Below are 254,976 nucleotides of genomic sequence, written 5' to 3'. Positions count from 1 at the left end.
AATAATATATTAATATAACATTAATATAATATATAAATAATATAACAAAATAAACTTGGCTGTATGTTCATGGATCATATGCTTTGCTAGCTTTAGCATTTCCTTTGGTAGATATGAAGGGTGAAATTTATGACCTTTAAACAAGGACATAAGAGTGGTTAATAAGTATGGAAAATTTTATCTTTACATAAAAATTAAAATAACAAAAGTTACAATAAAGTAATAAGCTGAATGTTTTGATTCATAAGGAGTTGTCATCTCTTCAAAGGAATCCCTTTTCCTAGGTAGAATTTTCATTTCTTTGAAACAATGACTGCAGGCAAGTTGCCATAAATAATTATGTCATACATTTTAGTAACCTCCGGAGCCAAAACTAAACTAGGCTAACAAACTAATGAGCTGCTGAGCATGTTGGTTTTTGGTCTAATTTAGTTTTTTATAGATATCGATTTACGCGGCTAAATCATTTTTTGTGTTTATGTGGTTACAGGGTTACCCAGCAATCAATGCTTTAAGATTTAAAATTAATATCTCACAATAAATATTTTTATTAAACAGAACTGCTATGAACTTACGCGCAATTATGAATAGAAATTGGGGATTACTATCAAATCATCCAAAGTTCCTGATCACATTCGCCGAAGTATTATTTTTATTGCGCCCATTTTTTAAAAAGATAAACAGCATGAAAAAAGCTTTTTAAAAGGTCAAATCTTTTTTTGTTTGTGACCAAATCTTTTTCTCAAGTGTTTTGCGTTATAATGCCTTTAAAATGATACCTACTTAATACATACAATGGAAGCATAGATTCATAGTGAATTTAAAACATTAAAACCACAGGCTTTCTGAGTGAATGTAAAAGAGAGGTCACAATACCACCAACCAATAGGAAGAAACAGTGAGGCGCATGAAGATCTTAAGCTTGCAACCGAGAATGTCCATGTTGAATTTGATTCAGACAACCAAAGCCTTTTTTTTAATTGGATAACTCACTATTAGCGAATCCAGTTAACCTCTTCAGAGATGTTTGATTCAATCATGGATCAGAAAGCAGTGAATGGATTTGTGACAATTCAATGGATGACTAGATGAGAAAAAACTGCAAAACATTGAGTTTTTTAGTTCCGTTAGGGATCATACGGTTACTAGTTGCTAATTTTGTTTGCTTTGGTTTAAATATAGGTGCTTCAGAAAATTGTGCTCAGTTGCTGAAGTCAGTTGCTCAGTCACTGTAAGTCAGTGGCCACTATCACTGACTTACAGAAACGAAAGTGCCTTGTATAATACCACGCATGCATTTTGAACATTTGCACCATATTAAGGGCAAATCATTTCTACTCAAGTTCGATTGAAACCTAATCTGTAAGTTTACTTCTGGTTGATTTAAAAAATCAGTCCATATAGATTTGTGTAAACTGCTAACTGGCCTTGATTAAAAAGCTATTTACTAGTTTCTTGGAAAAAACCTAAAACCTTGCACGCACATAATGTCTTTGGTATTTAAGTCTCAGACCACATTGTAAACTTTAGACAATGCATTTGTTTCAAACACTACCTTGACAAATTTATATATGATACATGAAACATTAAATATTACACTTTGATAGCATGCCAGTGCAAAAAAATATTGAAAAATAACATCAAAAATCAAATTAATTTTTTAATTTTTGTTCGACAAAGATTTATAGCTGTGTCAATTATTTTTATTTTGAAAGCTCTCAATCTTAAACCAGATATTAGTTAGCAAGACCAAGAAAGTTGTTGCAACTAAGAGCATGAAGCTCTAAAATTTAGAAGGATTTGCACGCACTCAAGAGGGATTTGGTCACAAAGTTGCCAACCATAAATTTGAACATAGATCAGATCCCTTAAAATAATCTCATGATATTGCTGAAATTAATGCCAAACTTAACTTTCTCCGAATCTCAAAATATATCTATCGATAGATGTCATTTTTATGACTTAGAAACCAACATAACACAGACATCAATTTAGTTCATCTGTGTACAATTTATCAGACGATGTATATAGGTACGTATACACTAGGCAAGCTAATGCCCATGACCACTTAACAGTGCAATGTATATTGCGTAATGCAAACATTCCACCACCGCTCCAATTGGCATTTCAAGCTATGCTGTGAAAGGCAGCAGCGCTGCAACAGGGGGATAATTGCTAATTTAACTTGTGCTTGTTTGCCTGTTAACCAACTAATTAGTAGGAGTCTGTAAACAAGAGATACTTTATTAGTCTTTCCATCAAGTTGTTATCGCTGAAACAAGGTTCACATATAATTCGCTATGCAGCCTGAAGGCTGGTTCACACGGATTCACTGTATGTTGGGGTTGTCCTCTCCGTGATTATTTCCCAACTATGCGCGCCGTAAACCAATGACATCATAGAGGCAATGCGAACGTGTCGAGAACAATTGCAACCGTCAAAGTTTCCAGATTTTTGGATGGGCATCCACGATGGTCTGTGCAATAAGCACCAGTTCGGTGATGGTAATTGGCTGTCACGAACTGCTTACCTATATTTCCCTTTATGATAGTTGTTGCGGGACTTGTATTTCATATTTTCTGATACTGCATTGTGTAATGGGAATGCTGTGTTGTGGACTAATTGTCAATTCAAGCGTTTGAGATAATGTGAGAAATGTTATCACAAACAATCAGCGATGTATTGTGAACTATTATTATTATTATGTATTCAGTGTGAAGCGGATTTTTCATTCCCAAAACTTTACCACAATAACTGGACACACGAACGGTAGACAAATGACAAACGCTGAGAATTATAAAAATGTATAGCTGTGCAACAAAAGAGACAAATAAAAATTTAATATTAGCTTAAATTAAAGTCCTAAAAAACTTCCTATTTTCTGATGCTATCAGTTCTAAACCTATTCGTCTACAGACAAGTACGAGGCTGTTTAAATGCTGTTATTTATAGAGTTAAATTGATAATCCTCACAATTGCATCAATTGTTATACTATATTTCTATAGTTTTTTCAAAACTTAAACCAGTCTGAAAATTCTATGATGAGACATGCACTGGGTAGTATCAAAGCCATTATAAGGCAGCATGTGTAATAGTTCGTGCCTGTAGACAGCGTTTCTCCACCATAATCAATCAGATCTGAACTCAAACATGATTTTATGTCCATTCATAGGTACAAAAACAAGTTAGCATTTTGTAAGATAGCCAATCTCATAACAGCAGTACACGATACCAAATTAATTTATTATATACTATATATTTATTATAAGAATTCCAGCACACTTTTTAAACCCTCATTAGACTTTAATGGCAGATTTTAAAAATTGAAATGAAACAGTTCAACCCTGGGGTAACTGCTGACAGTTTAGGCATGTCAATAGCGTACCCAGTTGATGAAATTTAAGACTAATACAGCGAAAGGTAATGACATATCTAAAACTAATGATTGGCTAGGTTATATTGTACATAAAATATATTCCTAATATAATTGTAAACAGATAATTGTAAAAGATACATTTTAAAACAATCTTAAATGATGAGAGCAATATTTTAACAGTATAAATAACATGTGTCTACTAATGACAACCGGTTTAGGAGAGACTTACTAGCATGATCAGTTAAAATGTGGCTAACTAACATGACTAGTTCATGAAAGGCTAACTAACAAGATCTCCCCAGGAGTGGTTAACTCACATGATCTCCCCAGGAGTGGTTAACTAACATGATCAGCTCATGAGTGGTTAACTAACATGATCAGCTCATGAGTGGTTAACTAACATAATCAGCTCATGAGTGGTTAACTAACATAATCAGCTTATGAGTGGTTAACTAACACGATTAGTACATGAAAAACTAACTAGCATAATCATTCCATGAGCTATTAACTAGCATGATCACTACATGAGCAGATAAGTAACATTATCACTTCATGAGCAGTTCACTAATATCATCATTTCATATGTTATTAACTAACCCAAATATTTCACAAGAGGTTAACTAACCTGATCTATTCACAAAATATTTAATAACACAAGTCGCTGAAGGCTGGAAAATTAATAAAAAATATTTGTCCTTCTACAAATAACTTAGAAGTCTTGTCTTACTTTCAAAATATTACAAATTATCACAGCATGGAATGACTTTTCATCGAATCAATTTAACAATTCAATATTTGGAACTCGGAACACAAAAAAATATCAGCAAAACTCAATGCCTCCATTCACTAGGTATTTGTTCTAAGTTTATATTGTATTACACCTGTTTTTAAATCCTGTTTTTATTTTAACAAATTCATTCCATCTGCAGGTTGCCCTACCAAAAACAGAAACATCTGCAATGTCAATATTAAATTGCTCAAACTTCAGTAATTGGTTTAGAAACAATTTTGTAAAAAGCTTAGGATGGTAATTCCAGACAAAAAACACATTTGAGACTTTCTACTTTAAAGGAGATTTTTTTGGATAAAACATATTTTGTAAATAAAATAATTTGTTTTACCAGTTTCATCATGATAAGGTAAGCTGAGTTCATGTATTGTTTATGAATAAGTAATTTCATTAAAAGCGTAATCATAGCTTTAGGATTACACAAGACCTACGGTATTTAGCTAAGTGTCAATTTTATTTTTGGAGTTGTCTATCCAGAAGAATTTACTACTCATGTGACCACAACTACTCTAAACCAGCAATAATCTAATAAGATAGTTACTGTCCACAGCTCTCAAAGAAATGGATTTTTGCAGAGGTGGTAAATCAATAGCAACAAAAAATCTACAAAAAACTTTTCCAAATAAAACCAGATGCCATGACAACCAGTAAATAAGATCAAATGCAATAAAAACTGGTAAAGAACAGGATGCTATGTTAAAAGTAAAGATGAATAATGACCCCACCTACCAAATAAATATACAAGCATGAAAACGGATTGTTCATTTATTGGTCAAATAAGACAGCATTGAGTACAGTTAACCCATCTCTAAAAAGAAGTAAGTTTATACATTATATGGACAAAGCTTATTTTGACAGCTTGGTATTCAGTACTATTCGCCATATTATGCACAGGGTATGGAAAGTATGCATGAGTGGTGAATAAATACTAGGATGCTAGTACCACTAGAGTTACTTGCTTCCCTTTATGTTACCTACACTTTCTGTATATGAAGCTTTGACTAATGTGTTTGGCAAGCCAAGCAAGGCTGACACTTGTCACAATTTTGAATGACATACTTGCAGAACATCTTTATTTAAAAACTAATTTTATTAGTTTAACGCAGTTGATCCAAGCTTCGCAATGCTATAGCAACTTGGTAGTAATTATGAGTTACACCTTTTTGGCAAATAGTTGAATAGATTACACTTTTTGGAAAATAGTCCAATTTAAAAATTACTAAATATCGCATACAAAAACATAGAACTACGCAAAAGCTAAGTAGCTTCATTGCTTATCATGATATATCTCATTTGCACTAGTAAAAATAATTTTGTCAACTGATGAAAGTTTTTTTTATGGAATTTGTCGTGATAACATAAAACTTTTAAGAAAGTTATGCCACCACAACCATAGAAAACTAAAAACTAAAAAGGGAAACAGAAAAGAGGCCTTTGTCATAACAGAGTTTATTTGCGAGCAGCAGATGAGGTCAGTATGATCAAGCTTATTTTGATAGAGAATGCTGAAATTAAATCTTAGGTTTGATGAACAAAATCGATGTTAGCAATTTTAGTGGTCACTTTATTTGTCTGCTGCAGTTAAGCATAGTGTTTATAAAGGTTAAAAAGGAATGAAAACAAAACAGGAAATGACGCTACTTTCCTGAGATGGCAATCTGATCGGTTTACTACTAGATAATGCGTTCATTTTGTTTTTTACGATCGCTGGCAGTAATTCTCAGTTGAGGGTTGTCAGACCGTTCATGGCAAAATTGATTCACAGTCCAATCTTTTCAAGCCCTTGTTTATTTGTTAAAAATTCCCTTCAATTCAAGCACAGGCAACTAACTACATATTGCTAGCTCCAGTGGCTTGTGAGGGTTATGCCTGCTTGAGAGAGGCTGTCCCATGACAATGCAAATAACAATTTGGGCTAAATAAAAAAGATTATTTACAACATAGCTGTGTATGCACTTTACATTTCCGCAATATTCTATTTGTGTACTTTGTGACAGCCATTTCACCTTTCAATTCACACTGAAATTCCGTCTTCATAAACTATTACTATCCTGTCAGCCTAGTGTGTCATGAGAGATTGTCAGATGTGCTGATAAAGCGCAGAGAATAGCTATGTGCACATTTATTCCAAAATGCTGGAAAGCAGTGAATTGGAGCAGGTATTAGCGTGTCAGTCTACTCAGCCCAAGCATGAGCCACTATTAAAATTTAAGCGAGGCATGATAATTCCAATTGTTTACGCTGCTTTAGTTTTATTCTTTTTCATTAGCATCCTTAGTTTTGCTAGTTCTTTCACTTACCGACAATTCAGCCTCTGAACCGGAATTATGAAGGAAAATAATTGACAAAACTATGTTTTAAATTTACTAAAAATGGCAGGTAACAGTTATTTTTAATAGAATGCGTCTAACTGTCAGAGAGCCAGCACTCAAGAGGAGCATCCAAAAAATCAGCTGTCTCACAGAGAACACAATTTCTATCTAAACAATCAAGAATGTTTCTCTCGATCCATAGAATATTTCGTTTCTACATTATGTATACTAGTACGCGGACAGCCTCGCGCGCGATAAGAGCTCATCATGCATGATAAATATGTACACAATTATGCTTTGATATGAAAAGGTGGTTGGGTGGTGCAGATGGTAAGATGCTTGGTTAGTAATCACACTATTTAGGTTTGACTCCTATGTGGTGCAGTTCTTTTTCTTTACACTCCGCGGACGGACAGACATGGCTTTTATTACCATGGTATAGTATGGTATAGTAAAGATTTTACTGATGATAATATCTACCTATTTATAGAATATCTGCTTTTATTCATAATATATTTATCTTAACTTAAAGGCGCCTTTCTATTCATAGAACATATTTTCTACTCATAAAACAGTTCCTATGTATTCACCTATAAACTATTCAACTCACCCTGGCTTCTCTCAAGTCATCCACCTGTCTGCACGCTGTGTCAGACAGCGAGCAAGTCTCTTCAAGCCTTTTAATTAAATGCACGGTAGAGGTCATTGCATATTTGCAAGCTGAAATGGCCTAAGGCCCAGACTATTAATAGAGTACTTTCTTCGCCGCTGTTTATGAGACAGTGTTTTTGTTTAACTTTAGCGCGAAATGTAAGTCCAAGATAATATTTGTCAAAGCATCAGCAAGTCAGTTTCTTGGGCCGTGCATATAGCACCGGTCTAGAGGATGATTACTTCACGCTCATAGCAATTAATAGTTACATAATATTTGAACTGATAATACAGAAGGTCGGCAATGAGTCAGAGATACACGTGCCCGCTGATGGCAACAGGAAGGGGAAGGTTGCGGATGGGAAGGGATGCGGATTCGGAGTTGTTCGTATATTAAGTTACCATGCGATCGATGTGTTTCAATTGATATTCACATGTTGTAGAATAACCTGAACATATTAAGTTACCATGCGATCGATGTGTTTCAATTGATATTCACATGTTGTAGAATAACCTGAACATATTAAGTTACCATGCGATCGATGTGTTTCAATTGATATTCACATGTTGTAGAATAACCTGAACATATTAAGTTACCATGCGATCGATGTGTTTCAATTGATATTCACATGTTGTAGAATAACCTGAACATATTAAGTTACCATGCGATCGATGTGTTTCAATTGATATTCACATGTTGTAGAATAACCTGAACGCTTTGTCAAAAGATTAGGACTTTTATGCCAGAGATCCAAGTAGCGCACTTGGAACTGCTCAAATCAAAATAGGAATGGCAGAAGCGTGGAAAATTTTTAACATGGAATAGCTTGCGCGGCATTTTCGTAGGTGCCAATTGAATCTTTCGCAAGCATGAAACATTCGGTGAAAAATTTGTGAGTAATAAAACTCACTTGTCTTGCGAAATTTTGCCGTTTCCACCTCGCAGACGATGTAAACTTGAGGATTAACTTAGTGAATGTTATTAGCTTATGTTTTCGATGGCACCGCTTGTCCTAGCCTCATATGTATTTGGAGAGTTGCCACATTGCATTTCATTAATTAATTCCACTAGCACCTAGCACAGGAAGTCCTCACATAAAGTTGAACTTACACCAAAATTTTAGTAGATTTGATCAGAAAGTATCTGTAATTCTCTATCATTCGCGATTGTTTTGGATGTTTGATGTGATCTGACTGCCAGGATGTTTTAAGATTAAAATCAACAAAACTTGATCACTGTTAAAATGCTCAGAAGAAAAATATGTCTCCAAAAAAGATGTCAACAAACCAATATACAAGCAGAGTCGACTGCCTAGAAAGGCAACAACATCGTACAAAGCATTATGGCAACTGATGAGTTAATAAGATCGACTTCAATAGCTTGTACATAGTTAGATTTAAATTCAAATCAAACAAATAATTATGTGTCACCGTCAATCCGCTGCTCACACAATGTTGCTAACTACACATTTTTATTGCTTTCTATGTAATATTTTATGTTTGTTACACAAAAATTAAAAAAGAGAAGCTATCATGCTTGTGATGAAACTCAAAATGGAGGCTTCTGCGTGTGCTTCTTTTGCAACATTTCAACTATTAATATAATATTAATATAATATTAATATAATATTAATATAACATTAATATAATATTAATATAATATTAATATAATATTAATATAATAGTAATATAATATTATATTAATATAATATTACCATCTTTAATATAATCATTACTATAATAAGAGCCATGTCTGTCAATCTGTTTGTCCGAAGAAACGTCTATAGCAATAGAAAAAAAATCCAAGCACAGGAATTGAACTTGAATATTACAACTTAGATCCAAACACACTACCAATTGCACCACCCAAGCACCTATGCATATCTAAGAATAATTACGCACATATTTATTACAGATGACAATGTATCACCGTGCGTGGGACTGGCAGCATACCAGTAGTAATAAAAGCAAACAATAAGTCAAGTAAACTTGATCATTGCTGACTTTCGTATTGTTGTCTCCTATCTGTAGATTCAGGCACTCTATAGCCTTTAACCAACTGACAATGCATATCTGAAAAGTATACAAGGCAACAACGCATCTATAACTGTATTCATTGTATAATTTGTTTTTGTGAAAAATATTACAATATGTTGAAAGTTTTCTAGAAAAACCTTGGATGAAAGGAACAAGTATGTCCCAATAATGCATTATCCTTAGCATGATTATTTTTCATTACCTGTGTGAGTAGTTTGCATTTTTTGTTCATCTGCAACATGGCTGGTGCTTATAAATGAAGTTACACTAAATGTTGTTAGTAGAAAGTATCAGTATTTTTTATCATCTACAATTGCTTTTTATGTTCGAGGTGATCTGACCAAGTATGATCAGGCAAGTATGTTTCAAAATTAAAATCTACAATAACTGATCACGGTTCAAATACTCACATTCAAGCGAAAGTGCGATTATGACACCTATAGTTGCATGAAGACAAACAGAAAAAAGACGCATAACGTTGCAACTCAAACACAATAGCAGATATCAACTAGAGCAACTAGTCACGTTATTTTTGCATGTATTTTTTCTGAGCGTTTTAACCCCGACCAATTTTTGTCCATTTTAATCATGAAACATCCTGGCAATCAGACCACCTCAAACATAAAAAATAATCGTTAATGATAGAAAAAATACTGATACTTCCTGATAGAATCAACAAAAATTTTGTGAAAGATAACCTTTAATACTGCATTGCCATAAATCGTACGTTAGTGGTTGCAAAATATACACATATTTCCTTGCTAAATTATTGTTATGGCAACAACAAAGAATCTCAATCGTTACTGATCATTTTTGGCACTCTGCAATCCTAAAGATTTATGTTACAAAAAATTGACCGCAGTTCTTGATGGCATTTCTACCTAAATTATTGAGAATCAGTCTGAGAAACAAAAATCTCTAGAACAAGATTTTGCAATATTTAATCTATACAAGAGTACTTTACATAAGTATAGACTAATTTATGCATATTACACAAGTCCAAAGTACAAAATGGTAAACAACAATTGCCGTAAAACCTCTATTTGAGCGCCGCCTCTATTTGACTGCCACTGTAAGAGAAGGGTTGAAAAATCGACCATCAACTATTAATTGAACGCCACCTTTATTTGACATGCATTTTTCACATTTTTTAATCTTTACGAACCCATAATAGCAAATGATCAGTAGAAAAGGGTTCAAAAAATATTAATAATAATGACTCAGTTATATCAATAACAATTAATTATTTTGTTGTTTCTGTTCATTCAATGTCCGTTTTCCAACTCCAAAGTTTTATGGCCTTTCTTTAAAACTTTGAAAGTAGCACCATAGAATTAATGACTGTATCAGGCTAATAGTAGTTCCTCGTTTAACGCGCGGTCTTGATATTTTGACGCCTGTGAAAAACGATTTAGCAATTACGATGGATTCTGTACTACTATTTTGAGACTAAAACTTATGCTTACCACACATGAGCACCATGAGCACCATGCTTACCATGAGCACCTGCAGCTGTACACTTGGCTAAAAATTTCTCATAATTTGCACGAAATGTATGCACACGTATTCTAAATGGCGACGCGTAAAAGTTTTGCTCAGCTAAAAAAGTTGTTTGGACGCTAATATTAAGCGTATATAAGCCAATAATTTTTACTTATTGATTTATTTGGTTTGTTCATTTGATGATGTTTCAAGATTAAAATTGATAATACTCGATCGTGATTAAAACTCTCAGAAGAAAAATTCTATTTATTATTGTTATCATCACTATTTATTATTGTTATCATCACTATTTATTATTGTTATCATCACTATTTATTATTGTTATCATCACTATTTATTATTGTTATCATCACTATTTATTATCGTTATCATCACTATTTATTATCGTTATCATCACTATTTATTATTGTTATCATCACTATTTATTATTGTTATCATCACTATTTATTATTGTTATCATCACTATTTATTATTGTTATCATCACTATTTATTATTGTTATCATCACTATTTATTATTGTTATCATCACTATTTATTATTGTTATCATCACTATTTATTATTGTTATCATCACTATTTATTATTGTTATCATCACTATTTATTATTGTTATCATCACTATTTATTATTGTTATCATCACTATTTATTATTGTTATCATCACTATTTATTATCGTTATCATCACTATTTATTATCGTTATCATCACTATTTATTATCGTTATCATCACTATTTATTATCGTTATCATCACTATTTATTATCGTTATCATCACTATTTATTATCGTTATCATCACTATTTATTATCGTTATCATCACTATTTATTATCGTTATCATCACTATTTATTATCGTTATCATCACTATTTATTATCGTTATCATCACTATTTATTATCGTTATCATCACTATTTATTATCGTTATCATCACTATTTATTATCGTTATCATCACTATTTATTATCGTTATCATCACTATTTATTATTGTTATCATCACTATTTATTATTGTTATCATCACTATTTATTATTGTTATCATCACTATTTATTATTGTTATCATCACTATTTATTATTGTTATCATCACTATTTATTATTGTTATCATCACTATTTATTATTGTTATCATCACTATTTATTATTGTTATCATCACTATTTATTATTGTTATCATCACTATTTATTATTGTTATCATCACTATTTATTATTGCTATCATCACTATTTATTATTGTTATCATCACTATTTATTATTGTTATCATCACTATTTATTATTGTTATCATCACTATTTATTATTGTTATCATCACTATTTATTATTGTTATCATCACTATTTATTATTGTTATCATCACTATTTATTATTGTTATCATCACTATTTATTATTGTTATCATCACTATTTATTATTGTTATCATCACTATTTATTATTGTTATCATCACTATTTATTATCGTTATCATCACTATTTACTATTGTTATCATCACTATTTATTATTGTTATCATCACTATTTATTATTGTTATCATCACTATTTATTATCGTTATCATCACTATTTATTATTGTTATCATCACTATTTATTATCGTTATCATCACTATTTATTATTGTTATCATCACTATTTATTATCGTTATCATCACTATTTATTATTGTTATCATCACTATTTATTATTGTTATCATCACTATTTATTATCGTTATCATCACTATTTATTATTGTTATCATCACTATTTATTATCGTTATCATCACTATTTATTATTGTTATCATCACTATTTATTATTGTTATCATCACTATTTATTATTGTTATCATCACTATTTATTATTGTTATCATCACTATTTATTATTGTTATCATCACTATTTATTATTGTTATCATCACTATTTATTATTGTTATCATCACTATTTATTATTGTTATCATCACTATTTATTATTGTTATCATCACTATTTATTATTGTTATCATCACTATTTATTATTGTTATCATCACTATTTATTATTGTTATCATCACTATTTATTATTGTTATCATCACTATTTATTATTGTTATCATCACTATTTATTATTGTTATCATCACTATTTATTATTGTTATCATCACTATTTATTATTGTTATCATCACTATTTATTATTGTTATCATCACTATTTATTATTGTTATCATCACTATTTATTATTGTTATCATCACTATTTATTATTGTTATCATCACTATTTATTATTGTTATCATCACTATTTATTATTGTTATCATCACTATTTATTATCGTTATCATCACTATTTACTATTGTTATCATCACTATTTATTATTGTTATCATCACTATTTATTATTGTTATCATCACTATTTATTATCGTTATCATCACTATTTATTATTGTTATCATCACTATTTATTATCGTTATCATCACTATTTATTATTGTTATCATCACTATTTATTATCGTTATCATCACTATTTATTATTGTTATCATCACTATTTATTATTGTTATCATCACTATTTATTATCGTTATCATCACTATTTATTATTGTTATCATCACTATTTATTATCGTTATCATCACTATTTATTATTGTTATCATCACTATTTATTATTGTTATCATCACTATTTATTATTGTTATCATCACTATTTATTATTGTTATCATCACTATTTATTATTGTTATCATCACTATTTATTATTGTTATCATCACTATTTATTATTGTTATCATCACTATTTATTATCGTTATCATCACTATTTACTATTGTTATCATCACTATTTATTATTGTTATCATCACTATTTATTATTGTTATCATCACTATTTATTATCGTTATCATCACTATTTATTATTGTTATCATCACTATTTATTATCGTTATCATCACTATTTATTATTGTTATCATCACTATTTATTATCGTTATCATCACTATTTATTATTGTTATCATCACTATTTATTATTGTTATCATCACTATTTATTATCGTTATCATCACTATTTATTATTGTTATCATCACTATTTATTATCGTTATCATCACTATTTATTATTGTTATCATCACTATTTATTATTGTTATCACCACTATTTATTATCGTTATCATCACTATTTATTATCGTTATCATCACTATTTATTATTGTTATCATCACTATTTATTATTGTTATCATCACTATTTATTATTGTTGCGATAGTTGATATCAGTTATGGTGTTCAAGTTGCAGTGTTACGAGTCTCTTTTCTGTCACTTTGCAACTATATAGACAAAGTGATACAAATGCTACACACCTCTATTCTGTCGGTCTCTTTGCGACTATAGACATCATAATCGCACTTTAGCTTAATCTGAGCATTTTCACCACAATAAATTTTTAGTAATTTTAATCTTGAAACATCCTGGCAGTCACATCAAACATAAAAACGATCTCAAATAATTAAAAAATATCGATACTTTCTGATAAAATCTACTAAATGTTTTAAAAGTTTATGTAAATTGTACTGTGAGTTTTACTAGAAATAATGAAAACAACCAAGTTTTAATTTATTAGTTCTCCAGGTACAAGGGCACAAAATAAGTGAAAGACAATTGTAGCAAAATAAGATTATTTAATAGCAAAATTCCGATTGGCCACAAAAAATGTACTCATTCTGCCATCTCAGCTGATTAGCTGGTTAATTAATAACATATAATCAATCAAGATTAATTTCACAAAAATTCACAAACCAGATATAACGGTGAGAAAATATTTACTAATAACTTTTATAGTACTTGTTGCCCGCTAGAACACAATCAGAGAAAAACACGAACAATCAAGAAATAAAAAAATTTATTTTCTCTTAAAACTATCAAAAAGCCACAAAAGTAAGTTTTAGCAAAACTTGAGAATTTTCTCGCTTCTATAGAAACCACGAGTTCGGCTCCAAAGTAGGCTGTTTATGATTGTTTAAAATCTTTCAAAATGAAAAAGCAAAGCTTGCAATCATCAGCAAATCTTTTGATTTCGACCATAATTATTTTCAGAGGAAGGATAAATCATAAATTTTATATTCTCATGCGTGGTGAGCGTCTGTGAAATCCATCAAGTCTACTAGCTCGTGTCATCAGCAGCTAGTACTGCTGCTATAAACCGCAGATGGCCAAATGATTTTGTCAATAGCCAAATCTGACAAATTAAAGATCCACAACTAGCTGAAAATGTGCCTTTTTACCAGATGCAATGCATGCAATTATTTGTGTATATCTTAAAACAAGGCATCGAATACTTTTTTAAATAAACTTATTTAATAATATACACAATTTGACTAAAAATCAGTGAATTAATGTGCTATAATAAATGTCTATCAGTGAGAAAAATTATGAATGGGCTTTGACTACACAATACTATCAAAACGCGGTTTACTGCTACTTACAGTAACTCATACAAGTTCATGAAGAAGATTGTTTGTAAATCGTGTTCTATGATTGTTTTTCACAAAACTCATTGATGAAAACAATGATCCACATTGGTAAATTGTGGCAAAGCAAGTAAGTAGTCTTCTAGCTACACTAGTAGTTATTGGGTACTTTTCCAAGCTTACATCTGATGACCAAATAAATGACCAGAAAAATTTACAAAAAACTTTTCAAACTAAACTTTACAATGAATAATTCAAAAAAAAAATTTTTGACATCCAACTTGAAAGATCCACTAAAAAGGCTAGAAAGATCGTGATATGGATCTAGATCCCCCATTGGCTGCTATAAACAGTTGAAACACTCATTCTGTAAGCTTTGTAAATTATTTTATGTGTTCCATGCGTGGAACTTGGTCAATATAATTTTAATAACAACACAGTTCTCCATCATCGGTTGTTTCTAACAGTAATAGCCCAGAATCCTCTCACAAAAATTACTTGTTTTGATCTCAGCACTGTAACACTATTGTAAAATTATGGTGTATTATAACAACAATTTTTAGCAGCGCAATGAGAATTATTGCGCTCTGGTATTATCGCTTAACTGACATGTAGGATGAAAATATATAAAAAAATTTTAAGATTACTTGTACGTTAAAATAATTTATAATAAGTGTTAACCATGTTTTGTTGCTATTAGTATAACTAAGAAACGCTTTTTCGTTTAAACCAGTTTAAGAAATCTCTCACAATAACGAAACTTTGTTTTCTTGTTAGTGAACTTTCAATCTTCCACAATGGATAATGACACTTATAGCTTATGAATATGTCAATATTGTGTGAGACAACTTTCAGCAGCAAAAATTTTAATATTATTCACTTAAAAAAGTATCCTTTGCTCAAGTAATAGCCTTTAAACTTGTCATGGCAGTAGAATTAATGATGTGATTTACTCTCTGGCAGCAAGATACTCCAATCAGGATCCGTGTAATAATGATGAATGCACTATATATATGCTGCCAAGGTCAATATACCAATCGTAGTGTTACATGCTACAAAGCTTTGTCGTATTTTTCATTTTCGTAGCATGTAAATGGTTCAAAATCGAATCTTTAAATATTCGAAGCGACTTAAACCGCCGTTTCAAGGGGGGTATTTTTAAAAACATCGTAGCAACAACGAATTACTGCGTACCATGTAAACATTGATATTCATATCATTACACAATTCTTTGCGATTGGAGGTTGGATTTTCATCGTTTTCATTAGTGACATCCTTTCAGCATCTCTGTTATTAATGCATGTGTTTTAAAAATATTATCTTCAAAATAAAGAATATTAACTCCGAAATTTAAAGAAAAATTTCTTACACGCTTTGGCATTGACGTTTGACCTTAAACGCATTTTAGGAGTGCCAGCAGCGATATAAATTATGCGCCCCGTTGTAAATAAAAGCCCAACAGACTAATATAGAAAACGCGGAGTTTTACGACAATTTCTTCATAGCACATAAACTCATCAGCTACGAATAACTGCGAGTTGTGCGACCACTCTTGCGTATCATGTAAATTCGTCCTCCTCATTCCTACGATCAAAACCAAAACTTCGAAGCTCAATAATTCATAGCGTGTAAAACTAGTTATTGTTACAACCCATGAATATTTGTGCATGTGTATAGAGACTAACTCAAGTTTTGATGCTTGTCAGTCTAGCATAGCGGATCAGCCCTTATACAATCTTTGAGCAGAGTTCAGTTTTGTTAGATGTCCTTGAAATCTGAGATGTTCAGAAGCCGGGTTAACACTCTAACACTTGAGCCCAAAATAATTTGGTGAGTCATTTTCTTATTTGAATCTATGCCCGAGAAAACTCGGTTACAACGTTTTGCCGCTTTCGGTTTAGATGGAATTATGAATATTTGGTCGTTTCATGATTGATATATCGCTAGTAAAATTCGAAAGTTTCGATAGAACTACTAGTGTGTGAGATCACCGAAACACTGAGGGAATTATAAACAGGTCGAGAAATGAAAATGACAGCTGACATGATATGTAGTTTCTAATAGCACACGGGTTGAAAATCTTGGTAATGACGGATCAGAAATAGACTCAGATGATAATACAGGTAGGCGCTTTTAGTTCCGACAATCATAATAGGTCAGAGACCACAGCTGTTGCTATTGCAAATAAGATAGGTATTGTTTCTTGCATTACCTTTAAAACATTACTTTTTTGAAAGATTGCAAAATTTGAAGCTATTTACTCTATTGGAATTCTGTTTTTTATTGCATTCTACAAGCTTGGAGCTTCAAAGTGATACTTAATTCAAAAGGAGCTGTGCTATTCTAGGTGTTTTCACAGTTGATGATAATGCGGTCTCTAGGATCAGGGGAACTGCTTGTATCTACAATGCCAGGGATCGATGTATTTAACTCTGTCAAAACCGATCATTGATTTACCTCCTTCTTTTGTCCTTTAAACCGTGGTGCACACAAATAACGCTGACTAAAATTATTACTGCTGCTCATGCGATACTTTATGAAAGAGTATATAGCAGAAAATTAAAAAAAAATATTAAAATACAGAAAAAAAAGAGAAATTGTGTTTGTGCCATTCTTGCAATACTTCACTGTAACAGTAGCTATCAGCTATCACTATGAGCTTCGAAGAATACAAAAGAGGATTGATCACGCAACTTCTAAAATCCTACTCATAACTCATCGTGGTGCTTAATGGAAACATGTCCTCTGTAGTGCAAAACAATAAAGCTGCTATGATGACAAGGTTTCAGTGCTCACTATGATGTACATGGCTAACATGAGAAGTCACAAAACATGTGTGACTTTTTTTCAATGCCCAATAATATCCTGCATTTTTAGAGCGATTTAGAAATTATTTCTCCAAAGCAATTTTTTTTATAAAATAGAAGAATTTAGTAAAGCTAGCTATTTGATATATCATTAGAAATGAAATGTTGTGCTGAATAAGATGCAATTGTTAGTTTAAAGAAATACTAATTATTCCTCAAGTTATGAAAGACTATATCAGCTATATTATATACGGCCATGTCGACTTTTTAACTTAAAAAAATTATTCTGACTATAAAGAGTTAAGCGCGATGACTACTACTGATATTTACTATAATAAGGGCCGTGTCCGTCTGCAGCTAGTTGGAGATTGAAAAAATATGGCATCAAATGGAAATTGATCTCTGAAATTTCAGCATGGTAACTCTTCAGTCTGGCAGTTGCACCCCTTGATCACTCACTGGCATTATGGAACAGTTATATGTATAGTTATTACACCTGATGATCTAGACACTACACTGCCAGATTACTAGCTGATGATGAATGCAAAATAGCACACAATATACATATACATGTAATTAAACTAAAATACACATATATATAAATAATAAATATCAAAAAGCTGTTAGTTTTTACTTCAGCAAGTGTAAGTTAAAAGTAAGTTACTGTCTTTGAGATAGAGTAAGTCACTGTGAGTCTCTATCAGCACCTCTGCCTCAGCATGATGTCTCTCCCGCATCACAAAGCCTACAGTTCCACCCACTCGTCTCCAAAGTCGTGTAAGAATATAAATCAATTTTTATTATTACCTTTTGGTTAATTAATTTTCTACATATAAGAGATATAATTTATAAGAGATATAATTTATAAGAGATATAATTTATAAGAGATATAATTTCTACATATGAGAGATATAAACATATAATATTTTCCTTTCATTATTGCTGTTTGTCATGGCCAAACACTTTTTAAATAGATTTTCTAAAAATCTATATAAATATCACAACTTCTTGATATTGTTAGCTATGACGTTTTGAAATGTAAACAAAATTGTGCATTGGTTTTCTTTTATTACTATATTAATAATATTGGTTATTCTAATAATATCAGTGCATTTTACTTCTAATATTGGCCAATATTGCATTTCTCCTATTGCAGGGGGAAAAATATAAACATATAGTCTTTCCTTTCATTATTGCTGTTTGTTGTATATAATAACACCCACACCCAGTACATTACAGCTACCATTGCAGTTATCCTATTGCGCTGCAGTGCCATTTGACTGCTAATATTGCATTTCTCAACCATCAGTACCCTTTCTTTTTTCCAATATCACTTTGGTTGTGGGCTGTATGACAGTGGAATTTTTAGTATTAAAATGATGAAGTAATTAATGGTTATCTACAGTATTTAAGATATCAGCATAGCCTTTGTAGTCTGTGGAATTGTATTGCTTAGGAAAGTTTTATCTTGCATACAATGTCAGTTTCCAAATGAATTAAATTCATGCGTAGAAATTTGACAGTATTAATGAATATTATTCTGTCTGTTGTAATACTGACAGCGTATTTTGTATAAATTGGAAGTTTCTGTGATGACAAGTTCAACACCGTTGTCGATATCACCCCTAAATGGCCTTCACTTCGATTAAAAAACGATGCAGTGTCACTGAAAGGAAAAGATTAAACCTTCACGGTGACACCAGGTACACTGTAAGCCCAGTACAGGCAAATCTGAAAGACAACAACGACGTCTCTTATGTATGCAGCCGTATCTTAAATAGCATTTATATGTGAGATTAAAACAATGAATTTGAACCTGTCTATGGAGATAAAATTGTAGCTAACTCACCACAAATATGAATACTAAGACGACTCTAGGGGGCGAATCTATTGAATTCAAATATCTACGTAGAAGTAAAGGTGCAGTCAAACAAAGCTACTTTATGTAATAAATAAAACTAGACAATAATCTCCTGCTGATGGTTTAAGGAGTCACAAAATAATTATATGTTATTATAGAAAAGTAGGCTTATCACATGCGTCATCACTCTATGAACAATGAAAGTGTCATTATAGATATCTGCACATTAAGGAAATGTCATTGGTGAGGGGAACAGAATGAGCGGAGTTACTTTAATTAAACAAGACACCAGAATATTTCTAAAGCTTGAAGCACTGAATAAAGATATAAAATTTAAAACTTACAGAATGCCAAGCAGCCGTGTGATGTCATTAAATTTTATGATTTATTATATTACTTTATATATATCATATTGCTTTGTATGCTACTATATATACTAGTACGCTTGCCAGCCCTATGCACTGTAAAAGATCGTCATGAGTAATCAGTATATGGAGAATTATTCTGTGAAGTTGTGAGGCGCCTGAGTGGTGTAGTGGTAGTGTGTTTATTTTTGAAACCCAATGCCTTGGGTTCGATTCCTGAGCGAAGGAATTCTTTTTCCTATCCCTCTTTCGCGTAGCGACGGACAGACTCTGCTCTTATTATAGTAAAGACTATACTAGTCAAGTATAGCCTGATGACATTATATAATAAAACATCTTATTTTGTTTGTTCCATATCTACAAACTTTGAGTTACACAATCATTAGTAAATAGAGTTCCGCATTACACAATCAGCACACCTTTTCATAATCACCATCAGCATTATTAGTTATAAACATAATTACATAATGGTTTATGACTCGTGATATTCTAGAAATATCTCTTCTTGATAGTATATGAAGAGAGGCAGCTGCCAACTTATTTAGTTCAGTTGATTACTTTGTTTAAACAACACGCAGCAACCAATGAAGGTAATACAAGCCAACATAAACAGTTAAAGTTAGGTTGAGCCAGTACAGGAAAATAGAAGTCAAGGAAATCGGGAGTGTTACAACACCAGTTTGTAACAAGGAACGTAAATAGCGGAGTAACAGATACTGTCCGAGCTGCCAACAGCTAAATGTAAAGTGAAACAATGATGCGACTCATCATAATTCTTATAAAGTTAGTTTATATGTGATTTAGAGATTAATTGAACAGTGTCAGCAGATTTTGTTAGAAAGTATCAGCATTTTTCTACCATTTGCGATTGTTTTTGAGGTAGCCTCACTTTTTTGATACATTTTTATATCAAAAAAGTGTATTAAAAATTTTTTATAAGTTTTAAGCTATCGGCATTTTGTATGAAAAGAAAGATCATATTAAAAATATTTGATTCGTCGTGTTAATACATTTGAAATATTGCTGCTCGTTCATCATAATTATCAAGGGAATTTCTGCAGCACAGCAACTGTTATTAATTACCTCAACCCTCGCTGCCTTAGAGAAATAACAAGATAGTCCAGCAATAGATGTTTTCAGAACCTAGCATATAATCCAACTGATTCATATGTTAACAGCTTGCCTTTTTTTATTGCTTCGAATTAATGTAAAATTTTTACTGAACCCAACCCTTTAGTTACAAATAGAAATGCAGATATGGAATAGATCTGTGGCGCACTGAGCGAAAGGACTCAGCTGTAAAACGTGTCAATTTGTTTTATTATTTACCAAATTGCTTTAGTCTACAGACTTCAGACAGACTTCAGACAGACTTCAGACAGACTTCAGACAGACTTCAGACAGACTTCAGACAGACTTCAGACAGACTTCAGACAGACTTCAGACAGACTTCAGACAGACTTCAGACAGACTTCAGACAGACTTCAGACAGACTTCAGACAGACTTCAGACAGACTTCATACAGACTTCAGACAGACTTCAGACAGACTTCAGACAGACTTCAGACAGACTTCAGACAGACTTCAGACAGACTTCAGACAGACTTCAGACAGACTTCAGACAGACTTCAGACAGACTTCAGACAGACTTCAGACAGACTTCAGACAGACTTCAGACAGACTTCAGACAGACTTCAGACAGACTTCAGACAGACTTCAGACAGACTTCAGACAGACTTCAGACAGACTTCAGACAGACTTCAGACAGACTTCAGACAGACTTCAGACAGACTTCAGACAGACTTCAGACAGACTTCAGACAGACTTCAGACAGACTTCAGACAGACTTCAGACAGACTTCAGACAGACTTCAGACAGACTTCAGACAGACCTCAGACAGACTTCAGACAGACTTCAGACAGACTTCAGACAGACTTCAGACAGACTTCAGACAGACTTCAGACAGACTTCAGACAGACTTCAGACAGACTTCAGACAGACTTCAGACAGACTTCAGACAGACTTCAGACAGACTTCAGACAGACTTCAGACAGATTTCAGACAGACTTCAGACAGACTTCAGACAGACTTCAGACAGACTTCAGACAGACTTCAGACAGACTTCAGACAGACTTCAGACAGACTTCAGACAGACTTCAGACAGACTTCAGACAGACTTCAGACAGACTTCAGACAGACTTCAGACAGACTTCATACAGACTTCAGACAGACTTCAGACAGACTTCAGACAGACTTCAGACAGACTTCAGACAGACTTCAGACAGACTTCAGACAGACTTCAGACAGACTTCAGACAGACTTCAGACAGACTTCAGACAGACTTCAGACAGACTTCAGACAGACTTCAGAATATGCACATAGGTAGCGTCTATAATTGCTGCTTCTGCCCTTATTAGTGTAGAGCCTATTCATAAACTTTACAGAATATAAAAATAATACCGTTTGCTTGTTTCTTTTTGTTATGTCGTTATGTTGCAGTAAAAAAATATGTACGATAAATTCTCACATTCAAGTAACCAGTACCTGAGACAGCAATTCAAAATCTATTCCTTGCCTAAGACATTAAACTGATATCTTTCCACAAAATCTGTCCCGTACATGGTATGACAACTCCAAGCATTGATCAATAAATCAAACTTCACGCTCTAAATATTGTGGAACGCTTAACATTTGGTTAACGGCAGCAAAACCGGTTACTTCATTACTGACCTAGTTGAAGGTCATTTGTTGATGTTGATGAATGTTGACTTGGGATTTAAAAACTAGATATATAAAAAATTATGAATGTGTGTACAGAGGCGAATCTACAATGACTTTGCGTCGATCAACAAAAGGTGTTAGCATTAAAAAAGTGTATCATTAATGTTTTAAACGCAACACATTTTAACATAATTGACTTTCTCCGATTTTCAAAATAATGAACAATTTAAGCTGCAAGCCAGAGTAATATTCGTTTCAGTTGAACCGCCATGTCTAGTTCCTTGTACACTGAATAGCAACAAGATGAATTAGTGCTTATGTCCTGATTATTGGCACCAATATGAACAATGAGTGCAGCAGGATGAAGAATGTCACATCATGTTTTGGCCAAGTTTGTGTTGTTGCTCCTTTATCGCTGGTAGAATCTGACGTATCATAATAATGTTCTATTATACTTTCCCAAAAGAGCACTCGCTACCATCTAAAGGTAATGCCCTTTTGGGAATCTACCATCTAATAATGCTACTGAGAAATGAAGCTATTGGAGCTGAGTTGAAAGCTAAATTAAAAGGTCACACAAAAACTCTGATAATACTAATATTAGAAAACAACTAAAATCGTTACAAATCAACGCAAACGTAGCGTTGAGTGATGGAAATCTTTCAGACCCAAAGTCAGCACTCTTCAGACATCAACAAAAAATCAGTAACTTGGCCAGTAACAAAGCAACTGCATTTGCTGTCGTTAGCATAATGTTGAAAGTAAAGTTTGATATAATGATCATTGCTTGGAGTTGTCGTACCTTGTGTAGAACTTAATTTGTAAGATAGATCACTTAAACTTCTGGGCAAAAGATATGATTTTGAACTGAAGGATTAGATACTGGCTGCTTGACTGTAAGAATTCCTTGTACAAGTCGATTTAACAAAAATATTGATTAGAGGAAGTGACAAAATTGCTCAGAGCCAGCTAGAGAGCAGACCAAACAGGAAGGGTTGTGCTCACTTTCATACGATGAGAAGGACTCTTTATTTACACAACATGCAATGTTTGGCTGAAGATTATAGCCTTGCACTCATTATTTGTGAGTAATCGTAACCAGCTTGCTAATAGAAAATGATTTATGAACACAGTTCTGGTGAAAATTGCTTTTCATCTAAATGTCAATTCATCAACAGTGGTAAAAAAATGACAAATGTCCAAAATGATACCATTTTCATTTAAGCGCATTAATAAGTCGCCGTGTGGAAAAAACTACCCAAGTTTTTTAAGAAATGTTTGCAGAGCAGCGTGAACTTAGAAAAACTACAAACATGTAGGAGGTGACGACTACAAAGGATGTCAAATGCTGTTTAAACACAAAGGTGAGTTTTTAAAAGCAAGAATAATTTTTATCTACTGAATCCATATTTTTGCTCTTATTTCTACACAAGCTTCTGGGCGGAGCCCAAATATAAAGAAAAGTTGTTTTTAAGTTTTTCATGGTTGCTTGGTCAAAAACAGATAAGGATCATTTTTAGCTATTCCACATTTCTTCTTTTCTAGCGTTACTAAAAACCACTTCTTTTCTATTTCTTAAAAGCGATAAATATATATTTGAAAGGAAGTTGAGCAATATTTCATCGTTATCATCGTTTTATCGCTTTCTTATCACAAAGAATATAATTGGTTAATTACAAACAAAACATAAAAAAATTAGTTGAGTCGCACTTCGTTTGACTGCCTCTGCCCTACTGCGATTACCTCATGTAAACACGACCATAGCATAGCTAGCTAACTGTGGATGTTCTACAACGGTAATGAAAGTGCAAACCAGTGTTAAGGTACGGCCACACGGGCCGATTTTTCCGTTGGTTCTGACCGAAACAACGAAATGAACGAAAAACGCAGAATTATTCGGGATAAATTCACAGAATTGTCACAGCTGTGCATGCACACCGAAGCCGTCGTGGAAACGCTTTTAATTGGCTGGACAGATTATTAGCAAGCACGATTCTAGCAACTTTCGCAATTTATATAGTCGGAGGCACATAACGCGACACGCAAGAAAAATACTAACGCGATTTGCCTTAGTAAATACGATGCAACTAACTTGATTGCGCTAAATATGGCAACCCTGTCTACAGCAGAAATTATTCTGTTAAATAAAGTGTTACTATTAAAAAAGAAACGATTCGTAGCCACAGTGCCCAAACGATAAAAAATCAACAATAGCGTAAACTAAGCAGCTGCATCATATGTACTATGTCGAATTGCACTAGTACTTTTATTGTGCGTTGTAATACGTTTCTTGGACTATACCAGTTGCGAAAGCTGCTAAAATCGTTGGCTGTTTAGCCAATTAAAAGCCAGTGTGCGTGCACAGCTCTGACAAATCTGTGAATTTTGGCCGAATAATTCAGTGTTTTTCGCTCATTTCATGATTTCGGTCGTAACTAACGAAAAAAATCGGCATGTGTGGCCATACCTTTAAAACTTATGCGCTGTCATGTGATGCTTAAAGACACCTACCAGAAAAAACATGGATGCCACGTTCAACATCTACAATGAGAGCTACTTGTGCTTCACTTAAACTCTAACAGCTTTTCATTTACATGGAGCATTTTCCTTAAGCAAAGGTAGGTTTTCCATTTACATAGAGCATTTTCATAGAGCATTTACATAGAGCATTTTCATAGAGCAGTTTCATAGAGCATTTACATAGAGCATTTACATAGAGCATTTTCCTTAAGCAAAGGTAGGCTTTTCATTTACATAGAGCATTTTCCTTAAGCAAAGGTAGGCTTTTCATTTACATAGAGCATTTTCTTTAAGCAAAGGTAGGCTTTTCATTTTCATAGAGCACATTCCTTAAGCAAAGGTAGGCTTTTCATTTACATAGAGCATTTTCCTTAAGCAAAGGTAGGCTTTTCATTTGAAAAAATTGCATAATTAATAAGATCAAGTTAAACTTCGTTTTTTACTTTGTATCTTACAGAAGTGACCAGCATCCAGTTAAACAGCCTAGTGTATATTTTATAGCCATTTGTTAACCTTGAAAAACTGTCTCTCAATAAAAAGTATGTTCTGGTATCTCTTCAGAGGCTGGTAGCTGTTTAACTGCAAAGTTCAGCATTTTAACTGCGATTAAGTTTTTTGATTTCAATCTTGAAACATCCTGGCAATCGGATCGTTTAAAACTTTAAAAAAAATTGCAAATTATAGAAAAATACTCATACTTTCTGATAAAATTTACTGAAAATTGGTGAAAGTTTATTTTATATGGTAAGAAGAGATACATAGATTGCACCTTACAGTCAAACCAGTTATCTAGTACAGTGTGGTATTATCACTCAGTTGCTTCTCAGTAGTATGGTGTATAGTGAGAGAGCGAGTGAGGAAAAATCAAAATCTGTCAGTTTTGAATTATTATGACAAGTGTGTGCAGGTCAGGATGTGATATACTATGCATATGACATTTTCTTTCCCAACAACCTCTGATAAGAGTTAAGCGTTATTTGCCAACATTTCATAAATAGTTTATGCGCGTAGTTGTTGAGGGTAAAGGATTCCTTCGGTGCTGTTAAAGTGTCATTGACATTGGTAGTGGTTTGGATATTGTAGATGTAGTATTATAAAATGTCACCATGCAGATATTTGACAAATATAAAATATGTATAATACAATATAATATATAACACTGTATAATATATATAATGTTATATATAATATATGACTTATGGTTATAAATATATAATATACATTATATATAATATATGTTATATCTTGTATACATAATAATATAATATATATTAAATAATATTACAATATAATATATTATAACATATATTATATTATATATATGTCCTATATTACATATATAATATAATAATTATTTTATGTTAAAATAATATAATACAATGTGATATAATACATCATATAAAATTTGATGTCATCACCCGGATGTTTGACATTCCGTAAGTTTTAAATTTTAAATCGTTATCCAGTGCTTTGAACTTTAGTAATATTATTGTGCCTTGTTTAAAGTAACTCACTCATTCTGCTCCTTCGCCCTGACACTGTTTAATGTTCAGATATCTATTATAATGACACTCTCATTATCCATGGAGTGATGACGCATGTGATAAGCCTGCTATTCCATAATAACATATAATTTTTTGTGTGACTCCTTGAACCATTAGCTGAAGATTATTGTCTAGTTTTATTTGTTACATAGAATAGCTTTGTTTGAGTGCATCTATAGTTTCTCACAAAGAAGAATAGCGGAACGTGTTTGTAAACATTGGTTTGAAAGGCCTGATACAAATGGAAATGTTTCACTTGGTCGTGCTTTTCATCCAAAAGAAACAATGTGAATTATGATGGTGTGAAGGAGATGCGAGGAGTCCAATCTGAACTCGTGGAAACAAACCTTGGCAGTTTAAGTAACCTACTGTATTTATGTCATGATCATATTAAGGTAAAGAAAAGCCATATTAAAGAAATAAGTAATTCAAATATTAATAAAATGCAACTTTATACAGTATAATTGGGCTGTATACTGATTGGCTATACACTAGCGATAAACGATAAACCGTTTCAAAAGGTTTAGGAAATTTATCATTTATGCTCTAATATCTTTTCAGCTCTATGAAAAGTTTCCCTGACCAGAAAAAGCCGAAGATGAGAAAATGCAACTTAAAAGGGCGAACGGATGGAGTGCACCTCCTTTTCATTTTATTTCCAAAAATTTTTTTAGAAATAAAAAACAATCTGTCGTTTGATTCAGTAAAACGTACAGCAGGTATTCGATGGCGAACAATCAAAATTTGCTACCAGTACAGCGCTGCTAGCTGATATAATCAGTTATTTAAAGTGTTTCACTTTAGTGCAAGTAGGAAAAATTTTGTCAACTTAGAAAATTGAGCAACAAGAGAAAGGCTATACATAGCTGATCTCGTTGGGTCAGTTTTTGTTAAATCAACCAAAACTTTACATTTTAGCAGTTCAATAAAGTAATTTTAGAGGAATCCATAGGTATGTTACAGAATTCTACCCACACTAGCCACATAAGATTAAAACTTAAAGAGACACCACTGTTAGTGAGATTAAATCAAATTTCTCACCATCTAATCGAAATAGATTCAGTTCTTTCTGGACAGATCATACATCATACAGACAAAGATCAGAGTTAAAATTAATTTAAACCAGTTGATACGCCCTCACAGTCACCTCATGAGATAAAAAGGTTATCTATTCATGGTAAAATGATCATACAGTGAAGCAATTGTTTTTACAAGAATGTGTTGTGTTTAGTTTAATTTGAACACAGATGAACAAGCAATAACATATACTTTAGGCGACTTCCTATAGAACTTGCCTAAAGTATTTGGCATTGAAGTAAAGGTTCATCCTTGAGCATGTCATTGAAGCAAAAGCAAAGGTACATGTACACGCATGTAAAAACGCTAAATACTAAAAACACATCTCAAAATGTTAAAGAAGAACAACTCACAGATTGACTATAGTCTGATATCCAAGTGAGAAAACTATCTGGGGCTTTCTTGAGCGAGGTTTACAAACTTTAGACAGATGTAGCAGCAGGGCAACGGTGGCTGGATGCCTTTCTTTACACCACTGGTCCTTGAATGACTCGAACCACCAACCTATCTATTATAAGACTGTACCTTAACCAATGAACTACAGCTGTTCCTTGGAAAAACTAGACAAATGACAGAAGTTTCCGTGGTCACGTTGGCTTAGATGTATGAGAAAGAAGAATTGATACGTAAATCTAAGAATGGATGGTAAAGAGGTAAAGGACATGATAGAGATACTGAGTTATTGATGGATGGTACAGAGGTGAAGGATATGATAGAGATACTGAGTTATTGATGGATGGTACAGAGGTAAAGGATATGATAGAGATACTGAGTTATTGATGGATGGTACAGAGGTGAAGGACATGATAGAGATACTGAGTTATTGATGGATGGTACAGAGGTAAAGGACATGATAGAGATACTGAGTTATTGATGGATGGTACAGAGGTAAAGGACATGATAGAGATACTGAGTTATTGATGGATGGTACAGAGGTAAAGGACATGATAGAGATACTGAGTTATTGATGGATGGTACAGAGGTAAAGGACATGATAGAGATACTGAGTTATTGATAGATGGTACAGAGGTAAAGGATATGATAGAGATACTGAGTTATTGATGGATGGTACAGTGGTAAAGGATATGATAGAGATACTGAGTTATTGATGGATGATACAGAGGTAAAGGACATGATAGAGATACTGAGTTATTGATGGATGGTACAGAGGTAAAGGATATGATAGAGATACTGAGTTATTGATGGATGATACAGAGGTAAAGGACATGATAGAGATACTGAGTTATTGATGGATGATACAGAGGTGAAGGATATGATAGAGATACTGAGTTATTGATGGATGGTACAGAGGTGAAGGATATGATAGAGATACTGAGTTATTGATGGATGGTACAGAGGTAAAGGATATGATAGAGATACTGAGTTATTGATGGATGATACAGAGGTAAAGGATATGATAGAGATACTGAATTATTGATGGATGGTACAGAGGTAAAGGACATGATAGAGATACTGAGTTATTGATGGATGGTACAGAGGTAAAGGATATGATAGAGATACTGAGTTATTGATGGATGATACAGAGGTAAAGGATATGATAGAGATACTGAATTATTGATGGATGGTACAGAGGTAAAGGACATGATAGAGATACTGAGTTATTGATGGATGGTACAGAGGTGAAGGATATAATAAAGATACTGAGTTATTGATGGATGGTACAGAGGTAAAGGACATGATAGAGATACTGAGTTATTGATGGATGGTACAGAGGTGAAGGACATGATAGAGATACTGAGTTATTGATGGATGGTACAGAGGTAAAGGACATGATAGAGATACTGAGTTATTGATGGATGGTACAGAGGTGAAGGATATGATAGAGATACTGAGTTATTGATGGATGGTACAGAGGTAAAGGACATGATAGAGATACTGAGTTATTGATGGATGATACAGAGGTAAAGGACATGATAGAGATACTGAGTTATTGATGGATGGTACAGAGGTGAAGGATATGATAGAGATACTAAATTATTGATGGATGGTACAGAGGTAAAGGACATGATAGAGATACTGAGTTATTGATGGATGGTACAGAGGTAAAGGATATGATAGAGATACTGAGTTATTGATGGATGATACAGAGGTAAAGGACATGATAGAGATACTGAGTTATTGATGGATGATACAGAGGTGAAGGATATGATAGAGATACTGAGTTATTGATGGATGGTACAGAGGTGAAGGATATGATAGAGATACTGAGTTATTGATGGATGGTACAGAGGTGAAGGATATGATAGAGATACTGAGTTATTGATGGATGGTACAGAGGTAAAGGATATGATAGAGATACTGAGTTATTGATGGATGATACAGAGGTAAAGGATATGATAGAGATACTGAATTATTGATGGATGGTACAGAGGTAAAGGACATGATAGAGATACTGAGTTATTGATGGATGGTACAGAGGTAAAGGACATGATAGAGATACTGAGTTATTGATGGATGGTACAGAGGTAAAGGACATGATAGAGATACTGAGTTATTGATAGATGGTACAGAGGTAAAGGATATGATAGAGATACTGAGTTATTGATGGATGGTACAGTGGTAAAGGATATGATAGAGATACTGAGTTATTGATGGATGGTACAGAGGTAAAGGACATGATAGAGATACTGAGTTATTGATGGATGGTACAGAGGTAAAGGATATGATAGAGATACTGAGTTATTGATGGATGATACAGAGGTAAAGGACATGATAGAGATACTGAGTTATTGATGGATGATACAGAGGTGAAGGATATGATAGAGATACTGAGTTATTGATGGATGGTACAGAGGTGAAGGATATGATAGAGATACTGAGTTATTGATGGATGGTACAGAGGTAAAGGATATGATAGAGATACTGAGTTATTGATGGATGATACAGAGGTAAAGGATATGATAGAGATACTGAATTATTGATGGATGGTACAGAGGTAAAGGACATGATAGAGATACTGAGTTATTGATGGATGGTACAGAGGTAAAGGATATGATAGAGATACTGAGTTATTGATGGATGATACAGAGGTAAAGGATATGATAGAGATACTGAATTATTGATGGATGGTACAGAGGTAAAGGACATGATAGAGATACTGAGTTATTGATGGATGGTACAGAGGTGAAGGATATAATAAAGATACTGAGTTATTGATGGATGGTACAGAGGTAAAGGACATGATAGAGATACTGAGTTATTGATGGATGGTACAGAGGTGAAGGACATGATAGAGATACTGAGTTATTGATGGATGGTACAGAGGTAAAGGACATGATAGAGATACTGAGTTATTGATGGATGGTACAGAGGTGAAGGATATGATAGAGATACTGAGTTATTGATGGATGGTACAGAGGTAAAGGACATGATAGAGATACTGAGTTATTGATGGATGATACAGAGGTAAAGGACATGATAGAGATACTGAGTTATTGATGGATGGTACAGAGGTGAAGGATATGATAGAGATACTAAATTATTGATGGATGGTACAGAGGTAAAGGACATGATAGAGATACTGAGTTATTGATGGATGGTACAGAGGTAAAGGATATGATAGAGATACTAAATTATTGATGGATGGTACAGAGGTAAAGGACATGATAGAGATACTAAATTATTGATGGATGGTACAGAGGTAAAGGATATGATAGAGATACTAAATTATTGATGGATGGTACAGAGGTGAAGGATATGATAGAGATACTAAATTATTGATGGATGGTACAGAGGTAAAGGACATGATAGAGATACTGAGTTATTGATGGATGGTACAGAGGTGAAGGATATGATAGAGATACTGAGTTATTGATAGATGGTACAGAGGTAAAGGATATAATAGAGATACTGAGTTATTGATGGATGGTACAGAGGTAAACGATATGATAGAGATACTGAGTTATTGATGGATGGTACAGAGGTGAAGGATATGATAGAGATACTAAATTATTGATGGATGGTACAGAGGTAAAGGACATGATAGAGATACTGAGTTATTGATGGATGGTACAGAGGTGAAGGATATGATAGAGATACTGAGTTATTGATAGATGGTACAGAGGTAAAGGACATGATAGAGATACTGAGTTATTGATGGATGGTACAGAGGTGAAGGATATGATAGAGATACTGAGTTATTGATGGATGGTACAGAGGTAAAGGATATGATAGAGATACTGAGTTATTGATGGATGGTACAGAGGTGAAGGACATGATAGAGATACTGAGTTATTGATGGATGGTACAGAGGTAAAGGATATAATAGAGATACTGAGTTATTGATGGATGGTACAGAGGTAAAGGATATGATAGAGATACTGAGTTATTGATGGATGGTACAGAGGTAAAGGATATGATAGAGATACTAAATTATTGATGGATGGTACAGAGGTAAAGGACATGATAGAGATACTAAATTATTGATGGATGGTACAGAGGTAAAGGATATGATAGAGATACTAAATTATTGATGGATGGTACAGAGGTGAAGGATATAATAAAGATACTGAGTTATTGATGAATGGTAAAGAGGTAAAGGACATGATAGAGATACTGAGTTATTGATGGATGGTACAGAGGTGAAGGATATGATAGAGATACTGAGTTATTGATAGATGGTACAGAGGTAAAGGATATAATAGAGATACTGAGTTATTGATGGATGGTACAGAGGTAAAGGACATGATAGAGATACTAAATTATTGATGGATGGTACAGAGGTAAAGGATATGATAGAGATACTAAATTATTGATGGATGGTACAGAGGTGAAGGATATAATAAAGATACTGAGTTATTGATGAATGGTAAAGAGGTAAAGGACATGATAGAGATACTGAGTTATTGATGGATGGTACAGAGGTGAAGGATATGATAGAGATACTGAGTTATTGATAGATGGTACAGAGGTAAAGGATATAATAGAGATACTGAGTTATTGATGGATGGTACAGAGGTAAAGGATATGATAGAGATACTGAGTTATTGATGGATGGTACAGAGGTAAAGGATATGATAGAGATACTGAGTTATTGATAGATGGTACAGAGGTGAAGGATATGATAGAGATACTGAGTTATTGATGAATGGTAAAGAGGTAAAGGATATGATAGAGATACTAAATTATTGATGGATGGTACAGAGGTAAAGGACATGATAGAGATACTGAGTTATTGATGGATGGTACAGAGGTAAAGGATATGATAGAGATACTAAATTATTGATGGATGGTACAGAGGTAAAGGACATGATAGAGATACTGAGTTATTGATGGATGGTACAGAGGTAAAGGATATGATAGAGATACTAAATTATTGATGGATGGTACAGAGGTAAAGGACATGATAGAGATACTGAGTTATTGATGGATGGTACAGAGGTGAAGGACATGATAGAGATACTGAGTTATTGATGGATGGTACAGAGGTAAAGGATATGATAGAGATACTAAATTATTGATGGATGGTACAGAGGTAAAGGACATGATAGAGATACTGAGTTATTGATGGATGGTACAGAGGTAAAGGATATGATAGAGATACTGAGTTATTGATGGATGGTACAGAGGTAAAGGATATAATAAAGATACTGAGTTATTGATGAATGGTAAAGAGGTAAAGGCTACGATAGAGATACTAAATTATTGATGGATGGTACAGAGGTAAAGGACATGATAGAGATACTGAGTTATTGATGGATGGTACAGAGGTGAAGGATATGATAGAGATACTGAGTTATTGATGAATGGTAAAGAGGTAAAGGCTACGATAGAGATACTAAATTATTGATGGATGGTACAGAGGTAAAGGATATGATAGAGATACTAAATTATTGATGGATGGTACAGAGGTGAAGGATATAATAAAGATACTGAGTTATTGATGAATGGTAAAGAGGTAAAGGACATGATAGAGATACTGAGTTATTGATGGATGGTACAGAGGTGAAGGATATGATAGAGATACTGAGTTATTGATGGATGGTACAGAGGTAAAGGATATAATAAAGATACTGAGTTATTGATGGATGGTACAGAGGTGAAGGATATGATAGAGATACTGAGTTATTGATGGATGGTACAGAGGTGAAGGATATGATAGAGATACTAAATTATTGATGGATGGTACAGAGGTAAAGGACATGATAGAGATACTGAGTTATTGATGGATGGTACAGAGGTGAAGGATATGATAGAGATACTAAATTATTGATGGATGGTACAGAGGTAAAGGACATGATAGAGATACTGAGTTATTGATGGATGGTACAGAGGTAAAGGACATGATAGAGATACTGAGTTATTGATGGATGGTACAGAGGTAAAGGACATGATAGAGATACTGAGTTATTGATGGATGGTACAGAGGTGAAGGATATGATAGAGATACTAAATTATTGATGGATGGTACAGAGGTAAAGGACATGATAGAGATACTGAGTTATTGATGGATGGTACAGAGGTAAAGGATATGATAGAGATACTAAATTATTGATGGATGGTACAGAGGTAAAGGACATGATAGAGATACTGAGTTATTGATGGATGGTACAGAGGTAAAGGATATGATAGAGATACTAAATTATTGATGGATGGTACAGAGGTAAAGGACATGATAGAGATACTGAGTTATTGATGGATGGTACAGAGGTGAAGGACATGATAGAGATACTGAGTTATTGATGGATGGTACAGAGGTAAAGGATATGATAGAGATACTAAATTATTGATGGATGGTACAGAGGTAAAGGACATGATAGAGATACTGAGTTATTGATGGATGGTACAGAGGTAAAGGATATGATAGAGATACTAAATTATTGATGGATGGTACAGAGGTAAAGGACATGATAGAGATACTGAGTTATTGATGGATGGTACAGAGGTGAAGGATATGATAGAGATACTGAGTTATTGATGGATGGTACAGAGGTGAAGGATATGATAGAGATACTAAATTATTGATGGATGGTACAGAGGTAAAGGACATGATAGAGATACTGAGTTATTGATGGATGGTACAGAGGTAAAGGATATGATAGAGATACTAAATTATTGATGGATGGTACAGAGGTGAAGGATATGATAGAGATACTGAGTTATTGATGGATGGTACAGAGGTGAAGGATATGATAGAGATACTAAATTATTGATGGATGGTACAGAGGTAAAGGACATGATAGAGATACTGAGTTATTGATGGATGGTACAGAGGTAAAGGATATGATAGAGATACTAAATTATTGATGGATGGTACAGAGGTAAAGGATATGATAGAGATACTGAGTTATTGATAGATGGTACAGAGGTAAAGGATATGATAGAGATACTGAGTTATTGATGGATGGTACAGAGGTAAAGGACATGATAGAGATACTGAGTTATTGATGGATGGTACAGAGGTAAAGGACATGATAGAGATACTAAATTATTGATGGATGGTACAGAGGTAAAGGATATGATAGAGATACTGAGTTATTGATAGATGGTACAGAGGTAAAGGATATGATAGAGATACTGAGTTATTGATGGATGGTACAGAGGTAAAGGATATAATAAAGATACTGAGTTATTGATGGATGGTACAGAGGTAAAGGACATGATAGAGATACTAAATTATTGATGGATGGTACAGAGGTAAAGGATATGATAGAGATACTGAGTTATTGATAGATGGTACAGAGGTAAAGGATATGATAGAGATACTGAGTTATTGATGGATGGTACAGAGGTGAAGGACATGATAGAGATACTGAGTTATTGATAGATGGTACAGAGGTAAAGGATATGATAGAGATACTGAGTTATTGATGGATGGTACAGAGGTAAAGGATATGATAGAGATACTGAGTTATTGATAGATGGTACAGAGGTAAAGGATATGATAGAGATACTGAGTTATTGATGGATGATACAGAGGTAAAGGACATGATAGAGATACTGAGTTATTGATGGATGGTACAGAGGTAAAGGACATGATAGAGATACTAAATTATTGATAGATGATACAGAGGTAAAGGATATGATAGAGATACTGAGTTATTGATGGATGGTACAGAGGTAAAGGATATGATAAAGATACTGAGTTATTGATGGATGGTACAGAGGTGAAGGACATGATAGAGATACTGAGTTATTGATGGATGGTACAGAGGTAAAGGATATGATAGAGATACTGAGTTATTGATGGATGGTACAGAGGTAAAGGACATGATAGAGATACTGAGTTATTGATGGATGGTACAGAGGTGAAGGACATGATAGAGATACTAAATTATTGATAGATGATACAGAGGTAAAGGATATGATAGAGATACTGAGTTATTGATGGATGGTACAGAGGTGAAGGACATGATAGAGATACTGAGTTATTGATGGATGGTACAGAGGTAAAGGATATGATAGAGATACTGAGTTATTGATGGATGGTACAGAGGTGAAGGACATGATAGAGATACTAAATTATTGATAGATGATACAGAGGTAAAGGATATGATAGAGATACTGAGTTATTGATGGATGGTACAGAGGTGAAGGACATGATAGAGATACTAAATTATTGATAGATGATACAGAGGTAAAGGATATGATAGAGATACTGAGTTATTGATGGATGGTACAGAGGTGAAGGACATGATAGAGATACTGAGTTATTGATGGATGGTACAGAGGTGAAGGACATGATAGAGATACTGAGTTATTGATGGATGGTACAGAGGTAAAGGACATGATAGAGATACTGAGTTATTGATGGATGGTACAGAGGTAAAGGACATGATAGAGATACTGAGTTATTGATGGATGGTACAGAGGTAAAGGATATGATAGAGATACTGAGTTATTGATGGATGGTACAGAGGTAAAGGACATGATAGAGATACTGAGTTATTGATGGATGGTACAGAGGTAAAGGACATGATAGAGATACTGAGTTATTGATGGATGGTACAGAGGTAAAGGATATGATAGAGATACTGAGTTATTGATGGATGGTACAGAGGTAAAGGACATGATAGAGATACTGAGTTATTGATGGATGGTACAGAGGTAAAGGATATGATAGAGATACTGAGTTATTGATGGATGGTACAGAGGTAAAGGATATGATAGAGATACTGAGTTATTGATGGATGGTACAGAGGTAAAGGATATGATAGAGATACTGAGTTATTGATGGATGGTACAGAGGTAAAGGACATGATAGAGATACTGAGTTATTGATGGATGGTACAGAGGTAAAGGATATGATAGAGATACTGAGTTATTGATGGATGGTACAGAGGTAAAGGATATGATAGAGAAACTGAGTTATTGATGGATGGTACAGAGGTAAAGGATATGATAGAGAAACTGAGTTATTGATGGATGGTACAGAGGTAAAGGATATGATAGAGATACTGAGTTATTGATGGATGGTACAGAGGTGAAGGACATGATAGAGATACTGAGTTATTGATGGATGGTACAGAGGTGAAGGATATAATAAAGATACTGAGTTATTGATGGATGGTACAGAGGTAAAGGACATGATAGAGATACTGAGTTATTGATGGATGGTACAGAGGTAAAGGATATGATAGAGATACTGAGTTATTGATGGATGGTACAGAGGTGAAGGACATGATAGAGATACTGAGTTATTGATGGATGGTACAGAGGTAAAGGCTACGATAGAGATACTGAATTATGGCCAGTTATTTATGGATCGTACAGAGGTCAAGGACATGATAAATATCTTGAGTTATTTTGATAAAACACTGGTGCAGGCGCATGGACCTATGTACACATTTAACACCTATTGATACATTAGTTTTATATCATTCATATGGCTTGCTTAAAATTTAATAGTGGCTGGTACCATAAAATGATTTCCTAATTATTGCCTTAATCAGAGATTCCCTAGTTCATTCCAAACTTAGTATCAGATTATGTAAGAACATAAATGAGTTATAGTCTGAGGTACATGTTAAGTTTTTTTCAAACTATGTTGGGGTTAGCAAAATGGTAATCAAGTTTGCTACATGTTTCCATAGAGACAACAAAACAATGTACAGTAATAATTGTTTTTGTTTCCATAAAGATACAACAATGTCCAAAGTTAATCAGCTCTGTTTTCATAGAGGCATGAAAACAATGTCAAAAGTTCATTAATATCGCTTCCATAACGCTACCACACCAATGTCCAAAGCTAATCATCTATGGGCTCATAGAGGTATAAAAACAATGTCGAAAGATAATTATTCTCTCCTAGAGAGGCGCCACAACAATGTCCAGAGCTATTCCTTCATGTGTCCATAGAGTTATGAGATAAAGTCGCAAGATAATTATCCTTGCTTCTAGAGAGGTACCACATCATTGTCCATAGTTGATCCCTCATGTTTCCATAGAGGTAAACCAATGTCAAAATATCCTAAATCTTGCTTCCATAGAGGTACCAGCTGAATGTACATATTTAATCATTCAGGTTTCCATAGATGTTTAAAAACAATGTCGAATGATGACTATTCCTGCCTTCATAGGGGGAAGCTTCTTCCTCTCATTGTTTTTGCTTCTACCACAATGTCCAAACAATCATTTTTATTTCCATATATGGTCTGTGGAAATGTTAAAAATAGTACTTCCTATAGTGTTAAATGTGGAACTGCGTGGTGGATAAATATTAACAAGGGTAGTTTTTTTACCAAAAAAGCTATTATAAACTGAAAAATGGAAGTATAATCAAGCTCGGTAACAAGCCTATAAGGACTTCACATAGGAACATTCATGTTGATGAGGTTTGGGCATTAATTTTACATTCTACAATACTGCAGCTATTAACTACAAAAAATTGTGAATAGTTGGCCACATTCCAAAATGCATCTTTAGACACCAAAAGCTCATTTATTCTGCCCACCACGAAGGACCGGCGTGCCAAAACCCGATGGTCAAGAATGCAGTTCACATATCTACTCTGGCTCATCACAGATTTTATTTGACTGGCTACAACAGTTGCTCTCTAGTCAGTGCTCAGCGCTTTGATTTCCCAATACTCACACTGGCTAGCAACCACAAACCTTTAGGAATGCTTTCCCATAGAGCTGGCATAGACATATGACACTGAGGGCAGGTGTCATGAGATAGTCTTGGGAAACATGACCAGTTGTACCGAGCAGAAAAATGATAAAATTATGTAAATAGCCTCAGGCAGTTCACTCAATAGCTCCCTACCTAGAGAGCGTGTTTAGAAATTTACTACTGATGTGTTTATAAAACCAATTTATACTCAATCATAAGTGGCAACTTGTTATCATAAAAACGCCCGAGAGGTAATTACACTGTTAGCAAATAGATAGCGAGATGACTCGGTGAAGAAACAAAAGACAACCCTATCGGTCACAAGCAGAGTACAAGCTCCTTCTGTCTCAGTGTTGTTGCTTATCAAATCTTTTACTCATTTTAATCTTTACTATTATTCTAGTGGTGTCCTGCCATCTGAAAGCATGCTAAGAGCTTTAGAAACAAAGATTGCCCCTAGCAAAAAGGTTGCCCCTTCTGGGGATTGAACCCAGGTATTCTGGTTCCCAGGCAAGCGTACTACCACTGCACCACTCAACCATTTTCACCTGACTTTGAATAATTTTGAACACGCTTACTACACATGACGATCGATAATGGTGCACAGGACTGCCAGAGTACAAGTGACCATAACGTGATGAGTATCCTACCTGTGACCAGCTTATATAAAACTACCCACAGCCTTTTGGTGATTAGGGGTGAAGGCAAAGACTACTGTTTCATTCCATCAGGGGAATGCATAATTCTTTTCAACGGCCACTCTTAAAAACATTTCCGGGCTGTAAAAAGCTCATGTAAAGCTTAAAACTCTAAATACTCTCAAGAGGCTCGTTCCACAGACTAAGTAATTACCGGTAGGATATGAGATGGTAGGTTAATGCTACAGCTTTCCACCTGAGATTCTTTTGTAATCATTTAGTTCAACACAATTCCAATAAACCACATCACACTGGTATGAATGGCAGCATCAGCATAAGCCTTGCATACAATTGTGATATTGCTTTTAAAAATCTTGCTGCCAGAGATTGGGTAGCCACTTTTGCTCCAACGCAACAGTAATTTCACTTATCCTGGTTTAACAAAACATCCTTTTGTTCAAACCTTGCAATATCTATTTATTGACTGACCTTTTGTAAGGTTGGTCTTCGTAGAATAAACTCTACAAAGATAAAATAAAATAAACGAAATAAAAATACATTACACTCTGCAAAGAAAGGGTCCATTGAAGGTTAAATAATTATGGTTTTCTGAGAGGTCATTAACTGTTTAGTGGCGCAAAAGTTAAATCTAAAGATCATGGAAACAAATTTCAAAGCTTTTTCTCTCTAAGGCTACGTGCCAAGGTCACCTATAGTTGTTTATACACCGATTGGTTTCCAAGAAGACGACGGCTGAAAATAGCTATTTCATAAATTTAGCTAAGAATTATGTTAATACTAGCTGCACGACCCCACGTTGCGCGGTCATTAAAAATCAGCTTATAAACAATGAGAGGTAATGAAGTTGCCTGCCACTTGCTATTAGCCTGGCACATTGCCAATGGATAATTTGAATAAGTTTACTAATAAGAGCTACCGCTTCTCATGACATTACACCATCACGTTGCATAGTGACGAAAGTGGTAGCTTATTTTCTCCCATATATCGACATATATTGCCTAGCAAATTCTATGAAGTTTGTGTGGTTTAGTTAGTAAGGTGTTGGCCTGGTAAATGGGAGGTACCGAGATCAATTCTTCCTAGTGATAGATTCTTTTTTCCAAGATTTTAATAGCTATAGATGAACATATACAATGACCGATGACCAACACTGAGAATTAAATGTATACATAAAAAACAAATGAAGTTTGTAGAAATAATTTAACACTAAACAATTTAGTTATGCTAAAAAGTATTCGAAAGTACAAAGATTGGTAAGAAAACTTGCAATTAACAACAACACAAGTTAGATAATATGTCGTGGACAGAAATAAAAATAATTTATTTATTCACAAATATGTTTATAGCCTCAATAAGGCTCAATGCAGTTCCTTAGATGACAAGACCTGAAGTAGGCGAATAGAGATCAAAAGTAAACTATATTGTCAATTTATATAAATCTCAATGTTTGAATTTTTTTTAAACCTCCAGTTATTCCTATTAAAATCTAGCAATATAAAATCTGCACAGCACTGGATTTGAGCTCAAGACGTTCAGATCTAGAGGCGGTAAATTTAATCATTAAACTTCATGGAACAAAAGGGCTTCGTAGGGAAAATAGTCATTACATTGGTTAAGATACTCACACTTGGGGTTAATAACTAGCACTGTTGATTGTTACGCGTAACGATTGTTAAGCTGGCCCAAAACGCGGGTATTGTTTTAGTAAAGCTTTCTAGTTAAGTTACTCAAATTCATTAGGTAATTATTCTATTACCCGAGCAAGACCAGGCATTCGGATAGTAAATTAAATGGCTTTGGGACTACGCGCATTTCTTGTTGTCAGCTGTTCAGACAAGAAAATTTAAGAGAGAAATTGTTTTGTTCTAAAATGCTATGATATATTCGATACTAAAAATATGCTATTACTTAAATAAACAAATTTTTCCATCAAGGAAAAGCTATCTGGCAATCTTTAAAACTGCTTACACGTTAAGCTGTTCATTAGACATTTTTTAAAACATCACGTATAGATAAGCTTCTAGCACACCATAATTGTAAAAAAGTGATTATCGATTTTGAGTAGACTATTTAGATACTCTGTGAATATTTATCATTGCTGTTCATCAAATGATTTATGTTTCTATTAGTAGGCTGAGAATTAAGATATGGTGACACTCATATCTTACCTGTTTAAGGTTGTCATTTTACCATGCACCTGACTTCACGTATATCGCGGCTTATCAAAGTACTCAAAAATTTGCTGAAATCTCAGAAACTCTTCAGATCCTACCAGTTCTCAGTCATGTCCTGACAAACTGTGTGACACTTAAATATGACTTACGTGTAAGTCAGTCGCAGATTCTGCTAATTACTCATTTTATTATCCTAGCAAAGGGGGAACTTAGGAATGAACAAAGGCCCTCTTGTTCAATAAATTTGTAAGGAGATCTTTTATTCACATGTGAACAGGTGTTTTTACTTTCCTATTGAGAAAGCTGCTGCTGGAGGGTTGCATCAAATCTAAGGACTTCTTCAAATGAATTTAAATACTCTTTGCAGCCAAAAATGTTCGAAAAGATAACAAAATGAACATGGCAAGCGGAGTTTGGACTGACGTTTCGAAACACACACAAAACTAAAATGTTTAATTTTTAACAAGCCAACCCTCCAAGAGTTCTTTCGACAAAAGAAAACAGTAACTCTTGAAAACTTGGACTTTCGCAATTGATAATATACATTTGTTAAAATAAAACTTCATATGATATATATATATATTTGTTAAAATATATATCATAAGAATTTTCATCATTCATATCAGCTGAAGATGAGGAAAAGCTGAATGTAACTTTAATATAAAAATAAAATCTCAAATAGATTACTACGAAACTGTTAAGCATAAATTTTAAATAACTTCAAAAAAGAGTTAACCTATTTGCAATGAAATTCAATCGATGGACCAATGGCTGACCAATGGCTGACCAATGGCTGACCAATGGACTGACCAATGGCTGACCAATGGCTGACTAATGGACTGACCAATGGCTGACCAATGGCTGACCAATGGGCTGACCAATGGCTGACCAATGGCTGACCAATGGCTGACCAATGACTGACCAATGGCTGACCAATGGCTGACCAATGGCTGACCAATGGCTGACCAATGGCTGACCAATGGACTGACCAATGGACTGACCAATGGACTGACCAATGGCTGACCAATGGCTGACCAATGGACTGACCAATGGCTGACCAATGGACTGACCAATGGACTGACCAATGGCTGACCAATGGACTGACCAATGGCTGACCAATGGACTGACCAATGGCTGACCAATGGCTGACCAATGGACTGACCAATGGACTGACCAATGGCTGACCAATGGAATGGGTCAGCCACTACTTGGATAATGCTTGCCAGTTTAGTCAGGTTATGAACTTAGGGGTTTGACTCTGACTTCGTGGTAGTAATTTTCACATCAAAATCATGACTTCGACGAAAAACGGAAAAATGGAAATACAATCATTAAGCTACTGTACATGAGCAAAATTAGATCCACACTCAAAAAAAATCTACATTGTGAAACAGTGAAATTGTGATATTTAAGTTGGTCCTCAAAAAAGTGATATCTTTTAGTTGGCTTTACAGCATCCCATTCTATGCAATGGATTTGATTTGGCCAGAGCCAGAGTGATGACTTCAATGACCTTGCCAGTGCTTTCCTAACTTCGGCAGCATGGATTGTGTAGTTCTCAAAGAAGTGTATCCATTTCGCTTTTTTATTCTACGTTTTAACTTTTTACAAAAAATTAAACATACAATATTTATTCACTACTGTCATTGCACTACAATGGTACCACCTTTTTTGGCACAAATAGGTAGAAATTTCAGTGCTGACTTTTTCGATATAAACTATTTTTTTCTACTCACTAGAATCAATCTTTAATCTCTATCAATTTTCCTGTCGCTATGTCCATACATTGCTATATTTTTGTGGATCTGCTACAATGACCAATCTTGGCTCAAGAACATTGGCTCTGGCACACCAAGTTATTAATAGATAGTCCTTTTGTTATGGTTTCTTGTCTGCACTAGAGGCAGTACAAACCACAAGACAAAACCTTATCGGGTTTGTTTTGAGATGGCATGCCAGGGATTTTGCTTATTAAGGGTTGAAACAGACTGGAGGCTAAATGAGAGGTATAGACAGATGTTACCAACTACTGCCATCTTTGCAATCGATGTATTATTTCCCAACTGAGATGTAAGAAATCAATTTTTGTCCTGTAAGTTGTAGTATAAGTTGTATATTTTTAGCAGTCGTTTTCAATAACTTTACTAACAACACATTTTTTTATCAAGAATGGTATTATATTATTTTCAAGTGACTAAGGTTTGATTATGATTTTTATTGTAAGGTACACTACTTTCCTCGAGTGCATCTAAGGTTTCACTCTAAAAAACCGTAATCTCCGACAATCAGACGGCCAACGATGAGAAAGTGGCAGCCAAAATTATCAGGAGGCTCTCCAATTATTCGGAGCACATGCAAACAAATGGCTAAAACTGTTTTAAAAAAAGTTCATGAGAACACTTGAAAGTTCATATTTCAAATAAATATCAAACATTGTAGCATTTAAAATTTATTTTGAAATAAGCAAATAGTATATTTATAATGATGCGCGCGTAGTGAACCTTGTCGCCAGCAGGAAGGCAGCAAGGTTCCTTGTTGGTCGAGCAGTGTGAAGAAGTTTGATGGAGTTCGATCGAGTTTAATCGGTTTGAACGCAAAAGAATTTGCGTTTACATCACAACACCAGCGACTATATGTTACTTAGCGCTGTAGCCGACACAGCAATTACTCTATCAATAACCCGTGAATGAATAAAATAAAGCATTTTGGCTACACTGGACATATTTGTTATAATGCAGACATTCAACTATCGTAGCATAAAAACAATAAAATATTTAAGATATTATGCTCAGTGTTTTAATGGTGCTTTGTCATCGTGTATTTATCCACTGGCAATAGACCCTTGGTTATCTTATACCACCCTGTAGCCTACCTAAATCAAAGCAAAAACCATCATATTTTTCCTAAAATTGAAATTTTAATGCTTCAAGTCTAGCCTATCATGCACCTCGCGCATGTGTAGGTAATCCAAGCTACTTGTAAAGATGAATTTGCGCAGAATTTAAGAAGATTTTATCAGAAAGTATCAGTATTTTTCTATCATTTGCGATTGTTTTTGATATTTGAGATGATCTGACAGTCAGGATGTTTCTAGATTAAAATTGAGAAAACTGGATCTGGTTAAAATTTTCAGATTCAAGCGAAAGTGCGATTATGACGTCTATAGTTGCAAAGAGACCGACAGAATAAAAAAGCGCAATGCTGAAACTTGAACCTAATAGCCGATATCAACTATAGCAGCAATCACAACTAGTGTCATCATTTGGGCACGTATCTTTTCTCTGAGCGTTTTAATAGTGATCAAGTTTTTGTTGATTTTAATTTTGAAACATGCTGCCAGTCAAATAACCTCAAACATCAAAAACAATCGCAAATGATAGAAAAATACTGATACTTTTTAATAAAACTTACTAAAACTTTGTGCGAGTTAATTTTTACCCACACGCAATCGCAGGTAAATTGCAGTTAAATCGTAGGTATAACCTTTATGTTGCGCTGAAAGAGGTAGCGATAGAGAATACAGCCGTAACTCACTTTAATTTAAACTAGGTGAACCTGAAACTACTGCAACTACGTCTTTACCCGTCATATTTACATATATTTTATGGTTTCCTATGTCATTAACTCATTTTAAAATATTTACTTTTAAAATAGCAATGCATCGAAAATCTTAAATTGTTATGTCTTGAAAGACAATTTGGGTGTAAAGCCGTTAGTTTGCTTGAATATGAAGTCACCTGTATTTAAAAGCAACTAGGATCAAAAAATGGATCAACTAGGATCAAAAGGTGTATACCTTAGGCAACTAAATAGAAGTTGACAGTTTTTTTTCGGCACACCTAATGTACCCAAATTAAGGTCAATGTTACCATAATTTTGCAAAAATTTTATGAAGTACACAACCAGATTCTGAAAGCTCCCCGTACATGCATATACCAATCATGTGTCCCAACACATAGGTTACGTAAAAGCTATAATTTATTTTATAAAAATAGACTTTTGCAAGCAAAAGAACTGTATGTAGAACATTTGAATGTGGTAGCTTTTACTTGATATAGTAACACAATTATTGGAGTTACTTTCTCAATCTATTTAAAAAGGAAGAGTTTAATGATCCTTCCTGTCTCACAAATTCTTTTTCCAAATTTATTCTTGTTACTGAGTGCACAAATTGAGTGCAAACCTGCCTCATTACCAACTGACCAGAACTGGACAGCCAGGGCAGATTATTAAGAATTTATGACAAGATATACGGTTGTTAATGCATGCTAACACCGGATCAGGTTTGAGTGCCAAATCATCTGTGGCCATGTTTTGGTTTCCGAGTTATTTACTCAGAAAAAAGATGAAAGATTATGTAAGCATGTACTTGCATTTCCTTAAAAACAGTGGATATTATGTAAGTCGCTGAGAGAAAGGTCCAGATTAAAGGGCCATTTTTAAACCACAGAGGAGTTCTGGGTTAGACGAAAGCGATTATAAGAATGCCATTTGAGGATAAACACAAACAGGTGCGGCTGAAATATGGTTTAGTGAAATCAAACAAAAAGTCTGGCTTAATGAACTAAGCAGACTGGAGGGTGTCAGCAATCACTGGTTCCATGACGGGCAGATGATATGGATTTGGCGTTGTGCGCCTGTTGAGTTACCGCGCGATAAAGTTTTCAATGGACAATCGCATGGTGTAGATTGACACGAATGGTGTGTTGAAAAAATAAGGATTTCTACGTCGGAAGTCATAGCGGCGCACTCGGAACTGCTCAAATCGAAATGAGAACAACTGAGTCATGAAAAATGTTTAAAATGGAACAGTTGGTGCAGCATCTTCTTACGCATCAGTCGTAAGTGACATTTCCATCTTTAACAAGTATGAAACATTTGGTAAAGATTTGTGAGTAACAAAACTCACTTTTTGCTATTTCTATCTGGCAGATGATACAAGTTTGTGGATTAGCCGAGTCATGGAAACACCGTGATTGAGGGAACAAAGAACTAATCACTCTTGTGAGCCAGCGCGAAACATACGTAATATCCAACATTGTATTTAGATATCAGGTGTCTCAAGAACCAATAAGCATAAACTTTACCGATTAACAAACTGTTTAATATAACTTTATTGACACTTTGAAATGAGCTTGTCAATAATGACAGCTCAAATTTTTGAACGCAACCTTTTAAAAGTACTGCTTATCATATTACGCACAGTTGAAAAAAAAACTGTGGGAACTAAACCTAAATAAATTATAATATCTCTCACAATATTATGATAGTAATATTATTATAATTTTATATTAAAATAATATTAAATAATATTATTATAAAATAATAATATTATTTAATGTCATTATATTTATATATATATTGTAAATAAAATAATTATAAATATTATTATATTTATACATAAGTATTATTATATATATACTATAATAATATTATATATATTATAAAATACTATTATATATATTATAAAAATACTATTATATACAATATAATATTTATATTATATAATAATATAAATTATAGCATCTCTCATTGTATATACCTATCTTTTGTCTGCTTAATGATATTCAGAGCAAACAGCTGGATTTTCTCAAACACATTATAGCTCAAGGAAATGTAAAATGATCGTTTGTAAGTTATGCAAATATAATAAACCAAAATTACATAGTTTTACAAAATAAACTTTTATAAGCAAACTTTCTGTTAGTATCAAACTAGCATTCTAATGACTGACTCGCTGAAATGCTAGGCAGCTGTCTATAGTCTATTATGTTTGCAATGAGACGGACAGAATAGAGACACGTAACGCTGGTTCACACTGTATCGACGTTTGTCAGCGTTTCACTTTCGACGTTCATCGGCCATTATGTAAACCATCGGTGAAGCAACGCCGATGCATCCAGAAAGTTTGCAGCTGTCAAACTGCTGTCAAACGACTGCCTTTCAAATTTGAACCATTTTGGTGATGGTATTTCGCGATCGCGTATAGCATGATTTATTCATATTCCTTTATGATAGTCGCTGCGGGACTAGTATTTAATTCCAGCATGCAAAAACAAAGAGGTTTCTTTGTGAACATTTAAAAAGAGAAATAGGAACACTACGTCACAGAGTATAATGTCCTGATGCAAACGGTATAGGTTTGTGATAGTGTGATCATCATTATCATCGACGACCACCCAAGTATTGTGGCATCAATGCCGAGATACGACGATATAGTGTGAACCAGCCTTAACGCTGCAAGGTGAACCCAATAGTCGATATCAACTATAGTAACGATAGCAACTAGTGACGTGATTTCGCATGTATTTCCTTCTCAACATTTTAACAGCAATTCAGTTTTGTCAATTTTAATCTTCAAACATACTGGCAGTCAGATCATCTCAAACATCAAAAACAATCTCAATTGGTAGAGAAATGTGGCTATTTCTGATAAAATCTACTAAAATTCTGTTTAAGTTCACCTTTAATAAACATTGTAAGACAACTAAATTCAGCGTAAACACGATCACTAGCAATAATATATCTGGTATGTAGCCTATTATAGATGCAATATATGTAGTCCAATAGCTTACTACTTGTATTCTGGCAGATGAGTGTGCTGTGACAGAGTGTCACGTATGCCGACAAAGAGCAGAGAATAGCAATCTGCACAAAAAATTCCTAAAAAGACGGGAGGCAGTCAACAGGCGCAGGTGTTACAGTGTTGCTTCACTAAGCCGAATGTCCGAATCCCATGTGATGCAATCTTTTTTCACAATATCAAACCGAGGCCGCGGCGGACTGACGGACACGGCTCTTATTATAGTAAAGATTGCCTTTAACCAGATACTGTAAGAAGATGCGTGTAGTTCAGTAAACAAATTAACAATAGCGGTTTCATTTATCCAAACTCGAAATCTCATCTCCTATTAATCTTGTAGCTAGCTCTTATATGATAACAGTCATGATGGATTTGATACGGTAGGAATAATGACAACAAAGGTTATTTTGAATTTACTCGCTGATGCAAGATCAAGGCTACTATAGCCATTGCATTACATACAGCTCTCAGAATATCTAACTAAAGTATGTCAAGGTTACAGATGAGTACCTCTGTTTATATGATGGACAACAATATTAATCCCGCTGATTACAACTTGGTCTAGAAAATTTTATTATGATCAAAAATTGGGTTTTATATTCTCTTCTATTGACCATAACTTCATTTCAAACAGAAAATTTTGTCAAATCATAAATATTAAGATATTAACTTTATCTACACCGGTCAAGGCCATCTACACCGGTCAAGGCCATTTAAAGCTAATTAGACCATGAGACAAAAACAAAAAACCTTGAATTATGCGTATTGAAAAAAAACTCCTTTTGCATGAGGCTGGCATATGGCATAGGCTAATTATGCCGTACAAGAATTATAAAAAGGAACAACGCTTAATTAATCAAACAAGTGGTTTGAGATATAGTGTTAAAAATACCTTTCTCCGCTAAGATAACGAATATTAAGTAGAATGTTGTTACAAGGGCTAGCAAAGATGTTTTTAACAAAATTGCTGCAGGTTGTATGCATTTTGTTCATATCACGTAAATTAAAATGAGTTGAAAACCTATAAAAACTAAAAAACGTAAAATAAGCGTTTAGCTGTGAGAGAGTCAGAAGATGCAAAGGTTTCGAAAAAGCATTCTTTGGAGTAAGACCAATAAGCAAGTTTGAGAAAGAAAGTTTGAGATGAGTGTTAGTATCAGCGCCGTCAGCAGGTTATCAAACACGTTCTAGGGCTAACTTAGAGCTATGAGGGCGTCTAGTTCATTCCTCATCCTTAAATTAGTAATGCAGACTAATATAAAATTGTTAGGTGGACCATGAGAGTCAGCAGCACGCTAGTTTAGAGCCTTGGCTAAATAGACTGGCGAACTGCGGTAGCGAGTTTGGCAAAGGGTGTTGCGCCGATATTTGAATGGTTATTAAAAATGGGAAAAGTGCCCTCAGCGATGATAGAATTTGCCAATGAGAAACATGTTTATACAAAAGATTCTGACCAATATGCTAGTCCAAGTTTTGACGCTATTGAAAGAAGGTGCCAGATACTGGTCTGCTTCTTGCTTAACACTCTCTCTCTCTCTCTCTCTCTTTATTAACAATCTATTCATTTAAACTGTTTTGTAAGTTAGTTTCGCATGCACCAAAAAGAAAGAAAAGTGATCATGAAATCAACCAATCATAGAAGACCTTTTAAAACTTATGGGTAACCTTTGGCGACGTTCGTACAATTAATAGCTGGCCATAGTTCGAGTTTACCAAACTAATATGTGTGCTTTCATATGCGTAATGAAAAAGTTTAAAAGTGAGAGTTGAAAAAGATTTACAATACTTCCTGTTATTTGTTCATGAGCGTTTTGAGCAAGCAAAGCCACATTACGAATTACTCTACTCCCCTTTCCTTTGAAATGGATTCACGACTTTTCCACAGCGAATAACAGTTACATTTACGGAAGGGGCATATCGTTTATCCTCAAATCACATGACCAGAAAACATAACTCAATTGAAATTTAAACTGAGTAAGCTAAACTATCTTTTATTGTGTAAATTGTGTAACTTAATGTATATGACGTGAATGAATTTTACATCAAGGGCCACACGCATGGGTCTCACAGTTAATCTATGCCAAATTGAAACAATTTTGCAAAGTTTTTCAAAGATTATGGTTGATGTAATTTTTAGCATTATCACATCACCATTTCTGCTTGCTGGTGCATCGACTGCGCTATGGCTACCTTTTAACCCATTAATGAACCTGAACATTCTTTGACCAATTCAACACTGTTCCTATTATAAAGTTGTCGATGCGCGTTAGTCATTCAGTATCAATAGGTAAATTAGGTTTAAAATATTGGAAAGTATATTTCTATTGAAATTGTACTTTTATTGCCAAGTCAGATCATACTTTGAAAAAATAGATGGACAAGCTTTTTTGCAGAGTTACAACCGGATTATCAGCGTGATGACTAAGCCTATTGTTTTACATTAATCTTCAGCAATGTGACACTCAGTTATCGTAACAAATCTTCATGGCACCAACAAGTTATTGGCACAGAGTCATTTGCCTTGTCGGCTCACTAGGGTTATACACAACAAAGCATTTAAATTGCGCAATTCAAAAAGCAACAAAACAAATCATGAATTGGCAATTGTTGAGCTACAATTAGAGGCCATGCTCAATTGCATCATCTATACCAAAAAGTCTCACCTAAGTGAGCTTCCCTTAATGATAGGTTAATATAGAACATAATATGTGACATAGAGTTAATAGGTTAACGTGTGGCTTATATCATGTTATATGTGAAACAAACGCTAAAATTAAAAGGTTATATTAACAAACTTTAGTCATTGAAAAGCCGATGCACAAAAAGCTGAAGAATTTTCCAAGCATCTTCGGAGCCTTTTACGTGTGTACACACAGCTTTTTGGAAATCATGCCGGTGAAAGTTAAAGCTTGTAAATAAATAGTAAGTAGCTGCTAATTAAAAAAAAATTATAAACCTCAATCGAAGCTAACAGGAGACGGGCGTTATTGACGACGGTCACATTAGTGACATTACATCTTACATTTGCAAGCTGAATAACTCGATAGGCTTAGTTCGGCATATCAGCTATTGAAACTCAGAAAAAAAGTAGAAGTTGATGTGAGTTTGCTAAATAATACAAAAGGTTGTTTTGATCTATTATCAACTTCTAAGCTTGCGTGAGATTGCGTTTAGGTTCGTGTAAAAATATTAAAAAGTAATAAATGCGAGTAAAGAAAATAAGTAGTTAGTAGGATCGTGTTTACAAATAAGCATAAATACCATGCAAATTCATAAAGCTCGAAAAAAACAATGCCTTACCTTCTTTCCTTGCGGTCAGTGCAAAGACTCAGCCTGCCCTAGCATTCAGTGTTAAAAAGATTTAGAAGTAAGCCTGTAATATCTAGCAGGTTGCAAATAAATCCAAGTCTAAAGCGGAAGCTTCGTTTCGCGGCTATGACGTTTCTTAGAAACAACAAACATAGCCGCTTGATTCGCATTTTTATTGGCGTCGGAAACGCAACAAATGTTCTTGTCCAACAGAAACACTTAGTCTAATACTTGTTTAGCTCCGCCCAGAAACGCCCTCTTATTCAGAATGAACAACACACCGCGATCAGTGAATCTTGTCGAAGAAATATAGTTGCATCTTGTGAATACTTGCAACTATATTTCTACTACAAGATGTAAATCTGCATTTGGCAGATGCTTTTTAAGTTTTTAAATACAGAAGGAAATTAGCAAATTAATCTAGTTTAACTAATCATGTTCCTTTACTGCTCTAATAAAAAAGTATATTCTGTCTCATTACTCTAGCATTTCTAATGCGCATCAAATACTAATAGTGTTCCCTATTGTTCTCAGTGGTTACATAAACAAAGGAAATGTCTCTGTATTATTAGTTCTTATATGAAGCTGCATAAAAGAGTCTACAGCAGACATGATAGAAAGATTCAGCCTTCTATGTGTATCCAAAATAACTCCAAATGGTTAAATCTAACTATTTATACCTAGTGCTCATGAAGTATTTCATATCGTACATATGAAGGCTTTTAACAATTGTATATATGACATTTATCACTTTTTGTTTTTCCATTATGCGGTGTCAGGCGTGACGCTATGTATTACATTAAGCACAACGTAAAGTAGTTCATTCTATAATGAGCATGAATTTGCCTTAGGCTTGCTAGTGACTGGAAAGTATTCAAGCAGTAAACACTACAAACCTAGAGTAAGAATGCTTCATCTTCTTTAGCAATCGGCTCAAAACTACTGGTACAGATATGATGCTCTGCTTGACCTGACGCTTTGTGGGACCAGAAATTACGGATGATAGTTGCAGTTGATGATGTCGAAGCCTGGACTCTGTGATAATTTGAGAGTACTAACTATATTACAGAAAATGTAAAATAGTCAAAAATGTTTAGGTTGAACTTAGTCTGAGGTCGGTTAATATTCAGTAATTAAATTATTGACAGCATGATGATTTTCCATTGAAGAAAAATAAAAGGCCTCCCGCATTTTTTAGATTTACTTTTGTTACTCTGCTGACTCTATTGCTTCACTTTGAACCAAAACTGTCAAAATTATTAAAAGGCGACACCAAGCATTTTTATTGTCAGCTAATTTACTATTCTGTTGTTATGTATGAAAATATAGCTTTTCTCTAAAATCAGACACATTTTCTTAGGGGTAGCTCAAAAGAACTTCTTTAGACCATACAAAGTTTTAGACAAAAAGGAACAACTACAATATTATCACTTGCAACAAAATTTGACATTCACTTCCTCAGCTTCAATCGCTTTGTGATAATAAAAGTGGATATTACCACTTAAGAGTTGTCTGTTTTGCTTGACAAAGATAAGACAACTTTCAATATGAGTTAAAAAGCTGCCACTTATGTGCAAGGTGCGATTTGGTAATCAAACGGAATTTATTTGGATCATGAATTGATTTTCACAATATAAATAGGTATACTTTACAGATATACAAAGGCTACATTAACTAACATGCTGAATAAAAAACAAAAAACCGCAACATGTTGCTGAAGATTTAACAAAATATTTTAGTGATTTGATGTAATTAGTGTTGGCTTCACTAGCATGCACTGCACACAGACAATACAACTTGATTATGTGTAAATGCAAAAGCAGCGACATATACTTTTCAACTTACAATGTTTTTCAGGAAATCAATCTGCTAGCAAACTACTAGGAAAGCTTGAAACTTTTACAACACACCGGAAGATGATTTAGATGGTCAGAACATGATAAATTCTATCAGATGGTCGACACCATGTAGCGATATGCATTGCATGACGTAACGCTCGCGACCTTCGTGTCCGTTACCAGCTGATCAACACATCAGCTCTATTACTCTCCTATCTAGACGTGTCCTTGAATAGACATCTTTAGCGGTTGAACTTTGCTGGTCATCACTTTGGAATACGCTTTAAAATATGCATTAGCCAGAGTGAGATAGATAGCAAAGTAATAGCTCCAGCTTGGTGTGTGGCAGCAAGATGCGTGTGAACCTACAAAGCGACAATATATCATAAAAATATGTTTCAATTTAATTAAAAACATAACCCGAGTTCATCAACAAGACAATGATTGTTGAGCAAATGCTCAAGTTGCATGTAGTGTCGGTGGCATTTCAACCATCTATGTCAAGTATGATTACACACCGTCTGTGGTATTCGTTTTACAAGCAGCAAAAATCTAACTACAAAAAACAAAATGAAATTCATTAAATAAAACGGCGAAACATCTGCTCTTACTTGAATGACAAAAAAACCACACGTATTCTTAATTTTTTAGAGATTTTACTCGCCATTCAGCTGCATAAAAGAGATACCTACCTATTTACCTCATAAGTAAATACATGAGGTATTTACCAATGAGATACCAATAAATATAACAAGAAGAATTTAGCAATCTGTAATCTGCACAGAATGAGAGTCAGCCATACAACCGAGGTAACAATAACAATAGCTCGCTGAATAAAAATACTTTTGGATTAACAAATGACCCGTTCTTGTGAAGAACTTCAATGATGCTATAGTAACTACAGTTTTCACCAACTTGCTATCAAAAACTTACACTAGACTGATAATAAATCTTGCCAACAGCGGGCAGATTCTTCTAGTTAAAAATGAACAATGATTTAATATGCTGGAAAAAATAAAAAGATCACAATGCTTTAAGGTAGCGATGCTTTTAGCGTGTCAGCGCTCTCAGTGTTTCGATGCTCTCAGTGTATCGATGCTTTTCGCGTGTGAATGCTTTTCGCGTGTCGACCCGTTTCGTGTATTGATACTTTTAGTGTGTCAACGCATCCAGTGTGTCAATGCTGTTAATGCGTTGATGGTTTTAGTGTAACCATGGTTAGTACCTGATGAGGTATGCCAAAACATTCTTCCCATAGCTTTATTCGAACTTGCTAATATTGAACGATTAATTATGTCAATAGAGCTACCTATTTGAGACTAACTCTAAAGCACTTATTCAGCTTGTATTTGTCGTAAAAGAATTGGAATTAGCTTAGTGACAGGCTAATCACTTTTAGTAGGTGGATAAAAAACAAAAAACTCTCGTCGCAAGAAGAATCAGCCAATGAGATGTGAGCAAACACACACCAACTGAAAAATGGGAATTCTGCAGGAGCCGCTATCGTATATACATGTACATCTATATACATCCATACATCTATATACATCTGCTAACATCTATACAGAAGTTAAATAAAAACAAAACAACAATATAGGAAATATTGAATTTTGCTGAGTTTTGCACTGCTACAATAATATATTGCTGGTGGTACTGATAGATAGCCACATGCTGCAGACTTAAATTCCTCAGAATGTATACCCAAAAATTTAGAGCGATTTCAGCCCATTCATAAATATCTGCAACTGCCAATTTTTTTCATGACAAATATTACATAACATGTTTTTAGTTAGACGAGTACACACGACAACGATAGTTCACACTTGTCATTGTACGATGCTGTTCCTCCTCCGCAAGTACGGTGAATGATTACAAAAAGTTGCACTAGGAAATTCTTCCGAATTTAAGTGAAGCTGTTTTTTGTGCAACCATAATTCCTCATTGTTGGGGCAAGGAAAGGCTTATACACGGGTCAATACAGTAGTTGCACGTAATCCAAGAGTTTAAGCTAGTTTACTTACCACAATCACTGAATTAGGTCTTGCTACTCTTCGGACACACCTGTACAATTTTATATATTTACTAGCCAAATGGCCGGCATTGCACTGGTATTAAAAACAGCTTATAGACAGTGGCAGTTAATGTAGTTGCCTGCCACTTGCCATTAGCCTGGCACATTATTACCTGGCATCCGTATTGCTAAACTTACTAAAAAGAGCCGTGAGAGCAAGCTTTAGTGACATTGCACCTGTAAATGTTTGTGATTTGCAGGCATTTGCACTAGGGTTCTGTTTCTGGGAAGGTACAAAGGCATTATGCAACGAGCTGTATGGATTATGCAATTGTTTGCTGTAGATCTATTCGTGGTCTGCCCGACTAGCTTAGTGATTCTCTGGTTATGCATATTTTAACTGACATAACGACTCATAGTGCCTAATGAATCCATTCCATCTCACATAGAATAATTGATTAGCTTATCGCCTGGTAAGCGGGAGGTTCAGAGAAAAAATCCAGCACAAAGATGATATTTCATTCCTAGATTTTAATAGATATAACTGGACAGACCGAACGATGACAGACTCTGAGATATACATGTAGATCTAAAAGATTTAATGCAGTAATCCTGCATACTTTGTTGCTTCAACTATCGAGGCTTCGCTGTATCATGGTTTTTCAGTGGCCTTTATTTGTATCCGTATACATCGTGGTACACGGCCAGTCTCATCACTAGGATATGAATGTGGAGCTCACAGTTTAGTGATATGAAAGTTCCCTAGCAACGAGCTGGTTGAGGTCAGCGATGATAATACAACCTTAAGCTATAGCTTGACACTTCTTTTCAACTATTGAACGGAATTAATTTGACCACCCCTCCTTCATCTACAGAGAATCGCCAAAAATCATTTTCCATCGTTTTGCTATGCTATGACTGCTTGATTCAAGAATATTTAGTATTGACCTTGCGTCTTTCTTCTCCCCCAGTTATGTGCCGCCGTTCAATTCTAGTTAATCGCAAAACAAATTTCAGTATTGTGCATATGATGTAATATACAGATATACCACATGTATATTGCATAATATACATATGGTATACATGTACATGATGGTACACATCACTATAATTACTATACATATGAACATGTATATACTAATATAGTAAGTGCAAAAGTTTTGAAAACAGTTTAAGTTTTCTAGTGTTAAAATTACTGCTCATACTTCAAAAAGATTTTGTCTATTCCCAACAAAAAAATCTAAACCCACCTATGAAATGTGTGGGTTTAGATTTTTTGTTGAGAATGTAACGTCTGGAATGGTTCAGAATGTAACCAAGTAGGAACTACTGTACTCTGATTAGTGAAGACATCTGTCAATATCTAACCTGTGTCAGCAATGTAAATATGCCAAGAGTCATCTGTGTGAGGGACATAGCCAGGAGACAATTCGAGGCCAACTTAACTGATGGCGGTAGAGGAGCATTTCGGCACACCCACCAAAATGCGCATACAGCTGCTACTGTAAGCTTGCCCTGGTCAAATATAAAACAAACAATAGAAACAAAATCGTACAGGAATAATCTATGTTGTTCTCCGATATGCATCAACTATTGGCACACGAAGATTATAGTCTTACTGTTAAGTGTTCACAGAAATATAAAAATAAGACCAAAATAGAGCTATTTTTGCTGACAAGATAAATTTTTTCATAAAGAATGGACAATTTTAAGATTACACATTTAAAATATCTCGATCAGTCTCATGGAACCTTGAAATATAGCAAAACCAATTGTTTAGGCTCGAAAAAGGTAACGTTAGTATGTACATTGATTATGAGAAATGTTTTGGAGTCATTTGCCCTTTTTACTACATTCTTGCGTGAACCATACATGTAGATTTGTCTGTCTTAGAAACAATCTTGAAGTTGAAATACTCTTCCACTCAGAAAAACGCAATAACTTGCCACTAACGCATTGAATCATGAGAGAACTGAAAAACCTGTGTATTTTTCACCTATACACTTTCTGGGAACATAAATTCTATCTTAAATTTCTTCACAAATTTTAAAACCCAATTTTTGATTTCATCAATTAACTAGAATTAAAATTATAACTAAATTTCAAAACAAGTCACAGTGATTGGAGATACAAAATCTACCCTCTCCAGACCCTCGCCTGAGACTACCCGCTACCACTGACTACTCACAACGATTCTATGATCAAACTGAACAGTAGTCGGGTTCTCAAAGAAATTAGACCAAGTTGGAGAATATGCAAGAAGGTCGGTCGGTATCCATCTGTCAGCCATTTTTGGCCATGTGTTGTAGACAAGACCAGCATCCAAGCCTGCCACAAAAGCACCTGTCAATGATCATCAAAAATGCTTGCAAATTAAAATAAAAATGACTGACGGGCTGTGAAAAGTTTTTTTTACGGTTTATTTATGAGGCCATTAGCGCAAGCGTAGTAATGAGAAAACATAGCAGGTTTTAGAAGAGGACAACCGATAGCCTACATTGAGCCGTTATTGCTGAGAGGCAGTTAGTTCATTGGAATTTGATGAGTTTGTATTCCTAACTACTGACTAGTGTACAGAGCTTGTAATCCTAACTGCTGACTAGTGTACAGAGTTTGTACTACTACTGACTAGTATACAGAGCTTGTACTCCTAACTACTGACTAGTGTACAGAGCTTGTACTCCTAACTACTGACTAATGTACAGAGCTTGTATTCCTAACTACTGACTAGTATACAGAGCTTGTACTCCTAACTACTGACTAGTGTACAGAGCTTGTACTCCTAACTACTGACTAATGTACAGAGCTTGTACTCCTAACTACTGACTAATGTACAGAGCTTGTATTCCTAACTACTGACTAGTATACAGAGCTTGTACTCCTAACTACTGACTAGTGTACAGAGCTTGTACTCCTAACCACTCACTAGTGTACAGAGTTTGTACTCCTAACTACTGACTAGTGTACAAAGTTTGTACTCATAGCTACTGAGTAGTGTACAGAGCTTGTACTCCTAACTACTGACTAGTGTACAGAGCTTGTACTCCTAACCACTCACTAGTGTATAGAATTTGTACTCCTAACTACTGACTAGTGTACAGAGCTTGTACCACTAACTAATGACTAGTGTACAGAGCTTGTACTCCTAACTACTGACTAGTGTACAGAGCTTGTACTCCTAACTACTGACTAGTGTACAGAGCTTGTACTCCTAATTACTGTATAGATATTATATGACTACAGGATAACATATAGAAATATGGAAAGTACACAAAGTTTGTTTACCTGACACTAGGGTGAAGAAAATCATAGATGTGATGGTGTGGGCACCCTTATTCAGCTTAGAGATGTTTGCTACCTTCTGCCAGTTCTGGAGACGAAAGAAAAGAAACACTACATTAGTTTGCAGGCGTATGCTTGAAATCGTGAAATAGAAAATCTCAAATCCACTTGTTTCAAGATGTGTTTTTTATTTTATACATATAGTCTTTTGTAGCGAGTGGCATACTGTGTAGTCCATTTAATTCATTCCACTGTCGAAATACCTACCAAAAGTTTTTAGTAAATATAGCCAGTATATATGACTTTGAATGCGACAATATTGGTAATAAAAAGGTCTTTGTACAGAAAATTGATTTGTATCTAACATATAACAACATTTCCCATTCTTACTTTCAAACTACATATCATGAGAAAAGTGTTTTGTGTAGTTGAAATAATTAAGAAAAATAAAAACAACTGTAAAGGTTGTTAAACTTTGTCAAACAACTGTAACTTTCAAACTTCATATCATGAGGAAAATGTTTTGAGCAGGTCAGATAAATTAAGAAAAAAAATAAAACGACTATAAAAAGGTTTAGATGTAAATGTGAAATAATTAGCAAGTAATACCTAAATTAAGTTGGTTTTGCTACGATTACAATAAAAGATCATACAGTAATGATACAATTGATACGAACTGAGAAAACAAAATATAAATCCTGAATATGTTGAATTAATAATAACAATTCTTGCATAGAAGTGTTTGTGTATAAAAAAGGTTACTGTTCCATCAGAAGCTATCCATCAAAACTTTTCTCATGATATGAAATTTAAAAGTTACAGTTGTTTGAAAACTTTTAGTTGTTTTTATTTTCTCTCTCAATTTATTTCAATTACACAAAACACTTCTCTCATGATATGTAGTTTGAAAGTTAGAATAGCAAATGTTGCTATATGTTAAATACAAATCAATTTTCTTACCAAAGACCTTTTTATTAGCCGGGCGATGCCGGATAGCACAGCTAGTCATTACTATGGATTCACACACCTCTCCATACAACGCTTTCATCTCACGATCCTAACACCAAAACAAATTAATGTCTTATGGCGGGGGTCCACAGTATTAAGATATTATTTTAAAGCTTGAAAGCAAAAGCCAAATTGAAATTGAGAGAATATGAATGACAACCTTCGGTCGGATGGCTCAAGGAAACTAATCAAGTTTGCTTTAGGTAAGATGCATCTATGAATCTGGATGCATCTATGAATCTGGATGCATCTATGAATCTGGATGCATCTATGAATCTGGATGCATCTATGAATCTGAGAACCATCACATAACTATCAATATGAGACTAGATCTTTGCCTGCACATCTTACCAGTTGGTTTGGAGCAAGATGAGACATTCCTGCCCATAGGAAGAGTGAGTAGAGGGCCACAGCTGTACTCAAGTGCAACGCGAGTCTGTATTGGCTCACCCTCGGAACATCGTTCACTCCTGGCTTCTCTTCTAGGCCACTTTTCACCATGTACCAGCCCATGAATCCCTGTGTATAGCAAAGACTACATATGTCTGCAGTCTTAATAGAATTCATTCATGGTGAATCATAATAAGAAGTGAGTTGAAATTCCTCTAGATCATACTCTACCCAAATGGTTATTATAGTAACTAAAAGAAGCCCTCAATATAATTGCTATGGTTTCATGAAATGGTCTTTTACTCAAACCGTTTCCTAAGCTTTTAACACTCCATATTGGCTTGCCTTTTCCGCCTACACTAATAGTCAAACTTATACATTAGTTGAAACAGTTGTACACTGGTTTAGATATTGTCATGAGAGTATACTGTAATTAAATCCATTGATAACCACCTGATAATTGGTCGTGTGTATAACCTTTATTGGCATTAGTAATCAAAATGTTTTTCATTAAAACATAAGGAAAAAAGATAAATTAGGAAATATTAAGTAAGTTGAACAAAAGTGTTTTAAAGTTGGTAACCTAATAGTATTGTGGACTCAATATAGTGGACTAAAGGTTGTAGAAACAAAGCTCATGAAATGGCGGATGTAGTACGTCGGTGTCACGGAATAAAAAACAATGATTGTCATATGTGTGGAGAAATAAATACAAATATTCGGGGCATGGGATATACTAGATTTTTAAATCTCTAAAACAAGTGGAGAAATGAGCAAATTTGGGAGAAGGCAGCATGTTCTAAAATTCTTTGATGTGATTGGTGCAAGTGTGATGAAAAATAAAGAATTATAAGCAGCAATAAAATGAAGGTATACAATACATTAATAAGGGAGTAATCAAGAAACTATAACAGCAAGCAGAATTTAGGTCTGCAATGCATGAGTTCGGACGTGGAGCTGGTGATTGGCAGAATTGCACAACCAAACTTATAGATTAACTGGCAGCATTTTAAAGTCACATCTATTTATACCAACATAATATTGAATTTTTACAGTGATTTTCAAGTTGGAAGAACAAAAACACAGATTTAGGGACAAAAACATGGCGATGGCATAAAGCATCCATTTTTTAGCAAAATGCAGGCTTATGAATTATGAATTTAATGCCGATGACTAGCCAATTTGAGAGCAGGAGCAAAAAACACTTGCACGTGTTCATGCTATGCTGATATGGTTACCAACATGGCAGATAATTATAAGGTAAGATCGACGCAGGTTCTACAAATACAAGTGCCTGCAGTATTAATCTGTTTTGACTTTTCAAGCGTTGGTTGTGAAAATAGACCAATTGAATTGGGGGTACATCTTGTGGAGTGCGCTAGCATGAAATTCTTTCTTTAGACAGATTCAAAACTTTTTAAAAACTAGTTATTCTCAAAAGTCATTTGTTTAAAGCCTGATGACGCATGCTATGCTTTCATGAATAAAGATTTTGTATGGAAATTTTTAGATAATCTACTTCAGAAATGAGCAATTTTAATATAATTATATAGTGTACCCGATGTTTCCCGCCAACATTTAATGAGGGTCAAATCCTTTTTCCATTTTTACGACTTGAAAATGTTGCTAAACCTCTTATTTGGTCAAAATTACACAAACATGCTATTGAAACCCCAATCAGCAATGTTATCTGTTGCTATTATTGCAATAAAAATTTGTGAATATAAAGAATTATTATACAGTGAAATAAACTTTCAAACAACCACATAGCATAAGGCTTTACAAACAGCCTCATATTACGGGTGTCACTTCCAAATAACACTATGTTACAAGTGTCACTTCCAAATAGCACATTGTTGCAAGTGCCACTTTTAAATAACACCATGTTACAGGTGTCACTTCCAAATAGCACAATGTTGCAGGTGCCACATGGAGACGAGTTAATTAACTTAGCATTACAGAAGCAGCTACTAACCTGGAATCCTAATAGGGCTGTGTAGAGGGCCAGCCTTGGTCTCATAGCCTTAGTAATCCAGCCCTTGTACATAAAGTACGGGGCAGGTAGTAGGAAGACGCACCCAGTAATTCTGCCCCACATCCGATGAGTGAACTCCATGAAGAAGATGAACTTGAAATCACTAAGGGTAAAGTCTCTACCAGAGCTGAGAATGCTGCAATATACGAGGCAGGTTGCTGGATATGCAGCGAGAAGGGATAGCAAAGGAAATTTAACATTGGTAAACCCTGAGCAGAAATGTTCACGCGTCTAGAGAGATGTGGTAGATGGTGACATAAAGACAGATATATTGACAGATACAGTGCATGCTGACATAAAAAGATAATCTATCTGATACTGAATAGGTTGACATACACACACACAAGATGGCAGGTGTAGAGTATATTCAATAAAACCAAACAGGTTAACAAAAGTGAAAATGAACATTTTTTATACAAACAGATGTGTTGACAAGTCTATGTGACAACAGACCCTCTGATAACAAGCAACCGCATGTATGTTTGAAAACTATAAAATTTTTAAACCGGTAGCAAGATTTGTAGTGCTGCCAATTTGGTCTTACAAAGAGCAACGAATTTAAATAACCAGCATGTATGTGTGTTGAGCGTTTGCAGTTTTACAAAACTTTGTAATGGTAACACGATCGCATTAGAATCCAATCCAACTATTCCCAACAGCGGACTACCAGGATGTAAAATTTGATTGGTCATTCAGTTTCTTTAGAAACTACTGCAGGCTAAGCTTTGAAGATTATGCTAGAAGTTTGCCTTTTTACAACATTGAACAAGTTTATTATCTATCCACAGGTTAAAAGTTTGAAGTGATTTTCCGTGAAGGGGAACTACAATCATGTGCAAAAGTATAAAGCTGCCTGCAATAATCTAGTGTTTCAAAAATATATAAAACCAGTTGTAACTTTTCTTTAAAAAAGGCAAAAATACAACAACTCGGTAGCATTTTAAAGCTCAGAATTTCTCTATTTGTTTTCCTTATTTACTAGCCATTAAAAGCAATACTCCCTTCGGCTGTTACGCCGCTATGCAGTACTAAATCTCAATTTACTAGCCATTAAAAGCAATACTCCCTCCGGCTGTTACGCCGCTATGCAGTACTAAATCTCAATTTACTAGCAATTAAAAGCAATACTCCCTCCGGCTGTTACACCGCTATGCAGTACTAAATCTCAATTTACTAGCCATTAAAAGCAATACTCCCTCCGGCTGTTACGCCGCTATGCAGTACTAAATCTCAATTTACTAGCAATTAAAAGCAATACTCCCTTCGGCTGTTACGCCGCTATGCAGTACTAAATCTCAATTTACTAGCCATTAAAAGCAATACTCCCTCCGGCTGTTACGCCGCTATGCAGTACTAAATCTCAATTTACTAGCCATTAAAAGCAATACTCCCTTCGGCTGTTACGCCGCTATGCAGTACTAAATCTCAATTTACTAGCCATTAAAAGCAATACTCCCTTCGGCTGTTACACCGCTATGCAGTACTAAATCTCAATTTACTAGCCATTAAAAGCAATACTCCCTCCGGCTGTTACACCGCTATGCAGTACTAAATCTCAATTTACTAGCCATTAAAAGCAATACTCCCTCCGGCTGTTACGCCGCTATGCAGTACTAAATCTCAATTTACTAGCCATTAAAAGCAATACTCCCTTCGGCTGTTACACCGCTATGCAGTACTAAATCTCAATTTACTAGCCATTAAAAGCAATACTCCCTCCGGCTGTTACGCCACTATGCAGTACTAAATCTCAATTTACTAGCCATTAAAAGCAATACTCCCTTCGGCTGTTACGCCGCTATGCAGTACTAAATCTCAATTTACTAGCCATTAAAAGCAATACTCCCTCCGGCTGTTACGCCGCTATGCAGTATTGAATCAGTATTAAAACCAGTTATAACTTTTTTAAAAAGGACAGGAATACTTTAACTTGTTATCATTTTAATGCTCAGATTCTTTTCTACCTGTTTTTCTTATCTACTAGTCTTTAAAAACAATACTCTGTCTGTTATGTTGCTAATCAGCATTAAATGTAAATATTTTTTTACTACATGTAAATGCTATTTTGAGAAACAAGAGTTTGAGCTGTCAAAAGTGACGGAATTTATACTGCTAGGGAAGAAGAAACGACCAAAATTTAATAAAACTTGAAAAAATTTAACAAAATTTTTTTAAAAGACAGAATTACCACCTATTGCTAATGTTTACACTGCTAGGGAAGTAGAAATGACCCAAAATTCAATAAAATTTCAAAGAATTTAACAAAATGGCTTGAAAGACAGAATTACCACCTATTGCTAATGTTTTATTAATAGAGAGCAGATCTCATCGCAAGATTATGTAATTAAGAAGAATAAATTAGTATTATGTGATTAAAAAGAATAAATTAGTATTATGTAATTAAGAAGAACAAATTTTAACTCTCAAACAATAAAATAACATCACAGAAAAGTGTTCATTTTTAAGAATAACATGGTATATCACGTTAATTTATTTGAGTTGCCTGTATTGGGCTTATTGAGTCCTATAGTTAAACTGTATGAAAATTATCAAAACTGTCGGACGGTCTTATGCTTTTACACACGACTGTAGATTAGAAACAAATACCGTAAGTAGACAACTCTAAATTGTGTCATGTATGGATGGCAGGCTCCTGTCATTAATGATGATGATGGGATTTTGAGATTTAGAGTGTTTTTGTAGTTTTAACATGTTTAGAAAACTATAAAACTTGGGTTAGTGAAATATAGACCAGTGTGAACATGAAAGGGATTGTTCAGTATAATAACACAGAGTAAATTATTTATGATTAGCTGTAAGAAGGCTCATTCCATAATGATCTACCATCTCGTTGAAATGGTTGCAAAAATTTTGCCATAAAATGTGAGCAGGTTTGTATTGATGACTAGCGGTCAACCCAGCAATGCCCAGGATGTCTTTCTTTTTCAATGGGATAGCCAACAGGTAGACGTCTAAGAGACTGATTATCAGAAACCAAACATTCTAATGGCCAGGTACAAGACATGGACCATATGCATGTGAAATTGGCCAAAAATGTGTAAATGCATTGCGTTTACGCAGACTAACAGACATACACAATGAGAAAGTGTTATTTATTATTATACCTCGAAACCTGCATTTGAACGCCACCTCTATTTAAGCGCCACTATGAGGTTTGCAAACTACAGCGCCACCTTCTACTTGAATGCTACTTCTATTTGAACGCCACTTCCATTTAACCGATACTATATTTTGACATTCTTAAAGGTTGACTTGCAACAAAATTCACATTACAGTTATTTGATATGGAAAGATTCACCATGTCTTACTCTGTTTTGTTGTAGGTGCAAAATATGTGGAACGGTGATTACAAGCTTTTAAAAGCTCAAAAACGAACAGAGAATCGCAGCCACACGAGACCGCCATAGTTTGGATTCCCTTTCCAAAACGGCTCAAATGTGATGTAGTTGTGAGAGATGGTTTCTGTTTACACTTTCTTACAACCTTATTAATCGAAATATTTTCACAAATATACTTCACGCATTCAATAAAACTATGTCTATTGTTCTTACGCACCTATTTTATCGTCATTGGAATGCTGTCACTTTTAGCACTGATATCTTATAACTTACCGTAAAAAATCGTTAAACTTTTTAACCTTAGCTCGAAGGAGTACATATCATTGTCTGATAATCATGACGAGCCTGTTGGTCACCTGTGACAATCGAAAAGTGCTGCAAAAATGATTTGCGAAGTATTGGGTCACATGATCAGAGAACGACTTGACGATTGAATAATGCCGAAACAAAACTGTAAAGTAGCGAGCATCTATATTTGATACGGGGTCTTCGGTAAAACCCGAAGTGTTTGTCATAAACTAGTACTACGATAAGTTTTATATTGAGCTTTGTATTGGCCTTTCAATTCACGTGAGAACATACGTGACAAGACGATAACCAAATTTTGTGGCTACGTCATTGAAATAAAGAGATTCCAATCTACGGCCGCTTTTCGTTTTTGAGCTTTCAAGAGCTTGTAATCACATTTCCACATATTTGGCACTTACAACACCACAGAGTAAGACATGGTGAATCTTTTGATACTAAATAACTGTAATGTGAATTTTGTTGCAAGTCAACCTTTAAATATAGTTATAAATTTAAAATATGTGTTCAAGTTTAAAATGAAATAAAAAGAACTCCAACAAGGCTCCAACAAATTGTAACGCAGGCTGTAAAATCATCGTAGGTTAAATGTAAGCAATAGATATCAACTGGTAAAGACACGTATCAGCTTCCTTGTGTATAGTCATTTAAAGGCCTATGACAAATTGGAGGCAAGTTAGCAAATTTTTTACGTCAAAATGGGTTAATGTCACAACAGCCGAAGGAGTGTACAAAATATAGGCAACATTCGATTTGCCTGTGAAAGGGTTAGATTTATCTTCTCAACATTTTGATATGGTGTTTGAAAAATATAACGCCACCCTTTATTTGAACGCCACCTCTAATAAAGCGCCACTCCAAGAGAAAGGTTGAAAATTAGAGCGTCATGGCGTGCAAATAAAGGTTTTACGGTAGATGTGAAACACGCAGGCTTATCCTGTAATAAGGTTGAGAACTTAAGATTTATGTTCACAGACAATGGTTTGGCATGGTGAAACACCAGCAAACCATTCTACACAGAGACCACCGTGCAACGCTTTAAAGACATAATCAGGGTACATTATGTAGTAACATACTGGCTATACTCCGGAAATGTTTTGTATCTCTCAAACTCTTCAATCCATTCCTGCTCACTTCTCGGTGGTCTCATGTCTTTAAAAAGCTTCCAGTCTACCTGTAATAAATGCCAACCAAGTGACAGAGATATAACTTGAGCAAATGAATACAGACACTTTCTCCAAGCGACAATAAATAGCGCTGTATAAAATTAGCAGTAACACCTCACAGTAAAGCAGCCCTGGTCAAAAAATGTAATGATTAGCCAACTATGAGAAGATGGTACACTTCAGTTTCTAATGAAGTAGGACTGTTAGTGTTGATGTGAACGCTCAAACAATGTACACACTCAATCTTTGTTTGCGCTGAATTGGGTATATGTCATGATGTTTGCTTCCAGATTAGCTGATGTAACTGTACATAGACTCTAGTAAAACCAGCCGTCAACTGTTAACACCAGTTGTTCACGAGCAACGATTAATCAATCTTCTAAAAATTGATCTTGAAATATTATGTATTATATTATTACTATATAATATATTTTCATATATTTATCTGTAAAATTAAAATAATTGTCAGCTGGTCTTCAACACTTAACAAGATCAAACTTTTTGCTCCAATTTATGACATTTCATTCCGTGTGAGCGATGTGGTTTAAAATGAAAACCAAACTAGGGCTTGATTCCCAGAAAGGCCCCTGGCAGTGGCTGGAAAGCCATCTGACCTGAAGTTGCGCCCTTTACCAAATTAAAAAGGCAGGTTAGTCTGCATTACCACAAGACTTAGGAAGGCCGTTGATGTGAAAATATGACGCTTCATTCAGTGCATCGATGAACTAATAAATGTAGAAACGACAGAAACCATGTGTCAAGGTCAGCAGAAACACTAGATGACTCATATTACAATGACTCATGTGTCTACCAATTGTCCACCATATATATTTCTTTGCGACGTTATGGTCACTTTATGGATCAATCGCGTTGATCTTTCACGACCGACTTTCTTTCCCAAATTAAATTTTCCCAGCAGGATCGATCTTTCAAATCCTAGTGATTAATTGCGGTAATTTAATTTCTGTTAATTGATGCTGACTGGTCAACGACTTTATTCAAAGCATATCAATCGTGATTAATTTTTTAACTGTATCCGTCATTTCAGTCTCAAATATACCATGAACATTAGCTTCGTTACACCCTTATATGAAGCAAGGTATATGGTGAAAACCACTACATACCAGTTAGCATTATGCAAATACTGATTTGAGAATGTCAAGTCTACATGTACAAAAACCATAAAGCCTATTCCTAGCTTCTGTGATGTTTCACTACAGTGCATCGGTGTACAATTATATGCTGTTTGACAATAACTACGATAACTGAGGTTGTCCTCGGTTTTAGAAAATCACAACTGACACATTTAAAGTTATAAATAACCTTAAGGAGAGAGGTAAGATTTTATAATATTTAATTAATAAGTTAGCTATGCTGTGTGGAGACGGGCATTAATTGGAAATATCGATACTCCACCAAAGATGCTATTATAAATACAGTAGCAGTTTTAAGCTTAAATACATGAATTCGCTAAAAGTTTCAACATTTTAACAGCTGAAAATAACCATTACACACAAAATGACTAAGTACAATGAAACCTCTACATACGAAAGTAATTCAGCCTGGAAGCCATTCATAAGTATAGCATTTCGTAAGTAAAAACCGATTTTACCAGAGAAGCATCGTAATTCATTCCAAGTCTCAACCAAACTCAGATATAACATTTGTACAAATTATAAATAATATTTATAATTTTAAACCATATTATTTTTTAAATGTTTTAGGGCTTATTATGAAGTAATATAATTCTAACGTGTATTTACACATTTAAACTATATTATGGTTTAAATGTGTAAATACATGTTAGAATTATATTAATACATAATAAGCAGCAAAGACACAAAGCAAAAAACGATTAATAAAAACAATGAACGGTATGTTTGTATGTTTACCTTTGGCACTGGCCATCTAGATAAGGTTAAGAACAAACCATGAGAAGTTGAAAAATGGCGGTCAGATGAGGTGGGTGTTGTATTGTTGTCTTGCTCAAAATTAATGTTTTTGAAGCGTAGTTGGAAAGATTTATTTACATTGGCACAAACTAAAAAACTACCATCATACAAAAACACAGAAACTGCATTGCTAGAAATGAAAGTTGTCCTACCATGTATGCGATAAATGATAACTCCAAATTGTACTAAGAACGAAAACAAAACATTTGTTATTTACTGACTTTCCCTAGTGAAAGAAATTGAGTAAGGAACGTTTTAAGTTGTACCAACTGGAAGCCAATGGGCCAAGGAATGAACTTAACAAACAGTGTCAAAGTAATTTAAAAATTTCATATGCAGAGTCTTTCGTAAGTAGTGGTTAAACTGTATATCTAAGAGTATTTTACCATGCTGAGTCCAGATTCAGTGAGTCTGGTGACTCCACCAAGGACAACAGCCCCGAAGCACATCCCTGCGCATCCCATCAGCCACCAGCCTACGATCTTCTGCGCCCGAGCACTCACGCCTTCGGCCATGTTCGAGAGTGCATATCTTTTTTGGATAACCTGCCAAGGGCAAAAAACAGTTTTGATGTAAATCGGACCATGTAAGAAAGTTATTATCCATCTAACAAGCTTCAACTGATGTTAAACTATGCTAGAATACGCATTCTCTGTCAAACTTAGATAACCGATTTGTTAGAGAAGAGCAATAATAAGTCTATTGCAAATGATATGATATTAAAATAAATCTGCAAATGATGGCTCTATGGATGAGATGAAACTATGGAATGCGCTGAGATAATGATATTTGTTTATGAATAGTGAATAGATATTCAGATGACACAAAGAATAATATTTAAAAATGACATAGTTTCAAAAATAATTTCAGAAATTTGAGATATAGTATATGTGTATTAAACACACCTTGCAACTCTGTAAAGTTTCGTTGTTTAGGCACGATTATCATGCTTTTGATATATTCTATTAGTTTGTCTATGTTTAGTGGCCAGTGGCGAGAGCAAAAGTCACGGAGTGAGCAGAACAAAGGTGTCGCATATAACTGCAGGCTTCGTTCACTTCCTTATTTGAAAAGGCGCGCCTACCACTTATCAGTTCATAACATCAAGCCTTGATCCATCCTAACTATCAGTAACCGAAACGAATAAGGCTCGACAAAGATGTTAGCAAACCAAAGCATTCACCAATTGTACAACTTTCAGGTTGTGAAAATGCTGGTTGTGGAAATCTTATCAATGAAATAACCTGAGAATTAGACAGTCGACTCGGTTTAAGAAATACCTTAAGGCAGTTTACACTATATCGCCATACCCCTGCGTTGATGCCATAATACTGCGGTGATCGTCGATGATAACAATGTTCACACTATCACAAACCTATCCGAGCTTGCATCGGCAAATACTCCATGACGTAGTGGTCTCACTGTCCTTTTTATATTTTTGCAAAGAAACCTCTTTGTTTTCGCGTGCTCGAATCGAATACTAGTCCTGCAGCAACTATCATGAACGGAAATTAATGAATCACGCTATCTGTCAATTACTATTACCGAAATGGTTCACATTAAAAGATGGTCGTCGATGGTCGGCGAAATATCAGGAAAGTTTGACAGCTTCAAACTTCTCCGACGTGTCCGTGCTTTGTCGACGCCATCGCTTTACGGTTCACACGGTTTACGGTTAAGGAAAACTTTGACATACGGCGATATAGTGTGAACCAGCCTGTAAAAGCTAATTAAAACATAACCTTAATAAAATAAAGACTTAACAGGTTGCGCCAACAGATTACCAGTTTTGGTTTGCAGGCAAACTGAAACTGCATGAAATGAATTTGGCAATATTAACACATACCTGGCACAATAAAGAAATTTGATGACATTTCAACCAAGTTTTTGTAGCAGTGGGTACAACAGAAATGCTATTAACTATGGTAGTAGCAATAAAGCCACGTCCATCTGGGATTTCCTGTCAGCTGATATTATTCAGGCATTTTTGAGGTCAATAAAGTATTCAAATAATAAATAAATAATTTTTATGCTTCTGTTAGTGAGGCAGAATTTAAATGGTGTTATTGAAAAAAAAGTCTGGTTATTTTGTGGTGCACATTTGGAATCCAAAAACACTTTGGGATGGTTGTTAATAAAATAACATAGAGAGAATAATTAATCAACCTGCTTTGCAGCTGATAAACTAGTTCTGCAGATAAGGTTAGGAGAGCCATAAATATTTGTTCGTCTGCTAACCAGCTGGCCATAGTTCCTTGTTTGAGCACTGACAGCCTACAAAAGTAAAGATTAAAAATATTTGTGACCATCGCCAGAATCGAACACTGTTATGGAAAGCAGTAAGTATTACTACATCTAACTCCTACAGTATAACTTGTGGTGTCCCTCAGGGCCTATTCGTGGACCAACCTCGCTTGTATTATATATTTTTAATGCACTTACAAAAACCTAATTAATACTAACTCGACACGCCAATCATACAGACATATACTACAGTCCAAAATCGCTTATCAATCACAATAGCTTCCAGAAAACTTTAAAAATGAATTGTTTGAATATAAGAATGATATTCTCATTACAAAAAATTAATTAAGTTCGTTAATTATTAATGAGTTAGTTATTAATTATATAATTAATAATTATTATTATTAATTATTGAGCTAATCACAAATGAATAATTATAAGTAATGACTTCCAGTCTGCTTCAACTACATAATAAAAAAAAACAAATGTTTAAAAAGGTAAAAAATTAAAATTGGATTGCAAACTTTTCTTTCAAATCAAACATTTTTACAGTATTTTTCTGCCATAAACTTTATTTTAAGAGAAGGGGAACATATATAGTACATCAAATTTCTAAAAACTACCTCATTAACAGAGAAAGCTAGGCTAAGGAATGTCTCAAGAATGTATCGTATCCTCATCTCCCCAGATGGTTTTGTAAAACTAAAAATTTCTTGTGCTTTAAATCCTAATAAAGGTTAGAAATTTATGTCATAAAACAAAAATAATATAAAACACTAACACTCAACTCAAAACATAAAATGTAGTTAGTATTTTGTAAAACATAATGAATACATCTGCATAGAATAGGTGAATACCAAAGATAACGAGAGAGTATGAGTCCACAAACAAAACACATCAGGTTTCTTTGGCTTATGCCGAGGTAGTTTGTTCGAGGTGCAAATTTTCGTGTGGCATCCAGAAGTCGCAAACTTTTGTTCTTGTTATGCTTTTTCTGAGAGCTGAGACATTCAGATACCGAGGTTGAACTGTACTTAGGTTAGCTCAAAACTTGGTTATTTTATAATTTATATTCTACTGATTTAGCATACACTTTAATACGACCAGATGCGCAAAAGCTGGTTTAGAGTGTCCCGGTTAAAGTATTAACTTTCAGACCGTTTTACGTCAAAGATCGATGCCAGAGATCAATATAGTTACCCCTACCACTACCTGGTCTACCACTAAATCTGGTTTAAGACCAAAAGAATTGGAAAATCTACACGACGTTTTGAGCCATTTGCTGAGAATTTGCTATTTTTCAACAATTTTTTTTGAACAACAGTCATGTGTAGTATTTTGCTCAATAATTTTAACTGCCTATATTGACAACTGAGTGGCCAGCGTCATGACTAGCTGCAGCGTCGTTGCACACTTGGGCCTCGTCATCAACTTTTTAAATGTTTTCTAAGACATTCTCATCACCACTATGTTGTCAGATTACTATTTTATATGTTCTGGTTGTTACGTATTAAATAAAATTAAGCTTGCACACACTGAGGGTAGTTTAAAAGGAAACTTATTGATCATGGTAGAGCTACTGCCTTTGTCTTATATTACCATATTGGCTTTGTTTGCCTTTGTCCACACTGATGGCTTGCGAGTGTAGATTGGTCATAATGGAGTTTGTTTACATATAAGGCTATTAGTTACGCACTAACACTCTAGCAGTAGAAAGGGTAATCTTTTTTCACAGAGCACACATTTATGCCATTTATGAATTCAATAACAACTTTGCCTGCCAGTTACTATAATTTGATACTTTACTAACAAGAGTTCATTTAGTGAAGTGCTGCAAAACTTTGTAAAAAGGTTCCGACTGCTAAGTGGGATGTAATGATGACACCGTAAGCAGTCAATGCTGTCAGGTATCTACTAGCTAGCTATACTATTTTATGACCCTATTCGCAGTACAGCAATTTAAAAAATAAAAATGGCTAACTCAACAACAAAGAGTTATGTTTTTTCTTGTTTTTGTGAAAGCCTTTTAAATGAACCATGTTTGACCATTTTACAAAACTAAATTGTGCTTTTACTCTGTGTTTCTATCCTACTTGCATGATAGAAACAATGTAAATACTTGTGTCCTCACTAAGTAAGCACAGATCTTAATGAGAATGGAAACAAATTCATGCCAAGTTTTGAATTAAGTCCAAATATCACATGCATTGTTTGAACTATTCTTTTACAACTATTTATTGACACTCTCAAAAAATTCCATCAACTTGGTATTTTTAAAATACCAAGCAGAGATATTATGAAAACTTAATTACAATTTACCAAGAACTTGCAGTTCTCACAAAACTAGCATAAAGATGTGATTATAAAAATATTTACTAAAAGGAATTATTTAACATTGACACTGATGAAACAATTTAGCTAATGTTCTATTATTCAAAATGTACATTTTATGGCATTCATATATTCAAATACCTTTTCTCTTTACAAGTACTTTGCTAAATAATTCCAACTGCTTATATTACCAGCTGAGTGCCCATCACCGCAACTAGCTGCAGTGTTACCACACTTGAGCCTCTCCATCAACTTTTCAAACGCTTTTCAAAACCTTCTCATTACCATTATGTTTTTAGATTTTCCTTTTATATGTCATACTTGATACTTTTGGCTAAATGAAGCTAGAACGAGGAAAAGATGGGAAAAATATAGAGAAGATTGAGGGACAGACAACCATAAAACGAAAATCGCCTTACCGATCTAGTCCTAGATGAAATGACCGGCAAATGCAGGATGATTGCAGTATTTTTTCTAGCTAGCAATAACATTTTAATGAAACTAGTTTTTTTCAAATAATTTAGCATTTGTTGCAAATTTCTCAGCCTAAGCTCTAAAGCCTAAACTTACCACACTTGGCAAATTTTGGTAGCCGTACCTGAATAGTCTCCGCCAGGGTTGGCTCGGTTTAAACCGAGCGGTTTAAACCAGCTGAAAAAACCGGTTTTTTCATTATTTTTTGTGAAAAACATAATATTCTAAGTTCCTAGTGATTCAAGTGCAGTAGAAATGCAATTATATGTAATTATCAGCTGTGGAAGTTTATTTAGGACACAGTAGTAAATTGATGGCAGAGCTCAAGTTGAAGCTACATGAAATCCTAGCACAACAATGAATTAGTGAAATTCATTTTCAATTGCTTTTATCGAGTGATATAATGATCTCTTTAATGATGAAATATTAAAACCATGTGAAATATACTAATCCAATTATTGTCTTTAATAATTAATGAATACTTTCTCAAGTCTGGCCAGTGAGAAAGGATTACTTATAATTAGAAATTAAAACAATAAAATCCTTTTGGGCAAAAGCTTTGAGTTTGCAAACTAATATTTCATTTATTGGGCACAAGCCAAAGTAGTTGGATTGTTACAATTCAGTTAATCAAGTTTTTAGTGTTTTAAAAAGTTGTGCCTCAAATTTCCAACATGCCTCGCAAACAGGATCCCGTTTGGCAGTTTTTCACCCAAACTGCAAGAGGCAAGAGTTTTAAGGCAAAATGTAATAGGTGCGCTGTTGTAACGCGGGGTCACGCAGATAGGCTTAAAGCTCACGTAGCAAAATGTCAAGCTAAAAACACCAATTTAGACAGTGATGCTAGTATTCAGATGATAGAGGTTGAGTCATCTGCCACTGCTCCAAACACTAGCAATGCATCTGCATTGTGCTCTGCTCTACACTACCACATGACTAATCAATTGGATTAAAATTCCTACTTATCCATAGAGCTGTATGTAAAATATTCACTTTTTGTGATAAGATTTCTGCTCTGTATTTTATCAATCATGTTTGATTAAGGACGCATTCCGAAATTTCCATGTTTTCTGTTGAAATATTATTGTCCTTTTTGTCAAGCTTTTCATAGCTTATTTCTAGTGTAATGTAATTATAGATTACTGGTTTATGTGGCTTTTTTTGCTTTTCTAGCTTGGCTTGCCAGCTGTTGATAATACTTGTTATGGTGTGATTAAAAGGTTGGTCACTCCTGTTGTAGCTGTCATATTGAACTGATATGAAAAATATACTGTCTCAACATTTGCTATAGAAATTTATGTTTCAGCTATAAAACATAAACAAACCACAGGTTATGGGCCCAGTTACCAGATTGACTACTGCGTGACTCTTTGTTGGAAAACTGGATTATTTAGTTGCAGACTATATTATACCTCTGGAGTAATCACTCGAAATGGCTGAGGAAAAATGGTCGATAGACAAACTGAGTGGAACCAACTACTCAACATAGAAATTCAAAATGAAACATCTGCTGACAGCCAAAGACTTGCATGGCTTTGTGGAGGGTACCGAAGAAGCTCCTGCAGATGATGCAGCTGACGATGCCAAATCTGCATTCACGAAGAATTGCAGCAAAGCATTCTCTACTATAGTGCTTGCAGTAGGTGACAATGTACTGTATCTTATAAGAGAATGTGCAGATGCAAAATCTGCATGGGATGAATTGCAAGCACATTTTGAACGAAATACCTTGGCGAACAAACTGTTTTTAAAAAAGCAATACTTTCGAAGTGTCATGAAAGAAAGTACACCTATAGAACAACACCTCAAACATATGAAGGACTTGACTGATAGACTTGCAGCAATCAATGCAGCTGTTGATGAAGAGGATCAGGTGGTCACACTGCTAGGCAGTCTTCCCGACAGCTATAGTAACGTAGTAACAGCGCTTGAGGCTCAAGGGGATGATTTAAACTTAGAATTTGTACAACAATCATTGAAAAATGAAGAGCAGAAACGACTAAAAAGGCAACGTGATGGAAGCAACTTAAATCACCCGCCGGATGCTGCTCTGGTCACAACAAAACATTACAGCAGACCGAGACAGCCTTTGGTATGTTTTGGCTGCCAAAAACAAGGGCATATTCGTCGTTGCTGTCCAGACAATCAAAAGAGATCACAGCAGCACACAGCAAAACAAGTATCAACAGATAATAGTAATGCTAACTTTGCATTCGTTGTAGAAAACTCTACATCAACACAAAATTCACCATGGATTATAGACTCAGGTGCATCTTGTCACATGACACCTCACCGCAAGCAGTTTAGTGAATACCATACCTTAGATACCCAAGGAGAAAGTCAGCCTGAGAGATGGACACATAGTTGATGCCATAGGCGTTGGTAACGTTCATGTAATGCTCAACCTAGGGAGCAAAGTTCGTAGGACGGCTATTATCTATGACGTCTTACACGTGCCAAGTCTAGCTGGAAACTTGTTTTCTGTAAGATCAGCCACCGAAAAAGGAAAAATTATCCAGTTTGGTAAAAGTAGATGTTGGTTAAAGGATGAAAAGAAAATAGTGCGCGCTATGGGTACTATGAGGAATAAACTTTATTATCTGGATTGTGAGCCAGTATGCAGAAATACAGACACAATTGCAGCCACAGCTATCGATACGTGGCATAAACACTTTGCTCATGCAAGTGAAACAACTCCAAGTGAGTTGAATTATAACAATGTATTAATGGGGACTAAAATTCTAAGTGGCAGTATTTCCTTCTATGAGAGCTGTGTGGAAGCAAAAATGACTCGAAAACCATTTCACTCAGTGGGAGGTATCAGATCTAAACGTAGTTTAGAATTAATTCATTCAGATGTGTGTTCTTTTGAAACTGAATCAATTGGTGGCAGTAAATATTTTGTATCATTCATTGATGATTTTTCTCGATATTCTGCTGTGTATTTTTTACATTATAAATATGAAGTGCTAGACAAATTTAAGGAATTTGAAGTTCTAGTTAGAAACTTTTCAGGGGAAAAGATAGGTACTCTTAAGTCTGATGGTGGGGGCGAGTATATGTCAAACGAGTTCAATAGTTATTTAAAGACACTAGGAACTCGTCACGAAGTAACTTCAGCCTACTCTCCAGAGCAAAATGGTGTGGCAGAAAGGCTCAATCGTACACTTGGTGAATCTGCTCGAACTATGATGTCTCATGCAAAACCTTCAAAAGAATACTGAGATGAAGCAGTTGCTACAGCGGTATATGTTAGGAATCATCTTCTCACTAGATCACACAATGACAACATAACTCCTTACAAAAAATGGTATGAACGGAAACCAGATGTTAGACATTTACGAGTGTTTAGATGTGCAGCCTATGCCTATATCCCAGATAAAAAGAGGTAAAAGTTAGATATCAAAGCGGAGAAATTACGCTTTATTGGATACAGTATCACATCGAAAGCTTATAAATTGTTCAACGAGCAAACTAGAAAGGTTATCGTTAGACATTATGTTGTATTTAATGAGTCAGACTTCGGGAGTCAGATAAAGATATCAAGCAATGTACCAGTAGCCACTGTAGACATGGTTGTGCCTGCACTACAAAAAGCTAACAAAGACACTATACATAAAATCGTTGAAGAGCCGAGGCGATCTAATCGTGTACGAAGAGCCCCTGTACGTTACGGCATAGACGAATATGCAGATCAAACATCACAAATTTCTCATACCACATATCAACCTTGTTGTCAAATTGTTGAACCACAAACATTTCAGCAAGCAAGAGGGAGTTCTGAGGCTAAGGAGTGGCTGTCTGCTGCTAATTCTGAATACCAATATCTAATAGAAAATGATACATGGGACCTTGTACTAATACTTCCGGGTAGAACGCCAATAGGATCTAAATGGGTGTTTAAAGCCAAACTCGCTGCTGATGGGACTGCAGACAGGTTTAAGGGGCGTTTAGTCACCAAAGGATATGCACAAAAGGCTGGAATAGATTATGAAGAACCATTTGCACCAGTTATCAAATTCACATCTATTCGTACGCTGTTGGCATATGCTCTACAGCGCAAAATGAGTATACATCAGATGAATGTAGTCACTGCATTCTTGAACGGAGTACTGGAAGAGGATATCTATATGACTCAACCTGAAGGACTCATTGAACCACAACAGGCTGACCTAGTATGCAAACTTCGAAAATCACTGTACGGATTTAAGCGATCGCCAAGATGTTGGAACACTGTCTTGGATGAATATCTCAAATCAATCAATTTCAGACGATCTGGCGCAGATTTCTGTGTTTATGTTCGAGATAATGATAGTGTTAAAGCAATTATAGCTGTGTATGTTGATGATCTCATTATCATGAGTGACATTGAACAAGAGATGAGCTTCGTCAAACAAAATTTGGCAACACATTTCAAAATGAAAGATCTTGGAAAGTTGCATTACTGCTTGGGCATCACATTAAACAAGAGGAGGAAACTCTTAGTTTACATCAAAATCACTATATTTTACAGATTCTAAAACGATTTGGCATGGAAGATGCAAACCTGTGTCAACACCAGCCGATGTGAATGTTAAGCTCGTAAAGGATGATAGTGTTAGCAAGCCTGTGCAAACGGAGAGCTACCAAGCTATGGTGGTAAGTCTCTTATATTTAACTCTAGCAACTCGTCCAGACATTTCTCATGCAGTGGGAGCAGTCTCTAAATACTGTGCGGCCTCAACAGAAGCTCATCTAACAGCAGCAAAGCGCATATTACACTACCTCGAGGGATCACTCAACATCAGAATCACATATCACCGATCTAGCAATAACAAAGTGTTTGGCTACACTGATGCTAACTGGGCGGGAGATCTGGATGATCGACACTCTACTTCTGGAAACATATTCTTACTATCTGGTGCGTCGATCAGCTGGTTAAGCAAAAGGCAAAGCGTGGTAGCAATGTCTACGGCTGAATCTGAATATATTTCACTCTTCCATGGTACTAAAGAAGCAATGTGGCTGAATAAACTCATCACCGACATTGGTCTATCAGCGTCTGCTGAACCAACCAAGATGATGGTTGATAATCAAGCAGCCATAAAAATCGCCCAAAATTCTAATGGACATGGTCGCATAAAACATATAGATATCAAATTTCACTTCACGAGAGAAGCTGTAGTAAACAAGCAGATTAGTTTAGAGTATTGCCCTACTGATAGTATGGTAGCTGACATCCTGACTAAACCGATACCACGTGAGAGATTCACAAAATTACTAAATCTGATGGGACTTACTTGATATTACAAAACCAGTAACCTAGTGGGAGTGTTGAAATATTATTGTCCTTTTCGTCAAGCTTTTCATAGCTTATTTCAAGTGTAATGTAATTATAGCTTACTGGTTTATCTGGCTTTTTTGCTTTTCTAGCTTGGCTTGCCAGCTGTTGATAATACTTGTTATGGTGTGATTAAAAGGTTGGTCACTCCTGTTGTAGCTGTCATATTGAACTGATATGAAAAATATACTGTCTCAACGTTTGCTATAGTAATTTGTTTCAGCTATAAAACATAAACAAACAACATTTTCTCTTTTTTTCCCATAACAACTCCCACAGTATCATCTTTAACAGATGATTCCACATATGTATGTTCAATACTCAATCATGCAGCTATAGTAAGTGATGTTAATTAGACTTATAATTGCAAAAATCTTAGTAAAAATATAAAAACCGGCTTAAACCATAAAAACCGGTATAAACAAAAAAGACCTGGTTTTTTTTCATAAAAACCATGGTTTTTTCCAACCCTGGTCTCCGCATCCCGGCCTACCGCAAAAGCATTTTATCAATTTTGAAAAACAATTACACATGTATTGTATTTCCATTGAAAAGTTTTCTTTCATAAACAATAGCCCCAACGTGGTCCTAAAACGTACCAATGTAAATTATCACAGCCTGCTTTATGTAATTCACAAATTATTAGCTTTCAGTTTAATAAACCGATAACCAACCTTCAAAAAAGGATTGTTGAGCTGTCCTATGTATCTGAAGCTCGGTGGTGTCTGGCATAAGCGTGAAAACAGCATATTAACTTTACGACACCGTTGATCGGTTTAAACTTTTATATAGTAAACATGTGTATTGTTAAATCTAGACAACTATATAAATTAAATGCTTTATTCGACTGTTGCATAACATACGCTGACGAAAGAAAAAGTGTACATGCGGAGAGATCATTTTATTGACTAGGCGCAGTGCTACCGAAACACGGTTAACTTTCATAGATGTACGATAACTGATGCCTATGAACCGGCGCTCTGGCAGTGTTGTATAGGAACACTAAGCGAGACTGCGTTCTAGCTGTACCAGCTAGAACGCAGTCTCGCTGGTGCAGTACTTCCCTACAAATACTATGGTGAATTATTGTAGATTTTAAGGCTATAGGTTCACGCGCTAGCAGTGCCGGGGAATCCAATAGAAGCCTGTGCATTGCGATTTATTGTTTTCATACCATATTAAAACTGTAAGGATCCTGTAAAGATTGGAAATCAAACTACGAGCGCCTGATCGTCGTTTAGTTCACTTGATCTTCAAGGAACCAACATATATGGTAGTATGTTTTCCATAACGAGAAAAGCACTAACAACTGCAAGGTATGATGTAATAACGTAAAACGTTTGTGACTGGATTACATTGTGTTGAAATTGTAAATTTGATCACAAAATCGCCCATCGATGAAATATTGCTGCTTTCAATTCGATTGCTAACGTCTTGCAACACTGAACTCAAAAATCTGAAACTTCTAATCATTGCAATTTACAATGTATTGTTATAAGCAGTTTGGGAGCAGTTATGTTATGCATAGCAATCCGAATCCACACACAACATCGGTGTTGAGTTTGCTTTGTTATCTTGTTGTATTTTGACTATGTTCAGTTTATGCACTTAGCTTTATGCACTAACACTATGTGAAAGACGGAAGGTCAGTAGACAAAATCTGCTAATGCGACTCCTCTCCTCTGACCAGAATCACAACTCATTAATTACCACCTAAGATGAATTAATGCAGGACCGAGTTAGTACGACTGTCACACGAGCTGCCGGAAGAGGCGATCCTCCTACTATATATGCAAGAACGTCTGTTTATCACAACAGCTTTTTACCAAAGACTGTTCGTGAATTTAAAAACTATACATCACATCAACAATAAACAATTATTTGCTAATATGGCAATAAATTACAATATTATCTAGTGTTAACAACTGCTCAACATATGAGGCGTGCCGCTTGCCGCAACCGGCTCTAGTACAATCTATGAAGAAGATGTAAGATGTAAGCTTAGCTTGTGTAAACTAATTTGATTATTACTTCAGGTACTTGTGAAGATGTTAAGCTATTGTAAGCAATACTGGTATTTAGTAGTAAAATTTACTTTTCTTTATTCTATAAGTCAAACAACTAAAATACACAACTGACAATATTCTAAATAATAATATCAATAACAAAAAGTTAAAATAGCCAATAAAAGTCACACCCTTACTCGCACGGTCATCGATGTTTCTTTGCTCGGTCCTGTACGCCTGCAAGCCTTGTCAGTCAAATGAAAGTTCATAGGTAGGAAGCCTCAGCAATTGAGATAGTGTAGCAGCAAAGGTCAGCTGCTGATGAAGAAAGAGGCTCCAGGTGAACGGTAGAGGCTTTACAAGCAGAGGAGAGAGAGGCTCTACAGGTAAAGGAGAGCAAGAGAAACTCCACTGGCGGAGAAGAGAGCCTCGCCAGGCCGATGGAAAAGAGGCAGCCTCCACAGGCCCTTGAAAAAGGGGCTGAGTCATCGGAGCTGTTCCCTTTCATAGATGTGTTTGTTAGCCTTTGACAAGGTGTTTAGTCACTCAGGCTCTGTTCTTTATGTTGCAGAGTGTTAGCAATTGAGTGGACTTGTCTTAAGTACATCATGAGAGTGTAATCATTGGAAATGATGACTAACTCCAAGAAGTTTCACATGTGCTGAGAGAAAAAGAAGTAGGAACGTTGTGGTCGTGCCTGGTAGAGGTCTAATTTATGTTAGTGGTTTTCTGGCAGACCAATTGAGGTCTTTTTCTTCATGGGTTATTTCCATGGGAGGTTTGTAATCCGCTTGTAGATAGGTATATGCTGATTGTTTTTCAGGTGGTTCTCTGATGTATTAGGTGTCGTGTTCATTGTAATAGTGTGTATATTTCCGATGGTTTAGGTGTTTCTCTATTATGCTATCTGCTTTCGCTATTACTTCTAGACAACAGTATACACTTAACATGTGCGTTGTTTTCCAGACTTAGAACAAAACATGAAAACCTCAGTTTTATAGTCTACTTGTGTTATGGATGATTTAAATTGATAATTATATATTATTGAGAGCTGTTGAAATATGTTTATAATTATTAGAATTGAATTATCCTATCAATTACTTTACGGTGTATTGGGGACTGCTCAAGTTTATTATTGAACACAGATGAGCTGCTTTAAGTAGTTATTGCTAATAGCTCCTAAATAGGGTTTGATCTTGATTAATGACTGTTTTAATCAATTTACCTAGTTGATTGATGTAACCAAGATCTTACAGTTGACCGCTCCAGATGTTCATCCCTCCAATTTAGAACTACAGTTCCGAAGGAAATTCCTAAAGTAAAGAATGTCAAGGGGTTTTTCCAAGACCTTATGTTTTTTTTAGAACCAGAAACATATATAATAGTTGTAACTCCAGACTAAATTATAAGTATGGAAAAGAAAATGTCTGAGACTTTAAAGTATAGTCACTCTCTTGTTTTCTTAGGAATTGACTCATCGGCTTGTTTGGCTGACACATATGCCTATCTTGATGAAGCTGTGCTGAGAGAGTAAAGAATAGGAGTGAATGTTTCTTATTTTATATTGACTACGCGTTAGCCTTTGTGTCCGGGAGTGACACCATGAGCCTCAGGTTTTTAATTGTGAATCTTGTAAATTTAGGAGGTTCTTGGCTACTTCCCGTTGTTTATTGTCAGTAGAGATCCTATCATATGTAATCTTTAATTATAAATTCTTCTCTGGAGTAGCGCAGTACCAGATGCAGATCTTGCTAGACCGTATTATGCAAGTTGTTATTGCTTCGGGACTGTTGCTGATGGAGGGTTTGGTTAAGCGTGGATTTCAAATTGCACTCTTTAGGAGTTGATCCTTTCTTTTAATCTGGGCTTTGCAAGCTTTTAGTGATTATCTAACATCTTCTTATGCCCAGTATTCAATGTTGTAATCATATAATGGGTGGGTTAACGTCTGGATGTTAACTTGTAATGGTGATTTATTCCAAATCCAGAGCCTGCAGATGTTATAAGCGTGGAAATGTTTTTCTATTAAATCTGCAGCAAGCGTTGCAATAGTGATGAGACTTGTATTATTTTGTTTTTTCTTTTATGCTCAACTGGAAATATTTGGTTAGAGATACAACAATATTTTACCCTCGCAATATAGCGTACTTCAGAAGTTCAACAGACATGATCAAGAATACATGAAAAAATATAATACCGCCTTTTCGAACTTGAAATACATAAACACATTCTATAACATCCCCTTTTAAAATGGAATAAAACAATAAAGCACTCTCAGATAAATAAATAATGAGATAATTAAACAAGAAAGTTAGTGTCTATGAGTATTGAGGGATTATCTGGACCAGTATTCCATAATAGTCCTTATCCATTTTCTGATGAGATCATAGTCCGCTAAACTTTTAGGTAATCTCTTCAGCCTCTGCGGCTTACTATACCCATGGTTCAAATCAAAGTATCTGGCTTGGGTGCTGTAACTGGGTGCCCTGCCCTCTGCAGCACTTTATTCAAAACCCTGACAACAACGTGGACTGACGTGTGAGCTGTGGCATTATGCTCTGCCATTCAAGCAGTGTTAGGAGTATAGGGATCTTGGCTGGCTTTTGGAGTCCGCCAACTATGACAAGAGCCCTTTGAGCCAAGTTCCCTGCTCCAAGCGTCTTCCATGTTGATTAGTGAAATCCTGTTACGTCTGATGATGCCAGTATTAGTCTGGCCTGTGTAGGGTCTTTGTGCTACCTTTTGAACAACCACAGCTTTTTTCTGTTGCTCTAACAAACACTTGGTTACTGAGGGTTAGTTCAGGCAACCTTTTGGCCTTGAACTGCTCATCATGGTTATCTTTTGAAGTCTCTTGTCTAGCTATTTGAGGTTTAGCCAACAATGGTTGCAAAAAAGTTCCCACAGATACTCTAGGTGTAGTGGTTTTCATCTGCCTGTACATCAACAGCTTTGAAGGTCTGTAGTCATTTTATAAGGGTGTTGCTTCACAGGCTAAAAGACTTAAAAATAAGGGTCAGATGTTTTTCACATTCTCTTGATTGACCCTACTAGACTGCTCCATTAGACCTTGGATAACGGAGTTTGCAGGTTACATGAGTAAAATATAGTCTGTAGTGAACTGAGCCAATTCTTCTGAAGCAAACTGCGGTCCATTGTCAGAGATCACTGAGTCACATATACCATGTGTAGCAAAAAACCTGTTGAAGAAAACTTACAAGCTTCAATGGTTTCTCTCAAGCTACGTAAGTAAAGATAGTTTCTTCACAGCGACTGTAGTTGTCAACTAGTGGAAGGTAATGATTTGGATTCATCTCAAACAAGTTTGCTTCTAGTCTTTCCCAAGCTCTCCCTCTATCTCTCTCTCTGGCAAGGTTGAAGGATAGAGGGGTTCAACTGTTTGGTTTCAGCTGATTTGACAAACTAGTTTTGCTGATCATCTTTTGAATTTGAGTAAACATCCTGGGCCATCATTTAAACCTCCAGGCTCTCAATCGGCACTTGACAATGCTCTGGTGAACTCGGTGGATCTTGTCCAGCACCTGAAATTTTTCCTTCAATGGAAGAATTAAGCAGTTGTCACATAGTAACAAACCATCAACCACTGTGAGGTGACTCTGAACATCCCAGTAGGCCTGCAAAGCAAGGTAAGCATCAGACTTGTATGCTGATTAGTCCTGTTCGCATCATCTTACTACTTCTCTTCACATTTCATCTTGCGTTTGAGCCTCTTTAAGATCAACAATTGCTTTGATTTTTTGCTGAACCTGGTTAGCATATTCAGCAACCTTTTCAATCAGGTGATAGTTTGAAGAAGTAAAAGCTCCCACTGGTGCTCGAGATCATGCATCGACATCAAGAAGTGATCTTTTGCTTGCACATACTGAAACACTGGTGCATCTTTCATCATCCTGAGTCACATTCTAAGAATCCTGGTAGGCACTCTATCCAGATCCTTGGTTGTCATCAAACAGACAAGTAGTTTGTGTCTGTTTCCAGAGTAAACTTGATAGGTTTAATGAACTGGTCGAACATTTCACAAGCCCAAACTGTGCTCAGAGCTTCCTCTTCAATGGTGACATAGTTTGTCTCAGTATATGTGAGTGAGCCATTTGCATAGTTTTCCGGTGTCATCTGCATAAATTTAGAACAGTAGCTCTAAGACCAATGTTGCAAGCATCTATGCTTATGATAGTTGGTAGCTTTAGGTCATAGTAGGCTATTGTCTGCGATGAGGTGAGTATCTCCATAATCTGACGGAAGGCTTTTTCCTGTGCTGGACCCCACAGCCATTCACTTGATTCTTGAAGTAGACTCTTAAGCATTGATGGTAGCTGAGCTTATAATAAACTCAACCATCTGGTTGAGCATGCCATTAATCTTCATTTTTGTTTTGTTGAAAGGTGCTTGACACTCTGATTTCTTTTTTTATGGAACTATCAAAGCTAACACCTCTCTTATCAATGACATGTCTGAGAAATGTTTATGAAGTCCTACTTAACTCACACTTTTTTCCATTTAGTGTCAGTCCAGAGTCCTGTAAGATTTTCAATACTTTTTGAAGTGCTTTGTCATAAGCTTGTAAATTCTTGCCATGGATCAATGCATCGGCCATGTGGTAGACTACTCCCTGTACTACCTCTAAGCGCCTAGTCATAACTTTCTGAAACACCTCTGGAGCACTAGCTATGCCAAAAGGTATTCTATTGAAGTAGAAGCGCCCGAATGGTAACAAAAAAGTGGTAAGCCTATGTGACTCGCTATGCAACTTTATTTGACGGGAACCACTGATACATGAAAAAATATAGTAGCGCCGTTTCATACTTGAAACAAATAAACATATTATATAACACTTCTGAGACAATTCAATTTCAGCCTCCGAGTTTCTAGTTCAAAGTTTGAACTAGAAGTTTGAAGTTCAAACCAACCTAGTTTGAACTTAAAACCAACCGCATGGTTATGCCAAAGAATTCAAAGGAGTATGTAACATTACTCTTGGATATCGCAAGTCAAATTCTTTGGCCAACAAGGCTCGTCACATTCAGGCTCTAGAGCTGCTGGGGTTGGAACCCTTTTTTCAAGTTTGATAGTTTGCCCGATAATCTTTACCATATTACTAAAAAGCCATTTGCGATAACAGCAATTGTATGCAATTAATTATGTATTTATTTAACTTTAAAATGAACATGAATGTAATTGCAAATATATATTCAGCTCACTTCATTTGAAAATGATTAGCTTGTTTTAATCTGCTAGCTAACTAATAATCTGGTTTAATATCTATAATAATATTAATATTGTTATAACTATAACAATATTAGCTGTTTTTTTACATCATTATCAGTGAGCCTTGATCGCAGTCTTCTATTGGTTCATATCAATTTGAAAAAGAATTGCTCGTAATTCTATTTGGTTCCAAATACACGCGCATATTTTAATGTGTTTCCTTATAAAGGGAAATTCTTTGGAGGAAACGCAGTCTTTGTAGAAATTGAGTAATATGAGATTGCTGCACCTTGCTCTCAATTCATCATTGCTTTGGACCTGGATTATTTTAAGTTGCAACTCATTAGGAGTATCAGCTGGTTCCACGCTGAATTGCATGGCAAAGACATTCAACTCTCCTTGCTGAGCTTTTACATCTTGAAATCTTCGTTCAAGTTCATCTAGCAGTAGTGAACGCTCATCAGCATATTTATGTGTACTTTCTGGAGTTTGATGCTGCAGAGTCGAAACATGTGCGGTGTTATCTCATTCCAATTGCATTTTGAACAGTTTAGTTTCAAGCACTTTTTATATTTGATCGCAAGTCACTGAGAAGTTAATTGTAGCCTTGTAGCTTCTGGTTCAACTCGGATAAGTGGTTTGTAATGTCAACCATGAAGTCAAGATCACACAACATTTTACTGTCACCCAGCTCCATAACAGGCCTGTCTTACATATCCAAATATTCTTTTGTTTTTTTCATTTGTTCTTTTCTTTCTCCAGCATGTTTTCATGACTCAACCACTTTACTTCACAATAATAAATAGCATCACTGTACTGTTACTACACCTTATTGAAAAACTGCTGACAATTAGTGAGACCTCTACTTTTTATGAAATTTTCGCAAGATACTACTTCTTAAAGACTGAGCACACAGATTCTCCTGATGTATGATGCAGTGGTACAATACTAAACCACTTAGTTTCAGATTGAGATGAGATAGTTGTTTTTTACGTAAGCAGTTAATCATTTTTGTTTTTCGACCATTATTTGAGCGCCACCCGTGGTAAGGCCACATAGTTTCTCAAATTTAAGCTCAATTTATTCATATTATTCATTGCAGCAACAAGTTTCTCAATAATGTCCTGACATTTCATAGTGCCATGTATGCCCTCCAATGACAACAACTCAGTTGTTTCACTCATCAGTAATAATATGAACAAATATAGCCAATTGAGCAGTATTTGTTGTCTGCTGTCTCACCAAAAGCCAGAGAATAAAATTGGAATTCCTTCAACTGGTCTAATGTCTTTTCAGTGTTTTTTGCTATATCAGTAATCTGATATTGCTCTTCTGGATAGGCTGATATTATTGAATAAATTCACTTTGTCGGGTGTCAGCGATTCACCAGCAGTGACGATTCACTTCTTTACAAATTCTCTTTCACTGTCAGGTCTCAGTTTCCTTGCATTTAACTCACTAATTGCAAAACTAGTTTGGTGACAACTTTTATTGTTAACAAGAGTTCTAGTTAATGCAGCTTGTTGCGACTTCAAACCCTGTTGAAAAGCATTGATTTTGTCCCCGCGTTGTTGTCCAGTCAGTTCAGAGAGTTTACTATGCCTTGTATGGTAAGGCCGTTACATATTTGGCGTTCCAGATGTCCATTTTTTAGCTCATAAGTTTCTTCGTTTTTTTCTTTAACTTTTATCGCAGCACCATCGCAATAAGTAATAATTGTATCAGTTGCTTTTTTCATCACTGTTATAATATCCCTACATACCAGGCAAAGAAGTTTATTTTTATCTTCCACAAAAAAGTCATTAGTTCATTGCTGTTGAAACACTCGATGATTTGCATCTACTTTTTCGTTTTACTGAGATAGCCATTTCTTTGTGTGCAGTCACATGATTTCCAAAAAAACCGCGATATCCAACCAAAAAAGCCGCTTCCATGTTCAGTCTTCAATAACAGTAGAGTAATCACTTTTTTCTAATTCATCATATTATTGCATCTCATTTTTATTAGCCGGCAGTGTGAGTCAGTAAGATCATAGTAGTAGGTAAATATTATATTACAATGGACTTTCGCCATACTGTTTTAATTCATTCCAGTGTTGGCATGGTAAGGTGAAAATGTTGTATAGAGCAGTATAAAAACCCATAGTAATTATCTAATGCAAACACTCCTTGTAAATATCATCAAAATTTTATATACCCACTGTACATATTAAAAATTATTAGCAAATTAATATGTTAACCTTAGTAACTATAGTTACTGACAGTAATTTTAGTCTATTTAGTGCTTTTCGTGGTTATGATCTGCAATAAAATTTCAGTCTAATTTACAGTAGACGCTCCTATGACGTATACCTTCTATAACGAAAATTCCAGATAATGTAAAGAGTTCCTGTGAAGTTTTTGCTTCCTATTACATAAAAAACTCCATATAACATAAAGTGTCCAGTAGAGTGAGTTCTCAAATTCGAGTTGAATGTTACTCTGCTTTGCCGCACTTGCTAGTGAAAAACAACTTTCGTGCTGCATTATATGTTATATATACAACTTCCATGGCGATTTAGTTCGTGGTGATAGATAGTCAGATGAGTCGACAAAACAGAAAATGGGTAGCTCCGCAATTGTTCATACATAAAGGCGATTGATTGGTGCAGGTGTTACAACGCTGGCCTACCAATCTGAATGTTAGGGTTGGAGTAACATCGAAAGTTATCTTTTATCCTAACCTTGAACCCCCTAGATACAGATAGATAAAGAACGGGTAGTACCACTTTGTATAGTAAAATTATTTTGTTATTTTGCTTTGATGTAAATGAATGAAATATTTGCTAGTAGCTTTACAGAATAGATCTTGCTGTTTAAAAAGAAATTAAGCAAATATTTCTAAATAAACATCAAAAATGTGCATCCCCATCAAACTGTTGTCAAATTGCCACAATCATGATCTATAAAACCAGTGAGATTGATCACAAAAAGGAGAAAGGTTGTCAATGAGGTCAATATACTGCAGTTATGGTACAGCCCACAAATTAAAAAAGTTAAGTCAAGTGTTTCGTTTTTGTATAGCCAAAGGGTGAGTTTGTAAAGATCTTAAAACAGCAATTTACATGTATTTTACTGTTCTTATAGCGTGAAATCCCTATAACGTAAACGGTCCTGGAATGGATCACTTATGTGGTAGGAGCGCCTACTATGTGCTGTACATACCATAGGGAGTTCTTACCTTCTAGGCAGACGTATAACATAAATTTTAAATTGAACTTAAAAGAATTTAGCTTACTAAACACATACTTGAAAGAAGTTTTAGTATGTATTTTACTAGCTTCAACTTGGTCATCGGCAAAATTTTATCACTCATCTGTTTCTGATTTTGTTTTCACCATAACGAATAACGTTGAACTGAGAGAGAGCGTGCATCATATCTCTTTCATGCGTTGTGGGAGGTAATTCGGCAATTAGCATATCATCATCTTTGTTATTCCGACATATTCAGCACACTGACCGACTGCCAAATTTGAATTTTAAGAAAATATTTTGTTGATATCATTTGGCAAAAAAATATACGGCGAGGGCAAAGAAGCGTCATGTTTCACATCGTAAGGCGAAAAAACTATATAACCGGGTCATCGTACTCGAGGGAAAACTGTGCTAGACTGTATCATGTATGTTTGAATGATTATTCACTTTTATTATTATTAACTTTCCAATTATCTGAAGGGCTTTATAAATAAGACTGACTGGCTTGATTTGGCCGTAGGTTCCCCACCCCTGCTCTAAAGTATTTTTTCATGATCTCTCATAGATATTCTCGGGTTACCTGTCACTGTTTTTTTGCATCTACTACCACCTTCTGGTAGTTTCTGTGCTACACCTTAATCACTCACTGACTTTTATAGTCAATTCCCCTAGCACATCATTTTTAACTATTTTAGTTCTACCGACAAGTCACGGGCCATTTGGCAGCTATGATTGTACTAAATCGGTACAGTTTTAGTCTCATCCTGCCTAGCTTCAACTCATCTTTTGAAGGATCACCAATTTTTTATTAAAATTGAAACAAAAAGGATTTTGCTTTGAGATTTACCATTCCCTCTATAACTCATTTTTCATGAGATCCTACACCATATGTTCAGCTGTGTCATATCTTTGGAGAAAGCTAAAAAAGCTGAGCTCTAGTTTTTCGTAGACCGACAAATTTTACAAGAATAGGTTTGAATAGGGAATATTGGTTTCATATTCCCTTCCTAATGTCAGTTTTAGTCACTGTACTATCTACAGTGGTTTCCTACTCGTAGTTATAAATTTTGATGCACTGCTATTTTTGCTTTGCAAAAAGACTGACATATAGGACGTCTACCTGACATCTACCTTTTTGCTTCGCCAAAAGACAGGTAGACTTTTGGTCATGTCTCTCCTCACGGTACAATTAGGTTTTTTTATGATCTCGCTACAGTTGGCTGCAGTCTCTGCATTGCATCACCAGATTTTTCTAATGTATGTTTAGATTAAGCTGTTTAATGCTATTTCATGAGTGTACAACACAAATAGAAAGACAGTTATGTTCTTATCTATATTACATATACCGCAAAGCCTCTATTTGAATCCTACAACTATTAGGATTTCACCTCTAATAGAACGCCATTATAGAAGAAGGGTTGAAAAATACAGTGCCACCCTGTATATAATTGAACACCACCTCTAATATACCGTCACTTTAACATTCTTTGATCTTCGCGAACCAATAATAAGAAGTAATCAATAAAAAATTTTCTACAAAATGGTACTAATAATGACTAAATTACATCAATAACAATGAATTATTTTATTGTTGTTGTCACGGTTGCCCTAAATTTACAGGCGATGTGCCTAAGAAGATCAATCGTCAGAATAATCATAAGTATACTCTGATTCGCAGTCACTAAGGTCTAAACCCTGACCTGAAAGCTTTAAAATGTTAGATAAACGGTGAGAATACTTTTCAGTAACAGCGTATGACATAATAGCAGCCATTGTTTTGGCATATTGAAGTCCGTTTTTAGCTCCGTTTTTACTCAAGTTTTTTTACGTTTTTCCCCAAAACTTTGAGCGCAACACCATCGAAATAAGTAATAGTTGTATCAGTCTTATATGTTTTACTCAAAGTAGTTCCTTGTTTGATTCGGTCTGATGCATTGACATATAACAAAAACCTTTTTGCAAAAAAGTTAATGCCAACGGCATTAATATTGCTGTCTGAAGGGGAGTGCAAAATATAGGCGACATTCACATCCCTCCATCTGTAACAGAGTTACATATATCTGGCAAAGATTTTTACCAGCTAGTCGAAAAATAAACTGCCACCCTCTTTTTGAACGTCACCTAACAAAACGCCACTATAGAGGAGGGGTTGAAAAATGCACCGCAATGTTGCTCAAACAAAGGTTTTACGGTATCTTATATTCTAATTATATCAAGGAAGCTAAATATCTTGTTTCTTCTAAAATTCAAACACTATCATTTTTTATAAACAAAGTGCATGGAGGTCGCATTGACTGTCAAGTCAGTTGATGTTTTTTTGCCCAAGATATGTTTTTATGCCTTTCATGCTTTTTCCAAGCTAACATGTTTTCCAAGTTGAATTGTAAATTACAGATTTACTGAAAGCTGTTTAGCCTTTTTTGTATTGTTCAGTAAAGAGTTAAATGTACCCATCTAGTACGTCATGTTTTGTCTTGTATTCTTTTCAAGTCATTTATGAACATATTATATGGTAGATTTGTCGTCATTTAAGCGGCATTTAGTACTAAATGAAAAGTTTTTATAGTACATTGATTCCCTAAGGTGTTTGCTATTCACTGTCCAGTATTTTTATTCCTAGTAGAGTTACATTATATTTCTAATCATTATTTGATAAGTTTAGTCTGATATATCATGGAAAGTTTGGTGTTTAAAGTGTGGTTCTAATTCCTATTCGTATGAAAAAGGAGTAAAACACTTCTTTACAAAACCCCATTTGAAGGCCCTCAGTCAGTATAGTAAGGAGATTGACTTTAGATTGCCACACCCAAATTAAACCATTTCATTTGAACCTGGGGCTAGTAGTGAAACGCATTCATGTATAAAAAGTTTTCACCTATCCATAACAAAAACTCTTGTCATCGATCCGAGGAAAGCTGTATAACGTTTTCACGACGTTTTAGCAGCTTCAACTTTATTATGAGGATACTATAGTTTGTTTCTCAGGCATGTTGAGAAGTCAATGTTGTCCTGAGCCTGTCTTGATCCCAGCTCTACGCTATTTATATATCTCATTACTCCACAAGTTTAGAAATATTTTTATTTGTTTTGCTGATTTCCACTTTTCTTTAGTGTATTGCTCTGAAAGTTAGTTTCATTGTGTTTTGGATATGGTGAGATATATAAGCTCATGTTATGAAGGGATTCCCATGTTTGCTAACCAATTAATAATGATTTGGGGTCTGTTGATTGCCACACAAGTTAAGTCATTTTATTTGAAACTGGGGCTAGTAGTGACACGCATTCATGTATAACAGGTCCTCACCTATCCATAACAAAAACTATCTTGTCATCGATCCTAGGAAAGCTGTATCACTTTTGTATGACCTTTTATTTCAATTTTCTACTACATTGTTTTTCATGATAACTTTTTATACTTTTAGTGTTTTTGTTATATAATATATTTTGTTGGATGATTAATGTATTTATAGTAAAAGCATGCATTGTATATTATATTTTATTTATTGTATATTATACAATTTATGTTTTATTGGTAACATGCCAGATAGTTTTCCTTCATCCAAAGTTTTCTATTTTTGTCCTTGTCTTTGTTTTTTTCTGGATAATGTTGAAAAGTATTTTTTCTTTGCCTCCACAGCTCCTTAGTGAGAGGGCTTCACACACTGCCCGAGCTTCCATATAGTTATGGGGCTCTATCTCCTGTCATCTCTGAGGAAATCATGACCCTTCATCACTCCAAACATCATCAAACTTACGTGGACAACCTGAACGCCACAGAGTCGAAGCTCAATGAGGCACTGGCATCTGGTATTTACCATAAATGAGTTCTTATTGTATTGTGTTCATACAAACAAAAAGGTATTTTAAAGCATCGCATCCACAAATAATATTAGCCCTTTTAGTAAAGGTCTCTGTCTAAATATTTTGGTTATCTTATCCTTTTCCCAACATGACGGTCACATGACTATGGGCTGCTCTTAACTCTGTTTCACTGGTTGATGCTGACAGAAGCACATCAGGCTGTTGAAAGAATTGATAAATAAAATAATATTGATTTCAGTATTTTTAATGAAGAAATTTTTTATGCTTCTCGGTAGTATGATTGTTAATTTTATACATGGTCTCATTGGTTTCTCTTTGAGAATGAAAACAAAGTTTAGTTTTTCAGTAATGTGAGAACAAAGTGTTTATAGTAACGGAATATCAATCGAAACTTTAATTGAAATTCTTACTTTGCTGTGGTTGTTTGCATTTTATTATTGTATTATGTTTTAACTTAATCCGGATTTTTCGTGTTGTGATTTCGTTTAATAAAAACAATGCCCAAAACTTATTTATGAAAAAAATTATTGTTCTTTTTTCTCAAAATTTCTGAAATCCTTTGCAGTTTTCGTGTTTACCCATTAATTGTTTGTGTGTGACAGTACTTGCGGTTTTTCCCACAAGCAGGATGTCATGACAAATAAAGCTATAGGCGATTTTGAAGACTAGTGGTAGTTTTAGACATGGTGATTTTCCTTTCGCATTCCCAAAGTTGTTTTCTAGTGTAATTAAGTGTTACTCTTTAGGAGCTTTTAAAGTTCACTGTAATGACTAAGAACATTATTAATGAAGAACTTGCTTAAATTTCCTCAATCAACAAATTAATATACTCAACGTTTAATTCTACATTTGCCTTGAAATGTCTACGTCGTACTTTTTGGAAAGAATCGTTCTACCTTTGAGTATTTTACAGGAGACATATCAGCTGCCATCGCACTTGAGCCAGCAATGAAGTTCAATGGAGGCGGGCATATAAACCACAGCATTTTCTGGACAAATCTCTCTCCTCATGGCGGCGGAGTTCCCAAAGGTAGTTCACTTGGTTAAACAGTAGATGCTACTTGCGTTTAACATAGAGTTGGGCTTTAGTCGTAGATGCTCGCTAGAAGTTAGTAAGTGTAAACTTACTTTAGTCGTAGATGCTCGCTAGAAGTTAGTAAGTGTAAACTTACTTTAGTCGTAGATGCTCACTAGAAGTTGGTAAGTGTAAACTTACTTTAGTCATATATGCTCGCTAGAAGTTGGTAAGTGTAAACTTACTTTAGTCGTAGATGCTCGCTAGAAGTTGGTAAGTGTAAACTTACTTTAGTCATAGATACTCGCTAGAAGTTGGTAAGTGTACACTTACTTTAGTCATAGATGCTTGCTAGAAGTTGGTAAGTGTAAACTTACTTTAGTCGTAGATGCTCGCTAGAAAATGGTAAGTGTAAACTTACATTAGTCGTAGATGCTCGCTAGAAGTTAGTAAGTGTAAACTTACTTTAGTCATAGATGCTCGCTAGAAGTTAGTAAGTGTAAACTTACTTTAGTCGTAGATGCTCGTTAGAAGTTAGTAAGTGTAAACTTACTTTAGTCATAGATGCTCGCTAGAAGTTGGTAAGTGTAGACTTACTTTAGTCATAGATGCTCGCTAGAAGTTGGTAAGTGTGAACTTACTCTAAAGATGAACTTGCACCAAGTTTTAGTAAATTTTATCAGAAAGTATCTGTATGCTTCATTTATGATTGTTTTAAATTAAAGATTAAGGTTAAAATCGACAAAACCTGAGCGCGATTAAAATGCTCAGAAGAAAAATATACATGCGCTGCATGATGCTACTTGTTGCTATATTGTTCATCTAGTTTATGATGGTGATAATAATAATAATATTGTTCATCTAGTTTATGATGGTGATAATAATAATAATATTGTTCATCTAGTTTATGATGGTGATAATAATAATATTATATTGTTCATTTAGTTGGCGAAATGACTCCACGAGTTAGTATCGTTAACAATGATCATCTGTAGTCTAGTACTAAGCTTAAGATTTGCTATGCTAAACCCTAGTCATTCATTTCAGCTATTGTGTTATGCTTAGTTACCAAGACAAAGTAAATGTAGGTACAAATGTTAAGTGATAGATTAATTTGGCCCAAAGCTTTGTTTACTTTGAAAAGGAATAGTTTGTAAAGAGAGTCATAGTTTCCATCTTAGTGTTCACTTACCGTGGATAATTTAGGCAACTCTCTCGATGCTCATATGGGCGTCAAGTGAAAAACCTTGCAAGATTTTACATGTCTCATGGTAAGGACTGTAACATTTACATTACAGACCATAAAGTTCATCCTTGAGTTTTCACTGAATATTCTTTGGTTAAGATAACTTGATTTTATTTAATCTGTTGATTATCTCGGACTTTAGTTTAGATGCAGTTTACTTTGCAGCTGGACATGTCTCTAGTTGTCAAGGTTTTCTTGCTACAGGACTCAGATATTTCCAGCCAAGGCCAGAGAGTCATCGTTTCAGCGACATTGTTCTTAAACACACAGCTTCTGCTTTCAATTAGCTTAGCAGACATTATATTCAACCTTTGAGGGATTTCTCACACAATTATGTCTGTTTGTTTGTAATTAAACTGCATTTAAATTGATTCAAATAGTTTTGATTGCAGAATCTTTATTTTACTCACCTGTCTGTGTGGTTATCTTCAAATGCATTTCCCCTAAATAGACCTGAATAGCTTCAATCAAGGTTTGCGATATCTGATGGACTATCTGGTATTAGATGTAGTTTTTAGAGTGTTAGATATGCGGGATCATGAAAGGATGGACTTTTTTATGAATTCGGACATCAACATAGGAATATTTCAACTTGCAGTCAGGCCTCAACTTTTTATCACCTTCACATACAATGTTTCAACATACAATGTCTCAACGTACAATATCTCAACGTACAATATCTCAACGTACAATGTCTCAACATACAATGTCTCAACATACAATGTTTCAACGTACAATGTTTCAACGTAAAATGTTTCAGCATACAGTTTCTCAACATTGGAAATATTCATTTCAACATATGAACAGCTTCAACATTTTCAGCAGATCAGAGGTTTGCCTGTATTAGTATTGAGAACCTAGGAGGTACACCGTGGATGAGCAGTTTGTTTATTAAATTTGTTGATATTCTGTGAGGTCATGCAAGTAACACAGGCTTGTCAAATATCTTCAACCTGATGAGGTTTAAAGGGCTGTTCAGTGGTTGTAGGCTCATTCTTTCAGTTCAGCTTTCTTGAAGATTCATGCAAAAGATTAATGGAAATTTCCAATGCGTCGACCGAACATTTGGCTCAAAATATTAATGTAGTTTAGGAGAGTTCAGTTCATTTTTGAGGTGGTTACAAACACTAAAAGTGTGTATGCATAGTTTAGTCCTCTATTTCCTTGTTTATACACATATGATTCCATATGCAGGTGATATCAAAGAACTGATTGAGAGAGATTTCAGTAGTTTTGACAAGTTCAAGGAGCTGATGACAGCCAAGACCGTTGGAATTCAGGGTTCAGGCTGGGGATGGCTCGGGTGGAATCCGAGACACGGTCGCCTCAGGATGACCAAGTGCCCTAACCAGGACCCTCTCACCACCAAAGGTCTGTTTTTAATCGTTAGTAGGTGTACAAGTTTGCATAATATTAGTGTAATGTATACTTATATATATAAATATATAAGTATACATATATATAATATATATACTATATTATATATATAAGTATACATATATATATATAATATATATACTATATTATATATACATAAGTATACATATACAGTATATTATATATTATACCAGATTTCTCTCATTGTCGACGTGGTCCCGTCATAGTTTAGTTGCGATTGTCAATAATACCAGATTGTGCCAGCTATTCGATGTTAAACATTATTGAACGATAATTGTAGTGTCATCATAATAACATTATATTCTGTCGGATAATCTGGAGTTGTCAATCCTTTATATGATGTTAGTATCAATTCTGATGCATGACCAAGATTAACATGGCTGTACAGGGAATAAATTGCAAAGTAACGACTCTCATTCTTTTCAACTCATTCTTTTCTATAAATATCACATAACTAAAACACTACAATAGTTCCAGAGGGTTGCTTTGAGGTGAAAAAATAACAATCCTCGACTGAACTATTCATGATTCGTAATCCTACTGATCGGTTGCTGAAAGATCGAAATATCTGCATTAATATCACCGTGTCTTTACAAAGGTTTTATTTCGTTTAGTTAACTTTGATTTTGCTGCATTCGATCATCAAATGTTGGGAGGATCACTGGGGTTAACGCTTGATTGTTTTATCTACGGCTTAATATTCATTTGAGTTAACTTGAGACTTTTTTAGTATTTTAGCATTGTCTTTGACCGTTAAAATAATAGTTTCTTGAACAATCATTTTAGCCAGTTTGCTGTCTCATTTACTTGTAGGTAAATTTTGTAACACCGTGTGTCTGTTTGACAAAATGTAGAAATATCGTTCGATTATTCAAACTTTGTAAACAAAATCTGTCTAACTTGGTTGAAATGCATCTTTAGTTCAACTTAAGTTCTTGGAAAACAAACATTTAGTTTTAGTAGGTATACTGCATTGAATCAAGATGTGGAAAGGACTTCCCAATGAGGTTTCTTAAAAGTACTATTCATGTTATACCTATATGATTGTATTTCTGTAATCTATATTTTATAATTTCGTTACATTTTACATTTTGTATAATATCATATATAGAAATATCTAGCTATTTCGCAGTTCAGGTTTTGCGACGACAGTACTTTTCGTGGTAAAAATATTCATTAAAAATCAACGACTAAAATACATAAATTTTTCTCATATTGTTACCTTACAAGATCATCAGGGTTTGCCGGCTCCCTGCTTCGCTAGGTGTAAATGTTCAAAGTGCCTGTGACGCTCTTTATCATGCATTTTAAATGCCCTCAACCGTCAGAATTGTTTAATAAGTCTGGGCAAAAGAGGAAAATCTTACATTTTATAAAAAAGTGACTTTATTGAATAGGAATTCATTAGTTTTTTTTCGCGGATTTCACCTTTATGCAGGTCCGTCGGTCACAATTAACCACGTAAAATGAGAGATCACTGCTATATATGTTCAGTTTAAACAAACTGCAAAACTCTTAAGGATTAAAGCAAGGATGGTTACAAACAGGTGAAGTTGGAAATTCGTATTTATTCTTTATTGATAATAACACTCCATAAAACCTGTGACAATGAAATTGGTAACCAATTGACAATCAATTCACTAAATCACAAAATAACCCATAAATAAATCAACAATTTTTGTAATAGCATAATTCCAAAAGGGATGAGGTGTTAATAAAAACAAACTTAAGTACAAACCTGTGCCTCTACTTAACCCAATCAATGTTCCATGATAGCAGTACTGTATATTAAGGTAGAATCATATCAATCAATGTTCCATGATAGCAGTACTGTATATTAAGGTAGAATCATATCAATCAATGTTCCATGATAGCAGTACTGTATATTAAGGTAGAGTCATATCAATCAATGTTCCATGATAGCAGTACTGTATATTAAGGTAGAATCATATCAATCAATGTTCCATGATAGCAGTACTGTATATTAAGGTAGAATCATATCAATCAATGTTCCATGATAGCAGTACTGTATATTAAGGTAGAATCATATCAATCAATGTTCCATGATAGCAGTACTGTATATTAAGGTAGAATCATATCAAACAATGTTCCATGATAGCAGTACTGTATATTAAGGTAGAATCATATCAAACAATGTTCCATGATAGCAGTACTGTATATTAAGGTAGAATCATATCAAACAATGTTCCATGATAGCAGTGCTGTATATTAAGGTAGAATCATATCAAACAATGTTCCATGATAGCAGTACTGTATATCAAGGTAGAATCATATCAATCAATGTTCCATGATAGCAGTACTGTATATTAAGGTAGAATCATATCAAACAATGTTCCATGATAGCAGTACTGTATATTAAGGTAGAATCATATCAATCAATGTTCCATGATAGCAGTACTGTATATTAAGGTAGAATCATATCAATCAATGTTCCATGATAGCAGTACTGTATATTAAGGTAGAATCATATCAATCAATGTTCCATGATAGCAGTACTGTATATTAAGGTAGAATCATATCAAACAATGTTCCATGATAGCAGTACTGTATATCAAGGTAGAATCATATCAATCAATGTTCCATGATAGCAGTACTGTATATTAAGGTAGAATCATATCAATCAATGTTCCATGATAGCAGTACTGTATATTAAGGTAGAATCATATCAATCAATGTTCCATGATAGCAGTACTGTATATTAAGGTAGAATCATATCAATCAATGTTCCATGATAGCAGTACTGTATATTAAGGTAGAATCATATCAATCAATGTTCCATGATAGCAGTACTGTATATTAAGGTAGAATCATATCAAACAATGTTCCATGATAGCAGTACTGTATATCAAGGTAGAATCATATCAATCAATGTTCCATGGTAGCAGTACTGTATATCAAGGTAGAATCATATCAATCAATGTTCCATGATAGCAGTACTGTATATTAAGGTAGAATCATACCAATCAATGTTCCATGATAGCAGTACTGTATATTAAGGTAGAATCATATCAAACAATGTTCCATGATAGCAGTACTGTATATTAAGGTAGAATCATATCAATCAATGTTCCATGATAGCAGTATTGTATATTAAGGTAGAATCATATCAATCAATGTTCCATGATAGCAGTACTGTATATTAAGGTAGAATCATATCAATCAATGTTCCATGATAGCAGTACTGTATATTAAGGTAGAATCATATCAATCAATGTTCCATGATAGCAGTACTGTATATTAAGGTAGAATCATATCAATCAATGTTCCATGATAGCAGTACTGTATATTAAGGTAGAATCATATCAAACTTACGTTGAGTCATAAAAGTTAATATTAAGGGGTTAGCGTTATGTCATTACGGTCTTACTTAGTAGGCCCTTAAGGACTGCTATTGGTCAGACAAATAGGCCTGTGGTAGCAAAAACAAGCGATAAAACTGTATAAAAAAGTCGTGGAACTACTTGATGAAATAAACAGCTGCAAAGCTCAGTGCAACGTTAAAATGGATGCAAATAAAGTAATATTTATCAGGCCAAGGTTGCTTTTGTTAATATTAAATTTAAATTCAAAAAGATTTATAACATTATATATGTATTATTACTTAATAATTGATGCTACTAAGTGTTCTAAATAAAATTCACCAAATTGTCACTACCGTGGCGTAGGTTCGCTACTAGATACTCTTACTAACATCATACAATAGTTCAAAGTTCACAATGCATTAAGAAAGCAATCTTTACTATAATAAAAAACGTGTCTGTTTGTCCAAAGCCACGGTCAGGTTAGAAAAAAGGATAGCTTCATTTGGGATTCAAACTCCGCACATGCAGCAAGAAACACTGATATTTTAACATCTGCGTCAATCAGCCACCTTCCTAATTTTTGGAATAATTTTACATAGTTATCACACCTGATGATCTCTCACGGTGCACTATACTGCCGGTGTAATAGTAGCTATAATGTAGCACTATATAGATATCATAGTTGTTTATAAGAATAGAATAGTAACAGCATAAAGATCAGTATTTTCAAAGGGAGCAAATAATTGCTTGCTTCGGTAGTAATGTCGATTATCTCGGTTATTGGTTTATTATAAGTTATTTTCCCAGTGTTTGGTAATAGATTATTCCTGCAGATATGATGCATAACTTGATTTCAAGTCAATTTGATAGCCAGTCATAAATTAGATGTCTTGCAATACAGTAATAGTTGATTAGATTGGTTGTACGTCATGATTTGAATTGATTCCGAAAGGTGCTACGATTTACAAAAGACTGCACTAGCAATATCATTATCATGCGTTATGCTACTTCATCCATGTTTATAATATCTTGTAGATGTGATCCCTCTTCTCGGTATTGATGTGTGGGAACATGCGTATTATCTTCAATATAAGAATGCTCGGGCTAACTATGTCAAGGCCATTTGGGATGTCATAAACTGGGATAATGTTAATGAGAGGCTGGATGCAGCGAGAATGCAGTCATAATTTGGCGTTGTTGCCCAGGCCCATATGTACTTCGGGTTTTCTCAGCTTTGTTTTACTCTTCTTAATAATCTCCACAACAAACCCGTGTTCTTGTTTTTTGGTATGTAATGACTGTGCTCTTTTGCACACTGCTTGCTTATTAATGTTTAAAGCATTGGGTGCTCTTTGATAATACATTTGTGTCGTATATGCACATACACTGTAAATGTCTTAGTCTTATATCAGGCCTCATTGCGCTAAAGCGATGCTGCAAAAGGGAATGTCTAACGATTTCTTATGTGTCTATGGAAGTCGAAGACAATGTAAAAAAAGGTTTTATCCGCCCTAGTTTTGTCGATTAGCTATGCTAATGCGTATTATGGCTTCATGATTCCTCCAGCTTTTTTCTTTTGCTCAACTAATTTTGTTGAAGAAAATAAATCACAAATCACCCTTTTATGGAAGAAATTATCCTTTTACCTGTATAAAAATTAAGTAGTACATGTACTTGAAAATCGTTTGAATATTTTCCACATTCTTCATCCATGTAGTAACTGAAATTTGTGTCATTTCATTTTGTAAAGCTGATTTTCAAAGTTGTCCGTCTCTTTTTGATGATGCCTGGCTAGCAATAAAGTGAGTCTAGCACGTTGTTGCCCTACAACTAGCCTCTCGGTAAGCTATATCCAAAATAACATAGATTCACGCCGTTCGATCATGAAGGTAAAACATGAGTACTTTATAGCCTTATTTGATGTTATTTTGTTTACTCAGAATAAGACGATTAAATGTGGAAAAACGCTGAATCAGATTAAATGACGATTAAATGTGAAAAAACTTGAATCAAAATGATAATCTTTACTATAGTAAGAGCCGTGTCCACTCGTGCAAAGCCGTCGAAGATTGAGAAAAAATATTGTATCTTACGAGATTTGAACTCGTGACTTTCAGCACGATAAACCAGCACTAACAGCTGTGCCAGTTCTGTACATATTAAGCTCACCTACAATTTCTCGCGCACACTAGACTTCCAGGATACTACTATATAACATAAGTAACAGCGCAGATCCCTTATATCATAAAACATTTGGTCTTTGGTAATCTGGCTCTCAAAGAAATAGCAAAGTAATGTTCCATGAACTTCGTCCTCTAACAATTCAGCTTTTGTCAAGTGAAGTAATTTTTTTAATCTTTTGCAAATGAGCAAAGGCCTAATTCAGCCTTCTTATTTAGGCTAGTATGATTTTTTGATTTAAAAAAATTGTCAAGCGCAAATTAGTTAGGCATTATGTTAAAAATATAAAAATGTTTTCGCTTTTGATACCATAAGCTAAAAGGATGCAACAAATTGTATTATATTATCATATTACTTTATAGGCAATATTTGCATTTTAAATAGAAATGTTTTTCTCAAACTAGGCCATGCAAAAATAGTGAAAAAAAGAAAAAGGGCAACAGTTAGTCATTAAAATCGAACCTGTAATTGTCATGTAAAAAACGAGAATACAAACCATGAAAGACCTTGAAACCTTTAATTGAAGTCAAATAAACATTTAGCATAAGCAGAGTAAGAAGATGGAAAGATTTGGAAAGATCATTCATTGGAATAATATATGCTGGAATATGATGTAGATTTGCAATTAGTCGAAATGCTCTTTTTCACAACAAAAATAAATCCTTTGTGACAGCTTGGAGCTGGATTATAATAAATGTGGATACCATAAATAATATGGCAAAATATAAACTGATAGCAAAATGCGATGGCAGATTTTAAATTTATGTATGGCCTGCAAAACTGGAGCAGAGTCAATGACTTTGTGACCTTATTACAAATAGTGTCCACATGATTACTCCAAGAGATTTGCTCTTTCAAAACAAATCCTAACAATTTTGTCTCCCGGCTACAAGTAATAGATGGACTGTTAAACTTAAGAGTAAAGCTGTTTCGAAGATTTTCATTAGTATTCTAAAGAAAAAAATGTGATCTTTGTAAATTGATTGTCATATGATTTGAAGTATACCAGTTGCTGATAATTTGCATGATGAGATTACAGTTCGCCTCAAGAAATTGCACATATTGTGATGACTTAGAAAAACAGTCTAATCAGCATAGGCAAAGCCTCTTGGAATAAGTCTGAGAAGATCATTAATATACATTAAAAATAATGCTGGAGCAATAAGAGACCCCTGTGAAACACCAACAACTATTTCTTGCATTAAGGGTTTTTTGTCATTCATGACCACTTTTTGACACCTTTTGTGAAAATAGGATTGAAGTATTTGCAAGGATTTACTTTTAAAACCAGCATATTTCAGACCTCTACGTTTTACCTCTCCAAAACCCTTACATTTTCTTTTCGTTCAGTCAGACAAAGACAGTCCGTTATTTCATTTTTATATTTGTACCTGTATCGATAGCCTGTCTTGACAAACTGTTGTTTTGCAGAGTTGTCCCCCGTCGAGCAGGCCAGCAACTGTTGTTGCTCGCCCGCTCGACGGGGGACAACTCCGCAAAAAACAACAGTTTGTCAAGACAGGCTACTGTATTGAGGGGTACCAGTAGCGTCGTATTCAAAGTTTTGAAGAATTGTTTTTGCTGGAACAGAAACTTTTTTTATAAACAGACACTTCTATGCACGAATTGTTATTATTAATTCAACATATTCAAGATTTTTATTTTGTTTTCTCAGTTTGTATTAATTGTATCATAACCAAATCATCTTTTATTGTAATCGTAGCAAAACAGACCTAATTTAGCTATTACTTGCTAATTATTACACATTTAAATTTAAACATTTTTATAGTTGTTTTATTTTGTTTCTTAACTTATTTGACTTGCACAAAACACTTTCCTCATGATATGAAGTTTGAAAGTTAGAATGGTAACTGTTGGTATATGTTAAGCAAAAATAAATTTATTGTGCAAAGACTTTCATTACCCGAGCAACACCAGGCATTGAGCTAGTATATATATATTTCTCAAAGTTTGTCTGTTTCTGGTATCTGTGCATGTCCAGCTATAGTTATTAAAATCTTGGAATAAAGAATTCATATAGCAGAAGATTTGATCTCAGAACCTCCCGCTGACCAATCTAATACTTTACCAATTAAGCCACACGAGCTTGATAGATTTTTTAGGCGATACATGTCATTATATGGGTGCAAATACGCTAGCGCTCTCTGTTACGACGCAACGTGATAGCCAACACCATGGAGAGCGGTAGCGTAATTTTATGCGTGCTCAAGTGCTCAATCGTGAGAGCATGTAGTTAGCTCTTATTAGTAAGCTTATTCAAATTAGCAATTGGCAACGTGCCAGGCTAATAGCAAGTGGCAGGCAACTACATCACCTCTCATTGTTTATAAGCCAATTTTTAATACCCCGGCAACGTCGGACATCCAGCTAGTCACTTTATAATTGTTATTGTATTGACTGAGTACTGTTACATAGCTATTAGTCGGAGCTATTGCCCAATAGCTACGAACAGATATATGTGACCTCTCATGTGAAAATCAACCAAAATGAGGGATTTTCAGATTTTGAGTTAGTAACACAGCCAGATGCAGAATTTTGTGGAGCATTTAAAGCATTTTGAATTTTTGAGCTAGCTTAAGTAGTTCATGAGATATTGCAAATTTTTGGAAGGCACGTCAGCCAAAACTCCCAAAATCTGAAATGGAGAAAATCGCGAATAAAGACGCGACGCACAGAAATAGGTTGTTTACGTTAGGTTCTCCTTGGATACGGCCATTTGTATTTCACTGACTGAGGTGAAACTTGGTCTATAGGGTAAGTAAGCATGCTGAAACAGCTGGTGTACATCATTTTAAGACCAGGACAACAGAAGACTGGTAAACCCTGCTCTCAAATTGAAAAAAAATTGTCATTTTTACGCATCCGTACTTTACACTAACCGCACATTAGGAATAAGATGAGAGCTCCTAGGTATATCACCACTAACTGATAGGCTTCAGGATTTAACATCACATCTGAAATCCATACTGAGGTTTATTTTGCCAAAACACTGAGTATAAAAAACACAAGGGGTATCAGACCCAAAACCACGATTACATTCCTACTCACATCTGACTCAGAAAAAGGCTAAAATTCATGCTATGGTCACGTTCTATGTCTTTTACCACGAGGCTTCAGGCAAACTAAAACCTCAGTGCCAAGACGGCAACATTCTCGAGTGTTAGTATGCAAGTATTCTTGGCGGTCGTAGTCTAAACCTTCAGGTTTTATCACATTCAGCAGTCCATTGATACCTTCGAGTCTTACTTCATGGCAGGGAAGTCTAGATACGTCTGAACTTTTACTTTTCCTAAACAAAACAAAAACATGGCTGTGCATCAAAGTGACCCTGGTAGCATGGTTAGCAAACAGTACACACAACAATCTATTAGAATAACCTGTCATCGTACCGGGGTAAGCTTGGCTGATAGAAAACCTGTGAAAGCTCTTAATTCCTTTAATTTAGAATTAAATCCTTAAATTCCTTTAAATTAAAATTAAACTCCTTTAATTTAGAGTTTCCTTTAATTCATAATTAATTTAGAAAAAAATCTAAAGAATGAGCTAATGAGGTGATTGGCAACGGATTCTGACTCTGAGACACTTTTACGAGTAATAGACTTAGTGGTCTAGTGATCGTGTGACGAAGGGATTGGTTGCTCATGCCATAGGATTAATGCCAGCAGGCAAAAAAGTAAACACACAAGCATTGACCGATTGAATAAGTCATGTGGCAACTGTCAATCAATTATGAGTGAAAACATACCTAACTCAGGCCAGTGAGTACGACTGATCACTGAGTCATGTATTGCATGATGTAATTTTATGTGACTCAGGGAGGCATACACTGGGCCAGCAACTAGTAGGCTACTACACCTATACTATTACTACCAAAAATGAACAGGGTTGATCAGAAAAAATTCAATAAGACCCACCATGATATTTAAAGTTGCATCTAGGCTTTTTTCTGATCTTCTCCTTATGCTCGAAAGGTTTTGTGGTGTTTCCATCATCCACACAAGTAGAAATTCGGCCCATGATAATAAAATCTAACTTTGTCTTTGAAATTCCTTTATTATAAGTCAGCTGACTGAAAATCAGATTTATATCAAATTTTTTGATGCAGTCACACTTGCAACTGAAGCTAATAGGTTCATCAGGCACCATAGGATGAGTTGGTAAGCTGGCAGCAGGTGATTCTGAGTCATTAACCGGAGTACTATACGAGTGAATAACAGTTAATCCTTCGGTAGGTTCAACATCGTCTTCTTCATCGTTAATAAATTCGAGCATCCGAGCTTGCAGGTAATCAGTAACATGAAAATCTGTATCTCTAGACATTGTTTCTTCATATTCAGCATCAATATCAACGAGCAATGTGCCGATTTCTTCAGATTCATCAGATTAAAAAAAGAATTCGAAGTTTTAGAATCTTCACGAGTCGCCATTTTGATGACGTCACGATCGCATAGCAACGACTTTGATCGCAAAATTCCGGCATAAGGAGCCAATGAAATCACTTTTTGACTTCAGAAATGAATTCCTCACACTCTGATTGGTCTAGGGTAAAATAATAAACAAAGTAGCCATGTGCTCCCCAATGAACCTAATTCAAACTTCGAAGCTACATTACTAACGATAGTGAATGCCGACTTTTGGTCGATTTTCACGCGAGAGGTCACATATACACAATGAAAACAGCTGTGTAGGATGACAGAATTTAATTTTAACACTAAAGTATATGTTCGCAACTGTATATCATAGTCACTATGTTGAACAGCACCAATTACTAGCGGTGGCAGATACATACCTGCTGCAGCAAAAGTTTGAAGATGTTTTAAACTGCATTATCAATGCTATAACCTTCATGACAAGCGATAACAGATGGTTTTTAGAGCATTACATCACAGCATCATCTCAAAGTGGCAAATAAAATGCATTAAGCAATATTCAAGAACAGGAAATTTTGAATTCAATTTTATTAAAAAACTGCAAATCAAATCCAAGCAAAAATACAAATGACACAAATGGACGCGGTTAATAAACAAGTTGAGAGTTTACAAAACTAAAAGTTAGAGAAAGTGGATACATAAAATGAAATGTTAAAAAAACAGAGCATAATAACGAAAGCCACAAAAGACACACGAATTTATGGAATGTAGTAGTGTCACGTTTTGAGTTTTGTGAAATATCTAACTCAATATACAAAAAGCTGTCAAATAAGTATGTATATAAAAAATAGTACAACTGGATGAATACAATGGAGAAGTGTCACTTTACAACATGATTGGCCTATCAGATTCCTGGAATAATGCTAAAATAGGTCAGAACCTGGGTTGGGGCAACGACAGAAATTGTAATTGTAAAATTGTAGTAAAAATTAAAATTAGCAAATTTAGTCATATTAAAACTAAATGATGCATTAACTTAATAAATTAACATGTAAAATAATTGTATTTATGATGAAACTAATGAATTAAATTGAATTACACATCAAATTCTTAAATTAGATTGTCAAATAAGCGTATTAATATTTGAATTAGTTAATGGATTTTTTCAGAAGCTGAATTACTCACTAAATTATCAAAGCGTGAAAAAAACTATATTAATATTTGAATCAAAGTATTTGCAGGAAAAACTACATTAAATTTTAAATTAATAAGCCTAAGAGTTTTGCATTAAAATAAACTGCTAATTAATAATTTATTGTGAATTTTAATGCAATTATTAATACGCATTATCAATTGAACACAACCCTGGACAGATCATCGACATAAATAGTAATAACCTAATGTAAAACATTATATTACTTTTAATTTAATTATTTAATTTCAATATGCTTGAGTGTTTTGATAAGCAGAACACATTTTGCTAGGCTTTGATAATAGCAATAAGAATAGCTTCAGATCCATAGAAAGACAGTAAATTTATCTACAAATACCGTTAAATAGTGAAAGTTGTGAAGGAAAATGACCAGAAGTGAAGACATGTCTGCCAGGTTAATGACTGGATGGAATAGACAGTATACACAGAATAAGGTTGACTGCCTGGGTTTAAACCATGTAGAATGCTTTCTGATTCTCTGCGACTGGGTGGCAATTAACTCTGGTGCATGTGAAGTATTTACAGTCTAATAGAGTATGCTGTATACACCTCATAATTTTAGGAAAATAATGATAGTTTTTGCTTTGAGCCAGGTACATGATGGTAAGCGATCTCTCACCTGGGTAGAGTACATTGCCAGTCAATGACCACATGTATTACTATGCAATATTAAAAACCATAGCCTGAGGTTTTCATAAATATTTTATCATGTTTTTGTTACAATAAACGAATGCTCTGTTTATCACAAACCCATTTTATTAGCAACACCTTCAGTGTAAATTTTTTATTAGATTTTGCTGATAGAGTAATTGCCGTATTGCTCATAGATCACTGAAAGCGGCATGAAGAGGACAACTACAAATTTATAGACAGGTTTAACACTGAACGAATGCTTATCGTGTTTCAAATTCTTTAAAAGATGTTTTCAATGATATTTTGTCATGCACATGCTTTTACGGTGTGGGAAGAGAATTCTAAAACTTCCCCAGGTAGATTCTAATATTTCCTCAGATATGATTCTATTCTTTGGGATATTGTCAGTTGTTTCAGGTGATCTGACTGCCAGGACGTTGCAAGATTAAAATCTTGACCAAGACAAAGCTTGATCGCAGTTAAAACGTTCGGAAGAAAATGACGTCTCCAAAAATGATGTCAATAGATGCACTTCCTGATTGGCCTTCTCGTTGTGACATTAATTATTGCATTCAAGTTGCAGTCTTACGCATCTCTATTGACATATATTATATTTTATATTTGCTAATGATTGTGTGAGTAAAACTTCAAATAGGGCCTCAGATATATTGCTATAGAAGTATCAAATGATTTCAAAAGAGGTTGGTTAGAATTTGTTCCGTTGTTTCTCACTAAATGCTGTGTAAACATATGATTACCTAATGATGAGATCATATATTCATTATGTATAAACGATACACACGACTATTGATGCCATTTTTAAAGAAGTCCTTTACTTCTCGGTGTTTAAACTGCGATGAAGTTTTATCGATTTTAACCTTGAAACATTCCGGCAGTCAGATCTCCCAAAAACAACAGACAAAATCTCAAATGATAAAAAATATCTGTACCTTTTTGACAAAATCTTTCAAAAATTTTGATGTGAGTGACCCTTCAATACCCTACAATATTATGCTTAGTTAATAAAATTGTGCAGCAGTTATTCGAAAAATTTTTTTAACATGGCCGATCAAACTAAAGACGATTGCCAAAGAATACCAGAGCCCAAGTGACCAGAAAACAGGTAAGAAGCTCTTTCTTGTGAAAAAGTTGTCTGAGAGGAATCTTCCTGTTACGTTGTAGCTGAAAGGTCTCATACAGCAGGACAGCAATTGCCAGGATATCCGGGGCAAGGAGACCAATGTCTCTCACCACCTACAATATATGCAAATGAGATGAGGGCATGCGTGATGCAATATAGCTATTCTCATTATGACTATGTTTGGATGGTGCAAATGATGTGAATTTGGAGTTGTGCTCACGTTGAGTTACCAAGCGATAAGTGTTTTAATAAACAATCGCATGTTACGGATTAACGAGGGTGGTTTGATAAAAAATATAAGGAATTCTATGCCAGAAGTCAGAGCAGCAGTCATATCTCATTTAGCATGACACTTTAAACGTAAAAACAATTCAAGTGTTAGAAATGTTCAAAAGGGTAAAGCTTGCACATCATTTGAGTAATAACACTCGCTTGACTGTTTTTGCCAATTCCATCTTGCCGATGACGAAAAAATTGCGGATTTAACCGTGTCATGGAAACATAGTGTACAGCTGATGCAAAGCAGCAGTTGTAGTAGTAGTCGTGAAAACAAGCTAGACAAACTTCATGGAAAACATTATGCCAACCTTTGACCTGTAACTAAGGCTATCTGCTCATGAACAGAAAACATGCAACGAATGGAAGATAGATTTCACAAATTTGTAGAAGCAGTGACATGGCAGCCAGAAGATATAATTTGATCTACTAAAACCGGGTTCTGTGAAGAGCTGCTCCACTGCAATAAGTCCAATAAGCAAATATCACCAGAATCTTACTTAAAGGTTTACTTGCAACAATATTCACATTACAGTTATTTGATATCAAAGATTCACCATGTTTTACTCTGCTGTGTTGTAGGTGAAAAACATGCGGAAATGTGATTAAAAGCTCAAAAATGAACAGTTAAGCGCCGCCATCACAAAACCGTCTTAGGCTAGGATCTCTTTCCAAAACGGCTCAAATGGGACGTAGATGAACGAGATGGCTTCTGTTTACACTTTCATGCAACCTCATTCCTCGAAATATTTTCGGAAATATACTTCACGCATTCAATAAAGCCATGTCTATTGTTCTTACGCGTCTATTTCATCATCTTTGTAATGCTGTTACTTTCAGCATTGATATCTTATAATCAACCGTGAAAATTCGTTTAATTTTTTAACCTTAGCTCGAAGGAGTACATATCATTGTCTGACAAACATGATGAGCCTGTTGGTCACCTGTGATAATCGAAAAATGCTGCAGAAACTATTCGCGCTGTTTGGCAGGAAGTATTGGTCACATGATCAGATTACGACTAGACGATTAGACCAAGCCAAAACAAAACTGTAAACTAGCGAGCATCCATATTTGATACGGGGTCTTCGGTAAAACCCGAAGTGTTTGTCATAAACTAGTGCTACGATAAGTTTTATATTGAGCTTTTTATTTGCATTTCAATTCACGTGAGAACATCACGTGACAAGACAATAACCAACTGTAATGACTACGCCAGAGAAATAAACTGATTCCAATCTACTGCGGCGTTTCGTTTTTTAGCTTGTAAGAGCTTGTAAGCACATTTCCGCATATTTTGCACCTACAACACAGTAGAGTAAGACATGGTGAATCTTTTGATACCAAATAACTGTAATGTGAATTTTGTTGCAAGTAAACCTTCAATCTTATCAGATGATGAGACAATCTAGAGAAATGTTTGTTAAAATGAGAGCCATTTTCATACACAGCGACTGAACGTACAGGCGATATCTGGTATCAGCAGCATGCTGGGAAGGTGGATAGTCGATAGCATACGAGGATATATGGGTTCTCATTGAGTATGTGTACCAGAGAAGATAAACTAACAACTAGTTTTCAAACTGGCTAAATTTTCACGGACAGAAGAAAAATGGGGAACATATTTCATATGAACAAACTTATACCAATGCTGAACACATACTGAATAGTGAATGATGTATTACAGACCTTTTGCAAGATGACAATACAATACAAATGCAATACAAATTCAATACAAATGCAATACAAATACAATACAAATACAATACAAATACTATACAAATACAATACAAATAGAAAGTAACGTTGCATCTTAGGTCGGTAAGACGCGCATACAACGCATGCGCAACACACATACAAGGCACTAGCAATGCACATACATTGTGAATACGACGCGCATACACTTTCATCACAACAACAAAAAACGCACTAAAGAGCTCAAGGTTGCCATAAAGAAAGGAGTTGTAATGTTTTAAATCTGTTTTATTAATAAACTATAAATATGAATACTTTGTTGTTAATGCATTGCTAATTACTTGTGTCGGCGTTGTATCCACAATGTATGCGCGTTGCAAGTGCCTTGTATGCGCGTTGCGCGTGCATATGTGCATGCTGTATGCGCGTTTTACCGACCTAAGATGCACTGTTACCAAATACAATACAAATGCAATACAAAAAAGTAGCAATATAGTCAGCCAATTTAAGCAGTTGATTAAGATTGCCAACAGCTGACAGAGCTGGTCAGTTGATTGCGCACGATCATTGTTCGAACCAACCTATTTTCAATACTGCAATACTGCATAACCAAACTAGCATCGGCATAACATTTATTCTCTGATACTACTTATTACTGATAGATACTTATTACGGATGCCTGGTGTGCCATGAATGATCGTCAGGTGTAATAACTGCACGTGCTAAATACAACTATTTTGTTAAAAACATGCGGCTATGGCAACAGATTATGTGACTTAGACTTGCCATATCTGGGGTGTCTAAATAAAATTATTACCAGTGATGTATCGAGCATCAACAAAGGTGGGAAAGACTCGCTGACAAAATAAGTGTGCATAAAATAGATATTGCGAAATTGGTATTCGAAGCATCAAGTGGTATACTCTGTAAATAGATTTGTTAAAAAGGCTTTTTGGTACATCTTGCTTTGATGATTGCATTGCGTGTTGTAGCCATGATAAGGATTTATCACGCAACAGCGTGCCGTGCATCTAACAGTATTTACTTGTGTATAACGAATGCCTTTAATGTTTATTGAACATCAGTACATGATCTTAGGTGTTATAATCCGTGGATACATTAATTTAAATTACAAAGGTTGCTGCCAGTTAATTTGCGGAATGTCGTATCTCATTTGTCACCATTTGTGCCAACCTGTTTCACCGACTATTCTAAGAGACATCTTAAACGTGTGTGGTGAACGATCACTGAGGCCATTGCCGGATGCCAGAGAGAAGCTGACCCCGAAGCAACTGACGCCACGACCATGTCGAGCCCCGACTAGGCAAACGACACGGCACACGGTGATACCTTTGGTCAGCCGAAGGTGGACTGCCGAGTTAAGATGAAGAGTATAAAAGACGCCGCAGAAACGACCAAGATCAGAGCACCTGGATGTTTCATTCTATGCAGTTAATTGTATGTGACTAACATTAATGTATATTTGGAAAATATATATTTATTGTCTTGCACTCAAGTAGTCTGTTTTCTTGTGGGGCAAGTACAGTAACTCAATTGGTTCTTTTACACATATGTAATTCGTTTTCCTCATCCATTATCTCCTTAAAACATATTAGAGTATTTGTCCACGCTTGCCTATCATCTCACATCATAAGCACATTCAAATCAATGCTACATAATCATCATTGATGCAGTGTTGTAGAATAGCAATTGTCTCCTTAATATTGGATAATTAGACTGAGGCTAAACACCATGCTCAACAATTGATTCTACCATAGAGATAATAGCGAGTGATTAACTATGAAAACCACAACCATCTATATCATTGTTTAGCATAACTATAATCCAAACTAAACTGGAGAGAGAGGGAAGGGTTTGAAGAGCGCCTCAACCAGAATACAAATAAGCCAGAGCAACAAACAGCAACTTACTGTGTCAGGGTAACAAATCACATAAAACTACTAACAGCTACCAGGGAGCAACGGCCATCCTTTGCTACAAAATCACAGCATCAAACCAAATCAAAATATAATATATAGAAAATCAACTAATAATACAGAGGGTCATCTAATTATAAGAGGATCTACTAATAACACAGTGGATCAACTGGTAACACAGTAGATTAACTAATAATACAGAGGATCAACTAATAACACAGAGGATCAACTAATAACACAGAGGATCAACTAATAACACAGAGGATTAACTAATAACACAGAGGATCAACTAATAACACAGATGATTAACTAATAATACAGAGGATTAACTAATAACGCAGAGAATTAACTAATAATACAGAGGATTAAATGGTCAAAAATATTAAATTGTCAGAAATGTTAAATTGTCAGAAATGTTACACTGTCAGAAATTTTAAATTGTCAGAAATGCTACATTGTCAGAAATGTTAAATCGTCAGAAATGTTAACAAGATAACGCACACGTAATAATGAAAACTCACCTGCGGACGACTGCCAAAGCCGTATATAAGATTGATGACAAACTGGTCGAGGCTTCCTATGATGACATGGGACAGGTTGATTGCAAACACAGGCAGTATGTGAAAGTTCTCCAATTTATTAGAGGCTCTTATAAGGTGTATGATAATTCCTGCAGAGTGATGGAAAAAGCATTAGCTCATTTGCTGCAGCAATAATATAACGCAAACAGCACTTATAGTAGTAATGTTTTGTGGAAGCTATTACAACCGTTCATGAGAAGGATAATTAAACTTACTTATTATTTGTTTGAGTTATCTTCTCTCTGAGTGTTTTAGAATCCACCTTTATAAATAAACTTGCACAAATTATTGTAGATTTTATTAGAAAATATCGGTGTTTTTTTATCATTTGCAATTTTTTCTGATGTTTGAAGTTATCTTATTGCTAGGATGTTTCAAGATTAAGAGCATGTAAAAACCCTGATTGTGGTTAAACACTCAGAAGAAAAATACGAGCAAAATGATGTCACTCATTACTACTGCTAGTTATAGTGGAGTAAATCGGAAGGTGATCTGACTGCCAATATGTTTCAAGAGTAAAATCGACAAAGCTTAATAGCGGTTAAAATGCTCAGAAGAAAAAGAGGTCCCTAGAATTCCCCAAAAACGGTGTCAGTAGTCATGCATATTGTCTGTGAGTGATAAATATACGGTCTCATCGGCATCCCGTACTTTTATGTTTACAAAGAATTTAAAAGGAAAAGTCAGACGGTTTCTAACCAACCAAATCGATGTTTAAATTACCGTAACACTTAATACTATTTGAATGCAACGTTGTTCTATTTTTCAAACTTTGCCTTATAGTGACGGTTAATTAGAGGTGACGTTCAAATAAAGAGTGGCGTCGCATTTCCCAACGTGATAATTAAATCTTTTGGAAAATAAATTTAACCGTTTTACATGCGAAGCAATGCTGATGTCACATATACTGTGCTCTTTCCTTCAGGCGCATCGACATTAATGCCGTCGACCACAGCATTTATGCTAAACCATTTTTCATGTATGTCGAAATATCAGAACCGGTTAAGCAAAGACCTACTTTGATTATAAAATATACGCATAGTACTGTTATTAATTATCTCAATAAAATCGCTTTCAAAGTTTTAAAGAAACAACTGTAAAGCTTTGGAGATAGAAAACGAAAACTACGTTTTTAATCTTTGAAGACATATTTCAACATTTTACAGAATACGCCATAACAACGACTCCTATTACATCTTATGTATTCATGAAGAATATTCCCACTGTTTCTTCAAACGCTGTAAAGTCTTCAGGTAAAATTGTAAACCAAATTATGGTCGAATATGAAAAAATTGATATGATTTAGATCTCAGTGATTTCGAATCAGAGGGTAGTCCTGATGACTATGATGATCGATCTTCTCAGGTACACCATCACTAAAGTCATGGCAACCAAAACAGCGACAAGAAAAAATTAATCTTCCTTTATGTAAAGAGTCATTACTAGTACTATTTTGTCGACACTGTTTAACCGATTAGTTTCTATTATGATTAAATAAAGACAAAGTAGCTGCCAAATCGAAATTGCGTTCAATTAAAAGGTCACACTGCATTTTTCAACTCCGCCTTAAAAAATGTGAGGTTCAAACAGAGGTATTACAGCATTGAAACATCTATAGAAATGTATCGCAAGCTATATTTTAAGTTTAATTTTAGAAATCAAAAGCAAATACTAAATATACGTCAATAGAGACGTGTAACACTACAGCCGATATCATAACAGAATGGGCAAACAAGCAACACGACGACTATCGGCGTCATTTGTGGAGACATACTTCACTTCTAATGTATTTCTTTCTTTAAACCGCGATCGAGTTTTGTAGATTCAAATATAGTAACGGCAAATGGATCATTTCAAGGACAATCGCAAATGATAGAAACATATCGATCTTTTCTGATAGAATCTACTATAATTTTATGCAAGTGTACCTACATGTAGATATATTGAATACAAAACAGTTAGAGAGAAGATAACTCTAAAAGCAACATTATTTAATCAAGTCATCTAATGTCCTCAACAGAAAATTATACGATTGTCTATAATTGCAATACTCAAATAATAACCAAAATAATAACATTGCAGAAATTCATTTAATAGAGCCTGCAATAGCTTTTTGCCAAACAGCTGAGACAGCCTTCAACTCCAGAAAAGAGCATTTAGATTGAGAATAAAATTAATGTTGCCTCAGCTCCTATTGAATAGCCTGATGATTACCAGTCAATAAAATGTATTTACTAACTTCACATTGATTTAGTTCCCAATCATATCGGGATATACTGTAAATTTGCGTGAGTGAGGTCATTTGATAAAGTGATAATATATATAATAGCCACCATTACTCACCTGAAGAAATAATTTCAGAGATTGTAAAGTAGAGCTGATGATACCACTGTTCATAGAACTGTTCATTGTAGTAGTTGAAATAATTCCACCAGCTGTAGTAGTGAGGGTAGATGGTGGAGAGAAACAGAATTGTCATTGTGTATCTAAAAAGAGAGATGAACAAGACAATCATTGTGTATCTAAAGAGAGAGATGAACAAGATTATCATTGTGATCTAAAGAGAAAGATGAACAAGACTATTATTGTGTATCTAAAGAGAGAGATGAACAAGACTATCATTGTGTATCTAAAGAGAGAGATGAACACGACTATCATTGTGTATCTAAAGAGAGAGATGAACAAGACTATTATTGTGTATCTAAAGAGAGAGATGAACAAGACTATTATTGTGTATCTAAAGAGAGAGATGAACAAGACTATCATTGTGTATCTAAAGAGAGAGATGAACACGACTATCATTGTGTATCTAAAGAGAGAGATGAACAAGACTATCATTGTGTATCTAAAGAGAGAGATGAACAAGACTACCATTGTGTGTCTAAAGAGAGAGATGAACAAGACTGTCATTGTGTATCTAAAGAGAGAGATGAACAAGACTATCATTGTGCATCTAAAGAGAGAAAGGAACAAGACTATCATTGTGTACCTAAAGAGAGAGATGAACAAGACTATCATTGTGTATCTAAAGAGAGATTAAAATTAAAATTAAGCTTTCAATAGTGTTTAAAAAATCATTAATCACTGGCACTAAAATTAAAAAAATTTGTAATGTTGATGGAAGCCTTTAGCAGGTTTATAAATATATGAAAGCGGCTGGTGTGCAAGGTGTAGATACATGTAGACGTGTAGTTGAATGTGTAAGAAAATTTGGTGTAGATGCTGTGAGATATTCTTATTACTGATCTACACTGTCGAAGGATAGTCTTACGTTGGATTAAAATATGCTGAATATCTTCAATATCTACCTCTGAACCTGCAGTGTCATACCGACACTTCTGTAAGGTAAATCTGTAAGGTAAAGTAACAATAAAAACTTTTTTTTACGGATTGTTGTCTTATTATTAACATTTTTGTGTAAACTAGTAATAATTTATAACGAATAATTTATTCTTTTACATTTAGTTTTTACATAGCTTTTATTATGCATTAAATGCTATAAAGACTTACTTGAAACATATGTTGTTTTTGTGCGAAAAAATAAATTTAACAATATGCAGTGCATTTTTATAATATAGAATAGGTGTGCGAGTAACCCTTCAAACATCGAACATGATGGCTATGTAGGTTACAGCAAGCAGACGCTGTGCATGTTTTTAAGAGCCGTGTTGTACAAACAATGGCTCTGTGATTTTGACAGGACATGTCTGAGTCCAGTGGCAAGGAAACAACAACTGGAGACATGCCCAGTTACAGAGAGCAATTTAAGGTTGGATGTCATTCCTGTCATGACCAGTGACCTTTGTTGGGAATTGAACCCCAGTCTGTTTTTGGCGGCCTTTTTGGGGATTGAACCATAACCTGTTGTTTGCAGGTCAAGCGTTCTAGGACACTAGATATAACTTGAATCAAATTAGCTAATATATTCTTGCCCAATTTTAATCGTATTATTAGAATTTTTACCAGCCTCTGGACTTTCACTTAGGAAAGTTAGAATATTTTAAGAGACTTCAGATATTTTGCTTTAGAAATTACGTTGATGTTAAGTTGAGTCCAATTACTCACTTAAATTTTAGAAAAAATGTCGAAAATATTTTAGGTAAGTCAAACATACCTAAACAAGGCTATTGATAGTACTGATAGTCAAGGTACAATCACGTAAATGTGATACCCTAGGACACTTATGTATTCGCGGCATCTAACTTTCGCATTTTCGCGGCAACATCCTCTCGCGAAAATTTCATGAGCGAAACTAAACAATCATAACAAACGAGCGAAAACACAAAATTAAATGGCTTTGTTCATTGATATTCACAATAAAATCGTCATATTAGAAATGCAGGCAAGTTTCGTGTGTGGTTGGCACATTGGGCAATTTTTGCTAAACTCATTATAGCTAATACACCGACTGAGCAGCATGGCAAAACAAATTAAGATAATAAGTTTTTCTGGAAAAGCCTAGACAAATTAGGAAGATGATGATATTATTTTAGTCATTGAATTTGTAACTGATGAGGATGACAGTCTGGTAGGGAAAGTCATAAAATTGAATAATAATTATTGTGGTGATGAATTTTATTACCAACCAAAAGCAATAACACCCCGGAGCCATGGCCACTGCGTGCTATAAATACTTGAGATCTAATATTGGTACCACATAGGTCACTGCGGCAGGGACCTTGACGTCATTGATAGTCCAGGAAACAAATGGCAGCAAGCGATCAAATTGCATTATTGATCTCGCCTACACATTTCTACCTGTGGTTCACAAATAAAGACTACCATACTTTTCGGACTATTAGCCGCTACTTTTTTTGATGATTTGAGCCATGCGACTTATATAAGAGTGCGGGCTAATCTGTGGCTTTTTCTTTCACCGCTAGGGCGCACTAACTAGGGCGCACTAACGGGAATCTCCAATTAGTGCGCTTCTAGCGGTGAAAGAAAATACGAAACAATGCCTTACGGTACTGTCCCGTTAGGCACTAAGTTAAAAAGCGTCGGATAATACGAAACTGTGCCGTTCTGCACTGTTACGTTTTAAACGGCAAAGTTGCTGCCACGTTAAAAAGCAGTCCTAGTTCTGCGACCTACACAAAGGTGCGATTTATGTATTGTTTTATTATCGTTTATTGAAAAATAAAGCAGATGCAGCTTATATAGTGGTGCGTTTTATAGTCCGAAAAGTACGGTAGTCCCAATTTGAAAAATATTTCGTACCAGTGAACTGGACCTGAGGAATCTAATGATGTTTGTTCCACTGCATTTATTTTCACATCACTATATTTTCGCACTCATCAGAGCTGCGAAATTAAGTTGCAGCGAAATTTTACTCTGTATGCTACTCACGAAACTAAATACTAGCGAAATATAAGTGTCCTAGGGTAGTACGTTTCTTGAGGTTTTCTAGGTGAAAAACGTCAAGGTACTATCACCTTGACATTTTTCACCTAGAAAAACGTACGGGTGACAGTGCATGGAGATGTGACTGCAGTTTACATTGTAGCATTAACCAAATAATCTCAAAGTCAGACAGAAAAATTAACAAAAACTGTATTTTTGACAGTTAGTGGAGCATACATCACCATGCACCAGATGTTTTTCTGTAAAAAATAAAACAAATGGTTTTTATAATATTAAACTTGAAAAACTTTATCTCTTCTAGGGAGCTCTTCATACATAAACCATCAATTTATTAAAACGCTAGAAGTTCGCATCCAATTTCAACCTTTCTATCTACAAAGTTCAAAACCAACCTGATATCCTTGTCCATGAAGCATGACAAAATGTGCTTGAAGCATTCATAGGCAACAATGAGACCAACCACAACCAAACACCATATCTTGTAGGCATTCAATGTGGCATTGAAATACCAGTGTTTGTAATCAGTGCATGGTGGATGCTCATAGTGACCTGAAATAACAACCTTCTTTACAAAATCAGCAAATGATTGTGACTATTAGTCGAAGGTGCTTGAAAAAAAATTAAAGTAGTTTAAAAGATTAATAAAGCCTATCAATGATCAATCAGTAAGTCCGCGTTCTCCCAGACTGATTTTCGTATCTAAGAAAAACGTGCCTTTTTGTTTTCATTCATTGAGAATTCACAAAAAATGACAAAAAGCCTAAACGGGGACTCCAACCCTGGACCCTAGGATTAAGAGTATGACATTCTACCAACTGAGCTACCCGGGCTTCTCACAACAGCTGAGCCATAAAAAATCGATCTGCTTTGATTTACCCTTACTAAAGCCTACTTTACCGCACATACATGTAGATACAAAAGGAAGTTTTGAATACAGCATAATAGCTCAAGAGAATATGAAAGTTTTTTGCAAAATCTGCAAACAGAAAACAAAAACTCTGCAATAGAATGCATTTATATGGTCAAACAGAAACCGAGAAATCAATTGAATAGCACTTGTGTGACCCTAAAATGAACTGAAAATAGGAAAAGAAAGAGATGTCTTACTGACGCTACTGTCAATGGGGTATTTCTCCAAAAAGTCTCACAACTATTAATGATTCAATAGCATTTGGGCTCTTAAAAATAACGGGAAGGCTCCTACAGTTTCAACAGACACCCAGATGAGCAATAAATTATAACAATACAGCCAATCAATTGTATGACTCTAAGCTTTTTACCTCTAAATATTAAATGGGTTTAATGTCATGACTGCGTGTGAGAACTGCTTTTTTGAATAAATAAAAATGTTTGCCAATACCTATCCAGCCTATAAACAATTTTTAAGAGCCAATACATGTATATACGTGTAAGTGCCCTATTTGAAGTTCCTAGTAGTGGCTGAATACCTCTAAGGGGTGATATTAGCTATAATTACTGTGGCACCTTTTGGAGAGATGACTCCCCATAGGCCGATTCTATTGTGGTAGTGTTTCTGTCATATGCATCATATGGTTTATGAAGGATGTCTATTCTATAGCTTCATACACCTAGCACAGGTTTTTAAGTATTGTTCCACTAACTATAGTCTCTTTTCTTCTTGTTTAAAATACATGCTTAAAGATTCTCAGAGTTTTAAGATACAAGTAAAACATTGCTTGAAAAAAGCAAGCATTTTTGTGAGGTCATAATTTATTTTTCAATGTTTAAAAATGTATAGAAAAACTTTAGTTAATTAAAATGGTAATAGTAATCAATGCTTCTTCTATAACAGGGGTTCTTGACCTTGCTGGACAAACTAAACTCACAAGTTTGATTTTTGCTTTCATAGAACTCTTCTTTATTGAAAAATAAAATACGATTTTTTTCGCATTCAAGACATACATACAGTACATGCTTGGCTAGTGCACAAAATGAGGTGTGAATTAACATCACTGTGTTCAAAGAACAAACCCATACAATGCACAAACTCACAAAAAATTACACATATTTTCATGAAGACATGACCTTGCAAATCAGTGTGAATTCCACTGTTGTCTTTGAGAGACATACACCGAAGTCCCTGAGACTGACTCACCAAACCCTGAGGATTTGATTGAACCTAGGTTAAGATCCACTGTTCTAGAAAGATCTCTGCTTGCAAAATCGCATCAAATGTTTCTCCCTTTGGCTGAAGTGCTTAAAAGTAATTGTATTAAATTCCAAAAGTTCATGTGTTTTCAAGTTCTGAAGTAATTAAAAATGGCCAGAACCAGAGGCGCCAGGTAGTAAAGGGTACAAAGCCTAGACGCTCCTATATAAGAATGGTAAACCTACCTCTGAAAATAGTGTCAAAGCATGAACACTCGCATGTTTTGGGGTCAACTGGAGGTTTTGCAGGCCATACGTAGTATCCGAAAACACCTACAACAACCCCACAAAACTTATCCAATGGTGAAGCTATAGGAAGACTGTACTAGATGTAAAAGATTAACCCACCCATTTTAATATAAGAAAGATTAAGTGTATCAACGATTTGATAAATGTGCTACACAGGACAAAAGCAATGAAGTCGATTGCCCAAAAGCTAGACTGATGGTTTTGCAATTGTGTAAATAGGAAACAATACTTGGTGAATTGAGTAGAATACTACACTAACAATCATAAAGATAGGGGTAAGTTATTTTTGAATGTCAGCTAATAGGTAAATCTCTATTACACAAGGCATTACAGCTGAGAAAAAAGTCGAAAACAAGCATTTTCTCCTTTCCACTTGTATAATTGTACTTCCGCAAATTTCTAAAAAAAATTAAAAAATATTCAGCTGAGAAAAAAATTGTGAATGTAGTCGATAATTCAAACATATAGGTTACCTACTAATTTTTTGAAGCTATGATTTCTCTCAAATCTAAAAGGTTAAACAAAAATTGATGAGGCATACAAGTCAAGGGCCCAAACTATCAAATTCAGGTCTTGGATAAACCCACAGTCATTAGAAGTAAATGAAGAATGGGGAATAACACACACCTACATGTAGTTTGACAAGAGAGTTAAATTCATTGCAAAGTTCATACCAATATGGAGATAAGGAATCAAGCAGAGTAGGAATAAACCAGCGACAGATTTGAGGAACTGAGGCCAAAGCTTCGTATCAGCCGATTTATAGTAAAGCTTTTTAAGATTTCCTTCAATATCGCGATGCATGATCACAGACTGTCACCTACAACACACATTGGAAAATGGAACAAAAAAGATGGAAAAGGTCAGAAATCATTAGAAACAGCAAAAGAATTCCAATATAGATTTGGGTCGAGACTTCCTGTTAATAAATTGCTATTTTATAGACACTATTGGAATGATGAGACAGATGCGCCTATTTTATTCAACTAAAAGCCTATTTGTTATTAGAGAAAATTAGCAATTAAATGGCTAGCGTTACGAGTAGAATGAACTATCTTAAATGGGCTACATTCGTCGCACAGGCCTTAAATTCAATGTCCAACATGCCTGCAGGTTTTCATATAACTGACATACAACAAAGAGCGATGAAAGGGAATTTCTAGCCTAGGCTTCAGTCTCATACACATATTTCTTGCTTTTATTCTAATTTATGTGTAAATCAAACTTATATGTTTTATAGAATGTTGGGGATTATGAGCTAATTTCCTTGTACTGTTCCATATAGAATTTTATAAGAAATTGATTCTTCTGTCGCTTGTAATTTTATAAATCATATGGCCTTCGGTAACTGATTTTGGTTAATTTCAGTCACAATATAACCACTCTAGTAAAATAGTTTATACTACACTCTACAAAACTGAGGTGTGTTAGCACCAACCCTGCGTATCTAGCAAGCAGCTGACGCGTTCATTATTTTCAACTTTAATTATTTTCCGTTTCACTGGCTTTACTAGCTTATTTACCGTTTACTGGCGAAAACTAGCTTTATTTAAAATTTCATTATACTAAACTTTCAGCTTTGTCACACTATTTGTAGTAATGGCCATAACCTACGGTAACTAAACTTTTAATTCTTAGAGATCACATCTTAAAACTTCAATGATTTGTATGACAGTCTGTAAGCTCATATCAAGTCTGCCAAAACAGATAAATTTTAGCTATGTAAAACAACTGTCATGACTTGCACGTCCTAAAGACATTTCAGATCCTCATACATGTATATGTAGCTGCAATAACTTAAAAATTGACTTAAAACTCAATCCATATTAAAATTGAACTCAGACGTAAAAATCATTTTATAGCACCCTTAAATGAAACAGCATTGAACACTGGTGTTGTAAAAATAAGGATACTGTGGCATGTGCAGGCATATCTCACGCATCTGACTATGCTGTAGGAACTTGGGCAAATAATGCCAGACCACTTTTGGGAGGCCATGCCTCTAAAACACACCTATAGCTGTAGCCTTCTCAGCTCTAGACCCCGAAATACATGTATATATTCCAAGGAGTATACGCCTTGGTATATATACACGTATTTGGGCCCAAACGGAAAAACAAAGCTGTTCTATACATAGAACAGCTTTGTTTTTCCGTTTGTTGGAGACCTTGGTGAGTGTTTATATAATGTGGTACAGCTTACAGGACAGTCACTGTGTGATGCCTTCATGATTAGTGAAGTGTTATTGTGCAGTTATCATCCTTGGTACAATGATGTGGTGCTCTAGTAAATTTTACATACACTGATACCTCATAGTAAGTATTTCACATGTGCTTTGTGTTGTGATGTCACTAACATTTTTGTAGCGCTGCTCATGCCTGTGTGGCAACCTAGTAATACAGAGCGACTTCCAGATACTCTCTATCTCTCTCTTCAAACTCGACACAGTGATTCTCAAACTCTATTTCTCTTTTTACACTAGAAATAAAAATACTCTCAAATACTCTATCTTTATACTAGACGTAGACTGACTCCAAAAAATACTCGCTATCACTCTCTCTCTCTTCAAACTAGACACAGAGTGACTCCCAAATACTCTTTATCTTCGTACTAGACGTAGAGTGAGTCTCAAATAATCTCTATATCTCTTTTCACATTAGACACCAAGTCACTCCCAGACACGATCTCTCCCATCACATTACACACAGAATGACTCCCAAACATTCTCTATCTCACTCTCCACAGTTTTTGTGTTTTGTATGCCCATATGGCATTTAATTTCAGCAAATTTCCTTTATTGCAATTGGACAGTAGTGATGTTAGCTTGTGAGTTTTGGAAATGGTTTTGAAATGATTGGGAAGAGGCTTGGTAATGATGAGGAAGGTAACAATAGGTTTAGTGATATTATGAGTTCTCTTGCATTACTACATGCAATAGGTAACGATGGCAAGGATGTGTTAAGCTTGGTTGGCTTTGACATGTAGAATGTAAGCTCCACCTATAGGGAAGCTATGGCTCCTTTAGTTAAAATTTATGGTACCGAGGAAACGGTATATGTTAAAACTATCAAGTTTGTGACAGTTTCACAAACAGTTGAGGAGCAGGAATGTGATTACTTGCTACCAAGTTAAAAACTCGGTAGGAATGTTAATTTGGGAAAAAAACTATAATGTAAAGATATTTTGCTCTAGCCATTGTTGTTAATGGCTTGAGGGAAGAGTCGTTACATAGGCAATTCATAAAAGTACTTCATACTTTATCATAGTAGTAGATCTTGTTACTAGTCAATCTAAAAATGAAACAAAAGTCGCTTGTTGTTACTAAAGTAAATGTGCAGAAGTTTGTAGCATTTCACATAGGCAACATAAGGACTATTACAACGATAGGTCTAAGGAAAACTACCACAGGATTGGGTATAGAATTTCTGATTGCGAACTCACTAGATATGAATGTAGGAGCTAATATACTCTTTTCGGTCTTCTAGGATTCTACATGGTTGAGATACTAGGTGTAAGGATAATCACCTGGAATGATGTGAAATACTATAATTATGGTAGTCAGAAGTAACGGCTATGTGGTTGTCCTGCCAATAAATGTTTTGCTTGTAATAGGAAATGTCATACTAGTATTGACTGGAACAGTAACAGTTCTGAGTACTCTCAAAGATGAGATTTTAACAGGTACTGCTATTATAAAAGCAGCAGTAGAGAAAGTAATAGGAGTATGGGCAAAGGTCAAAGAGAAGAGACAGGTAGAAGAGACAGAGACTACACAGGCTCCATCATCAGTAGCAGTGAGGTTCACTTCGGCTGATCCTAAATGAGTACATGTATATAATAAGATAATACAGACTAAAGACTTGAAACTAAATGTTATTAAAATCAGTTTTCAATACTGGGGCTGAAGTTTCGACGTAAAACTGTAAAAATAGCCAACAGATTGGACATGCAGTTAAGGGAGCCATCAACTGTTTTGATCAGAAGAGATGGTTGTGAATTAAAGGTAGTTGGTAAAACGGAGGCTTAGTTGGGAAGAGATACGGATACAGTTTTCAGAGATATCTCTGAAAACTGAGATGTGCAGTGTGAAAGGATAGAGAACAAACTTTTTGGGCATAACTGAGTACATTAGTCCTCTAAGTTTATTGCTGTGCAATCTGGTGTAAAGGCAGGGATCTCTCGCATGACCGATTATGTTGTAGGAACTTAGGCTAAGGCTGCCAAAATGGTTGCCATGATCCGACGTCAGATAAGGATGCTACTCCTTTAAAATGGACCTATAGCAGGAGCGGATTTACTGTGGTGCAAATGCACCAGCCTAAATATGGCAACAACAAAAATTTAAAATTCATCAAGAATTGGGTGAATTACATTTCATTTCACTGAGAACTTGCTTTGGGAAGAAATGAACAAAAACAGCCTAGTAGGGCTCGTTATAACGGTCAAGTTTTGACAACAATGACCTGAATTTATTTAGTTAATAAACAAATGAGGGTGGTCCCAATAGACATCCCCAATTGAACCACAACCCTTTTTGAAAAAAGTAATGCAAGCAATTTTAAAAGCAAAACGTCTCAGAAGAAAGGCCAAAAACGAACTTTGGATCATTTCTTTCAACAACAAAACAACAATTTCAAAAAGTATGCCCTACTGTTTGTTTTATAAAAGCATCGCTGAGTAGCTAATACTACAAAACATTTTTCATGGTAGCTTGCAGAAATGATGGCTTATTTCTGCAAAGTCAAACCAAACGGCTGTTGAGGTTTTGTGAGTCACCAATGAACTTGTTTTATTTTTCCAATTATAAAATTTATTTATAATTTTTATTTACCTTGAAGCTTGTTAGCTGCAAACAAATGATTACACTTTTTTGGGCTCAAACACACCTCTTCTTCATTCTAGGATGCCTAAATTGTAAAAAGTTCTGCTAGCCGGGTGCCCTGACCCCACCCCCGCACCTCCTCACACCCTAGATATATTGTGATGCAAGAGCATCGTGAACAGAACCGGTGCCAGCGTGACGATCAATTGGCAGGCCGAGCCTCCCCTTTCGCCTGGAGGCCTAGCCGGCGATAAGAGACAAAGGTGACTCTAAGTACGCGAGTCACATAGCAGCGAACGTTACGGCAGGAAACAGAAACCGCAAGTGGACTTAGCCAATGGGAGAGAAGAGCATAAAAGGAAGAACGCATTAGAAGGGCTGGCAGAGCAACACAGCTCCCTGCATATGATAGACATTGTATACCAATACTGTTTATTATTTATGTATGCATGTTTGACCATTGTTATATTAGTGCAAATGTATTTATCTCATAAATATATGTTGTATGCTCTGATAAAAAGTGGGTCTTCATGATTTACTCAGCTTGTGGATAACAGTGAAGGTGGCACGGTGAAATCCTTCACACTGGTGGCCGCGGTGGGATACTTAGGTCAGATCCACAACAACCAAGTAAGCACCACGAGGAGCGAACCTAATCTCGGCTGCCGACCTTGCTTTTAAGCATCGATCAAGCATACCAAGGTTAGCACTCGGACAGAAGAGCACACCTGATCCGGTTGCCGACTTTGCTGTGGCATCAATCGGACACACTGGACTGGTGAAGGCCTCATAATAGGAAGACCCTACCGAAACGTTAGTCTCTGCTACTGGCTGATCGTACTGACGCACGCAGTCGATTCCCAATAACAGGAATACTCTCGGCTAAGGAAGAACAACGAGACGTTATTCCCTGCTACTAGCAGACCGTGCTGAGGCACGCAGTCGATTCCCAGTAACAGGCATAATGTCAGCCAAAGATGCAAAGGAGATCACGGAGCGCAGCACCGACCAGTTGGCCGAAGTGCTGGAGCGCCTAGCGATGGCCCCACGAACTGAAGCCCCCGAGCCACGTTCAAGGCCCCTCAGTACAACGGGGCCAGCAACGTGGAGTATTTCATCCGCCAGTTCCGAGAGGTGGCAGAAGCCAACTGATGGACGGATGGAGCCAACCTGTTGCATCTGAGAGAGGCGCTCCGAGAGGATGCCGAGAACTGCAGAGAGACAGGCGAGGTGGGAGCCATTTTTGAGATGCTCCGGGCTCGGTTCGGTCTCTCCCCTCAACAGGCAAAGACTCGGCTAAGCGGCCTTCAGAGGGCTGCAGCCGCCTCATTACATGAGCACGCCTGTAAAGTGGAACGCCTGGTTAAGGTGGCCTACGGTGACTTGCCAGCGCCTGATCAGGCCGATATGGCAAAATATTCTTTTGCAATTCACTCAATGACGCCAATATGCAGCGGCATCTGCTGACTGTGCCCACGGTGACCTTAACAGATGCTGTGCGAGTCGTTACAAAGTTATTGCAGATCCAGCCGGATAAAAAGAGCCAGCCAGAGGTGCAAAGCATGGAGGAGCCCACCAGAGACCAGGCTGCAGTGGTCCAAGATGTCACGCTGGACCAACTAACCTAATTGGTCCAACTCCTCACCCAGCAAATACAGAAGATTACGAAGGAACACACACCCCGGAAAGATGTTTCCATAAAGAGACCTCTGCAATGTCGGGAATGTGGGGCACATCCGAAAGAGGTGCCCCAGGGGTAGACCCTCTGTTCTGGGAAACGGGAAGGGGCCGCAGCAGTAAGGCCAGCTACTGCTTGCACTAAGGCCTCGAAGTCTCCACCACCCAGCAACTACCATCGGGCGAGACCCGGCCTCTTCGGCTAGGCCTAGGCACCTAGAAGCCGACAGAGAGAGGGACCGACTCCTGGAAAATGAAGACAGAACAAGCGGAGTCGTGCTGTGCCGACCTCATGACCAGACTGACCTGGACTTCTCCCCCTTCGGTACTACTACAAGTCTTTGGTAGGATTGGACCCAACTCCTGTTGACAAAAAGAGAGGACTGACCCTGGTGCCCCCAGACACCGAGGGAGTCAAAAACCGAGGAGCACAGGAAAACAGGAGAAGCGGCCAGCTGAACCTGTTGGTATCCCTGAACCCCGGTCAAAAGGCACAGGAACGACTTCCCACCTAAGGGACCTAAGCGCCTCTGTAGGGCAAAACAAAAGAAGGAACCCTCTTCACCCGGTGAGAAGCCTGCCTTAAAAGCGGCAGGGCTCACTCCCAGCGAAGCACTGGAACCCTCCTTGCGGATATCCCAGAGCTCGGGCCCATGAGAATGCAGACCTGTCGCAGGTGTATGCAATGGCGCCGAGCTGATCAAAGCCCAGGCACTGAGCGGCCTCATTCCATAAGCTATTTCCTTCCAGAGAAGGTGGAAGGAAGGCCCGTTCAGTTTCTGATTGACACGGGATGCACCATGAACCTGCTGAGCAAACAGGTGTTTGATAAACTCTCTCCGGCCACAAGGAGCTTGTTGGAAGAGAGTGACAGCCATGGTCTTATGGCCAACAGGACCCGGCTGACATTCAACAGGGTTGCACGACTGCCTGTTGTTAGGAATGCCTGGTGGCTCACCTGTGGGCAATGAACTTCGAGCAGCCTATCGTGACTGTACGGGGTCATTCCTTGACCTGCACAGACTGACAGGGCCAGTTGGTCCTGAGTAAAGTTCAAAAATTGCGCGACGTGGTAGTACCCGCCAGGACGAAGATGACAGTGCCTTTCCGAGTGCCTAGGGAGAACGGACGGCCCGCTCGGATTAATAGAGAGTTGTCCCAGTGGGCTGCCCCTGGCTGCCAGCTTGAACCGGTCTGGGCCGAAAGAAGGCGTGACAGCTAGGTGTCTCAACCGCACAAACCAACCCTATCACTTGCGGCAGGATCGGTTGTCGACAGCTACACGGGAGTGGAAAACCATCAGGTGGATGACAAACCCATTTTCCCCAGATACGGGCCCGTCCTGGGAGGCGTAGAGGCGATGCCGGGTGTAAAGGTGCCAGCCCACCTGAAGGATCTCTATGTGTCTGCCGGGAAGAACTGCCAAGGGCCGAACCAGTTGGCAGGGCTGGGGCAGCTACTGGTGCGTTATTGGCACAGCTTTAGCGCGGGTGACGAGGATGTGGGCCATACCTCCGAGGTGGAACACTCCACTCCACTGAAGGAAGGTACTCGCCCCATCCGACAACCACCCCACTGTCTGGTACAGGAGAAGGAGGCAGAGGCCGAGCGACAGGTACAGGAGTTGCTGGACAGAGGTTAATCAAGCCAGCCGACGGAGCTTGGAGCTCCTCGGTAGTATTAGTCCGGAAGTAGGACAGGAAGTGGTGGTTCTGCGTCGACTACCGGCGACTTAACGTCATGACCGCACAGGATGCCTACCCCCTCCCCCGGATCGACGACAGTCTCGATGCCTTGTCTGGCAGTCGTTATTTTAGCACGCTCGACCTGGTGAGCGGGTATTGGCATGTACCCCTGGACGCAGACTCATAGGAAAAGTCTGCCTTCGCGACTCGGTCCGGGCTCTGGAAATGGAAGGTGCTGCCATTCGGCCTGACCTCGGCACCGGCCACATTCCAGCGGCTTATGAAATGGGTCCTGCGCGGGCTGCACTGGAGGACACTTTTGTTGTACCTGGATGACATCATCGCCATCTCAGACTTTGATACTTGCAACAGCTGGAGGAGGTATTGCAGCGCTTGAAGGGAGCTGGACTGAAGCTCAAGCCTTCCAAGTGCGAGCTCCTGCAGCTGCAAGTCCAGTACTTGGGACATATAGTCAGCGAAGAAGGAATAGCCACCAACCCAGAAAAGACCCTGGCAGTCCGGCAATGGCCGAATCCCAAGGGTTTCCGTTACCTACAGGGCTTCCTGGGTACCATGGGATACTACCGACAGTACATACCCAGCTTTGCTGACACGGTCCGTCCTTTGAACCGCCTCACCAGCAAGGAGGCCCGGTCTTGAGCCAGGAGGAGCAAGAAGCCTTCGAAAAGCTGAAAGAGGCGCTGTCCTCAGTCCCCGTACTGGGCTACCCAGACTCGACTCAGCTGTATATACTAGATACGGATGCTAGTAATTGCGGAGTCAGTGCAGTGTTGTCCCAGGTACAAGGGGTAGTTGAGCAAGTCAACGTGTACTTCAGCAAGACACTCAATCTGGCGGTGCGGAATTACTGTGTGACTCAGAAGGAACTGCTTGCCGTGGTGATGGCCGTAAAACACTTCCGGCCTTACCTCTATGGGCGCCAGTTCCTTCTCTGTACGGATCACGCATCCCTCCAATGGCTGTGTCGGCGCAAGGAGTTTTCCAACCAGGTGGCCAGATGGATGGAGAACCCTGCCAAGTTCCAGTTTACCCTGGAACACAGGGCCAGCCTCAGACACGGCAACGCAGATGGGCTCAGTCGACAGACCTGCGAACACTGTCCACAGTGCGAGCCGATCGAGTTGTGGGATAGAGGACCAACCCATAGGGAGTTGGCCCTAGAAAACCAACAAGGGAAGAACCAGAGTCTTGACCCGAAAGTTGCCGGAACAGCGCGCGAGACGGTCGGTCGTTCGAGGCAGCCTCTGCCCCTAGAGGTATCGAGGTTCAGCTCAAGACCGGCCGAGGCCACCCCGGACTCTGTGAGACGACTCGGGTAAAAACCAGAAAAAAACACCACGGGAGAGTTGGCACACATGGAGGTCGCCGGACGTGGACAAGTGGCCTCTATATATCTCTCTATGTAGCAGGCGATGGAATTAACTCCCGAGCAATTGGAATTGGGTGGGTTCGAGCTGCGGCAACTACACTGCATTCACCCAGTCCTCCGGCTGCAGAACGGGGTACTGGAGGCACGTACTGGTACACACAGCCAGCCAAGGTGGTGCTGGGTCTGCCCCCAACCTGTTCGAGAAACAGCCATTTGGCAGACTTACGTCCTGGCCCACTCTGGGGTGGGAAAAATGATCAGCCGGCTCCAACTGACCTGGTATTGGCCAGGTATGAGGGCCATGGTGAGGAGAATGGTCACGTGGTGTGAGGTCTGCCAGGCGGCTAAGCACAGTGGCAACAAGGGAGAAAGTAGCCAGCAGAGGCTATACACAGGTCACCCGTAGCAAAAGGTGGCAGTAGACAAGGTTGGACCAATGCCGGAGACACCGAGAGGGAACCAGTGGATCCTGGTGGTAACCGACCATTTCACTCGGTGGCAGGATGCATTGGCCATCCCGGATGCCATGGCTCCTGTAGTTGCCAATGCGCTAGACGAGCGAGTATTTTGCTACATGGGCTTGTCGGAGCAAATACATACGGACAAAGGGGCACAGTTTGAGAGCCAACTGATGGAAGAACTGTGCTTGCTATGACGAGTGGAAAAAACACGCCACACCATACCACCCTCAGGCTAACGGCATTGTGAAAAGAAACAACCGGCAACTTGAAGACTCGTTATGAGTAGTTCTGCTAACACGAGAACAGGAGGAGTGGGACAGGCTGCTGCCCCAGCTGATGCGAGCCTACAGAGGTACACTGCACTCTGTTACGGGCGAAACAGCAAACCTGCTGATGTTCAGCTAAAAATTGCGCCTCCCTGACCTGTTGGAAATCAGCCCGCCTCTACTGGAGGAGTGGCCTTCCCACCAGTACGTACAGGAGACACAGAAAAGGTTAGAAGCGGCTCACGAGATACTGAGGGAGGCCCAACAGGCTGTGAGAGAGGAAGACCAGGAGGAGCCACCACTGTACGCGCCAAGAGAGTGGGTGTGGCTTCTGAACAAGCGCCGGCGAAGGGGAGAAAACCCCAAACTACAGACCAAATACGGGGGCCCTTTGAAAATCATAAAGGCCTGGGCAAACCATACCTATTTAATAGAGAGACAGAGCCAGTTCTCTATTTAATATGAGTGCCGGCTTAAGCCTTATTATACCTGAGAGGAAAAGCTAGGCCAAGCACCAGCTACACTCGAGCCGCGACGCGGCCAAACATGAAAGGGCCCATGCCAAAAGACAAGAGAGGGACTGCCAGCTCGAGTTGGACTTGGCCAGGAGACAAGTAGAAGAAATCTCACAGCAAAGAACAATAGGCAGTAAGAAGGAAAGCCAGTTGGAGTTGGCTCGGAGGCAGGCGGAGCAGCCACTAAAATCTAATCAAGGGATAATAGCTGATGGTAACTCAGAACAAATGGAGCTGACCACAGAGGAGTCAGTTAGTGAGAAGCTAGCAGATCTGCCAACTTACCCAGCCCGAACGGAGAGCCCTCTCCCAGCTCAACATGGGGAGGAGTGTAGGGAGCCCATACGGCATAACCCCGGCCGGCCCGAGCTACTAGGCCACCGGACAGGTATGGTGAGTGGGCGTGGCTGCAACAATTGGTAGTCAATCCAAGCCTTCTTTCAGACAGCAAACAGGCGTGTAGAGAAGCCGTGAGGAGAGTAAAACAAGGATCTCTTACGTTTATGCCCTGCAGCTACACAGACCGTCTTCAGGATCCCTGCACTACTATTACAACGAACGCTCTTATCGACATGGCTAGAACAGGTGAGCTCGCTAGTTTGTTATCTACTGAGCCTTGCCTGTCCGAAACCATGGAGAGCAACGAGGAAGCGAGGCTGGTGGACTTACTGGCCTCAGATGAGGAGGAGTTTGCGCTCTCGAGCCAAACTGCCTCTGATGAGCTGGTGGGTGCCACCAGCGACCGAGTGATGGAGTGCTCTGGCCAGGCTGCCTCCTCGAGCTCCACTCGAGTTGAGTCACACCTGGTTGACACTATGTCAGTCGTCGGCCAGTCTCGACTCGTGGGGATAGTTGGCTACAAGTCTATCTCCAACGGCCGAGAGGACACCGGCGACTCGGCCCCGACTGACACGGCAGCATCCTCTACCGAGGAGGCACTCGAAAAACATGAGAGGCTGGATTGGGTGGCTGAGATTGAGGCAGCCAAGACGGCTGAAACAGCTCGGGTCTCTTACATTTTAGAGACCGAGTCCAATCAGTCGCTCAGCATCTCGGGAGCCGACAACGGAACAGCACGAAAAAAAAGAAGCCGATCATGAGGACCGAGCGCTTTGTGGACAGGACCACTTGGGAGAGGATACTGGCCGCCATCTCGAAACCTGAGACCTCTGCCGGGTCAAAATAAGCACATGGAGGATCCGGCAGCATGTCATGCAGCACTTCGCTGTCTTCGTGTGCCCCAGCCGATATCAGCACGAGTCACGCGAGCAGTTGATGTTGCACAGGAGGATATGTGGAGGCAGCGAACCTGGGAGTTTCATTTGCCTGGTGGACAGACCATGCGAGCAATCCTTTTTGCGCCTCCGAAGATGGCCGGCCTGCTCATGTGGAAGTGTTGGCCCACACTCACACCAACCGAGAGGCCGGCCAGGGCCTCAGCCGTTCAGGCAGAAGACGACCACCCCCGGACCGAAAGCGGCCCGCGCTTGAAGAAGAGAGCTAGAGCCACAGACTGACAGGGTTCCCGCCACCATAGGGGAAGGAGACCTTCCAGCCTGTGCCTACCCTACCCACTAGAGCAGACTGACTCCAGAGCCTATTGGGAAAGCGATTTGAGGAGGAAGAGCTCCAGCGGCTGGGAGAGGCCAACTGCAACCGGTTGTTAGAGGATAGCCGCCGGTGGCATCAGATGGCCCTCCGAGCTCGAAAGCTCCTTAGGGATGCTCGACATCGAAGTTATGATGCCCTGTGCCTGGAGGAGACTATCTCCCAGAGGGAAGAGGAGGCTCGAGAGCACCGGCTCTGAGCACAGATGCTCTCTCCCTCCGGCGTCGGTCGGATGGCCCCCGAGGCTAGTCTTAGGAGGAGAGTGTGATGGAAGAGCATCACGAACAGAGCCGGTGCCAGCGTGATGATCGATTGGCAGGCCGAACCTCCCTTTTCGCCCGGAGGCCTGGCCGGCGATTAAAAACAAAGATGACTAGAAGTACGCGGGTCACGTAGCAGCGAATGTTACGGCGGGAAACAGAAACCGCAAGTGGTCGGAGCCAACGGAAGAGAAGAGCATAAAAGGAAGAACGCATTAGAGAGGCAGGCAGAGCAGCTCCCTGCATACAATAAACATTGTATACCAATATTGTTTATTATTTCTGTATGCATGCTTGATCATTGTTATACTAGTGCAAATGTATTTATCTCATAAATATATGTTGTATGCTCTGATAACAAGAGGGTCTGCATGGTTTACTCGGCTTGTGGATAACAGTGAAGGTGGCACGATGAAATCTTTCACAATATTACACAAATTCTACACCACACACGTTTTTCCTAAATCAGCCCCTGTATAGGATGCTATAGTCTTTACGGTTTTTGAACACGTGAAGTTCATACACTAAGGCATTATGACAGAGGCTTTTTCTCCCATGTAGTCAAAAGCATAGTGCTTGCTTACATAACATTTTCTAATAACGTGGGTGCTGACTCAGCTTGGTTGATTGCAGAGCTTTGTTAAAATTGTTAAAAGATCCGCTGGTTTCAAACTAGATCAATTTTAAACAACACTTGAAACTAGGCGGCACCCAGAGGTAGACATACTGAGAAACTCTGATTGTCGACGACTAGATTGTATATACCATACCTATTATAATACATTATATTGAACTAGATAGGAGCCCTGCCACAATAGTACAATCATAGGAAGTGAATCACAATTTGCCATAGAACAGAGTTTAAATATCGACATGACAGTTTTTTTTATAAAATGCATCCAACGTCTAAGGATGCATACGAGCAAGGCCTTTTTTACTGCAAAATTCATGTTATGACGAAACTATTCTTCGATCATTCGGCCTAATAGTCGCGTTTAGCTCCAACAACGACGCATAGCACGGCGTTTCTTGACTTTAAAAAGCCTGAATACAACGTCGTGTTGTACGAGCGGATCAGCAGTGCCCGTTTCAACGTCGCACGTAAATATCAAGCCTAAGTCATGGTTAAACAGTTTTGGGCAATGATTGGTCATACGGCAATGATTGGTAATATAGCAATCACTAACTTGACCATATGACAGTTCTATGGAGTGCTCTATTGAGTATAGATTATATGGTTTCGGCGCACACCAACGAAGGTGTACAACGAGTCCAGTTGAATGCGCTCGAATTAGGCGGTGCAGGATACAGCGTTTGTGACAAGAAAATAAAAAACGATCGAACCGCGTTTCGTGGTACTAAAGGAATTATGAATGATGTCATTGCAATATTAGTTTATTTCTTTTTATTTGACTATTTGAGACAATTCTGCTTGCATCTTCTTCTGCAATGTATAATTATTCCAAATAGTTCAGATCTCTTTTCTACAGTCCTACTAGAACCGCAAGCTAGTCGGTTAATCTTTCTGGATCTTTTACCTGAAACAGCAACAAATTCAAATAAAATAAGGAGGCTATTATGTAATTTTAGGTGTTAAAAGTAAAAATCTCAAATTAAAGATTAATAATTAGTGAGATAGTTATAGGTGGATATAGAAAATGATCAAAACTGAAGTATTTATTGAAGATTAGTATCGATGTTACACCATCAAGATAGTAATAATAATAATAAGGGAGGGAACTCACTGTCAACACGAAGCGGTAACAGGAAGCATGTGTGTAATACAAAATGTCTACCTAATATACTACGCGCTCATAAACCTAAGACATCTATCTCCTTACACAAAACAAAAAAACAATACACAAGTGGTACGTGACAGTGCCATACAAATTTAAAATACTAATTAATAGCATACACGTGTTAAAAGTGAGCCGCCATTTACTTGTAGAAGTGATAGTGTGCATGCAATCTAGTTTTGGTTATAGCTCTGCCTGAACGAGAAACTATTTCTGGACTACCGCCGCCAACAGCAGCGGTATTACCACTATCAGTCACACGTGCCGGACACTGTATGTGCTGCGGCGAATCGCCGCTAGGTGCAGACACTATCGGCAGTTTGTCAAGAGCCAGCAACACAGACCCTCCTGGTGCACTCGTAACTTCAGACTGCAGTGTGCATGCTATAGGGTCCTTTCTACTTACCATCTTTGGCAACGCTGGTGTTGTAGCACCTGCCTTACTCAGTCTAAGATCTACCCTATTTCTCATATACCTATCTCCTCCTAGCGTTTAAACTATATAAGACCTATCTCCATGTACTGCAACCACCTTACTTGGTACCCAACCCCGGTTACAGGTTTTGAAATATATCGCTTGTCCAACCACGAAAGGCATTCTCTCAGGATCGCTGTGACTATCATGATAGTACTTATCCTTGCTTTTTATGTCACCAAGCTGACTACACACTTGACCTGAATCATAAGTGTGCATAGCATACCTAGACACCTCCACAGGCATCTTGTCCCGTAAAACCCTACTTTGGAAGAGCTCCGCCGAAAATGGCACCTGTCACTACTGGAGTGTTTCTAATAGCTAGCTACCCTTGCCACCCATTGGCTTCCTGACACTTAGGGAGCATAGACTTTATTGTGCCTATCGTCCGTTCAACCTAACCATTAGCCTGAGCATGCATAAGGGAGCTAGTGCTGTGTTATATCGTATTGTCCCTACAGAAAGCCTGAAACTGTGCCGAACTAAATTGAGGCCCATTGTCTGATACAATTTTTTGAGACACTCCATACTCCCCAAAAATCTCTTTCAACAATCTTATTACTACCCCACTCGTGGTACCCCACTTCAGCTGCCTAATCAATGGCTACTTGCTCAGATAATCAACAACCAAGAGATAATCTGTACCGCCATACGAAATCAAGTCTACACCAGTTGTCTGAAACAGAAGGTCAGGCACTGGATGGAGAATGAGAGGCTCCCTTCGCTCCCCTCTCTCCCTAGTAAGACATAGTTCACATGACAAACAAGTATTTTCAAGTCGTCCTCTGAGTCCAGAAAAGAATACCGACTGTGTCGCCTGCTCTAAAGTCTTTGCTACACCCTGTGTGCACTATAAAGGTCCTTGACTATCTCAGCTCTCAAAGCAAAAAGAATGACCAACCTCAGGCCATAAAACACAAGACCCTCTACTATAGACAAACTGTCTCTAATGTTCCAAAAAACATTGCATGTCTACCACACATCTTCTTATTCATAGGCCATCCTCTGTCAATGTACGGACGCACCACACTCAGTTCCTCGTCATTTAGTATTGCCTGTTTATATTTAGCCATAGTGTCTTCAGACCTAACTACTACCAAACATACAAATAACAAAAAGTCTACATCTAAATCCTCAAACAGATTTGTACCCTGTAGGCAAGCTCGAGACAAGGTATCTGACAGGGCCATATCTTTGCCTGGAGTGTATATCAACTGGAACTCTAATCGGGTAAGACATTAACTCTAGTCACATTGCAGCTATTCTAGGTGACGAGGTATTCACGTCTTTGCGCATGATACCAGCTGGAGGCATGTGATCTGTCTCAATTTTGATATTTTATAGACCCCAACAGTAGTATGTAAAGCGCTTGCATGCTAAAACAACTGTCAACATCTCTTTTTCAATTGGCTGTATTGCTGTTGACAGCCTGTCAGTGACTTGTCAGTGAATTCTATAGGTCTATTGTCTTGCATCAGCACTGCACCTAAGCTGTGGGCTGAGCTATCAGCTGATAATATGACTGGCTTAATAGAATCATAGAAAGCTAATGTGGGTGCTTCACTAATCTGCCGTTTGTTCTTTTTTAAAGAACCGGCTTGACTTTCACTTCAAACAAATTGCACCTTTTTTTTACACAGTTGACTTAGAGGATTAGTGTGTTTTGATAAGTGAGATACGGATTTTGCCAAGTAATTTACAAAACCCAAAAAGCCTCCACAGCTTTCTTGTTTTTTGGTTCGACCATGTTTTGTACAGTCTCAGCTTTAGCTTCAGCAGGCCTAACCCTTTCAGCCTATAATTTGTGACCCAGAAATGAAACTTTCTCCTTTGCATACACACATTTGTCAGGGTTCAGAGTAAGACCTAGTTTCTTGCACTTATTCAATACCTGAAAGAGTCGCCTGTTATGTTCCTGTATGTCTGATGCGTGTATCAGCTCATCACCAAAATATATTTCCACACCTAGTATGTCAAGCAGCACATCCATCATGCGCTGGTGGTAAATTTCAGGTGAGCTACTGATACCCATTGGTAAGCGAAGATACCAATACTTCCCAAAATCTGTGACAAAACTAGCCAATTTTGAGTGGCTTTCATCCAAGCTGATTTGATGGAAACCATTCTTAGCACCAATGGTTGTGAACACCTTAGACCCAGATACCCGAGAAAAAATTTCATTAGTCGTAGGAATAGAACACTGAGCTTGCACTAACTGAGAATTTAGATACTGAGGCTCGAGACAGAGGCGTATGCTACCATTAGGCTTTTTTACAATAACCAAACTTGAAAGCCATTCCGTAGCGTTTGTGTCTTTACAAATAACACACACCTTTCCAACCTACCTAACTTCTTTTGGTGCTTAGGTCGCATAGCATAAGGTACTTGCCTTGGCGGTATAGCTTGAGGAACTGCACCTGGTTTTAGTTCTAAACTAACCACGCTACCAAAGTGACCCAACCCTGTAAAGACCTCTGTATGCTCTTCAACGATTTCTCTCATGGGCCTATGATCCTGAATATCTTCAGCACTTACCTTGTTAAGCATACATATTCGGGTATAGAGCCCTTATAGCCGGCAGACCTAACAGCAGTACCTTCTTGTCACCGTTTGATTCGTCGGTCACATAAAAAAGAGTGTCAATGCCCCAGATGCCCTTAAGCCCCACCGGCAGTGTAGCTTTACCTATAACTGGATTTTTTGCCAGAATAGCCCGTCAGCACTGCATCAGTCATCCCTACATCTCTAAAGCCTAGTTGCACAAATACAGATTTTGGTATGACACTGACTTCAGAACTATTATCTACGAGTAGTTGTAGAGGTTCACCCTTGATAGAAACAATCACAAGCCGCTGACTATCACTGCTTCCTCTACTATCCACTGCACCTAAATGGTTCACACAAAAAACATCTCATTACTGAGAGACATTTCACTACTCCTAGCTCCAGGTACATTAGCATTAGTTGCAGAAACCTGATTAGTGTGTGATACAACAGTGTCTTCATTTTTATAACCCACTAGCTGTCCTTGGTTATCCTTACACATCCTGCTTCGTGGCAAATGATTAAACTGGCCGCATGCAAAGCAGCGTTTTTCATAAGCATTACACCTACTTCGTGCATTATAGAATCTGCAATTTGTAATGTACTGACCAGCGTTAGCACCTAAAGCTGTAATTTGGGACCTACGACTACTGCTAGTGTTACAGAGATCCGTGTTCCTCTCCACGTCTTGTCATACAGCTAGGACGCCTTTGTCTCCATCCATCTCAGCTTGCTGGTTCTGTAGTATAATCTCAGTGCGTAGTTGTTGTTTAATTTTTTTCAATGTTACCTCAGCATTAACCTGAAGTTCTGTTAATCAAGACAATGCCTTGTCTGTCTTACCAGCGAGAAGTAGCGTTCGAAGCATGTCAGTTTTGAAGCGGTCTTACCATTGACATTTAGAAACTAATTCATGTAGATTGCAAATGAACTGCTCATTATTTTTCTGTGGCAGTTGCACCCCTGCTGCCAAACACATCAGCATAGTGGAGATGATTATCTCTAGGATTAAAATAATTGTCAAAACCCCCAAGAGCTCTTTGGAATTAATGTCTCCTCATCATCTTCCACTTGAATCCCATTGTCCGTATCTGCCGGTCTGGGTGGCTTTACTGTAATCTGTGTGGCTATTTGTTCTGCTTCCGGACCCATGGAATAGATTAGCATGTCTACTTGCTTTTTTGCTGCTTTTTCATCCAGCCCTGAAGCGCTCCTTTATCTTTCAAATTTTATTTTTCATTTTGGCCAAACTTTGTAAACTGCCAAAATCTAGTTCTCTTGGAGGTTTGATAGAATCCATGTCATTGACGTATGTTATATATATAGTCAAAGTAAGTGGTGCAGACGTTCTGGTAAATAAATTAATTCAAGGCTATCTTGCCTACGACGCCATGATCAAGACTGTGAAGGATTTATTAAAGATTAGTACCGATGTTACACGATCAAGCTTGTAATAAAAATAAAGAAGGGAAGTCACTGTCAACACGATGTGATAACAGGAAGCATGCGTACTCTTGCGCATGTGTGTAATACAAACTGTTTACCTAATAGACTACGTACTCATAAGCTTATGACAGAGAAATCATGTTGTGCATAACTAATCTGAATCCACACAACATCAAGTGTTGAGTTTGTTTGCCATCTTATTCTATTTTGATTATGTTGCGTTTGGGCACTTTTGCTTAGTTTGTGAGATTTAATCTAATTATTACTGGTTCAGGTACTAGTGAAGGTGTTAAGCTATTGTAAGCAATACTGATATTTACCAGTAAATGTTACTTCTTTATTCTATAAGTAAACAATTAAAATACACAGCTAACAAAATTCTGAACAATAATATTAATGGCAAAAGGTTAGAATAGCTAATGAAAGTTACATCCTTACTCGAGCGGTTCTCCATGTTTGTTTGCTCAGTCCAACACAGCTGCGAGCTTTGACAGTCAAGCGAAAGTCATGACAGTCCATAGGTAGAAAGTTTTGGGAGATGGTGGGGAAAGAGACTTCACAGGCAGGAGTGAAAGGCTCTTCGGCAGGCAGAGGGGAGAGCGCCCAAGCAGGTTCTTGGGAAAGAGGCTGAGTCTTTGGAACTTGTTTTCTTTTATAGATGTCTAGCATGTGGGAAGGCTAGCCTGTGGGAGTAGGTTGAGTGTCAAGATTCAATGCTTTATGTCAGGTGTGCGAAGGTATCTTTTTTGCGTAAGTCTTTAGCTGGTGTATGTACAGATTGGCAGATCTGTATACGTGTAATCATTTGATTCAACTCCAATGTTTCTTTGGTGGTTTTCTGATGGTTGTTGATAGATTTAATTGCTTCTGCACTTTTTTGGCGGTTTTTCTAGCTGGTGTTGACACAATTTTTATGATTGATCTTTCCAATTTTGGAGTTTCTAATTTACCTTTAACCTTTACTAATTATTAGATCTTTTGATGCTTTTGAGCGGTTTGCTGCTTGCGCATATTATATGCGTATTTTGTGGTCTGGCTACATTTCCTGTCAGTATGTTGTTTTCATGATACTTTCATAGGACAAGATAAGGTGAGATTTTCCCACATAAATTTTTTTTACAAGACGGCACAAAAACCTTTAAAAAAACTCTAAAAACAGTTTCTTAGATTTATTTTGTAATTTTTTGTTTATTCCTACTTTTGTAAAGTGAGCATATCCTTAAGATCTCAGTTCAGTTATAGTTTTAGGCCAGAAGGATCGGTGGAATTGACAAGTTTTAATAAAAGGAGCATATGTGTCTTTGTTCTGTTTCATGTTGTGAGTAGTGTATTAAGATATATACTTACATGTCTTGTGGCATGGGATGGTTGTTTGTTATTTTTAACTAGTTTTGCTACAGCATACCACTACGTGACCCTCTGGCTTTATCCACTTGTTGTGGTTACCCTCAACTGTGGTGACCTCAGACATCAATTTTGTCTAAGTCCCTATAATCCCATCCTATACATGCCCTTTTGTAAGATATTATAATATCTCAAGGAAGAAGACCGCCGGAGTTGACCTAAATATGTCAGCCTTACATGACAACCATTATCTCGCTATAATAATATTGCTGTAACATTCCAAGAACAACACTCATTTACACAGGCTATGCAATGTTTACTGTTTTATTTATATGAACAGTTATTGCTGACATTAATTGCTATGAACAATGTCTAAAGCCAACAATCTCATCCTGTCTCTGCCTTCAAAGTTTATTCTTGATACATTTCATCCAACTTAATGATATATTTTCCTGTGAACTTTGGTCGTGCCATTGGTGTCTAAAACATAAAATGTATATTATGGCTAATGTTGGGCGTCACATATACCAAGTTGTGTTTGGCAAAGTTTATACTTTGACATCAACCATGCTGTCACAGATTTTGTATAAAAGAACCATTTTAGCTGTATACGAGCAGTTCTTTACATGTGATTGCTATGTGCACAGTGTATCTGACTCAAATACAATATCTCGCTTAATGCTTAGAGTGAACATCTTGTTCTATGCGAACCCATGAGTATGAGGTCAGCACACCCTCACACTTTCTTGCTTTTTGGGCCACACCACAACTGGCAATGAGCCCCCGTGATCACTTACCTTTTTTGTGATGCTCATTACCTGTCTCCATTAGGGTTGTTTCGATAGGCTGTGCCTCCAGCTTGTCCAACCTTGTTCCGCTGCCAAAAATACTCTCCTCTTCAGTGCCAAAAGAAGAAAGTATTTTTCTCTCCTCTCTTTGGCACTCTCTTTAACATCACTGCATCCATCATTACCAATACTGTCACAGTCATTGTATGTAATCTTTTGTTTGGTGAAAGCTCTATATAATCATTGTTATAATTAATGAAGGTTCTCAGACCTCAGCAACGGAATTCCGATTTGGCTAGCACAATGCATGCTTTGTGTTTGAACTTTTTGTTGGCTTTTTCAATCAAGATACTGTTTAATTTTTTTCTATTTCAACTGAATTCTCAAGTATTTAAACTCACATATTGTCAAAAAGTGATGTTAAACATATATTTTAAAGTTAATTGGTATTTTTTGTCACTATTTTATGAATTTACCAAAAGCAAATTTTTGCCATCAGTGCTATTCACATTTGGTTTCCAACCTATTCAACAGCACAATTTTTTCAAGTAGTTAACATTAAATATCAATTCCTCAGAATAAAAAACCTCCAAACATTTATCTGTGAGACAATTAATGCTGCAATTAGCAATTTTATTGTATGGCCCTGTCGCATCATACTTTGTTTCCTATCAAATAAACGTTCCAAAAACTTTTTCAAAGCAATACATTTGTATTTATAATTTCATGCTGATCGAGTTATGTTGTTCACAAGTTTAAAAAATCCAATGTTGCAATTGTAAGATGGTGATCTGAATTTATCATCTGCCTATTGATTTACGCTGTAACCAATAACTACTACAGAAAGTCCATGCATCTCCTCATGAGTTTATCTAATTATCGGTTTAGCTACATTAACCGTGACACTATTTTTTGTGTCACGCCAGCATAAGTCATCTCCATATATCCATGGCTACAATTGCACAATACCCTTAGACTTTTCTCTATTCTATGGTAAGTGATGGCAGAATACAAATCTTGCTAGTCATCTAGATTAACTGTTTCAAAAACTTTGCTTTAGTAGTGGTTTTCTGTGTATTCAAACAATTTAAAAAAATAGAATAATTACTCTTGAAATCATAATTATCAAGCAGTCAGATATTTGTTTTAAACCAAGTTGCATCGATTTTATCTGTGTGAATTCTTTTAACTCTGCATTATATTATATTTGTATTGTATTATATTTAGCTGTAAAGCTTCAGACGCTCACCACATATACTACTATTATTTATGTTTTCTTATTTTAGACACCAAGTTTGTGCGCCATTTAATTTGATTTTAGTCTGCTTTTATCTAGTAAATTATTATTTCTTGCACTTTGTTGGGACCCTTTGATTTCAGCACATCTGCAATACCTATCCAACCTGATAACATAGTTGCATCTTTACACCAATTTTGGAGTAATAATTATTTAGGCAAACACATCATTCTAGATTTCAGTAGCTAGTAGTCTTTCTCATGACTTTGTTGGTCAATGTTGTGTTTAAGGTTCCTGGTTACGAATATGCAAAGTTTTGTGGAGCGAAATCTTAACAAGCTTCATCATAAGTCGGCTGATGAGAAGATTTGGCCTCAGTTCCTTAAATTCCTCGCTTGTTTCTTCCTTCTGTGTGTGATTCCTTATCTCCACATTGGTGAGGAGCTTCTATTTATGTGCACTAACAAAGAGGTTTGCTTTTGTAAAGAGGTTGCTGAATTTTTGTTAACCAGTTTAATGTTTATGCTTTTGTTATGTCTGTGTTCAGTGCTATATGCTTCATAGTAATAGCTGGCTCACTTATTAGTCATTTATTATTGGTAGTATTTTGATAAATTCACTGATTTGCTGCAATAATTGTACTAGAGTCACTAGTTACATCAACATATCAAAATAATATTTTAGACATCACGCTCAACTGTGAGGGCCACTTTTAGTAACTGCAACTCCAATGATTGCAACAAGCTTTCGTGGTGTTACCGAATTTGATATAATTTGCTTTCTGTTGGAGACTCGAAGAGAACGTGCAGTAATATTAAATATTTAGTTGGTTTCAGCTCAACTTTCTGCTCAATTTCATCTCATATTTGCATAATTCACATGATGATAAACAGTTTTCCACTCTTGCATTATTTTGCGATTGTTTTGTCTAAATCTGTTTTGACTATTTTCTTACAACTATCATTTTATATTTGATTTTTTGTCATTGCAGGCGTTTTTGGGTATTTGGTGTGGCCAGGTAAACGTCCTGTTAACCCACTCGATTGTGAATGTACCTGCTTTGATACTGTTTTCCGAGGTAGGTTTACTCGCCAAAGGTCTGCTGTGTGCGACTTTATCTTCTTGTAAATCAGGGGTTCCCAACCAGAAAGAGTTACCCCCTTGGGGAAATTTTGAATATGTAAGGGGGAACAGAAAGCTGTCTGATTTTTTTAATTTATGTCCTGCAGCGCTGTGTGAGTTTGAGTTTCATCATTTAACATTTTAGTTTTATCTATAACACTAGTTGCTAATAATGAGCTACTAGTCAGAACCCAAATATATGTGAACACATCCATCCAAATTTTGATTGGATAGTAAGTTAACCTTGTCACAAATCAATTCACTGCCATGCCGAAGGTCATGTGTTGTGGTGTGTTGTATGCGTACTATATAAAAGTTTATATTACGTTATATGTTTAGATATGTACAATAAACTGAGATTTTAAGTTGTATCGGTTGTTTTTAGTCATGTGAGTTAAGAGTTTATTTAGTCAAATTTATGAAAAGGCATAAGGGGTGAATTAAATGAAAAAGGTTGGGAACCCCTGGACCAGATACTAAATGTTGTAAATGATGTTTAAGAGACTTTGAGTTGATTCTGTGAGAAGATAGTAATACTACTATTTGCCGTTTCAGGTCACTATGAGCATCCGCCGTGCTCCAAGTACAAACACTGGTATTTTAATGCTACATCGAATGCCTTTAAGATATGGTGTTTAGTTGTATTCGGTCTCATGCTTGCATACGAATGCTTCAAGCACATTCTTTCATGTCTTATGGATAAGGATATCAGGTTAGTTTTGTTTTGAAACTGCCTCTATTTTGAAAGAAATTAAATGCTCTTTTCCTACTGGTCATGTCATTGCTGTCAGGTTTATTTACATTGAAATCTGTGATGTCATATAATGTTTGTCAATCTATTACAGGTGTGTCTAGATATTCGGTGGCTTTTTGAATATAAAATATGAACTACAATCTTTGTTTATATTTATGTGTAAAGAGGAAGGTTCTCTATCAGATGAAGTTTAACCGATGCATTTTCTAGACTGCCACCAATTGCAAACTGTAATTTCACGAAGATTCCATGAAAGATTGTAAACTGATAACCTAAAATTGTTATAATGTAGATGCACAATGACACTCTTGCTCATCTCACTTTTTTGATACACAATGATATTCTTGTTCATCTTTCTCTTTAGATACGCAATAATAGTTTTGTTCATCTCTCTCTTTAGATACACAGTGATAATCTTGTCCATCTCTCTCTTTAGATACACAATGATAGTCTTGTTCATCTCTCTCTTTAGATACACAATGATAGTCTTGTTCATCTCTCTCTTTAGATACACAGTGATAGTCTTGTTCATCTCTCTCTTTACATACACAATGATAGTCTTGTTCATCTCTCTCTTTAGACACACAATGATAGTCTTGTTCATCTCTCTCTTTAGATACACAATGATAGTCTTATTCATCTCTCTCTTTAGACACACAATGATAGTCTTGTTCATCTCTCTCTTTAGACACACAATGATAGTCTTGTTCATCTCTCTCTTTAGATACACAATGATAGTCTTGTCCATCTCTCTCTTTAGATACACAATGATAGTCTTATTCATCTCTCTCTTTAGACACACAATGATAGTCTTGTTCATCTCTCTCTTTAGACACACAATGATAGTCTTGTTCATCTCTCTCTTTACATACACAATGATAGTCTTGTTCATCTCTCTCTTTAGACACACAATGATAGTCTTGTTCATCTCTCTTTTTAGATACACAATGATAGTCTTATTCATCTCTCTCTTTAGACACACAATGATAGGCTTGTTCATCTCTCTCTTTAGACACACAATGATAGTCTTGTTCATCTCTCTCTTTAGACACACAATGATAGTCTTGTTCATCTCTCTCTTTAGACACACAATGATAGTCTTGTTCATCTCGCTCTCTTTAGATACACAATGATAGTTTTGTTCATCTCTCTCTTTAGATACACAATGATAGTCTTGTTCATCTCTCTCTCTCTTTAGATACACAATGATAGTCTTGTTCATCTCTCTCTTTAGATACACAATGATAGTCTTGTTCATCTCTCTCTTTAGATACTCAATGATCGTCTTGTTCATCTCTCTCTTTAGACACAATGATAGTCTTGTTCATCTCTCTCTTTAGACACACAATGATAGTCTTGTTCATCTCGCTCTCTTTAGATACACAATCATAGTTTTGTTCATCTCTCTCTTTAGATACACAATGATAGTCTTGTTCATCTCTCTCTCTCTTTAGATACACAATGATAGTCTTGTTCATCTCTCTCTTTAGATACACAATGATAGTCTTGTTCATCTCTCTCTTTAGATACTCAATGATCGTCTTGTTCATCTCTCTCTTTAGACACAATGATAGTCTTGTTCATCTCTCTCTTTAGACACACAATGATAGTCTTGTTCATCTCGCTCTCTTTAGATACACAATGATAGTTTTGTTCATCTCTCTCTTTAGATACACAATGATAGTCTTGTTCATCTCTCTCTCTCTTTAGATACACAATGATAGTCTTGTTCATCTCTCTCTTTAGATACACAATGATAGTCTTGTTCATCTCTCTCTTTAGATACTCAATGACAGTCTTGTTCATCTCTCTCTTTAGATACACAATGATAGTCTTATTCATCTCTCTCTTTAGATACACAATAATAGTCTTGTTCATCTCTCTCTTTAGATACACAATGATAGTCTTGTTCATCTCTCTCTCTTTAGATACACAATGATAGTCTTATTCATCTCTCTCTTTAGATACACAATGATAGTCTTGTTCATCTCTCTCTCTCTCTTTAGATACACAATGATAGTCTTGTTCATCTCTCTCTTTAGATACTCAATGACAATTCTGTTCATCTCCACCATCTACCCTCACTACTACAGTTGGTGGAATTATTTCAATTACTACAATGAGCAGTTTTATGATCAGTGGTACCATCAGCTCTACTTTACAATCTCTGAAATTATCTCTTCAGGTGAGTAATGGTAGCTATTTTGCTCGAATGCATGTCTTTAGTTTATTCGAGGGTATTGTGCAGATATACGTGTTTCAACTGGAGCTAATGTTTTCGTCAACTTGTAACATTGGCAATTCTTTTCAGCTGGTAAGTTGCTATAATACATGTTAAATGCTCATCCTTACTGTATTGGGTTAGGTAACATTATAGCAGTGTTGACATAGTGGCTTAAAATTTTGTGATTACGCGTTATAGCCTCTGCTCCATAAAATGGTATTAACAGATTAAACATGTATTAATAGGACCTTTAAATAGACTAAGTTTCCCGGACAGTGCTTCTTTTGAATAGAATAAGTTTTAGAATTGTTTGTCTACTTTAAAGTGGTTATCCTTTTTCATGCAGTTCAATGTTTCCGACTGAATCTGAACTTGTTAAATCTCAAGATTTTTGCAGTCAGCTGTTAGTATTGAGTTTTAATTTAGTATTAGTTTTGAGAGCCATTATAAACCATTGCAATGTTTATAATGGCCTCGGATAATGGCTTTTAAGAATGCATCGCCGCACATACCGCCGGTCATCATTGATTGGCTGTAACTGATTTGGCTATCCCATTTCCTCATGTACCATTGTCATAAAAAACAACCGTAGTTCTCCTAAAATTGTGATTGGATTTTGAACATGTCGTGTGCACTCCAATTACGTAACATAAGGGTCTCTTGAGAAATATCGGATAAACCCAAAGGTACATTACTAGCCGCAGTAGTATTGCCCTTGACAGCTAGAAAATCATATTGCATTGGCTGAATGTAGTAGGTTTGTCTTCTGGCATATTCTCAAATCAAGCTTTCATGACTATTGTATTAATAAAAGCTTCCTTTCTGATGAAATCAAAGTGTTTGTACTTTAGAGGGCATGATTTATTCTACACCCTAAAGATACTACTGTCTAGACAAAAGTGCTGGCCATAATCAGGGAGTAGTCTAACACAAAGGTATTCGGTACGCACCTGTATACACTCGATGATCTCTATTAAAACAACCCATTAAACCAAGTTACACAAACTTTTAATTCTTTATCAGAGTAATATTTTTGGCGCAAATGCTATATATAGAAGTTTTGCTAATTGGCTGATATATATTATTATATATTTTATATGTTTTCAATTTTTATGTGACAAGTAGTACCTCAACGTCTGGAAGGTTTACCATAGCAACTTTTGTGGTTGTTTTACTAGTTGCTTGTTTGACAACCTCCGTCGCTGTACTGGAAACAGCAGGTTTGCCAACCCTATCAATATGTTGTCATTATCTAGGCATTATAATATACCTCGTAAGGGCATCGCACAAATTGGAAACTTTCCACATACTGGCAGTGTTTGCTATCAACATGTCCCATGTCATCATAGGAGGCTTTGATCAGTTCATCATCAATATACTATACAGTCATGGCAGTCGTCCACAAGTGAGTTTTTATTGGTATTGTCGGCAACTTTCCGATTAGGTTTTTATTAGGTATTTTCTGATCAGATTAGTGTACGCTGTTATTTGTTCAGAATTGTGTATGGTATTTTCTGATGATAATAATGTATCGAGTTTTCCAATCAGAGTAGTGTATGGTGTTTTCCGATCAGATTAGTGTATAGTGTTCTCCAATCAGAATTGTGTATGGGATTCTCCGATCGTGATTGTATTCGGTGTTTTCCAATGATAAAAGTGTATGGTGTTTTCCGTTCAGAATTGGTTATGGGATTTTATAATCAAAATTGTGTACGGTGTTTTCTGATCAGAATAGTGTATGGTGTTTTCCAATTGTAGCTTACCGTGGGTTTTATGACCAGAATAGTGTATGGTGTTTTCCAATCAGGATAGTGTATAGGGTTTTCCAATCAGATCCTTGTAGGTTTTTTCTGATTAAGATTGCGTATCGCGATTTACCGATCATAATTGTGTCTGGTGTTTTATGATTAAAGTTGTGTATGGTCACACGGTGTTCTCCAATCAAATTTCCCTATAGTGTTTTCTGATGATAATTGTGTATGGAATTTTCCGTTCAGATTTCTGTAAGGTGTTTTCAAAGTTCACTTAATCTAGGTTACAAGAAGTCTATCTATTACCTTCTCTACCTCTGACCTTCAGAATTGTCGATTCTGCACTTCCATTTCTGTCGCTAAATTAAAACAATGAAACTTTTTTTACTGGTTATTACATTGTTAATTTAGTTATTACATTTGGTGGAAATATTTTTATTTTCAATATAAAGTGTTTTAATTCCGTGCGTAAGTTACTTGTGGTATTTATTAAGGAGATGCTGTTAGCTTTTGACTGTGAGACGAATAGATATATTTTAATAAAAATATTTGCTCTTACAAATATTATCTTATAGTTTCAACTAGAGTTGCACCGGTTTTGGTATCGGTGCCGATATCGGTGTTAATATCTGAATCGGTATCGGCCGATCTTTTCTTAAAAAATCCGAAACTTCCAATACTTTTTACAGATCAACTATTTAGCAAAAAACCGTATTTCAGCCTGCTACACTAATAAAAATCATCAGCTGCAAGTTCCTTAATTTTACTTAATGAATTCCGGACCTGCCACACTATTTATTTCATGACTATCGCCTGATTAACATCCACACAGCTGAGGAACCTTTTTACTTTAATCAGGACGTAATCACAAAGTCTGGTATTTTCCAATTACAGCGATAGGATTTATTGCAGCCAATCACGAACAAAGTAACAAAATAGGAAACAAGAACACAGTGTTATATTTTTATTTACTAGCACTACGAAAGTAATTTAAGCAGTCAACGCATAAAGTTATCTATCTCTCTCTCTTAATCGTATCATTTGTATGGTACAAAATAACCCCAGTGGCTTATCAGTATTTAGCCTGTCCTCTGTCCTGTATCATCTGTGGCAAGTGAGGGCGTCTTCAGTACAACTGGCTACATTGATAGTGATAGAAGAAAGAGACTTCTCACTGAGAGAATTAAATCACTAACGGTAACTAAATAATTTGCTCTAAACTTGTACAGGCGCGGCAGTTCATTCAGCAATAGATGAGTGACTTCATTATCACAGAGATAGATGTACCATTAACAGTAATTACCATTATTAATAACAAATTACAAGAAACATGAACTGTTTTGTTACTAAACGCGCGGTATGTCAGTATCTGAATGTATATATATATATCTTTTTTCCATAAATGAAAATGTAAAAATACATTAATATTTACATTTTTTGCATTATTTTTATATTTGCATAATAAAATGAACAATTATCTATGCAACACAAAAGATCTGAATCGGATTATTTTTCAATAAGAATCGGTGTATGAATCGGCTGGTGAATTTAGAATCGGGCATCTCTAGTTTCAACATCCAAAACAGATTGTGCGAAAAAATAAACTTTGTTTGAATGTGTTCACATATGCTCGCCTCTCAAACATGGTTTTGTTTAGAGGTTAACACCCTTTATCAAATCCTCTGCTCTGCAACAGGGACCAATAACCATTATAGGGACCTTCTAAGATGCTGTGAATGTTCGTTATTAATTGATCGAAGCATAAAAAATAGTCCGGTGCCCATTAAATTAGTTCATTTATCACATTATAGAACAGTGTTTTATATTATATATGGTATAATTATCATCTATAATTATACCATATGATATGGAACAGTGTTCTATATTATAATGTATAATTATTATGTATAATTATTACGTATATTATATATTATTATGTATATATACATAATAATATATAATAAATATAATAATATATATTATTTTTATATAATAGTATTTATATTACTATATATATTATGTATATATACTATATATTCACTATATATTATTTAATATATTATGAATATACATGTATAATGTATTATATCACATGTATTTTATTTTTAATTTATTATATCACATTATATATTCTATATATAATGTGATACAATATAGAACAGTGTTTTATATTGTATCACTTGTATTTTATAGAATACACATTTTAGAACAGCGTTATCCAAAAAAACCTTCAAATAGGCATAATTTCGCTTCATCATTTTTGTCTCATGGTCTAATTTACTTTGACTGGCATTGACCCGTGTAAATAAAGTTAATATTTATCTATCAATACTCACATTCACCACTCGCTCACAGGTGGCAAGGGACTTTGGCCTCCTTGTACCAGACATCCTGGCAATCACTGTGCTGGGATACGAAACACGTCGACTGCTGTTCACCAGGAGGATTCCTCTCAAGGATCTTTTTTACAGGGAGGAACTTCTTTTGTGCTTCCTAGTTACATCAGCTATGGTACTCTTCGGCAACAGCCTCTAGCCTTAGCTCTGTCATGTTTGCTTATCGTCGTCAAGCAAAGATAGTTTTCAAGTCTTGAGATGCATAATAATGTATGGTCAAGAGTAAGTGACTTGTGGATAACAGGCTACACTTTGATTCCATAAAACTCCACTGGTTGGGGCAGAAGATTATCCAGTCTTAAATATTTCTCAATGCCCATTCTCCAATGCAAGTTAATCTGCTCAGCCAACCGGATACCGGGTCATGGTCATCTAGGTCAAAAAGGGCTTCTTTATTCAGTGACTTAGTGTCTTTTGCTAGTCGTTTTACATGCGCATTTCATAGAGTTCTGTACTTCAAAGAGTTGTGCATTTCATAGCTTTGAGAAATTTTTACAGCAGGTAAGAAATAAGGTTTATTCGTTAGGTTGAGAAATTCACAGACATGTAATTCAGAGTTACCCAATTCATGGAGTTTTGCAGTCGTGCTGTTACTTTTTCCATGGCTATGATTTTGTTTTAGAGCATTGATATATTACATGGAGTTATGTGCTCTTTCCATTTTTGTTATAAATAAGTAATCATTTATTTTAGAGTATTCCATGATATCGTAAATTTTAGAGAATTACCACAATATTCTGGAACATTATGTACTTGCAGTCTCAGTGTTACACAATCCATAAGCTTTCAACACTTGCAGGAGTTGTTTACTCCTTGGTGCTTATTACAAAATTGAGAGTCATTCTGTATCTTGATTCTCTTTTGCTAAAACTCGATGCCCTCTTATGTTATGCATTCCATAAACTTGCACGTTATCTTGTTTACTGTTTCTTGGTATATTTCTGATCTATTTTTATCACATGACATTATTTTTATCAGTACGATTGTTTGGCATCTACACACAGTAATATTATGGATTCTTCACACTTTTTGAGTGAACACCTTATTCGCAAGTTGTAATTTAAGATCTTTAGCCTTTGACAACAGTCTAAGAGGTTTTGTGTTGTTGTTTATGATATGTTGGTACTGTATTGTTATTTATTATCTTTTTCATTTGTACTTTTGTACTCATTCTCAAAACTGCAATAAATTTATCTCTACAATAGTTTTTTTTTGCAGCTGACATTTCTGTAGTAAATATATTTTTTTTATGGATACATCAATGGTTTTATCTAAGAATATGTTTATTTGCAGATGTGCATAGATATTATACACGGATATGTATAGATATGTATATATATCTGTGGATATATATACATGATGTATATGTACTTACTGCGTATATATATATATATATATATATATATATATGTATGTATATATATATATATACATGTATATGCAGATATTAGGGTTGTAATGCATTAGACCTGCGCAGCATCATCGCAGTGCAGTATGCAGTAATTTTGCAGTTAATTGCAACTTCAAACGCGTATTAGACATTGGCTGCAACTGCGCTTCTTCAACATATTTCCCACTGTGATCTACAGCATTTCTACTTTCATGAAGCATTACCTGAAACCCAGCAATTCATGGATACCGCGAATGTGCATTCTTCAAAACTTGAAACTGCATGCGTATTCCATTGGCACATTTGTATGATGTTGATACTGTGGATACATAGTGGCTGGCTTCTCAAGTGTCTGTACTGCATTGTACAAAGTTGACATATGCTATGTTCAGCAAACTCACGGCCTTGTGCTTTCCCTCCTACATATTTCAGATTAGGTAGTCGAGCATTAAAACCATTCCAATTGACAACATTGAGGTCTTTATATTGTATTTTTATTAACGCTATGTATTAAAACCATAGTAGATTTTCATTTTAGCCATATACAACATACCAATTGTGACCAGTTAGTTTTCACACTCATACACAAGTGTAAACGGAATTCACATCTTGCAATTGTGCTGTGATTGCAGCCAAGTCAACTCAATACTTGATTCTCTGATGAGTTTGTGCAAAATGTTTACGGAAATGTTCTTTGGACGCATGTACAGTGTAATGCAAAGGTTTCTACTTTATATAGCACTGCGAAATGGGCATTACAAATACTCCCAGTAAATCCATTACAGCATTGTGCAGTAGGCAATACCACCACTGCACCAATACTGCTTACTGCGCATTAGAAAATAGTTGTATTGCATGTATACTACGCACTGCGCAAGAGCAAAAGTATGTAATACAATTATACTGCATGGCTGTGACATGCTTTCTATTGCTACTGAAACTAGATATCCAGGCAAATATTTACTGTAACTGTAATGCATTTTACATCCTGAGCTTCAGTGAGTGCTTATCAATGCGCAGTTAGGATTTTTGTAAAGTTCACAACCCTGGTAGACATGTATATGTACTGATATACTTATTGATATATATACATACATGTATATAGATATGTATAAATATATGTATGGATGTATATATATATATATATATATGTTCTATCAGGGTTTGTGCAGCATACTGATTACTTTGTCGTTATGGAATTTTATTGTCATCCTGCCAGTGCAGGCATTATTAAATAAAAAATTGGTCTTTTTCAAAAGATTAAAGTATATTGCATTTAGTGCATGAACTTTTGTGATAAATACACTTGTTTGCTTTGTAATTGCTCAGTTCGAATGTCATTTATTTTGTGCTAGTTTGTCAGCTTTCAAAGAGACAACATTTGATCATTGAGATATGAGCAGCGCCTTCGGCTGACCTAGTATTTTTTTTGACATAGGTTATCACACGAGGTATTTTTGACGTCAGCTCCCATAATCTGTAGCCATCCTTACCCGTTTAACCTAACATATGAGGTCGCTATTCCTCCTTTGTGTCCTACATGTGTTGCTAGACAATTGGCCTATATCCTTTTAGCAGTTGTGATATCACACCGGCTAGTCATGCCATGGCCTATGTTTCCGTTGAGACGTTACAATTACCCTCTGACTTATCAGTCAGCTGCTGTTGACTCCCACAGTAGCGATGAATGATGGAGGGGTGAGCAGTATCTAGCACATCACCCCTATTATATATGTATACCAACATGAGGGGCTTTGTTTCTCTACCTTCATGGTTCCAGCTTAACATCCGACCCTTTTTCGGTTGTTAAGCAATCGTTATTGAGGTGTCAAGGTTAGATTAACATCTTCCATGTATAGTTGGGGTGCACTGCGGGTCAGTTCACACCGGAGGAAGCAGATATAGCAGAGTAGAACAGAAACATGTTTAGTCTGGTCGGTTTCACTGTCCTCTCATTGACGGGTATGTTGAGCCACATGCATTGTTTTCCATTTCTATCAGTGCTACTATCAGACGCAAAACTTTTAACTAAATATTAATTATTAATTTATATAATTATTAATAATAATTATAATCTAATAATAATATATTATTATAATAATGTATTCAGATTAAAATCATAATAATATATTTATATTATGATACTAATATATTTATATTAATATCATAATAATATAATAGTTAATATAGTCTATTTATAAATTATAAACATAATTCATAAATTTTATTTTTACACATTCAGTATGATTGGAACAATTTAACTCTAGTTTTTCATATACGTAATTAAAATTGATGTTCTCAGTTTTCATACCATTTACGTTAAATGAAAATTTCTCGTTAAATTATTCTGAACCACTCCGCGTTAATAAATTATTTACACAAACTTTGCCTCTCATAGCTTCTCTATACAAGTAAAGTGTTCCATGTACAGAATTGGCACACAGGATTTTTTTCTATTAATCCGAAAGATAATCCCAAATGGCCCGGTCAATGTTCATCATTTTCAAAATTGAAAAAAAACTTCATATTTCTGCTTTACCTTTAATGCTGTTGCTGGAATTGTTAACATAGCTAACATGGTTAACAACTAACATGGTTCACATAGCTAACATGGTTAACTTAATTAAAATGGTTAACAGTTAGCACAGTTAACATAGCTAACTTGGTTAATATAGCCAAAGTAGTTAACATAGCTAGCAGGGTTAACATGGTTAACATAGCTGACATAATTAACATATATAACATGATTAACTTAGTCGACATAGTCAACATTGTTATGGTATAACGTTATGATATATATCAATTAACTCCGGTTTTTGCAGACAAAATTTGGTTTTTATAGGTAAAAATTGTAATTCAAATAATATACTTACGTTATGTTATTATTTGATTGGAAAAAATGTTATTGTTTATTTTCGTGAAATCGTTGAAAAGATTTTGCAAAGCAAAATACAGATTAAAATTTGACTACATGTATGTAAATTTATTATATTGAATAACAATATACTTATTATATTGTTATTCAATTTATTATAACATTGTATATACGCATATAATATGTTATTATATGCATATATACAAACATACGCATATAATAACATATTTATTATATGCATATGTTATTGTGTCATCATTATTTCCATGGATAGCTGCTGAACAAGAAGTAAAACTTCATTTGCATTAAGCAAGTGAGGGTTGTTTTAAAATTGAATTGTTGAGCTCACAACTTAGACTGTGGATTTGATCTTACATTTTTCAGATGGCTGGTCATGTTGATTGTTTTCATACTTGAACGTTTTCAACTTACCCATTTGCTTTGTGTTGTTAGTGTTAGGTGTTGTCTGCCCTTGTTCGCCTGACAAGCTTTCTTCAACATTATTGGAAAACAAAATTGTGGAAGATAATTTTTTGCTTTCAGCTCTGTGTGCTGCCGGGCAGCAAACAGTAATTAAGGTCAATCCAACATTACCGACAACTCCAAAAAGTTTGAGAAAGATAACGCAACCAGCAATTGGTCACAACTCTAGCATCTGTTACAAGTACGTCGGTTGTTTCGACACCTACTTTCCCTTCGATAACACGGGTGGAGTCCTGCCTAACCCAATTGAGAGAGTGGGCACAGTCTTTCTTCTCTACACTCCTGACAGCAAGACTGTTGGTATGTGCCTTTATCGAATACTACTAATATATTTTTGAAACAAAATATAAAAAATCCCAACTATCAACCATCAGCAACTACAACATTTTACTTTTGTGGCAGTGTACACACTTGTTGTTCCGAGTTAAAAACAGCAAGTATATCGCGTGAAGAGTTGACAGCCTGGCCCCAGAGAACAATTCAGATTCTGATAACTCCATGTGTGTGAACATTCTTAAATTAGGTAGAGGAAATCTTATCGACGAGTTTTTATATATATTATATATATTAAATATGTATAAGCACTAGCTGTGCTTCCCAACATTGCCCAGGTATTAAAAATCAGCTTATAAACAATGAGAAGTAATGAGATTTGCCTGCCACTTGCCATTATCCTGGCACATTGCCAATGGAAAATTTGAGTACACTTAATAATGAGAGTTACCAGCTTCTTGTGACGTTATGCTATGACCCTGAGTAGTACGCAAAGCCGTTGGGCATTTGCTCCCATATAGCAGCATATATCAATCAGCTAATGAACAAATCAATCTTTGTGGCCTAATTGGTACGGTGCTGGATTTGTGAATGGGAGGCTCTGAGATCAAATCTTCTTCTGTACGGATTCTTCATTCCAAGCTTTTGATAGCTATAACCAGAATGCAGACAGACATATCTACATACACACATACTTTGAAAAATACATATATCGATTATTCATTCACTCGACAATCTTTATTAATAAATCCTGCTTTTCATTGTGGATTAGTTCCTGTAAACGTCATGCCTTTCATATTTTTCTGCCGATTTCATCTAAACTTCACACGCACATGCTCCGTGCCTTCCGTCAGGTTGTTAAAATATGTGGTTTTAAAACTCAATCTGGTTCCTGAAAACCAGCCTCCTACGAGCTATCTGATTGAAGAAAAATCCCAAGCATCGCCAGGGTTTTTTGCTATTAATTCCTAAAAGATAATTAAATTCTAGTAAAGTGTTGGCTTTTAAAAGCACTTTAAAGTTTTTCTGACCTCTTCAGTCTTCTATATCATCAGAATTATTATGAATTTTACAATTATATTAGGATTTGTGCAATTATATTAGGATTCTCACAGTTGTATTAGGATTTTTACAATTGTATTAGGATTTTTACAATTATGTTTGAATTTTTTTCAATTATATTATGTTTTTACAATTGTATTATGACTTTTACAATTATGTTATAATTTTTAAGAAGCTTTTTGTAGCGTATGCATTTCTTTTATATGTGAATAAATAAAGCTTTACTATCAGTCAGGCGACACATAAACGCTTCTAAATAATAGAGTTGTCTTCTCTTTAATTGTATGAACACTTCCCTGAGCTATTCTCCAGACTAGTAAAACCTTCTCTAAGATGTTTTGTGTATTTTTTCATTTCTTCCTCACGCGGTAATCATCAAGTGCTTGTATATTGAATCTGAGTTCTACTTCAAAACCTCTGCTTGACCGAAATACTTCAAAGTGTTCAAGCCAAGAGTAACTGTCTTAAACCATGTAACCTTTGGCGTAACTATGGGTCTTAAATATGACCCATGAACATCTGGTAGTTTACACACAGCTGACAATCTCTTGACGCTAGTTATAGATAAGCAGATGTTAACTTTATTTGCATTATGTGCATAGAAGTAATGACAAAAAAGGTTACTTTGAATTTACTCGCTGATGCAAGATCAGAGCTACTATAGCCATTGCATCACATACAGCTCTCAGAATAGCTAACTAAAGTATGTCAAGGTTACAGATGAGTACCACGTTTATATGATGGACAAAAATATTAATCCCGCTGATTACAACTTGGTCTAGAAAATTTCATTATGATCAAAGTTTGGATCTCAGTGAAAACATGTTTTATATTCTCCTTTATTGACAATAACTTCATTTCAAACAGAAAAGTTGGTCAAATTATAGATATTAAGATATTAACTTTATCTACACAGGTCAATGCCTTTTAAAGCTAATAAGACTTTGAGACAAAAACAAAAAATAGTAAAGTAAATTATGTGTACTGAAAAAAACCGTTCTTTTTACATTATCTTACTCCATAATATAAAGTGGCAAGATGTTGGTGTCTGGTATAAGGTGTAGTCATAGATATATAAACCTCATTAATCTATGGGTGTAGTGGATTTTCTCGAGAAGTAGAAATGTAATTGATGGTCAGGCAGATTGGAGATACAATTTGAGTATTTATAGCTAATATTTTAACATATGTAGTTTTATTTTTATGTTATTATATTAATATAATACATTCAAACAAATATATTTAACAGCGATTATCTGAAAATACATTTATCTCCTCAGCATTAAGGATATTTAGACCCTGGTCATAACTGTCCATACCAGGGTAGCATAACTCTAAGGTTGACAAGTTGTTCTTTTGTGCTTCGATGTAAAAATTTACTCCTGGTAAAAATTAGCATCATATTTGTCACTCATTTTAGTTTCTGTCATTATTAGATTTGCTAGTTGACTTCATATGTTAAGGCGCTTTCAAACACTCTTCATGTAGCTGGTACATGCCTGGCATTGGAACTCTAATCTCGACCTCTAACAATTGTAGAAGTATTATGGTAGTTTTTGCAATGATTGGGTTACACAGAGGTGCCTGAGAATTTAGTCATTGAGTCTTTGCTAATAGTCTACAGTTAGGCAAAGTTAATCTATTCCGACAATCGCTTCGTATTTTCAAACTGTAGCATGCTGTGGCAAATATTCTTATTGTGTTTTGTCTGATTCATTTCGAAGCTTAAAAATTGCGATTAATGCTTAGAGTAATTCAAACAAATATATTATAAAAAAACGATATAAAAAAATTTATATTTTAAAGTATATATGAAAGCTTTATTAATAATGAACTAACTAGTAACAAAAGTTTGTATGATAAATAATATATCATTTACATTGTACATTATATATATATATCATTAATTATAAATTATACAAATATAATTGTAAATTAGATATATTCATTAAAAATTCAAAATATATAATTAACAACATAAATCATATATCATTAATTATAAATTAATAATAATTTACGTTGTTAATTATATATTTTGAATTTTTAATGAATATATCTAATTTACAATTATATTTGTATAATTAATTTACCTTACAAACACAGGAATGTAAGTGTAGGTTTAGCAACATGTAAGTTTAGAGTTAGACTAAGTGATAGGAACACATGGTATAACTTACTTTAACTTACATTATTTAAACTTGCCAGAATTTATATGTCTTTTTAACATTTTATTTTATTGTTACCATGAAGACTCAGCAATGTGTAAGATTGAAGGTAGGATGAATGAGGAAAATATGTGACTTAGCTTACTCTTTATACTAGGCATAGTTTAAATTTACTTAATTTGTTGATTTTGTTGTCTTTTTTCATTGTATTTTAATTTAATGACGTATCATCTTTCGTATTGCCAACAATTGTGGTGATCATAGCAGATTTTTTCAAGATGCCAAGATACTGTTAGATACTTGAAACTTCACGTATGTTTTAAGGCTGCATAGAAAATAATACAAAATGAAAACAGCATGGATAAAAAACAAGACACTTGTTTGCTAACAATTTTCGTCCTACAAAATAAGTTGCAAAATTCGGTGGTGATTTTGCGCTTCTAAGTTCATAGGACCAATAAAATTGCATTATCGTGCAATTATGCATTTTGATAGGTTAATCTGTTTTCTACTTAATCCCATCCCATATGTCTGCTCATGAAGTGAGATGGAAAGTTGGATTTTGTTTGTAGATGTGTTTCTGGAAGTTTATTGGTTTTCAAAAGTCGAAAAATTGTGGTCTACTTTAAAATTGTTTTTTTGTCCAAATTTATGCTATTACTTATGGTGTGTTTTAGGCCAGCAACTTGACTACAAGGATCGGGGAGTGTCTATAGGTAAGACAAGCTTCAACCCTCTCTATCCAACCAAGTTTGTCATCCACGGTTTTAGTCAAAATGAGAAGGAGTTGTGGCTGCACCAGATGAAGGATGCTCTCTTGACTACCGTAAGCCCTCTTTAAAGCTACCTTGTTTATGTCCTCAAACTATAGAAAGAAAATCTTTTTTTAAACTGATATCATTTTTGGGTTTATCATGCCGACCCACTAGATCAGGGATTACTAGGTAACGCCAGGAATGGTTGTCTGTAAAGACCCACATTAAGTCAACTTCTCTGCTTTTACAACTTGCGATATTTTATAAAAATGTACAAATTTTTACATGAATTGCTAATAACTAGCAAAATACATACAAAAATTAAAAAAATTTTAGCAGTGAAAAGCTAAAACTCAAGATAAAAGTTAGAAAGGGATGATGCTATCACCTGCTACCACCTGCTACCACCTGCTACCACCTGCTACCACCTGCTACCACCTGTCAAATTTTAAATCTGACAATTATACTTGAAAGAGTTTTACAAAAACTAAAAAGATGCACTGCTCTGATTGATTAAATTGCAAACATATAGCTGAATTTTTGTAATACTGTTTTAATTGATTTAAGATCAGAAGTAAGTGGTTTTTGCCAGCATTGGTAATATAGGCATAGACCCACTCAAATTTTTGACATGCCACAGTCAAGGAAAGCGTGGGTAAGCCTCAACTATAAATAGCCAACAAGTATAGCTTAAGGTGATGGAGGAAAGAACAACAGAAGCTTTTTCAAAGTGGACACAACTTCACCCAAGTCTGTATTAATTTTCTGATTTTTGTAAAACACCTCTTACAAAGATTTTGTTGAGAGCTATTTGAAAAAATTCTGCAGGGATGTAGGTGCCATCAATATAGTTTACTGAAATTATACGTTATTTGCTCAGACTAGATGAATTTATGTTATTAGCATATACCATATCCTGTTGTCTTTATTACAGGGTCCTCTAAATGTAATCATAGTAGGCTGGGGCGAAGGGGCTTCCATTCCTGACTACCCCAAAGCTGTTGCAAACACGAGATTAGTGGCTAGGCAGATCAAATTGCTCATAGACCTGCTCGTGAAAAAGGGCCTTAATCTTGACAACGTGCACCTTATTGGTCACTCCCTCGGAGCTCATATCTCCGGTTATGTCGGGGCTGCCTACCGTGGAAGAGTTGGCCGAATATCTGGTGAGTAGGTATTTACATTTTTGCAAATAAAGTTGCCATGTTCATCATTATTAAATTGAGTTAAACACCTTGTTTACATGGCGAAAAGTAGGTAGATCATGGCTGGCTGAGCTAGTTGATATGATGGTAGAATTGACACGCCTCCCTTGGTCAAAGTACTTGAAGTCACTCTCTTTCAGTAGGTATATCACTTGAAGTAAAAACTTGCTCATAATGAAAATGCTTGAAGTGATATTCTTCCAGCAGTAAAAATACTTCATTCAATATTCCTCTACTGGTTAAAAACTTCAAGTAACATTTTTCAATATTGAAAATACTTGATCTGGCACTTTTCTAGTGGCATAAGTACTTTGAAGTAATATACCTACAACAATGAAATACCCCAAGTGATACATATATAATAGTAAAGGTACTAATTTTATTGATTTAATTAGAAATGAGAATTTTCAATAAATCTTATTTTAGTATGAAGCAAATCCTTCTAAGTTTTCTGTTTTTGGCTAAAAGTTATGCTAATACATTTTGTTAATTTAGGTAACTGTAACTCAAATTAATACACTTTTGATATAGTTGTAATATAGAAGTGGTGTTGTTTGTATGATTTGTTATAACTAAAATTCAACCACAAAAAAATCAAAGGTTGCTTATTTATATCACAGGCTTCAGTTGATATTCTGCAGTGTCAGCAGTGGTGGCCAAGTGGTCTAGAATGCCTGTTTTGTAAACAACAGGTTGGAGTTTAATTCCCATAAAAAGGCCACTGGTGGTAACAGCAATGAAGTTTATTTTTAAATTATTTTTTGCAACTGGGCATGTCTCCAGTCATTGATGTTCTTTTGTCAATGGACTCGGACATGTCCAGCTAAGATCCCAGAGCAAATGTTTGTAAAACGGTGCTATTTAAAAATCACTCCTAGCTTTGCATGCAGTAAACTAAGACTCATCTAAAGACTCAATCTAAGACTCAACTAAACTAAACCTTGCTCAATATTCAAGGGATTGACCACAACTATTAACATCATGGTGTGACGCGAGAAATCAGTCAAGAAATTGAAACAAGCTAAACTAATACTGTTGTGGGGCAGACAACTATATTTTTCAAAATTTCTACATAATAGAAATGCTCTGGAAGCACTAGCCAATATAAAATATTTTCGCATTCAAACAGTTTAGATTTTGTCATTTGGAGGCTCGGTAGCTGTCTGTTAATTACTCCTGGCAGCAAAGTATTATCATAGCAGTATGATGAAGGCACAGTACTGCTTGTTGTTATCTTCTCATGCTAGCCTTGCAAAGCTACGGCATTGTTGGTTTCCATGGCAACGTAATGTTATAGTGGTCAGCAGAATCACTAGTTTGAATTCCTTGAGTATATAAATTTAAGAGAAAACAATACAAAGCGGGAGTTTTTCATAGTTGTGCTTGCAAAAAACTACTAAACTTGATACCAGGCACCAATACCCTGCCAATTTATATTATAGAACAACATTAGGCAAAAAGAGCTATTCCTTTCAATAAACATAATTTACTTTACAATTTTGTCTTTCTGTTTTCTGTCTAATGGTCTAATTTGCTTTAAAGAACTTGCACAAAATTTTCAATAAAATTTATTAGAAAGTATTGGTATTTTTTATTATTAGTGATTGTTTTTGATGTTTGAGGTGATCTGATCGCCGAAATGCTTCAATATCGATAAAACCTCATCGGAATTTAAACACTCAGATCAAACGAAAGTGCGATTATAACGTCTATAATTACAAAGAGATCGACAGAGTAGAGACGCATCACACTGCAATTTGAACACAATAACTGATATCAACTATAGCAACTATAATAGCTAGTGACGTCACTTTGCACGAATTTTCTTCCTAGCATTTTAATCGTGATCTGGTTTTATCAATTTTAATTGTCAAACATTCTGGCAGTCAGACCACCTCTAACATTAAAAACAATTGCAAGGAGTAGAAAAATACCAATGCTTTCTAATAAAATCTACAAAAACTTTTCTGCAAGTTCATCTGTAAATGGCACAGACCAGTGTAAATAAATTTAATATCTGTCTGTCTAGTTTGCTATATTTCAATACGATCCATTGAGCCCACTGTAGACACGCTTGTGTAATTAAAGGTCTCGACCCAGCTGGACCATTCTATGAGGGAAAGGATGACCGAGTGAGGCTAAACCCCAGGAATGCTAAGTTTGTCGATGTAACACACAGCAACGGAAAACCCCTCACTAGTGGTGGTGCCGGCTTGTTCGCTCCCTCGGGCCATGTGGACTTCTACCCTAATGGTGGTCAGAGCCAACCTGGCTGTCCACCCCTTATCAGCTCTGTACTTGGTGATCTTCTCGGATTCAACGCTAAAGGTGCTGACACTGTTTCTTACTTCATTACAGTTTTGCTGACATGTCCTTTTATGCTTTTTCGATTAGTAAAAAAGTTTTAATTTGCAAATGTTCAAATTATGGCAGTTACTGAAAACTTCTCATGTAGTATAGCAGCAACCATCCTTTTCATTGGACAACCAGGTCAGAACTTTCTTCAACTTGTCAAGTTTAAATTTAGTGCTGTCAGAGCACTAAAAATTTCAAAACAGTCATCTAAAGAGCAGTAGCCAATTTTAAGGCTGAGGAAAGTGAGAGCTTTACTGAAAAAGGTGAAAATTTACATTTTTTTCACATTGTCAAGTTTTAATTCGGCTTTGTACTTGCTGTAAACTTTGCTGTTGGCCACCATAGCATAGTTCATAATTGTTGATTTAAAGATGATCTTACACAAAAACTTAATAAATTTTATCAGGAAGTATGGGTATTTTCCTATCATATGCGATTGTTTTTTATGTTTGAGGGGATCTGAGTGCCAGGGTGTTTCAAGTCTAAAATCCAAAAACCTAGATCTGGGTAAAATGCTCAAATCAGATGAAAGGGTGATTATGACGTGTATACTTGCAAAGAGATCGACCTGTGATCATTTTTATGTTGCTTTTTCTAATAACCAGTGTTATTATTCACCATTCTGATAGTCATAGAAAACATTTGCTAATTCTATTACATTACAATTGGCTGAAACAATCGATTTTTTTGGACAAAAACAATGCAGAAAATCTTGACATATAAAATGCTTAGGAATTCTTCAACATCAACTTTCTTGTCATTGTAACTCTCCACAGCTGCAGATTAAAATGTGAATCTAGTGAAAGCCAGTGTTTTTACTAACCTTGCTAAAGATGAACTTACACAAGTTTTTTGTAGATTTAACCAGAAAGTATCAGCATTTTTCTTTGATTTCCAGTGTTTTTGTTTAAAGTGATCTCACTGCCAAGATGTTTCAAAATTAAAATCGATAAAACTTGATCATGAGTAAAACATTTAGATCAAATGAAAGTGTGATTATGACGTTTATAGTGGCAAAGAGACCGACAGAATAGAGACACGTAACGCTGCAACTTGAACATAATAGCTAATATTAACTATAGCATTGATGGCAGCTATTGATGTCATTCCGAACGAATTTTTCTTCTGATTCTTTCTTTAGTTGATTTTGACCTTCAAACATCCTAGCAATCAGATCACCTCAAACATAAAAAACAATCGCAAATTATAGAAAAATACTGATACTTTCTGATAAAATCTATTAAAATTTTGAATCTACTAAAGTTTTGGTGTAAGTTCACCTTTAACCAGCATTTATGGTCGTGGCTCGGATGAATAGAGGTACAAGCAGATCAATATTGTTATATTGATTAGCAGAGCGCAACTATTTAATTCTGTTGGATAAGATTAGCGATGACTTTATTTGATGACCTTGCATCTCTGTCCTTCAGATTATGTAATTATAACTATTTCCCTTGACGATTGTTTAACGGTTGTAAACTGAGCTTTTACATATTGGCGATTTCATTTATGTGGTGTCAGCTGTCAGGGTATCAGCTGTCAGCTGTCAAGGTGTCAGCTGTCAACTGTCAGGGTGTCAGCTGTCCAGGTGTCAGCTGTCAGGGTGTCAGCTGTCAACTCTCTACATAAAACTTTCTTGTATTTTTGAGACCTGCATTGTATGCTAACATGCGGAGTAAAATTTCTTATTGAAATTTAATTTACTCAATTCAGAATCGTTCCATATCTGTTAATGGTTAGTGCAGATAGTTACATATAAAAATGAAACTGATGTATCATGTGAGAAAGAAAAATAAAAATAATAAATAAAAGAAATAATAAAAAAATTGTAAGTTTCTTAGTCTTGGAAGCAAGCAAATGGAGGCATAGATTGTCATTTCTGGTCATCGCATTTCTTTCAATAAGAATTTAGTCAACACTTGGTAAGTTATCACATAATGATTAAAAGATAGCCTCTGTTTCTTTTGATATATCTAACATTTAGCAAGCGCCCCAAATTAAGCTTCACGAACACGAGAAGGAAATTTTTGACGAATATTTGCAGCCTGTTCCAAGTGCTTAGAAATCAACAAGAAATTATGATTGCATCTCTGACTAGTAGAGCAAGTGTCTGAATAATGAACAGCAGGGTGGGTTTCAAAGCTCAAAAGGGCTCCTGGCAGCAGCCTCTCACCTTAAATTGGCTTCTCTGCCGATTCAGCTAATGCTTATTAGTATGTACTCTGAAAAGCAGTTATAATCTAAATACTTCAACACTGCTGTCGGTTTGAACTTTCAATGACCCTAGATAAATGTCTCTATGGCACATCTTATCATTAGTATTTATAGAATGTCTAGTTTCACTGATTAACTCTTAGTTGTCTCCACTCATCACACAGCATCTTCTGTCATCCCCTATCCATTCAGATGTTGATGATACTCTGAGGTTGTTTTGTCTCTGACCACCTCAGGAATAGCTATACAAGTCTTGAGGTCAGAATCGTTTTTCATTTTCATCTGTCAGATCTTTGTTGATATTTATTGGTTGGGGGTCTCTCAACTGATTCAAAGTTTCGATCACTTTCATAGTAATTATTTGGATGAATTTTGGTGTTTAACAGTTCTTTTAATATCATAATAGAACCTTGGCAGTCGAGTGGGCTGTGAGAGATAGTCAGGTATGCCATTAAAGCAAGCGGATAACTATCTCCTCAATTATTCTGAACCTTTTCACTACAGCCAATCAGTTCATGTGTTAGAGTGCTGAGTTACCAAGCTGAAAGTTTTGAGTTCAAATCCCCTACAATCCAATCTTTTTTTCCAACCTTCATTCGTGGCTTCGACTCACAGGCTTTGTTCTTGTTGTGGTAAAGATTATTCTTCATACCATTACAGTTCAGTGCGCTGTCAGACATCACCAGGTGTAACAGCTAAATGTAGAACTACATGTAGCTGAAAGCCTGGCGCTGCCCGGTTAATAAAAAGTCTTTGAACAGAAAATTATTTTTGTTTAACATATACAACATTTACCATTCTAACTTTTAAACTTCATGACATAAGAAAAGTGTTTTGTGGGCTTCAAGTCAATTAAGAGAAAAAACAAAACAACTGTAAAAGTGTTTAAATGTGAAATAAATAGCAATTAATGGCTAGATAAAGTGTGTTACAATAAAATTTCAATGGAAAATGATTTGATACAGATACAATTGATACGAGCTGATAAAACACAATAAAAATTATGAATGTGTTAAATTAATAATAAGAATGAACACATTAAAGTGTGCATAAAAAAGGTTACCATAACAGCAGAAGGTCGTTGCATTCAGTTCTGATAGTCTATACCGGTACCTCTCGGTACCTCTCGGTACTGGTACAAATGTATAGCAGTGAAGCGGATGAAGGTACTTTGTCTGACCGAACGTGAAAAGTTTTCAGCTTTTACTGTTTTAGTGAATGCCTTAGGAATAATCGGAAATAGACGACGTCGAGAAATTTGAAATTGAAAAAATAAATAATGGGAAAATAGAAGCTTTTAAATAACTTCTAAAAAAACAAATGCAAAAGGTAATGATAATTAATATTAAAAAGGGCATATTTAGCATTGCAAGCGCAATAAGAATTGTAATAATTATGAGATGATTATAATGATTATAATGAGAATGATTAGAACTGCTCAACCTTGTAGTTAAGCTCGCATGTTAGTCGACTTGTGATTTGAATGTCGCGAGTTACAGTTCAGTGCCAAAGAGTTTTCGTTCAAATATTTTAATAGTTATAACTGGACAAATGAATGACAAAAAACAAAAGACAAACATTGAGATATATCTATATAGATGATAGATTATTTTGATTGGCTCATTTGTTAGAGTGTTGGTCTACCATGGTAAATGTCGCTAGTTCAAATCTCGAATGATGCGATCTTTTATCCCAATCTCTAACCGTGGTTTCGGACAGAAAAAAGAATGGATAGAATTATGAGAAGAACTCATTGTAGTAAATATTGGCAATGACTAATGTGTTCTTGGTTTTTTTTTACGGTTTATATTTAGGATATTCCTGAACTTTTACCATAATTCTCAAACAACAATTATATTTGTTTTTCACTATTAAAACAGCATAGATTATTAATTAGTTATTTATTAATGTTATTATTATAGTGTTTAAAACTAATTTGAGTGTTTGCTCACATAATTTTGACAAACTATGATACAATAGAAAGCCATGAGCTGTTTATGCTCAGCATACAAGAGAAGATAAATCTTAATTCCATGCTCTGAGTCCTTTTATGACATCTTTTAGCTTTGTGTTCCAAACAGTTTGAAAATTTACGGGCAGATCTTGAAAACCCGTGGTCTTTACATTAGTTGCAAGTTTTCTACCTGTCTGAAGTTGAGAGATAAAAACACCTCTTATGCGTTGCAGCTGGGTTGTCATTTTGATTTTTGTCCTTATATGTATTTAGCTGCTGGAAAAACCTTGTCATGCAGCCACGGGCGTTCCCATGAACTCTATATTGAATCTATACCAAATGGAAATCATTGCGGACTAATAGCCAATCCTTGCGCCTCATTGGTGAGCACCTTGCCTAACTCATTGCTAATTGGTTAGTCTCTTTAATCTTTAGAGGCCATTGGTAAGCAGGTTTTTTATGTCTTGTGTTGACTGGATAGATCTTCCTATCTGATTAGCCTGATTCTCTCAATCTATCTCTGGGTGCCTGATCAGGTCATGGTCAGAGTTGAGTCTCGCTGTCGTATTTAACCTTGAAATTAGTTTTAATTTTTGCTTGTCTCCATCATCCTCTTTCTTTTCATTTGTGCTTATTTAGCCTTTGCTTGGCCTCTTCTGTGCTCATTAGTTAAATCATTCAAGTTAGTAAGCCGACAAGCTTAAAGTTTGTAAGATATACGCATCTAAAATAACGGAGAACAGTATTGCAGTAAAACCATCACATGAGCTTGAGTTATGATAATCGCTCATTGAAGTAGCTAAAACAAATGATAACACTCAAAATTAGTAAATCTTAATTTTCTACGTACATATTTTTTCAACGTGATCAAGTTAGGAAGGATAACTCCAACTCATACAGTTGCGTATATTAAGACTAGACGAAAGCCAAGAGTAAAACAGCTAAGGCTTTTATATGCCACAAAGAAATTTTAGGCATATAAAAACCGTCTAACTTCATCATCTATATACATGTATATAAATCTCAAGGCCCGTCGCTCGGTATGTCCAGCTATATGCAGTATGTCCGTGTTTCCAGGTATAGTTATTAAAGTTTAGGAAAGAAATATCCACTTCATGCTGGATTTGATCTCAGTACCTCCCAATCACTAGGCACGATTCTTACCAATTAGGCTACACGAGATGCAACAATTTCATTAGGTGATGTGAGTCGCTATGTCGGTTAAAATATGCATAGCACTCTGCATTACCCAACATTACTAAAGCTTGCTCTCACAGCTTTTATTAGCAAGTTTAGCAATACGGATAGTAACTTACTCAAATTAGCCATTGGCAATGTGCCAGGCTAATGGTAAGTGACAGGCAACTGCATTACCTGCCATTGTTTATAAGCTGATTTTCAATACCCGTGCAACGCCGAGTATTCAACTAGTTGCTATATAAAGCTAAACTGTATAAAAACTTTATTGTTAAAAACGCTAGTTTGATAAAGAAGCACTCAATACACTAAGTGTAGAATAAATTATACTATGATATGAAGTATAAAGAATACTTGATTGTTATTCAATTGCTACAAATCTGTTTAAAAACGATATACTGTTTCTGTATATCAGACATAACAGATAACAGATACCTGTTTCAACAGATTTAGATCTGCTCTCATCAGGTGTTAACTTTATGAGTGATGAGAGCAGAATTTTATCTGTTCGAAACAAGTTTGTAGCAATTGATTAACAGCTTAGTATTTTTAATATTTTATATTATAGTATATACACGCGCGCACGCACATACCCACACATTTGATCTGCAGAGACTTTCTTGAAGATAGCGGGTGAGCTTAACCTTTGGGGCTCTTCTCTTTCTAGCTGCTGGTACTGTAATCTCATGCAGTCACAGCCGGTCCCATTACTACTTCATGGAGTCTCTGCTCCTAAACGGCTGCACTTTACTGGCACATCCCTGTTCTAGCTGGGTAAGCTCGCTACTCAGTTTCACGCTTCCTTTCCTTTCTTATGTCCGTTCCTTCTCAGATTCTGATCATAGCTATAATCGGTTTAAAGGGTCACTAGCACTAAATTTAAAAGACTTCACCAAAACGTATAGAGACGGTATTTATCTATCATTTGAGATTTTGTTGGTATTTTTACGATCTGACTGTCAGGATGTTGTAAGATTTATATTGAAAAAACTTGATCGCAGTGAAAACCCTTGAAATGACCTCAGAAGTTGCGCTTATTGTGTACAAATACTTGGCTACATTTATACGATTTCATCAGCATTGGGCACTTGTATATTTACCGAGCTTTTAGAGAAAGTAAGTTGGACAATTTCTAACCAAGTTATTTTTCAAATATTTGAAACGTCTATAGAAATGTATCTGAGGCGATATCTAAAATTTAATTCCAACAATCTTGAACAGATAAAATAAAATTGATGTCAATAGAGATGCATAATACTGCAACTTGAATGCAATAGCCGATGTCAATAACAAGAGGGACAAACAGGAAACATAACTGATGGCATCATTTTTGAAAACGTATTTTTCTTCTGAGCGCTTTAAACGCAATCATGTTTTGCTGACTTTAATATTGAAACGTCCTGGCACTCAGGTCACTTCAAACAAACAAAATCTCAAATTATAGAAAAAATATCTATACTTTCGGATAAAAAAATTTCAAAATTTTCCGATAAGTAAAATTTGACGCATTTCTTTAAATGTCAGTCATTTCATTACAAATAGTGCTAGTGATTTAAGCTTAAATTTGAAAAATCTCAAAGGGGTTGTATCTTCATGAGCATAGGCTACCTCTAGACGGTTATTACATTGCTTTGAGCAGACAACTCCTTTGAAGATTGTCATGATTCTGACTTGATTTACTGCTTGTTACTGTTATTTAATGGCTGCCAAAGCTGCATTTGCGCTAAATTTGCAGAGCTATGAAAAATAAATTGAGGTGGCTGAGATATGAAATTCCACTTTTCATGTTACTGAGAATGCGTCTACAAGCTGAGCAATGAAAGCTCAGATTAGCGTGTTTGATGTCAGGGTGAAAATTGAAAGGTAATTGACTTGCAGGAGCAGGTACTCTCTGCTCATAAGCTCTGACACGGTCTGTTCATAGACAAGAGTACAACTTAAGATAATACAGTACATTGAATAGCGGATCGAATTATTTGTATAGCCAAGATCTACCTTAGCTTTATCATTCGTGAGTGTGTCTGGCAGGAAGAATGAATGATAACCAGTCTGGCCTTGTTCTGATAGGAATATAAGGCTATTGGAAACCTCTCTGTATTCAAGTTAGGGCAGCAATCTATATCGTGTATTTGTACCTTTGTTAGTTGGTAAACCATCCTGCTTTAAATATTCTTTTTATCACAAGCGCTACATTTCATTCGTGTCATTTTAAACATCTTTACAATCATTTATTTTACACTTCTATTCATTCTCTCTCTTTTATTTTTTGATGTAATTGATTGTACATACAGTATATATAATCTTGTAGCTCTTTCTAAAACGTGCGACACGTTTTAGCGACTAGTACCCCGGCAGTCTGGTGTACCCTGAGAGATCGTCAGGTGTGATAACTAAATGTCAGTGGGTGGTTTACGGGCTGAAAGTCGGTTGTTCGGTTTCCGCATGATGCAATCTTTTTCTCTCAACCTCCAACTGCTGCCCCAAATGTACGGACAAACACGGCTCTTATTATAGTAAAAACTAGCCCCTAGGCAGTCTTGAGTTCCGTGAGAGATTGTCAGGTGTGTCTACAAAACATAGCGAAGAACTGACATAATAGCCTGAAAGTTGGGTGATTCGCACCGTTGTTAGAGTGTCAGGCTGGTGTGATTGAATCCCACATGCTGGAATCTTGTACCCATTCCTCATTCGTTGCTTCATGCAGAGAGCCAACTAGTATAATGGTAGTCTCGTGTGCCGGGAGAGAGAGAGTCAGTCGTGATAACCTTGTCTATAACTATTTTGCAATGCCATTGGGCGCTGAATTGGTGCAGTTTTTCCAGCTTAGTCTACCATTATGAAAGTCGTAAGTTTGAGTCCTGTACAATCCTTTTCTCCCAGCTCCCAGCTGTGACTAGGAACAGACAGACAGCAGACAGGGATCAAGCTTATACTACTCTTTTGAGTAAACTGAACATTTATTACTCTGCTCACTTTACACGCCCCTTTACGATGACATTCAATTGGTTACATTTTAGGAAAACTAATTCGATTGGTTACCTTTTAGAAAGACTAATTTGATTGGTTACATTTTGGGAAAACTAATTCGATTGGTTACATTTTGGGAAGACTAATTTGATTGGCTATATTTTAGGAAGACTAATTCGATTGGTTATATTTTAGGAAGACTAATTCGATTGGTTGTATTTTAGGAAGACTAATCCGATTGGTTACATTTTAGGAAGACTAATTCATTTGGTTACATTTTGAGAAGACTGATTCGATTGGTTACATTTTAGGAAGACTAAGTCGATTGGTTAAATTTTAGGAAGACTACCAGAATGGAAAATGTTCCACATGTGGAGATCATGGATGCTCCGAGCTCGGCTATCATTCAATTGAATACGCTGCTCGGGGAACCTTCTACCTTCTCACCAAAGGTAACTGAGTATATTCTCTAGAAACCCTGAGCTACTAGTAAAAACTTCCTGTATGATCTAAAGAGTGGAAAATTTTTTTGGAATTGGTTCTTCTTGTTTATCAAGGGTAAGAGACAAAACATATGCGCAAATGTTTGGTGCCTAATTTATTACATAAAGGAGATTTTTTGTGTGTCAAGGTTATGATAAAATTTCTTACCAGCTGTTCAAATATTGCCACATAGAAGTCAAATTTTGTTGTTCCACACTCATGGATATGACAGCAAGCAGTTTACTACAATGTGACTTCAATTATCGACTACCATCGCTTTAAATGGTAATTCGAAAAGCAAATATTTTAAGTTGTAACATGGTTTTTCCCATGCCAAATAATTTTAATTTGTTCCAAAACAAGAAAATGGTTTTTTATTTGACTCTGTATCTAAAATAATTCCACTATGGTGTTTGAATTTTCTTGACGTTGGCGATTTTCTAAATTAAAATGAACAAATAAGCGCGAGTTTAAAAACAATAAAAAATACATTAAAAAAAGGTATTTTATAAGGTAAGTTATTTTAAACTGCTTTATATTTCACATTTGAGCAACTTATGCTTTTGACACCACTAATATTATCATGAAGTCATGTTACGGCGTACCAGTGTACGGATAAACATTGCCGCCACCTATTATTGATAGTCCATGTTTTGCTTGACTCGTTTTAACTGTGATCAATTTTTATTGATTTTAATATTGAAACATACTGGCAAACAAATCATCTTGAACATCAAAAATAATCACAAATGATAGAAAAAAGCTGATACTTTTTAATAACATCTACTAAAGTTTTCACAAAAAAAGTTCATTTTTAAGGTTTTCAGTCTACTGAGATACATTTCCTCCACTTACTATTGGCCACTATTGGTAGTTCAGTCTGTGTAACTTACCTGTTAGCCCTTTTGTGTTAAAAATGAGTTTATATTTCAGGGTTTAAAACGGCCAATGCTCCAAAAGGAGAACAATTTTGCGGCTCCACTTATGACATCACCATAACATCATCAGCTGGGCCCGAGAACATCAAGGGAAAGATAACTCTCAACATTCGGGGCAGTAAGAGCAGCACCACAGCCCAATTCCAAGGGTAAGCTATATTATAACACAAGCAGCAATAAAGTGTAAATTCGGTTCAATTTTTGTAGGGTCAGCGCTATGCTAGCAGCACTAGCCAATTGTATTGGAAAATGCTGACTGGCTTCTTTCTGGCAGCACATCTCCTTTGTCTCTTGTCGACCGCTTGAGCAAATTTATGTCAATTCGCACCAAGTGTTAGTTTTTACTTTTTGCCAAGGCGTTCATCATATTCAATTTATAGTTACAATAAACTTATGGTTTATTTGTATTTAATTTAAATTTCTATTGGTTTAAACTTTATTTGAATAGTTATGTAAAATACCGATAAAATAAAGGATAACTAGCTTTTACCTGTCAAACAAATAAATTTTTATTTTGTAAGTGCCTGAGTTATTTTATTCTGTAACTTTATTTTGTAAGTGCTGTAACTGCTTGAATATATTAACATAAGTAATCTGTGTGGGTCTGTGTGTGCCAGTGCTTAAAAACTTAAAGAGGTATTATTAGTAAAAAACTGTTTTACAATAATAATAAGTTTTGGATGAAAATGTAGGTTCTGAGATAGCTAAGCTCAGAGAAAGAGAGGTGCTGGGGATACACAGGATCTTTTACTCTTAGGTGAAACTTAAACTAACTTTGCTTATGGATTCATAATTATTTGTTATGTTTTGCTTATTATCTTCAACTAGTTCTCTGGTAGTCCAGTGTGCCATGAGAGATCGTCATGTGTGCCGATAAAGCACAGAAAATAACTATGTGCATAATTATTCTGAAATACAAAATGAGGTCGATTGGTGTAGGTTTTGGTGTACCAAGATAAAGGTTGCGAGTTCAAATTCCTTCGGATGCAATATTTTTACCCAACCTCTGGACACGGCTTTTATTATAGTAAAGACCAGTGTGCTGGCAGTCTGGTGCTCTGTGAGAGGTTGTCACATGTAATACGCATGTGCACAGTTATTCCATAGTGCTGCAAGGTTGTGTAGTGGTGCAGTGTGTAATCTACTTGGCTGCAAACTTCGGATACCGAAATTAAATTCCCTTGCAGTCCAATTTTTGCTTAACATTCCTAGCGTGGATTTGGAAGAACAAACACGGTTATTATTATAGTGAATATTTACGTTTTCAGACCTTTTGAATTTATCTATGAAACTTACCACTTGGAAGAATTTCAAGCATTCTGAGCACAGCATCAAATATTTATCACATTTTATGGTGGGAACCCATCATGTTAGAATCTAACATAGGAATTTGACTGTATTAGGTTTAGATTTAAAGTTGCAATAGATAAAATAGCTATGATCTTTAGCTATCACTGATCAATGCCATTCAAAACAAACTAAACTATGAGACAATATAAGTAACATATAAATAAAATAAAGAATAGTAAAGTAGTATTATGCGTATTGAAAGAAAAAGCTCTTTTACCGACAAGTTTTTTGGAATTGAAAATTTCACTTCAACTCATTAAGTAAGTTTAATTGGTTCCTGATTCCCATCCAACTCATGAAGTAAGTTTAATTGGTTCCTGATTCCCATCCAACTCATTAAGTAAGTTTAATTAGTCCCTGATTCCCATCCAACTCATTAAGTAAGTTTAATTGGTTCCTGATTCCCATCCAACTCATTAAGTAAGTTTAATTGGTTCCTGATTCCCATCCAACTCATTAAGTAAGTTTAATTGGTTCCTGATTCCCATCCAACTCATTAAGTTTAATTGGTTCCTGATTCCCATCCAACTCATTAAGTAAGTTTAATTCGTTCCTGATTCCCATCCAACTCATTAAGTAAGTTTAATTCGTTCCTGTTTCCCATCCAACTCATTAAGTTTAATTGGTTCCTGATTCCCATCCAACTCATTAAGTAAGTTTAATTCGTTCCTGATTCCCATCCAAAAATTGAACTTCATCAAGTTTTTGAGTATTTCATGAAGCTAGCTTGAGGTTTGTTTATTTCATGCAGTGAAGATGACACGCTAGACTCTAATGCTAAGGTAGTGATTGTGGACTACAAGGAGCTAGGAGACATCCAGTCTGTGAGCATCAGCTATACAAAGAGCTCGGGTAGTCTCTGGGGCTTATGGGGAACAGGCACAGATGAGTGGTACCTCAATCAGATCACCATCGCTGATGATAACAACCAGTATGTTGAAGACTACAATCATCGGGGGTTTAATCCATGCTATAGCTCAAAATGATGAAAAAATTTAAAATACTGAACAGAAGGGTAGAAGATACCAACTCTGTGAAAAATTAAAAAGTACAACTATTAATAATAACATGTTTAATACGATTAGAATTTTATACTCTGTTGCTGCATTCAAATTGACAGCACACTCTTGTTGGTGCTGCCGATCCTGAAACTTGGCATGGGAACTCTCAACTAGTTTCTGTTGAGGTCAGGTTTTTGATTTCAGCTGAAGGGAACTGAACTACTGTATGAAACCAGAGTAAGACTCAGGCGTGGCACAAAAGTTGGAACATTTTAGTGTTTTCTACGCTGCCATCATTTTATTTTTTTCAGATCTGTCAAATATTGTTGTTTCTAAGTGCTTATAGTAATAGGTCAGTAATTGTGGTTTACTAGTGTAAATGAACGGGCATCACATAGACACATACTGACAGGCCGTACTTGTTTTCTTAAGAGACCCTACAGCAAAAGTTGCATCTACATGTATATATAGTATAATCATGCCTTAACAATCATCTTGCTTTGTTATCAATGGTTTACAACTATCTGGTTTTGTGTTTAATTGTTAACAGTTATCTTAGTTTTGTTATCGATTGTTAACAATGATCTGATTTTGATATCAATTGTTAGCATCTATCTGGCTTTGTTATCAATTGTTAAAAATTTCTGTTATTAGTTGCTTATGTGACAAATTTACCACTTTCCTCCAGGTACAAGTTCTGTAACGGCCAGGCAACCAAGATCATGACCGGTAAGAAGCAGACGTTACCAAAGTGTGTCTAAAGGGCCACCGAGCCTTTCCATTTATTTGTACTATGTTATCATTTGTATACTGCTCTATAATATACTGAAATAGACATCCAAAATCAGTTTGCTTACTTGCTGAAGAGCGTTGCATGCATTCTGATAAGTATCATCAGCAGAAAACCTATACCTCATTAATTTTAAAATATGTTCTGGCTGCAGAATGACTCTATTTTTTTACTTTATTACACCGAGTCATTTCAATTTTTTCTCCCTTCTGTTTAAAAAACATCTGTTAGTGTGTGTGTGTGTGCGTGTGCGTGTGTGCATATTGTGTGTGCGCGTTTTGTGAGCGCGCGTGTTGTGTGCGCGCGTGTTGTGTGCGCGCGTGTTGTGTGCGCGCCTGTTGTGTGCGCGCCTGTTGTGTACGCGCGTGTGTGTGCATGCCTGTTGTGTGCGCGTGTATGTTATAGTGTTGGGCCGGTATTGGGTTATCCACTCTTACCAATACCGAGGGATTCTCGGTATCCGAGGAAACCAATCATTTTCGGTGACAGCTAGGTATCCGCGGCCGGTTTGATATTATCGGTATTTATCCGTAAAAGCCTACTGGTAAATGGTTATACGGATATCCGGAGAGATTTTTAAAACGCTTCGTGACGAACATGCTAATCTCAGCACGCATTGGCGAACAAATTCAACGAAAATTTCCACGCTTACTGTATCTATTATTATATTACATTACATTGATAATGCCACCAGCCTCGAAGGTTTGGGAGTTCTCCACAAATGGGAGGATGTATAAAGACTCTAACGGGACTGGACTCTAATTGGACTGCGTATAATTATGTGATTACATCACCTGATTACAACGTGTGATAGTAAGATTTCTGTAAACTGTTTCAGTATATTTAACAAAGAGAGCCCCTTGCTATTATCTATCTGTTCTTTATTATACATAACGTTTGTATTGTGTTGGATCCTGCGACCAACACGTAGAGGCGACTAGGTCGGCTTACTCTACCGGTCTGCATTCACCCTTCACAGGGGCTGTGTACTGGTTGCCCGTGACCAACACGCGGAGGCGACTAGGTCGACTTACTCCACCGGTCAACATCAACCACCTTGCACAAGGGATTGCTCCCAGAGTGGTTTTTATACTAGGTCGACAAGGTCGACCGGAGGTCGACGGGGTCGACAATGTTCCTATGAATTTATCACCACAGCACAGTCCATAGACTAGGTCTTTGGAGTTAGCTACGTATATGCTTGGGGTGGTTCTGATATCGCGCAAGGTAACAGAAAGAGTATGGTTCCAAATGCAATGCATATATTTGAACGACTATAAAGAGCCGAGGCCCTGCCTTAAGTACATTAGATTATGCAAATGAAGTGCAAGGACCAGCCTTCTTTAGGGGCGTGGTTACAAAAGGATAAAAAGGGAATATAACTCCAGTTAAAATTTATACAAGAAGGATGGCAACCTAGCGTTCCATCACACACGCCGCCCCTATAGACGACAATCGGCTATATAAAAAAACCAAACCAAAAAAAAAAAAAAGAATAAAATAATATAAGAAAACACAAACAAACTAGAACACACCATAAAATAGAGATAGTCCATGTCTTTAACGGGATTCGGTCGCAATCTTTCATTGGGTCGACATTCGATTGGCCAACTCTTCTAGGCGACGGGCCGTCCGTCTGAGGCTAGAGGCCTCCTCCCGAAGGGCGTCCACCGTGACTTGGGGTCGAACGCCTCCCAGTTGGCTCTGGATGCTCCCGACCGTCGTTAGTGTCTTTCTGGGAGCCGGGTGTAGTTCCAGTGGAATCACTAACTCCGATAGTAGAGGTAAGGCTCCGATAATTGGAGAAGCTTCTTTAATGGTCTCCTGGGTCACTTCCATGGCTGGAGGATGTACATAGGTGTGTGCGTCGAGCTGATAGCAAGCAATGAGCGCGCTTTCTCTGGTTTCCAAAATGGCCGCCCTCTGACCTTGACCCCTTCTGGCTTCTCCTGATTGGACAGTACTGGTGTCATAATCTGCTAAATACGCAGGGGGCTTTCTTATTCGTTGGGGCCGTGTGGTGTTTCCAGCCCCAGCGGTACTAGCCTGAACTCCTACATTCCCCGTAGTTCTTGCTTCCTCGGTCGCCAATTCGCAGCCAGGGTCGGGGCCAGCCCCCGAGTTAGGGTTGTGTTCCCCTGGAGAGACCAAAAAATCTTCGCTGGGAAGCCGAAGTGATTCCAATCTTCCCGGCGATTGTGGTATTGGTAAATCCATTAATCGACTAGGCAGAAGTGATTCTGAGATAACGGCATCTGGATTACCATTTTCTCGTGGTACTCGTCTCCGGGGGTAACCTCTCATGTTGGGACGTCGGGCAGGTTCGACTTCAGCTGGGGCTCGTCCATGTTGCACCGGGCTAGGGCGACAGAGCCTTAATCTTCCTTCAGCCTGAGTGGATCGCTGTCCATATCTTTCTATTTCGTAAGTATGATTTTCGTGACTCCTTAGTACGCGATAGGGCCCCACATACTTGGCCGCTAATTTCGGATTTTCCCCTTTTCTTCGCCGCTTGCTTAGCAACCATACGAGGTCACCCTCATTGAATAGCGGGGGCTCTCTCACATCGGTTGATACAATTTCCTTCTGTCTATCTCGGAGGAGAGTATGGGCTTGCATCAACCGGTCGTGAACAGTCTGGACGTACTCGTGTGTGCTCGTAAATGATTCCAACCTATTTCCATGCAGCAATTGGTCAGGAAGACGAAGCTCCCGACCCAACATCAAATAATTTGATGTTTCCTTAGTGGCGGAGTGCGGTAGCCCTCGCAGCGTCCGCATGATCTGTGGCAATAATTGATCCCAGTCCTCTTGTCCTCTGCCCAGTAAAAGGGCTCGTAGGGAGTCACCCAATACTCGATTGTTTCGTTCAACCACACCATTCCCTTCGGGGTGGTATGGAGTGGTCCTAGATTTGTCGACTCCCCACAAGTCACATAGCTCTTGGAACAAAGAGGACTCGAATTGGCTCCCCTGGTCGGTGTGGATAATTTCGGGCAGACCGAAGTAACTAAATACTCTCTCATTCAAGACCTGGGCCACCGTTGGGGCTGTAGCGTCAGGGATAGCTAAGGCATCCGACCACCGAGTGAAATGGTCAGTGAGTACCAACACCCAGCTATTTCCTCGAGGTGTCTGAGGCAGGGGTCCCACCAAATCTACGGCTAGACGCTGCCATGGCCTCCCGGCGTACAGTCGCTGTCGGTTCCCGGAGGTCCGGGCCTTTCCCGTCTTAGCCCGCTGGCAAACTTCGCAAGAGAGAACTGCCCTCCTGATATCTCCAGTCATGCCCGGCCAGTACCAATCCAGCTGGACGCGCTTCAGGGTCCTTTCCACACCGCAGTGAGTTTGTTCGTGGGCCTTCCACAGGATCTCCTGTCTCAGTGTTTGGGGGCATACCACCACCACCCTTTCTCGCCCATTCTGAATGAGATGAAGGGTCAATACACCTGATTCGTCAATCTGGAGCTGATGGAACATCCGGGCCAATCGCTGCAACTCGGGGCTGCCTACTTGTAGTACGGCCTCTTCGATTCTTTTCCGGTTCCTGACGGCCTGGTAAATTATCCCTAGGTCGGTAGCGGGTCTCTGTTGCAATGCTCGTACTTCATCCAGCGAAGTTTGCACCACTGTCAACAATTCCGGGACCTTTGGGGCAGCTGGCGGTGAGAGATCTAAATTCGTGGCTTTAGCGTCTGCTGGTACCGCAACTCTATCAGTCTCTACAACGAGCCCTGGCTCACCTGCCACCTTGACGGCCCGTAACCGAGGGTTTTGAGACTTTCTGAGGGGGTTGTCCAACACTCTCGGTGACCCCGCACTGCATGGCAGCCGTACTGGAACTAGGCTGGCTGGTGTGGGAGTCGGGAGGCCGGGCCCCGATGTATGTCTGCTGCTGGGTAGTCGAGGCCATTCGTCTTCATCCAACTGGTGGGCGCTAGGATTGGGTCCTCCTGTACCTCTTGGTGGCTGTGCTGGAACTTGGTCCACTGGTACAGTAGTTTCCCAATTTGTCCCTGGGGTTACTAGAGAGTCACACACTTGTGACCTAGTTGGCCCCCGATCCCGCTTCTCAATGGCAGCACACTGCCGGCAGTCGATGCACTGTTGTCGACTCAACCCATCGGCGTTACCGTGCTTAACGCCTTTTCGATGGATGATTCGATACTTGTGCTCGGCTAGGCTCTCCAGCCACCGGGCCACCTGGCAAGAGGGTTCCTTCCTCCGGTGCAGCCAAACCAAGGAGGCATGATCTGTCCGGATAGTAAACTCTCTGCCATATAGGTAGGGCCGGAAATGTCGGACAGCTAGCACGACTGCCAGCAACTCTCTTCTAGTCACGCAGTAGTTGCGTTCGGCGGGGGAGAGGGTCTTGCTATAGTAGGCTATAGGTCGCTCCTTGCCTTGCTGGACCTGGGATAACACAGCCCCGGTCCCCACGTTACTAGCATCGGTATCGAGTACGTAGGGTAAAGAGGGATCAGGATATGCCAGTACTGGAGCGTGCGTCAGTGACCACTTGAGCTTAAGGAAAGCTTCCTGTTCATCTTCCTCCCACTTCCAGGGGACCCCCTCGCTTGTCAACAAGGTGAGAGGTTTGGCGATCGAGGCGTAGTCAGGTACGTATCGGTGGTAGTACCCAGTGGTACCCAAATACGATCTTAACTGCGTCACATCCTGTGGTGCTGCCCATCCACTGATGGCCCGAATCTTCTCAGGGTCGGTAGCCACTCCAGTGTCGCTGACTATGTGGCCCAGGTACTTAACTTGGGTCTGGAACAGACTGCATTTAGAGGGTTTTAATTTTAGCCCGGCTTGCCTCAATCGTTCCAACACCTCCGCCAGCCTAGTTACATGACTAGAGAAGTCTGCCGACATGACGATGATGTCGTCTAGGTATAACAGCAAGGTTTTCCAGTGTAGCCCTTGGAGGACGCGTTCCATTAGCCGCTGGAAGGTAGCTGGAGCGGAGGTCAGCCCAAAGGGGAGCACCTTCCATCTCCATAATCCACTGCGTGTGGTGAATGCTGACCGTTCCTGGGCCTCGGCAGAGAGAGGTACCTGCCAATACCCGCTCATCATATCCAGGGTACTGAAAATTTGCTGCCGGACAAGGCATCTAAACTCTCGTCAATCCGGGGAAGGGGGTAGGCGTCCTGGCGAGTGACACTATTGAGCTTTCTATAGTCCACACATAATCGCCACGCCCCATCCTTCTTCCTCACCAAGACCACCGGAGAGCTCCAGGCCCCGTGAGCGGGCTCAATCATGCCTTGTTTCTCCAGGGCCGAAACCTGTCGCTCGATTTCGGCTTCTTTCTCATGTCCTACTCGATATGGGTGTTGACGGATGGGTTGTGCCTCTGGGAGAAGGGGGATTTCATGCTGTACCAGGGTGGTACGCCCCACGTCTTCGCTTCCTTGGCTGAACACATCCGCATAACGGACCAAAAGGTCTTCCATCCTTCGGTGCTCGGTAGGGGACAAGCAATGTGGCGCCGCCTGTTGGAGCAAGTCTTGCATGTGGGGGGGGGGCACGCTTGAAGGAGAAGGGGGAGGTTCCTTAGGAGTCTCGACATCCTCTTTTGCTGTCCAGGGAACCCCTATTTTGTCCGGCCCTACTCCAGTGTATTGTCCCACAATCGTCCCTGCCGTGACACTGACTGGATGGTCGGTAGGATTCATGCAGCGGATGGCCACTCTCCCCTTTTTACCGGGTTGATGTAGGCTGGCGGCCACCATATAACTGCTTCTTACTCCCTCGATTAACCCGACCGGCTGATAGGATGAGGACGTGAGACGCCCAGCAACCAGGACTTCGGTTCGAGGGGGAAGTGTTGTGGCTCGCATTATTTGAACCCCACTTGTCAGGGGTCGACCCTCTCTGTCAGTGCAAGTCAATTTCTGCCCATTTAACACCAGCGTGGGTTGCTGGAAATTCATCTCACAGTGGTGGTCGACCAAGAAGAGCATGCCCAGGATGGCATCCTCCTTCAGGGCACACACCACTAGAGATACAGTGACTTGGACACTCCTGACTCTGACTGGGAGAGTGATGAGTCCGTGAAATTGCAGCCGTGTACCATCTGCCATCCGTCCATAGTCTTCTCGAACCTCTAATTGGCTTTTGACATCCTTGGGTAAGCGCTCAAAAACATGTCGTCCCAACAGATTAGATGTGCATCCGGTGTCCACGAGAAACTGGACGGGCTGCCCTCCGATTCGACCTGGCAAGAAATAGCTGCTATTATGTGGCTTCCACAATTCATCTCCATGAGTTCGTCTGGCTTTACTCATTCTCTGGGGGCCTTTTTGGGAAGGCCGAGACGGCTTTGGCCAGACGTATGTTTCCTCTTTGGTTTCTGAGGGTGGGAGACCTGCACACTCAGGTAAGGGCTGATATTGGTTATGCAAGGGGATCGGTGGCGAGCAGGGGGGAGCCTGTGTCGCCTAGTCCGTCGTGGCCGTTGCCACTGGCCTTGCATTGGTATAGTAGATCCACAGTCAGCACTTCCCCCTACTGCTGTGGATGGGAACCGTTTCCCGACCTCGTGGCTTGAGGTGATTGTCTTTGGATAACTTGAGGGCACCGGCGTTGTACATGCCCTGTCTGGCCGCAACCCCAACAGTTAGGTTCCCTTTTCTCTGCTCCCCGTCGTCCCAATCGGTTTCCTTCTTTTAGTCCATCTGTTAACCCTTTTATAGCCATCAGGACGTCATTCAGGGTGGCTGATGGAGGATCCGAGTGGACGGGGGCGACTGTAGCAGGGGTAGTCTCCTCCTCCTCCACTGTCATTACTATGGGTCGAGCACCAGGCCGAGGAAGAGTGGGCTGAATTTGCAGGAACTCATTCCCTGCCTGCACTGCTTCCTCTAAGCTCTGGGCTCTTATTGCTAAAAGATGGCGTTGGAGGTGCGTGTTTCCCAGAGTCAGGGAAAACGCATCCATGGCCATATTAGCTTGGTAGGAGTCCGGAAGGTCAGCGTATGCTATCTTCACTAGACGCTCCATCTCCGTTGCGTGTTCTTGGAGGCTAGTCTTTGGTTCCCTCTTGAGGTGGAGTCTACTCTTAGCCTCTCTCGGGGAGAGCCCGTACTTGGTGCGTAAGGCCGAGAAGATGGAGGCAGGTGAGTCTCCTCGACTACAACCTCTGGCTCCCTCCTTCAATGTCTCACGCAGGTGGAGGAGAGTGGCCTTCTCATTCCACTCATTAGCTTCTGCAACCTCTTCGAACTGGGAGATGAACAGTTCCACATCTTCACTCCCATCGAACTTCGGTGGCTTGAAGCTAGCTTCCTTCTTAGGCATTTGTAAGGCTCTAGTAATAGCCTCTGTCAGCTGACCAATCTGGTCGACCTGTTGTAGCTCTGCCTCAGTCAGATGTCTGGTAGCACTCCGTCGGCTGTTTGGCATGGTTACAAAAGTTGTCTTAGAAGTCCGAGTTACCGCAGTCAGATCCCACTGCTGCCACCAGTGTGTTGGATCCTGCAACCAACACGTAGAGGCGACTAGGTCGGCTTACTCTACCGGTCTGCATTCACCCTTCACAGGGGCTGTGTACTGGTTGCCCGTGACCAACACGCGGAGGCGACTAGGTCGACTTACTCCACCGGTCAACATCAACCACCTTGCACAAGGGATTGCTCCCAGAGTGGTTTTTATACTAGGTCGACAAGGTCGACCGGAGGTCGACGGGGTCGACAATGTTCCTATGAATTTATCACCACAGCACAGTCCATAGACTAGGTCTTTGGAGTTAGCTATATGCTTGGGGTGGTTCTGATATCGCGCAAGGTAACAGAAAGAGTATGGTTCCAAATGCAATGCATATATTTGAACGACTATAAAGAGCCGAGGCCCTGCCTTAAGTACATTAGATTATGCAAATGAAGTGCAAGGACCAGCCTTCTTTAGGGGCGTGGTTACAAAAGGATAAAAAGGGAATATAACTCCAGTTAAAATTTATACAAGAAGGATGGCAACCTAGCGTTCCATCACAGTATCAATAACTATATTTTTTAATAGAATAAACAATAAAAACATCTATCATGAAAATTATATTTCTATCTTTCATTTCTTTTTGGCTTTCTAAAGCAAGGAGTCTTTTTGCCGTAACAATATACTGCTGACTAAAGAATGTTTTTTTTTTGCACAGGCTATATTTTGCACAACGATAAAAGTTGTTCGAGACAGTTATGATTTAAAGTTTAAACCATTAAACTTTAAACCATTTAAAGACACACTGATAACCACATACCGAACAATAGTACCGACAATACCGAACTTTCTTAGTTGGCAAAGGATACCGAAGATGGTAAATACCGAGGATACCGATACCGGGAAAACCGATAAAAATGCGCAAGGATATCCGATCCGGCACTAAATTAGATACCGGCCCAACACTAGTATGTTATTTCAAAAGAGAGCACAAAATTTATTCTCTTGATATAGATATAAATTTTTATTCTGGTAGTGATGGCAAATCTTTGCTTTCAGTCAAGTAGATATTAAAGATTGTTAAAAAAACATGGCTTCTATAGTTGAAACTATAATAAAGACTATAGTAAAGATTATAGTAAAACTATAGTAAAGATTATCGTAAAGACTATAGTAAAGATTATAGTATAGGCTACAGTAAAGATTATAGTAAAGACTATAGTGAAGACTATAGTAAAGACTATAATAAAGACTATAGTCAAGACTATAGTCAAGAGTCTTGACTATAATCTTTAGTATAGTCTTGACTCAAGACTATAGTAAAGACTATTATAATAAAGACTATAGTAAAGACTATAGTAAAGACCATAGTAAAGACTATAGTAAAAACTATAGTAAAGACTATAGTAAAGACTAAAGATAGGGAGAAAAGGCTCTTTTGTGTGACGCTGTTTTACGATGTGAATGAATGCTGATTGGCAAGGTGTTGATGTCTAGTATAAAGTGTAGTGTATTTTCTGGTTTACACAAGCTCATTATGAACACCATGCATATGGAAATAAAAGATTTCAGGCACATAGCTTTAAACATAGTTAACTTTTATCGTCTCAGTGTGAGTAACGTTTTATTTTTACATAAGATTTTATAGTAAAAGAGATTTTTAATTAATATGTTACTAATGCTTGCACAGAAGCTCTTTATCTACTGTTTTAGATTCAAGATTAGGACATCTTGTTACAAAGTGTGTTACATGTAGTCAAAAATGTGAAATATTAGGCGGTTGCGTTAGGGTTTGTGACAAAAATTCAAGAATATAAAATAATAAAAATACCGCAGTTTCTTTTTCACCAAATTTAGACGCTGTGAATAAGGAGTTATTACATTCTGTATCTAAATCTATCCAAACCATTTACACTTTTGACATTTTTATATGTTGCCCCTTAGTTACTTCCTTATATAATGATAAACAATGCTGCAGAAACCTGGCACAGTTTATGAATAGATAGAGACCCATGTTTTTTATGCCTTTCACATCACAGACCAAGGACGATTTCTGTTTAGCTTCTTGCAAGCAGTGACTGGATTGGCTGTTATTTTAAGAGCTCCAAACCCCAATAGTTCTGTGATCTTTGCTGAACCTGTTCGAGTTCTGCAACAAGGGAATTTTGATAGCTGGCGACATGAACAGTTGCACAGAGCAATTTAAGGTCGGATTTCTGTCACCTCTGGTGGCCTTTATGGGAATTCAACCCCAACCTGTTGTCTGCACATCAGGAATTCTAGACCACGAATTTACACCTGCTTATCATTACACACTAAAGTACTATCTTTTGGCAGTTTATTTTATACAAATATATTTTTGTGTTTTAAAGGAGCAGTTGTCATATAATCAATAGGTCATTGGTTCAAATCACAGATAGATCGTTGGTGGTGTTAGGATGGACATCCAGCCACGATCACTCCTGTAACAGATTTCATATGTTAATGGTCACGATATACGCCCTACCAGGATATACTATTTGCGGTGGGGACCCCCAAATGGGAAAACCAAAAGAAGGAGACATTGCCGCGTTCTAGCGATTGATCCAATCACAATGCAACAGCAGTGCTTCGCAAACATTCCACAGTTACGACTAACAATTCACTTCTCTCTCAGCTAATTTGGTTAGTAGTTGGCTTTTCATTACTGAACAGTAATCAAGTATAGTATTCTACTAGATGGCCAATAAGAATGAAGAGGTTGTATTCCCAGCAATAGCTGTCAAAGTTCCTCAAACCAAGTGGGATTTCAAAGTCTTTCGACAAATTGGTAAGCTCTGTAGCCGTCCCTTTCAATGTTAACGATCTTGAAGCTAACTACATGTATATACAGAAACCATCAGCTTGAAAGTGTTTTATCCAAAGTGTAGTTTATTTGACAAACTTTGCTCATCAATAATACCTTGTCATTTTCTTAGCAAGGTCCTCATGTATATTGCATATCTTTAGCAATCATCTTTTAAACAAGCTCACGATTATATAATTTTTCTTAGCCGCAGTTAAATTCCTACCCGTTGAATTCACTCGTTTTCATTTAGTAGAAGCAATTTAACACGCTAAGATCAAACAGCAGCATCAGAAAATTGTAGTGTTTTTCTCAAAGACGTTCAGAAAAATTAGATTTCTAGGTGCGTGTTGCCAGTCTGAAAACTGCTTTGGTAATTAAAACTTGTTTTTATGTAACAGGTTTTTCATTGGGTGTTCTTGGCATATTCTACCTCGGCTGCGCTGTTCTGTTCTTCGCGGTGTATCTTGGGGTTGCTGGCGGGAAGGTCTACCTAGGCACCCTCATATTTTATACTATGCTTCTTGCAGGTAAGATTCTACTATCTGTTTCCTGCTATGGTTTATTTTTGTCACAAATTCTGGGCTTAGCTATATATATGCAGCTTTATTGTTGGTATTCAACTTCGCTTTTGTTTCTGTTAATTTTTTTTGCGTGAGGCTATCAATTTGTGTTGGCTATAGACATATACATGTAGCATAACTTTTTAGAACTACTGCATATTTTACTTGAATATGCTTTCTACATGACCGGTGCATGACTCATCATGCATTGATGTGTGCTTCCTGCAAATTTTTTCAGGGATTTGCTAGAAGTTTTACTCATGTTTATAAGCAGGCAGAGCTCTACTGTGGGAATCAAATATATTTCACAAGTTATTCAATCAGGTTACTTAATATTTTGCTGAAACAATATATTTGAACAAATTTAGTTATACTCCAACGACAGATTGGTGTTGTTCATTTTATTAACCTGGTGACATTCTCAATGCTTTTGTTAGTTAAAATTGAAAAACTCATTATCATTAAATGAGCAAAAGGTAAATTGAAAAAACCAAAAAACATCTGAAAAGCATTTGTGATTAAACTAAAATTTGCTTTTTATATATTAGCATGGTTAGTAAAAACATTAATTTGAATTTACGTTGTAAACTGCAGTTGCATAGCGTTGCAATGACAAAAAAAGTTTATTTTAAAGAATTTTCAGTTGCCAAAATCTGGCTGGTGTTACATCAAAAACTGTTGGATTTTGAAAAAGTTACCAATATATTATTTTATACATGAATTGCGACGCAAATCTTTTGGCAAAAGTTGTTCTTCAGATTTCTAACTTTTGTAAACTTGTTCTAGAGTTCCTTTTGATGGATGCTCCCAGCATATCGCATCACAGATATTCCATATATTGCCTCGTGGAAATGTAATCTAATTTTTTTGGCTGCCTAAATATTTTATGTCAGCTTGAAAAACTTGTTGTATTGTGAACAAAAAAAAGCTTGCGGATTAAAAGAGCCAATATATATTTTTAAATATGGTAGTTAAGGCTACCCTTAAAGCAATATAAATTGTTTTAAAAACTTTTCTATTACACCAAAAAAGTTTAAATTATAGAGAAATGGTCCAGAGGCTGGATTTTAGATTCATCATTGTTTTAGGTTCAGTCCAATTCATTTTAAACATTTAGTTCTACATACAAATTACGAAAAAATTATTTCAAACACAATTTAAATATTATGGCTGGGTGAAAAGCTGACCAAAACACAATATGGTTTTCTTCAACCACTGTCTTTAAGGTTTTAATTTCAGCTTGTGTTACTATTTGGTTGTAAATATCAGGAGATTTTTTCAAACATAGTTGTCTGAAATACGTAATTGTCATATATGAAGGTCATGTGAGTGTCACATTAAAAATTCAGCTAAATAATAATAATAGGCTTCTATTAATGCCTTTTTTTAAATATATAACCTTAGTTTTTTCTGCCAGTTTTATGTTTTATTTGATCTTTTAAATAAAATATTTTTTTACAGTCAAAAGAAATTATTTTCATCATTTATGTGGCTAAAAAATATCAGCCAAAGCCAGACTCTATATATTTTGAGCTTTTTCCAATTAATTTTTAGTAAGGAACTGCAGAAAGCAGCGGCTATAAGATATGATTTCTAAATAGTATATAATTTCAGGCTACAATATAGAACAAAATCGAGTAAAAAAATAATTAAAATTTTTATGCTGTCATTTATATAAAATTTTCTAATGTTGTAAAATATTCACCAGAGAAACTTCTAAAACAGAGAGCTCTGACTGGCAGATTTTTCGATACTATTATTTTATCATGAGATAGTTAGTTCTACCTGAAATCACTCTGCGGGTGAATCCGTGTGCCTAGGATTTCTGTGTGAATATCCAAGGCACACAGGAATAGTCATAAAAAGAGAGTGCAAACTATGTACTCACAAGATAGAACACGCAGACAGTGATGTTATGATAAATTGCAGTTCACACAACAGGCACAATTATAGTAATAATACTACTAATAATAATACAGCATAATACACGGTGAAATTTACCCTAAAAGTGTCAATATCATGTAAGGTGTAGGAATTTATGTACATTGAGATATTACTCTAAAAATCTCTACAATATTAGAAAAATAAAAATAATTTTACAGCAGCATAGCGTTCTTGTAAATAAAAAGTTTTATTTCTTATTCAACATGTGTGACACATAAAATAATATAAATTTGATTCTATCCTAAAATATTTTTTGATTTGATTTATTTTGCAGTAAAATTCATAGTGTCAACCTGTTGAATGATGCTGTATTAACTGTAAATTTTTAGCCATTTTTCACCTTTCTCAATTTGTCTACTTGTTTTTAGCTGTCACCTTTAACCTATTTCTGTCTAAAGTTGTCACTAGTTTTCTCACCATGTTACAACCTGTCTTTTTCAGCTTCTTTTGATGAATATATATTATCAAAGTCATGCTTTGTATGATATTGATTTGTGGTGACAAACACTCAATTTACATTGTGGACTCATTTTGAGGTGCACTTTTGTGTTTAAACTGTTGATCATTGAACAAATTTTTATACTAATCCACTAAAGTTTGTTTAATTCAAATAACATCTCAAAGACCTATGAATTTTTAATAAATACCACTGTTGCTTACACATTGCATTGAGACATCACATCAGGGCATAACATAGGCATTACATAAAACTATGTAAAATACTGAAATTGAAAGAAAACGAAACTAAAAATATTGAAAATAAGTCCAACTATATTAAAAGTAATTAATAATAAATTAAAACATTACTTTCAAAAAAGGAAACTTTGATTGCTACTTAACCGTAGCTTGAGATCATTCATATTAAGAATTTTTGTTCAGCAAGGAGGAAACCGAAGGAAGCATTCAGTGTAAATTAAAGTAAGCGCAGTTTAAACTAGCTTGGTTTTAGTTCATATATTTTATTAGTTTTTTACATTAAAATGATTTGAGTAGCTTGAAGATTTTATTTTATATTTTATTTATAATTTTTCCAGTTTATTTGCTTTTATTTAAAAAGCTGAAATGTTTTAAAAACTTTTAAACTTTCACTAGATTACACAGTTTAAAATTCAATATCTGTTCAAACTCTATATTGTTGTTGCTGAATGCTTGATGTTGCACGGGTAATAAAAATTACCTTATAAACAGTGGCAGGTAATGTAGCTGCCATTGTCAAAGTTGATTAATTAGCCAATGACAAAATTAGCAAATTGGATAATTTAAATAACTTAAGCTAGTAACTTAAGCTAGTAACTTAAGCTAGTAACTTAAAGGTTGACTTGCAACAAAATTCTCATTATCGTTATTTGATATGAAAAGATTTACCATGTCTTACTCTGTTGTGTTGTAGGTGCAAAATATGTGGAAAAGTGATTACAAGCTCTTAAAAGCTCAAAAACGAACAGAAAATCGCAGCCACACGAGACCGCCGTAGTTTGGATTCTCTTTCCAAAACGGCTCAAATGTGACGTAGTTGTGAAAGATGGTTTCTGTTTACACTTTCATGCAACCCTATTCGTCGAAATATTTTCACAAATATACTTCACGCATTCAATAAAACCATGTCTATTGTTTTTACGCGTCTGTTTTATCGTCATCGTAATGCTGTCACTTTTAGCACTGATATCTTATAACTTACCGTAAAAATTCGTTTAATTGTTTAGCCATGGCTTGAAGGAGTACATATCATTGTCTGATAATCATGACAAGCCTGTTGGTCACTTGTGATAATTGAAAAGTGCTGCAGAAATTATTTGCGAAGTATTGGGTCACATGATCAGATTACGACTTGCCGATTAGACCAAACCGAAATGAAAATGTAAAGTAGCGAGCATGTATATTTGATACAGGGTCTTCGGTAAAACCCGAAGTGTTTGTCATAAACTAGTACTACGATAAGTTTTACATTGAGCTTTTTATTGGCCTTTTAATTCACGTGAGAACATCACGTGACAAGACAATAACCAAATTTCATGACTACGTCATCGAAATAAAGAGATTCCAATCTACAGCGGCTTTTCGTTTTTGAGCTTTTAAGAGCTTGTAATCACATTTCCATATATTTGGCACTTACAACACAGCAGAGTAAGACATGGTGAATCTTTTGATACCAAATAACTGTAATGTGAATTTTATTGCAAGTCAACCTTTAAGCTTGTCTAAATCTCTACTATAATAAGAGCCGTGAAGCCAGTTTGTAATCGTCACGCGTCATGATCTCTCACGCAATCATGATCTTAAAGCACATTTGCAGTAACCAATAATATTTTTGCAAGCTCTTCAAGCGTTTGTATTTTAACCGATGTAATGAGTATAAACACAATTATTCCATTGTGTAGCAATGTAGCCGCTTGGCCAATGGTCAGCAACCTGCGCTCCGGAGCCGCATGCGGCTCTTTCATCTTTACACTGCAGCTCAGAGTGGCTTAAGAAAATTAATTACTTTTAGCCCTTTGGACTTTGACGGTCAGTATTTTTGCATTGCGTAGGGTGTGTTAGAATCCCTGACGGCCGGCGCAGCATAGGGCTCAGAAATGCAGAATACCGGAACACCGGCTTCCGCATGGTTTTGTTCACAAATGTTGTTTTTAAGTAACAGCGTAAACCAATCAAACGAATTTTTGCACAAAACGTTAGACCGAAAATCTCACGTCCATTTTTAGCTGTTTTTAAATATCTTTATCTACTTCCTTCGTTATAACAACAATTTAATTAGGACAATACCGCAAAAAACATTGATGTGACCCGTTTGTCGGTATGTCATAAATCTAATTAGGCCATAATATTGTAGATTATTTTGAATCATAAAACAATAATTAACGTATGCTCGATGGATATGATGCTACTGTAAAGATTTTTAGAAGTTCTTAAAATTGTACGAGTTTTTATAGCTTTAGCCCGAAGATCTGTGAAATACATGCTTTTTACATATATTATATTATTATATTATTATTCTATTATTTATATTTATATTCAGTCACATTTGCTCTGCATAGCTAAATTTCTTTCCCTTTTTACCTTTTTTATTTCTCACTAAGAAGTCTATATCTAAGTCTATGTTTAAGTCTTTTTTCCCCATTTTATATGTCAAAAAGTATTTGCAGCTCTCAGTGGGTTTTTTGTGAAAACTGGGTTCAAATGGCTCTTTCGGTGTTAAAGCTTGTCAACCCATGGCCTAGTGGATAAAACGACTGCTCGCAGACCTGAAGAATTAGAGTTCAAATCCAGTGCAGAGTAGATTTCTCCTTTCTAAAACTGTATCGCTATAACTGGACCCACGAATAACAAATGACCAACACACCGAGTGAGAAACACGAAGATTTATAAATATAGATGTTAGAATGTTTGTATGCTCAGGTGATGATAAGGAGAGGTTTGACTGTATAAGTATTCTCAAGCTCTTTGTATGCATTTATGTTCACATACATATCATACGTTGGCAGGTATCGGCTTCCTCCTTCTATCAACTGGCAGGCTCAGCTCTAATCTCTCTATAGAAAACCCAGAGCTGCACAAATATGTAAGGACAGATATATATTATATATATTATTTTTTGCCAATAGTTTCATTTCAAACGGAAATTTTTTTCAAATTATGCCGTACAATAATCATAAAACAAAAAAAAGAATAAAAGGCAACAGTTAGCCATTAAAATCAAATATATGGTTTGACATATAGTATTTAAAATACCTTTCTTTGTTAAGAAAGCAAATATTAGGTGAAAGATTGTTAAAGCAGCTAGCTAGCTTGCTAGCTAGCTAGCTAGCAATGATGTTTTCAAAATAATTGTTATGGATTGTGGAAAATTTGTTCATATAGCATGAAATGAGTTGAAAACTTGTAACTGCCCTGGGAAACAGGTCTAATTTTTACCCTGATAATAATACACTGCTAAATCTTTTGCTTTGCACATTTTAAAACGAGTTCTCTAAAAATCTTGCTATAAATCTCCATCACTTCAGTAGACGTATCTGAAAGTAATTTTGCATTTTCAATGCACACCCTAAAGGTGTACGCAAAACAAAACATCATAAAAATATATTTCAAATTTTTTATCAGGAAATCAAATCATGGCAAAAACTACCATGTTTTTTTTTAACCCTGCTGGATACACTATTGTAATCTATACACATCATGTGTACCTCTACTCTAATATTCTCAAAATATCACAAAAAGCGTAAATGTAGCAAAGCTACCTGAAGCTTATTTTGCGGTAAGAACATGAAAATTTATTCTAAACTGTAATAAACACTTTAAGAGCTACGTAAATATTCACAGACTTCTAAGAGAGTTGACTCCATTGAACTCCAGAACTCAACCATTTATTGACCCTGTGATAATTTTTATGTTGCTTTTTCAAATGACCGTGTCATCATTCACCATTCTGATAGTCATAGAAAACATTTGCTAATTCTTTTACATTACAATTGGCTGAAACAATCGATTTTTTAGACAAAGATAATGCAGATAATCTTGACATATAAAATGCTTAGGTATTCTTCAAAATCAACTTTCTTGTCATTGTAACACTACAAAACTCAGATTAAAATGTAAATATAAGCCAGTGTTAACCTTGTTACCTTTACTAACCTTGTTAAAGATGAAGATACACAAGTTTTTTATAGATTCCACCAGAAATTATCGGCATTTTTCTTTGATTTCCAGTGTTTTTTGTTTTTGTTCAAAGTGGTCTTGCTGCCAAGATGTTTCAAAATTAAAATTGATAAAACTTGGTCACGGGTAAAACATTTAGATCAAATGAAAGCGTAATTATGCCGTCTATCATTGCAAAGAGACCAACAGAATAGAGACCAATAGCACTGCAACTTGAATGCATTAGCCCATACCAGCTATTGCAACTAATGATGTCATTGTGCATGTATTTTTATTCTGATAATTTTAATTGCAACTAAGTTTTATAGGGTTTTGATTTTGAAGCATCCTGACAGTCAGATCACCTCAAACATTAAAAACAATCACAAATGATAGAAAAAAACTGATACTTTCTGATAAAATCTACTAAAACTGTGAAAGCTCATCTATATAAAAATGAATCGTAATTGTGTAACAAATTTTTTAAAAGATGTTTTCTGGCTTTTTTAGTTTACCATTTTCTCATTTAACGATAACAATAAGTTATAAAACCTTGTCTATATATTTTTCTGGCAGAAAAGCTATGTAGGTTTATCGAGTTTAACCTTTTTCTACAAAGAAGTAAAGTTTACTGCGCGCCTTTTGAGCTTTCAGCTCACTCGGTTCTCATATTATGTATTTCTTTGTAGAGTGGACTTTATATTCTCTTCATTTCTCTCGGATTATTTTTATCATTCTTCTGTTTCTGGTACTCAATCAATGTTGTAATAATTATGGTGAGTAATAATAATAATAATATGATAATTACGCATTATTATTTTTTCTTATATTTTAAACTAGTTGGATGCCCGGCATTGCTTGAGTAATAAAGTAATTAATATATTATATAGTATAGTATTATAGAGGTGGAACGAGACACGAGACGTCTCGAGTATCGACCTGTCTCGTCTCGTATCGGTCTCGTCTCGAGTTAACTATTGCCAAACTCGAGACAGGAAGTAGAACTAAAGCGCCTGCGCACGGTTGTTAAAACATGGCTTCTTGCGATAGCAACAACTCCATATATTGTAATGGATTGCGGGCAACTGCCTTTAAAGTTATACCCGGTCCGTTACTACCTGTTGCTACTGATTATGTTGGCCACTGAGTCTAATCATGTAGTCCGGACAACGGCCCTGTTATTTTTTAGTTCGGTTCTGTGTCGTTAAAACAGATACCGGGTCGTATCTAATTACTCTTCGGATAATCCAATTTAATAAATAAGACTTTTGCGGGTAAAATGTCTGTATTTTATCGTATCGTGTCTAAACACCAACTGCCCTTCATAAAACTCGGGCCTCTTTTACGTATATACTACCAATCGCGGGTAAAACTTGCCCGGACACGGAGAAACGAACGAAAGGCTGTGTCGACCATAGTCCGTGCTCGGTTAACAATGACGTTTTGTTAGCTCAATGTAAGAATATACATGTATACAGTAATTAATATAATTTCATGAGTACAATTTAAATATAATTCACATACTACAGCTAATACACAAAGCAAACTTTAATGAAACGATAAGAATGAAAGTGTTATCGTGTGTTCTTTTAGTTGCGGTATTTCTTTGTAGAGTGACGGCTATCGGTTTCATTACACATTACATTAAAAAGTAAGAACTATTCAATAGATGGTAAAAATATACATGTACAAAGCAATATGTTTATAATAATTATGATCAATCAAGCTCAAAATTCTTAGAATATATAACTTCGGTATTTTAGAGCTGTTTGTGTCACTTTTGTTTACAAAAACTACATGCATATCACTATTAAAATGTTGTATTTAAATCGTTTACACCAGGTGAAAATTCAATTTAAAAAGAGTTTTATTAATTTTATATATACCAAGTAGCTAGTACTTGTGTAGTAAAATCATCACCAAATGCTCATTATTTTACTGTCTCGTGTCTCGAGTCTCGAATTTTTACAAGACAGTGTCTCGAGTCTCGTCTCGAGCTTAAAAAACCTGTCTCGTTCCACCTCTATAGTATTATATAGTATAATATTAATATATAGTAACCTAATTAATTTGAGTAATGTAGTTTGAGCTAGTAACTTGAGCTAGTCTAAATATTTACTATAATAAGAACCGTTTCTGAAGCCAGCGTAATAATCATTACATGATGTGTAATGATCTCTCACACAATCATGATCTTCAAGCATGCTAGTAATAACCAATAGTATTTTTTCAAGCTCTTTAAGAATGCGTAGTTTAGTCGATATAATGAGTATGACCACAATTATTCCATTGTATAGCGATGCAATCGCTTGACGTAGTGGATAGAACATGGCTTGCAAACCTGGAAGTTCTGAGTTGAAAATTGTGAGTTTAGAGCATATATGTTATAATAAGTTCTTTTATATTTTTTTTAAATATATACATGTAGTTATTACTCTTAGAAGCCTCATGTAGTCTTAGCTTCTTTATTTATTAGCTAGAGCAAATTTAAAGCCATTCAGTTTTAATCACATCAGAGAGATGAATAATAGGTAGATATGAATAATCGTTTGATAATGTTGTAAGTCGATCTCGGAGTTGTCTTATTTATTTATGGAATTCCAGCGCATAGATTGGTAACTGCTAGCATTGAGTGTTAGCTATTAAATGGAAGCTAAATAAAATAAAGCTAAATAATAACAATAAACCTAAATAAGAATTAAAACAGAACACACAAAAACAAAAATATAGATTCTAGTAAAAACTACTATTATTATATTATATTATTATATTATTGTTATTATAATTATTAAGTAATTATTATTATATTATTATATTATATATTATGTTATTATATTATAAAGAACGATTATTAAAACTAATGATAATGCTCACAATTAATTTTTTTTAGAATTTAAAAATAATGGGTCAGAACTTTGTCATTGCTACATGACACATTATAGCAACCAGTACAGTTTCCACTTTTTACAATGCTTCCTTGAAAATTATTTTCTTTCCATTGTGAATTCAATCAAACCGAACAGTTCAATCATTCTACAGAATACAAGTTTGTCAGGATCTACCTGTAACCAGAAACCACAGTTTACTGCATTCAAAGCTTTAATCAAATGATTATAAAGTAAAAAAATATTTTCGCTATAATACTAGATCTTAGGAACCCAGTCTATCATTACTAATATTTTATACTGCTTCCAGTCAACCTGCAATTGAATACACAGTTCCATTACTATGGAACAGTCTCCCAATAGATGTACATAAAATTTCAACACTTGGTAGGTTTAGAAAAAATGACAAGAGCAATGCATTAGACTTAGATTAATCAAGACCAGCCTAATTTTAGTGAAAAGGGGAATGTTGTCTTCATTTCCATGTTATGCCAGTTTCTGTGAGCCCACCACCTTGACTAGCTGCAGTGCTACTGGGCATGTGGGCCCCATCATGCCTTAATAGGTTATAGGAATTATTAGGCTTTCATTCATTTTTTTCATTGAATCAACATTCCAACTATATTTAACTTTTGCTTAAATTCTATATTGTTAATAATTAGTAAAATAAAGCCCACATCATTACAATTATTTGAGAACATGATTGTACAGTGGACCACTTAGGTTTTTAATGTTTACCGTAGGCTAACTTTATCATCACAGGGCTCATCAGGCATCAGTGAAAGCAGCGCTACAACAGTTAAGGTCATACCAGTTATTGTAATGATCGCCTCGATGATGACCACAGGGCTCGCCTTGTATGGCCTGTACGGCAGCTGCTGCTACTACCCTGTCGTGCGAGGTATAGCCATTGAGGTAAGGAAATTTCAAATTAATTTACTTCCTATTTACGAAAAAGAATTATCTTGATTTAAATCTTCTATTACACGGCATCTCAGTTGTACAAAATACAAATCAGTTGTGTTAGGTCATCCTGTAATCTACTAGCTTGTCATCTACTAGCCTGTCATCTACTAGCCTGTCATCTACTAGCCTGTCATCTACTAGCCTGTCATCTACTAGCCTGTCATCTACTAGCCTGTCATCCACCAGCGCGCCATCTCGTTAGGCTTCGTAGCAAATTTAAGATTTCAGGTTTTTGTTTAAATAGTTAACAATCATCTGTTTTATAGCTTAATTTTTTTATGGTTTTAGTGTATTTATTGTTTCATTTTCACATAAGTTTTAACGGAAAAACAGGTTTTAAATTAAAATGCTACTAATACTTGCAAAACAGCTCTCTAGTTATTATTTTAGATCAGGTTTAGGGCATCCTGTTACAAAATGTCTTACACGCAGCCATATAAAAATGTGAAATACTTTTTAACAAACATGCCAAGAATATATGATTAAAAAATATGTAAGTGGTTTTTCGCCAAAAAAATGCGAAAATGATCGATGAGAAGGGTTTATCGTATTTACAATCAAGATTCTGTATCCGAGACCAACATAATATTTTACGCTTAAACTTCCAGCACTTTGACTGAGAGCCATTTTTATATTTTGTTCTTAGTTTCTGGATAAATAGTTTAGTTTGTGGATAAATATAGTTTCTTCAATGCCTCTCACATCAACTGTCTAAGCAATCCCTTGATTTTGCAAGCAGAGACTGCTTGCAGGAGGATAGGCTGTGTTTTAAGTGCCCCAAACTCCAATTAATCTGCTATCTTGGCTGGACATGTCTGAGTCTAATAGCAAGGGATAGAAAGTTATAATTTCTGATGCCATTTCTATTGACAACTTTGTATTAAAATTTCAACCAGAGATAATTGCTATATGTGATTCTACTTGCTCGCCTCTCTCTGCTCTTTAATAATACTGTTTGCAGTAAAAATTTTGAGTCATGTTTTTTTATACTCTCTGACTACATTTGATTACGCATTTATTTAAAAAAAAAAAAAAGGTGCAGCTTAATGCAGAAGTATTGAATTTTTATATTCGTTAAGATATTAGATGTGATTGATTTTTTATATTGAGTAATTAATGTATCCTCTTGTCATATTTGCCTCCTTTTCATTTTACAAAGATTTATGTTCAAAACAAAATTTTATAGAGAAGTTTTTAAAGTTTTGGGTTATGCAGTAAAAGTTGTGCTGCAGGTAGACATGCACAAAAAGAAGATAATTCCAAAAAAGAAAAATATGCAGTTGGATAAACCGGCATTACAAGCAAATTTTTGATATATATTTGCAGGATATAGACAGCCAACACAACAAGAAAATCAGGAACAGTGCAAGGCAGCCTTGAAAAAGCACCAGAACGAGCAAATTCGATAAAATATATAAAGTTACCATCAAAAATTGTTAAGATAATATTTGTTCCGAACATTTTTCTGCTAATGGATGTGATATCAATTACATTCTCGTCTATTATTCACATAAATTCCTACCTTTGAGTTATGAGTGACTGTATGAGTACTGTTATGAGTGACTACAGTATTTTACTGTTTTACTATTCGTGTAGTATCATGGTGATAACAAAAAAATCCCTAGTCCCACAAAGAGATCAATAAAATTAGATTTTGGTGCATCACTTGCTGAGGTAGACTGAAGGGCTATTGCTAGAATAATAGAATATGACACTAATGTAGGCATAAGTTTTGAGGATACCACTTGATGTGTATAAAGGTTCACCAAGAGCTCATTACCACTTTTTTTTGTTCTGTATCTGTTTGCTACACCCTCAACCTCTCTGCTCTAGGGGATTACAGACTTGCTTGTTTCGTCTTCAATATTGCTTTCTTCTGTTTTTAAATGTTCCTTTACAGTTTAATCCAAATTATTTACTGTGCAAAAACTTCACCGAGAGATCGTTGCAACCTGTAGATCTATATCTGCTTACTACAGACTCTTCTCTCTGGTCTAGGATATTACTGTATTCCATAAAAACTTTGTATAATGATTTTGTTTATTTTATATCGTTACATACAAATTTAAAATCATGGTTTCTAATTCAATTCCAAATAGCTGTGATGTTTGCTTTGCACAGTCGACGTGTGTCGCCCAGCCATTAGACATAAACTCCTATATTGATTTTCATTTATCATAGAACTCAGGCTTCAACTCTTCTATTTTGGACATCAGCATTGTTCGAGAAAAATTTTTGTTATCTTTGTGGATTTAAAATGTTTTATGCTCCATGTTATATATACAGGAGAGCTTGAGTGTAGATGGGTAAGTGGCATGCAATTTTTGGTCCTCTAAATTTATTAAAACTAATTTTCATCGTGGCATTTGTAATACAAATTGTATTTATAATTCTTAGTTTTTAATAGTTATGTTTATGAAACAATTTATATTCAGAATGCTGTTGTATTTTTCTTACATCTGCTTCACGTTTATTATAAGCAAAGCTTGATTTTTTGGGTTCATTTTAGGTTTTTTCTCAAAATTTTTTGCTCTGATTAACAGTTACCTAATCATATCAAAGTGGCAGTTAAACATATCGAGCTCTCTATTTGCACCAAAACTTCCTAACATTTTCAGCCAATGATTGGTTTGCACTATAACTCAGTAAGTCAGAGTTTTCCTCTCAGTGATTGTTTGTTGACTTTATGCACAGTAGGCCGATGGCAATGCTGGAGCAGAGCGAATATGTCGGGAAACATTGCAGCTAGCTTGTTTCCTGGCAAACATTATTTAAGGCAAGCTAACACAGTTGAAAAGAAAATGTCACCTGGTAGCTAGAGTCACCACTAGCAGAGGTTGCTGACAGCTCAACAGCATCTGCCATATCTTTATGCTGCTGCTGATAAAAAGTTGTATGACTCACAAGTTTGTTGATGCATGTACAATTTTTGATAAAATTTTGAAATTGAAGCGTTGGCCCAGATCATGTCTGTCAGCAGCGTATGGTTTCTCAGATAAGTCATGCTAGCTATCTCAATAAATTATTTATTGAAAGATACATAATTATATCTAAAATCTTGCTCAAAATTACATATACAATGTATATATTTATATATATAATATATATGTAAATATATTATATATAATATATGATATATCATATATATATTATATGCATTATATTATATGTATATATATTGTATATGTATCTACAATGTACTAGTCCGCTGGTAGTCTTGAGCTCTGTGAGAGATGATGATTTATAATGACTAGATGCACAAATACTGGTAGCATGCCTGTCTGCAAAACATTATCAGAGTTTGATTCTTGTGGGAGGAAAGTTTTTTCCTATAGCTTTTAGCGTGGCCTGAGACGGACGCACTTACATGGCTTTTATTACAGTAAATACCATTATAGTAGTATCAATCAAGAGCAAAGGGAGCAGATGGTTTATAGTATTTGTGAATAAAATTTCCTATAGACCCACCCTGGTAGTTGAAAGCAGGGCAAATTGCTCACTCTATTAAATTAGCGATACAAATTAGCATGGTGTGACCCCTTCCCCCTGATAAGACAATCGGTGAGAAGAGAGGATGGGGGGGGGGGGGAGGAGATATCTTGCACATTTAACAGAGCTCATTGTTCAGTTTTAACATCTGCTAAAACATTGCAAGTTTTGTGACCATAATTCCTTCAATTACTTTATTTTTGGCCTAATTTTTTACATATAGTTGTTGCATTTGTCATAGGGTTTAAAAAATAAGCTATCCAAAACAGTGAATAATTTTTTAGAACCAAATTTGTGTCCAATCAAATTGTAACTAAGCTAACATATGAAATGGTTACTAAGAGGAGGTAGCATCTAAACAATGGTGATTCCATGACATAACGTACTTGGCTAGTAAAGCTACTAGAAGCACGACGCACTGAGATGGAAATGACTGAAGAAGCTTTGCGTGCCAAGGCGAAGCACTCTATCCGAGCTTTTAGAAACTTGGAAGATTTGGACATCACAGGCATCGGTGAGCATATATTTTAATCACATGTCCTTTTTAAGGCAGCACATAATCATTTGAATAATGATACTCCTCATGCGAGTGTCTCAACTGCTAAGTTGCTTTAAGGTCTAATAAAGCTACTCCAGATTTATTTTGGATGGCCAGTTTGTAAAATTGAAAATGGAATATAATACTGCATATTACATACTAATACAGCATACTAATACATATAATGCTACTGATACAAAATGAGAAGTGATTGCATATCAAACTTTAGCGCTTCTAAAAACGTAATCAATGCTTTAAGGAATGTACTTGTTTCAACTTCGAATTTGAGCTGAACTGCATTCGTATTATTATTATTATATGTACTGTAAAATGAGTTCAATTTTTCCATTTGTATCATGTAATTGCGCATTTACAAAGTCTGGTCACCTTATTACAATGGTTAACCAAATCATTCCTTAAATTTTGGAATTTAAGGAAAACTGTTTTTAATATTACTTGTAAAACTTTTTAGCTTACTGACACCAAAATCACCAAGTTTGTTCAAATAAAATAATGACGCATACCAGTGATTTTTAACTTTAGTGACTGTACCGAACGCACCAGCTTCATATGCGCTACTACCCAACCGTCTTTTATTAAAAAATAAAATGTGATTTTTTCACATTCAATGCATAGTATATGTTTTACAGGTGTACAAAATGAACGGCGCATTAACATCACTATTTTCAAAGAATAAAACCATTACAATGCGTGAAATCGCATTAAATTACATATATTTTCATAAAAATATTACCTTGAAAATCAGTGTGACTTCTGCTGTTGCCTTTGAGACATCACTCATGTGTCTTAATTTTCCCCAAACTCTCCGAGACTGACTCACTGAAACTCTAAGGAGTTCATTCAAACTCAGGTTAAGAACTGTTGCCTTATACCAAGAGTAGTACTGGAATGACTCAACATTCAACAAAGTTGCCTTTACATTTTAGGAACAGATGAAAAATTGACAAAGTATTTCAGAGTTCGGGACTTGCATACAAAAAGAACTGTGCTGATAATTTCTACTCCTTCATCGACAGCTGATTCATCAATTAAGGACATGTATGGCTCGACAAAACTTAAAATATGTGGTGCATTTGACCCTGGTGGTGTAAGTAAAAACCTTTCTCAGACTCATGTTTTGTAACTTAATGGAAAATTTGAAATCAAATGTGTTATATTAACATGAAAAGCTCATTAATTTAAGCAACTGTGTCTTAAGAGTTAAAAATTACAATTGCAAAAATTCTGAAAGTTCAAATTAAAAAAAATATTAACAAAAAGTCAGCATGCCAAACAACATCAGCCATGAAATTGACATTTCCATGAATGTCATTTCATAGAACATTAGCCATGAAGTTAACTGACGTTAGCCATGATATTGATAGCCAAAGTGGTAGCTGAATGATATGGAAATGATGCAAAAAATTTATGTTTAGTTTGTTTTAATTTTACTCCATTTAACAAATCAATATAATTTTTTTCCTTCTAGCGCAATGAAGTGTTTGAAAACTTTATATGATTTTGTGAAAGAATTTTTGTACTTCTATGTAATTTTCTATATTGTCACGATATATATGAAGTTTTAAAACAGCTGCATAGCATCAGATGGTTTTATCACTTATGAAGACAATTCTTCTCTTGAAAAACCAAATGCAAAAATTTTTGTGAGAAAAATTATAGCAAAAATCTCGAATCACAATCTTTTTTGTTTTAAATGCACATTCGGTGTGATGCTGTGTAGTTGATGCAATGCTGGGTTCTAGGTAAAAAGCCCCGTAAAGTTTTCATTCTCACCATATGTTTTAGGTTTTTTTGGCTCTTTAAAGATGCAGAAAATGGTATAGTTAGGTCAGCTATATCGGCTCAGTTTTACTATTTTTAGGAATTGTTTTCTCTCACAAATGTAAGTTTTCCAAACAGGAAAACATATTGCTAGTTGCATGTACATCACACCTACACCCAACTAGGGTTGAGCACTACGACTCCCTTTTTATTTGCTTCAATATAATCTCATACTATGTCATGGCTACAATAGGCATCATCTGTTTGAAGCAAATAGATGCATATTTACCTACCGAAACACCCCTGGGATGTGTCAAGTCCAATGTTATATATGACAGTACACTTTCCCCAGCGCACATCTGCCATTTAAATATCCTTCTCTGTGGTACATCTTCATCTTATACTGTAAGTTTGTACATAGCTCTGTTATAGTAACAAGTGTTTATTTAGTACAGTTTCTATAGCAGCCCGCGAAGGCCGAGGTGTTTAAAAAGCCGGGCTTGCAAACAACAGGTTGGGATTCAACTCTAAAAATAGGCTACTGGGGGTGAAAAAATGGCAACGAACTTTAATTTGCTCTCTGTCTCTGGTCAGCGAGGTTCTCTTTTCACTGGTCTCAGACATGTCCAACCAAGCTCACAAAGCTGTTGTTTGTGCAACAGTATACTTTAAATAGGCACACCTTCTGCTTGCAATAAGCTAAAAAGACACCGCACTTTATTTTCACTCACACACCATGGTAAATAACGTTTCATGTAATTAATATTATAATAAATAAATAAATAAATAAATAATAAATAAATATAATTAAGAAACAAAACTGCTCGTGACGTTCACTTTGTCTTTTGTTAAGAAACTTCTATAAATATTAGTTCTGGATGCTTTATATGACCTAAATACAGCCAAACCTTTATATATCATAAATTCATAGCAAAATTCACTTATTAGGTCACAATGGTTGCAGGTGAAAAAATTGTTTGTACTAAAATACACAAAATTTTATTAAATTCATTTCACAATAAAAATTGTTTGATTAATATTCTAAGTTCCGTGTTTGTTTGAGTATAAATCACAGTTTTTTGTACTAAAATATCACCTAAATAGTCAGATGTAGCTTATACACTAATACATTTTTCTAAGGTATCTCTTCGCTATAGCTTTCTAGGAGCTTTCTCAAATGGTAAACAAACCTAATTAAAACATGCCTTTGCATATGATGATACATTTCACGGAATTAAAACATGTCCACAGTAAACATTTTATTAGCAAAATTTGATTGGTGTTATGGCTTTTGAAGGAAAAAGTTCATATTTTAATGCTGCTTTTAAAACCAAGTTTGCAAAATTTGCAAATGCATATGAAAACAGATCTGCAGAGCATAAATATACCATTTCCAAATACCTGTTTGAATTTGGCGTAAGGCTGAAATTGCAGTGAATTAAAATTACTACAAAATTCTTCAACTGTTTTTCTTGTTAAATCTTGGGGTGCGTCTTATACTTGAATAGATATAGTCTTCACATATAGCATTAAGATTTTTACTATACTACATATATGGGTCATTTCCATCTTCGTTTGTTTGTCAATCTAACTATCCATCCGTCTGAAGCAATAATTTGCACTGATAAACGAAGTTTTTGTAATTAACATCTTCACTGTAATAAGAGCCATATTTGTCTGTGTGTTTGTCTGTCGATCCGTTCTCCAAAACCACATGAAAGTTGAAAAAAAAATTCTTCCCGCGAAAATCAGCTTCAAGCTTTCAGCCTGGTGGACCAAAGCTCTACCACTTGCACCTATCGAACATTTTACCACTATCTGAAATAACTGTGCACATAGCTGATCTCTGTGCGTTATCGGCACACATGATGATCTCTCACAGCCCACTAGACTCCCAGGGTACTAGTAATAAATAAAAGGCTTAGTGAACCAATCGCGACACATAAATTATGGGTAACAAAATAAATTAGGTGATCAAGTAAAAATAAACCTTAATCGTTAAACAGCCAGAGGTTTGGCCTCAGCAATAGAAACAATGATGATACAAATACATACGACAATTCACTCTAATTTAAATTGCGTAAAGTTCCATCTAACTTAGCCTATCTATTTTGCTACTATTTTCATTTTCTACCTCCAATTTTCAATCTTAACCAGCTTCTCTCTTTTTAATTATAAAACTGTAGTGTTTCGACACACTTTGGCCATTATACGCTGGAATTTCCATTTGTACATTTTCTTTTGGAAAGCATAATGTTTGTTGGCAAAGTACCAATAATACTTGGCACTTGCATGACACTTTTGGTCTACAGTCACATATTATCTCAACTAACACTCTGACAGTTCGGGTTTGCCATGAGAGATCATCAAACGTAATAAATATAAGGACAATTATTCAAAAATAGACAAAGTTGCTTGATCACGGCAGGCGTAGAGTGTTAGTTTACCTAGCCGAAATCTGGGAGCTCAAACTTGGTACAGTGGAATCTCCTTATTCCTTCAATCGTAGCTTCAGGCAGACAAACAAACAGACAAACGAACAGCTATTAGTAAAGAAAATATTTTACACCAAATGTTGAAAAATTATTATGTAGAGGTGATTATAGATAGAGGTTTGACTGTGTATCTTTCTCATTCACCTTTAGGATTATTTAGCCATTAATTGAACTAGGACACCTGTTAATGTTATTTACAATAATGGTATGTGTGTGTGCGTGCGTGCGTGTGTGTGTGTGAGTATCTTACTTCTCACCAGAATTTTCACAGAATTGTTTTTTATAATGGTTTATAAAGAATTAATTACACATTGTGATTGGTTGACAAGTTTTTCAGTTGTTAATCGAGTATTTCTTCTATCTGTCTACCCATATTTATTAACCTATTCGTTTATTTCTTCTTATGTTAATTATATTGTGTTTGTTTTTATTCTATAATTAACGTTTCTTTTATTAATTGTTAATTATATTGTGTTTGTTTTTATTCTATAATTAACGTTTCTTTTAGTAATTGTTAATTATATTGTGTTTGTTTTTATTCTATAAATAACGTTTCTTTTAGTAATTGTTAATTATATTGTGTTTGTGTTTATTCTATAATTAGCGTTTCTCTTGTTAGTTATATTGTGTTTGTTTATATTCTATAATTAACGTTTCTTTTAGTAATTGTTAATTATATTGTGTTTGTGTTTATTCTATAATTAACGTTTCTTTTAGTAATTGTTAATTATATTGTGTTTGTGTTTATTCTATAATTAGCGTTTCTCTTGTTAGTTATATTGTGTTTGTTTATATTCTATAATTAACGTTTCTTTTATTAATTGTTAATTATATTGTGTTTGTGTTTATTCTATAATTAACGTTTCTTTTATTAATTGTTAATTATATTGTGTTTGTTTTTATTCTATAAATAACGTTTCTTTTAGTAATTGTTAATTATATTGTGTTTGTGTTTATTCTATAATTAGCGTTTCTCTTGTTAGTTATATTGTGTTTGTTTATATTCTATAATTAATGTTACTTTTAGTAATTGTTAATTATATTGTGTTTGTGTTTATTCTATAATTAATGTTACTTTTAGTAATTGTTAATTATATTGTGTTTGTGTTTATTCTATAATTAACGTTTCTTTTATTAATTGATAATTATATTGTGTTTGTGTTTATTCTATAATTAACGTTTCTTTTATTAATTGTTAATTATACTGTGTTTGTGTTTATTCTATAATTAACGTTTCTTTTATTAATTGTTAATTATATTGTGTTTGTTTTTATTCTATAATTAATGTTACTTTTAGTAATTGTTAATTATATTGTGTTTGTGTTTATTCTATAATTAATGTTACTTTTAGTAATTGTTAATTATATTGTGTTTGTGTTTATTCTATAATTAATGTTACTTTTAGTAATTGTTAATTATATTGTGTTTGTGTTTATTCTATAATTAATGTTACTTTTAGTAATTGTTAATTATATTGTGTTTGTGTTTATTCTATAATTAATGTTACTTTTAGTAATTGTTAATTATATTGTGTTTGTGTTTATTCTATAATTAATGTTACTTTTATTAATTGTTAATTATATTGTGTTCGTTTTTATTCTATAAATAACGTTTCTTTTATTAATTGTTAATTATATTGTGTTTGTGTTTATTCTATAATTAACGTTTCTTTTATTAATTGTTAGTTATATTGTGTTTGTTTTTATTCTATAATTAATGTTACTTTTAGTATTTGTTAATTATATTGTGTTTGTGTTTATTCTATAATTAATGTTACTTTTAGTAATTGTTAATTATATTGTGTTTGTGTTTATTCTATAATTAATGTTACTTTTAGTAATTGTTAATTATATTGTGTTTGTGTTTATTCTATAATTAATGTTACTTTTAGTAATTGTTAATTATATTGTGTTTGTGTTTATTCTATAATTAATGTTACTTTTATTAATTGTTAATTATACTGTGTTTGTGTTTATTCTATAATTAACGTTTCTTTTATTAATTGTTAATTATATTGTGTTCGTTTTTATTCTATAAATAACGTTTCTTTTATTAATTGTTAATTATATTGTGTTTGTGTTTATTCTATAATTAACGTTTCTTTTATTAATTGTTAATTATATTGTGTTTGTGTTTATTCTATAATTAACGTTTCTTTTATTAATTGTTAATTATATTGTGTTTGTTTTTATTCTATAAATAACGTTTCTTTTATTAATTGTTAATTATATTGTGTTTGTGTTTATTCTATAATTAACGTTTCTTTTATTAATTGTTAATTATACTGTGTTTGTTTTTATTCTATAATTAACGTTTCTTTTATTAATTGTTAATTATATTGTGTTTGTTTTTATTCTATAATTAATGTTACTTTTAGTAATTGTTAATTATATTGTGTTTGTGTTTATTCTATAATTAACGTTTCTTTTATTAATTGTTAATTATATTGTGTTTGTGTTTATTCTATAATTAACGTTTCTTTTATTAATTGTTAATTATATTGTGTTTGTTTTTATTCTATAAATAACGTTTCTTTTATTAATTGTTAATTATATTGTGTTTGTGTTTATTCTATAATTAACGTTTCTTTTATTAATTGTTAATTATACTGTGTTTGTGTTTATTCTATAATTAACGTTTCTTTTATTAATTGTTAATTATATTGTGTTTGTTTTTATTCTATAATTAATGTTACTTTTAGTAATTGTTAATTATATTGTGTTTGTGTTTATTCTATAATTAATGTTACTTTTAGTAATTGTTAATTATATTGTGTTTGTTTTTATTCTATAATTAACGTTTCTTTTATTAATTGTTAATTATACTGTGTTTGTGTTTATTCTATAATTAACGTTTCTTTTATTAATTGTTAATTATATTGTGTTTGTTTTTATTCTATAATTAATGTTACTTTTAGTAATTGTTAGTTATATTGTGTTTGTGTTTATTCTATAATTAATGTTACTTTTATTAATTATTAATTATATTGTGTTTGTTTTTATTCTATAATTAACGTTTCTTTTATTAATTGTTAATTATATTGTGTTTGTGTTTATTCTATAATTAACGTTTCTTTTATTAATTGTTAATTATATTGTGTTTGTGTTTATTCTATAATTAACGTTTCTTTTATTAATTGTTAGTTATATTGTGTTTGTGTTTATTCTATAATTAATGTTACTTTTAGTAATTGTTAATTATATTGTGTTTGTGTTTATTCTATAATTAACGTTTCTTTTATTAATTGTTAATTATATTGTGTTTGTGTTTATTCTATAATTAACGTTTCTTTTATTAATTGTTAGTTATATTGTGTTTGTGTTTATTCTATAATTAATGTTACTTTTAGTAATTGTTAATTATATTGTGTTTGTGTTTATTCTATAATTAATGTTACTTTTATTAATTGTTAATTATACTGTGTTTGTGTTTATTCTATAATTAACGTTTCTTTTATTAATTGTTAATTATATTGTGTTTGTGTTTATTCTATAATTAACGTTTCTTTTATTAATTGTTAATTATATTGTGTTTGTTTTTATTCTATAAATAACGTTTCTTTTATTAATTGTTAATTATATTGTGTTTGTGTTTATTCTATAATTAACGTTTCTTTTATTAATTGTTAATTATACTGTGTTTGTGTTTATTCTATAATTAACGTTTCTTTTATTAATTGTTAATTATATTGTGTTTGTTTTTATTCTATAATTAATGTTACTTTTAGTAATTGTTAATTATATTGTGTTTGTGTTTATTCTATAATTAATGTTACTTTTAGTAATTGTTAATTATATTGTGTTTGTTTTTATTCTATAATTAACGTTTCTTTTATTAATTGTTAATTATACTGTGTTTGTGTTTATTCTATAATTAACGTTTCTTTTATTAATTGTTAATTATATTGTGTTTGTTTTTATTCTATAATTAATGTTACTTTTAGTAATTGTTAGTTATATTGTGTTTGTGTTTATTCTATAATTAATGTTACTTTTATTAATTATTAATTATATTGTGTTTGTTTTTATTCTATAATTAACGTTTCTTTTATTAATTGTTAATTATATTGTGTTTGTGTTTATTCTATAATTAACATTTCTTTTATTAATTGTTAATTATATTGTGTTTGTGTTTATTCTATAATTAACGTTTCTTTTATTAATTGTTAGTTATATTGTGTTTGTGTTTATTCTATAATTAATGTTACTTTTAGTAATTGTTAATTATATTGTGTTTGTGTTTATTCTATAATTAATATTACTTTTAGTATTTGTTAATTATATTGTGTTTGTGGTTATTCTATAATTAATGTTACTTTTAGTAATTGTTAATTATATTGTGTTTGTGTTTATTCTATAATTAATGTTACTTTTAGTAATTGTTAATTATATTGTGTTTGTGTTTATTCTATAATTAATGTTACTTTTAGTAATTGGTTGAATGTTCTTTTCATCTATCTGCTTTTATTTATTACTTTGTTCCTTCATTCATTTTTTGATAATTATTTTGCATTTCTGTTACAGTATGAATAATACCGCTTTTAATAGTTAATTGCTTACTTTTTTTATTTATTTACCCTTATTTACTATTTTATTCATTCATTCATGTATTTCTTGGTTAATTATATAGCATTTGTGTTTACTTTATTATTGATGACGCTTTTAATAGTTAATTGAGACTTTGCTACTATTTACCTTATTTACTATTCTATTCAATCATTTATCTATTTCTTCATTCATTTGTTTTTTTTTGTTAGAGCAGCAAACTCAAAATATTGCTTGTTCGTTTGCCCTGTCACGTTATGTTAGCAGATAATGACCATATGTGACAAAAAGGCTGTTGGATACATGATTTTTGAGAATATGGCATGCTTCCTCGGGTTTGACTTTGACTTGGATGCTTCTACAAAGGCCGTCATCACTAGCCTTGCGTTCCACTACGTAAGTGCACTGCTTGCTAGATAGTAGTACAACATGCTAGATGCTAGTACAGATTCCTAGGGAATGGAAGTAATTTTGTTTCCCTGCTCATTGCTAGACAGGGGCTAGTTTCTGAAACAAGATTTAGGAATAGGTCAATAAGTCTACCAATGCTGATGGTACCCATTAACATGAATATTCTGAACGTTGGAAAAATCTTATAGCTACGTATGTAATAGCTAGATTTCAGCATCAGTAAGAATTTATTAACAGAGACTGCCACTAGAAGATATATATTTTTTATAATACATAAAAATATTTTTTATGATACATAAAAATATTTTTTATGATACATAAAAATATTATATAATATACATTACCTATTTACCTATATTTATCATTCTGTCTATTTATTCATTCGTTTTTTCATTAATTATTTCTGTAAGACAAAATAGAACAATGGCTTTTCATCTTCTATTAATGACAATCCCATAGCATAGATTATGCACTTGTAAAGCTGGGCAAATAGCACTATATGTCTATTATAAAATGGCCATGCACAGAATTATTCACTAAAAATAGTTTTTTCAACATTTCAGCTACCATTATGATACAGCAGTTGTGAACATTCCTCTTTATCTCTGTATGACAGTAGCGCACAACTCCCTTTATCTCTGTATGGCGGTAGCGCACAATTCTCTCTATCTCTGTATGACAGTAGCGCACAACTCCCTTTATCTCTGTATGGCGGTAGCGCACAATTCTCTTTATTGCTCCTAACCGCAAGTAAAATTTTAAATTACAGGGTGTAACCAAGTTTGGCCTGCTGAATACATGTAAGAGGTAAGCAGTAACTGCTTGCATTTCTAAATGTTTCACAATATTAAACAAGACTGTAAAATGGTTGCATTAAACAATATTTCTGTCAATCTACAACCATAAAATAGTTTTTATAGTATCGCTATTATGAAACTTTTCAAAAATATTATCATCTAAACTTTTGACTCTGACAAACTTATTTGTAAGTCGATCTATATATTAGCTTATTTTCATATTCTTATCCGGATAACATAAACCTTAAGTTATGCGGATATGAATATCGAGCTATCCTTCATATTTTTGTTCGAATAACTTGAACCTTAATTTATCTGGATATAAATATCAAGTTATCCTTCATATGCATGTCCCTATAACTTAAATTTTAAGTTATTTGGATGTTGTTAATGGATATAAATTGAATGTGACATTTCAATTTCAAGGTTTTAATAGTTATAGCTGGACATACTAAAGGACATACAGACGGACAAACTTTGAGATATATATATATGTATATATATATATGTATATATATCTAAAAATGCATATAAAAATATATATTTAAATTTATATGCATTTGTATTATTTGTATTTAATTTAAAATGTAAATTATAAAAATGCATATATATACATATATATGTATTTGAATAACATAAATCTTAAGTTATCGGGATATAAATATCAAGTTATTCATTCATATGCATGTCTCTATAACTTAAATCTTAAGTTATAGAGACATACGTGTCTATATTTGAATATATACATATGTATATATATATTTTTTTATTTATTCATGGTTTGTTATTTGGAGAAAGATTTGTATCAAAAAGGTGAACTATGAAATTTTGATGTCTATCATCTACATAACCTGGAAACATAATCTTAGTGTTATTTTAACGTATTTACAAGCACAAGCAACTATTAGTTAAACCTTAATACTTTTTGAATATGACTGACTTTTCTGCTGCAGCCATATCTCGCCTACAAATATTTTTAAACTGAAGAGAAAAGCTGCTGACAAACTGCTAAAAGAATTCATGATCATGGATGAAGCAAAGATGTCTGGAAAAGGTGAAGAGGCAGCTAAGAGAGCTGCCAGAAGAAACACAGTGGTAGGAAACCATACATGTTACACTGTTTTTATAGCTGATATTGTCATAGGCTCTACATCGGTAGTGCGATGTTAGTCTTGGCTTGCCATTGTAGTCGCAGTCCCCAACAGCCATACCTTGATATGTCACAAATCTTTCTAGAAGCCCAGGCTAAGGTTTACACCAACTAAAGATTTATAGCAGCTTATATTCTGCATCAGTTTGCATTTGAATATTTAAAAACTTTCGGGATAGAATTGTTGCCATGATGGAGGGATATGTCTTTGCTGTGTTCATGTTTGTTTAGGCTCTGAAAGTGATGCAAGTGTCACGTCACAGTTGTACTAAAAATATTCGAGAGGTAATACTCTATACTACAAGTAGCCAAAATCTTTGCAAAGGAGTCACTAGCATTTCCCTCTTATTAGGTCATACCTGTGACTAGCTCTGACTTGTCAAATGCTGTTGTCAAACACTTCTTCTCACCTCTCACTAGCTTTTACTTGCCACTAGCTCTTACCTGCCTCTATCAAATCGTGCTGCAAAGCTGATCAAAACAGTATGAGTTAAACTTGCAATTAGTTTGCAAAAATACTTTTTTCATTCAAAGTTTCAGTTGAAACTAGATCTGAAGGTGATACTTACTGAAAATCTAGTGCTCTTGTTGAATTTTATTAGTACTTGAGAAACACAGCCTTTAAAGTAAAATTCTTTTGTATATCTCAGGGTTAAAATTTCTCGACTGTGGCTAGTAGCATTGCTACCTAAAAGTTGATGTCAACATGAAATTGTTTTGTTAATAGTATAGAACCCATTTTAATAAAGGCACACTATTGCCGCTTGAAAGTCTAGTCTTGAGATAATTTGGGGAGTTGTTTTCTCACCTGATCCTACGCCAATAAACTCGGCTGCGTAGTTTCACTTTGGCTATTTCCAGTGTATGAAAAATTATGACATTTAAACTACTTTTGGTCACTACTACATTTTCCGAAGTTTCAAATCGATTGAACTATTAGTTTTTGAAATATCGCTGAAATGCTCTGATCACTTGTAACTGATCAAGAACTGAAAAATTGCTGCTGACAGAACATTTATTTCTAATGACGCAATGATTAAAATTCTTGGTAATGAAGGACAATAAATAAACCAACACTAAAAAGCTTCTTTTAAAAAAATGAATTTCAAACTAAAACCATTTGTTTTTATTCATAAAAAATATACCTGTACACCTATTTCTCAGGAGGAGGCATTTGCCATTGAGCTGATGGAGAGAAAAAAACAGCTTGGCCAACAGTTGATAGAGGACATGCTAATTAAGAAGGTAGAAGACAGGAGAGCAACAGTGAGTCAAGCTCGAAGCTTTCTCTTTTTGTACATGAACTTGTATTTGTATGGTGATGTGTCAGTGCTCTCATTTGGTGTAGCTAAACAGCTCTACAATAATCTAACAGCTTTTAACCAATTCGAAGTCCTATTGCAGCCTCTTACCTACCTGTCACTTGCACTTCCATGCCACTTGCTCTTACCTGTCACTAGCTAACTCTTATCTACCTGTCACTTGCTTTTACCTGTCACTAGCTCTTACTTGTCTTTAGCTCTCACCTGTCTTTAGCTTTTATTTGTCACTAGTTTTTACCTGTTACTAGCTCTTATCTGTCACTATCAAATTGTGCTGCAAAACTGATCAAAACACTACGAGATAAACTTCCAAGCTTTGAAAGATTAGAAAGATTTTTTTATACATTTCACTTGGGCAGGTGTGAGGAAAATAGCCTTACTTGGATGAAGTTGTTAATTATTCTATTCATATAGTATGATGTTCTCTGCTCCGAATCGTAAAAACATAAAATGATTGCATAAAATGTAGCAACCAAAAAGAAATCTTTTGATTAAATATTTTTCCAAAAACATTTTTGATGTAAGTATAAATAAAAATATTACAACAAAAATGTACTAAAAGTAAGCTAGTCTTAATTGGTTGTCAAACTAGAAAAAATCTTCAAAATGTTTCATTATCATTCAACAAATAGAATTCATTATTTTTTAACAATATTTTTAGAAATTTTAATTGTTAATACACACATGTATAAATTTGTATCATGAGAAACCTGAGTCGTTAAACTTCATCTTTTAACGATTCTGTATATTTGAATACTGACGAAGGTTGCATAATATTTGCACGAGACAATGTTTGTGTTGAACCGCAAATATAAAGCATTCTTTAAAAATATTATTATCTAAACTTTTAAATTTGATAAATTAGTTTTTCAGTTGATGTATTTATTATAAACTAGTTTAACCAGATATCGACCAGGTAGGCGTTGTAGAGGAAAGAAGTTTGTTTTGACAATACGGTTGTTTTGTTTGACTGTCAGATAATCACTAGCTATTAAAATATAAATCATAGTACAGAAGGTATTGTTTTTTGGAGTTCCTTGCTCTTTTTCTGTAGGAATCTTTTTTATAATCAAAACTTTGGCCTTCCATTCTATCTATTAAAAATGACTTATACAAACACTTATATACAAAACTTATATAAGACTTAACTTATATATACAAAGACTTATATACAAACATTCGAGTGCTAGACTGGCGCCATCGCTACAATTGCCGATGTTTTGTAATACCGCAAATTTATGTTGTATATAATCTGCTGTATTTTATTTTCTAAATCTGCACTTGTTTTATTAGACTGTGGAGGCTGAAGGTACTACAAAAAACCAAAAGCCGATGAACCTTGGTAAGCGAAATGGTCCATTACAGTCTCACAGGAAAAAGAGCTCTAAACAGCCAGTAGGTATGCTTTGCAGTTGTCTTTTTTGTCATTTTTTTGCAGTTTTTAAAAAATTGACAGTGGTACTGCCATGTGATTTTCAGCTATTCAGACTATTTGTGCGGATAGGATTAAAAGAGTCCCGAACTTGGCCTTAAAGTTGTAGTAAAAATACAAAATAACGCTATAAAACAAATAATTAAAATAAAACTCAGCTAAACTCTGCTGTAAATTTTTGCACAAATGTTTTATAGCATCTAGACAATTGTTCCTGGTAAAATTTTTCCCTGTACAATTGTCCACATAAGACCACTGCCCGAGATAAAATTGCTCCTCGTAGAATAGCCACCCAGACCATTACTCGTGTAGGGCAACTACCCCTCTAAAAGAATAAAATTAAAAATATCGTTACTTTTTTGTCCAAAGAGCTCAGCTGGGAGTGGTGGTGCACTCTTGTAATCCAACTACTTGGAAGCTAGGTCTAGTTGTTCTAATAACTTAGAACAAAAGGAAAACATAAGTTTATTATTTGCCAATAGTCACTATGTCGGTATCACACACAAATTTTTTTCGGTATGAACACCAAAAAAAATGCTAGCAAGATTCAAGCTCTAGAATAGCAAGCATGTAACCTTTATAAATAAGCTTTATTTTACCCTGTTTTCTTTGATGAACTATATGATATTTGTATGTCCAGATACCAGTGACTGTCCAAGGACTACCGGGTAATACCAGGTATACCAGGGACTACCGGTAAATAAAGGACTTATATATTTTTTTGTTCCAAATTATTATTGCACTTTAAACAAAAAGTTTAAAAGGAATTTTTTAATTTTTTTATATAAGAAAGAAGATTTTACTAGAGGGCTTACACTAAATTTTACTTACACTATGTCTCCATGACACGCATGGCTGTGGATGTTATGAAACTGCCCATTTAGATCAGAAGACACGCGTGGCCTTTGTGGCAGGTTCAAAGTCACTCTACACGCTTTCGTTTTAACTAAATAGTAGCCAATAGCTACACGTATTTGTGTTGCCCCAGTTTCTGCATTGCAGTAGAGTTAGAATCTATATACACATTTCTCAAAGGTGTCATCTGTAGGCGCGTCCAGCTATAGCGATAGCTGAATGCACCTACAGATGACACCTGTAATTGTGTCATCACTGTAGGTGTGAAATAATCAGTGTGCCCTATAGCGCACACTATAGCTATAGCGTGCGCTATAACTATAGCGTATACTGATTATTTTATCGATGGGGCCACGTGTTACGATGCCCCTATTGAGAAAGCTTTTTCGTAAGGTTCGATTACTATATCTGGAGTCAAGGCCAATTATTCTCACGCAGACAATTATATTGTCTTCGTATCGTCGTATTCAAAGTTTTGATGCATGGCTTTTGGTAGAACGGTAACCTTTTTTATACACACACACTTCTATGCAAGAATTGTTATAATTAATTCTACATACATATTAAGGATTTTTATTTAGTTTTCTCAGTTCGTATTAATTATATCATTACCAAATCATCTTTTATTGTAATCGTAGCAAAGCTGACTTAATTTAGCTATTACTTGCTAATTATTTCACATTTACATCTAAACTTTTTTATAGTCATTTTATTTTTTTTAATTTATTTGACCTGCACAAAACATTTTTCTCATGGTATGAAATTTAAAATATAGAACAGCAAATCTTGTTATATGTAGAAAACAAATCAATTGTCTGACCAAAGATTTTTTTATTACCCGTCAATACCGGGTAGCACAGCTAGTATAATATATATTAGTACAAATACCAAAATAGAATCTGATAGATTGAAAGGGAGCTAGATAGACAGGCAGATACACCGATGTAGAAACAGTCTTTCAGACATACATGCAGTCTGAGACGCAAACAGAAAGGCAGGCAGACAAACAGACAGACAGATAGACAGACAGATAGACAGACAAACAAATAACAGACACAAACAGACAGACAGATAGTCAAACTCACAGTGAGACATGTAGTAATACAGACAGATATATGGACAGTCAGAGATCTGGACAGATAGATGGACAGTCAGAGATCTGGACAGATAGATGGACAGTCAGAGATCTGGACAGATAGATGGACAGTCAGAGATCTGGACAGATAGATGGACAGTCAGAGATCTGGACAGACTGGCTGACAGTCAAACAAGCAGACAGGCTGACAGTCAAATACAATGTCAGGCATGTAGTAAAACAGACAAGAATCAGGCAGACAGATCTGATAGACAAACAAGCAAACAAAAAAGCTTGGAGACAAATGATATTCAGACATACGGGGCACTTTCAGGTTACGATTACCCTGTTATACAGTTTTTTACTTTATGGCGTGGCGCAGGATGTTCTTTTGTCTCCGTCATGCAACATTCTTCGCTATACGATATGAACAAAAAATGTTCTCAAAATTCAAGTTTAGCAGTCGGTGTGCTGAATGCGTCAAAATAATGAAGATGCCGATAAACTATTCACCGAAATCCTTCTCACAACACCTGCAAGAGATATAGTGCTCACTCGCTCTTAGTTCAGCGCTAGTCATTGTAAGTTATAGTAGACACAAAACCAGAAACAGATAGGTGATAAAATTTTAGCCGATGGCAATGTTAAAATTTAGTAAAATAAATTCCAAAACTGCGTTTAGCAGTTATGAGTGTAAGTGTGAAAGTTATGAGTGAGTGTTAAAGTATGCGTTTAGCAAGCTAAATTTATTTCAGTTAAATGGTACGAAGGTAAGAACTCTCTACGGTACGTACTGCACTTAGTACCTTGTAATGTTACATTTTATTACAGTTAATAACCAATAAATACACTAAATACACTAAAGTTACTGTAGGTAACTATAGTTAGTAAGGTTAACATGCTATTTCGTTACTAATTTTTAATATGTACGGTAAGTATAGAAATATTTAATGATTTTTACCAGAAGGTGTTTGCATTGGATAATTACTATGAGTTTTTATGCCCCTCTATACAACATTTTCACCTTACGATGCCAACACCGAAACAAATTAATGCTGTATGGCAGAGTCTATTGTACAGGTAAATAGGTGGATAAACAAAAAGAAGCAATAATTTTATTTTTAAGAAAGCATGCTGAACCCTGCTATTAAATGCTGGTTCACCCAATATTGCCACACCGATGTTAATTCTACAATACTTCAGTGATGGTCTGTGATAACAATGTTTACACTGTCACAAATCAATCGGCATTAACATCTGCGAATAGTCTGCGGTATAGCAATCTCATTATATAAGGCGAAAACGATAAAATAATAGTCTCGCAGCAACTGCCATGAAAGAAAATATAGATCAAGCAATCACTATCGCTGAAGGGGCGCACATTGCGGAGACTGTTGTGAATATTTAATGAACTATCGGGAATGTTTGACAGCTGAAATTCTTTCGGCCTATCCACATTGCCTCTATGATTTCATTGGTTTATGTTGCACACGCTTGACAAGTAATCACTGAGAGGACAACTCCGACATATGGCAATATTAAATGATGTTTACACTGTCAAAACTTATAGACCATGAGAAATCTTTAGTTATAACTTACCCAGCACAAGGGACATTATTATTGCCCAGGTTCTTCCATTTGTCAAAGATCCTTAGAACACTTGTCATCTGATGCCATTTTTTGTAACTTGTATCACCATCTTGCCATCATGTTATGTAATATTTATTGTAGGGGTCTTTTGATGACACTGCGTACATGAAGCTAACTAACATGGACAAGAAGAGCTCCGTCAAAACATACTACAAGTTATAGTAAACTATTTCAATATAATAATGTTTTTCAGTTTGTTTGAGAGCACACTTGGTTAAGTCTGTTTTGTAATCATCCAGAAATGTTGTATATAAATACAAATATACTTATTAAAATCTGTGGTCCCTGGTCAGTGGTCTAAAACTGTGGTTAGCTTAAGCCGTTATTCAAGCGATAGACAGTCGACAAAATGATAAGTTTGTAAAAGTGATGAACAATGTAAAAAAAATTCACAGACGATTGGTTTACAAACAGCCATAACTGGTTGGTTGTTATAGTGATGCTGCATTTTGTCGGGTAGTGTGTTTATGTAAGCTACAACAACTGGAAATAGCAATGGCCTAGTGGCGAACAATCTGGTTTCTGACAACGGCAGGTCAGTGGTTTGAGCCTCGTTATGGAAATGCCTTCCAGTCTTCAATTGCTCCTGAGCCTTAAAAAGTGTCATAATGTGGGAATTTATCAGTCACTATATAAAATATTTACAAAAAGAACATAGAGCTATGTTAGAACAAGTTGTCTCTATGAGTTTAGGTGAAGCTAATTTGTTGATTCTATAATTTATCCTTTGGAGTTGGAACTATCTCAATTTTGGTGGCTACTTGGCCTCTCCAGTATATTTTTATTAAACTTCGTCCAGTATATTGAGACACTGATTGTGACACTGATTATGACACTGATAATGTTAATGACACAGTTAATGACACATTGTATATCTGATTATATTTTCAATATCTTTGAATAACACAAAACAACATAATATTCTTAAAACTGAGACAAATAACAGTTTAAAAGCAGAACTTGTAAATAGCTATCGTAATTATCTATTAGAAAAGCTGGTAGGGGTCGGTTGATACACACTGCACATAGACGCATTTAGTTTTGGACCAGAGTTAGCAAGAGTTTTCAAGGCTGTTTTCAAGGCTGCCAATGATTCACAGCCTTTTAATAAATTTTGCTAAAGCAATCTGTATGACTACGAAACTGCATTAAATAGTCACGATGATCAGTACTTGCCTTTTCTAACTTCAGCAACTTTAGTAACAGAAAGCTACAACAGTTAACAGTCTAGTAAAAGTGTGAGAATTTTGAGTTGTTCCCTCCACCCATGAAGCTGCACCTGGAGGGAATTATAGCAGGCTGTGCTGTAACAGAGAGTCATCCCTTATTGGATGGAGCAAGATCTAGAAGTAATTCAAGATGCCAATCTCTAAACACCATTCTTGATATAAATCTATTGTTATCGGTCTATCTTACTGGAAGGCTAGTGTTTGCCTTTACCTTCTGTAAGATACATCTCGCAAACTTGATAACAAGTTTTTGCAAACGCAAAAATTGCTCTTTGATATCCAGCTATTTAAGTATAGTTTCTTATCCAATAACATTGAGAGTTTTATTACTTACAAGAATAATTCTTTTACAGCTAAAAAATCCTAGAGGGTCTCACGAAGATTGCTGCAATTTTTTAGTAGAGAAGCATTGCTTTGAAAATCAACAGTGATGTTCCTGTTGACTTGCAACGCCATTCCTATTTCAAATCTTTTCGTTTCCCATTTCAATTGCCGATATAGTGAGCTGTGATATTATAGTGAGCTGTGATATTATAGTGAGCTGTGATATTATAGTGAGCTGCGATATTATAGTGAGCTGCGATATTATAGTGAGCTGCGATATTATAGTGAGCTGCGATGTTATAGTGAGCTGCGATATTATAGTGAGCTGCGATATTATAGTGAGCTGCGATATTATAGTGAGCTGCGATATTATAGTGAGCTGCGATATTATAGTGAGCTGCGATATTATAGTGAGCTGTGATATTATAATGAGCTGTGATGTAGCCATTGCAAAAAAATCAGCGAAACAAAATATTAAAGTGTACTAAATATACAAATTTATTTTTTGAAGTCAATCTAGAAGCACCCACTTCAGATTTAAATTACTGAAGTACAACAGGCTTTCTAAAAGGTTGACTAACTTTGCTTTAAAGGTCAGCATTGCGTTGACAGCTGGTAGTAAACCGCTTTAGGCAATGAGAAAAATGCATAACAGCTTAAATTTATAATAAGCACTTGACTTGAGTTTCAATTTGAAATTGTTTTTGTTTTGGTGGCCTTCAACCAAAACAAGTTAACGGTATTGTTTAACTAATGATAATATATAAACATGTGACTCAGTACCTGTATGTGCGTAGTGATATATGGTGTGTAATATGTAATGTGTGTAGGGTGTGTATGACATGCGTGTGGCATGGGTGGCATTTGTGTGTGAGTTCACTTGGTTTTTGTGATTTGTGACTTATTTTCATCAACAAAATTAGTTGAGCAAAAGAAAAAAGTTGGAGGAGTGATGAAGCCCATAATGAGCAATAGCGTAGCTAGTCATAGCTGTATTGTGTATATCTCCAAATTTCCTGACTAAATAGTTTTAAAATTAGCACACACAAACTACTGGCCACTTAGAAAAAAATTTGTGATAAAAGGAACTTGATTGGCCCTAAGACATTTGCATATAGTTTAAAGGGGAGTGAATGTCGGCATTTGCTGGAATTGGTTTATGCACAAAAGTACCTGTAACATCATCATGCTGCAATGATGATTCATGAAAAAAAGAACTGCAGCTACATGGTCATGAACTTACAACTACATGGCTGATGTCAATGTAGGTGTCGGTCGGCTGATGTTGGCGGAGGTGTAGATTAGCATCTAAAAAAAGATTTTTCACCACTAATGTTTCAGTGGTATATTAAGTTTTATTTAATGCCTTACGTTGAAATACAAACAAAAAGAGAAAAAATTGTACCAGCTACCAGGATCGGTATTTGCCGAAACCCGGGATCGAACCAGGGACCTTTAGATCTTCAGTCTAACGCTCTCCCAACTGAGCTATTTCGGCTGGTGAAAAATCAGTGACGCCATCACGATGCGACTGACATGCTGATGTGGCTTTCACATGGCTAATATTTTCTAATAATGCTTTAGCCATTAGGGTGATCAAATACTGCTAGTTTCATGTCACTTTCAAAAATAGCAGCATTAAGCAAAAATAACAAATAGACAATGTTGAGCTGGTGGCCATAATAGGCCGATGTAAGCAGATTAATTCTGATGATTTATTTTTAGCAACAAGTACAAAGCATTGCCGAACAGAAACAGGAAACAGAAAATGTGATTCACACAATCGTAATACATGAATAGATTGGAGTTGCCTACTCCGTACCGAGAGCATAATTCCTAATTAATAGTGAATATACTATTTATCACATGTCTAGCATACAGTGCCAGATTGTCAGTTCAACATGCCCCCTCAAGCTGGAGCTCGTGTGTTTGGTTGTAATGAGCAATTCGACCAAGTGGTTTAGTTAGGAGGTCAGCTAGGTTGCTCTTAGTATCGACGTGTACATACGATATAGCAGTTTGTTGTCGAACGAAATGGAAACGGATGTCGATATGCTTAGTGCGGCTATGTTTGCTGGCCGTGTCCTTAGTTAGTGCAATAGCACTTTGGTTGTCAACATGTATAATAGTAGGATTAGATTGTGGCATACCAAGAGAAGAACACAGTTGTCGTAAATACAATGCCTCTTTGGTGCCTTCTGCAATCGCCATATATTCAGCTTCGCTGGATGATAATGCAACAGTAGGTTGCTTACGCGATTTCCAGCTAATGGGTGTGCCTCCGAGATTAAAGAGGTACCCTGTGGTTGAGCGTCTGTCATCGCAGTCACCACCCCAGTCAGAATCAGTAAAGCCTAGCAATGTGCCATTAGTTGGTGTGAATGTGAGAGAGTATGATTTTGTAGCTTTTATGTAGCGCAAAACTCTTTTCACAGCAGCAACATGTGACTTAGTTGGTTTCTCTAAAAATTGAGAAAGCTTGGAAACGATCCAACTGATATCAGGTCGGGTTCCTGTCATTAGGTATATAAGGCTTCCTATAGCTTGGCGGTATGGAAAGTTAGTGTCGATATTGTCGGTATCAGTAGCCTTTCTGAGTGTTAATGTATTCTCGGCTGGCGTTTTAGCTGGCTTACAGTCTGTCATGTTGAAACGCTTGAGTATCGCTTCTGCATAACGTTCTTGACACATTTGGTAATTGCCGCTAGCTAGTCGTTGAAAATCAATGCCTAAGAACCATTGTAACTTACCACGGTCATCCATTCTAAACTTGTCATGTAGGGATTGCTTTGTGGTAGTTATCAGCTCTTGGCGGTTGCTTCCAACTATGATGTCGTCTACCCAGAATAAAATGATTATCTGATCATCTCCATCTTGTTTAGTGTATAAACATGGATCAATATCATTGGCAGCGTAGCCTATAGATTTCAGATAGTCGGTTAGTGTGGTGTGCCAGTTCCTGCCACTCTGTTTTAGTCCATATAGTGACTTGTTTAGATGACATGTGAGATGTGTGTTTCTGGCATCCACTTGGTCATATCCAGGAGGCTGCTGTACATAGATATCTTTGTCTATAAGAGCATTTAAGTATGCACCCTTTACATCAAGTTGATGTAGGTGTAAGTTCTCATTTACAGCTTTCTGTAGTAGAATTCGAATAGATGTGAACCTAGTAGTAGGCGAATAAGTCTCGTCATAGTCTATACCCTTTATCTGTGAATAGCCTCGGGCCACATACCTTGCTTTGTACTGTATCTTGCCTGGTTGACTACCTTGTTTAATGGTGTACACCCAGCGGCCTTTGGTCTCCTCACGATTGACAGGAAGAGGTTTTATGGTCCATGTATCATTAGCTTGCAGTGTAGATATTTCAGCGTCCATTGCAGCTTTCCACTGAGTAGAGTTATCAGATTTGATTGCCTCTTCATAAGTCGTTGGTATGAGAGGAACCAGGTTTGTAGTGTATGCATAATCAGTTACTGACAGATAATAATCAGATAGATAAGGTGGAGTTTTCCTCTCTCTACGTGGTCTGGTAGCTACATGAATGGAAGTTGTCTGCTCAGTACTATGGTCAGCTTGCTGTAGTGTTACTGGCTGGTTCACTGGCTCAGGTTCCTGGTCCGAAGGCATGGTACCAGAATCATTGTCCCTTGTTATGGCTTGACTTGTACCACGGAGAGGCATGCTACACGGATCTACCTCAGGCATTTCATGGTTTCGGGAACTGTTATCATGTATAGTGACATTACGCGTCGTGATGACTTTGTTGTCACTGAGTACATAATATCCATGGTTTTGCAGATTGACACCTAAGTATATTCCTACATTTCCACGTTTATCTAGCTTTTGTTTGTATCCGTCAATGTAGTGGGTACAAGGGGAACCAAAATTATGAAGTTTTGACATGTCGGGTTTTGCGTTAGTAAATAACTCGTAGGCTGTAGACTTAGTGCGTCTTTGATAGCTCCTGTTTCTCAGATATTGAGCATGTCGCACAGCGTAGGACCAGTAGCTTTTAGGAAGCTCTGTATCAGCTAACAAGCATCTTGACATTTCTAGTAGCGAACGCCAAGACCTCTCGGATTTTCCATTCTGATATGGAGTATGGGGTGCCGTAGTTGTGTGTTTAATACTATTTGATAACAGTATCTTCTTGAATGAGTCAGACATGTACTCACCTCCATTGTCACTGTGTAGTTCCTTTACCTTTCCAATAGGTGCAATGTCTGCGAGAAACTGTTGTAGCGCAATGTGTGCTTCACTTTTAGCTCGTAGTAGATAGATAAATATCATGCTTGAATATTCGTCAATAAAGTTCATGATATAATGATGTCCTTCTCTAGAAGATGGTGATATGGGACCACATAGGTCTGAGTGTACACGCTCTAGAGGTTTTGTAGCATAGATAGGAGGATTGTCATGTGACTTTGGTAGACGTGTCATTTTGTTGGTGGTGCATGTAGTACATGTTGGAGTTGATGTAGTTTGGCTTACTTTCATACCAAGTGTTACTTTTTGTAGGTTGAGAACATCTTCGTGGTTTAAGTGTCCTAGGGCTACATGCCATTCATCTAGTGACTTCGTAACATTGGCTGATTCGTCAGCGGTGTTGATAGTTGATGGCGTATCGGATACAGTGTGTAAGTAGTACAGTTTACCGTGTTGGGCTATGTCGAAATCTGTACCGTTAGCTGTGAGTTTGGTGTTATCTTTCGCAAATGTTATTTCCGCACCAGTTTGCACAGCAGATTGCACCGAAAACAAACTAACTGGAAACTCAGGGGCTAGTAGTGCATCATTTAGTGTCACATTTTGTTGCCTGCCTTTAGAATCGATTATGGTAAATTTAGCTTTACCTTTGGCTGTCACCAATTCATTTGTCTTGTGTCCATCTGCCATTTGTATGAAATGTCGCTTCGGGTCGAAACTTCTATCGTAAGATACAAAATGGCTGGAGTTGTTGACCATGTGGCATGTGGCCCCACAGTCTACTAATAGTTTATTGTCATTGTGATATATCGTGTCGGCGTATTCAGTGTCATCTGCGCTGACGGTGAATGAGAATTCAGTTGATTCTGTAGCAGTATTTGCAGTTGAGTTAGAACCTGTTTTATGGGCTCGTTCTTTGGTACGACATACCTTTTCAATATGTCCCTGCCTTAGGCAGAAGGTACATTTCAGTTTAGACTTAGAACGGCATTCAGATGAAGTGTGATTGGACTTACCACATGCCATACATCTTGGTTGTGTAGTAGTGGCATTGGCAGTAGCACGCGGTTGTTGTTTTCTTATTGTAGATCGAGTCGCTAGTGCAGATGCTGTTTGTGATGCAAGACACATTGCTTCGGTATTAGCATAGTTGTGGACGGCAGCTTTGAAGTCTGATAAAGACTTTGCTTTGTCTAGCTGTGTGTGTATGACCTCAAATGGTTTATATGCTTCTGGTAAACCTTTTAGTATCATAGCAATGATGAGATTGTCGGAAATGGTTTCCTTTGCACTTCTCAAGCCTGTAGCTGCACGCTCAGCTCTGATAATAAAGTCAGTAATATCCTCGTTATCGTGCATACGTAAGGTTGTAAGTTCTTCATATAGTGTTAATACTCGCGGCTTTTCTATAGACGCGTAATGTTGTCTTAGTACTTTGAGAGCATCTCTGCCATTGTCTTTGGCATCATTCATAATTAATTGTAATGATCTCTCATCCAGAACTTGAACCAGTTCTGCATATGCTGTTTTGTTCTTGGTAGAAAAATCATTATCATCATCATCGTCTCCTTTAGGTAATATGGCTTTGTATACTGCCCTATCCTGTGTGTAGAGATAATTGATGAATCTCGTTTCCCATATTGTGTATGATTGCTGATTTCCATTAAAATATAGTCTGCTTCTAGCACTGGGCCCATAACCTGTTGAGCTGGTGGCCATAATAGGCCGATGTAAGCAGATTAATTCTGATGATTTATTTTTAGCAACAAGTACAAAGCATTGCCGAACAGAAACAGGAAACAGAAAATGTGATTCACACAATCGTAATACATGAATAGATTGGAGTTGCCTACTCCGTACCGAGAGCATAATTCCTAATTAATAGTGAATATACTATTTATCACATGTCTAGCATACAGTGCCAGATTGTCAGTTCAACAGACAACAAAATTGAATTAAAATTGCTTGTATTTCTGGCTGCAACATCTCTACATTTGAAAAATATGTTTTTAATATATTTAGTGCCAGTTTAAATGCGACATGACTGTTGATGGCTTACTAATACTGTACTAGCTTTGTTTAGCGCATAAAAAGACTAGCATTAGTGCTTGATGCTTACGTGTTTTAAAATATCTATATACCCGAAATGTAGTAAAACTGCATGTATGTGGCTGAATGAAACAGCATATAAAATACGTTTTGCTCACTAATGATAAATAAAATACCTAAACTTGTTGAAGTTTATAAACTGTACAGAAAAATGATCCGACCCTTTGGTAGCAACAAAAACTACAGCGTCATAAACAAGAGACAATAACAAGCTATAACAAGCTTTTTTATAGCATAATCGCATCTACAGCAAAGAGATGTTTAATAGTTTTTTTCAACATAGCTGTGAACTTATATTTGAGTTTTTAGTTCAGTTGTTGAAGGAAATGTTACATTCACATTTTGCATTTCTACTTTACTGGCCTTTACTGTCATACGCTTGAATATTTATTTTGTTGGTTGAAGTTTGTGGTACCTTGTGGAAAATAGGTTGTAAAATATGATTATTGATTACCACAATAACGATACCACAATTGCTCATATATATAAGTTAACGGGAAGTTAACATGCGAATGCCTATCAAGTACTCTCTTTAGCTGCAGTTCCTGTCACGTGCCCACATTGAGCCAAATCTTTTTAAATTTTTGTGTGCGTACAACGTCTCTATAGTATTCGCGAATCACGGATTGTTTCCGAAAGAGCTAGAGCTAAAGCTAATTATCAAGCGGAAACTGTATGCCGGCCTTGACACTCGTCACATGATCATTGATCAGGGAGTCGGTTTCGTTTTCTTACTTTTAACAGCTCTAGCCATTGTACATTCCAGCTATACAGCTACACGATGGCCCTTAGCGATCAAGATGTCCAAAAGAAGGTAAGTAAACGAGTGATATCTTAAAAAAATTCAGGTTTTGTTATGAAAGAGATTCATTACTAACTTTTCATATCATGCAATAAAAGGGTTTGATGAAAGTTTACATTGTTTCTTAATCAGTCTTCGTAAATTAAATTTTTTACTTACCAAGTTTTGGTTCAAAACTTTGTAGATTTACAAGGAGGTTTAGCAGTTTTGTTATTTTTTCATGTAATACCAGAATAATAACTTCATATTTTAGGTAAATTTTTATAATGCTGTAAAGCCCACGTATTTGGTATCATTGGTATCATCTCATACATGTATGAGTTTGGATAATGCAAAAAAGTTCTTTTCTTTTCTATTTATTATGGTTTGTTGTATTGTTTTTTTTAATAATTATTTATAATAAAGAGATGTACACATTTATCTACAACAAAGAAAAGATTTTTCAAATCTATGTGTGTATGAACTGTCCTTTGCAAGATTATCTAGACCAGTTCCTGCCCCTTTAACATACCACGGTTTTTGAGTGATTTTTGGAGAGCTAAACTTGCATGCTTTATTTTAATTCAAAATCCATATTATCTTTAGGATATATTTTAACTTGGGTGCCTTTAAAAGCTCGCACTGCAGCTTTAATTTGTGCATGAATTTATCAAAACATGTTGACTCTTAATTACCGTTTTATTGTAATTACATAATGTGTGATCACATAACCTGTTACTGGAGCTCTGATCTCATTTTATCCTCATTCTATTTTTTTGGTCATATAATATATAAACCGTAAAACCTGTAGTTTAACCCTACCTTTATTTGAACGCGACTTGAGAAGGAAGGGTGAAAAATATAGCGCCAATCTTTAATTGAAGGCCACCTCTATTTGCTCGCCACATTAACATCTTTTGATCTTGATGAACCCACAATAAAAAATGATCAATAAAACAGAGTCCACAAAATAGTAGCTACTAATAATGATTCGGTTACATCAATAACAATGTCACAATCATCAATACACTGTACTCTGATTCAAAGTCTCTAAGGCCTAAATCCTATTGTTGTCAGGTTCATCCATAATGTGGTTTACAATCTGACTTGAAGACTTTTGAGCGTTTTGATGAACAATAAGAATGTTTTTGAGAACACCGTATGACGTAATAGCAGCCAATGTTATGGCGTATTCTAACTTTAGAATGTTAAAAACATTTTTATAACTTAAAAAAATGTTATGCTCGTTTTCTAATTGAAAGGTTTTACGTTCTGTAGAACTTTAAAAGCCGTCAAAATAATTAATGGTATTCAGCTAATATTTTTTATGTTCTTTGTTTAAATCGGTCTGATACTTTGCCATATATGAAAAAGGGTGTTGCAAAAATGCTGAGGCTGATGACATTAATGTCACTTCGAAAAGGGGAGTACAAAATATAGGCGACATTATCATCATTTTGCCTGTAAAAGGATAAAATTTATGTATATAGTTATATTACTTTATTGGCAATGATTTCATTTCAAAAAGAAATGTTTTTCAAATTATGCCACACAACAATAGTAAAACAAAAAAAGGGCAACAGTTAGCCACTAAAATCCAATAAATAGTTTGACAAATAGTGTTTAAAATGCCTTACTCTGCTAAGAGAACAGATATTAGGTGGAAGATTGTTAAAGCAGCTGGCAATCATATTTTCAATAAGTTGTAAATGGTAGTGGTTGTATGCAGTTTTCTCATATTAAGTAAGTTGAAATGAGTTGAGAACCTGTCACTGTCATGGGAAATACGAGGACACAAACCATGAAAACTCTTGAAACCTTTAATTGAAGTAAAGTAAACATTTAGCGTAGGCAGAGTAAGAAGATGCAAAGATTTAGAAAGATCATTTGTTGGAATAATATATGCTGGAATATGATGTAGATTTGCAATTAGTCGAAATGCTCTTTTTTGCATCAAAAATAAGTCCTTTGTGACATATTTTAGAGCTAGATTACAAATTTATCTTTCCAGAATCCTGACGAGCTAGTCGAAAAATACAACGCCCTCCCCCCCCCACTCTTTATTTGAATGTCCCCTATAATAAAATGCCACTATAGGTGAAGGGTTGAAAAATAGAGCGTCATGGCATACAAATAGAGGTATATGTATAATAATAAGAGGTGTATGTATAATACATGTATATATATAATAAATATATTGCAGCTGAAGCACATGATCACATTCATTGACCAAGAAGCCAGTGAAAAAGTGGAAGAAATTGAAGCCAAGGTAGGTTGGTTTATTTTCACTGCTTGAAAGAAATCAGCTGTAGTTTAATATGAAAAGGTGAGTTTAGGTTCAATGAAGACACAAATTATTTTTCTGTAACTGATGTCAGGACAAAATAGTAAAAAAATCTATTCCATATGCAATGTATATATATATTACCATTCAGCAAACTTTTTTTGTCTTGCTTTTTCAATTGAGTTAACTTTTATTCTAAAGTCTCCATTTATAAGCAACATTATATTATGCTATCTGTCGTGACTGGCTTTAGCAGCTTCAGCCACTTTTGTATTTTTCTCTTGACTTCTGGTAGTTGTAGCTTGGAGTTCATTAATCGTCAATCAGTAAGTGGAAACTGTGTGTCACCCTTGACACAGTGACAAGTGACAAGTGACACATGATCAATTAACTGTTTTAGTAAGCTGTTAAATTTACATTTTTATTTGAGCCAAATAAATTATTATTTATAAATTATTTTAAAAAATTTATAAATAAATTCTGAGCCAGATAGTTTATCACTTCGTAGTCATCACGTGTTGGTTGTGCTTGCCATTAAAGCTAACATCAATGCAAGCGGACTATATGTGGCAAAAATGGTACAGCAAGCCAGGTTAGTCATAATGGTTCATTAATCTGTCTTATTTCACTTAGTGTTAGTTTATCAAACTTAATTCCTTTAAACTATCATTTGAATGTTTAGATGAATATTTTGTAGCAAATACTCTATGACTAACAGTTTGAATAAATCCCTCTATGAATAAATATCACTTTGTCATTGTGTGTGTCTGTTCGTCTGCATTAACTCTATGCATTTGCACATTTGTTGCCTAATTTCATTCAATCTTCACACACATATACTACTGCCTTCCGCTAGGTCATTAAAATATCTGGTTTCAAAACTCCATCTGGCTCCTAAGGATCAGCCTTTTAAACACTTGGCAGCGGGCCTCTGATTGAAAATAAAAGATATCCTGGGCATCACCATGCTACTGCTGGTATTAAATTTATACATTATAGTGACTCGGCAGCGCTTAAAGATGTGGTTGCATCAAATTTGAGTTGATTTAAAAATGAACTCGAAATTAAATCCCCTTTTTTGACGCAACCACATCTTTAAGCTGACCAATCATGATAGTCAGAGAGACTTGGTTATACTGGTATCTGTTTGTATCATTTAAATCATTTTATTGCTATGTATTGCTTCAATGTGATAGGCTGAGGAAGAGTTCAACATAGAGAAAGGAAGACTTGTGCAGCAGCAGAGAGTCAAGATCATGGAGTACTACGAGAGGAAGGAAAAGCAAGTGGAATTAGCGAAGAAAATGTACGACTATATTATCTTCCTTTGTTAGGAATGTTGTAAAATTCTGTCAAAGTTAACATTAGAGTCCTATTAGAGTCTCTACTCATAGAAGTACATCATTGGGGTACACAGGAGGTGCTCAGATTCCAAATATGTACTATTCAGTTTTAGAGAAGTTGCTCTAGTTACTGCTTTAATTGGAATCTAAGAGTGTGTATGATAACCAAGTTGGGTAAAGCCTTATGAAATTCGGTGTCAAACTTTATTATAATAAGAGCGGCGTCTTCGGTTTGCCCGAAGCCAGGGTTAGAGGAAAGGATAAAAGAGGGCTATAAATGGCCCTAGAGTTCTTGAAATTCGGTTTGGTAGACTGATACTCTAACACCGGTGCCAACCGACCCCGTCTGGCATTTCTAGAATAATTGTACAGATAGTTGTTATCTGTACTTATTGGCACACATGACGATCTCTCATGGCACACTAGACTGTCAGGGTACTAGTCTGAGCTTCATTAAAGCTCGTGGTACAACAGCTTTATCGATATTCTAATGTATTTAGGCTATACTAAAGTTCTGGATACATGTTTGCAACCCATTCTACGATATATATTTGTTTGATAGTTTGTCAGGTGTACCTCTCTAGGGTAAAACAAAAACTATATATTGTTGAATGCAATTTGCATTCATTCACTTAATGCCTAGTTGGAGTTATCTAGTCGATGCCGCTGTCGGCAGTATGTGACCAAAACAATAATACAATAATGTATGTGTATGGACGACTAACAATAGAAACAAATAAAATGTTCCATTTGTCATGGAACAAGCGCTCGAACATATCTTAAGAGTAGTGAACTCACCAACTGTCAACAGACTCTACCTGATTTCACTATTCCATCCAAGTCATGGCGAAGATACCACATTTGGGCTAAATTTATGGGGACTACGTGATTAGAACCTAGTTCCTCATATTTGCCTTAGTTGTGTACAGCTACGTGTAGAGGATCTGGAAGCTGTTGAAAAGTTTTTTGTTGTGCTCAGCAACTCTGTCATGAGTCAGCGTTAGAAAAAATCATGCCTTAAATAAAAAATTGGATTTTTTGTGATTTAAATTGATTTTTTCAATGTTTGTGATTTTGTTGATTAATTTGCTCTTTTTCTGCTCATTTTTACTCATGTAAATTGTCTGCAAATTGCACTGCACATCAGAATGCTGGTGAACCCACTTTTCAGTATTGATGACTTGCATGCTTTAATTTCATCAATTCTTATATTTCTTTCAATGCCACATAAGATCATAATGTGCAAACTACATGCGAGTTAGTGGATTAGAGCTACTAGCAGTTTCACACAAGTACATAAAATATATTAAAAAGGCATTATGGAATATTTAAACACATTCTTCCTTGGTGTGATCAATGCAGATCATGTGAAAAATAATTGCAAGTTTGCCAGTTCGTTCAGCACCTAGCCCAACTCGTATTGTTGATAGCAGGTTTGTTTAGTACATAGCCCAATTCGTATTGTTGATAGCAGGTTTGTTCAGCACCTAGCCCAACTCGTATTGTTGATAGCAGGTTTGTTTAGTACATAGCCCAACTCGTATTGTTGATAGCAGGTTTGTTTAGTACATAGCCCAATTCGTATTGTTGATAGCAGGTTTGTTTAGTACATAGCCCAATTCGTATTGTTGAAGCCAAAAGTAGAAAATACTCTTTCAATGAAAATCCTTATTTCATTGACAGCCACGAATTTACGTTAAAAAAAGTTAGCGAAACATTGTTTCAGTACAGCGCAATATTTATGTGTGATAGATTTGTATTTTATTTTTATTGTGTCTTCATGCATAAAAATCATTCAACTAACAGTCTGGGAATGAAGAACAACAATGGCTATTTGAATCCTGGTGTCATGTACACTTTTTGCAGGATTTACTAAGTGCTGACAATATAGGCAAGTCGCTGTTTTATTATCCGTTTTCTCTTTCACAGCCAGAACTCAAACATGTTGAATGCATCAAGATTGAAAGTGCTCAAGGCTAGAGAAGACCATATATCTGTAAGTTGTCTTCTCTTGAATATAACCTATGACGGCATAACTTCCGCTCTTGTCATTAACATAATGGTGTTGTTCTTTATACCGATTAATCTTTTTACAACTTGTGGTTTGTTCTTTGCATCATCGATTAGCTTGCAATAGTTTCCAAAGGGACTGCCTAACGGAGGATTTGAAAGAGAGATAAGGTCTTACTGTTTGATTTTAACCCTTTGGGTGTCATTCTCGCATTTCTACTCAAACGTGTACATGACTCGAGTACCACTGTTGTTTTTCGCGAAGCTGCAATGGCTCAGAATCGATCAAACTTAACGACTGGTGAATGAGCATAATTTGATTGCAAAGTATCTACAAACTTGATATATTTACAGAAATATATTTAGATTTATTATTTATATTAGATTTTATATTTATATTTACTGCCTATGAAGCAGTTTTAGACTGTTAGTATGAGTATTTAACTAACAGTGGTAAAAGAAATGGACAACGGTAATTGTTGCAACGATGTTGCAAATGCTTTCTGAATATTTATCTAGACTTTTAACACTTTGTGTGACAACTCCCTTAACCCGAGTTCCATCACACTACAAACATCTATACATCTGTAAAATATTAAAAGGAAACGCTATATTGGTTGGTACCGGTTATTGCTATACTCATCAATAGGAAAAACAAAAAAAAACATTTTAAAAGTCATTGATCCAAAACGTTTCATTGCTATAAACAAGACTTACGTTTTTTGTGTACTGTTGTAGCAATGTCGTTTATTTAAACTCAAACCTTTCGTTGTGAGAGCAGTAATTTTTATTAAATTTAGGAAGTTTCTGCTATTGATAATCATATTTTATATGATACAAATTTATTTGTTAGTCGATCTGACACTTTAGAGCTCCACTTCCAGTTTGCTTTATATTCATATTGCATTATATAACTCTGCATTAATTTGTTCTAGCTTCTCCAAACTGCTTTCACGTTTTCTTAACACCTTTAACAGTAAAATAAAATGGCTCACATTTATGCGATATGAACTAGAGCCCAGACAGTTGTATTTTCATTTTAAAAAACAAGTTTTTTGTATTCAGCATCATCTGGTTTTTTATATGGTCACCCAAGACAGGTACTATTGGTCATATCCTGTTGTTGAAAAAGTTCTAATCATATGTTGTTTGTTTTGGCTAACTAAAACAAGTATAACAGCCAATGCAAAGTTTCATGTTTTTGAGTGAAAAAAATCTGTCATCGACGCACTTGTCGCAATGAGTAATGCGGCAGTCAATGGGTTAAAACTGGAATAAAATATTGGAATGGGTATTTAGAGAAGCAGTTAAAATCTTTCATATATACAGTGAAACTCGGATAACTCGCCCTCGGATTACTCGAAAACACGGTTAACTCAACGTATTTGTTTGGTCCGTTCCCACGCAATGATAAATGGCTTTAGATAACTCGACCGAAACTCCGTTAACTCGAACAGTTTTTTGCCAAACGGCTACCGAGACGGTTGTTACTATCGCTTTAGAATAAAGCGATAGTAAAAACCGTAATTTCAGTATTAATTGGAGATGGTTGGTGTTAGTTGTAACCATAAGTGTCTCCCATGATTGGTTTACAAAAGTCGCTGTGTTGAATTACCTCATGTGAAAGTTGAACCAATTCTTAATAAGGATATGGGTTTTTGTCAACTGGAAGTGTGCTCCATTTTTGAACAGGTTCTCCTTGATTTGGCCAAGGAGCGGTTAGCCTCAGTAACTAAGGACCAGGCAAGGTATAAGGCCATCTTAGAGGGACTCACCGCCCAGTGTTTCTGCCAGATTAATGAATCTAAGGTTATAATTAGATGTCGTAAAGCTGATGAACACCTTGTTAAGGTAAGTTTGCAGTTGTTTCTTCGTTGCTCATCATTTTGGTTAATTGACTCAGTCTATTCTCAAGCATTATATACAACCAGCATGGCAAGGAACCTTACAAAGCTTTATACATGGTGACCACCATAAACAAACTGTATCACATAAGCACATTGGCTAGTCAACATCGGCAAACTGTATCACTCTATGGATATAAAGGGTCTTGATGTTACTCGTATGTCTGTTCTACCAAAAATGATCTTTTTAAAATGAAGCGGTGCCTTGCTTTCTCGCAAGTTGTTTCTATGAATGGACTGTCGCTTCATTCATATCAAAATCATCGGCTAAAAATTCAAAGAGCTTGATTATATTATAGTAACAGATTGTAAATTTAAAGGCTATTAACCTTTAAGTTGAACTTGTACAAAATCTTTGTAGGTTTCATCAGAAAGTATCGGTATTTTCTATCATTTGTGATTGTTTTGGATGTTTGATATAGTCTGACTGCCAGGATGTTTCAAGATTAAAATCGACAAAATGTAATCAAGATTAAAACGCTCAGAAGATAAATATGTGTGAAATGATGTTACTAGTTGTTATCGTTGCGATAGTCGATAGTAGGCTATTGCGTTCAAGTTACAGCATTAAGCCTCTCTACTCTGTCGGTTTCTAGCAACTACAGATGTCATCATCACACATACGCTTGGTTTAGGCGTTGTAATCGCAATCAAGTTTTATCAATTTTAATCTTGAAACATTCCGGCAATCGGATGACCTCAAATATCAAAAACAATTGTGTGATAAAAATATACTGATACCTTTTGCTAGAATTTTCTAAATTTTTGTGTAAGTTCGTTTTTAAACCTAGTTCACAGCGTGCTCTTGTAAAACCAGAAAAAAGGAATTTTTTGGTGGCTGTAACAATAAATGCGCATAATATGACGTTTTTCAACAGTGCATGTGCATCAATTAGGCAATGTACCATTCGCGGGCGACATGAAAGCTTATAGACAGGCTTTTCACTGAGCTTTATGGAAACAAGCTCACTATTCATGGAAGCTTTTTGATTTGCTTGAATATCTAAACAGCTTCTACCATTAACAGAAATTAAATGTTCAGCATTTAGCCTCCGTAATAATATAAAAACATTTCTTATTTTACACGTTTGGTTTAATTATTTGAAATCAGGAAAGATTAAGGACCAATTTAACATATAATTTATGACAAAATGAGAACTAATTTAATATATAATTTATGGTTATTGACTAAATTCACAATGAGTAACAATATTGTAAATGAAAGTTTTAGTTTTTCAACAAAAGAGTAAAGTTTACTTCGTACATCACTCTATATTGCCAACACTGTTTTTCATGCATGGTCTATGCATGGTCATGCATGATGTATTTTTCAACGGTTTCCAATTCATTAATATTGTTACTTGACAAGAATATGTTATTGGTTTTAGGTAAAATGTATAAGATTATTATAATATAAGCATACTAAATATAATATTATTATATTTAGTATGCTTGTACCTTCTGTCTGCAGGGTTAGATCTTTATATCAAAGGATGATATTCTTGTTTTAGGACATTCTTCCTTCCGCTATCGCTACTTACAAGAAGCTAACCGGGCGGAGTGTGGAAACAAAGTTGGATGGGGACAACTATCTTCCTAGTGAATTGTAAGTTCATGCTTGATGAGTCCATAAAAATCCAGCACGAATTTAATGGCCTTGACACGGCTGAGGCTAATTTTAATTGGTCAGTTTATTTGTTAACCTGACTCATTTCTTAGTAGAATTTTAGGTAGAAACTTAGTAGGTGATGAATTTCATTGGGGTGTGTACCAAGCCTTTAGTCTGTGCTCGTACTTTCAGAACTGGAGGAGTGGAGATGAGCACCCCTAATGGAAAGATTAAGGTCTCCAATACTCTAGAGAAGCGTCTTCAATCAATTAGCGAGCAGGTGTGTTGAAGCCTAGCATGCTTCTTTCATGGTTCAATTCTCAAAACAGCCACTGGTGGTGACAGGAATGACATCCAAAAATTAAAGTGCTCTTTGCACTGGGCATATCTCCAGTTATTGAGGTTCCTTTGCCACTGGACTCGAAAGTTCTCTGTTGTGAGGTTCACAGGTCAACCGGTGATATCTGTAACATGTCATATATGCCAACATCAGTGGCTGGCTTGGGTGTTCATATACCATTTTAGGAGTTGCTCTATCTTTCTTCAGCTTTTGGAACATCAAATAGTATCTAAAGCATTACCAATCTGGGTTTAGTAATATTTACAGCAGGGCAGTAGGAAGTTCTCTTTTCTTATGTACAAAAATCAATTCTAGTATGATTTTAAGCAACATCACTTTGTGATATCCTATATTTGTCGCAACCTTGACTCAAATTGGCATTGTCTTGCATACATTCAGCATAGTGGGCTGACCGGGTCACTTGGATTGAATGGATTGGTGATAGATTTATGGAAAAGTTCATAGTAATAACAATAATAATGTGGTGTTTTCATTTTAGTTGTATGTGCATGTCTCTCTCTTTAAACGAACATGATTGATGATGTCATTGATAAATTTTGTCGCTCTACTATATCTCCACTTACTTTATGAAATAGATCTCTGATTAGGTTTCTAAACTTAATCCAGGTGTAGTGTGAGTCACAGCTGATCAAGTATAAGTAACTGGGTGAATCACTGTGTCAGAGAGGTGCCGTGGCCTAGTGGTCAAGAGCGCCTGACTCGCAAGCAACATACAGGGGTTCAATTCCCATAAAGGCCACCAGTGGTGACAGGAATGACATCCAAAAATTAAAGGGCTCTTTGCAACTAGGCATATTTCAAGTTCTTGAAGTTCCTTGACCACTGGACACAGAAATGTCCAGCTAAGGTCACAGAGCCATTGTTTGCAACATCACTCAAAAAAATGTACACTCTCGATGCTGTCACACTCGTGTGATTTCTGCAGACATCACACTCGATTTTCGAGGCACAATATCTGCAGAGGTCTGTTGATTGCGTTCAGTCATTATTAAAACTTTAAATACTGAAATGACTTACCTAATTGGAGCAGCACTCACCTGGCATGTTTCCATCTGTCAGTGTGTTGGAGGTCACTTCAAAACTGTCTCTCCTGGGTTTTTCAGCAAGAGCATTTTTTGAATAAAATACTAATCTATATATATAAATTCGGTGTTTATCGTTTGTCTGTCTGGTTATAGCGATAAAGTTTCCATAAGTAATGAAAAATCACCTTCGGTATGGATTTGAACTCATGACATTCAAATTACAAGTCTACTAACAAGCGCGCATAACCATAAGGCTAAAGCGTTCTTATCGTTTCCTTCGGTCTTACCGTGTACTGTATATCCTTTTAGCGATTGCACACGCCGAATGTACATTTTTTATTATTAATTAATATTACCTTTTACATTTATTATTTTTTAGCTTTTTTAAAGGTAATTGTTTTACTGTTACCTCTTTTTTATTTGCGATGTTCCGTTTCAATTTCAAATGTGCCATTACACTCATATTTTCTGTTTTCGGTAATACTGTATAAGCTAAAAGATTTTCATGTCGAAAATTGTATTAGTATCTAGAGTAGGAATTTCCTTTACATTCTCTCTTCGTTTGGTCAGACAAAGTACCAGACAAAGAAAGTCCGATATCTCATTTTCAGGTTCGTACCAGTATCGAGAAGTACCAGTATCATCCATCAAAACTTTGCATACAACGAGCTTCTGCTGCAACAGTAACCTTTTTTATACACACAATTCCATGTACTCAGTGATTATTTTTTTCTCTTAATTTATTTGAATTGCAAAAAATATTTTCTCATAGTATGAAGTTTAAAAGTTAGAATGGTAAATGTAGTATATGTTAAATACAACATTTCTTTGAAAAAACTTTTTTATTACCCGGGCAATGCTTGGCATTCACCTAGTTTTTGTTATAATAAAAGCGTGTCTGTCCATCCGAAGCTACGATTAGAGTTTGAAAAAGAATCGCATCATACGGCCTCTCAGAGGTAATCCAGGTCTTTCCTGTAGCTGTTATGTTGTGATAATAGCCAGTATTTGAGCATGACTATTCTCTCCATTTTCTCGTCGTTTGTTGGCAGAGTTCTAAGGCGTGCTAGTTACCACCAATCACCACACCCATCATAGCTAATGGCTCATGCCTTATACGCTCACTTGGCTATGAGTACTCTCAGGCGTGACATAAGTTTGCACCTGTTGAAAGGTGGCATTTTTCTGACAGACATTTATATTATCCATGACCCACAAAGCTTTTTCTGTATGTTTACATTTTCTGCATTACTTTACAAATTATACATTCTCAGTTTTGATTGTTTTAGATGATTCCAGAGCTGCGTGAGACGTTGTTTGGTAAGAACCCAAACAGGAAGTTTGATGAATAAATCGTGAAGGTTTCCTGGGATATTAGTCTGTACGGCGAATGAGAAATGGTGCAATGCTCTCAATGACTTCATCTCACAAATAATCACTTTGGAAATATTTTATTAAGATTATTTGTGAAAATGACCTTTTTCGCCATGTTGGTAGAGTAGGATTCAATTTATTCCGTTGGGCTTTTGAAAAAGGGTGGGTGCATTATTTTATTATAATTATTATTGAAAATATATTACTATAGCAGCTTTCAAAGCATCCAAACTTTTCTTCAGACCGAAAGGATGTGTTCATCCGAAGAAGCATTTTATCTGCATTTCAGATATTTTGGTCATTTCTTTTGTTTTGTTAACAAATTGCCTCAAGACTTATCTCCCCTGCAATGGAAAAGGAAAGCTTGGAACGCTACATTCTAGTACACAAAACATAAAGCTGTAGAATTTAAGTGAAATTTATGTCAATTTGTTAGGTTCTATACTGGAAATTTAAAGATATTTTCCATTTGACTAAGGCATATAGCTCTGTGCAATGTAGTGTCACGGAGCTTGAATGGGTCTGGTATGATCCCTTATACTTTCTGTGGCAGTCTGAGCATTGCTCCCACATAAACTATGTAGGTGCAGGAAGCTCACTGCCAAGTTGGCTGCTCAAAAAGGATCTGGTTTTAATTAGCTTGGGAACTATCCATTAAACTTTCTAGTTTGTAAAAGATTGATATTTTGTCATCGTTCCACACTACTTCACTCTCACAGAGCAATGAATGGAAAGAGTAAGGCTACCAGAAGTACAAGAGAACCATACTGGGCCCATTCGTGCTCCTCTATGACATAACTCTCTCTGTACCGTGCTCTGATAAAGCTTGCTTCAGTGAGATACCGGGCAACTTTAACAATGTGAGGCATCCGAGAGAAGCCTTGGCCTAGATCGCCTGACACAGCAACGACAGGTTGGGGTTCAAATCCCAAAAAGGCTACTGGAGGTGACAAGAATGAAATTTAGCCATAAATTCCTCTTCGCAACGGGGCATGTCTCTAGTCATCGAGGTTCTTTTGCCACTGGACCCAAACAGGTTCATCCAAGAGCCAATGTTTGTACAACATGGATTTTAAAAATGCACAGTCACTGCTTGCACTAAACTAAGCAGCCAGCACACACACACTTGCTTGAAAAGAACATAATGGAGCATAGTTGTATAAAAATGACTCATTTTCAAAAGTTTATTTTCGCCATGGAGGTATGCAAGTTTGTGGAACGGAATGGTTTTCAGAAGCATATGATATTGTCATTTTTCTGTAATGCCCATTTTTGATCCAGCTGTCACAGAACCCATGAGTAATGTAGTCAATCCGTAACAAGGTAATGTCAACTGTGAAAGGTAAAGCAGAGAACCTTATATCAGCTGGCATCAAGTGCAGGTGTAGTTTCCTGGATTATTTCATCGCTTGCTGCTACGTAGTAGTGGCTTAGCTGTTCCAGTTGGTCCATTACTAAAAATGAGAGCAAGTCAATTTCCTGTCAATTTCCTTTTGTTCAGCGAAGCATTTCTCTTTCAGTTTTCAGGGTAGCAACACCTCCTTTGGTCACTAAAGCTAAGAATAAAATAACTTACTAGTTTCTCCAATAGGATTCGTTGGAACCAGAGAGACTCATAGTGTAGTGCATCTAAAGAACTTCGTACAAAACTCTGCAGTGAGTTTATATTGCACAGAATTTTAACTGGTATACATCTGATTTGGAGAAAAGATTGACAAAACTATCTAAAGTCTAAATTTATTTAAATTAATAAACAATTTATTTTGAATTCGAAAAAATAATGGTAAATATTATATTTCGATTTTTATTTTTAAATCGACTTAGGAAGTGAACTGAAAGATTCAAATCTTAGCAATATCTTAGCAATAGCAAGTCATTATAATGCAATAATAATAATAACAATAATAATGCAATGTAGAGACTATAGTTATAAAGTTGTCTGTAGAAAATAAGTGACATAAATATGTCAAGGTTGATAATCGAATCCTAACTGTTTAAGGTCTTAGAATGTGTTCTGTTTTTTTGTATACCCAAAATAGATCATCAAAATCAAGTTTGTCATTTAAGATATTGCATTTAAATCATAACAACCATTCATCATTTTTTGCGATTCTTGTTGTTTGTGTATTTTTCCATAAATCGGTATTTACCCTTGCGATGACATGTTTAGCATCGCTTTTTGTTAAAAAGATGAAAGCTTGACAACTTCAGGTTAACATTTGGTTTTAATATCATTTAAAAATTTGAGTAGCATGATTTCTAATATTGTTCGCAGCCAACTTAGAAACACAGGCTTCTGATGGCAAGGAAAGCGTGTAAAATAATAATAGTAGCTGATTGTATACAGCAGTTCATGTACAGCTATAGATTCCTTTTTCTATAATATGCTTGCATACAAGAAACAATGGCAACAGGCTCTAATTTTTCTGATATTGAGGCTTCCATAAAACTGCACTGCGTTGTTTACAAAGCTATACAGGGCTATTCATTAATTGGTCTCAAAAAGTAGTAGCTGGGTTAAACTAGTTAAATTGGTTAATGTAAAGATAATTATATGTTATGAAAGTATCATTTATATCATAGGTAAAAATGGCATTGTGTTGTTCGGCAATTGCTCAAAATTGAACTTTAGAGCCAAAATTTATATTCTTTCCTTATAAAAAATGTTCAGTTTTAAATCTATTTGATTTTTATTATTAGATCACAGGCTAACAAAAAAATTATCAATGTTTGTGTAGAGTAATGGTAAATAGTTTGATAGTTTTAAGTTGTAGTTACATCCTTTCTAAGAGTCCACCATCCTGGCATTGCCATTGCTAGCTGAAATATGATAACGGTGTGAGAGTTGTGAACCGGTGTGTAGCCATAGCAACTGGGATATTATGTCATCTCTATATGAAAAAGAAAGCACAATGATAACAAATTCTAATGCACACAGTATGCTGCCTAAAAGCCTAGATGGCAAAACCTTGACTAAGTTTGGGGTATTATTTATGTATTCTCTTGTCCCACCGGTGAGTTTGAAGTTATCATCTCCTGAAAAATGAACTTATATAAATCTTTTGTAGATCTTATTAGAAAGTATCGGTATTACACATGTAATACACATGTAATACACATGTATTACACATGTATTACACATGACCTGCAAAGCTTTCTTTGTATGTTTTCACGCTTTGCATTGTTTTACAAATTACAGATTCTCATTTTTGATTGTTTTGGATGATTCCAGAGCTGGGTGAGACGCTGTTTAGTAAGAACCCAAATTAAACAGGAAGTTTGATGAATAAATTGTGGAGAAGGTTTCCTAGGATATTAGTTTGTACGGCACAAAAGAAATGGTGCGATGTTTTCAATGACTTCATCTCACAAATAATAACTTCGGAAATATTTTATCATTTGTGTTTGTTTTTGATGTTTGAAGTGATCTGATTGCCAGAATGTTTCTAGATTAAAATTTTGCCACTAAAATTAGAATTATCATTAGAATTAGTGATTCGAATAAAACTTGGTCATCATTCAAATGCCCAAAAAAGAACTACATGCGAAATGGCGTCACTGGCAGTTATCGTTGCAATAGTTGATATTTGCTATTGCCTTTGAAACTGAAGCGTTACGCGTCTCTATTCTGTCGATCTCTTTAAAATTATACATATCAAAATCGCACTTTCAGCTGATCTGAGCGTTTAATCATGATCAAGTTTTTTTTGGTTTTAACCTTGAAAAATCTTGGCAGTTAATTTCTCCTCAAAAATAAAAACAAACGCAAATGATAGAAAAATGTTGGTACTTTTTAATAAAATCTACAAAAATTTTGTGGGTTGGTTCATTTTTAGGAGAAATATGCTAAAAAGGTTTTATGCATAGAATGTTGACAATTAATATAATATAATAATATTAATATAAGAAGTAATAATTTAGCCCAAAATTATACAATATAGTACCATTTAATACTGTATTGTCCGTTCAAATACATTGTAACAAAATATAAGTTATTGCATAACATTATATTAGATTTAACTAGCAGTAAGCGCTGTGATGTGATGTTCAGGATTTCTGTTAATTTCAATCAATTAGTCAGCAGATGAGTGTATGAAAGACCGGTTGCCAGGAATCAGACAGAGTTTTGAGACCAAATATTTTAGTGGCCTGGCGGAAGGCATGGGTGTATTTGCATGATGTTTAGAATAAATCAGCAAAAAATGGTAGAAATGCATAACATTTACATGGACGGACAGACAGTGAAAGGTTTATTATTATTGAATGCTAGCTGTGCAACCCGGCGTTGCCCAGTCATTAAAAATCAGCTTATAAACATTGAGAAGTAATGAGAGTTGCCTGCCACTTGCTATTAGTCTGGCACATTGCCAATGGATACTTTGAGGAAGCATACTAATAAGAGCTACAGCTTCTACGGAGCTACGTCATGACTTTATGTCATGACCAAAAGCGCTAGCCTATTTGCTTCCAAATACTGACATATATCACCATGCTGATCGATCCAGCCCTGTGGCTTAGTTAGTAAGGTGTCGAACTGGTGAACAGGAGGGTCTCAGATCAAATAATTTGCGATACAGAACCATTATTCAAAGGTTTCAATAGCTGTAGACATATACACTGATGACAAACTTTGGGAATTATAGATATTATATTACTTTACACTATGTTCAATTTAATATGGGTGTATTTTGGAGTCTGATCAATTATTACATTCAGTTCTCACCTTACAAGTAGACGAAGGTTGGACCTAAGGTGGGACCATCAACCTCTCAGCTCAAAGACATCCCCTGATATCTGATGTATTTCTTATCTTTGTAAGCAATCAATTGCAGGTATCATTAACTCTGGATCACAGGAATTTTCATTTATACCACTCAACCTAATCTAGCTAATCCCCTGTTAATCCTTTTATGTATTTATATAAGACACCCCTCGACTAGAGCAATCAGGAGTTTAACCCGGAGCTGAAGAGATCTGGCCATTACGGAGAAGGATTCTTTTCAGGCTATCAACATGGTTTGTATTCAGCACATTCTACTTTGTACTCCTCCAACATTGCTTAGACTTAGTTCCTTCTGTTTTGGATTAGACAAACATATATGAACACATTTTACCTACTGGTAAGTATTTCACCAACGCCATACCATGCAAGCAGTACGTAGTTCAACGTAGACATCTATATTTATTTCTGGTTGTATTATATTTATATTATTATTATATTTCTATGGTTTATTTTTGCATTTGCTGCTTGTTGCAGTTGCTTTGGAGCTCCATTATAGTTTAGTTTACCATTTATCTATTTTATTTAATAATTTTTCATAGAACTAACAACATGAGTGTTATAGCTCTATTGTTTCACTGGTACTTTCAAATATATCTGTCGCAGTTCTTGGTTTCAATAAACTTTGCAGTAAAACTGAAGATAGCCAGAATTTTTTTTATTTTCAGTCAGTTAGTCCGCAGGTAGGTATTTAGTAGTTCGCAGGTAGGTATTTAACAGTCTGCAGATAGGTATTTAGCAGTTCGCAGGTAGGTATTTAAGTTCGCAGGTAAGTATTTAACAGTCCACAGGTATTGAACAGGCTGTTCTCAGGAACCAGATGAAAGTTTTAAACCAAATATTTTAGCAACCTGGTGGAAAGCACGGAACATATGCATGTGAAGTTTAGATACAATTGGGTAAAAAATTTAGGAACTCCTGAAATTTGCTAGACTAACAGACAGACACAATGGCAGAACTGGATTTATTAATCTTTATTTTGATAAAAGTTGTGATCCATCCTTCTGCCCAAAGACATGATTGTAAGCTGAGAAAAAATTGCATTGTACGATATTCGAACACTTGACCATCAGTATGGCAGACCAACACTCTAACACCCAAATATTTTAATTATTTGTGAATAATATTACAAAAACTATATTATAATATTTATTATATTATATGCGAATAATTATACAGTAACTTGCATAAATAATTGAAAGTGATGCGGTGTGAGCTAAAAAATTACCAACTTAACAGATGCAAACATTATTTATTTTAATATATTTTAATATATTATATAATATATTTTTATATATTTAATATGTTACTTAATATATTTGTCTTTATGGAGTGTTATTTATAAATTAATACGTATTGTTTTTTTAACAAAAATAGCAAAATTTAGTTTTCTTAGCACACTTTTGTTTAGGTTTTATAATTACATGTAAATACAATGAGTTCAACTTTTTCAGGGTAAACAGACTGAAGGAGAGGAACGGCGAGGCAGGTACTCTGTCACTTTAAGCGATGTGGTGCTGATTATCACTGTAGCAGTTCTTTTGGTCACCCTTATCGTTGGTGGCTTTTTTACCTATAGTCTCTCTGAAAGGGTCAAAAAGCTAGAAGGGCAGGTAAGTTTATTCATCAATCAACTTCAAAAATCACCTAAAATATCGACACTCTAAATATTTGTGAAAACTATATCAAAAGGTAAATCTATATATATATATATATATATATATAAATCTCAGCGTTTGTCATTTGTTGTCTCGATGTACAGTCATAGCAATAAAGGTTCAGTGACCAAAGTCTGCTTAGCACAAGATTTGAACTCGGAACCTCCAGTTTTCCAGACAGGCACTACCCACCACACCATCAGTCCAATTGAAGATGCAATGTAATAATTGATGACATATTTATGCAGCGGTTGTGAAAATACTAGCATAACTAACTCATAGTGTTATGATGCATCGTAGTGTCAAGCTGGTTTGACGGCTCTTATTTTAGTAAAGATTTAGACGAGCTTAAATTACTAGCTTAAGTTACTCAAATTCAGTGAGTAATTATTTTATTATTTGTGCAATACCGAGCTTTCAGCTAGTTGTTATATAGACATACAATTTTGCAACATCAAATTTTTGTTGCTTGAATTCTTGATAAACTGCTTTAAAATGTTTATGGTTGGTTGCTGGAAGAGAAAATTATATCACAACAAGTATTAAGTGTAGAAGATGCATGCTAACAGCACATCGAGTAACATCACAGTCCAATTTTATTAGGACTTTGATGTCATAATAAAATGACTTTGATGCATTTAGGTGATTGGTTTCTTATAGCTGGCTAAAAAGCACAGCCTATTTTCATTAAAACAGGATTTTGAAGTAAAGTTAAATTCATTAAATAGTGCCACAGTATCTGCGCTTTAAAAAATTTCACTGATTGATATTCTGTACAATAAGTATATCTAGTATTGCAGAATATGCTTTTGTTACGCAGTAATAACATGTCAACTTTTCAGTAGTGCATTTGAGTATTTACACTTACATTACAGAAGCAGATGCAGAATTCTAATTATTTTCTCTGTTCTACTTCTTATTCTGCTGCCATAGCAGGCCAGTTTTACAACTACTTTTTGCTTACATTTGTAGATGCAGCTGTTTGATGCCAGTGAGGGTAGAGTGAAGCGCCAAGCAGACAGTGAGTATCTGAATGCTCATCGGAAATTTATTTATTTATTTGTCAAAGTTGGAAAATTTGCACCGTTATGAATAATTAAACTTAAAATGTTGCAAATCGATGAAAAATTATATAAATTTGTTGAGTAAACTTGACCAGAGCAGTAAAAACTTGAATAAATAACTTGAAAACTTAAATAAAAGTATATATTTTAGTTTTGAATACCTCTCCGCATTCTAAATATACTATTTATTAAGTCTGTGAAAAGTTCTTAGTATTTACAAGTTCGTCACTACGCTGATAATAGCCGAAGTTCATTCTATGAAATGTTTTTGAGAAAAATTCACATGAGATGTTGGAAACCGATTCATTACCGGGTAAAAGTCATGTGCATTGTGAGACATTTTTAATCATAAAGCAAAATTCATAGATGTATGGCATCTGTAGAAAAGCAGATTCATAGAGGTATGGCTTCAATAAAAAAAATTCATTTTTATATTGTATCTGTTGAAAAAACATTTTATAGATGTATAGCATCTGTGAAAAAGCAATTTCATAGAAGTATGAAATCTGAGGAAAAGGATTCATATAGGTATGGCATCTGTTGAAAAACATTCCATAGATGTATGGCATCTGTGAAATAGCAAACTCTACAAGGTTACTTTTTATAGTTTGTATGTTGAATAGAAATGCATAGACTTAAATTAGCCTCACCTAAGGTAGCCTTCACCTGCAGTCTTGGACACCTGGGCTTTTAACAAGAATTTTACATTTTACAGAAAGTTTAACACATGTTGACAGTTTGAATTAAAATATTTTGTCTTGTGACGCTTAGAACAGTAAAAGAATAATGTTTCTCAAATAGTTTTAATAATTATTCATTTTAGGAGGCTCATGTTTTGTGTGCCCAACCGGACCTCCTGGACCACGAGGCCCTCGTGGTTACGATGGTAGAAATGGTCGTAAAGGAGCTACAGGCGACAGAGGACCACGGGGTTTTGCTGGAAAGGATGGTGTCTGTGGTTGTAAGGATAATTACCATACGACAAAGAAAGAAGATCACAGAGCCACTGAACCATACGTATGTTCTGCTGTTGCAATCACTCCATTATTTGGCATAGTTTCTTCATCAGTTCTAAGGCTAACACCATGTGTACCCGATGTTCTACTGGTTCAAAGGCTAATGCCAGACATGCATAATGTTTTATTAGTTCTATCATACATATCTATTGTTTTTCTAGCTCTAGAATCTAAGGCTAATAATGCTAGCTAGGGAATAATTCTAGTTTCAGGGCTAATCACAGACATACCTAATGTTTGACTAGATAAAAGGCTAATACCAGACATGCATATTGCTAAATTAACCATAAGGCTAGATTTAGATAAACCTAATGCTCCATTAATTCTAAGGCTTGATTCTAAGGCTATTCTAATGCTTCCTTTGCTGTAAGACTGCCGTTAAAAATGTGAAACTAGTTTTGAGGCTATTCAAAAAAGGTATACCGATATGTTTCCTTGATTACATGTACAGGATTAATGACTGCTAGCTCCAGTTATACGTTTAATTTTAAGCTTAACTCTATGAATGGAATCAAAACTAGAATATACATTTCAAACATTGCTATATTCAAGTTCAAATAGTTTTTAAAAAAGCTGATCTCCTAATTACTGTATCATGTGCTGACGTGATTGTAATTTCATCTACCAAAATTATTCAACTAATAGAAATAACAAATTGAATTGTATCATAGTATATTTATTGTCACTATTTGTTGTTACCTTCTATTATATTACACAGTATAGCATTCTTTGTCTTATATATTTTTATTACAATATTTCAGCATACTAGTGATTTAATAGCTTATAATAGAGGTGTTTAAGGGCTAGTATGAACTCTGTGGAGCTTTGTATATGAGTTTGAAGTTATCATCTCATACAGTTGTTTCTCTGAACTTTTAATCTCCTAAAACTAGTTAAGCCTTGAATTTGTTCCGTTTTAGCAGAAACATGTTGATAAGGTTTTATGAGTGGTATGTGAATTGCAATTGAAAAATAATATAAAAACAATATAGTATCATATAGTACGGTATAGTGATATGTGGTCTATTTTAATGTAGGTTAGTATAGTATACTTTGTAGCATTAAATTATGTTGTGTTATATAATTTTAGTTTATAATAAATCTTAATATTTGCATTTTAGTAGATTTTATTAAATTATATCACTGTATATTATATCATAATATGCAATACTATATTGCACTAGTATGTGTGCCACTACTATTTCCTGTTTTTATTCAATGAATATGGCTCTTATGATAGGACTAGTACGCTTGCCTGTATCATGCACTCTGAGAGATTGTCATGAGTAATCAGTATGTTCATAATTATTAGGTGCTACAACAAGTTGTTCGAGTGGTGCAGTGGTAGTGTGCTTGTCTCTAAATCAGGTGTCCCAGGGTTGATTCTCTTATGAGACTATTCTTTTTTAGTGGCTATTATTATATTAAAGACTATGACACATTATATTTCAGTGCATTATATTATGATATATCATAGTTAATTAACTTGTTATTTAGACATCGTGTATAATGAATGCTTCACGAATGTAGTTCAATACATTTTAGTAATATGTAGTAGCTTTAATAAGCCAGATGCAATTGTAGTGAAATTATGTTATATTTCAGCACACTACTACGGATGGCTATGGCAGCACAACGGCCGACCTTGGTTATGGAACTGATGCTATTACAACATACACAGAAGACTCCCGAGGCTACAGCCCATGTAAGAATTTTGATGTTAACATTTAACATCATTGCAGTTCATGACACATACTTAAAATTTTAGCCATAATTGTACCATGATTTTTGCTTATTATTTCTATATTGTATTTTGCAGCTAGAACAGTTGCAAGCTACACAGTGAGTATTTCAATGTACACCGCCTCGATATTCCGCATGTGCTTTTTATCAGAGTTGCTTTCTAACATTTCTTTTCACTCGCTGCACAGCTGCGATGCTTTGCAGTATATATATAATTTATACATATAATATAATATACATGTATATATTACATACTATTATATTATATATGATATAGTAGCATGAGTATATGTATAATATGTATAATATGTAGCAGCATGAGTATATATATACTCATGCTGCTACAGAAAGTATTGATTCAGCTATTGAAGCCTCATCAGTTCAGCTTAGAGCTGGCAAGGGAGATAAACCCCATTGTCAATGTGAGTTGACTTCGTGCTTTGAAACAACTAAGTTGTCTCACATCCTTTAAAAATGTTGATATGCAACACACAAGCGCTATATTATAAATTGATAACTATTAATAAATTATATACATTATTTACACACAAAGGGACTAAAATCTTGGAGAACTGGTTGCCAACCAGCACATCAGATAAAATGGTAATTATCACTGAAAAAGAGATTTCTCCATCAATTCTGTATAACACCCTTAGACTAAAGCTATTCTATGACGGTGGCTGAAGCCATCAACACCAGAATTCAAACAAGGGTCAGCAATTTTCATTAACATGGTTAATAGTGTAAGCTATACAGACAGAGGCAAGTCTATCAACTTAGGTATAACCATTACCGCGGAAAACCTGGCAGAGAAGATAACTCTTATAGAACTGTATATTACCTCTGGTTATTCCCTATGACTTACACTCACAGCATTACTAAATATGCTTATCTATTATAAAGGGCTTATATGTTGACTCTATAAAAAAGTAAATAAACTATTTCATTGATCAGTACTATATTATTCTTATTTATTATAATAAATTATTATTCTTTTAGTCTATTCTGATAACCTATTAAAATGTTTACTTTATTTTTGGGCTGATGGCTAAAAACATATGATAAATTTTAAATTTATTCTTAATATTACTATCATTTTTTTTATTTTTTTTTCATATTTTTTCATTTCTATCAATTTTTAGTATTAACTACAATTTAGCCAATGACTGCTTCTTCTGCTCAACCCCTTACACAACCCCAATCTGCTTGGCCATGTCACATACACGAAGACTCTCTTCTCTCCACGTCCACTTATACAAAGCCATGTCCTAATGATCTAGAATGCTTGACCTACAATCAACAGGTTGGGGTTTATTTCCCAAAAAGGCTACAGACTATAACAGGGTTGACATCCAACCTTATTATGCTCTCCATGCCTCCAGTCGTAGAGGTTCCCTTACCCCAAGACTCAGACATGTTCAAAAAGCCATTGTTTGTGTAACAATGGTCCTAAAAACACACACAGACTTTGCTTGCAGTAAGCGAAGCAGACATCACACTCAATCTGAGAGGGATTGCTAAGAGCCCACAGAAAGCTTCCTGCCTTTTGCGACCATTTACACAAGCGCTACCAGCTCTGCCCTATCATAGCCTTAAACGCTACATGTATTAGTAAAAGGGCTACAGCCATATTACAAGTAGACCTCAAATGAAATACATGTATATATACAACAAACAATATATCATGGACAGGTTATACAAGCAGTCGGTGTATGTAGCTATAATAAACTGCTACAATCTCTTTTAACTTTGCAACTTCTCTTTAGACAAACGGCTATGGAACTACAGACGGCTATGGAACTACTGCGGGTTATGGAACTACCGACGGTTATGGAGCTACAGATGGCTATGTAACTACAGACGGCTATGTGACTTCAACTGCTCTGGGTTATGGCGAGACCACAAGCTACACTCCTCCAAGACCTCCAAAACGAAGAAGAGGTGGACATAGAAGAGGAGGTCGTGGCCGACCCTCTTACTAATAACTCTTTATAACTATTTTTAACAGGAGTCCAATCTGTAATTGTCACGCTGTCGCTCTTTGGTAGTTTGCTCTAATATTCTTCCTTAAACTATAATTTATCTCGCTTGATATTTCTTTAATTTTGGTATATGCCCTGTCTGGAGCTAATTGAGGTGTCTCTTTCTGTGGGTTAGTGGTACTGTCTTTTTTGTGTAGTCTGAGTCTAGTTTCTCATCCAGTTGTTTCCTGCTGTTGTTTTATTTGACTACCTCAGGATACTGTCGGTTTTAATAACTATCTATTATTGCCGACTCTACTAACATTGTGTCATTTTTTTAATTAATTTTATTTTTTATTAATTTGTTTTTAATATTATAGCATATGTGTTTAGGGGTTGTGCTTGCTTAATCTAGGATAGCTTTTTAAAATGTCTTTTTTATTTCTTTTTTGTTGCTAGTTACAATCGAGACTTCTAAGTAATACATGTTCGTGTCTACAGCAGGTTTTACACTAGTCACTTTTTGTAAAAGTGAGCTATACGCAAGCGTGGCTCTATTACAATCACAACCGCATAAAACTAAAAAACGACTGGCAAGAGTGAATTGTTATAACTTTTCAGTTACAGTGATACCAAGTCAAAACTTATTACACACAAGCTAGAAAAAGTGCACGTAATGTTGGTTGAGCTGTTCACTTATGTTCAAGGAAACACAGCTGCAACTCTCGTTTAAAGTAAGAGTGAAGCAAAAAACTTTATAACAATGGTACTCAGGCTATATCTTTACACTTTGTATGTAGATATACTAGACGAATGCTCGGCGTTGCCCGAGTA

General features: G+C 35.6%; 7 protein-coding genes and 1 non-coding gene across 9 annotated transcripts; 4 read left to right on the top strand and 4 right to left on the bottom strand.

Annotated features, from left to right (window-relative positions):
• Positions 1-53,324: 53,324 nt before the first annotated feature.
• On the bottom strand, positions 53,325-80,367 carry LOC137408193 (heme A synthase COX15-like). Its single transcript, XM_068094597.1, has 10 exons — positions 80,122-80,367; positions 71,245-71,352; positions 69,465-69,623; positions 67,037-67,134; positions 62,236-62,431; positions 60,222-60,389; positions 58,866-58,950; positions 57,769-57,923; positions 56,949-57,095; positions 53,325-53,934 (listed from the first exon to the last, which is right to left on the bottom strand). The coding sequence occupies exons 1-10, from the start codon at positions 80,194-80,196 to the stop codon at positions 53,836-53,838; spliced, it is 1,290 nt and encodes a 429-aa protein (XP_067950698.1). The 5' UTR covers positions 80,197-80,367; the 3' UTR covers positions 53,325-53,835.
• A 198-nt stretch (positions 80,368-80,565) lies between these two features.
• LOC137408810 (superoxide dismutase [Mn], mitochondrial-like) lies at positions 80,566-102,100 on the top strand. The gene is made up of 5 exons (XM_068095395.1): positions 80,566-80,763; positions 93,550-93,719; positions 94,648-94,764; positions 97,190-97,366; positions 101,752-102,100. The coding sequence occupies exons 1-5, from the start codon at positions 80,726-80,728 to the stop codon at positions 101,901-101,903; spliced, it is 654 nt and encodes a 217-aa protein (XP_067951496.1). The 5' UTR covers positions 80,566-80,725; the 3' UTR covers positions 101,904-102,100.
• A 5,772-nt stretch (positions 102,101-107,872) lies between these two features.
• LOC137408294 (uncharacterized) lies at positions 107,873-136,229 on the bottom strand. 2 transcript variants are annotated; one of them, XM_068094756.1, is made up of 8 exons: positions 136,169-136,229; positions 123,221-123,366; positions 122,484-122,570; positions 120,521-120,677; positions 117,108-117,250; positions 114,705-114,853; positions 114,178-114,241; positions 110,248-110,388 (listed from the first exon to the last, which is right to left on the bottom strand). In XM_068094756.1, the coding sequence occupies exons 2-7, from the start codon at positions 123,348-123,350 to the stop codon at positions 114,215-114,217; spliced, it is 693 nt and encodes a 230-aa protein (XP_067950857.1). In that variant the 5' UTR covers positions 123,351-123,366; positions 136,169-136,229; the 3' UTR covers positions 110,248-110,388; positions 114,178-114,214. The 2 variants fall into 2 exon arrangements, with proteins under 2 accessions (XP_067950856.1, XP_067950857.1); XM_068094755.1 differs by lacking the exon at positions 114,178-114,241 and having other exon boundaries at positions 107,873-110,388.
• Positions 136,230-145,149: 8,920 nt separating this feature from the next.
• On the top strand, positions 145,150-154,315 carry LOC137408508 (uncharacterized). Its single transcript, XM_068095060.1, has 6 exons — positions 145,150-145,296; positions 145,852-145,938; positions 146,538-146,694; positions 148,779-148,921; positions 150,217-150,365; positions 153,067-154,315. The coding sequence occupies exons 1-6, from the start codon at positions 145,167-145,169 to the stop codon at positions 153,244-153,246; spliced, it is 846 nt and encodes a 281-aa protein (XP_067951161.1). The 5' UTR covers positions 145,150-145,166; the 3' UTR covers positions 153,247-154,315.
• LOC137408645 (uncharacterized) lies at positions 146,927-148,650 on the bottom strand. Its single transcript, XM_068095232.1, has 2 exons — positions 148,339-148,650; positions 146,927-148,036 (listed from the first exon to the last, which is right to left on the bottom strand). The coding sequence occupies exons 1-2, from the start codon at positions 148,648-148,650 to the stop codon at positions 146,927-146,929; spliced, it is 1,422 nt and encodes a 473-aa protein (XP_067951333.1).
• A 2,104-nt stretch (positions 154,316-156,419) lies between the features above and the next one.
• On the top strand, positions 156,420-174,462 carry LOC137408037 (inactive pancreatic lipase-related protein 1-like). Its single transcript, XM_068094426.1, has 7 exons — positions 156,420-156,459; positions 157,916-158,155; positions 162,033-162,181; positions 163,045-163,276; positions 165,404-165,589; positions 171,703-171,809; positions 174,343-174,462. The coding sequence occupies exons 1-7, from the start codon at positions 156,420-156,422 to the stop codon at positions 174,460-174,462; spliced, it is 1,074 nt and encodes a 357-aa protein (XP_067950527.1).
• A 49,871-nt stretch (positions 174,463-224,333) lies between these two features.
• Positions 224,334-224,406, bottom strand: Trnaf-gaa (transfer RNA phenylalanine (anticodon GAA)). Its single transcript has one exon. It is a non-coding gene; the product is annotated as a tRNA-Phe (tRNA).
• A 5,511-nt stretch (positions 224,407-229,917) lies between these two features.
• Positions 229,918-242,142, top strand: LOC137408267 (V-type proton ATPase subunit E-like). The gene is made up of 8 exons (XM_068094719.1): positions 229,918-230,043; positions 232,214-232,279; positions 233,491-233,600; positions 235,567-235,633; positions 237,340-237,498; positions 239,063-239,157; positions 239,353-239,440; positions 241,836-242,142. The coding sequence occupies exons 1-8, from the start codon at positions 230,011-230,013 to the stop codon at positions 241,896-241,898; spliced, it is 681 nt and encodes a 226-aa protein (XP_067950820.1). The 5' UTR covers positions 229,918-230,010; the 3' UTR covers positions 241,899-242,142.
• The last annotated feature ends 12,834 nt before the right edge of the window (positions 242,143-254,976 follow it).

This window comes from Watersipora subatra, chromosome 11 (assembly GCF_963576615.1).
Source record: "Watersipora subatra chromosome 11, tzWatSuba1.1, whole genome shotgun sequence".
Lineage (NCBI taxonomy): Eukaryota > Metazoa > Bryozoa > Gymnolaemata > Cheilostomatida > Watersiporidae > Watersipora > Watersipora subatra.
This window is presented reverse-complemented; position numbering and strand designations above follow the sequence as displayed.

Coding starts and splice junctions, on each gene's coding strand:
- LOC137408294 (XM_068094755.1), bottom strand. CDS start 123,350: ATGCATCGCGATATTGAAGGAAATCTTAAAAAGCTTTACTATAAATCG. Junction 120,678..122,483: donor CTTTGACACTATTTTCAGAG/GTAGGTTTACCA, acceptor TTGTTATTTCAG/GTCACTATGAGCATCCACCA. Junction 114,854..117,107: donor CTCTGAAATTATTTCTTCAG/GTGAGTAATGGT, acceptor ATCACTCTGCAG/GAATTATCATACACCTTATA.
- LOC137408267 (XM_068094719.1), top strand. CDS start 230,011: ATGGCCCTTAGCGATCAAGATGTCCAAAAGAAG. Junction 239,158..239,352: donor AACTATCTTCCTAGTGAATT/GTAAGTTCATGC, acceptor TCGTACTTTCAG/AACTGGAGGAGTGGAGATGA. Junction 239,441..241,835: donor TTCAATCAATTAGCGAGCAG/GTGTGTTGAAGC, acceptor TGATTGTTTTAG/ATGATTCCAGAGCTGCGTGA.
- LOC137408810 (XM_068095395.1), top strand. CDS start 80,726: ATGTTTTCCATAACGAGAAAAGCACTAACAACTGCAAG. Junction 80,764..93,549: donor AAAGCACTAACAACTGCAAG/GTATGATGTAAT, acceptor TTGCCTCCACAG/CTCCTTAGTGAGAGGGCTTC. Junction 94,765..97,189: donor TGGCGGCGGAGTTCCCAAAG/GTAGTTCACTTG, acceptor TTCCATATGCAG/GTGATATCAAAGAACTGATT.
- LOC137408508 (XM_068095060.1), top strand. CDS start 145,167: ATGCAAAGTTTTGTGGAGCGAAATCTTAACAAGCTTCATCATAAGTCG. Junction 146,695..148,778: donor CTTATGGATAAGGATATCAG/GTTAGTTTTGTT, acceptor CTCTCTCTTTAG/ATACTCAATGACAATTCTGT. Junction 148,922..150,216: donor CTCTGAAATTATCTCTTCAG/GTGAGTAATGGT, acceptor GTCATTATCTAG/GCATTATAATATACCTCGTA.
- LOC137408193 (XM_068094597.1), bottom strand. CDS start 80,196: ATGCTGTTTTCACGCTTATGCCAGACACCACCGAGCTTCAGATACATA. Junction 57,096..57,768: donor AGTTTGATCATAGAATCGTT/GTGAGTAGTCAG, acceptor ATATTTGACCAG/GGCAAGCTTACAGTAGCAGC. Junction 53,935..56,948: donor TATTTACATTGCTGACACAG/GTTAGATATTGA, acceptor GTCGCTTTGTAG/GTTCACACGCATCTTGCTGC.
- LOC137408645 (XM_068095232.1), bottom strand. CDS start 148,650: ATGAACAAGACTATCATTGTGTATCTAAAGAGAGAGATGAACAAGACT. Junction 148,037..148,338: donor AGATGAACAAGACTATCATT/GTGTGTCTAAAG, acceptor TTGTGTCTAAAG/AGAGAGATGAACAAGACGAT.
- LOC137408037 (XM_068094426.1), top strand. CDS start 156,420: ATGTTTAGTCTGGTCGGTTTCACTGTCCTCTCATTGACGG. Junction 156,460..157,915: donor CACTGTCCTCTCATTGACGG/GTATGTTGAGCC, acceptor TTTTGCTTTCAG/CTCTGTGTGCTGCCGGGCAG. Junction 171,810..174,342: donor CACATCCCTGTTCTAGCTGG/GTAAGCTCGCTA, acceptor GTTAAATTTTAG/GAAGACTACCAGAATGGAAA.